Genomic DNA, 283,955 nt, shown 5'->3' on the forward strand with positions numbered 1-283,955 from the left:
CATGCCGATACATAAAAGACGTTTTTGAGGCACATTTTTCTCACATTTAACACGTGTTATTAGCTTGTTTTTGACCTAGTAGTTTTGTAGTTGTCTGGATTTGTTGATTTATATGAAAATAGCCGTAGACAATTTATAATGTATAAGAATAAAACTAAGGAGGAAAAGCTTATATTTTGGGTGTGGACCAGTATGCAAACCAAGTCTAGACTTCAAGACTAAAGACGGGACCGATACCAAACTACAAGACAATTCGTGCTTTGAATTGACGACAAATCTCAAGAAAGAAATCGGGAAATCTTGATCTTGCGATATCAATAAGTTTGCAATTTACAACTTCAACTGCGGCACTCTATAATTTCGTAGGAATTGTATGAATCATAGTCATATAGAAAACACTTTTGTATTTAGGAATCGAACCAACTTCTTCCCAGGAGAAAGAGTTAACGGTTTTGCTTCTATTGCTTAGTTACTTGACCACAGAGCGCTTACTATTGCACTGGCAGATATTCTTGCATATGGTTCGATCCGAGGGCGAATTCAGAGGATAAAGGGAGAGGATGACAACTGCTCTGTTTGGGGTCAATTCTCCTATTTGGAAACAACTCCCCTGTTTTCGATAAATTGTGGACAACTCCTCAAATTTTACAAAAATTCACAATAAACTTTAGGAACTAATCACTAAAAAGTTAATCCTATTTCAATTTCCTATCAAATAATCCAAAAAATGCGCCTAAATCCCCAACCTCAATTGACATGTCCAACAATTTCCATAACAATAAAAACAAATGAATTTCTTAATCACTTTATGATGAGCTTTTAATTTCAATTTTATTGATCAAAATCATGTTTCTGTTCCTATTTGTGTAAAACAATTATTAAATGGAAATGAAAAGCCACAACAACAGAAAAAAGAGCAATGATGAATATAAAAGGAGTTAGTTCATGGGAAATTGACTGCCAAGGTAATGCGATAGATAATTTCAATCTTTAGTTCATAAAAAAAAATCATTTCAATTAAAAGCATTGAAAACATAAACAATTGCTGTTATTATGACTGATCGGTGAACCTACTGCTGCTATCATTTTCAAGCGTGAGAAATCTCTTTTGACTCTCAATTATTTGCAAACACTCAACGTAAGCGTGAATTTACCTTTTTTTTTTGAGTTTCTCATGAATTCCGCACTTCTGCATATACATTTGGCATAAATTGATTTGTTGAGTGAGTCAGACAGTAAAAGCAATTTCTGCATTTTAAAATGTTATGAAAGGAGATAAAAATCGTAAATCCGATAAATTAGCTTTGTTTACTTTCATAATTAATAAGAAATTCATGAATTTTTTGAATAAAACATATAAAAGCTTTTACCATTAGCATTAATTTAACCAAATGAGGAACTCAATATTCTGCATGTGAGGATGCCAGATCATCACAGTTGTGCATATTACTACTTACGATGAAATCTTCAATTTAAGTAGACAGTTCAGATCATCAAGATTGAAATTATTCGTGACTATACACATTATTGAGTTTTTTAGTGCTTCCTAAATTCCAATGGAACTTCTTTTTTTACTGATTACTGTTTGCAGTTCATTGTTCGAGCGTTTAGAGAAGATCCAGTAAGATATTTCAGTCAATTTTATCACTTTTGGATAGCTGTTATCAAACATGACCAAACATGATGACTATTATCTCAGATAAATATGGCAATGAAGTAAAAGGAGCTTAAAATGCTACATTTATTTGCTAAAACAATTCCGGATTGCTGACAAATAACTTAAATTCAAGTTATGACTGTAAAATATTCCGGTTTTGTCAAATATTGCTGTCCAAAAACAGCAATTGATAATTAGCAAAGTTTATGTAACATACAAAAAATTCAGTATACTTTAGGATTAAGTTTGCTTAATCTACGCCTTCTTAAATTAGAAGAATCAATAAATTTTGAAAATTTGCAGCTGGATTCAAAGTTGTGTCAAAACTTTTTGGTTTCGGTGAAGCTATTGACATTAAATGGAGCTTAAAATGGAAAATTCGCATCAAGACTATTGATTTAGATGGAATTTGGAAGATCCAGCTGAGCTTTACAGCCCAGAAATTAAGTAAATATATTTTTCCAATGATTCAGTGTTTTTACCAGAAATCTTTGATTTCATATCCTTATCTCTTTACTGATCCAACCTTAATTACTTACAGTAGATGCTTCTGCCTTACCCGAATGTCCCCAAAAGTTTTAATTTACTATTTACAATGAAATAATCTCCAAAAATTATTCCAATGTCAATTTTTATCTGATTTTTAAGAAAATAAGAAATATCGAAGCTTTTAGCAGCAATCAACTTACCTAAAAACCTTTAATGAGGTAAATCCATCGTCTTCTTGAAGATTTTGTAAGATTTAACATAAATTTATTGAGTTAATCCACAACCTAAATAAAAAAATAAAAACTTTCCATCAAAAGTTATGTCACTGTAATGATAATGACAGTCAATTTAGTATCATGTATCATCAGTACACAAAACCCACTGAGTTATCAATAAACCCATCGTGTATGAAAATAAGGAAAGTATCAGTGTCTGATTGTAAGCATTAATTTTCAATTTACAGGAGGATTAACTACTTTTATGGAAGTGTAAATTTACTCGTAAGAGAACCGTAAAACGCAATCAATTCTTTTATGTACAAAATATCCATTGATCTTTTTAAATTAAGTTATTGTTGAAAAAACCACGAGCCATTAATTTTCTGAAAGCTGAGTCGTGCTTAAATTTTGAAAACAAATGTTGTAAAAGTTTTGTTGACAAATTTTTTGCCTGCTGTTCGCAACATCTTTATTGAGTGTTGTCGGCTCATCGTTGAAAGTTTGAATTTCCACTAAAATTCGTGATGATTAATCAGCGTTAATTTAATTTTATTAGGTTATGTTGATAAATATTCGACGTTTTAATGGTATTACTGGTTTTGGGAAAGGGGGAACTAAGTGATAAGGAATGCTTAATCGACAGAGACGTCAGAAATGTCAATAATCATCTCAAACCATAGATCGAATCAGTTTTTATAAGAATAAATCCTATTCTGGATCTTGAGGGGAATATCAACTAACAAAACTAATCACCAGATTATCTACAGTTGTTAATCCCCTGGAATCCCATTAAGTCATGTAAAAAATTAATTAAAATAACATTTTTGGGGCAGATGGGAGCCGAACAGATAAAATTTGATGGAAATACAAAATGCACTTCCAACAGTCTATAAATACATACTGAATAATGAAGATAATTGTAAGTTATTGATGATTAAATCACTTAAAATGTTTACATACTACTTACTATATCATCATCATCATTATAACCTGTACCAAATCAGTCGTGTTCGCTCTCTCATTTATTATATGTATAAGTATATATGCCTTAATAAAATTACTTATTTCTCAATTTTTATTATAAATCGTTAGTTGATTGAGAGAATCACTGAGTAGAAGAAGAAAAAAGTAAATGCAGCATAAAAAAAACATTACATCAAACATGCGATAAAAATAATGATCATTGAATCAGATTCGCTTCTCTATTCGAACTTATCGGATGTTTTCGACGCCGCAAAAATAATCAAAGATCTATTTGAGTAGCAACAATAGTGCGCTAAAAGATATAAAGTTTAATATACAAAAGGTGAAAATATTACATAAGATGACAATATTCGGACAAAAGTTTATATCAATTCTTTGCTTAGTGAACCTCTCGAATGGAATACCAGCACAATACAGTAATAAAAATTCACGTGAGTTGCACAATTTCATTATAATTGATTTGCATAAAGCAGCTATTTAACTAATTTTTTAATACACGGTGATAACTTTCAACTTTAAATAGTTTATTCGGTCTTTATTGGCTGTGTGAACTTTGATTTTGATTTTATTGATTTTCTTATGTAAAGAAATGTTTTTGGAATCTATAAAATGCTGGCTACATATTATTGGAATCTAAATGTTAACACCAAAAACGGTTATTTAGGAAATATTTCTGAGATAGAATTCATAAGATAACTGATTTTATTGGGTTTGTTATCATTTTGGACATTAATGGCTTTTTAATGATTCAGCTAAAGTTGAACATCTTTCGAATTTTATTGTTGTTGCTCATTTAAAGTTGCTTTAATTACCATTTTGATCAATTTTATAGCAAAAGCTTTAGATTTTCTACCTCTAAGTTAAGTTTGCAGTCGTGGCTGGATGTAAATGTAATTAAGAACTCAGTACAGGTTGTAATATTAATCTACGATGTTTATTTTACGAAGTTTAGTTGCAAACTAATCTTTTGCATAAAAAAGGGTCTTCAACTATGTAATAAAAATATAATTTGAATCTCAAATGACCGTTAGATAGCTAATCTTGTTTCTACTGAATAAATTGGTAATATTAAGCTATAACCCTTCAAAATACTAATTGCCGTATCCATTTAATCATTAATTTCGAATATTTCACCAAATCCTTTCACAATCATACAGAATTGCAAAATATACCAACATAAATTCAATGATCAATTAAAGCACAATGAGGGTAGCATTGTCAGCACCCAATAAAAAGCACCAAATCTAAATTCTTCAAACTGTTATCTAATTGCATCAGATTCAATCAAAATCGTGCGAAACTTTTAAGTCCAATGCAAAAAATCGATTATAAATAGCCACAGGTTAACACTTCCTGCTTTGAATGCATATTTAAAGACTTGAATGATTTTTTAAATGATCAAAAATGTCGCCAAAGACATTAATCAACATTATTAGAAGTAAAAAGACATTGCTAATCTAAAATTCACTTTCACCTAAATATGTGCAGACATAAAATATAGATAGCCATTTATGCGATAGATGAAGAAACAAGATCGCTCATAAAAATGGAGCGACAGTTTAATATTATTCCATATCAGACATAAACATTGATGAATTACGATTAAGTAAAACTGATTTCCTATTATTATTAGACTAAAGTTTACGTCTGTGCATTCACATGTCTATAAATGGTATTATTCGAGTCGTCATTTATTGACAAGTGTCCATATAATGTTATTCAATTACAGAGCCATCAATATCATTAGCATCAAGCGAGTCGAGGCATTTTCCACAATTTGATGATTCAGGCTTCATACCAATTATTCCACCTTCACATGATCCGCATCCTATATTATCATTGCATGGAGATCCTCATCTAAATCCAATACTGGAACAGGAAAAGATTTACTCATCACATTACCGTAATGGATATTTATCAACATCAAGACCGTTCTCATTGAGACATATTAGCAGTACAGCAACAATAAATAGACTCACGCCAAGCACTCGTGCACCGACATCAACATCATCGTCATATGATCAAACTAAATCTATTCTCGGTTCAGGTGATTTTACTGTCTTGAGAGGCGGTACGTTTTACCCGGAAGGTGAAGAAAATAAAAATGAATTTTATAGCAGTGGATCGTCATTTTTTGACTCTAATAGTGGTCGTCCATTTGCACTGCCTTTAGAGCAGTCACATTACTCGGATGATCCATTTGCTAGTTTTAAGGATTTCGCTGACTTAACAGCCGGAGTTGATTCTGATTTTTCAAACATTGTTGTGATTTATGCAAATAAAAACTCAACAAAACACGAACCACGAAATATTCTCGAACAGCTTCAAATGCTTGATCAACAGAAAGAATCTGAATCTGAGAATCATGAAACGGAAGTCTCAACAACAAGTATGCCAATTAAAAACATGAAATTAAGTAAATTCAAAACAAAATTGCGCAGCACGAAGCCTCAAAAGGTATACTTTAAAAAAGTGCAAGTTCCAAATAAGCTGAAACAAAGGAAAGAGACAAAGTCGTCATCATCATCCATCGATTATGTTGATCCATTAGTAGCAGATAGTTAATATTAAGTATTATATAGATTTACTTTTAATTATATTGTGTACGCAAAGTTTTATGCGTGCTTATTATTAATTCAATATTACTACTATTGATCTTATTTTAAGTTACTGATCTGAAGGTAAATAAATGTCAAAAATTGTGTGTGCTTTACTTTGTTGTAAAAATCATATAAATAACTTCTGTGTTTCCTTGGTGTTTATCAAATTAATACAGTTTGTGATCTTGTTTGAACTCCCGAGCTGTAGGGAACGTTAAGGCTGTTCATAATAATAAAGATCTATAGCTGTGCACGACTTGATTTCGGGGTAGTGCTACATGCACATACTATTTGAAGGTTTAAGGATTGCATGACCTTAGTATTTGAACTTAGACTTGCAATTTTTGACTGATTTGAGCTACTTCTTTGATATTATGACTCATGTGGATAGGAGATACCGTCTTGGTGCAATATGCGATTTTTAAAGCTACCATGGAATTATCTCAATACAGACCTGATATGCAAGTGTATCATGTAAGTATAGAGCTTTAAACTGGAACGCCCGCATAGCATGATTCATTACTGGAAGACTAGACCACTAATCCATCGACCTACGTATGTTAACTGGCAGATTCATACAAAACAACGTCAATAACTCAATCATATGTCACTCGGACCGTCCTCTGCTCTTGCTTCTATTTCCAAATTCCACGCATAATCCGATCAGATAAAAATATAAAAATATGCGTGCTGCAAAATATTCACCATAAATGCAATTAATTTAATTCCTTTCTTCTTACAGGGAGCGGTAATTTGAGCAGTTAATTGAATTAATTTTCAGTCGTAGGCTTAATAATAAAAAAAATACAGTGATTTACACACAGGTCCATTATTTATGCAAACGCCCTTTCTAATAAAGTATAAACAGTGTCTACATGATTCATGAATAACGATGCGCATGAATCGAAGAATGCCATAAGAGATGTGTTGTAGAAAATTTATTCAAGATCAAGTTTAAATTGCTCTACATTTTCTACCTATATGAGAAGTAGTAAAAAAAAAAAGATTTTAATGTTGTGCATGTCTTGCTAACTTGATGCCTCATTAGATTTTAAAAAGTCATAATGTATGCTGAAGTTTCAAGTTTATATGCGCGCATGACATGCTCATTCACATACGTATATAATGAGGTACAAGTGACAAATTTCAAAATGATTTAATTGAATATGAGCATTCACATTACTTGCAATTCATGTGAGGTATTTTCAATCTCTTTCCCATGTTGTGTGCTATGCGAGATGTTATGCTTGTAATAGGATCTTCAATTCTTTTAGTTTTTGACCTCTATTAAACCTTTAGTATGGCAAAAAAATAATAAGAGAATATTAAATTTAATAATGGATTCTCTTCTTTTTTCGCAGACATTTCAAAGTCAAGTTCAGATCATCAATCATCAAATCTAATTTAATTTATTGTAAAATGCTGAGATACAGATGAGTTCATCTGTAGGCTGTTTTGACTTCTCATTTGGTAGTTATTTTGGGAGATGAGATAGAAAATTGATGGATTTAAGGGTTAGGTTGTTTTGTGGTCAGTTATGATTGATTTTATGGTGATTTTTCAAGTATTTTGAGGAAATTTTCTGTAATTTTTGATGTATTTTTCAAACAATTGAAAAATTAACATTACTTGATTGTAATTACACTCTCCACTTAGCTGTCGTGTGAGCTTTTGTAATTATTGCTGCATGTAAATGTAATTAAGAACTCCAAACGAATTTGAATATTCACAATGATGTTTATTCTTTGGAATTTAAAAACAAAGTGAGCTTTTGTTTAAAAACGGGGCTTTCAACTATGCATAATAAATATTATTTGAATCTCAAATGACCGTTATAAGATTAACAATATTTAATAGTATTAGGGTTGAGTTGGAAATGAACAATTGCTTCATCCTGAGCATTCAGACTCCTATGGTTTTACCCAATAATCAGCATAAGCTACTAGTTGTAAAAATCAAAGAGTTTAATTCCGTCGCATCGATTTGCGATTGTATAAAAAAATATAAAAATTCAATTTACGTAGTTCATTAGGTTGAGCGCGCAATCTCTCGCGATGATGTGCCATAATGCTCACATAAATCTCACAAGCTTATGCAACATTTTGTTTTGTGTCTCTCTAATGTGTCGCATTGTTTTTTGAACTTTTATGTTAATTATGTCATTTTGCAATTGCATTTGTGTGAGAGAGGGAGACCTGTGCTATATATAGTTCGCAATAGCTTCATAATGGATGGAAATGTCAAAGCGTATAAATGAACAAATCATTGCGCACCTAGAATTTGAAGAGATACACGACGAGAAACAATGGAATGTTTTTAATCTCCATCTTTCTCTCCCACCTCGTCAGTCTAATGAAAAATAATCTTTTAATTTACAATTAATCTGTTAAAAATCGTGCGAAAAGTTTGTCACACGCCATGGCTAAGTCTAATTTTGTTCCCATTTTCTTTCACAATACAACATGTATTGATTATGTGAAGCTTTATTCTCTCGATTAATGACAGCACAGCAGTAACTCATCGCTCTTATTTATCATCATCATCACGTTTTATTTTGCTTTGCTGAATGCACCCCACAATATCGAATGTATATATAAAATAACACGAGAGGAGATGCTTATGTAATTTTAGCTATAATCACGACTTCTAATATTATGTCATTTGGAATATTTCATGGTGGCTTATTGTTTCAATCACTCTATAGCTTACTTTTTGTTTTAGCTTAGGCTTCAGCTTCGATTAATGTATTTATGCATATAATTTGACGAAAATGTATACATTTTCATAATGCTCAATTTAAAAGATGATGATGACGGTGATGATTGGTTTCATATGAAATCGTGTGACAGAAAATAAGTCTATCTGCATGACATTAAACTAGATGAAAAAACTAAAGCCGATTACCTTTCTCAATCAATTATACTAATTGCATGAAGACAATTACTAAAGGCTATTAACAAGATAAATTCAATTTTAAAACAAAAGAATTATGTTGTAAATGGTTTTATGCATTTGAAATTGCTCAGTACACCTACATCAAATGTTTTGTGATATGTAGACATCGGAACGTGAGAAAATTGTTTGGTGTAATAGCATGAATATGGTTATCTTAAGAGATATGAGCGCTTTACTTAATGGCTGTTGGAGTAAATCACAGTCCCGAGCTTCTTACTTGCTTATGTAGTAATTTCGCTGGCCGAATAGATTGATTGAGATCCATGGCTTTCTTCAGATGGCGCTTAGAGTTGGCTCTAACACTGGTCGTCTACCAATTTCTAATACCAAGTGCAATACAGTCTCTATCAACAGCTTTCTTCCGATTCCCGAGCTATACAAATGAAAAAGGTTCTGTTATGGCTTTGTAACACTCTAGGTCGACTATAGGCTCTATAACAGACACATTAATTAATCTAAGATGGAATCACCATCCGTGTAACAGCATTTTTTATTTGTGTAGCTCGGATGTTGAACAGACTGCATTTTAATTTTAAGTGTAGACAGTGTCGCTTTAGCGTATGTCTGTACTTTTTCACAGAAAATAAATCATTTTTTCAAAATAACTTAGTTCTATCATAAAGCACGCTGCATTCCCATATCGTGCGCTAAAATCAATAGCAGAACTGGATAGCTGTTAAAGTAGCAGAAACCGTTGTTATGAGCTTCAAGTTTTGAAAACTAGTAAATCATTCGGTTCAGATGTATTTAAAAATCATATTTTCAACTGATGTCAATACGACACCCCCTAACAAGCAAAGAGCGCGATCAGATCGCGCTTTTTGAAAATTAAATTTTCATCTGATGACGCTCAAAAAAGCGTGATCTTTCATACAAATTGTGATCGCAGCAGGGTACCATAAAAATCGCGCTCTCAAGATTACGCTATTTTACTTGCATGCAAGTTAAATTAAGAGCGTGTTCAAGAGCATGCTCAGCTGATTACGATCCATAAAATGTCCTCATGATTATGCTCTTGAGAACATGTTGGCTCAAATACGATTTAAACATGCTTTAACAAATATGCTTTTGAGCATGACCTATTGAGCACAATTGCAAGTTTCGTAAAATCTGAAATAAAAATATTTAAAAAAAACGATGATTCAAATTATAGAAGTAAGTTTTATATTCATTTAATAAATTTATGTATATATAGCATTATAATTGAAATTTCGAGAAAAATAATTTCAGTCCTGGGTTTGAACTAGGACCTTCAGAAGGAAAATGTTCAAAATATTGTCAAAAATTCCATGATATGTATGGACTTGTTGAAAAATCGAGACATCTTGCGGGTTTGTCGGGACACAGCAGCAAGGTAGAAAAGTACAGCATTTGGCCGCCCTACGTACTATCTAATAAAGAAAAATAAATTAATATAATTTACTTAAAAATTATATTGTAAATCATATTACCTTTTTCAAATCTTTGAGCAAAGAGTCGTTGCTAATTTTAAGTATTTTGGAATTTTCGTCATCAGAGCCGGAAGTTTTTGACCTCTAGGAAAGGTCTTTCTAGTGGTACCGAGCTTCAATGTATGTTTCTAAATAAATAATGATTAGCGCATGTTTTTGTTGATTGCATATCAAGTATCTTACCATTAACCACCATCAAACTTTGCACACAAGAACTGTTTTTGCTGCACTGTTTTATCACTCATCATTTTTTCTGGTGTCATATTTTTTGATGTTTACTCATTGAAGTCTGAAATGCGAATGACGAATAATTCGAAAAACACTTGTATTTATACTAAATTTTTTTTCCAAAATAATTTTTTTCTTTAATTCAAAGTTTTTTGAAGTTGACATTCATAATCGAATGTCAACTCTTATAAAATGATGGAATTTGACAGTTGACATTCATAATCGAATGTCAACTCTTATAAAATGTTGAAATTTGACAGTTGACATTCATAATCGAATGTCAACTCTTATAAAATGATGGAATTTGACAGTTGACATTCATAGTCGAATGTCAATACTTATAAAAAGGTTGAAATTTGACAGTTGACATTCATAGTCGAATGTCAACTCTTATAAAATGATGGAATTTGACAGTTGACATTCATAATCGAATGTCAACTCTTATAAAATGATGGAATTTGACAGTTGACATTCATAATCGAATGTCAACTCTTATAAAATGTTGAAATTTGACAGTTGACATTCATAATCGAATGTCAACTCTTATAAAATGATGGAATTTGACAGTTGACATTCATAGTCGAATGTCAATACTTATAAAAAGGTTGAAATTTGACAGTTGACATTCATAGTCGAATGTCAACTCTTATAAAATGATGGAATTTGACAGTTGACATTCATAATCGAATGTCAACTCTTATAAAATGATGGAATTTGACAGTTGACATTCATAATCGAATGTCAACTCTTATAAAATGTTGAAATTTGACAGTTGACATTCATAGTCGAATGTCAACTCTTATAAAATGATGGAATTTGACAGTTGACATTCATAATCGAATGTCAACTCTTATAAAATGTTGAAATTTGACAGTTGACATTCATAATCGAATGTCAACTCTTATAAAATGTTGAAATTTGACAGTTGACATTCATAGTCGAATGTCAATTCTTATAAAAAGGTTGAAATTTGACAGTTGACATTCATAATCGAATGTCAACTCTTATAAAATGTTGAAATTTGACAGTTGACATTCATAATCGAATGTCAACTCTTAAATAATGACGAAATTTGACAGTTGACATTCATAATCGAATGTCAACTCTTATATAATGATGAAATTTGACAGTTGACATTCATAATCGAATGTCAACTCTTATATAATGATGAAATTTGACAGTTGACATTCATAACCGAATGTCAACTCTTAAATAATGATGAAATTTGACAGTTGACATTCAAACTCGAATGTCAACTCTTTTAAAATGATGGAATTTGACAGTTGACATTCATAGTCGAATGTCAACTCTTATAAAATGATGGAATTTGACAGTTGACATTCAAACTAGAATGTCAACTATCATTTATTAATGAAATTTTTAAGTTGACATTGTTTTTTGAATGTCAAGTCAGGTCATATTAATGGAAAATCATTAGTTGACATTGGTTTTAGAATTTGAGATCTGGAAAAATCATCATATAAATTTGCATATTCACAAAAATATAACCTTATAAATATGCTTTTGAGTACGCTTTTCACGTGATCTCTTGATCATGATCTTTTGAGTACAAAAATCAGAACAATCGTTTGTATATTCACATGATTATAACCCTTTGAATATGCTTTTAAGGACGCTTTTCACGTGATCTTTTGATCATGATCTTATGAGCACAAAAAATCAACACAATCACTTACATATTCTTAAGATTATAACCCTTTGAATATGCTCTTGAGGATGCTTTTAACGTGATCTTCTGATCATGATCTTGTGAGTTTGTAAATGAGTACGGTAATAAAAAACTTGCATGCAAGTTTATTTATAAAGATCATGATTGAGTACGCTATTGATCATGTTCAATAGCATAATCTTAAGAGGATGTTAAAAAAGCGTACTCTCAAGCGTCATCTTTATCGAGAGCGCGCTCTTTGCCTGTTAGGGGTACCACTAAGTTGCTATGTTGCCGGCAAAGCATCAATATGACGCCATTTCTATGGCTGGAATTGAAACTTGCAACTACGTGTTCAATGATCTTATCATAACAATGCTCTATAATATAGCATTAGTCAAGATCTATGAAATATGTTCTGATAAAGATAAACATAAACATCAATTTGGCTCCTACAATTGAAAAAAGCATTATCTCACTCAAATATCTTCAAATATTCATCAACAATATGCAAAACCACAACCAAGTTAATGTAAACTAACCACCGACTTGTCATTAATATTCATCTAAGATTTACAATTGCAATTTAATATTCCCAAAGTTTGTCGACATTTAACATTAAGTTATGCCTTCAAGTAATGTTTGTCAGGTCATGTTTTTGACTTTATCTTGTGTCATGCGTGCAGACACCTCTCGGAAATGACTTTAACAATTTCAGATAACTATATTTGGTAAAATTAAGGTTCATGCAACTCCTCAAAGATCATCTAATTCTCATCGCAAAAACAGAATTCTTCATCAAGATTTTCGGACCGCCTTAAAATTCTTGTTTATACAAAGAATATTTGGTAAGATCAAAAGAACTAATTTTGCTGTGAGACAGGTGTCCATTAAATGATTTAATAAGCTGGTGAACTGAGATGTGAGCTTGAGTAACGAATGTCTGCCTTATAATTCATGTTCTGAATGTATTTTGGATATATCTACTTGTAATAATAAAGATACAATCGCTTGAGAATTCTTAAGAAACCACATTAAATTACCTTTTGGCACAAAACATATAAATCTTCTCCTTTTGAGACTTTATTACTCTATTCTTTGACTTAATAACATGAAAGAATTAAAACATCACGAAGAGCCAAGAGCAGTTAATAAACAAATCAATATTAATAATTATCAGGTCATAAATAATTTAAAGTAACACGGAAGATTTGTTGTACAAGCTTCATTAATCAGCATTCGCAACAAATTGGCTAAAAAAGTAATATTGACCAAAAAGCTTAAATAAATTAAAAGTTGTTAAAGCAAATTTTCGGTGAACTACAAACAAGCTTGTTGTGAAATCTATGCTAATTTTCACTGGATTTTGATTTAAAATTAATTGGCAATAATTGTTTTTACATTTCAGACACCATTTCTGTCAAGTTTACTACTGTCCTCAATAATATCCAAATATCGTACATTTGTCAAAATTAAAGGCCATTTTAACGATGCACAAATTGGCATTTGTCTGCTCATTCGAATTTCTTCGCCTCATTTCTATTGGTTTTGTGTCAGAGTTGTGTTGTTAGGTCAAATGGATGAGTTCAAATTCAATTTTATTGATTGTTTTGATCAAGTTCAAAATATTATGTGTAGTTTCACACCCTTTGAACTCCAAAATTGCGCGCTTTTGAAAAACAATTGGAATTTAAGCTTAATTTAGGAATCTAAACTTCAATTTCCCTTAAATATTGGAACTAACAATTGATCCAATACTCAAATCCCACATCCCACCTCTGCCTTTCAACACCTCACCATTATTAACCTTATTACGAGTGTGACAGATCGATTTTTGTATACATCGTTGAAAAAAAATTACCTTAATATGTTAATTTATGAAAATTAATAACCAATTGAGTTTATGCGTCGTCTAACTAATGCAACAAATCAATCATCACATTTTGTGAGCAAAAAAAATACATCAAAGTAAGCATTACTTGATGAAAAATGTACTTTTTTGTTTTAGAGGTCAGTCGAGTTTGCATATTTGAGCATGCATAATGTTATTACTGAAATCATTTGTGTTAATTATTCGCACTTAAAATGTGATTTTTTTTTGTCTTTTCGCATGTCAGTTATGGCTCAAGATTAAATGAAATAAGTCATCGATAATTCAAGAGGACAGAAATTTTCTTCAGCTACTGCAACTTGTTTTTTATTATTCATTATTTAGTAATATATCTTATGTAGTAAGCTCATCGCATAATAGGTAAAAGTTGAACGGTGTAATAGCTTCTTGCAGTGAAGAAAAGTATTGAAGACGTTCATGACTGTTATGACAATATTTCTTGTAGATCTAATGTAAAATTATGCAAATATGTCATTGGCATTCAACAATATAATTTTTCAGCTCCATTTGAATGCTTTTTTTTATGGAAGTTTAAAGAAAATCTGCAATTCAATTGAGCCATAAATGAAATGGGAATTGAGGTAGGTCATTGCATTAAATGTTAAGTTTTGTTGCCTGAGTTTTTACATCTTCGGATCTAAATTTATATTTATTTTATAGCTGGTGTAACGTTTGTTTATGGTTTAAATAATATTTTATTGTAACATAGTTGCACACCCTTTTTAAACAAATTTTCAGTATTTTTTTGAATTTTTAGACAGAATCATCGTGTTTGCTTTGAATTTTTATTTAATCAATTAAAGTCACATAAACAGCTTATTGTGATAATTAGTGACAGTATTTACAATCATCTTTCAGCCCTGCTAATCATTTCCAGTCTCAACAATGCATAATCAGTAGCTGCTCAGAATTTGTGACCCAGAAAAAAAAAAACAATTTATTCTCAGCTTATCACCTATTTATTATGATTATTCTAGTAGTAACGCTAGTCTTACGCAAATCATAAACAAAGCCAGTAGCTTCATTTCTTAACATCGTGTAAAGTTCGAGACAAAACTTCGACAGAAAAAAGTAAATAAACAAGAATTATTTTTCACACGTGAGAGACGTGTAGTCAGACATTACCGGTATTACCTCATACAATGCAATATACAGCTGAGTCAGCAATCAATATGATAACCTTTGTGAATTATGTGAATATAAATAATAAATAAAGTCTCCTGACTGATAATGAAACTGTTGATCTGAAATAATTAAAAATAAATCAGTAAGTCGCCAAACTTTGAGTGAGAAAGGCTGTTTAAAAAGGAATAATAATAATGGAAAAAGTATTATTAGCATATTCGGGTGGCCTTGACACTAGTTGCATTCTAAAATGGCTTCTTGAGAAAGGCTATGAAGTTATTTGTTTCATGGCTGATGTCGGTCAAGATGAAGATTTTCAAGCGGCAAGAGATAAAGTAAGAGAAATAAAGCTGTAATTATGAGACATTAAAAACATTTTGTTGTCTATTTAGGCATTAAAAATTGGAGCGAGTGAAGTTGTGGTTAAGGACGTTAAAGCTCATTTTGTTGAGCATTTTGTATGGCCAGCAATAAGAATGGGTGTTATTTATGAAAAGAGATACTTGCTGGGAACATCACTTGCACGACCTTGCATCACTTTGGCGCTTATGGGTAATGACATAAATTTCTAGTGCCTTAATTGCACTATTCATTTGTAAATTGTTTTAGAGACCGTAAAAGAACTAAATTGCCAATATATTTCACACGGAGCTACGGGCAAAGGAAATGATCAGATTCGTTTTGAGTTATCAGCTTATGCTCTTAATCCAGAAATAAAGGTTGATACTGATAACATTATATTTTTGTTTATGAAAATAATCACATTAATGTTTACATTTAAAGGTACTTGCCCCATGGCGTATTCCCGAATTTTGTGAACGTTTTGAAGGCCGAAATGACTTGTTGGAATATGCAAAAAATAATAATATACCAGTTGCTGCTACAACAAAAGCTCCATGGTCAATGGATGCAAACATCATGCATATCAGCTATGAATCTGGAATATTAGAAGATCCATCACAACCAGGACCTGAAGATTTATTCCAAATGACCAAAAGTCCTCAAAACTCACCAAACACTCCAATAAGAATTGATATTGTGTTCAGCCATGGCTTACCAGTACGTTGTAATAATCCATCAACTGGAACTTCTTACGAGCAACCATTACACATTCTGAAATATCTAAATCAAATTGGAGGTATGGCTTACAAATTGATTAATTAAAACTTTTTATTTCTTTATTTCACAAATTATTGACTAATTTTTTCCATTAGGTGAACACGGAATTGGACGAATTGATATTGTGGAGAATCGATTCGTTGGATTAAAGTCACGTGGAATTTACGAAACACCAGGTTGTAAAATTCTATTCGAAGCGCATCAAGATCTTGAAGTTTATTGTCTCGATCGTGAAATCTTACGTGTTAAAAGCTTTTTGACTGAAAAAATGGCTGAATATGTTTACAATGGCTTTTGGTTCTCACCTGAAGCTGAATATGTCAAAAAATGCTTAGATGAATCGCAGAAATCTGTCAATGGACGTGTTACAGTTGAACTATTCAAAGGAAATGTTTTAGTCGTAGCTCGCGAATCATTAAGCTCATTGTACAATCAAGAACTTGTGTCAATGAATGCACATGGACAGTTGAATTACACAGCGGCAACAGGCTTCATAGAAATCAATTCAATTCGTTTGAAGGAACATTACCGTGCTCATGGTGTTACAGCAAATAATGTGAAGGGACTTAGTCGTAGTTTTTCACGCGTTAAATTAAATTAAGTCTTCATGGGTGCAACATGCAATCATCTGCAATTAAGAACAAATTTCAAAACACAAATCATTTTTAAACATACAGCAACAAGATGATGAAAGGAGAGGATTAGTGACTTGTGAGTGGGAATAACATCTTCATCTTTCATGTCTGTTCCTCTAAAAGATAATTAATGAATGATGTAAAAAAATGTTAAGCATAACGAATAAAGACGTCTATTATTTTTTTTATTTCTATGCTTTAAGAAGTGTATGTATCTTAAGTACAGACAACGAATGCCTTCTGAGTCTGCAATTAATGCCATTCTCTGTAATGAAATTCATATTTTTATTAATTCTTTTGCATCGACGTTATGGTAATACATTCGCCTTTTGGGCAGTGGATATGGATGGGAGTGTAGTTTGTGATTTAGAGCATTGATTAAACAGAAGCTCTGTTAAACTCACTTCCGAAGGAAATAGGTTCGATTCTTCTAAGAAGTGCGAAACCATTGGTTTCTTGAGACACAGCCGGGATACAGCATTTCCTAATAAAGGAACCTCCAACTAGATAATACAGCATGATCGCACATGAGTATAGCTGGTTATAGTATACCAAATCGGGGTATAGCTGATATACCTGACATCGAGTACTAAATTATCTATGATTGATATCAGGTAAGTCAATGAACTAGGAATCGAACATCGTACTACACACCTTGTGTCTAGGGTTATATCCAATAACCTCCAAATTTACGTCCATCCATAAGAATTGGATTCATTTGGTTAAGAAATGGCAGAAGTGAAGAAATTATATTTCTAAGTCACAGCAGCTTTAAGTAAAAAACTTGAGTCTAATTGCTTTTAGAAACACGATACTTTTTTCAGAGTTTAATGATATGATAGAGCTGCATTTAATAATAATAATGAATTGTTAACGTTATTTATGAATTGAATTGCTGCTTACTTCAGGCATGAATTACAAACAAATTACTCCACTTTGTTATGCTTTAAATTTATTAAATATATGCAAAGGATATAAATCACACTCCATGTGGTTCTTGTGACCAAAAAGGGAGTCAGTAAAGATATGAAGCATGTGATTAATAGAAATAGGACAGTTAGTGTTATTAGGATCATTAGCTTAAAAAATACAAATTTAATGAAACTAATTTACATGAATAGGATAGTAATTTTTATTAGAAATCAATGTGCTACAACAATTGACTTCAATGCATGACAAGGCAAAGAACTTTTTTAACAAATGGTCATAGTCAAGCAGTTAAATGATTGTTTCATGTTGTCTTATGCACGACTCGTATACATATTAAGAAATTATTTAATATGAATGGACATAAATTATAAATTAAAATTCTTTTTGTCACATTAAGAGTCACGTTGACATGATTTTCCATCACATTAGCATTTTATGATGACTTGTCGCTCAGTTTTTGCCATACTGTTCGTGATGTACAATGGGAGACGTTGAGAAGTTTAATTTATGAGAATTTAATGCTGATTTAATTGAATTCTGATTTAATTTCAGCTTTAGTTGTGTGCTGTCTGGTTGCATGGTCTTTCTAGTTGAGAGATCAAGGAAGGGATCCATTAAAGTAAGCAGCGAAGACACAAATATTGTAATTTATCATCAGCAACAAACAACCCAGCACTTCAATAGAATCTAATATGGAATTAAAACAAATTACATCCAGTGCTGCACAGCACATTGTTATATCTAACCTACAAATCACTAAATTTGTCGCCTCCACATCAGTCATGTATCTCATTCATCTTGATTCTTCATTCTCGCCTTGAATTTTAAAGTCCGCATCCATACATCCTATGTGTCAACTAATTTTTCACGCTACATGATCATGAGCTATAGATTTTTAATGGACGAAAACGAAACCAGCACCAACAATGATGAATTCAATTAACAACAATTACGTTGTTTATTATATTAATTTTAACGGCTTCACCTATTAATTTTCTTATAAGTATTTAGCAATAGAAGTAACTACAGTAGCTAGCAAATCTAACGTAAATTAAATTATTGCATTCATGCTTCAATTCGATACTCATTTTATGATTTGCAATGCGTTACCGAATTTCTTTGTTGGTAAAGTTCAACAAGAGTTTTTTTTTGTGATTTACAGATTTTTTTTATTATTAATGATTATTATACAGTTATGTGAGGAAGTGATGGAAATCAAAAAAATGCCGATCATAAATTTTAAATCCATAAATAATGGAATGAAAAATCTATTAGATTAAAAATTTGAATAATGAGTCTGCTCCAAATTTTTAAAAAGAGCTTTTGGATTTTTATATAATAAAACTCAATTTTGATTCGACTTGTTGGATTTAAAGAGACGTGCAGAGATGAGGTTTTGGATAATTCGGGAATATTTAAGCGAAAGGTATGAACTGTTCATTAAGTTTGAACCAAAATAAATGCAGATTTCTAGTTAAATTTCATTATTTTTGCATAGTTGTATACCCCTTCGTATAGTACGGCAACTAGGAACATCCATAGGCATCATTGATAACAACACGTGCGAGTTATTTCTGGAAGGCACAAGACATAGAAATGTCCGAAAATCCGGACCCAGGCCAGTGTGACCCTTACCCCAGACCAACATGACTCTTGCCCCAGGCCAGTGTGACTGTTGTCCCAGAGCAGCGTAGCCTTTCCCCCAGGCTAGCGCGACATTTGTCGTAGGTCAGCGTGTCTCTAGAACCAGGCCAAAGTGACTCTTGCCTCAGGTCAAATTCGATAAAATTCTTCCTCAGGTTAGAGTCAAGTTGGCCGTTCCTGCGCCATTTACTTTCCGGTAGTGAATCCCAACTCTGCAATAATGAATTAATCAAATTTTGACTAGATCACTTACATATTCAATAGCTCTATTTTTCGCCAGTCTGAATATGCTGAATAATTTGATTTTGAAGAAAGTGAATGAATGGAGAAAGCAAATTATGACATAAAGTTGCGGATCAAATAGATAGATGAAATAATGAGATAATGAATATGATGGAAAGAGGTGTAATGGCGCTGAATCTACATGGTGTTTTAGAAAATGATTAATGATATTAAAAAGTCAAATTATTTATTTAATCGATAAGATTTCGCTAATATTAGAGTATATAATTAGGAGCAAGAAACAACAGAGGTTGGATATTATGGTGCATTTGGTGAAGCCTATTTCAACACATTTTGGCATAAATTTATTTATCGTTAACTTGTAACATGAAATTGACTATATGATCTGAGTTGAATTTTAATGCTCATATTAGTACTTAATGTCAACTAATTGCGACACAAATCGTGACTTCTTTTATTTTGTTTTTTTTTCCATTACTTATTTTTTCGCAAAAAGCATCACATTTGCACACTGTAGTGTCTATAATTGTTAAACAATCAAATTTTCATGTACTCTTCATCGTATATGATTGGAATGTTTATGAAATCTTTTGAAAATTGTTTTGAACGCACAGCTGACAATCAGAAATTATCATTCAAGTCTCGCTTACGTTCACCTAATATTCAGGTAGTTGCATCATTGATGATTTTTATGTTTTGTTTCTTCTATTATAACGATTCTGAATGAATGGAGTTTTTAGCGCAATATCTGAATTTTTGATGGAAATACTGATTGGATATGCTTTGTCTTGATGTTCAGCTATCAATTTTGGATATTGTTTGTTCCTATTTGTTGTATTTTGTTGTGTATTTAGTAAAATAAACAGCACGATGTTTACTGTATGAAATTTAATAAAAGACTAAAATTTTACAAGAAAAGGGTAAACAACTATGAAAAATTAAATAAATTTCAAATTAGAAATGACAGTTAAAACAGAAAATGCGCATTTGAACATCCAGACATAACAATTTCTCACTCCCTTACATTGCAATGCAACGACATTCATTTAAGGTATGACAATAATTTTCAATTCGAAAGATGAAGATTCCAACATTTTACATTTTAGTCATTCCAGTTACGAGATTTCGATTGCATCAAATATCACAATTTTTACAGACCTAAATAATTGTGTCTCAATGATTAACACTCAATAATAATAATAATTTGCTTCCCATTTTACCAGCAAGAATGGAAACAAAATGTTTTAAGTGGCAAAGATTAATACCTTGAATGAGTCGATAAAAGCAGGAAAATAAATTTCAATTCGGTCAATTTTCATTACATCTAGTCACATTTGGTTTCCCTTTTAATGCTACAAATAAGACTATATGTTTTTAACCATATAAGCAACAAAGAACCATTAAGTACTAAAATAATACTGTACAATTTTCAATACAGGCGGCACTTAAGACTTAGAATGGATATGAAAATAAAAAGTGGGTTATGAACTTTATTTTTGACACAATCTCCTTTGTGTAAATGAAATAAAATAATAAAGCACCAAGCAAGACATGCCATGCCCAAGAAACAGAAATTCCAATTCGATCCATGAACTCGAATCATTGGAAATTTGACCATGAAAAAAAAATGTGTGTTAGTCAGAATGGGCTTTATTGTCATTCGTGTACTTGCTTGCTTGCATGGAAAGGAAACCAAAAAGCTATAACTGATTGCTATCAACGATATGGCAAATAGATAATTTATGTGAAAATTTTAAGTGACAAAAAACATAAAAATAAAGAGTATGCCACACACATAGTAAGTCATTAATTAGTAGCGTGTGCTGAAAAAATTTCTCACCAATTTGCAATGTGCAAAAGCCTACAAGACGAATAAATTAGTGTAGCTAGAAATTTGTAGCACGTTTCATTATTTTTTTTGTATATCGTAGATATAAAGTAGTTGAACTCCCACAAAATGGTAAACAAACAGCTGTAAAATTGTGCTTTTATACATTTTCAAGGTTAGTTCTTTTTTTATATGCAGATCTTTCATCTCTTAGTGACTCACCGTTCGCTTCTTTTACGCTCAATTGATTTCTTTCTTTACCGGAGTTTCTCTCTCCATCTCTTACTCTCTTTAAGCTTGTATCTTGCGGAATTTTAAAATTACATTTCCACATATTACTTACTTTGTTTTGCAAAAAAAATTAATATGAGGATTAATATAGAGTCTTGAGATGATTGTTTCACTATGTTATTTGTCAGAGAGAGCTAATGGATCTGGTTTCTTGCTAATTGAGACTTTTTGAGGTTATGTTTTCGGATCAATTAGTGTTTAAATCACTGCGTTTGAAGCTTTGTTTTGAATCGTTGAGCAAGTCATCTGATTGAGGTTTATTATTTTGTGCAATGATATTCTTAATTAGAATTATAAGGACAAATAGACTAAAATTTAGAATCAAAAGATGCAAAACAGTTTTGCTTCAAAAGTGTATACAGTAACATTTGCATCAAAAGATGCGAAAACAAAATTCTAATTTTTAACTTAGATTTTTCAGTTTTAGAATAATTTGAATCAAAATAAGCTATGAAATCAGAAGTCAACTACCTCCTGGCACACTCTGAATCATTTCCTAAGAATTTTAAGAGCCATATACATGTATGGCCAAAAATAATTCAATAGACAGCAACAAAATAACTTTCCATTCATAAATTCATTGAATATTTAAAATTGCAGACTTGCCAATATCTGCTGTGTGACATTAACGTCTAAATCAATGCACAATTGCCATAACTATTTTTGTTATTTTTATTCATGCATTGACTGATGCCTGCATTTATTTGCCATAAATTCTCGCTCAACAAATTCTTTTGGTATTCATAGACAAGAAAAATTGTGAAATTTAGCGAAAAAAGCTGCAAAAAAATGATTTTTTTCGCAAGCAAGCAGTGATGTTGAAAGATCGCAGCAATATGTATTGTAATGCGAGGTGATATTTAGAAGGCGAAATATTATTATACTTCTCAATTGTTCAATGGAAGCGGTAATGCAGCAAAAAAATAACAAAAATAAGAAATCGATGTTGCTTATTTATTGAAATTCAATTTTCTAGTGCCTTGAAAAATGATATGATGAAATTTGCTCACATTACTCATTTAAATAATTGCATATTTTATGATCACGAGCATGTTTTCAATCACAGAACTTAGATTATTGAGACATAAACATAAATTTGTATTATTTCATTGAAAAATCATCACATGATTGTGAGTAACGGACAAAATTTGAAATGTCATCGGTTAAGCAAAACGGTTAATCGGGAATCAAGAGAGGCGAATCGGTTAAACACATTGAATTTATTTTTTGTTCTTGAATATTCTAATAAAATAAAGGATGTCTACAATTGCACAACAATTAACAATCGGCGGAAGCAGAAGTTCAGGCCAGCCTGTTCGTACTCAAAATGGTAAGTGGCCTATTTGATTTATAAAAATCGAATTAAAGTTTTTACAAAAAACATGTGATAGAAAAGATCCGAACAAAAAATGATTCATAAAATTTTACTTAATTTTTTCTAGTCATGGCTGCATCCTCAATTGCAAACATCGTTAAGAGTTCCTTAGGACCAGTTGGACTTGATAAAATGCTTGTTGATGATATCGGCGATGTTACAGTCACAAATGATGGAGCAACTATTTTGCGGCTTTTGGAAGTTGAACATCCAGCTGCAAAGTAAGTGATCAATAAACTCATCAGATGATGCATGAACAGCATTTACTAATTAATTTATGTTTCTCCTTCTATAAATATAGAGTTTTGGTTGAGCTTGCTCAATTACAAGACGAAGAAGTTGGAGATGGCACAACATCTGTCGTAATTATCGCCGCGGAACTGCTTAAAAATGCAGATGACTTGGTTAAACAAAAAATTCATCCAACATCAATCATTGCTGGTTATCGTTTAGCATGCAAAGAAGCTTGCAAATACATAAATGAACATTTAACAGCACCAGTTGATGATTTAGGCCGCGATTGTTTAGTTAATTGTGCTAAGACATCAATGAGCTCGAAGATTATTAGTGCAGATGCTGATTTCTTTGCATCTTTGGTTGTTGATGCTGCACAAGCAATTAAAATTACCGACTTTAAAGGAAATCCATCTTATCCAATTAAAGCAGTCAATGTGTTGAAAGCTCACGGTAAATCTGCTCGCGAAAGTACACTTATTCAAGGCTATGCTCTTAACTGTACCGTTGCATCACAACAAATGCCGAAGAAAATTACCAATGCAAAACTTGCATGCTTAGATTTCTCTTTGCAAAAGACAAAAATGAAATTGGGTGTACAGGTATTAATTACTGATCCTGAAAAACTTGACGGTATTCGTGCACGAGAACTTGACATTACCAAAGAGCGTATTGAAAAGATTCTCGCAACTGGCGTTAATGTTGTACTTTGTACCGGTGGAATTGATGATCTTTGCATGAAATATTTCGTCGAGAAAGGCTGCATGGCAGTTCGTCGTGTAAAGAAATCTGATTTGAAGAGAATTGCAAAAGCAACTGGTGCAACATTCTTAACATCACTCACGAATATGGATGGAGATGAAAGCTTTGATGCATCAATGATTGGTGAAGCTGCCGAAGTCGTACAAGAAGTAATTTGTGATGATGAGTTAATTTTGATCAAAAATCCAAAAGCACGTACTGCTGCCTCGATTATTTTGCGTGGACCAAACGATTTCTATTGTGATGAAATGGAACGATCAGTTCATGACTCATTATGTGTCGTTAAGCGTGTTCTTGAAGGAAAGAAAGTTGTTGCAGGAGGCGGTTGTGTTGAGGCTGCATTGAGCATTTTCTTAGAAAATTTTGCAACCTCATTGAGCTCTCGCGAACAATTGGCTATTGCCGAATTTGCTAAATCATTACTCGTTATTCCAAAAACATTAGCAGTAAATGCCGCCAAGGATGCGACAGATTTAGTTGCTAAACTTCGCGCCTATCACAATTCAAGTCAAACGAAAAAGGATCATGCACATTTAAAATGGTACGGTCTTGACTTGATTGAGGGAGTTGTTAAGGATAACAAGAAGGCTGGTGTCCTTGAACCATCGATCTCTAAAATCAAATCGTTGAAATTCGCAACAGAAGCAGCAATCACTATCCTTCGAATTGATGATATGATCAAACTTAATCCAGAAGACAAAGGAGGAAAGAGCTATGGCGATGCCTGTGCTGCTGGCGAATTAGATGGTTAATTTATTTACCTCCATAATTTATCATCTCATTTTAATTTAATTAATATTTTGTTTCTTTCGCAATGTATTACTTACTAACTAGCTTTTCAAAGAGATTTTTAATTCAATAATAAATGATTTTTTTCTTTTCATTAAATAAATTCATTGCTTTAACCGCCTAATACCTAAGCAAATTTCCCTAATTCACCATTTTTTTGCTAAAATACACATGCATTGTAATAAAAAAAAAATAAAAAGAATTTTTTCACAAAATCAAAAGCATTTAGCGTTTATTACTGTAGTTTTGTAAGTAATGGAATGGTTATCTCTTTTAATTGGTTCGTATTTCAATGGATTATCGGCAATTTACTTAAATTGAAAGAAAACTTTGGTCAACGGTTATTTAAAATTTGAAAAATTCCAGAAATTGTAAATTTTGAACTTCAAAAACCAGTAAAATTTTGAACCTGAACAATAATTCTAATTTTAAAAATTCGTTAAATTTCAAATTTAGAGATTTACTTAAAAACTCAAAACTCCAAAATTCTCATGGGTACGCAAATCTTAATTCTCATGACACAAACTATAATTAAACCGAGAACTCGTTCAAAATAAATCTAGCACCTCGGTCAAGCTCTGTCAATTTTTCTTCATAATTAAGTTCAAAGAGAAATATGGCAATGAATGAAATGCAATCATTCTAAAGCAATAACAAGCCTGTAACAGAGTACAAATAGCGAGCAACACTTCCTACATGTCGTAAATTGAGGGATTTCAAAACTCTAAATCCAATTAATATAAATTATTGTGAAAAACAAATTTACACGATCGACACTTAAAAAATGGCACTTTTTATGTTCAATATGTACAAGAGACTTGACCTCACTTACATATTGCCTTTCTTTTGTTACAGACTGTATCTTGTAATGTACAAATTACAAATGTCGATAAGATATCTTATGACTAGTGGGCTACTTCATGAACTCATGTCTATTTTCTATGTCAATTATTGAGAATGAGGAATTTATGCTCATAAAAATTCACACTGCATTGATTTATGCTTTTTGATCGCTGCCGCATAGAAAAATAAACTTAAGCCACAAAAAAGTCAAATGCTACTCAAGTACGAATTAGGAAAACCACAATTCTGCATGTAAACAAGCATTGAATGCTGTTTATTTTTGGATAATATACTTTCGTATTCATGCCTGTATGTTTTACTTTATTTCATCAACTTAACCACCGACCTTGACAATCAATTTTCTATGCTGTATACATTTCATTCGGCGAAATGCAGTGCAAAATAATTTTTTGCTTAATTCAATTCCGAGATGTCATATTTTTTGCGAGACACAGCACTTGCCTTAGTAATATTTAATGGTAATGTGTTTCTGCACCTAAATGAGCTTTTATTGAATGTTTCTCAATACACCTTGTTATGATAATGATCAATAAGCTTGCTTTATAATAGAAATAAATATTATAAACAATGATATTTAGAAATCATCGAACTTTAGAGCATTAGCTCTATTGCAGAGTTTTTTTCAGGCATGATTTGCCATTGCTACAATGACTTGCGAAATAATTCACAATTTTATATCCTCTAAAAGCATGAGAGTGCATTTAGATGTGTCAAGATCAGGTTAACTGGATCTTACAAATTTGACTTTTATTTCCTTCCTGGATGTTTTGGATCTTGAATAAATCGGAAGCATTAGCTAATGTAATTAAGAATTAGATTGTTTAATTGCAGGTTTACTTGCCAAAAAGTCTTGAAATGTTCAAATAATTTCAGCATAGAGATGGACAATTTGGCATGTCAGTTATTTTAAGCATAAAAGTTAGTGACTATTCTATAATATTTATGCGAGGATTAATAGCTATTAAAACACAATAATAAGCAGCTTAATGTTACTAATGGATAATTTATTAGGTACTTAACTGTCATTTATACCTAGATACTGAAGTCATTGAATGCGATCATGTACCATGAAAAATTTTGCTGACATAAAGGACTTATGGACATAAAATTGAAGCTGAAGGTTGTTTGTGCATTAAGTTTGAGGGCTTTGGAAAATGTGTTGCATGAAGTTTTGAACTTGAAGTTTGTAGAAAAATTAACGGTTTTTTTAATTTTTGAAAAAGTTGACGGATTTTAAAATTTCCAATGAACTGAAATGAATTGAACTGTTGAATTACTGAACAATTTTGTCTTATGAATCTAAATTTAAGACAAATTTACTTTAATTAGTCAAATTATCATCATGCAACTCGCTTAACGATGTCCCTCGACATTTTAAAACAATTCCTATTATTTCAAACAGCCTCAAACTTTTAGAACTCAATTTATCTAGATGTCATTCAAACAATAAAGATCCAGTCAAAACAATTTAGCATTTTCAGCTAAAAACACGTCCATTCTTAATTAATTGAGTAATTTACTTTAATTCTAAACGACATGGGTGTCCTATTCTTCACAATAGCTGCATTAAAAATGGCAAATGATCATTACAATAACATTATTTTCATAGTTCATGTCAGCATGACTATTAATGCGACAAAAAGTATTTTAAATTGTGTTAAATAACATTTTCAGGCACGTTTAACAATTTTGGTTGTGACTGCATGTGTTGAGTATTAACTTCCGAGGTGCATGATCTCAGCTATTTTCGATGACCATAATAAGAAATTTGAGGGAGGGTCAATTGTAATGGAAACTAATGGCTATTAAAACCTTTAATTTTTTCTATTTATGTATCACAGCAGTAAGTGGCTCCATGATCCAATTAAATAGTCATCTCTGCGTCTTAGCTAATTCAAAAAATTAGAATAACAATACGTCGATCATTTCAAAGGTAATTTGTGTTTACAGGAAAATGCACTTCCGAAGTACAAAAGCAAGGTTCTTCTATATAGATTTCTATTCATAGCACTCAAGGAAGCTTTTTATGTCAGCTAGTTCCTCCTCATTTACACAAAAGTACTTCATAAGTAATTAAACATTAATTTTTTTTATGATGGATATTAATTTTGTCATGTCAAAAAATTCAGGAGAATTCAAAAATTAATTAAGATTTTTCTCATTTAGCTAAACCACATTTTGACATTTCAATTTTGAGCATTTATGACTAAGCTGTTCAATCATTTATTGGCCCGGCCTCTTTACCGCATTCATTCATTCAGTCAATCTTGATGTGATTGAATTTGATATGATTTTTTTAAGAATTTTAATGAAGGAATTGCTTTTGAGATTGGATTAGTACTGATAAAATGAACTTACTTATGGAACTGAGTCATTTTAAATTATAGATAATCATAGATCACTGTTCAGATATTGACTGGATGTTAAAAATATCAATGGATCAGGAAAAAATTAATGTTGAGTGCAACATTGTGTTGAATGTTGGTCATTTCATCAATATGGAATAGATTTTGTTGTCATTACACAAAATGTATCAGCCTTAATGTATGAATACAATGTATTTGATTGAAAAATGGCAAAATGATGTAAACATTTAATTATTTCCATATTTTCTTTGATTGCTTGAGTTTACTCCATAATTATGCTGCTCAATTATCTTTGTTGACGACTTTCCGCTGATTCACACCTAATTAAAGCTTGCAAAAATCTGATTTTCTTAAAATAAACTTTTTTCATAACCTCCAAAGAAAATGCTTTCAAATTTTTCCCGCCAAAATTTCAATTCCACAAAACCCAGTATAAAATCCAAAACAAATAGAAATAAGTTCCTTCCTAAACAACATTAGTCACCTGCTACCCGCTTATAACTTTTGCAATCCGAGACAATTTGAGGTGATTTATTCACATGTGAAATAAATTAAAACACATTAATTCATTGCTAGCCTGCCACACCGCTAGCAACTGTAAAAGCAATATCTATAAACATTTTATTAGCATTAAATTCACTAAAACGATCGATATTATATTTCTAGTGAATATCTCAAATGAGTGCCTACAAATGCAATAAGTCATTATAATTTTGTCATTAATAGAGTTGTATTGAATATAATATTGATTACAATAATTGTGCATTTTATTGAGACATCCAGCATGCATAAATCACATTAAAATTGAATTTTAATTCATTGATAATCAATTATGTCGAGTGATGCATGAACTTTTTCATAGAATCGATACACCATCAAGATTTATGAGATATGACTAGACTTATTGACAGCAAAAACGTGATCTTGGCAGCACAGTTAATAGAAAGATCCATAAAGTATCAACGAAAGGTGAAAGAAGCATTAATCTTCGAACTGTTGAATCTTGATGAATTTTATGTTTCATTTAATGATTGATCGCTAATTATTACATTACATAGCAGCAAGGAGCCACAAAAAAAGTCATGGAAGTTATGTAATTTTAATTTCAAGCTTCACTGGATCTTCTCTTGCATAAGTCAATTGAATACAGGATAAATTTGTTAAGCTATGCTCTTTCATATGAAGTGCTCGATGCATCTGACCCTACCGTACCATAATTCGTTATGTTGTTGCACCTTTATCGTGTAAGTTGGATATTAATTATGATTAATGAACATTTTTAAATACTTTATAATATGTGTGAAAATATTGAAAGTAAGCAGCAGCTGCAGAAGTTCCCGTTTCGTCTTCACATATCTTTGCCAATACGTGATTACATAAATCTTCTTGCTTCTTTCATTCGCGAATATGCTGAAGAGATAATTGTCAAGATGAAACAACAGAGAAATATTTTTATACTGAAGAAAAGATCATTGCAATAACTTAGCGATAATAAACCCAACATGCATTGCTTATGTAAGAAAACTTCTTTCTTTTTTGTGTTTTGTGTTTTTTTTTTTTTTTGATAATATGAAGGAGATTAGAGACTGCTTTCAGTTTGTCTTGCAATTTTAATGATAGTTCCTATTTTAACGGAAACTTGATATTCAAAAATTAAATTTTTTAACGGTTTTCAAAAATTCAAGCTTTTGAACTCACCAAGTTCAAAAATTTGAATTTTAAAAAACCGTTAGAATTTCACTTTTAAAACTATATTAATGAGATTAAGTCATTAAGAACTGAATCATGAAAACATAAATGCACTTCGGTCATGCACCTTCAAAAAACTTCCGACTACTTTTATCATAAAACAATGTGATGACGTCTCTTTTTAGCCATGTCCATAAATTAAAGCAAATTCATTGCAAATGAAGATTTTCAGATCCAACAAAAGTGATTATGCTCTTTTACATGTAAAGCAACAATGTGGATTTAACTAATTTATGTACCTCACTTCATCGTGGAATTTTTCTTCGAGCAAATGTTTCATTTTGCGAAATAAAAATTTATGTACAACATGCTGAATATTTTAATGAAATTTACGTCCTTATTGAAAAGTCAAGAATGACAAATTCAGCATGAATTTATTGTGAAAGCTTATGTTAATCTATTTAATTTATGAATCGCTGGGCTTAGCATAATATTAACTGCCGTCAAAATTTTAAATTCAACCGGTTAAGTATACGTAAAATTGTTCACGTTTCTATTGTTCTCATCATTCTAGTAAAGTCTGCGATTTCTGAGTGATTTGTCTGACTGTATCTTCATTTCAAGCTGTAAAATCATTCAATAGGTTCTATATAGAAGGTTTAAGTACATCCAGTGAATAAAATAATATCTAAATTCAATAATCACATCGAATTTTCCTAAATTGAACTTGATCTTCACTTGCAGAATAAGGTTGCACAAGAAATCTGCGTTATAGTCACCTCATAGCTTCTGTGTCAATCTTACTTTGCGGATAAGGCAGTAATAATAATAAGGTGATAAAGTGCTATTCTGTTTAGTCTAATAACTGATCTTCAAGTAGGAACACAAAATACGTAAAGATGTCGACAAAACTCTTACAAAACCGTGGACTATCAAGTGTCTTGGCTTCAAGATGCAGGTAAGTCGGCATTTATTATTTTCCGATAATTTTTCTATCCATGCATTTTTCCATATTTGACCTTAAAATGACCGATCTATTGTTATCTAATCATAATATCTTAAATTTCATTAATTCTTTAACATTCTAACAGTTCTTGGTGGTCAGCTGTCCAAATGGGCCCTCCAGATGCTATTTTGGGAGTTACGGAAGCATTTAAGCGAGACACAAATCCAAAAAAGATCAATCTTGGTGTCGGTACGTATTGCACTTGTTTATCATGTTGCAAAACTGTTGCATTTGTGTTGATGACACGATTCATTTCCATCACGTTTTTCTGTGTGCATTGTACACAAACGTTATCATTCTGTTTGACCGCCTTTTTAATTGACGTAGTTGAATCATCATCCATTCATGATTATCATGCGTATATCCGCATTGAATGAACTTTTTGTTAATCTTAAGATTTATTTTAATCCTCTGGATTAGTCTGAGGATTAAAATTCCAAATGATAATTGCAATGCATTCCTATGACGATAAAATCCAAAGTAGCATTGCCGGTGAAATTAATCTAGAAATTTTCATAAGACTTTTGGATGTGTGCCACATTATCAGTTCATAGCACAGACTTAATTGATGAAAATTTTCACATTAATTACTCACTATATATAGATCATGCTAAATGGTCGTGATATTACTTTTGGAAGTAAATGCGTCGTGACGTTTATAATTACTCAATTTTTAATTCCTTAGGTGCTTATCGTGATGATAATGGAAAGCCATTTATACTTCCAAGTGTGCAAAAAGCCGAAGAAATTATGGCAAAGAAGGCATTGGATAAGGAATATGCACCAATTTCCGGACCAGCTGATTTCTGTAAATTGAGCATTGAATTGGCACTTGGTGATAACAGCGAGGAATTGAAGGCTGGATTAAATTCCACTGTTCAAGGAATTTCAGGAACTGGATCTTTACGTGTTGGTGGAGCATTCTTGTCAAGCTTCTTCCCAGGAAATAAGGAAGTCTACCTTCCAGCACCATCATGGGGAAACCACACACCCGTAAGTCAGCAATAACTCATATTTGCTGCTTAAGCTCTAAATTCCAATTTATTTACAGATTTTCAAGCATTCAGGATTGAACGTCAAATCATACAAATATTATGACCCAAAAACATGCGGATTAGATTTCCAAGGAGCTTTAGATGATATTTCTGTAAGTCACTTACTTGAACTTGTTTATTTACAATTATTACTAACGTCACTGCTTGTTTTGTTGTTGTTGTTTACTTCAGAAAATGGAAGAACGTTCGATTATCTTACTTCATGCCTGCGCACATAATCCAACAGGAGTAGACCCAACACCCGAACAATGGCAAGAATTGTCAGCCTTGATTAAGAAGAAGAATTTGTTCCCATTCTTTGACATGGCTTATCAAGGATTTGCTAGTGGATCAGTTGACAAGGATGCATTTGCTGTTCGCTTGTTTATCCGTGATGGACATCAAATTGCATTGGCACAGAGTTATGCTAAGAATATGGGTCTTTATGGTGAACGTGCTGGCGCATTTTCATTAATTAACTCCAGCAAGGAAGAAGCAGATCGCACTTTATCACAATTGAAGATTCTCATTCGTCCAATGTACTCAAACCCACCTATTCATGGTGCTAGAATTGTCAGTACAATTTTGAGCACACCAGAACTTAGATCTGAATGGCTTGGTGATGTTAAGGGAATGGCTGATCGTATTATATCCATTAGATCCAAATTGAGATCAACTTTGGAAAATCTCGGATCAAAGAGAAACTGGCAACACATTACCGACCAAATTGGCATGTTCTGCTTCACTGGCATGAATGCTGAACAAAGTACAAGATTGAGCAATGAATTCAGCATCTATTTGACAAAAGACGGAAGAATTTCCATGGCTGGTGTAACAACAAAGAATGTTGAATATTTAGCACATGGTATTCATGAAGTCACCAAGTAAAGACATCCCACAAAAGTATCTCAAGTCACGCGAATTTAGATTAAAATGGAAAAGTTAAAGCATTTTAAATCACTCATATCCCATCGTGCATTTATTTATTAATGCATTTCATACAAATATAGTAAAAATTGTCAAAATTCTAATCCCTTATGGTCGACTGACTTTCTAAATGCTTAGCACATGGAAGTTGTTCCTTATTATTTATGTTACTTATTATTGTTTTTAATTCTATTTTTTATAATGCACATTTTTGTCCTAATCTAATTGGGATGCAATTTTGCACATGCACATGCAACTAGTGGAACTAAATTCTAATGTTGATGCTTTTGTCTAATGACATACTTACATATATTTAAGAACGAAAAAGTCTTGTGAAAAATTGAAAAAAAGTTGATTAATTGAAAAATATACGAAAAGATAGCTTTGAAAAATTTAAAAAAATTCTGAAGTTTTAATTGTTTTATGAAGTAGGCTTGGTATTTTTAATTGAGGATTTCAGGGTTTGAAGATGAATTGGATGTTCATCAGTTGTAGGAATTGGATTCCAGTAATGGCCTTTGACCAGTAATGGACACTCCACTTCTACTCAAGAACTCAGTGATGGGAACATGCAACTTGATATCGTAGGAAATGGCTTCGAGTTCCACTCTGGGATCCGTCATTCGGATTTGAACTTTTTCTGTCAATTTATCATCAGTATCAACAAGAAGCTGTCATGCTCTTTTTCAGACTATATTGAGGTAGGTCATCAAGTTGTCATTTGAATTTGGAGATCCAGTAGAGTTCAATTAGTCGTGTTGCCTTAACTAAGCAGTTTTGGATCTCAGATAACCTTGTCCTTGAAATCTTCTCTTCCAGAAACACAAGAATCAACAGAATTTCACTCCAGTTCCTAAGTAAGTCATATGAGAATTTGAAAAGTTTAATTAAATCAAGCATAAAGTCAACAAAAGTATTGAATTGAATTTAAAATCTCGTTTTTATTTAATTAATATTTACTTTTTTTCTGAGTTTTTTTTATCAGAAGAGAAGAAAAATTGTTTTGTGTGTGCGAATGCTTTATACAGTGGTTGTGTGAGCTTTTTCACATTTACATTAAAATTATGCAAAACGTCCGCAGTTTTTCGATTCTATATGCTAACTTTTGTTTATATATAGATGACATTTTGATGGAATCTTAATTTATTCATATTTCTCTTTCTTTTAAGGTATATCCATTGTTTTTTTTGTAATATTTCAATTCTCATAAAGTTAAATTAAGAAGAGAAAAAATTGTCTTATCAATATCAGCAAAAAAAGGTTAATAAAATTCATTAATCATAATAAGGGGGTCGTTCACTAATGACGTCTATAAATAATATCAAAATAAAATTTTATGAAGCCCAAAAGTGGGTTCTGTTTTCACTTTGGGAGCATCCAATATCAATATTCTATAATTTTTTGTGAAGATCATTTATGGATACTCCCTTCTGCTCCCCCACAACTAATTGAACGTCATTTGCAAACAAACCCCACTTTAAAGTAAACGTAAAGAATTTTTTAAAATCGTAATTTCAATTTCCTTTGAAAGTTTCTCAATTAACAACTAACAACTAACTTTTTTTGTTTAACAGTTCAAATTTTTTTTTACTTCCGACCTTCCTTAACTTTTTTTTTCACATTGAAGTTTTATCATTTATCATATAGTATGAATTTTATGGCATTTCCTTTATCAATATTCAAATTAAAAACTCTTTTTTATACAGTATCATGAAGGTTGAATGGATGTTAGTAGCACAAGATGTGTAGATGGAAAATATTTTAACAAAGCACGCTGCGATCAATGATTATTGCGTTGTTATGAATTATAAATGTGTTTCTGACACTTTTTGAAGATGATTTTTCCAGCTGTTTGCCTTTGGTATGTGAGATCACATCCAAGAGGTTTGTTTCGTTATACTATATGTACATTACTGTATGTCGAATATCACTGTATGTCTGTTTTGAGTCGTTTGGCGTTTTTATTGCTTGTATCAAGGTTATGTTTGAAAAAACTGAATTTGAAGTGAAATATCATTGATTTTTGAGTTTTCTTCATATTGTCACTGTTTTACTATCTTTGTTGATGACTTTCCACTGGTTTTTGGATGATTTTGGTTCCAAAATACTTAAAATTTGAGAAAATAACAAAAGTCTTTGTTTTTAATTTTTTTGAGGTTAAAAACATGGTTTAAGAATTTAAACCTTAAGATTAAATTAATCTAAGGATGCTTAATAAGTAAGTATCAGATATGATAGCGTCTGATCCTGACTATTAATTAAATACTCAACTTATAGTCTATAACAAGAATACACAAGACTCAAACCTTGTAAGCGAGATCAATCGCAAATAAAATCAAATCAGATCACAGCATGCTCAATTAAATTAAATTTTCCATTTCATTTGTCACAAATCCAATCAACCCAAGCTATCATAATATCCAATTTATATGATTTTCTTTTTTCCAATTCTTAATTCCTTTTAAATGAAAATTTTCTTCTTCTTCTTCTGGCTTAATGGAAAATCTATAGAAATGAATTCATCAAAAAATAATTAAAAAACTTTAGTCATTATTGGTGATGATGGGTTGTTTCTCATTAAGGTACTATATTTACATGAAATAAATGATTCACATCAGAGGATTTGTAGGTTCCTAACTCATCTGCCTGCTTTTTGTCCTTACGTGTAAAGTTTAAAAATGTATTTCTTTTATCTTCTTCATTTAAAGATCTTAAAGATATCAAATTGTACATTTAATTTAAAATTTTTATCTGATATCCTTTTATCAAGTATGTGTGTGTGTATGTGTATGTATGATTCTATTCCCTTAATTCCAATATATTAAACTTTTGTCTAAATTTACTTAGAAAAGAAGAAGTTTTTTTTACATTGCGCATCATTAAGAGTCGGATACTCTAATATTTTAAAGAAGAAAACATTCTTTTATACAACACTGAGCAATTAAATTCAATGGCTCGATAGCTGATTAGGTGAGAAAAAAATCCACGGCGGTAAAAATTGCGCCGAGACATAAAAATTGCCATTTTTATTATTTTCCATAGACTTTTTTTTTTTAATTTGATTTAAAAATTATTTAAATTTATCGATAATAATTCTATTGATATAATCTCTCTGATTCCCGCGTGAATGCATTTGATGAATCTAAGATATTACCATCAATGAATCCGTAATTCTCTTCAATTTGTATATCATCGTTAAACTCTTTTATACTTTCACTTTCACAATCAGCCTCAAGACTCCTTACTAAATTCTCATATGCTTCAGCGCCATTATGCGTTCTTATCTCCTCCTCTTGTAACTGAACTTCCTCAAATTGTCCATTTAATTTTGTACTATCGTCATCGCCATTGATTATTTCTTGAACTTGACTGTCTGACGGCTGTGGTGACTTTATTTCTTCGTCTGTGTGAATGAAGACAAATTCTGAGATATCTGGTGTCGGTATTTGCTGTTTCTCTGCATCTACTTGCGGTATATTTTCGGCTATAACAATGAGAAAAAAAGTTGTTTTCAACGGTTTTTTGACATTTAAAATTTAACGGTTTTCAAAAATTCAAAGTTCAATTTTAAAATTTTGAAAAACGTTAAAAATTCAAACTAAAAATATACGTTAGCTCACCATAAATAATATTCGAACTAGAATCGATTTCGGAACTTTCAATAATAATATTTTCATTGCTATTTTGTACAATTTCCTGTATGCTCTCACTGGAGTCATCTAAACGTGGCTTCTTTGCAGTTGTTCCACTTCCATTACTCTCAGCACGCTCTTTATTCTCTTTCGTCCTGTTTGCATCATCCAGCTCTTGTTCCCAATCTGTCGTCTCCTTACTAAGTTTTGTACTCTCAATGGTTGCTAATGTTGGGGTTGTTATTTGTGTTGGTGTTGATTGAATTTGAACGATTTGCGATGTATTTACAACAGTGAATCCTTTTGTATTAATATTTCTCTGTATTTTTAAGTTACTGGGTAATGGACCTTTAAGAATTTTTGAATTTACAATGCTACCAGGTCCTAATTTTAATTTTATTTGCTTCGGTGCCGTCACTGACTTTTGTATAATAACTTTTGGAAAACTTGTTGCAGGAACTGATGTCGTTGATACGGGTAGGAAATCAATTGGAGTACTTTCTGTGATCCGTTGATTATCAGGTATTCTTTCATTGCTTGTCATTGTGTCTGTTGTGGTTGATTGTGTATCCTTTTGCTGTTGCTGCTGTTGTTGTTGTGCAAATGTTCGATCGATTGTTTGAACAATTACTTTAGGTCCATTGCCAACTTTTGTTCCGCTACTTAAAATCGTGTACGGTGATTTAGTTCCAACTTGATAAGTATTTGTTATTGATTTTCCACTCAATACCAATTGTCCCGCCTTTCCACTTACAATTGTTGCTGATGGCGATAAATTTGCTGTTGTACTTCCATCTTGATTTTTATTCATAACAAGTTGAATTTTTTGAATTTTAAATTTTGATGGTGTCGTTGTTGGTGACACTAATGTCTGTTGTGATTGTGATGATGACGGTGACACAGTTTTTACAACCTCTGGATTTTGAGGCTTATTAATAATTGGTTTTGTACTTGCCGGAATAATTTTAATAGCACGATTTTGAATGACTTTTAATGATGAATTCGGTGTTGATGTTGTTAATGATGGCAGTTGTGCGACTGATGATGTTGATGGCTGTGTTATAGATTGTTGTGGATTATTAACTGGTGATGTGACTTTTAATTTTGGAGTACAACTAGCTGCCGTTGATAATAGTTGAAGCGGTGATGTCATTGCTGGAGATAATTCATTATCACTGTTCTCGAGAGGCATTGACTCAACGACTGATGACGGTTCCATTTTTATATTCATATTCATATTCATATTCGTTGATGACATTGTATTAAATATGATTTGTGGATCTGGTATGTGATCCATATTGTTATTATTATTACTACTATTAACTCTTGAGCCCGCACCATTTGCTGAATATTTTGAATTGTAATTGCTTTTGGATGGCACATTCATGCTTTTAGATCGTCGCGATGATCCTGTCGGTGCGACATGTTGCTGTTCTGGTAATAGTTCATTCTTTACTCGATTATTGGGAATATAATGTGGCTGTGGTTCTAGCGTTTGATGATTCATTTTGAGTAGATTCATATCCTTCTTATTATTTGTCGGTAATGGCTGTTGTTGATTAAAGCACAATTTTAATGGTGGAGGTGGCATTAGTTGTGCTGTTAAATGTCTCTGCAATTCATCAAAATGCTTCTCGTCCGATGACGATAATGATGTGGGATATGAAAATTGCATACGATTTGGAGATTGCTTTGAATTTTTTGTTTTTGATTTCTTTGTGAATGTTTTTCGTGAACGCTTCGTATTGAGGGTCTGATATAAATGCTGTATTTTCATGTTCGGAACAGGTGGCGGTTTAAGATGATGATAATGTTTCTTTTTTGTGTGTGGATGTAGAGTTACTAAATCTATGCTTCGTTTTAAATCTTTTCTGCTAATGCCAAATATAGCTGGGGTTGTTGTTGACGGTTTTGTTGGATCATCAAGTATGATTGGCTTTCCTGTGATTTCTACATCTAAATTTCTTTCACGTTTTGTATCAGCTGGTTCTGGAAGATCCAAATTCTCTTGTGATGCAAACTTGGACGCATGATCTGCAAGCATATGAAGGGCTGTGTATGCTGGCGCTCGACTTATTAATGGATATGAACGATGGCCTTCTCTTATCCATTCTAAATCAAATGTTTTTCCATTTATTCTGAAATATTAAGGAAATTTATATCACTATAAGTCATTTTAAATTAATTTTTAATCCTTACAGCTCCGATATCGTTGTTAATTTTTCATTATTTGCAACTCTTCGTACTTCGGCTTTGTGGCGATCCTCTGAGATATGAAAACACCTTCTTAACTGATCTAATACACCTTGTTTGCTACTGTCTAAACTTCCTTGTGCTCTAAATGTACTCACAACACTAGAATAAGCTTCAAGTTCTGGAAATCAATTAAAATATAAGCATTATTAAGTTTTTTGTTTTGGCTTTGCTTTTCAATGGATGATTTTTCATTCCATTTTATTTTTTTATCACTCTACTGACCTAAACGTCTTAGAACTCCTCTGCATTCGTCTTTTGTCAGGTCCACCTTTGATGGAAACATATTTTTAATACACTTGGACATTGAATAAATCAGAAATTATTCAAAATTTATTTTTTGTGTATAGCTCCATAAATAAAATAGGGCCTTGCTTGCTGATTACGATATTCGGTTAACTGAATTCGGTCGGTTAATGCATTCAAACTAAATTGTAAACAGATTTTCGTCTTTTTATGCTGTAACTAATGGTTTTCTCGTAATATTTTAAAAATATTGCTTTGTTTACTAATTGATCGATTAAAAAATAACGGCAAATTGTGAAAATTTTTGAATAAATTCAAATTTTACTTTTAACGGAAAATATTAATTTGCTTCATTTTTTATGCTTTATTGAAATTTTTTCATGTTAGTTATAGTATTTAATGATGATTTATGATTATTGGTGATCTGAAAATGCATTAATTAACAGAATCAGAGTTGGAAAACAATTTTCAAATGTTGCTCAAAATTGCTGAGATTTGCTCAGCGCAAAAATTCAAAAATTTAAATTCTAAAAATTCGTTATTAACGGAAATGTGACGATTGCTTAAAAAATGATTAATTATGCTAATCTGTAATAAAATTTATCACAAATTCATTCAAATGAGCATAAGTCATATGAATAAATCTCTTGTAATTTATTAAAAATATTAAATATACTTAGAAAAATCTCCCAATATTGAATCAACAGCTGACAAGAATAATGAATTAATTAAGTCAGGTACATTAACAATTGTATAAATACAATGCAAGTTACAGATTCTAATGTCAGTATTTGATCTAGCTTCGAAAAACTAACTAAAAATGAAAAGTTTAACAAAAATAATTGTTATAATTATCATTGTTTATGGAGTCTGTGAGGAACTGCGTGAGTTAAGAATATCAGTTACTAATGATGTGAATATTTCTAATAATTTGTCTATAATTAGCGAAAGAAATAACAACATGCAGTAGATCCGATGAAAATTTCCATAAGTGCCTTGCTGGTGCCATTCAGGAAGCCCTAATTATTTTTAAGGATGGTAATTAGATAAAAATCATTAAAATTACTATTTTAAGCCTTATTTATTGCCATATAGGAAGTGAGAAGTTTGATCTGCCAAAAATTGAGCCATTCAAAATAACTCAACATACAGAATCGGAATCAATTGGTGGAACTCCAAATTTTTATCTCAAATCGTCCTTAAACAATGCTGAAATTCGTGGATTAACAACTGGAAAAATGTTGAGAACAGCAACAAGATTTAATAAAGGCTATGGAATTAAGCTTGAAACTGCATTTGATAGGATTTCAATTATTGGAAATTACACGATGAATGGGAAGGTTTTGGTACTTCCAATAAATGGCGAAGGAAGATGCAATATAACATTTGTAGACACAATTGTACGCGTTGAGTCGCATGGTAAGTATATAACAAAGGATGGAGATGAATACATCGATATACAGGAATTTAAAATTAAAATTACCCCAAAACGTGTCTTCTTCAACTTTGAGAATCTCTTTAAAAATGATAAAAAGTTAAGTGACACAATTAATTCAGTCATGAATCAACAATGGCAATTAGTTACTGACAATATATTGCCGGGATATGAAGAGAAGATTGGCGAGCAGCTTATCGGTGTTTGTAATAAAATTTATCACAATGTTCCAGTCAATAAGATTTTCCGGGAATAGAAAATTGAAAACTTGTTTCAACAATTGATTTACATTTAATAACACTGTTTTAATTAATTAATGATGTGTATACATTTTTGTGTGTACATATAGAATGTTAATTATGAATATTTATAATATAAAATAATAATAAATCGGCACATTCATATATTAAACGCATTTACTGATGGGATCTGTTTTGTTTTTAAGATATTTAACGGATTTTGTAAGATTTGAATTTTTAACGGCTTTTGTAAAATTTGAATTTTTACTTGATTTTTTGAAGTTCAAAAATTCAAATTTTTGAAAACCGTTAATGATTTCAAATTTGTGGTAAACCGTTAAAATTCACTGAACGAGTTTTCATCCTACGAAACATTAATGTCACATCCATCAAGTCAAAATAAAAACAAATGACAACAATTGCACAAATATGAATTTACACAAATTAACACATTTTACGTTTCAAATAAATTACTCGGCAATATCGAATGCAGCGTGTTGATAGAATTATGCAGAATACAGACCATTGGAATTTCACAGTCAACTAGAAATTCAGCAAAAAGACTTGCATTGTCATGTGACACACTGATAACAACAACAACTTTATCTTGCAATGTATGTCGTTCTACATTTATCGATTCGAGTCGTCGTTCACCAAGCATCAAATTTGTGTATGGAAGATTTATTGATCCTCGAATATGCCAACGTTTATAGTCATTCTGTGGTCGGAGATCAAACACAACAACTTGATTCGGTTTTTCTCTCAATAAATAAATTAGATCATTCGCACTAATTCGTGGTGAGATTTCTTTCTGAATATCACTCAATTCTATGTTTGTAATATCAAATATTTCCAGTTCCTCAGTCCTCCAAACATGCTTTCGATGACAAATACTTTTCGGTGTCTTTTCGTACATCACTTGTGAGTCATTGACACAAGTTTCCATAATAATGTCTGGCAAGTCCGAGAATAGCAAAATACATTCATTAAATCCAGCTTCCTTTAGTGTCGATTTTAATTGCTTTAATATAGCAACACCAATAAATAGTGGATATGATGAATCGCCGATTAGTAATCGATCCCACAAATGTAAAATTTTATGAAGTGGAAAAACGTGTGAAAACATTGTCAGCACCCATGGAATTGCAAACAATTCAGGAATAAAACTAATTGTATTGAGATGTTTCGATAATGCTGGCTCATGAAAAGTCACTAATTGTGAGAATTTCGTTAAATATTCCTTAATTATGATTGAGTTGTCTTTTAGGAAAAAGTTGTGTAGATATTTTGGTATAAAATTGTAGAGTGATAGAAAGGCAGTTTCCTCGTCATTAAAATTTGACACTAAAAATGGTGCCGTTAATGAATCAAGTCCTTGCCAGTAGACATACTGTGGATGTGCTGTGACCCATGCCTTTAATAATCTTTTGAGCTTGTAATGACCTGTTGGACTACTTAGCAGCTCGTCATATTGATGACATCTTGGTATATCCACTTCTATTTGTCGATCTGTTTGATTTGATGTGACTTTATCGATCTTATCGTACTTTCCTGTTGGTATGACATTTAGCAATGCAGCCCAGATCTTTCCTCTCAAAAATGGCGGTATGTCAATCTTAGCTTCTTCAATAATCAAGTCTCGAGTGTATGGATATCCTTTCAATAATCTTGAGAACAAAACGACTCTATAAAATTGATATTCGATATTTCGTTCGCGAATCACCATAGGTAGATTCCGCATTTCAGCACCGAAATTGTATGGCAGTCTAGGACAATGCAATAGCGGATAAAATGCTCGTTTTGGAATGAGTGCTAAACGATCTGATAAATTCTTTGTATTGAGAATGACTACTCGTTGATCGAATAGTGAGCTTTGACTCTTATAATTTGGCATAGATTTACTGCTTTGAAGGAGAACTAATCGTGGAACTGTCAAAATTGGAGCTTCGCTTCTGATTAAGCCTTCCTTTTTCAGTTCTGAATGAACATCTCCACCAGTTAATTGCCAAAGATAATAAATTTGAGAAATATCAAGTCTTTCCATTGGAGCTAATTCCCTAATTCCTTTTTTATGAACTTTGAAGGTGATAGATTCTTGATGGTTTGTAAAAACTGATGAATTGAGTATTTCCTGACATGTTGGACGATTTTTTGATTCTATAGCCAAACATGACTCTAAAAGATCTTTAAAATCACTATTTAAGTTGTTATAAACTTCTAAGCAGTTATGGTCCCTTGCAATCTTCTCAAGAACAGATCCGCTAGTTGTACAAAAGCTTAATATCTTGCGAGCAATATTTGAGAACTTCAAGTTAGTCCACAAAGATATTCCAAAGACTAACTCAGTTATTATCATTCCCAAACTCCACACATCACTTTTTGGATTTCCATGATTTCCTAATATTCTTTCTGGCGAGATATATCGAATATTACTTCCGATTGGGAATGTTACATATTCCTCATTATCATCATCTCCGCGAGTCATGTAATAAAATCCATAATTGAATAGCTTTACATTTTGCCATTCGTCGATAAGAACATTTGAAGGCTCGAGATTATGATGAACAATATCATTGTTGTGTATGAAATTTAATCCAGTCGTACACTGATAAAATATTTTTAATATATTTTCGTACTGGATGTTTTTGTTGGATATTTCAGTCAATGAAGATCCATAATATTCGCTTATGACAATCGTCCTTTCTGTGAATAATGAACATCATTAGATGTGGTTAGTTGATAGCTTATTAACTTACCATGTTTGCCTCGCTCAATATTCAGATATTGAGTTAAATTATCGTGCCGAAAAGACTTTAAAATTTGAAATCGTCCAAAAATACTAATTGAATTAGCTGTTAATGGTAGTCCATTTGATGAAACTGCTTCATTTTGCCATAATTTAGCGATGAACGTAAATGCAGATAACTGAGAATTGATCTTTGACACAGCCGGACTCATTTATTTAATTAAATTTAATTTTTCTGAAGATATTTTGTTTATGAGATGATACGAACAGCGTTGGTAACTAAACCTTATGAGGACAGCACAATAAATGGCTTAATCCGCCTTATTTATTTACATAGATCGATGGCTAATCAGCAAGCTTAGTTAAATGCAGGAACGCTGTCTGAATATAACAAAACTGTGCAATAATTTAGAATATTTTACCAAATCAACTAGATGTCCAACGCTGGAGCTTAAAAAAGTGATGTCTCTGAATATCCTTATTTATGCTCTGTCTGTTACTGAATCTTGAATGTTTTGGTTCTGCATATTCTTAAAAGTATGTTAATTCAATTATTGAGTCATTAATTCGATTAAAGTAGCCAAAAATTTGAAAATAAACAATCTAGTTTTCTCACGGAATTTAAAAATCATAACGGTCAGAAAATATTTGAATTAGACATAAACAAAAAAGAAATTTTTTAGTGAATTTTCACCGATCTAAGGAACAATGTATAAATTTTATAATTATGAGGAAATAATCAGGCGAATACGACGACTAGATTCGAAATTAACATATAGGAAGCTGTTTATCATCATAGTGATATCATGTTTGTTCTTTTTGTGGATTATTTCAAGATATTTCTTTAGTGACTCGAAAAAAATAGAAAGAGGTAAAATTTTATGTCGTGTAATTTCTCCTGTTTTATCGAAATCGTTTATTAATTCCATTTTATTTACAATTCAATTAAAGATACACTAAGTACATGTATAGATGATAATCTTTCGGCACGAATATACAGTGAATTCGATAAAGGAAACTTGAATATTTATGGACTAGATAATAATATTGGACTTAAAGATATTCCTTACGTCGGAAATGGTATCTTTGGTTTGGAAATCAGTCAAGATGCATATTTGAATATCAAAGAAGGTCGTGCATTACTCTTAGGATTACCATTTGCACCGATTGTCTCAGTAGCAAAAAATCAAGAAGATGTGAAAGAAATTTCAATTGTTGATTATATTAATGGATTGGTCACGAGATATCAATGTTATGAAGATTATCAAGTCCGATACAAATATTATGCACATCGTAACTATCCATCAGTGTTCGTTCAAGAAATCCAGATTAAAAATAATCGAAACCAAATTATTGATCTCAACTTAGTATTACCAAGAATTATTGGCGATTGGACAACTGCCACATCACAAATAACAAAAATTCAGCATGGATCAAAGATTGTTGACTATCAGGTGATAACAGGACAGGTAAACTCTCTTATAAATGGAAAAATTCGTGTTGTGTCGATTGTTCATCGTGTAATTCCGAGATCTTTAACACTTAATAAGCGCGGTAATACAAACCTTAATTTATTGACTACAATTAACTATTCTAAGCCGGTCTCAAAGGATCAATTTAAACAACAGAAAGAGGTTGTTGAGAAATTTGCAATAGAAGCAATGAAAAAAATTATTGAAGAGCATTTAGGCGAAGATGATGTGGCCGGTGATGCTTTATACAAATTCCGTAAACAGCATACAAGTGTATGGAATAATTTATGGCAAACTGGATTCTACATATCAACATCGAAAGCTGAAAATGCAATTAATGGTGACAAAATTAACTCCACTATGTATCATGTATTGTCACATGCTAGAGCATACGAATTCGAGGAATCAATAACGCCAATGAGAAAGAATCAAATTTTACAAGATCTAACATACAGTGAGGGATGTTATGATAGTTATCATACACTTCAAGCTGAAAATTTATGGAAGTCAATGACGACAATTGAAGAAGCAAATACGGTTGTTAAAAGCTGGATTTTAACGATGGAGAAGCAAGGTTGTCATAACTTGATACGCGCTGGTGCTAGCGGAATTGTTCAGTCGATGGTTTTATCATTCGGTGGCTTCCGATTTAGTAATCAACATTTAGAATTTAATATTCATCCAAAGTACTTACATCGTGACTTTTCATTCCGTCGATTAAATTACGGAAATATGACTCATGTTAATATTACCGTTACGGTTCGTGATGATAATAAGGCACAAATTGAAGTTTCTCTTGATCGTTCTGATCGAACTTATTATGCATGTGATGCAGGATGCTTAGACACACCAGTACAACTCAGTCAAATGACACGCGTTTTTCCTGTCAAGCTTACAGAGCCACTTACTTCTGTTCTTTATATAACGTCTGATAAACAACATATGGAAGACCTAAGACATGCTATTCATGTCAAGGAAATTATTGAAGCACCAGCACACGAACATCATTTGCTTCTCCTGCATAGACATGGATCTAACTTAGGTGGACTTCCAACATTCTTTTGGATAGCTATATGTGCAATTATCGTAATTTTCCATGTGTTCTTGTGTAAATTAATAGTTAAGGAATACTGCGATCCTCCAGAATTAAAACGCTATAGATATAGCAAACCTTAAATAAAGTATGTACTTCAAAATGAGTGCATAGTAAATTATAATAACAAATAAATTAATGAATTAAATGTATGATTGAGTTTTCAATTTTTAAAAATTGTAAATAGTTTGAATGTTAATGCAATAAAATATTTTAAAGTCGTAAATTATTGTTTGTTTTGCCTTGAATATTGCATAAAACTTTGTGGAATAGTACAGGTGTTTTCCAGTTACAAAATTGGAATGAATTAAATATTGCTGATAAATAGTTTTTGTAACGGTCATTCATAATTTAAATTGAATTTATTATTTCATAGTTGCTTACCCTTTTCATACAAAATATTCAGTATTTCTTCGGATTTCAAAGAGTAAACATCGTGTCAATTTCAATTCTAATAATCGACAAAAAGAGTGAAAAGCCGGCAATTCCTAATTTATTCAACAATCACGTGAAATTCATAATGGAGTAAGGGTAAGTCTGAAACAGAAGAAATAAATTGAAATCCTGAAAATAATCAAACAATAAACAAAGTCAAGTTGATTTCATTTTTTCATTAATTTTTTGCATTTTATTAAGTTCGCGTTTTATATTTTTAATTATTTTTTTCACAATGCATCTTTTTTTCATCATTTTTTGATATTGTTATACAACTAAACTAAAAGGAATAAATTTGAGGGTTGCACATGAAATTTCTTAAAGAAATTAAAACAAATAATTTAGTTAAAACACAATAATTAACAAGAATTTCTTTAATAATGAGATAAAAACGAAAACAAAACTGTTTCACAGTTTTTTTTATGGGTGAAAAAAGAAATTTTTTAAATTATTTTCTTAATTTTCTTATAAAAAGTTGAAAATAGCTAAAGGTAAGTAGGTAAAAATGTAGAATATAAAAATGAAAGAATCATTATTATATCCATCATGATTTGATTAAATCGAGTAGATTAATTAGGAGAGAAATTTCAATTTTCTAAATGCAAATTGATTGGTTAAATTACTTTAAAGTTACTTATCCTTAATTTTTTTAATTAATTTATGTGTTTTTTTTTTTTCGAATTAACATTACTTCTCAATCTTAATCGGAAATAAGAGACAGACTTTTTGGCCCTAATAATAGTCTTCACACGAAATTATATGTTTATCATTAAATTGGTTAATTAATTTATGATTTTTCTTCATTTTTCTTATGATTTAAATTTTTTTTTGTAGCAAAAACTTTTGGTATCAAACGAGTATGTTGAGTACATTTTCAGGAATGGAGCGTTTGGAAGTTGAGGTTTTATGGGCTATAAATTCTGACTTTAATAAGAAAATTGATAAAGTGAAACTGAGGCAATGATTAACATTTCAGGCAGTGTGGTCACCAGAGATATAAGATCTAGGCATGCTTAAATTTAAAGGAATACTTTTGACCAATTTATATAAAAGTGTATTTTTGTCCAAACCTCACCGAAAATGTACTCCAATTAACTCGTGTTGGAGTTACAATGACATCATATAAAAATGAAAAAAAATTTCATTGTAAATTTAATCAAAAGAACATACAATGTTATGCCAAAAAAATTTGGTTTACTAAATGCTTTCATCTTACTTAATGCAACCAATAATTTGCTATTAAATTTTTGATTCCTGCATAGATTTGGAAATTTGAGGAATTGGAGTGAGCGATGTGATGAGTATATTTTTGTGTATGATCGACTATTAGCTTCTTGCAAATGGATTTTTGGCCATTCTTACTACAAGTCTTTTCTTTTTCAACATTTTTAATGACTAAATTTTTTAATTTAAATTTGCCCACCCTTTGCTAGTTCCTCAAATTTACACTTACTATCTAAGTAGGATCTTTTTGCCTTAATTTTTTTCTTTTATATCCACAATTTCAATAAAAAAATGGTAATAAAAATTACTAAATTCTACCTTCTTTTTAACTTACGACAAGTAACATTTTACAATACAAATAATGATTAATTTTTTTTCATTTAATAAAACTTAGTGTTAAACAGACTTTTTTATGGCAATTCATTTCATTCTCATTTTTTATCTAATTTAAATTTTCTCAAAAGGAAAAATTATTATTACATGGATTTTAGTTTAGTTTTCTTTTTAATGTTATGTCCTTAATAGATACCTAATACAGTGATGATAATGGTGAGTTTTATTTTGTTGAAACCTCTGAGGATGATTTTAGGATTTCTTTAGTAGAATTTGATGCTTTATGCTGAAGAAATCAGATTTCTCTGATAGATTGATGAATATTTGAACTATTTTATGTTCATTTTGCCATTCAATGGCTAATTTCCAGTTAATATTATTACAAAATGAAAATTTCAATGACTTTTCACAATTTTTGAAGGGTCTGCTAATGAAATATTCATAAGGGTTTGCAACTACGAATAATAAAACTCATAGGGGCTTGCAACTATGCAAAATTCAAATAGTATTTGATCGTTGAAATATTCTCACTTCAGCTAATAAGCCATCAAGACTATAAAAGAGATCCTTATCCTCATGTGACGTACTTTTTGATACTTTTGCAACATCCGCAAAAAACTCGAAAATTTTTACTTTTTTTTTTATTTTCCTATCAGTCAAACATTCTTAACTTAAACGAGCTTATTAATGTTTTATTGTTGCCAACTAGAAGACGCAAACTTAAAACGGTTCAACGGCAGTGAATGTGTGGTATGAAAGAATATGCAAAAAGATTAACTTTTTTTCGTCTTATCTTTCTTTTTCACTAAAATACAATGCTTTTCGAGAAATAAAGAAAACATCTTTTTTTTATCCAGACTTTTTTTTCAATAGATTTACTCATTCCTTTTTTTTCTTTGAGTTTTTTTACTAAAATTTAAATTTATCTTATTTTCTGATTATTCAAATTTGCCTACGTAATATATGTGTATAATAATATAATATATCTAGTTTATCAATTGTGTGTATAGTGTTAATATTCTATTTTTATGTTATTAAAAACAGTCTCAAGATTTTTTTTATTTTTTCCTTATTGAATTCATCGCAAAAAAAATTTTTACCTAATTTTTCCACTTCCCCAAACATCCCCGGATTCGATAGTTAAAAAACACCAATAAGTAGTTTCGATTATTTGATCATTTTTTTTCTCAATATGTAGTGTAATTAATTATTTTTTTTTTTTGTTTTTTTCCTCATGTGATAGGATTATTTCTTAATATAAAGAAGCACTTCCAATTTATTCAAATTAAAACATATGCAAAGGAAGAAAGAATTTAAATTGGATATTGCAATTGTTTGGTTTGTGGAGTCTCGAGATGATCGGTGGATGTCTATGAAGGTTTTATACACGATTTTAGTGATGTATCTTTGCATGACAATTGATCTAAGTAGGTTTCAGAGTTCGAAGTCGACTTGGATTTTGTATGAAAACTCACAATTTTAATGGAGTCAAGTCGACTTCCAGCTCTAGTTGGAACAATAGTCGCTTGGTCCGTACGAATTGAATTCTTAGTCATTAACTGAATATTGCTTTACATTTTACAAAAATACACAAAAATCGTTTGCAATCTACGGTTTTGGGGCACTCAAGTTTTGTGATGTTAGTTATAAATTCCAAAACCGCAGTCATTCAACGACTTTGGTGACTCAAGTTAGTCTCAATCTTAATTCTATTGCGACTACAATCTAGCTTAACTAAATTGCCAAAGAGATAAGTCATGCAAAAATCCCAAAAATCCTCTCCATCCCCCAAATCATCCTCTACTCCTTGGGCTAGTTTAGTCATTCTGTATTTAAAATTATATCATCATTCACATTCATGTAACGATAAATAGTCTCTATATATATTATCATTATTATATGTTCTATTAAATTGTTGTGTTTATATGCTTATTTATTGTTTATTTATGTTATTAATCCTTTCTCATCATCATATCTCACTTTCAATGTTTTTTTTTTAATAGAATTTGTAATAGAGTGTAAAAGAAATTATATATTTAACGCCTTTACATTCATCTCATCTCATTTATTGTAATCTTTGCGACTCTCTGTTTTCTTTTATAACTCTCTGTTATCATTAAATGCATCCACTTTTCATAATATTCCTGAGAATCCTGTGATCATATTTTCAAATGTATAGATTTTTTTTTCATTATTAAATACACAATAACTCAATTATTTCTTTTTCTTTTCTATGTTATGAAAAATGCTCACGATTAATTAAGCGCTTCTATTAATAATTTAACTCATTTTCATTAACTGGATCTAATATTTCACCGGGACTAATGTTTACATCTTAGTTCTTCAAAATTGATTTAATTATATATGTATGTGTCTGATATACCTTTTGTTTGCCTCTTTTTCGTTCATTACGATGACTTGGCATACTGGATGACTGAACTGATGCGTGCCTGTGATTTTGGCGCCGCAATGCTTGACTGGTTATCTTTAAAATACAATTTACGTTTTCGTGGTGGTAATGTGTTGTTGTCGCGATCAGCCATAAGTAGTGAATCGCTATCGGGTGATGATGAGCGATCAGGTGATGATGATTCGGGCGACGATCTCGGTGGTGTTAGCTCGAGGGCTGCTTCGACACATCTTACGAGATTTGATGGTCTGTGTTGGAAGGAAATAAAGGAAATTGAATTAGTTTAATGATCATCATCAATTGGAAACCTTTAAGAGTCATAAGCATAGACTAATACTCACTTGTAATCATTGGCTTGTTGCATATTTGAAGCACCAAAGTAGCCATTATTCCTCAGTAGACTCATGTCATAAACATGCTGTGATGCATTCTGTTGCTGTTGAATTGGCTTCAGTGTGATCAAATTTGGATTATTAGCAGTATGATTACTGCTACTGTTCGAGGTAGGTGTAATCGGTTGCAGAGTAGCTGACATTCCATATTGATTAGCGACATTTTGTTCAAAACGTGAATACATATTCATATAAGTAACATCATCACCGTCTGAATTCTGTTCGCTGCTCGCCTCGGAATCTTTTGGTGTATCTGGATACATTGACACCGATGGTGGTGTCGATGATGCATTAAGAATTGAAAATTGTTCAGCAAAATTAATTATATTTGATCCCTCATTATTTTCATATTTTGTTACAATCTGATGATTTAATGGCAATCCATTTGGCGATGGTGTTGCTGATGATGATGAATTCGATGGAGTGTTTAATAAAATACTATGTTTGGTTTCATTCTGACTCGAATTCGGTGATCTTGCGATCATCATATCATCACCATTCTCATCTGACTGAATATCATTGGCATGACCCTTTATGTGCGCCTCCATTTCCTTCTTATTCTTAAATGTTTCATCACATATCGTACATTTATAACATTTCGAGCCATAATGTTGCACTCGATGGAGCTTCAGTACATGATTGTATCCGAAATCACGCAGGCAAATATCGCAATGATAAGGCTTTTCTCCTGTGAATATAAATCATTAATAATCTTGTGGATCTTTAAGATTAATGTCTCTTAATCTTACCTGTATGGGTACGGGAATGAACTTTCAATTGTTTACTGCAAGTGAATCCCTTTCCGCATCCTTCTTGAGGACATCTATAGGGCTTTTCACCTGTGGATTAACATTTATTTTAAATTTCAAGAATTAATCAGCTGGATGTTTAAGGATCTTACCTGTATGAGTTCTTAAATGAATGACCAACTGTCCCGACTGGATGAAAGTCTTTTCACATATCGAACATTTGTGTGGACGTTCGCCTGTAGACAAGGAAGAGAATCATTGGATTATGAGTTTGTTTACAAAATGTTAAGTCTTAATTTAGATTCCAAATGACTTATCATAAATATCATGACCCAATCAACAAGGCCAAATCAATATTTGTATGGAAATCAAACATCCAAGAACATCTGTACACAATAACGTTCTCAAATGATAACAGAAAAAGTGACAAGTCATGTGAAATGTTTGATAATTATGAGATAAAGAAAGAAATTCATTCATTTTGAAGGTCTTACCTGTGTGAATTCTCATATGACGGTGCAGTTTTCCACTGTGTTCAAAAGCTCGACCGCAAACATCGCACTATTTGGTGAGGAACAACAAAAAAAAAGAAAAACAAATCGTTAGCAATTAAATTTTTTTTTAATTTCCTGGGTAGACAGTCGTTGGTGCTTTTTGGGAAATTTGTTTACTCAGGTTTTGTTTTGAATATTTTTGAAATTTCGCCACATTTCGTTCAAAAATAGGACACGAAAATATTTTTTCAAAATAAGGCATTTGCCACGTAAACGGATCGAGAATTCGTTTTGGATAGGCATTATTGCAAAAATATACTTTTTCTTTTTCAAAATAAGAGCATTCAAGGTAGAATTTGAAATTTGCCTTGGACAGCCTTGAATGCTTTTAAATGAGATCATGTCAAGTTAATCAGTTCTACTTACTTTATACGGCCGCTCTTTCGTGTGGATTCGGCTGTTTAGAGGAAATAAAAATAAGGAACAAATTAAAATAAATCCAATAAATTTTTAAATCCACAAATCTTACCGATGGACTTGTAAATTTTCCTTAACACTAAACATCTTCTGGCAGAACTCGCACTGATAAGGACGTTCACCGGTATGAGTTCGATAGTGTCGTACCTATAATTAATAAAAAAAATTATATTTAGTTATTTGCTATCAAGGAAATTATTTTTTTTTTAATTCACTTAATGACTTTAAACATTTTTCTCATGAATGTGTAGACATACTACACGTGTCAAGTGTCTGTTGTTGTGTTCAAAAAAAGCCGAACATATTTTGACAATTTTTTTTGCACACTTAATAAAAATAATAGAGATGTAGTAGTAACGGAGGACAGTATAGAAGTAGCATAGCAGATCTTTTGTCATTGTAGTGATGGATAGACTGTTGCTGATTGGTTTACGGAAACTTTAAAAATGACGGCTTGGGGAATAGAGGGATTTTGTCGGTGATCACGAAGTTTAGTACATTGAGATAGGAGCTTTAACGGATTATTGGAAGTAAATGAGATTTTTGATATATTTTGAGTTGGTTGTTCGAGGTTGAATTCTTGTCAAGTAGTGGAAAATCCCAAGATATTGCAAAATTTCCCAGAAAAAAATCTCGACATTTCTAGATATAAATTCTAAAATATCTTTGGTTAAGCTTATCAGAAACTGAATATTCAAAGGAAACTCAAAAATCATGTCAGGAAGTGCTATTTTTTGGGGAAATTTTGAGAAATGAAAATGATTTTTGACATCCTAATGAAAAATGGTGATCGGGACAGAAGTGGTTAAGGTTTGTGAGGCAAGATAGACAACTTAGGTCAGTGTTGGGCAACCTGCGTGCCCCGACACACTACTGTGTAGCCAAAATTTGTTGGAAATTTCAAGAATTGTATGCTGTGTACGGTTTTGGTCGAGGCTTACAGAAATGTGTTGCGAAAAAACAAAGGTTGTCCAGCACTGACAGAAGTGATTTAATGAGTTTTATGGAATTTTAGTAATTTTTCTCAAAATGTTGATTCTACGTCAAACTTAATTCCTCAATTTTCGTCAACAACATCTTAGAATGTTACATAATTGATCTAATTTTATTACCCAATTACATCCTTACCCTATCAAATGCAATCATTGCAAATTAAATTTCAAAACATCCAGAACATTTTTCATCATATCAACTAATGTCAACATCGAATAGAATAGAACAGAACAGAACAGAATAGAAGAAAAAATTGTTAACATCTTCTTTATGTGATGAAATTCACCACAGCAAGCATGCTCCGTTTAAAACCTCACAAATGTTTTTCAATATTTTTCCCTCAACTCTCATCTGTACTAAATAAAGACTTGCACGCGTTCTTAATTTTATTTAACGTTCATCAATAAAAATGATCGTAAATTAATTAACAGCCAAAATAGACGAGTCATTAAGTAAATTTGTCAGCAGTTATTTTGCAGCACTTGAAATTTTCACTTTCATTTGGGGAATGTCCGAAATATTTAATTAATAAAAAAAATATATAACTTACCAGTCTTGCTGGCACGGCAAAAGTCTTTTTACATACGTCACACTGATAGGGGTCTGACGATTGCATTTGCTGTGTTGCATTAATATTGCTGACATTGCCCGTTTGTAAATTAATTCCTTGCTGTTTCGCATGAGACTTTATATGACTCGTGTGAGCACTCTTTGTCGTGAATGTCATATTGCATTGATCACATTTAAATGACTTTACCGATTTTGGCGTACGGGCTGTGACAATTTGTTGCGGAAGTAAATTTTGCTGTTGCACTTGCTGCTGTTGATGATGATTTTGTTGATCACTCGACGTTAATAGTTGATACGTATAATTTTGTTGCTGTGATGGTGATGCATCACCATTTGATAAATTTATTAATTGAGGCTGTTGTGGTGCTGGCAACTGTCCATTATAATTATCACTAACTACCATTTGATTGGAATTAAGACAGAGCTGATGTTGTGGAGCACCATTTTCAGATTTCATAATTAGCGGCATAGCATAGTACACCATTTTTTTACGGATTTCTATTTTTTTTTTGGACATAAAAAAAATTTTATTAAATTTTTTAATTTTTTTTTTTCACAAAAAATGCACAAAAAAATTCACAAAAATTAAAATCACTGAATTTATTTTTTACCATTTTTGTCACCAATTTCTTTCAGTTCCGTACCGGACTTTGAAAGAATTTCTTTCAGCCAATTTTGCTGTTGCTTATCCCAAACATTTAATTTTTGTTCCATTTTTTCAAATTTTTTTAATTTTTTTTTAATCCACAAAAAATTGCTTTTTTTATTGCAAATTTTCACATAACTTCCTTAATTTTTATTTTATTTTTTGTATTTTCCTTTATATCCTCGCGAATAGATGTGCACGGTTAGACTTGTAAATAACAACTGCCTTACCGAGTTAGTCGAGTTGAAATGAAAAACAGAAATGCTCAAAAAAAAAATTTTATTTTTTTTTCGAGTCGAAGAAACTCAAATTTTTTTTTATATTTTGGAAGTTGTTTAGGAACCACGAATAGAGAATGAAGAGAGAATCCACAAATACATACACACAGGCCTATGTTTGTGTAATGCATAATTTTTTTTTTGTGAAGTTATTTTTCTTGGTCTGATCTCTTAACATAATTTTTCCCCGCATTTCCACAATGTGCTTATCGCTGGAATGGAAATGAAACAATTTTTTATTTCCAACCAACACACATACATGCACATCATGCAGAGTTGTTAGGGATTTTCCTAGATTAAACAAGGGGGAAACAAAATCAGAACCAAAAAATCATACTGAATTCTTAATGCACGTGCCGTTATTAGATAAGCGAAGGTAGTATTTGTATAAAATATTTTTTTAAAAATAACTCTGTAAGATGTTAAACAACATCATAAGCAGCTCGTGATGATGCTCGTAAAAGATGAGAGAGCACGGAATGAGACGACAGCGATTAAGTGATCAAGAGAGACGAAAATATATTTTTTTTTTGTGAAGCACAAAATAATATAAACAAGAAAAAAAAAAACTAATTTTATTGCTGATAGGTCAGTAACAGTGCAACTTGATAAAATTATCTCAATCATGTTGGTTCAGCCCGACAGTGATGGGCAATTTGTTTTCTGAAAAATATATTTGGAAAATGCGGCAATGGTCTAGCTGGTTAGGAAGTAGGGCAGTCGACTCAAAGGTCCCGGGTTCGATTTCAGGGAATTTCTAGTTGAATTCTGGTGTTTTTTCACTGTTCTAGTCCAATCTAACTCCGTTTGTGTGAGTCGCGAACACATAAATTGTGGTAAGGTACGTTGCATTGATATACTCTGGGTCATGAAGCGTCCAGAATTGGGGAATGTAAATCTCTACAAATGCTAAACGCCCATTAAGACAAAAACCGTCATTACGATATTTGCAAATGCCATGAACCGTATGCTGTGTGGATCTCTATGGAAACACGCTGTCGATAGTAATGGTAATGCAATTGGGATCAGTAATTGGCAAGCGATTGCTAGCGATAGAGCCAGCTTCACACGCAAGCCAAAGAAGGGCATGATCACAATTGATCTGTACAGACCAGCAAAGCAAGTATGCTGTGTGCTGTCTCGGTCGAGACTTACCCAAAAAGTCTAGTGTGTCACGATAACTAAAAGGTTGCGCACAACTGCCTTACCGTATCTATGGCAAAAATGTTAAGGTTGTGCCTCAACAACCTTCAAATCCTATCAGCAATCTTTATGTATTATTGATAATTTCCCATTACTGGATCATAAATTTGTCATGTTTATCTAAATTCAATTTTTAGTGACTATAATTACAATTTTTGTTTTATCGCGAATATACGTGACAAGTTTGAGGCAAGACACAACAAAAAATACATTTTTGATCGTAAAAAATAAAAATTGTATGTCAAATAATTTTATTTAACTTAATATGTGCCGGTTTTTTTTTCATATTCAATTCCTTTTTTTTCGTATTTTATATGAAGACAAAGTAGATGAGCAAATACATAAAAAAAGAATTCTTTATCATTCACAATCCACAAGCGACGAATCCGATGGCGTTCACGTTATTGCCTCTTTCTCGCTCTACTACATTTAAAAGTCCCTCTTCGGCCACAGCACACGATTGTGTTAGTGTCGAGGAAAAACATAGGGAATGAAGAAAAAAAGGTGGCGTTCTCGGTTGTGCGCCTCCACGTGCCCTTTGAAATAAAACTTTTCTTTCAGTACCTATGCTCTTTCTCTTGTCGACAATAATTTTTTTTTTTGCATGCACTCGTATGTTACATACACAAGCATAAAAGAGACATAAAGAAAAAAATTGTATATCGGAAGCAACAACAAATGCATGAGTAGAACTATGTTGCTTGTGCTGATGCACATAATGTAATGGACTTTTTTTTTATTTTAAATACCACGTCTAAATAAAAATTCGTCTCAAATGCAGCAGTAGCTCATTATGTACAGTGAAAAATTTTCTTTTGTTCAAAAATCCGCTTTTTTTATCACAAAAAAATTATTACAATGTATCTGCTGCTGTGAAAAATAAGACGTGCAATTCCTTCTTCTGATATTTATTTCACTCTCGGTGTGTGTCTTCTTCTTAATTCATTTTAGACTGCGCGTGTACGATATATAATTAATTCTTAAGTTTCTTCATTCCCGATCGTAGTTGCCTTTTTGTACGAATATGTGTATAGAGATACATGTATATCTACTTCTTATCCTCACAATTTTTATTATTTTCTTTCTTATACACGTCGAAAAATAAAAACTGTTTTTGGACTTCTAGTTCCAGCTGACATGAGAAAGACTTGTGATAATTTATATACATCTGAATATATATACTTTTTTTTCTGAAGCTCGTGTATGCTATTTAATATGTTTTTTTTTTTTGTTCGAGTCACTCACTCTATAATAGCTTCTTTTGGCAAGGACAGAAGTTATGTCTTCTGAATGAATATCACGTTCCTGTAGTCAAATTGAGGGTTGACTTAGGTTTATGACAATTTGAATTTCATCAGATTTTTGGGGAATTTTTCTTGAAATTTTTTGGGATTTTGATCTGTTTTTGTGTCCAAAAAGATGAACGATCTTTAAGCTATTTTGAAGTTCAAGGTTTGATTTCCAATCTAAGTATTCTTGGGTAGAATTCAAATGTTATAGATTACTTGGATTTTGAGTTTTTTTGTTGAAAACTTCAAAAAATTTGCAATTTTATATTTGAATTAAAAGATCCAGTGAGATACAATTACAACTGGATCTTTGCGGACAGAAATCGAAAGTTCCTAAATTTTCCAACCAGAAAGTCTAGAAGTTTCGCAAAATCCAAAACAAATTTCAATTCAAAAAACCCAATCAACAACAAAAGACTCGAAATTTCTTTCATATCATCCAGTTATCATGATAGTTAGTTATCACAGTAGCCAAAAATAAAAAAAAAAGTACGAAACCTAAGTAGTTGAAAAATTAATTGCGAAGAAAAGACACTGATAACAATGTTGAGGTATGAACAGACATTTTACATTATTCCAAAAAAGCCTCATTATCATTATTTATATAAACACACATGTGTGTATTATGATTGTTTGCCAATGAAAAAAAAATATATTCCTGGTATATTTTGTTGAGGGCTTGTTGATAACAAACACACGAGGATGAAAAGAAGAATAAAAAAATAATAAAATATGAAAAAAACGTTTTGAGTCTGTTATTTTTTTTTTAGTTGTCGAATTTTTCGTCAATTCTGCACGTAAACATGTTGTTCACAATATATAAAGTAGTGACAGTGGTCTATATAAGCGATAACGAGGCATTCTTAATTGAAAATTGGGTAATTTTATCTCAAATGTTTGCGTAAAATTATCAGAAAAATTTTGCGCCTTATCATTCAGCAGTCTTTGGAATTGACGATACCTCATATCTGATATTATTATGATTGTCAGTGATATATGAATTACGTCAACTGACATTGCTGTTTATCACGTTCTTATAAAGATTTTTTTGTTTTCCTCCTACATCTCCACGCGAAAAAAAAACTTTAATTTCATTAGAATTTGAAAACAACTCGCAATTCTAGTTGTAAACATCAGATGATGTTGATGTCTTGTGCATGCTCGCCTAATAAATGATAATTTCTTGCTTCTATCCGAACTTATTGACCAATTTTGATTAAATTTAAGCAAATAAATGTCCACGTGCCAAAAAAAAATTTTGTTCCTTTTTTTTCTGTAATCAAAATTCATTGGAAATTCCACAAGTCTGTGTGTGGACTATAAGTCTATAAATGTATGGTTTTACGAATGACTAATTAAGTAGTATCAACGCCAATCCCTAGAATTTAATGGAAATGTATTCTATTCTTAAACACAAACATAGTTTGGATGTACATTAAAATGATATTTATGTGAGACATATAGACACGTTTCGTTCACGATATGCCTATTTATAGACCGACATTTATCAAAGTTTATAGGTCAAGAAGAAGAAAAAAAAAATAATAATTTTTTCGCGTTTTTCATCTGTAACTTAATTCCTCAGTAATAGAAGTTTATTGATGTTGGATCAAATTTCATTAATTATTAATGCTGTATAATTGGTCTATCATTAAGTTATGATGATTATGTGATGAATGATATTGGAATTGAGTAGGAATAACATTAGTTATTAAGCTTCCTGGATCTTTTGATTTTCGTTTGAAATTTTGAAATTTTTAATAGATTTTGGCAATTTTAGGAACGTAATTGATTTTATGTACTATATTCCTGAATGCACTAAATAAATCTATCAAATGCTGTGCAGATTAAGAAGAATGAAGTTGAATTTAACAAACAGATGTTTACTATTGATGTTTACTCTACGAAAAGGGTAGACAACTATGAAAGGGGAAATTCAACCAATCTCAGTTGCAAATACAATTTAAATCTCAAATGACCGTTGATATATTCTCAACATTGATTTCATTCTACATCACCTTAAATATTGATAAATAAATCAAGAATAAATCTAAAAATATCTCAAGTTCATCTCAACAAGTTCCATCTCCCGTATAGTAAATCAAATAAAATGTCAGAAGCACAATAAATCATACAAATTTATAGAGAATTGTAACTGAATATGTGTTGATACACATATAAAAGATATATCATACGAAGTACATAATGAATAATTTCGTCGAACTAGAAATGAAGCATTTCATCTGATATTTGCCATTGTTACTCATCAAACTCAAGAGTCACATTGAAAGTACATACTTTTTTTTCAAAAAAAGAAGGAAAAAAAAAAGTTGAAAGCCATTGGAGACAAATTCAATTACGATTATATTTTGTAAAGGAAACAAGCAAAACAAAAAAAAAAAGTTTCCCTAGTCAGTTCACCCCACCCACCAAACCGAACTACGACTTTAAAGTTGTTCTCTCTCTATTTGACAGTTCGTTAGTTTAAACATGCACATGCTGAATATAAATAATGTATATAATATCATTTTTTATGTGCTATTCGCTTATATTTAAAGTTTCTGCACCAGCGCAGAATGCAATATTGCATACCAACACTATTGTACGTAAAGTTTTTTTTTTATTGCTCTATGTAAAATTGCAAGGCAGCAAGATTAATCGATTTTTTCCTTCTCACTCTTCCAACTTGCAATTGAAATGAAAAATTTCAATGCAACGGTGGACGGGGTAGAAATGGAACTGCTTTTTTGTGCATCTCTATATTGTGGCTTGTTGATGATTACATTAAGGACGATAGATTGAATATATATCTAATTGAATTGAGGTTAGTGACAATGTCATTTAGAGAGGAAAAACAAGAAGCATAAAGAAGACGTGGCATGTGAATTAAATGTGCCTTCAAATTGTGTATCAAACACACCAAAAAAAAAATATCAAGAATCTTGTGTGTTATTTATTAACTGACCAATCTTAACTACACGAAAAATGTGCGCGAGGCACAATGAAAAGCTATTATGCGAAACCGATGCTGCCTGTGTGGCAGTAAACACGAATGCCGAAAAATATTATTTTTTTGTGTGTTTCGTTCTTACGCGAAATTTTTTATTTTTGTTATGATCTTAGTCTTTGCGTGTGCTGATGTATATGTGACTGATACACATACTCGCATTTTATATTTTGGCAGAATGACGACTTTCAGTGACCTCTAATTTTAATTTTTCTTTCTTTTTTTTTTCCTTTCCTGTTCTGCTTTTTCATACACAAAAAAAAATTATTGTTCTCATCGTAATTTCTTTTTCCAATTTCTCTCAGTAAGCATTGAAGAACAATTTTGGACGGTTATTTATGCTTTTAAATTTAAATGAATCAGAAGAGAGCAAAGCAAACAAAAAAAAATTGGAGGAAGTATAAACACACACAGAATGGAATTGAAGAAGAAGTTTTCTGCTATAGTTAGCGTGCGCTGTGAATAATGCGCAAAAATTTTTGCTGCTTCTCTCTTCTCACTGTCGAAAAATACGAAACCGAATTCTTATTTTTTCTTCTGCTGTGTTCTGCATGTGGTAAAAAAAAAATTAAATTCAACTGAAGCGTCCTAACCCAACAAAAACTTGAATATGCTTTACTAGGCATATGGAATAAAGCCTTGAACTTTTTTTTTTTTCCTTTCATCGTTGTCGTTATTCTTCTTGAGTATAAAATATATGTATTATCAAAAGAATATATATAATATTATGATTGTGCTGCTCATTTCGGCAATGTGAGCAAACCCGCATTTATTTTTAAATTGATGATTAAGCATCTAAGACTTTTTTATAAAAATTTCATTAATTGTCGCTTCCTCAAATATCGAATTTAACTGTCTACAAACAGCCGATTCTTACTCTCTGTCTCTCTCTTTCTCTCTCACTCGCTATGTCTATTGTTGTTACGGTTATATGAAAATTTTATGTGAACTCCGCGATGATTTTATTTTTTTTTTCTTGGTAACTGACCTTAACCACGCATTTACGTCTTAATAGGCCCCAAAAAATATATTTTTTGTGTACTTTTCTTTCGTTTTTTTCGGGGCTAAACATTTTGTTGAATTTCTAAGCATTTATGATAAGTTCGTCATTCATAATAGTTTTTGGCGGAACGACTTATGAGAGAAAATGCAGCACAGTGCAACACCCACTCTCATCAGTTCTCGCTCGTTCGCCATTTTTTTTCTTTATACAATTTGAGAAATTGTAATGCTGAGATTTAACACAATTTGTCATAATAATCATCAGGATCTTCAACGGACCACAGAGAGAACAGAAAGAAAAAAAAACACAACGTATCGAATGCACCCGAAATGTGCATTACATCGTACGTGAAAGTGCATGAAGCATCGTTAATTTTACTTTTTACAAAAACTGAATTTCACAACCAAGCGATCATGAAAAAATGCACAACTCTCTTTTTACTTTTTTTTTCTGAATATGTATGTATATATATTTAAAAAATGATCAGTTGCAATTGCAATTTTTAATCACAATACATCCATACAACTCGTCGTACAGAAGATACATACAGAATAATTGAAGTGAAGTTAAAAAGTGTCATTACGAAGCGTTTCTTTGTTTTCGTCAGGCAATGAACGCTCTGTACAGTTGAGAAGAAATACAATAAAAAAAGAGAAAATCAATGAACTCATGTCGGGGAGTCAGACAGACATTGAATGACTTTGAAATGCTTTATGCAAAAATTGTGCTGCGCATTTTTTGTGATTGTGTCTGTAATGTAATGTAAAGTCTTCTTATTACTGCATTTTGCAACTTAATTCGTAATGTAATGATGTATATACATCTAGTGGGATGGTTTGGTTGGTGCGCTTAGCTAATAGAACTTGATATATAGGTATGAGAATGTATGTATATAAGATGTAAATGTAAAATAACCAATAGAATAAGATCTGATTCATAAACTTATACATATGATTGATCTGAGATAATTTTTTTTATCGTAATTAACGCACTTACAGGCTTTATTCAGCTCCATTTTGTGGAATTGAAATAAAAAAAAAAGTAAAGAAGTACAGCAAATTGAAGAGAAGAAGAAGACTTTATGCGTTTCAACTTACGAGGCTATCATGTTTTTGTGTCCGTCTTTTATATTAAAATGCGTCCCACTTTAATGCAATTCTCTTGCACTTCTCCTCTCTCGTTTAAATTTTCTTTAACTGACTTTTTTTTTTGCATATATCGCGTATACTGCTATTATTTTCAGTGATTTTAATTGTTGATGATGAAAGTGCAACAATTTAAAAATTCGCCCAAAAGGCTTTACATTAAATATTTTTTATGTACTCACCTTTCCCTTTCGATGTGATTAAAAAAGCTTCAAAGTTTTTTTTTTTGGATATTTCCCTTTTTACGCAGATTATTTTCACTGGATGTTTGTCTAAGTCAATGACGTCATTTGTCGAATATGAAGTAAATAATGTTTTTTTTTTGATTCTTTACTGTTTAAATATTAGAATTCTTGAGTTCCTGTTTGTAGGAATACATCAGAAATAACATTCACTTGACGAAATGATACGCAAAAATGAAGAACGAAACAGAAAATAAAAAGAATCCAAATATCTCCGAAAATTCTCTAATGTAATTTTATTGACCTAGGCATAATACTTTTTTTCGTGAGGCATAAGACGAATATACCAAAAAAAATACACATTTACTTCCGTTGCGAGCGCCCTCTCTCACGATTATTACTTATTTTGTGTTATCGGCAGTTTTTTTGTATATTTAATAGATATTTTAATTATAATGTTTGACAATTTTCACAATTTACTCTTTAAATTTGTTGCATCTATCCAATTATTATTGATTTTCACTTGTTAATAATGGTTTTTTGATGATTTATATCAAATTTACATCAATTTTCCTCTCTTTCTCTCGAGTTTTTTTTCATTGACAAAAAAATCTTTGCTTACTTTGTTCACTTTTTTATTATATTTTAAAAATTCCTTATTTTCTTTCAATAATCAAAATGCAAATATTAACTTGCACTTTATAAGCACAATTATCACTGATTTCATCGACGGTTGAACTACTACTCATCGACTACAACTTTTTTTTTGCCTTTTGCCAAATTTGCGTTATGTGTGCTTAAGACTACAGAATATACGAAAAAATGTTTTTTTATTTTTTTTTTGTGAATTGTTAAAGGCTTCTCACTGGTTCAACTCTCCCGAAGCACATAAGCTCTACAACAACAATTTGCCTGTTGTAGAGAAAAAAAAAATTATACACGAAGTTTGTTTCGTCAATTTTCCGTTTTCGTACGAAAAATCTGTATGTATAACACTCGCCTGCTTTATTGGCGGGTCGCGTGGAGGCTCACAACCGTGAACGATCAAAATTCGTTTTCTCCATTCGAATGTGTTTCTTTCATAGGGAGAGACTTGAACATGTATATGCATTAAAAGGTTCTTTCTCTCTCTATTTTCATTCTTTTTTTCTTCATTTCTGACGACAATGCGATATGCTATAGTGCTGATGATTGCAAATAAGGCTTTTTTATGTATATATAGTTAAACATAAGATGTGGAATTAGTAAATAAATGAAGTTATTGACTGATGCAAAAAATTTACATTCTCTCGTCATTTAAAACCCCTGATGTCATTCGATTATACATGCAAAAGCCAGAAACAGTCAAAAAAAAAGAGTTTGTAGGTTTTTTGTTGGATTCTCTACAATAGTACAAATAGAGAATAAGAAGAAAATTTGCAAATATGACAGCAGAGGCGCACAGACTTTACATATACAAATAGACATGTTTGTACATAGGCATCCGAATGATGATTTTCTTCTTCTTTCTTACTTCATGCCAACATAGAATTGCATTTAGAGTTGCATAGATGATGTTGGTGGGGAAGGGAGAGACTTAAAGACCGAGAATGATATCATTACCAAATGTAGACATATATTTCGTCTTAATTCTAGAATTTCTATTTTTATGTTTATTCATACAAACAAAACCATACATACATGCAACATTTTGAGATTATGTCGCCATTTAACGATTACATTACGCGTAGAAATGTGAAAAATATAATGGTAGGTCATTTTGAGCGATATTCTTTCCTCTTCTTCCCATTCTCGTGAAATTTATTCGACAAAAATATATATTTTTGTGGGCCATACGATAAATTCTTTTATTTTTAAACGTGGTTTGGTTTGGATTTTTCTTTTGCATGTCAATGTGCAGGAACGAGGCAATTTTTTTTGTGCAAGTTGAAATCAATACTCTTAATTTGTGAATATTTAAATAAATCATTTTGGAGAGAAATTTCGAAAGCTAAATAAAGTTTGCACAAATGTGTGTCTTGTCTTTGGCTTGTTGTTCTGAAGAAGTACTGCTACAAAAAGAACAGATTTTTCTTAGTTGTTGCTATAATTTGCAAGAACATTCAGATGACAGCGAGATTTAAAACGGTAAAAATTTCTTTGTGAAAGATTACAATGAAATGTTTTGTTCATTAATTTGAATTAAGATTTTAAAATTCATTATGGAAAGTACATGAGCTTTTAAGCAATTCTTAATGAATTGATGACTTCTTTATAGTGAGAACATTGCTGAATGAAATTTATCAAGATTTTTCTGTTTTCATCAAGTTTTCATTGAATTCTGAATAGATTGAGGAAAATTAATTAGAATCTGTGATTTACAGGTTTACATTATCTTGTTCTTAATATCGACAGTTCTCCGATGACGTCAATCTAGAATAACATTCTTTTACCCACACTCAACCATACAAACTTTCGTATACCAAGGATTGTAACATCGCATTTTAAAATTTTTACACAAATATCAAAAGATACATTGTTTTTGACTTTAGTGAGTTACATTAGGAAATAATAAAGCATTTCCAATGTTCATTATTAAAAGATTTCAACTCAAAAGAGGAAATTTCCAAAATTTGACAAATTTCCTTGAATTTTGTTTACAAACATTCAAATGTATGACCGTTATAAAATGCAAATTTTTGATCACAGTAAGCTAAATTGATTCAATGTTTACAAGATTCCTTTTTAAAATCCAAGGCAATTTTAAATTTTGGACTAAAACTTTAAATTCAAAAATGTCACACAACTCGAAATTTCACCATCGATTCCTACAAAAGCTTACCATCACTAGAGGATAAACCCTTTAGAACATTAAATTATTTAAACATCATAATAATAATTTAACATGTGTACATTCGGATGTTTTTCAACAATTATATTCAATATAAACATAACCACCCACATTGCAAAACCTTTTACCTGGAAACTGTGGGAAAATGTCAAGAAAGCTTTTGAAATTTTCTCGTAGCATTCACAAAAAGATGAAAATTATACCAGAAAAAGCTTGTTATAAAAATAAGCATTAAGGGTGTATTTTTTAAGAGTTCGAAATTTACTCATTTAACGAATTAGATTAAGGAGGATGACCTTTACAAAAAAATTATGGAAAATATATAGCTGTAAAGCTTCTGGCAGTTGATAGGATGTTCGTTATTTTTCAAGATCAAAAGGAGATCAGGATGTAGCCACGTTTTGGCTTCAATTCTACACAAAATAACAAATTAGATTTTTATTCATAAGACATGAGTTTCCGAGCGACACAAATGAAGAAGGGTCTGATATGGATCGTTGGAGACGGCTTGTCACAGCGACAAGTCACAGTCACTCGGAGACAACAAGTGGTTTTAAGTATTCTGCCACCTCGTCGCTGTTGTGGTAACATTAGTGCTGATCGGTATGCATCTGTGACAGAGACTTAAGGATCCATGACAGTGCCTTCTTCTTTTGTGTTACTCGAAAAATTAGGAAGAGGATCCACTACAAACCCTATGTGGCGTGGCTCCCAAATGCCACGTGTCGCGAGAGGCTTCATACTTCTCAAACCACATGAAATATAAAATTCTTGGATTTCCCAAGCCAAACAACAGAAAGTAGACATCGAATGTCATCATAGCAATAAATCACAAACATTCAGCCAAAAACATTTCCGATTTTCGTCCACAGAACACAGTTGCAATAAAACTACTCCAATTAATAAAGTAAATTCGAAATGATATCATGAGATATAGAGTCCAATTCCATTTGGGTCAAACATGTAACAAGAGTCATTAAATTTTCAGTGCTAATTCATAAGCAATAAATATATTATTACTTAATTTTTATTTTCAATTCGTACGTGGAATCCGTAATTGTCGACAGTCTATTATGTCGACTTGAAGGACATGACTAATTTGTTTATGTTTGCGTTCAATGATTTCAAATGTATGAAATTCAAAATAAAAAAAGATGAGATTGAAACTTGATAAGACTACGATTCTGTTAGAATCGGAAATCCTTAAAACAGATTTTGTTTTTTTCATGAAAAGCTTTTGGGAGTTCATTCATTGGATTGCACTGTCTGAGGTTGTTTAAGAGGATATTTTTATAGGATTAAAGGAAAGCATACATACTGAATCATTAAACAGCCATGAACATCGCTTCATTCAAAAAGTTTTTTTCAATCTTTTTTTTTTTTTGATGTTTCGCTTGTGTGGAAATTAATTTAGCATTAAGTCCATTGAGTAGTACCTTAATCATTTTAAATATTTTGTTTATTATTATACAGTGAATGAAATGAACCGATTAAACACGCTAGTCTATTCCTTATCATTTAATGGGGTTTTGTTCTATCACGTTTCATTCATTTCTGCGATTGATTTTAATACTTGGAATTATGCTTGACAAATTTTTGAAGATTTGTGTATTATAACGGTCATTTGAGATTTAAATAATATTTATTGTACATAGTTGGAAACCCTTTTTTCATACAGATTTGTTTTATAACGGTAATTTGAGATTTGAATAATATTTCTTGTACTTAGTTAAAAACCCTTTTTCATACAAAAGTTCAGTCTGTTTTTGAACTCCAAAGAATAAACATCTCAATTATTTAATAATCAAGAGGAAGTAGCTTTTAATTAAACTAAAATTACTACAGATACAAAATTGTAAATTACTCAAATTCCTGGAAAAATGAGCAACAATTGTTATACACACAGCTTGCTTAGATACAAATTTTTAAAACAAGATCAACTTTTTACTTCCAATCTACGTCATCACCGAAGATTTTATAATTTTGGACGAAGCCTAATGAATTAGCTTTTTGACAAAAACAGGTAGATTTGCGTCAATAGGCCAGTTTTAGCTTTTCTCTGACAAAAGAACATCTTCAAAGGATTTGCGTCCACATCTAGAATTTCAAATTTATGGATAAATCCCATTTTTAGGATTGTCATTTTGGCGTCATCAGAACTAACAAATTAAGTGGATATAGCAACTTCTTGATATTTTAAATGTTCCTTTCTAATGTCCTTTATTGATTATAGAAACAGTTGAGAATCCGCAAGTCAGCATGCTAATCAAATATTTGGGTCTTTTCAAGGGGAAATCCAATAGTTTGTTTATTATGTGAGTTTTATCCACACTTTGGCGTCTGATTTGTTCTAATCTTAGAAGTTATAACAAAATTGTGAATGAATGGATATATTAGTGACTTTAACTGCTAGGATAATGCCTTGATGTCAGATTTAAATTTGATTCGTGAATTAAAGGGGTCAAATTTCAGTAGTATTACCTTGGTATTGTCTTTGACAGAGTTAATGAACTCGAGGTTAATTTTATTGCTTCATTGAAGGTTCAGATTCCTAATTTTATGAACCTTATAACCTACAGGCCTTATGAAGCCTAGGATTGAGGAGGTAGGAGACTAAAAAGATATTCATGTTGCTTTCGTTTCCGAGCATGACAAATTGAAAGGCAACTTCGCGGACACATTTATTAACTCCAAGTAGACACAGCCTTCCAGATGGTTTCAAACAGTCGTCACTCGGGGTCAATTCGGGGTAAATTCTACCAAAATAAAAGCTCATCATTTTTGAATGCTAAAAGTGAATGACCCCTAATAATTGGGATTCCTCACTCTAATAATTGGATCCACAAAACAAAGCCTCATTTCCCAATAAAACATTAACAATGATTTCATTCAAAAGTCATTTTAAAAATTTTCAACGTTAAAAACTCGATAGTTCATTTAACTCTTTTTCGACACATTTGATTCATTCCAATCTCAAATATTCAATTGTTCGTCAACTGAAATTCTCGCAATGCACATTCATCCATTCTCACACACAATGTAGCTCCTCGTGTGCATACTTATAAAAAAAAAAATTGTATTTCGTATGATTCTTCAAGATCTTATTAACAAAGGAATAAAAAAATAATAATTGCTCTTGAGAAATTCGATCAGGCTGATTAAATTTGAACCAGAAACGACTAATTAAATAAATGATGATGCTATGACATCTGTTTAAATAATATGGAAATTCTCCGTTTCATTGCGTGACATTTGAAAATGTTAGTTTAGAGTCTAAATAAGGTAAACGAGTTCCATTGAGGATTTATGATGAAATTTGCATAAGTTAATCCTAAAGGAATCAAAGTTTGTCAGTCAATTTTGCCAACTTTCGAATCCATATTGTCTTCTTGCCTGTTACAGCCACACAGGAATCATAAAAGTAAACTTTTCAGGAAAGACTTTCCATTCATGAATGAATATTCCTAATAATTATTCTACACATCAAAGTCAACTTCATATTATCATCGTCATAATTACCGTCTGACTCTTTTTTTTTAGTTCTCATTTTTTTTTGTGTAGCACTAGAAACAATAAAAAAGTATTGAACATTAAAAACACCACAAAGGACACGAATAGGAACGTCTTTTTCCCATAAACTAGTTTGAACTTTCATGCACAATGTCGCACTTGCGACGAAAAGCTCGATATCAAAAAAAAATGTTATATACATATCGAGCCTGGATTGTGTGCGGCAAATAGAGAGAGTGAACCGAGCAAAGCATAAGCGAGTACGGGGAGGTGGTGGTATGAGAAATATATATATATATATATATACAGCATGAACTGTGTGTACGAAAAGTGCATTAACCGACTGCACGTGGAAATCAAAAGAATTTTCATTCGTCGCTGCTGCTGCTTATACTTTTTTTTTGTTGTAGGTACGTTTTACATCGCTTTACAATAAATATATATAAAAGTAATAAGAAGTAGATGATGATGATGGTTGAGGCAAGCAAAAAAAATCAGCAAGAAGAAATGAAGTTGACCTTATGCTTGTAATCTGCAACACTTTCGCAGTTCTCATTAAAATTACACACAAAGGAGGAGAGAAATATGACATGAAAAAGCGTGAATGTTATCTCAAGGTTTCCTTTATTCGTGCAAAAAAAAAAAAGAAGTAAGCCTTAAAATATTCATTATCTAAAAATTCTTATCACAAAGAAGTTGGATGTACAACACAAAAGAGTCTTTTTTCACAATAAGACTGACTGATTCATTACTTAACCAAGCTACAAAAATTGGCCAAGACAAAGCTTGTTTATGCAATTTGAATGTGCATCGATTATAGGACATATAAGAAAGTTAAATTTTTGCATTGTAGGCCTCACATCATCATCATCACCATATAAAATGCCAGAATTTCATATACCAACACAATTATCTCAATACAGAAATAGTACGATGAACTACCAAGTCGAAAATAATGTGGCGTTCACATCCACGTGCTACATATCTCGATTCGTTCACGTTACAACCTCCGTAGCGTTCACTGTTGTTCACCTCCCTGTATTTTATTATTCTGTCGTCGTTTTTTTATACTCAGTGCATTAGTATAGTACTATAATCGAGACAACTTGATGCCGAACTTTGTTTCTTTACGTTCGCTTACTTCGGAAAGCTCCGGTTTATCGAATGAAATATGTTTTTTATATATATGTGCAGTTTTGCAATCGGCAAATTGCCACTTAAGTGTTTTTTTTTCCTTTCAATTTACTCGGCTACCGATGTCTTATTGCAGATTTTCTGTTGCATTAACGCGCAAAGCTGAAATAAGTGCTGAGTGCTGACCAATCACAATTGATTTGAAATTGTTAGAGGATGTTTGTTGCTTTTCTTTTCTAGCTATGAATGTGATCGTCGTTTGATACATGATTTATGGTGAGAATATTAATAACGTCAAGAAAGGACATGGAGCAGAACAGTTTTTGGTAAACAAATTTTACTGACATCATCGGTGTTGGATACGTGATCAGAAACGGCATTTACTGGATTTTTCTGGAATATTGTTAGACTATAAATCAATGTTGATTAGAATCAGGAAGATCCCAAGTGTTTCTGTTAAAAAGCCCGAACGACACCACAATGATAAGGCAACAGTCTTTGATGGTGTTCGTCAAGTGCCTGCCACGTGGTTTTAAGGATCCTGCCACTCCTTCGCTGTTCTGACAACATTTCAACATGTTCCAATCGGAATGAACTTTACTTCACTCAAAATTACCTAACAGAATCAGATCTAAATGCCGAAAAAGTTCTATCCCATAAAATTTAGAGCATTTTTATATCCAAAAGTAAAATATTGGATGGGATTTCGTAACATCTAACACTACGTGTGATCTGAAACTTGAAAACAAAATATAAATCTGATGATTCAGCTCTTTTAAAGAAGCACACACGTTATATCTTATGTAAATTAGTCTACCTTGATTCAAAATAGCTTTTGGTTATAACCAGTATAAGTGTTCTTTTTTTATAGAAATATTCAAATAGATTTTTTGTTAATTTGAATTTTAAGACATGACATTAAACTCAATATGATTAATCAAGATGGGTAGGTCAGAACCAGGTATACAAAATCTGTTAAGGTATATTAAGGCTAGAGGTGAAGACAGGATATGAGGAAGTTGAATTTGAAAGAGCTTTAGCTGCAAAGATCGAGATCAACTCAGATTTTGTATGAAAAAGTCGATTCCAGTGTTCAAATTTTATAAGACATCGAGTAGACTTTAGTCGAATTTTACATACAAAATCAGATATTGAGCTCTAGTGGACTCTAATTGATTCTGGAGAAAACTTGAGTCGGTCACTTTCAGGCTCTGGTTTTAGGTATTGGATTTATTAAAAAATGAAGGTTTTGTCCGAAAATGCAGGTCTGCAGTCTTAGACAAACAGTAAGGCTCAGTCAAAAACTGCAGGTCTGCACATTCAAAATCCATGAAATGCAGGCCTGTGAATCTAAAATGTAAGAAATGCATACATGTAGTTCTTGGCTAAATCCTTCAAAAATTCCACTATTTGAAGCACTTGACTAGTTGTTTTTCAAATTTTTAAGTAGTCATTACATCAAAAAATTTATAAAAAAATCGTGACACACTTAAATTCCTCCTTAAGTAATAATGAACTCTTTTTAGTAAAAGGTTAAGTAAAAAAATATTAAAACTTTGTGTCTCGTGTGTCATAAAAATGTTTTTAAAATAACTGAGAATATGTCGACTCTAGGAATTGATTTGTGAGTCGCAAGTAGCTCATTGTTGAGCTAAAGGTTGTGCAATTGTTCAGCACTTCAATACTCTACGACCCTGCAATCATGTGTCAAAAGAATTGGTTCTAATCCCACAATAAACATTAGCTTTACAGTAAGTTGAACCCTTACTCGTGCAACACGATCGGCACTTTTAAAGAATTGAGTATCAAAAGTGAATAAACACATAAAAAAATGGAATTTTTTAAAAATTTGCATGACAAGTGTGATCATCATACGATACGATATACTGTGCAACTTTGTTTTTTATCGCTTAAACGCTTTCACATTATTTAATTAAGCAATAAAAGTTTCTAACTCAAAAAAATTATCCGGATTCAATAATGTGATATCTCTTGGTCGACGCATCAAATGTAGTTCCCGGAAAGCACGTGGTGTAGAGATGGAAGGAAATCTGGTGTTAGGTTTGCTTGATTTTGGATTGAAGCCACTAACTAAATTACTTCGCTGGCAAACAGATCAATTGTGATCCATGACCTCCCTCAGATGGCGCCTAAAACTGGTGGCTTTCGCTGGCTTCTGGTTCTCCAATAACCAATACTGTCTCTATCGACAGATTCCTTCCAAGAGTTCTTTCCATCGTCCACAGCTCTTTTCCAAGTCAGATTTTGGTCATTAATGGAGCTAATTCTTTTACCGCGATAAATCCAGCTTCAGGCGCCAATTGAAGAAGGCTATGGTTCCTACTGGATCTGTACATCCAGCAAAGGAAGTTAGTTAGTATTTAATGGTTCATCTAATAATAACAAGCCCAACCAATCGAAACCTCTTAATTTTTACTCTTTTTATAATGTCAGCCGATCTATAAATTTAATACAATTCCGCGTTGTTCCTACATTTTGCTTATTTTCAGCTGCAAAATGTCAAAATACATCATTTTTAACCCAATTTGACGGTTGAAAAAATTGAGATTTCCCGCATCGCGCCACTCAAGTCTGTTTATTAGAAACTCTCCCATCTGGTCCAAGCATCATCCAGAAATCCCACATAGCTCATAAAAAACGAACGCATATCCAACAGAAAAAGAAATGAATGCTCTCAAAATAGTACAAAAAAATTTTTATTTTTTATTTCCGTCATTTATTCGAAAATTAAAATAAAGTCGAAAACATAGAGAGAGAGACATCAACTGTAATAGAGGCATTAGATCAAGTTCGTTGAACCTTTATTTCTTTTAAAACTATTTTACTCTCTCCATCTCCTCATTTCATTCAAAAAAAAAGTTGTAGATAAATCTCCGAATTTATGTTTTTTTTTTTCTTCTACTCACTACATGCATTCGCCTAGCAGTGCCTCGACGTCGAACAATTGTTGAACATTATTTATTTTCGAGAGAGTGATCGCCGACTTTATGCGTCTAATGATGATGATGGTGTTAGATGCTGGAACTCCGACAGTGTCATCGATCTCAAAAATTTCTCTAATTCTCTCTGTGCTCAAAACTTTTTTTGGAGGAAAGAAGAAAGAAGTGGAAGAAGAAGATGAAGCAAGAAATTTGCGTGTATGTAACAATTTATTGACCTCGGACAGTCTAACTTAGAGCATGCCTACAAAAAAATTTATTGTGAAGCCCAACAAATTTTTTTCACTTCTCTCACTATTTCCATTATTTGTGTGTATTTGCAGGCACGTACATAGTGAATGAATTAAGTTTCATTGACCTGCATTTTAATATTACGACTATTCATATAGTTATTTTTTGGGGAAAGCTTAGAGCGAGAGAGATGACAAATTAATCGCTGTTACTGCTGCTGCTGTACACTCTTTCCATGATCAGTGAAATTTCATCTTGTATGTGAATAAATTTACTTGAGTATTAAGGCATTGTTTGGACGGGTAGAAAACTTTTCCGTGGAACACATTATGCAATTTTTGGATGATGGAAAATAAATAAATATTTAATAAAAGGGTGCGTTCGTAAATGAGGTCAATCTATTGGCTTAGCGACAAGGGGATAGCTGGAGGGTTAGCAGGTATTTTGTATGAATCACCCAAATCCTCTCTTAATACACCCTATTCCAACCCCTTCTGAAAATAAATTCCAAATAATTATCCTTTATCTTCTTACTTACATTGCCGTACAGAAAATAATGGAAGAGCTAAAATGTGACTCAGAAGCTAATCAAATGCCCTTTCTTATAATGCTAAACACAACGCTGGTGATCGATCTAATCAAACTACTCCTTTTTTAGTGGCAGCTCACAATAAATCTAAAGGGTAAGTCTAACCTCTGTAAGGTGCATGATCCAGAGTATATCAATGCAACGTACTTAGCCACAATTTGTGTGTCGCGAATACGAAAACCAATTTGATGTGACCAGAACAGCGAAAAAGCACCAGGATACAACTAGACTCTCCTTGGATTCGAACCCGTAACCTTTGAGTCGATTGACCGACTTTCTAACCAAATAGAGCATTGCCAACTTTCCTAAGCAGAATAAGGTTTTGATATGATCACTGTTGAATGTATGAAGCTGGTTAATTCCTATATTCTTTATACCCTAGTTAAGTTAAGATGTCTGTCTTTAATGTTGAGTAGATCAGTGTCTAATCATTTGAAAACCAAATTAAACGACTTTTGTGTCCAACCTCCATTGAAGACCCCAATTGAACACCGATTCTCTCATTCCAGCCTCTTCAAAATTTACACCTAATTTTCAAACGATCCCCACCCAAAAAAATGAAACAATAAACATGGAAAAATATTTTTTCAAACTACCTAAGTTGTTAATTTCATTCCTCTTCTTCTTGCCTTCATTTCAAAAAAATTTGATGTTGACCGTGGTCAATGTACGGAAGAGATGTTATATCGCATGTTAGACACGTACGCAGACATACAATGGAAACTAATAACAGTGTTTTTTTGGGTATATATGCTGATGTTTCTCTCTCTTTGACCAAATAAATGAGATAATTTTTAAGAAACGTGAGTGATTGCGAAGATCACTTTTATGGCATTCAACTTTCCAAAAAAATATGAAAATTTCATGCTGAAGGTCTTTGAACTTGTCTACTTTTTTAGACAAATTTCTCGTGAGTTTGACTTCATGTTTTGGAGATTTGAAGCTATTAGTAAGCATAAAGATGAAGCATGAAGCATTTATTGTGGATGTTGAGCTGCATATCTTTCAGAGTTTAGTACTAATTCTGTTCTAAAATCCAAATGACCTAAATACTCAATTCCGAAATTCCATTCATTTAATTCACCAGAAAGCTTGTCTCTCAGTCATGCAACGACAACATTTTTTGTGTCTGCAAATTGTCTGTTCATCCACAATATAAATAATTCATAATTCTTATTTAAAGCTGTTATTTTACTTGCTCAATTAACTGATTCCATCGCTTCCATAACAATTTCATCTCACATGTTTTTATCATGAAAACAACTACACGAGCTTTAAATTACATCCGATAACTCAATTAATATTAACCATGACTCGAGTATCAACGCAAGCTTGCGACCAAGCAACATCGAGGGTTTTAAGATATTTTTATGGCTAATTATGATCTCGTGGAGGAATATCAATAACATCGAATTCCGCGTTTTTATTGCTTTATGTCCAGATCAAATCAGATAACTTGGTTGATACTTAATTGCGAAGTTGGTGCTGTTAATGGAAATTAGAAACAATTTTTCAAATGTTTTAGAACTTGAAGATTAGAAAATCCCACAAAAGTAATCTAAAACTGCATTATCACCCAGACCATTCGGGATATGACTTGCTAAACGTGCCGCGCACCACGATCATACATATGCAGTCTGACAGAATGGCAAGTGTTACGTTATTGCCCAAAAAAATAACCTTCACATTATATTTAATTCATATTAATCATTAAAAACTGCAAATAAATCGTGGCTCAATAAAAATAGAATCACAAAACAAATAATATTTCATTCTTATCCCAAATTTGCGCAGTTGACATCAAATGGCAAGTGATCAAATGATTTATGTGTCGGTAGTTTAGTCAGGAAGATAAACAAACAAAAATCACCAAGAAAAGACAACAATTTAAGTGTTTTTTTCTCAAGTGGTGAATGGAATGTTGATGGAAGCTCCAGTTATTGTGCTGTTGACATAATTAGAGTTTGATGACACACAAGATCACAATGAGATTTGAATTTGTTTTTGTGAAATTTAATTTCTCTAAAATTTTTAACAATAACAAAATGTAACATCAATATGCCACAAATCCTGCTTGATGGCCATTAAAAGTACATTACAATGTCGAAAAAATGGAGCTTCAGGCATGGATTTTGAAATATACACTTAAAGTAAACCAATCGCAATTGAGATTGTTGAACTTTGGCTGATTTTTCGTGTAGGAAAGAGTGCTTATGATGGATGGTAGGAGCGCATTCAATGCTGTGATTGAGATATTGTCAGATTTTGAAGATCCAGTAAGGAAATGTAATTAAATAAATGCAAAAATCAGAAAAATTTGAATTTTTAAATTTTAGAACACTTTTAGGACAAATATTGATTCAAATTTAATTTGACAGTTGCAATTTCAAATTTAAAATGTCGGTCAAATGGACATCTGGAAGACTCAAAAGATCATTCATTTACCATCAAAATCCGCTCAAAAATTTATATTCGTAACAAAAGCAATTATGAACCAATAAAAAAAATTTGCAATTCACTAAGAAGATAAAATTAAAGAGTAATATTGAGTCATATTACTCAACAGAGTCAACAACATGAAAGTAAAGCAGATATGTAAAGTGTTGATTTTCACCACATTATACACAGCCAAAAGAGTTCGCGCAAAAACAAAAAAAATTGTCAAAAAAAATTGTACTTAACGTCGCTACATTATTTGGCAGTTTATAATTTATAGACATATGGGCAAGTAGGAAAGAGAAATTGCGAGACTCAACACTTTATGTATTATTCAGTTGATACATTGTTGCAAAAGCTTAAAAATTAAAGAATAAGAAGACAAAAAGTCTCTTAATGTTATAATCTACCGAAAATAAAAGGAAGTAGAAACCATGAGCTATACACAAGATTCAATTTATTTTCGGTCAATTAATGTCTTTATTATTGTTATTAAAATTTTCTCAAACGACTTCCACCTTTCATCGATCTAATAAATAAATCTGCTTCGATTCGTGAGGTTAGCAGCAACTTAAATGAATGAAAAATTGTACACAGACATACATATGCGCAAGATTAGGAGTTTCATAGAGAGTAATAAAAATTGGAGAAAGAAGTCATTGACACCAGAAATGAAAAAAAAAAGTTTCATTTTTTTCAACTTCGTAACCAAAACACAATTATGAAAAAAAAAACTACGAATTAGATCGTATTCGTAATAAGAAGAAGTCTTTAGATCGTTATGAGGTACAGTCAGCAGAGAATTATCATGTAATACTTTCTCGATTGCCTGGCTAGATTTTCTATTTTTGCTCTTTATGGGCTTTCGTCTCTTTCTGATCACTGGCTTTTGTGCTACTTGAGTTGCGTCAATTTGGTTATTTTAGTATTGTTAGAACTTGATTTAAATGGCTTAATATTTAATGAGTACTTTAAGACATTTAAAGATTGCTTTGTTGAATTTGAAATTAAGATTGAGAATATAATTTCAACAGTGATTCATTTCATTTGACAAATGAGTAATTTGGCCCATTTTTGATGATTTCTTATCGAATTTTGACAGTAATTCATAGAAGCTTATAAATTTAGTTGAAAACTGACTCTATGATTCATCTGTCTGTGTCTTGTTACTAAAATACTTCGGTTGTTGCTTGCATTGCTGTTCTATGAGACTCTACCAGTTGAATCTTAGCTAATCTTAGTACTTAGATGTCTTCCGGGTGTATTTAATCACTTATTATCCATCTCAATCAATTTATCAGCAGAATTTCTGACTAAACTTTTAAGTTTGTGAGAAAAATACATTAACTGTCATTGAATATTCAAATTATATTTGCAAACTAATATTAGTTGGTTTTCCCCTTTAATAGTTGTAAACCCCTTCATATAAATATTTAGTCTGTTTTTAAATTGCGAAGAATAAACATAAAAAATAATTTAAATAATTTTAGGAGTTCTTTAATTAAACTTATCAATGTTACAGACCTCAACAATTCGATAAACAGGAACAGAAGCAATCAAACAGTCGAAAGTAATAATTTGTAAGCATTCTAATAGATTTAATCGATCAATTATAAATCTTAAGAATCTTAACATTCAGAAAATCAAATAAAATGTTGCTAAAAGTCATCAAGAAGCCTCAATCCACCTAAATTTAAAAATAAATGAACATTGATCACCTACTTAACCACACCAAATATCTATCATCCACATTCTTAATCTAAATTTATCATCATCCCAAAAATAATAGATGGGTCAATAAATCGAATGTGACATAAATAAGATTAACCTCTCGGTCGTTGTCCTCATTAATTAATTTTGTCATATCAGTTTGCCTACGAAAGGGAATCTCTTTGATGTATGTGACTATATCCACATATTAGAAGTAGAATTCCTTTCGGCAAAAACATGAGGCATGTGCAAAATGAGAAATTACACAAGTGTTCAAGCCTCCTTGTGACAAAATATAAAAAAAGAGACGATCGTAATGCTATATTTAACAACAAATAGCAATTTGTATGTAACCTGTAGGCATGTCATTCCTTATTTAATGTAATGAGAAATAAATAGAATACTTTTACGTACATACTAATGATATTTCTTTTTTTTTTGTTTATTTGACCTACATTATGGCACTGCGTTTAATATCAACATTGATGGAAATGCGTATGCGCAATCTCTATCATTTTTTCGGGAACATGTTTGATGATTTTCTTTATATTATATTTTTGGGGGAATCGAAAAAAATTGTGCGTTTCCCAAAAAAAAATATTGTATATTTTTGGATGTGTACACGCATAAGAGAGTTCAATGAACTTTACATTACAGCAAACATTACATAACTTTTTCTTTCTATACTCTACTCTACTCTCTCAATATTTTTTTGGTGTATATTCGTTGTAAAATATTATTTTATACTTTATGTATATGTGCGGGAAGTGGAAAATTGACTTGACTTTACTTTCCATTGAACTCACAAATACACACACAAAAAAAAGTATCAAATTTTTTTAAATGGAAATAAGACTTTCTTGGTAGGCTCACAATACAAATGAAAATGCGAAGAAAAATTTCCAATTTTTCATCGTCGTAAGACGCACATACAGAAGAAGAAAAATTGAGAATTTTCATGTAGTAGGCAAAAGGCGAATGAACTTTATCTAGGTTACGCATTTATTCTTAGCACTTTCTTTTCCTTTCTATCGAGAATTTTTTTTGGTGAAGAAGAAACAAATTCAGTTTTCCCCTCTGTGCTGTGCCGTCTTGGGCTATGGCGCTGCTGCTTAAGGGGGTCATAGATAAGTGATGTTTATCGGTGATAGAATTCGGATTATTAAGATTCTAATCTGGTAGTATTGTCTAATTCTGTCTAGTTATAAATTTGACATTCTACAACAGCTAGACATTACATTATGGCTTGACATTCGGTCGACTAATAGCAGCTTGGTCCACTTACTCGGGAATATCCTAATGTTCACTAAGTTTCCTCTTGCAGACCTTTAAGAAACGTAGAGCTATCTAAAATTCTGATAGTTAAATTGTGGTTTTAGTTGAAGTTTTCTGGTTGAAAGCTGAACTTTCCTTACTTTCCTATTACTTAGCTCTGCATACAGATCAATTGTTTCCCATGAACTTCCTAAGATTGCGCTTGAACCTGACTCATACTTGTCAATTGCTAAAAACCAAGAGCAGCATTGTCTTTATCAACAGGCTCGTTTGATTAATTCTACGGTCGCTAATGTTATCGTCAGCACAGAGTATCGGAGAATTCCCTTCGAGTCGATATATTCAAGCTAAAGTTCTAGATAATGACATATAATGATATCCCTTGAGAGCAGTTAAGAACCAAGCCTAGATTCTCTTCCCTGATTTATATCGAGAATTAGTCCAAGTCATGACATCAAAAACTCAATGAATTAATGTTTAGCTGTTCAGTCCCTAAGACAGATAAATAGCTACGCATTAATAAGCTTCACAAGGCAAATGATAGCCGAACGACTTAAAGTTCGCCAAGCACTCAAGCCTTAATCTACACTTCATAGTGGACTTCAAACCCTTATCTCCAACGTCATCTACGAACGCCCTCAAATGGAAATGACGTAAAAAAGAGAAATTTTTGTGATTAGACTTAATGCAATCGTCATAGCTGCTTTAAGACAAGTTATTTATTTTACATCTAAATGAAAACAGATTATATGCATAAATTATGCATGCTTTATATAAGAGTAGCTGCACATCATGGATAATATTAGTCGTGTGACGCCAAATTCATCTCCATCTATTCATATCCAAAACTTTATATTTTTTCATAATATTATATGAATCATTCATTACTTCCAGGAACATGAAAAACCGGGAGGAAGGAAGGAACGGACGATTGAACGAAAAAAAATTCCTGTGGGGTTGAAAAAAAAGAAATTCTTAACCATGTAGAAATATCATTTGTTGAGTGGGGTTGAATGGATTTTTTTTTGTGCTTCTAAAAATATACTTACTTCCTTTTTTATAGACGCACGCAACAGGGATTAACAAGAAAACATTTCTACTTTCACTTTTTTTCCACAATTTTCATCCTGAACGCACTTGTGTAGGTGTGGATGTGTTTAGTTGTAATTGTAAGGATAATTGGCATTGTTTATAAATTGCGACTATGGATTTTGTTGATAAGGGTCGACTTGTACCACATTGACATGCTTCATTCCTTATTCTTCAGATTGTTTGAGGACACTTGACATAAGATGAATTTTTATGTATGAAGGAGCATTTAAATGCTTCGATGGATATTTTATTGTTCATTGTTTCAAGAAAATTGGGATAGAAATCTTCAATTGTGTACTTTTTGGATGAAAACCTTTCAGGATGAGATGAGTTGTGAAGGGAAGAAGCATATAAGGAATGAGATATGGTTGTGAGATGTTAAAAGGGTTGTCCATCAAATATTGATGCTGTTTTGGGGAAAAATTCAAAGATCCAGTGATGTATTTTTGTTGAATTTAAGAATTGCTGAATTTTTTTCAATGGATCTTAATTTAATCATGGAAATACATTGAAATTAGCAGATGCAATCAGTTACCAAACATAAAACAGAACTACCTTCAAGAAAATCCACAAATTTCATAAATTTCAATGCAAACTCCACACAAATATTTCCCAAACCATTTTCAAACAAACACCCAAAAATTAGAGAGCTACTGCATAAGTCAATGAACCTCCATAGATCTCTCAACATAAAAATAAATATGAAAAATCCAAATGCAGATATTTTTTTGTTACTTAATCAAATCTGTTTCATAATGCTGAATTCTCATTATAAACTTTTTTCTTCTTGCCTGCTCATATTCAGCATGAATTTTTTATTATCTATAATTCAAATCCATGATTAAAGGAATCAATGCCATAAAAAATATTTTTTTACAAAAAAGTTCAACGACAGTAAAATAAAGAACTCCATAATTTAATACATAAACATAAACTTTTTTCCTCGTCAGGCTCATAAATTCCATCCTTTGTTCCCAAAATTTTGTAATTCACCCTTTTTCTTCCCCATTCCTTTTTCTTCCCCAAAAATCAACACACAAAAAAAATTTATGTGTATAGTCAAAAAAAAGTTCATTTCTTTTACTTTCACTGTCTCATTTCCTCGGTCGTTGAACTTTTGTCCCAGTTCTTGTTTCGTCGACTGCGTACAAGCATTGTTGTTGATACCGCTTGTCTTTTCTTCCCAAAAAAATTTTTATATATACTGTATACACAATAATTTTATCCCTAAAATAGATATCGTCAAATATTTTGACAACCTCATTACAAAGCATAAAAACATGAAAATGCGAAAGCATAAAAATGCTCCATACAACAGAAATTTGTACATTAATCAAATTAAACAAAAAATAACACACTGGAGTGTAGGCAGAGATTTTGTTGGGGTATGATGGGGTATAATACGGCGTTGATTACATAATTAAGCACAACTAAAGAACTGAGATGATAATACACCAAACCAAAATATGTCAAAACAATAATTGATCGTAGTTGCATGTCCCTCAAAATTTATTACGGCGTAGGTTTGATGTTTGGATTCAAGGATAAAGTTAGGTATAATGCTATATGCTAACATTTAGCTAAGTTGGTTGAAAAAAGACAAAACTAGATCAAAATAATAAATAAACATAGTTGTATGCCCCTCAAGTCTAATCTAAATCCAAGAACAAAGTTGAGAGGAAACCACTGGACTCTAAACACAACCAAGGAGTCTGCCAAGCAAATTTATGCTAATCTGATCAAAATACACTGAAGTTATGTCAAAAAAAAAAATCAATTTAGCGTAGTTGCATGCCCTTCAAAATCTAATAAACTATCAAAATATCAATGAATTGATAAATCAACAAACAAGGTTTAAATTCAGTTTTTAAAAGTCCATAACAAAATTAATAAAAACCCCACTGACCCCTCCATAACCCTCCTAGATACACCCCTGAATCTCATTGTCTTCATGCGGGGGATAGATGGGCAGATAATGATTTTTTTTTCTCTATGTTTTATGTCTCATTTGACTCATTCATTTTCCACAACAACAAATAAATTAGGGAAAAGATTTACGATTTGCTTTACAAGAAAAAAATAAACTTTTTTGAAAAAAAAATGAAATAAATTTTTTATATTTGTAGTTTTGTTATTGCTGCCTTAATGATATCTCAAGTGGAAATTTTTTCTACTTTCATTTACACTACACTGCACTACATTCTATATTTATCGGCATTTATTTTCAGTTTTTTTTATATGGAAGCAAAATATTTGTTACAATGACCGATAATTGCTGGGTTCAAATATGCTGTAAGAACTCCCCACTGTAAAGTAACGAAAACCACGTGTCTGCCGACTTAAAAAACGATTTTTCTCAAAATAAAAGTTCTTTGATGTTCAGAAACTCAATAATGAACATAGTTTTTACTGGGCTGCAATATGAAAAATATTTCTAAGTTGCTAGTTTATGGAAAATTTTCAGTGACTTTAATGATTGGGCTAACAGGAAAACTTTTGTGCGAAAATGTTTTTTCGCGAGGTTGTGGTTGGGAATTTTGTTGATTTTATTGAATTTTGATTAGATTGGATAGTCTTTAGTATTTTTTAATATTAAAATTGCAAATCAATAACATTATGATCTGGGAAATTTGAATTTTGATGAAAAAAATTGTCCAGAACAGCCTTTACGTTGTCTTTATATTCTTAAACCTTATAAATAGGTCGCTGTTGACAGTATAATCAACTGTCGTTTAATATTCAAATTGTATTAGCATCTAAAATTAGATTGATTTTCCCCTTATACACAAAGTTTTAGACCCTTCATATTAATATTTTAGTTTGTTTTCTAACTTCAAACAATAAACATTATTCTTATTTATCTTTATTAAGAAGTCCTTAATTATACTTATTAATAAATGAGCAATTCCTCAACAGTTTCTTATCACAACAGTCCTTAACAATCTGTCATAATCTAAATTTATCATCAGATTCTCTTCAAAAATCAAGTTAAAATCCTGAGATAGATCAAAGATACATTTAGTTCATAAATAAGAATTTCCATTTTATCTTAATCCAAGTAATCATCCATCCATCAACTCTACCACAAAAATCCTATGAGAATTTCATCAAATTCATGCAAATAAACTTATGCTGAATATTTACCAAAAAATTCGAGAATTTTCATCATGATTTTTCTAGCGAGAGAAAAAAAAGCAACAGCAAGAACAACGCAGAAGCAATGGAAATTTCTCCCTAATTTAACTTTCCTCCTTTTGCTTTATAACATCAATTATTATTCTTTATTCATAAAAATGATTCTTTTTCAACATGAATATTCACTCAAAGCATGCTACATGCTGAAATTTAATGTAAATTATAGCAATTTATAAAACTTTTTTGTTTCTTTTCATGCCTTTGATTTCGGATAGATTGTAATTTAAATAACTTATTCGTGGTAAACTACAAATGGAAATAATGGGATAAAGTTCTTAAACATTAAATTGATTCATCCTTTTGACACGAATATTTCAAAAACCAAAACTAAATGTCAATGGGTTGAAAACAAATCTTTAATCCTAACGAAGGGAAGACAGCGAAAGAAAATTGAATTAGAAAGGAACTAATGCGCTGCTTTACAGCTAGAGTCGGTTTGAGTACGTGAATTGATTCCATGAAATTCCTTCCACCTTTTAAATATATAAATTTTCATTGTTGCCATAAATTTTGTATTTTGGGGTTGAACATTAAATATTTCATGTATTGATTGCTGGATAGAATATAAAACTTATGGAATTTGCTATTAAAAATCAAATGAAAGTAATGGAATTGAAAATGTTGTCTATAATTGAGTATGTTGTAGGGAAAGTAGGAGTTTTATTGGGAATTTCCGCAACATAAAAATGTAAAACTGGCAGACTTAAATGCAAGAAAAATTCTCAAAACATCCAGTATAGAATTTGTAATGGCATTTAAGAGATTTAACTGATTTTAAGAGGAGTAGTCAGATTTACTTGAAGTTAAATCAAGCAAGTTAGTCGTAAAACGAAGGAATTTAAAGGTTTAAGCTCAAAGTCAATTCAAAATTTGCACGAAGTTGACTTTTCTAAACAAAACCTGAGTCGACATCTAGTTCTGATCTAAATTAATAGCGGTGGAAATGTAAATGACTACAGCAATTGCTATTCCAAAAGGCACATTGTGAATCATCCTGTCCCAAAGTACTTGAAAAAAAAACAGTTCTAATGACAGTAATAAGAAAATACTTATTTCTATGCCAACTTAATATTTACAGAATTGTCCAAAAATTCTGATGGAATCTTCAAAACATTTTTTAAATCTAGATTCTAGTCCTTTGAGGAATTTGTGAGGATTAGAAAATACCATTAACATTAAGCTGTTGCTTTAGAATTTTAGAAGTTCTAGGAAATAAGAACGTCTTTAGCAAATTACTTTAAAGTCTGATGTTGACTTCCTTTACACTGGCTTTTGTAAATTTTAAATTTCAAATACTATTTTGCATCCATTTAAGCCTTACGAACCTGCCAATTTTCCCCCAATTCCTGTTTAACTCCACTGATGAAATGTACATTTAAATAAAAACTTCAATATAATTAGAATCACCCCTTTTAATTTAAATAAACTTTTTTCAACACTAGATAATAAAAACTTCCCGAAATTGAAGCTAATTAATTAGACTGTTCATTAGAAAACAATTAACTAACTTCATGAATAGATTATTCGAGTAATTTTAACTATCCCTAATTTACTTTCTTTAAATTGATTTTCTTATCATCATTTAGTCCAATTGAATTTTGGAAATTGTGTAGTTTTACTCGAAAATCATCGCACACACACGTTCGCATGACTCAATTACACATTATTACATAAATGGTTCAGGAATATTATCAGGTGTAAATAATTTCATTTCGAAATTTCATGGTAATGTATAAGGACAAGTGATTGAATTAGTAAAAGGGGATGAATTTCATTTTTATGTCTTGTATTAAACTTAATAAAATCAGATAAATGTTATTGAAAGAAATTTCATTAGTTTTGGGTTTACGAAGTAATTTGATGTGACATTTATAGCTGGAAGTATGCTTTTGCCACTGGTTTGGATGATGTAATCTTGTTTATTGGTAGAACTCAAAATTGAGTTGAATTCTTAATTAAATTTGAGTTGAATCGAGTCATCTTTTCCATACAAAATTTGAGTAAACTTCTAGAACTCGATGGAAAAAATGAGAATTCTATGCTTTTTGAGATGAAGTTTTTATCAATTAATTGATTTTGAAGAATTGATAATATATGTACAGTCAAATGGTATTAAATTTGACAATATGTTTCCCGAGCAGTATAAAACTTCAAATTTCATTTCTCCTGGTTAAAAGGAATCAAACACGAATAATACAATATGTTCGCAAGGGTACTGCTTAGTCACGTCTTGCTGTCAACGTAATGAAACCCTGGCAAACACATTGTGCTACTGGGGATTTGTATCATCTCGTGAATCTCAACAACCGTTGCCAAAACAAGTTTTTGAAATTGAAAGTTATTTACCAATAAAATTTAATTGCTATTTACCTTAGAACGGTGAATCTCAAGATCAACTTTCGGTTTCTTCATTGCGTAATTGAAGGATTTCCATTTTGCTTTGGGAAGACAATGTTGATGAAATTTGAACGGAATGTTTTGATATGTAATTAGATTATAATTGAATATTTCAAATTTTCAAAACAAAATTCAACTTATCTGCAAAAATGCTTTCTATGATCAAGAATTTTCTTTGAAATTGTAAGTATTTTGTTTTTTAATTTTCAAATAGGCAAAATTCATATTCTGAAACGCAGAGTAAGTTTGGTGCATCCTCATAAAGGTATTTAAGCTATAGAAAGCATGCTTTTTGCCTAGGGCAGTATAAGATATAAAGCAAAATAAAGACGACATAATGACTACGAACTTCCATATCTCCTACAAAATCTTAATGCTGTCTCATGAAATATTCATTGACAATTCCAAACTCATCCCAAACTTACAACTTCAAACACTCGAAAAATCTATAATCACATACAACATCCATAAACTTTAGAGGTTTTTTAAAATTTTCCCCTCCAAATCCCCCAAAAATTAGAAGAATCTCTCAACCTGTCAATTAAAGGCTGTTTTATCATGGAAAATTTAATTAAAAACTTAAGTTATACACAAGAAACGTGACTGAAAATCAAATGGATTAATAGAAGTAAAAATCGATTCGGATGTAAAGCTTGTCGTCAGTAAATTGGCTTCATCTTTATAAATTATTCACTATTCCTTCATCGCTACAGCATGGAATGAAGGATAGACCTGGATAGACCCTTGAGATCATCCTTAGTACATTTCTTCTAGAGTCAAAGTAAACATTGCAGATATGACGACTATATTTATGACACGGATGGAATCAATTCCTAATGCATCCATAAGTGTGGGCATATTTGACTAGCACTTTATGCCTATCAGCATCGAACAACAAAAACATAATTTAATTTAGGTTTATGGTGTTCTACATTATCGAATCATGTCTGTGTTTAGCTCTGCTGTACATTTGAGCGTTCCTCTCTCAACGCTTTACGTAATTTATAATGTTTACTTCACAATAGCTGGTCAATGCCCTCTCAAGTCAATTGCTATTTCAAGTTTCTTTTACTTTCTCCTCGAGCACGCATTTCTTTTATTATTTTCTCATGAATTTTTTTTTGGGAGGTCCACATCACTTCTGGAACTTTTTTCACTCTCTGCGGAGGGAGAAAATTCCAATAAATATGAAAATTGAAAATTTTTATACAAAAATCAACATAAAAATGAAAATTTTTCTTTTATGAATTAGGTCACGTTGGGAATTTTTCACGCTTCACATTTCAACAAATAGACTTGTTATAGATACCAGCGAGCTACAATAGCTCTGTTTAGAATAAAAGTTAAATGTGCTTATGGTTTTAACATACAAAAATTAATTACATTTTACCCTAATTGTGACAGCGGGTGAGGCAAATTTTTGCTTCGACTCCTTTTTTGTTTCCATCCATTTCAGTCATTTAGATCTCCAACAGTCGTAGTTGTGAGTTGAATGAACTCACAGACAGGAAAATTTTTGGGGAAAATTTCTTTCCAGATAGGAAAAAGAGATTTTTATGTCTTTTTTATGGGATAAAAAGGGAAGAACTTTATGTGTGTGTGTGCGTACATGACACATTAAGCATTTATAATAAAAGTTGAGGGTGGCTCCGTACTCAAACCATGCCATGAGAAGGGAGCATGTTACAATGCTTTTCTTCCTGATCCCTAACGAAAAGTAAGGATTTTTTTTGGTCGTTGTTGATGATTTTCTTTCCATCCATCCTCACCACTCATGCTTCCTTTTTCGTTGAGCCATAAATTCGATTGGAAAGAAAATTTTCTTTGAGTTTTTCTTTCTGGATGTGGGGAAATGAAGTCAATGAACTTTTGTGTTTGTTCTCTTAGGAAAAAATTTTGATGGTGCGTACAGAAAAAAAGAAATAGGCAAGTGGATCAATATTATCGCACTTGCTTTCTGTTTTCATGCTTGTGTATCAACATATTTATGGCTTTAGATTACTTTGGATGATTTTAGATTTGAATTAGTAAAATGGATCTTCCGTGTTATGATATTGATGAAGTTTTCCACAAGAACTAGTCATCGGCTATGCAGAATTATCTTTTGTTTGACGAATTTTCTCTTTTTCCTATTAATAATACTGCAGAAATTGAATTTAAATCAGATTTTAGGATTTTAACCTACCTAGCACAAAGCAGAGAAAACTGTTAAAATTTGCATAATTTTTTGAATTTGAGCAACAATTGCTCAATGAAAATCAACAATATTCAAATTTTATTTAACCGTTAAATTTTGAATTTTCGAGAAATTCGTTGGAATACTCATGAATTAATAATCGGTCCTTTCTGAAATAAACCAATAAATGGCTAATATTAACAAGCAACAAAGATAGTATGAATATTTTTTATTTATATTTATTGACAAAAGCATTTAATCCATAGTTATCAATTGTATTAAAGTCTCTAATTAATTCATCGCTCCAAATTCGACATCGATCATCCCAAACAGCCTTATCGTCAGGAAACTTGAATATTAATGGTATATAATCTAAATCTAGATTATTTTTGATCCGTGATTCTAGAATCCATTGCTTATTTTTGGCTGATACTTTATTAAACATTCGAGTGACCAGAGGTGAATAACTGGATATAGTGACACGCTTCAATTTACTGCAATTCATTATTTCGTCTACAGTCAATCCTTTAATAAAATTATCATCCGTCCATCCAATATAAATATCCTCTAACGTGCCAGAATGTCGTCGAATGAAAGGATTGTAAATGGTCTCATCATAAATTTTGGCAACAGAAAATGATGTAAGTTTGGGGAAGAAGATGCCTTGATGCAGTCGTTGATTAAATAAATTTGGTATTTTAAGTGATTCAAGATTCTTAAAAGTTTGACTGACGTAATGTAGGAAGTCCATAAACCAAATGTGTGTAGTAATTTGACTTAGATCTAAATGCTTGATATTTGGAAAGATATTCATGACTAACTTTGCATTATTCAGATTCCGTAATATCCCAAAGAACTTGATGCTCTCAATATGTTGATTTCTAGGCAGTTGATTAAGGATGTCTTCATGATTCTCTGATAATGTTGATACTGGCATTTCCAAATGTGTTAAATTCACGAGATTTTCGAGGATGAATCTGTGGACGACAGTCTCAATTGGATATAGAATTTTCATTGATGTAAGTGAATCTTGCTGTAGTAATAAGAACTTGAATAGTGGATCGTTCTGGTCATTCGTCATTGATGCCTTGTCGATTTTTAGGCTTTTCAGTCTGAAGCTAAATTTGTATATTTCATCTGATTGGTAAAAGTTCTCACAAATGACACCACCAACACCGAATTTCTTAAGATTCTTCTGCCTTTTAAGTAAGTTAATTACACTATCACATTCTTCAGTCAATAGCGACGAAACTTCAAATATTTCCAGTGAATCTGTATCAAAAAATTCAACTAAATCAATATCACAATATTCGATGCGTAGTTCCTTGAGTTTCAGACTGACTCTCTTAAAATCATCATCTATTTCAAAATCGTCAATGAATGCTACTGCCTTTGCACTGAAAATCTCCAGTAATTTAAGTTGACTGAGGACTTTTGCAAATATTGTCGATTCTATTTTACAGCATGATATTTGTAATGATTGTAAATTGTGCAGACTAATAACATCCATTGTGCTTTCATTTAAGTTCTTTACTTTGATTATTTGGTGCTTCCTGTTTAGTAATTTAGCTTTCTGGATCATCAAATTGCTTTCTTCCAGATTTAACTGAAATTTCTTCATTATCTGCCTTGAATTGCTTACGATGTAGTCCCATCTTTAAGATATAAATGATAAGAATTAGATAATATATTGCATGTGTTAGTTAATTAAACTAATTACCTTTTACAAACAAGACAGCAAGTTTTGACCATTTTAGGACTAAGATAGTCAAAGATTTTGATTAATATCTCCTCCGGAAGTAACATATCTTCTTCCATTCTTATAATATGTGAGCAAATAACAGCTAATAAACTTATTTAAGTTAATATTGCAATTTTTGATTTGAATGTTTTCTAAATTGATGTGTGCCCTTGAAGAATGAAAACATAAGAAATTAATCATGTTTAACTGTCATTTAAAATTTAAAAGGACTGGTTAAAAAGTGCGGGAAAAAAATCACATTAACTTTGCGGACTATTGGCAATTCCATTGGTCTTCAGGATTTACGAGATGAATTTAAATATAGTTTTCTCCAGGCTGTGTCATTTTAATATTAGCAGCTATCTGCATTATTGAAATAGCATAACGGTCACTTATTTTTCAAAATAAAAATTGAAAAACAAAATTCATTCAAAAATTGGTGGATCTGCCCTGTCAGTTCCACGAAAAAAGTTTCTAAATATTTTCAAAATATTATCCCTAAAACTAGCTAATATAATTAATACCACAGCTATTCTGATAAAGCATAGAACAAACACATCAATAAGGAGTTACAAACTCACAGAACAACAGTTAATTAACTTATTTATTTTGTTGATAGATCCATAAAGTGAAATTATTATTTTTTTGAAATTAATTTATAAAAACTTGAATTTAAGTCATTTAATTCTGTTCATTTACAAATATACACCTATTAAAACTAATTACTGAGTAATTTAAAAAGTATCAAGGCATAGAAGAAGCAGGATAAGCAAAAAGAACATCGTAAACAATACACGTCATAAAAAATGTACGTGTATTAAGTTTTTATCACAACTAGTGAAAAAATTACATTAACAATGATCAGAAGAAAAGTTATTAATTAAATCACAAAGGAACCAGTGAAATTAACTAGTTGATATCAAAGAAATTAAGACAAATAATTAATTACCATTAAATCATTTAACTATCGTGGATTGCTATGGCTTTTCAAACATTACTTCAGGGATTTTATGAAATTCCGGTTGTTACGCGAATTTACACAACAGCTTGTGTATGGTGAGTGTCTGGTTTGTAGATACAGTGTTTAAGTAACTTGACATTATTCCTTTATTTTTAGCACAACATTTGCAGTTCATCTGGACCTAATTTCACCATTTCAACTGTATTTTAATCCTACATTAATTTTACAAGGCCAAATATGGCGTCTAATCACGACCTTCCTATTTTTTGGCACAATTGGATTTAGTTTTCTATTTAATATGATATTCACATATCGGTACTGTAGGATGTTAGAGGAAGGATCATTTCGTGGAAAGACTGCTGATTTCATCATGATGTTCATTTTCGGCGCTGTATTTATGGTCATTTTTGCCTTTTTCATTAATCTTCTATTCCTTGGTCAGGCATTCACGATAATGCTTGTGTATATTTGGTCACGACGAAATCCTTTCCTTAGGTACGTACGACTAACTTTTTATAGATTTCGTGACTTCATATCTAATGTAACTTATGTTATCTATTTCTAGAATGAACTTTTTTGGATTATTAAATTTTCAAGCACCGTACCTTCCATGGGTTCTATTAGCCTTCTCTGTGATCCTTGGTGATATAAGTAACAGCATAAAATAACACTCAAAATGTTAATTCTAAATTTTTTTCATTTACTTTATTTCAAACCAAAAAAATAAAATATAGGCAATGCAATTTACATTGATCTTGTCGGAATTGGCGCTGGTCATGTATATTGGTTCCTTGAAGACGTTTTTCCTAATCAACCAAATGGCATGAAGCTCCTTAAAACGCCACAATTTCTTAGAAATATATTCGATGAGCCGCCCGATACAGATGATTATGTCGTTTTGCCAGAAGATAGACCCGGCGGTGCTGCTTTTCATTGGGGAAATGCTAATGTTGTTAACAATAATAATAACAACAACAATAACGATCAGCAGAATTAATACTTTTTTTACGATATCTTCATGAATAAATTATGAATAAAGTTTTTTATTAGAAAAAAAAAAGTATGAACGGAAATGTAATAAATTAGTCATTAGTGTTCATTACAAGTGGTTGGTATGGAAATTGCTAGACATATTTTGGTGAGTAATTGACTGTTAATTAATTATTTGAAATTGACTTTTTAGGAGGATTTTTTAACGGTCAAATGTGATTTTGAAATTCATTTGTATGGTTTTGAAGGACATTTGTATGGTTCTGAATGAAAAGTTTGAAGGGTTTTCAACTTTGATTTAGAATGAATTTGTATGGTTTTAGCTAGAATTTGTATTGTTTTAACGATTGAGAATTTGAATGATTTCAATTTAATTTGTATGGTTTAAATGACATATACAAATCATTTGTATGGTTTTGGAGCATTCATACGTTCTTCTTCTTCTTAATTATCTTTATTAAGGTCCTCTTTTTTATAAATTTTAAGACCGTTTATGGTTTTTTAACTTCTAAATACGAACTACAGGGTTGGGAATTTAATGTTATATTTTATCATACAGATTAATTTCATTTAAGAAACATAAAATTTTGTCGGTAACTTTTTTGTCGTCAGATTCGAGTGAGTGATAACTTAGATTATATTTGTTTAAAGATACTGCATTCAAAAATAACTGTAAGGGTTCATTGCGTGAGCATATGGGGGTGAATTTTTTTCAATAAGATGAATGTGTGTTAGGTTTGTGTGTCCGATTCTAACTTGTTAGTACTGTTTGGTCTTTTCTGTTATAAATCCATTTGTTAGTAGTTTTTTTAATGTTACCCAGTTTATTTCCGTTTCTGATTTCCTGGTCCCATTCATCTTGCCATTCTTTTGTTACATGTTCCTTAATATGCTTTATTACGTCTTCAAGTAAAATTTTGTATTTTGTGTACGGTCGTTGTTTTGTAGCTTCTTTGGCGTTAATGTCTGCTTCCTCATTTCCTATAATACCAGTGTGACTTCCACATTATGTTGATGTCACGTAACTTGTCTTGTATCTGTTGTGCTATTACATTTTTTGTATGTGTATTTCTTAGAGCCTGTATAGCACTTAAGGAGTCTGTGCAAATTAGTGTTTTGTTGGTTGTTCTATGTTTGAGTGCTTTTAATAACGCGAAAAGTTCTGTAGTGTAAACTGTTGAGTATTCGTGACACTTATATTTGTATGTTTTGTCTTCGTTACTACTGCTGCTCCGTATCCTTGTTCTGTTTTAGATCCATCTGTGTAGATTATTTCGTAACCGTTTCTTGTGTATTTGTGCAATGATTCTGAAAGATCTTTTGATTTCTTCATGTGATCTGTTGAATTGTGTCATTTTTAGTGAAGTTATTTTCTCCAGAAAGGATGAATGGATGGAATTTTGTGTCTTTGTCGAAATGCAATTTCTCTAAACGTTATTGGTGGGTTTTTGAGGTGTTTGTATTTGATGTCTTTTATTCGTCATGTAGGTCATTATGAAGAATATTTTTGGTGTTTTGTTTGACTTTACAATGTTTAATGAGATGGATTTTCCGTTGATGTTTTAGAATTCCAGACTCTACGTGGATGCTTGAGTTTGGTGAGGTCACAAATGCTCCAATTGCATACTTGGTGCTTCTTGTATGGATAGTATTTAATTTTCGTTCGTCTTTTTTTGTGAGATTTGTAAATATCAGTGCTGAATAATTGTGGATTGATGTTGTGACTGATTCGTGTACGCGTAGCAAGGTTTGTCTTTCTCCACCGTATTTGGTATGTGCAAGCATTTTTATCAGATTTATGTTTTTTGTTGTTTTGCTGTGTAATAGGTTTATTTGTTCCGTCCATTTCAGTCGTTAAATATTACTCCAAGGAATTTGTAATTGTCGACATGTTCAATGGATTGTTTGTAGTTTATGTTGGTTTCTGAATATTTTTTATGCTGATTGGTGAAATGTAAAGCTTTTGTCTTGTCGTACTTCTAAGCCGTTTTTGTTCAACTTTTAATTTCATCTAATGTTTTTTGTAAAATTCTCTGATTTGGTGTCTTTTCCGTTAAGGAAGATAGCCAAATCATCCGCATAAGCACAGAAACTTGTGGATTTATATGGTTAAGTACATCGTCGAACACATATTGAAAAGCACCTAGTATAGATCCCTGGGGGATACCGTTAGTCATATGTCCTACGTCAGATTATGTTTCTATTTTATGTGAAATGTTCTATTCTGTGTGAAATTGTTAATAAATTTGACTATACGTCCTTTTAGTCTTTTTATGTTACTTTATGTGCCCAAACTCTGTCATAGGCATTTTTGATATGAAGATTGCTGCTTTTCTGTGAATCCTTTCTGTATGTTGTCGACTAAATATGTAATGTTGTCTATTGTATGTAAATCCTGATTGGAATTAAGAAGGTTCATGTTTTCTAGAGTCCAGATTCGTTTGTTGATTATTTTTTCTAAGAGTTTGCATGCAGCTTGTAAGAGCTATTGGTCTATAGCTTGCGGCTTGATGCTTTACCGGGTTTTTGATTGGGATTATAATTGAGTGTTTCCATGATTGTGGAAGTCCTTCGTTTAGTGTCTTATGTAAAGTTGTAATACTTGTTTGCCTTGTGAGTTAAATTTTGGAGCATGTCATATATTTTGTCAGGACCAGGTGACGATCCTTTAGTTTGTGATAATGAATCTTCTAATTCCTTCATTGTGATGTTTCAATGCCTCGTTATTTGTGTCTTCAGGAAATGGCTCGTTTGTGATTGTTTGCTGTTTTAAGGTTTTAAGATTCGTACTTAGGTTGTCATCACTGTATATGTGTTCAAAGGTATTTTTTATTACGTTAGCTATTTCAGTTTGATTTGTTGTGGATGTTCCGTTTTGTCGATTTATTTTTCTAATTTCATGCCGTTAAGCGTTTTGATTTTGTCGTAATTTCTTTTGTATTTGCTTTGTGATTTATTGTAGAGGTGTATCGTCTCCAGCTTTCTGTTTTGGCTTTAGATTCAGTTGACGGATTTCTTTAGTCAGTTCTGTAATTTTGTGGCGTATATCTGTATTGATAAATTCTCGTGTTCTTTTTTCGTTCAATTATTTTTCTTTTTATGTCGTCGTTCCAGAAAGGCAGCTTTCGTTTGAAATGGTTTTAAAATTGGGATTGATTTGTTGGCTGCTTGTATTAGTCTTTGAGTGTAGTCTCTTTCCATGTTATTTATGTTAGATGTGTCAATGTTATCGAAGTTTATTAAATTCTGCCCAATCAGCTTTCTTAGTGTTGTAAATTTCTCTGTGTGATTTTTCAAATTGGGAGAATGGGAAGGAAATCAGAAGCGGAAAGTGGTCACTTCCGTGTAGTGCTGTCCAACACTAAATTTTTGCAAATAGTAAGGTCAATTGATGTAATCTACCGAGTGGCAATGTGTGTGGGAACTTTTTCGTTAATTATTGTTAGTGAAATTTTCTGTTAGTTTGCAATTAAAGTTCCTTTTCTGTCTGTTTTATGTTTTGCATTGAAGTCACCAGTTAAAACAAAAGAGTGTCCTAATTGACTAATTAAATTATCAAGTTCGTCTTTTAATGTTTGTGATGGTAATCTAGATTGTTACATAAAATAAAATCTATTATGTTAAACTGCTATAGCTTGTAAGTTTGTATTTATTTGGTATTGAAAAGATTGTATTTAGTGTCTTAAGGTTATCACCCCTCCACTGGCGTTAGCACCTTGTGAAGTTTTGTTTTTAATGTAAGATTTATAATTAGGTATATGTGTATCTATATTTAATTTTGTTTCTTGTAGTGTAATGTAAAGTGGTTTAAACTCGTTAATAAGTACCTGTAGTTCGTATTTATTAGTGAAAAACCCTCGAATGTTCCAATTAGATGAGGTCTGCTCATTTTGATCATCTCGTCCTCTTTCGTAGTTCTCAGTGTTGTGATGTTGATTCTGATTTTCATGTGTCTCTTCGTCTGTGATGGGTATCGTTTTTCTGAGGTCTTATGCGTTTAATGTTTGTAACAGGTGGTGTTTCTTTCTTATTGTGATAATTCAGTGATGACAATACATTTTCGGTTTGTTGTGATGTAACTTTGCGTATGTGTTTCTTTTTAAGTTTGAACGTTTACATCGATACGTTTTGTGTTACTCTAATTCTGGATGTCTATTTGTCTTTTGTATTCTGTACAATTGCGATTGTAGCTGTTGTGTCCTGATTGTTGGCAATTGACACATGTAGCAGGTTCGTGCATTTCTCTTCTTTGTTGTGTATGTGTTTGATGTCATTACAATTATAGCAGGTAGGTGAATCTTTTATGTTTAGATAAATGTCCGAACTTATGGCAGGCGAAGCACCTCATTTCGGAATATAAGGTTGACGCGCACTCGTAAGAGTCCGATCAGATATTCCGGCAAAATGCTCACTTTACGAAGACTAATCCTGTATTAAATGAAGCTCCATTTACTGTCTTTTGGTGCATTCGGAATACATTTTGTGGTTTTAAATAGTCCAGTAATAACTCGTACGCGCTGATGACGCCTTTACAGCTGTTCATTGTTTTATGTTCTGTCACTGTAATATTAGCGTCCATAATGCCTGTGAAACGTTTTGTGCTTGCCTTAAGTTTTGTGTTTTTATCAGCAGATCTCCACTTTTTAGGAATCTGCATTCCGTTTTTGCATTTTGAGTAGCGTTGTTGATTGCTGTTTCCAGCAGGATCGGAGAAAAATCTCTCATTGTTTTTTGTTCGTCCAATCTGTGAATTATTAAATACTTTTCTCCATCTGTATTATTTGTTAGTTGTTTTTTGGGATCGTATCTTTAGCTTTTTGTGTTTTTGTTGGAAATAGTTGTTCCTCGGCTACGAAATTTCTGTAAGTAAGCTTTGTTGTGCTTTTGTTTTGCTTTGTCAGTGTCAATTATAGAAATCACTAATTTTTTATTTTTGTTGTTTTGTGTTTATTTTTACGTGAATTTACTTAAATTTTTGTTTTATATAGATTGTTGTTTGATTAACTTTAAGTCTTCTTGGAGCATTCATACGTTTTGAATGTATTTTATATGGTATTAAACATTTCCCATGAGAATTTTTGAATGAAATCTTACATAATTTATTGATACTCAGACGTACATATAATTAAATAATCTTACAATTCAGCGTACAATGACTTACAAGATAGACTTTAGCCCTGAAAATGAGAGATAATTAAATCATTTTTAGCCTCAATGTCTGTGGATGCTGTAAATGCCAATACAGCTTCAAATTTATTAAAAATCTTATAAATTATTGTAAAAAAAAATTAAATTGTTTTTATTGTTCCAAAAAAAGAAAGAAAAAAAAGGAAAATTTAACTTCAAAAAATCGAAAAAAAAAAACTAAAAATTTATAATTTCCAATCTGGAAGTAGTACGGGAAGATGAGTAAATCAATTTACTCAATTTTGTGTGTCAAGAACTATTCTAATCACTATAAAACTACATCATAATGAAACCTGATTTAATTTATCATTCTTTTGAGTTTTTTTTTTATTCAAATTTTATTTTTCGTGCATTTTTAAAGTAAAAATGTCACAAAGAGAATTCGTTAGCCGCACACGATAAGCTAAGCGACCTCCGACTTTATGTAATTGTATTTTTATTTTATCATTTATGCAACAAATCCGTAAAAATTTTCATATCAAAAATTTCATGTTTTGAGAAAGATTTAACGTTAAGAAGTCATAGGAAAGCACCTGATGATTTCCTATATTCTATTATCTATTATTATTATGATTATTGACTATTTTAATTATGATATCAGTTAATATGTTCGCTTATAATGAAATGAAACATAATTAATATTTCATAGACTTCGATTCTGTTCATAATTGTGTATTTATGCGTTATGCTGTAGTACGTAACGAATGACTTAATAGTCTTGTGATAATTTGATAGCACATAATCTTTAAGTTATTTTCTTTAATTTTTGCATTTCACGATTCTTTGATAAGTGTTTCGACATTTCTTTCTTTGATTTTAGTGACTTTAAATGCTTAATTAACTTTTTTTCAACATCTGGACTGGATTGTGAAGGCTTTTGTGCTTCTTTATGGATTAAGGACTGAATTAAGCAGAGAACAATAAAAAATATTATGTTCTTCTGGATTATAACAATAATTATCGCTTGATTGCTTACACATTCCAGCTACAAAATCGCAACGTATTGTAAACACAATTGACCTTCAACGTCCAAGTCCGATTTTCCTTACACTACAAACTTTATTTTTTTTTTTTCGTTGCGATTTTCACATTCTTATTAAATTTTTTTATATCAAAAACTACTTTTTAGGGTGTTGAATTTTTAAGATTCGAAAATATCACAAAAATAGATTATTTGCAGTGGTCACAATAATTAATGTTGCATTGATGAGAATTATTATTTTTTTGTCATGTGATATTTTCAGATAATCTAAAAAATTCACAAAGCAAATTTAGTTCAGCCTACAATTCTACTTGTCTTGATATCTTTTTTTTTCCATATTTCAAGAACCACTACAATTTATTCTGGTTTTAGCCTTATTGTTATAAAATTGTTTAAAACAACTAAAAGGAAGAAAAAATACTAAAATTAATAACAAAATTAAGTTTCAAAAGTTCCAATTCTCTTGCTATGCAAAAATTTTTCATATATATTCTATTATAGAGAAAAATTAAACAATGTCGTCTCAATTTTGTGTAGTTATTATAAGTCGTAAATCTACTTAGACTGGTAAAAAGTAAAAACTCAAAATTTTGTTTGTATAGTCTTCAAAATAAAAAGATTTTTTGTAAAATTAAATTAATTAATTTGTTAATAAATTAACATTAGTGGGATTCAATGATTTTCACAGAGTCACCGTTGCTAAAACCACTGTGATGTCGTCTGGTTTACCACCTGAAATTAGAAAATAAAATTATTAGTCAGTTATTCTGTTAAGAAATTTAACGAATTTTCTAAAGTTCAAATTGAAAACCTTACAAATGTTTGAAAACATTCCTAGGGTTTTCAAGAAAATTGAGAATTTTGAGTGATTTGAATTTGAATTTCTAACGGTTTTTAGTCCTTAAAGCTTGATTAGAGCACTTAAATCAATTTTCTAGCCTTAAAAATGTCCACTAATACAACAATCTTCCCAAAACAATATTCAAAAGCTGATAAGCCTTAGCAAAATATTATTTACGATTGTTTGCTTAGGCACGTTACCAAAATATCTAAATGTTTCCTTTAAAAATGATTTATCGGACGTAAAAGTAACATTCCAAATCAGTTAAAGTAAACAAACAAGCAATAAGTGTGCATTCCAATAAATTTCACTTACCGATTGTGTTAATATTACTTTTGCGGGCATTTTTTGCAAATGGTGACATAAAGCACCTATCGAATGACAGTGATCGTGCCATAAGAGCTATTGTATTTGCAGTCATTTGTAATTTAACTTCGTCCTTTTCACCTTCAACGCCCTTAAGCGTATCCAGTAAAAGTTCATTTGGCACATTATCAAATACACCATCAGTGGCGACAAGAATCACATCGCCATCCTTTACTGGAAAACTATGTGTATCAGCCGACTCCGGTGCATCACTTAGAACACGATTTGCATTGCCTGGTGGTGGTAAACTCAATTGAAATGGAGTGTTGAAGTAATGTTGCTGCTCTTCCGAGCGATGAACAATTTCGCCTTTCCGAACAATCATAAAACCAGAATCTCCTATATTTGCTGTGTATATAGTGCTTGTTTCGCGATTTAATATTAGCACACATGCTGTTGAGCTTCCTGAAAAAGAGGATAATAATAACATTATTAATATTGTTTGTAAACTTAATTATCAATTGTTAAAAGAGGATTAAATACATGCGTAATATCCTTAAATTGATGTGTACACACACGAAGAATGTCACATGCTGTGCATTTACACAATTTACGTATATTGTTTATTTTTAAGTGGCATTCATGAATTGAATTTCATGCATTGTCATTTACTTGATGGAACTTTTTGGGAGAGAATCTAGACTTCGTCCAGCTGTTATAATACACAAAATTGCAAAATATAAACAAAGTAGGAATTTAAATCCACTTATAGATTACGATAAACAAATCTCATGATAAGTAAATCTCTATCAAATTTCATTGACCTGAATATGACTCAAAGTGTACACAATATTATATTTTGAAGGTCCCTAGTGCTTTTTTGGGATAAGAGCAGATAAGGGAAATCCTTGCGTAATCTCCGTGTAAATAAATAAACAAGAAATGTTCATAAAGCAAGGAACAAAATATACACAACAAAATATTGTTTATTCCAGCAATTCAGCAAGCGATTTTGTTTATGCGAATGACGTCAAGACAATCTGTTGCAAATTTCTTAGATGAATAAAATTCTTTCGTATGAGCAGTGCTAATTTATTGGATATTATTTTGAATAAATTGGCTGTATATTGGGGCTGTTTGGATAATCATTGCACTAGTCAAGAAGCTACATATATAAGCTATTGAGCACAGCAGGTACATGCTTGCATATACTCAATGTTATGGAAAATCTAGTACATTCTCTTCCAATATCCTACTTTCATCCTGCAACATGTGTGTAAAACGATCCATAATCAATTTTCAAAATTTTTCAGCCATCCTTTGACCCAAATGTCTTCCATTTTGTTTCTGATTCTTGATAATTCATAGACAATAAGTCGAATTGCTAAAATAGAAACCTTCTGTATGTCTTTACACATCATTTGTTACTATTGATGACATTAATCGTTTAGTTTACAATAAAATTCACAAAAAATATATCCAAAGTGACATTCGACTGCTATTTATAGCCATTATTATATACCGAGAAAACTTTTTACATTGTAAATAATTTTAGCAACAGCTTTGAAGTAATAAAAATGGGATTCCAAAGAGCAACCCTGAATTTATTTGAATGTTTTACTGTATATCCCCTACGGATACAACAACAAAGTCAAGAAGAAACCGAAAAATTTATAAAAATAGACTTTAAAGATTTTCATTATATGAATCACATGATTCTCGCGTATTGAATATTTATATCGCTTACTCTCTCTATCATTACCGCGCATCAAAGATCAAAACAATTCGTGTATTAAGGTACATAAATAATTGAAATGAGAAAAAGCCAAAAAAATGCTCGAGGTATATAATTTGGTCTAGTTTTGTTTAGACGATCGGAATTGCTTTTTGGGCAACGATATAATGTGAATCCAATTAGAAATACATTAACACAATCAAGAAAGTTTGTACTTCAGACTTATTTTTTTCCTACAAATTTAGATACTTTTTACTTTTGTTTATAAATATATAAACCTTTAATCTATTAGCAATAATGATCACGTTTTATAGTCGATGTCGATGTTGCACTTGATCATTCTCATCTTAATTATAGCTACATTACGAAAAAAAAAAGCAAAATAAATACAAGAAAATATGGAAAAGAAAAAAATTATTATATTGTAGATTCTTGTCATGTGACTTCGATAAAGCAATGAATGTTGTAAAAAGCGGTCAGATAGCTTATGTTAATGACTAATTGTCATTGATTTATAAGCATTCCAAGACATTTAATTGCACGTTCGATTGCGATTTCTTTAAGAAATTCAAATCTAGAAATGACTGGGCCAGTCTATAGACGCCAGAACATGAAAGTGTTCCTACATATGCAAATCAGAGCACCTATTAACAATTCTCATGTATTCAAATAAGAAAATTTTACTCGGCAGTATAATGGTGAGTATCTCAAGTATATACGAGACGTACGGAAGTTCCATCAAGTCAATTACAATAAATTCTTATGCAATTAGCACATAGCATGAAAATGAACCATAGTTTCACATGAAACTTGTAAATTCAGCTATATGTAAGATGTAAACTTACCTAAAATAGGTTTCTTATGATCTAATAATTCGTGATAACTACTTGATAATAGAGTAACAGGTAGTTGTGGATTAAAATTATTATTTTGAACTAATCTTTCACACGTTCGCATCAAAAATGAGGAAAATTCGCCTGCATCAATTCCATATCGTGACCATCCACCTACTCCATCGGCGACACCTGTAAAAATGCATAGGAAAATTAGGTCTTGGAAAATGCTTAATAATTTCAATATAATTAACTTAATGACATAGAAACTTTATTCAATGTCTCTTAAATTAAGCAAATCAAGACGAGAAAATTAGGGTAATTGAATTATTCATATTTACAATAATAGTAAGCAATTATACAATATAAATTTCTAAAGGAATATGCTCCATAATATTTATGAATAATATAATAATCAACACACGTCGAGTTTTATGCACAAACAAATATTCAGGGATCAAAGTCCATAATCTTTAAAACAAAATGATATTTTCTCAATTCTCGTAAGAGATACATTTTCATTTGCATGATTTGCTTAATTCATGTCGCGAATTCTCTAGTAAGAACAGTTTGTCGACGGAGTTACATAACTCATTAAATTTTTATTCACTTCACTTATATTTCACGTTTCTTTCTTCATGTTCTATTCACATTTTTAATGATAATGTATTGTGCAAACCCAAAATCAATAGCTTTCGGAACATTCTCAATTTTGGACACAAAAAAAGATGTCTTATTTACCTATTACATCAGCCTGAGAATTACTGCAAGCGAACCATGCATCATCACCGAATTTTCCTAATTTATATTTATTACGTAGGTCCTTTGGAAATCCACAAACAACGCTCACAAAGTGAGGCTGATTTGCTGTCGAAAGAGCTGGATCTAATAATGTTGAAAATTTACTCTTTAATATTCGTGATAAAGCACGAACTGTAATTAAGGATGATTGCATTGTTGATTATTTGATCATTCACAGCACACTAAATATCAAAAAAAGTAAGGAATAGTTCCTTTCCGTTCAATTTTACTCTCTGTACTTTTTTATTCCAATTTTGAATATTGATTTTTTTTAGTTCCTTCCTTTAGCACATTTTCTCTTAATACGTATATTTAAAATTCACTCAAATTAATCAATTTCTTTTGTTCGAATTACACTTATTTCACATCGATGACATCTTTGATTATTTAAGATATTATTTACGTTCTATTACATGCACTCTATGCTGCTTTTTACCTATTAATATTATTAAAATATTACTTTTCATGCAATTTCTTTCTTAGCGATTTTATTCTTGTCGAGAAAAGCAGACTCATTATGTTTTCCGTGGACACTGTTTCTTTTTGAATGTTAAAATGACCGTTATTTTCATCATTCTAAATATAGCAAATTAAATTGATTTTCTGCGTAGCAACCTTTGATTTACACTCATTTTGCATCAAAATAATCTATAATAGCTTTGAATTCAGCAGTTAAACTAAGTTCATTGCTAAAATTGCATAATAAACAAAGGCATTGAACAATCCATGTCAATCATGAACATTTACATTACAACAACAAAAAGTAAACAAATGCATGTTGTGGCGTAGCTTCTACTCATTAATCGTCGAAAAAATCGTCTAATTAGAAATTGTCAACAAAAAACCAAAATTTCAATTCAATTAAGGAATAATGACTGACGCAATAGAAATAGCCTTGATTAGTGATGATAGTGGACAGTTGAACAGCATTTCCGTCTGGGATATTCGAAATGGAACTCAATTAATGCAGTATAGAGGTATGTAGACAATCACAATATTTTGTTCCTCATTTATTAACACAAATCTTCTTGAAAGGCGGCGGTGCATCACGAAAATCAACATTAAATGTCATAAACGGAAAGTTTTTGGTCACAGCTAACAACGTGAAGCCACTTCTAAACTTTTGGGCATTGAACAACTCTGATACAATACAAAATGTCAAATTTGTTATGCCGGCACGTGTTAACTGTTTGTCAGTCTCGAATGATGGATTATATCTTGTGGCTGGGATCAAAGAAAATATTTACATTTGGCAGATATCGACAGGCAAAATGCTTACTATGTTGACAAAACATTATCAAAATGTCAATTGCATTAAGTTCACAGACGACGGATCTCATTTTGTGGTATGTATGGGAATTATCAATAGACATTATCTCCTATCAATTTATTGGACTTAATTGCTCTTGATTAATTAACAGTTTTAATCCTGTTTTCTGGATATTACTAAAGTAATTTAAATATGTCTTATTATGATATCCACAGAGTGGCGGAGAAGATGGACAAGTCATCGTTTGGAATTTGTCAGCAGTCATTGGAGATCGATTCAGCACAGATCACATAGAAGCACTTCATGTATTTTCTGATCATGCTTTACCTGTTACAGACTTATGGATAGGAATCGGAGGCTTATCAGGCTTACTAGCAACATCATCAAAGGATCGAACATGTAAAATTTATGACATGGCCTCTGGAACATTATTATTAAGTTTAGTGTTTCAAGAAATCATCACATGTCTTACACTAGATAGAATTGAGTCATCTTTGTTTATTGGAACAAGTCAAGGCAATATATATCATCACAGACTCCAACCACCGCCTCGTACACGTGAATATCATATTACTAATGATGACGAAATTAACAATAAGTTCAAGGGACATGAAAAAGGAATAACGTGCCTAGCAATCTCATTAGATGAACAGACATTGCTGTCAGGTAGTGAAGACTCTAGTGTCATCATATGGAACATCCAAAGTCGATCACTACTTAAAATACTTCCATTTAAAGGAGTTATAACAAATGCAGTCTTTATGATATCAAATAAAGTAATGTTTAATCACGAAGAAAAATTGGAACTAGTTTCCAAGAATTTCCAAAGAATGATTAATACATCAGATAACAAAGAAATAGTTGAGGTAGTGCATGATATGAGTAATGAAGAACCTGAGAATATTCTTCAATGTTACACAAATAATAACAGCAATAATAGCCATAAATATTCAAGGACAACAAGGAATGATAAAACAGACACAGATGATTCTCGAGCTGAACTCGAGAGACTCAAAAAAGTCAACAAAGAATTATTTGATTTTTGTGCCAAGAATGTAATGACATAAGAAGTGTAAAGCACGTACATCGTGTAAGTAATATGAATTATTAAGAGATCAGATACACTTGTTGCTTCTGGATTGATACATACATTCTCGTGCCTCTTTTAACCCACCATCTTTCCTGTGCTGTTTATTCCTAATTTATCAACAATGAAAGTGCGCATGATTCATGCTCAATTTTTTTTTCCATTTACAAACTCTCTCTGACATTCAATTGAGTATGAAAAACTCCAACTGTGTTTTGGCCTTACACGATATCCAATTTTGTCAGAGAAAATATTTTTCCATACTCATCAGTTAGAGTTTTCAAACTGAAGAATGTAGTCGTAAAAAGGGAAAATTTTAAACATAAAAAATATAAATTTATAAAAAAATTTATCTCCATATCATTCTTAATTTAATTAAAACCAATAATAAATATATAGTTATTGTGTGTGACTTATTTGATTTAAAATAATTATTGAGTGAATTATAAATATTTTGAAATAAACAGCATATGTAGAATTTCCGTTATTCATGTGACTACCTATATATATATTTTTAATTATAATAACTTTAGCAGTGTTGCTTATTAAAGATGTCTACAACTAGATGGATATGATTAAGATTCTTGTCTTGTTGTAGATCATTCTTTTGATAAAAAGGCATAGAGTCTGTGAAATGACAGGATATGATGAATAAAAATTGTGCTTTTTTGTCTTTTAATAATTCATTTTAAAATCACAAGTATCTAAGTTGTTCTGCTTAAAGGAGGCATTTCCTTTGAAGATAAATGCATGTTGTGTGATGTGAAGTTTGTAGGAAAATGACACTACGCTCATCAGATGATAACAGTCAATATTTTTTAATATTATAGATAATGAATGCAGAGTGGCATTAAAAGATAGTTGAGATATGAATAGCTAGAGCTTAAAGGACATAGACCTTAAACCCGAGCGACACCATGCGTTGTATGATATCAACCCTGAGTTATAAAGTGTCCTTAGATAAATCGTGAGAATTGGAACTGCTTCTGCGACTAATAGTCAAACCTTCACGGTGCAGTTAGGGCAACTTCCTGTCTTGTCATTAACATTGTGACATGTTAATAAAATGGAATCCTAGAAAAAACGTTGTGCTGTTCGTTAAAAAGTCTTTATTCTTTTGTTCTGATTGAGTGACTCTGCGATTAATTGTGCGTAGATAATCTTGTACCGTACCCCTTAGGACAGTATTCTCCAAACTTTATTATGCTACGGCACACCTGGGTGATATGCCACAATCGTAATAGCACAATATATGCAGTTTCTGTTATTTTCAAGAATATTTGGCAGCACACAGTTTGGACAACATTGCTTTAGATTCAAAGTTTATAGTAGCATCCTAACCCTAAACTCATCAGAGCTGGAAGTCGATCAGATTTTATAAGGAGTCGAGTCGACTTTTTAATACAAAATCCTAGTAGACTTCGATCTCTGATCTGCACATTGGTGCATGCATCATTTACTTTGTGATTTACTAAGCCTGATGTACATCCTGATTCTTTAGAGATTGCAATTTAAGAAGGTTACACTCTGGTTCACAAGATGCTCTTAATGGCATCTGACATCTGAATGATAGTACATCCTTAAATGACTTGCAAGAAAAGCTCATTTTACGCAAGTTCTTTAATACTTGTTGTATTATAAGTGTAGCTTACGAACTAAGTTTCATAACTAGATATGTGAAATTAATAATGAGCTTTTTAAAATAGATCTAGCCTAGAATAAGACCTTGGAACCTAAACGATGATTTTTTCATTAAATTCACCATAGCAACCAATCAGTTTATGTGAATTTTTAAAATCAATCCTGTCTTGTCATAGATTTTGCCTGTGTCACAGCTGTATCATAATAATTTATTTAAAAATCAATCAAATTACCAGGAAACAACACTGAACCTTATCATCATCAATTTTATAGTGAAAAACATTCTGAGAACAAAAAAAGACATCATTATTTTATTTGATACAGTAACATAAAATGTTAAATGGATCTATTAAAAAAAATGTGAAAAAAATATAAATTAAACATTATTTATTGTGATTAATAATAGTGTTAAAATCATAAAAAACTTTATGGATATAAAAATAATAATAACAAAGGTATATTACGCTTTATATTTGCAATCATTATAGCATTTTCGATCATTGATAAGAGAATATATTGTATATAATGTGAATTTTCACTTCTTTTTCTTCACCAAACTTCTGTTTGCGAGGAGAAAGTGTAAGAAGAAGACATTTGTTGTTACTGTAAAAAAGTATCAATTCTTTGCGCATTTTGTAGAAAAATAAACGAAAAAAAAAATACCTTAAATAACATTAAAGATATCTGAATATATAAAAATCTTTTCAAAGTTAAAGATTTTTGTGATGATAAAGTGTGATCAGGTTTGAAAGTGAAGCTGTCGAAGCGCCTTTTTGATTGGATCAAGTCAATATTGAGAGTTGTGAATGTTTGAATTTTTAACGGTCATTTGAAATTTGAATTTTCAACGGTCATTAAAAATTTGAATTTTAAACCGACATTTGAAGTTTAAATTTGAATTTCTAACCATCATCTTAAATTTAAATTTTTAACGGTCATCTAAAATTTGAATTTTAACGGTCATTTGAAATTTGAATTTTCAAGCTTTTGAAGCAAAACAAAAAAAAATTGAAATTTAAAATTTAACCGTCATTAAAAATTCAAAAATTTAAAGATCCTTGAATGAAAAGTTCTGTTAATATCCCGAAAAATCCCTTTTTAAATATTTAACATAAAAAAAAAAACAAATAAATCATGAATTCGCGGAACTTAATTTTCTGCGAGATCCAAAAAATTGCTTCCCCGTCCAATTAGTAAATAAACATACATATTCAGGAGTAAATATTCTTTAAATCAACAAAACAGTACTGAGTCTATTTATATCAACAGACTAGGGAATGTGTGATGAAATTCAATTGTTCTACTGTGAATAATAGGATGTTTTATAAGGATATGCATACATTGAAAAACTCATAAATGCATGTTGCTAGGTGTACCGCAAAAAGAAATTATTGTAAAATGTGAGGAACCTCTCCGTTTTTTGAATAGATGGAGATTTGTTTGACTTTACTTGAGATTGTTAACAAGTAGAAAAGGAGAGTGAATTGAATTTTATGATAAAAGGTTGAAAATATTGCCATAAAGCATCTGTTTGGTTATTAGGATGAAAAAGTTGAAGTTTGAGACATCTGAACTTGAATTCTAAAGTTTTGAAGGAATCACTTGAAATGCCAAACTCAAATTGACTTCTGGATTGCTGCGTTCTTAGAATTACGGTATTTTCTTGATGTTTCCAGTTCCAAATTGGCTTCAACTCTTCAAATCTTAAACAAAAAGCTTCCAAAAATTCCAAGAATGATTTTAACCTCCAAACCAGACAAAGTGGCTCACTATCAAGAACAGATCCTTCCAAAAATCATGCAGATAACATACATTTCTGAAAGAATATACAAGACAGCTAGTTCACATAATAATGGTATATAAAATGACAATATCAAAGAAGCAGAGCATGTTAAAAAAAAAATTGTATTTACCGTTCGGATATTAAGCATCTAACAAAAAGCTTTTCAATGTGATCTCAAACACCCATCTAGTTTGCATATATTTTAAATTTTCACAGCATGCATAACGATGATGACCTTTCAATAGTTCTTGTATCGCACATAAATGAATCTATTATAGAAAGTGCCTTTTATTCGTGTGTGTGGATATACCGATATGGAAGTGTCTGTTGACATGGATAATGATTGTACAGGAAAATGGCACACGTCTATTTAAAGTGGCAACATGCTGATATATTAATTTTAAATTTGAAGGACCATTTTACGTGGGAGTTTCAAATTGTCCTCATGAAGTTCCATATAATGTATTTAGCAGCAATATTCGAAAAAGGTTTAAGGTAAAACTTCAAGTGCAATACAAACAATTTTAGTCGAGATACATCTGAAAAAGAAAAGTTTTTTTTGAACAGCATATCAATTTTCTTCAGAAAAAGGTATTTTCTTACTTCGACGAATGGAAGTGAAGTGTAGTAGATTGAAAAAAGAGAAATAAGGAATATTGAAGAGTTCTGAATATATATTTGTGTTATTGTTGCGTAAAGCAGTGAGTGGAAATGATTATGTACGGATAATTAAAAAAAAAAAAGTGAATGAATTGAAAACTTTTGTCATAAATCATTCAATTTTATGGATGTTTATATCCATTTCCCATCGAATAATTGATGGGTGAAAAGAAATATTGAAATAATGGAAGCAAATTCATTAGCATATTTCTAAGGAAATTGAATAATTTTTTTTGAATATCGAATGAGAGAACATCCCTCGACTGATGCTGACAGTCGAAAACCGAAAATTGTCACAAAATCGAAGATGTTGATTAGAATATTATCGTAGAGACAATTTATGCTGATAGGTTGGGATTGTTCACTTGTGATGTCCAACATGAGAGATGTAGGAAGGACCTGAGATACATATACCCTAACCTACAAAGATCCAGATCTGAGATTGCTACTTGCTCTAATTCTTGATGGAAGTCAAAGCTCTTTATTTTCAGGATATGCACATATTGCAATTCTAGTACCTAACATTTAGAATATAATTCTAACCTCAAAAAACATGAACTTATTAATCATGCGTGTAAAACAAATCCGAGCTATACAAAGTAGGCATAAATAATCCACCAAACTAAATGTAGCTTCCAAATTGGTGCATATGAAGCCTTAGGCAACCCGAAATATATCAAATATCCTTCCCCAAGTTCACATCTGCCTTATCAAGTTTCAAACCTTGAAATTCCAAATCAATCAATTTCTAGGTTATTCAGCTCATATATTTGTCTTTTATGGATATACGATGAAATAGCTAGGAGGTCTACAACAACAATAGCATCAAAAACATCATTTCCAAACGATCCGATTAGAGTCCGATAACATGTTACACAAAATATACATGTCTGTGTCACAAACTCTTGTTATTCATTGACTGACAAGCACCATAAGCAGTAAACAGCAACTGGTTATAAGTATCTATGAGTGTTTTCAAAACATGAATCAAAATCAAATTTCGTGGAAAATTGAGCTATTTATACAAAAAAAAAAAATTTGTAGCCGAAATTCCCCAGTGTAATTTGTCTTTTGCGAGTCTTTCTCATTTTTATTGGAACAAGACGGAAAAAATATTTTCCCTTAAATTAGATTTTGCCGTTCCTCTTGAATTTTATTAAAGTTTAAGACACGTCTGAATTTGAAATGAGGACGAAAGCGTCGTGCTTTTTATCATATTTTTTTTATATTTCTATTTTAATAAATGCAATCCCCTTAAATAAAACATGAATCTGCAGATAATTTGAAATGCTTTTTCATATATTTTACTTCCTTTGAATTTAAATTGAAAAATTTTTAATGCCTAAATTAACATTTTCTGAGATTTAAAAGAAATTTACATTGATTCTGTTGTTTTATTTGATATTTAGGGATTGTGTTGTTGAAGTTGTTGCTTAGATCGACTCAGATTTTGTAAATTTTCTTGTGAAACCCTGCAGGGGAATGTACGAAACTTAAAAGAACTTCAATTCCGAACGACAACGTTCAAACCGTTGCTGGTGTTAATAAAGGAGCCTTATAAGTTCCGTAGCGGAACCTTAATAGTTCCGTAGCGGAACCTTAATAGTTCCGTAGCGGAACCTTAATAGTTCCGTAGCGGAACCTTAATAGTTCCGTAGCGGAACCTTAATAGTTCCGTAGCGGAACCTTAAATGTTCCGTAATGTAGCTTAAAAGCTCCATGGCGGATCCTTCGTCATTTGTGTCACTCGGGAATCTATGACTCAAATCACAAAAACATTCATTTTTGCGTATTAGTATATATCTTGAGGCATACCTGACATTCATTTTTCGTCAACACTAGCACTTGCCCACCACTCAATTAGAGCTTAATCTCGCCTACGTTAGATAACGTACGCAAGCTAGAAAATATTACGTCTATGATATACATTTTTCCTTTTAATACCTACGTTCATTAATTAACATACGTTAGTCATGAAATTTCTAGTAATTTAAGTGATAATTATTTTGTTCCACGACGTACTTTACTGCCGTTATAATGACTTGCAAAGCTACTGTTATTGATTATTATTATTATTGTATATTTTTTTCTCGATAAAAGCTAATTTAGTCCCAAAAATAGCTTTATTTGACAAAAAAAAAAACTTTTCTATTTAAAAGTTGGAGACAACCTAGTAGGTCGTTTTCGAATGACATTTAATTAAGGAGTCTCCATGAGGATCGGAGGGGATTTTTGAGAAAAATTCTTTATTTTGTTCCATTTTCTTCTAGAATTTTATGTCTTCCAATTAAAATTAATTCAAAATTCTTTGTTAAAATTTCTGGCTACATTTCTCCATCTAATGATGGTGTAGCTGGTTAGGTTTGCGTGCTGAAAATTTCAAATCTCAATTAATCTTATGATTTTTCAAATTTTAGCGGCATGATGCAGCGAATCGCATTTTGCTGCCATAAAAATGGATTGAAATCAGTCGTCACGGTGTAGTTAAAGCAACCTCATATCTTACCATTAGTAGAGGATATAGCAGTGCTCTTGCGAACACGTTGTGCTTTCTGGGTCAGATACTAAAGAAAGCTTATTAATCGTAGCAATCAAAAGACAGAAACCTAGTATAAGGCAATACGTGATGTGAGAAAAGATCAAGCAATATGCAGTTAGAATGCGAAATATACGAGATTATTATGGCAATGGCTAAAGCTTATGTTTTTATCAAATCTAGAAGTCGACTCAAATTCTACCGAATTGCACTAGTTGGTTAATTAATCAAAAATTCAGCAATAGGTCACTGTGATTCTGGCTATATCCCAAAACAGGCAAAGAGCACGCTTTCAAAAGTTTGCTTTACTTTAACATATTAGTTAAACATGCTCGTGAGCTTGTTATCAACTTACTCTGATCTCGATACCATGTTCTTTGCCAGCTAAGGATCGGCGTGAATCGACTATTCAATACAAAATCCGAGCTGATTTCGAGCTTTAATTCTCAACAAAAAGAATAAATACCCTTCTTTGCCATGTCTAACTGATTCATCATAATAATTACATTTACCTTTAAAAGCATCGCTTGCCCATCATCGCAATAATTCACCAACTCCATACCTAACTCAATAAATTTATAAAAATTTCCAGACAATTTCCTCCAATCAGTTGATAATTTAACGAAAGCTGTATCTAGATGATTTAATTTCCTGGTTATTCCTCAACAACTAATTTTCATGAGCAAATAATTACAAACTTTTAGACGGATATAAAGTATCAAGTGTATAATAATACCACTGAGTTATTGACATTCAACATGTCTAAAAGTTTGTTTAAGAAAGTTTATAGCAAAAAAAAAATTTTTTTTAATTACGTCTCATTTAAATTTATTCTTGAGAATGGTAAGCTATTTAAACTTTGAAACAATTTTCATAACAAGGTCTGAACTTAACAAGGGATGGAATGTTTGTGAAAAATTTACATATTTTCTGACATAATTAAAGTTTAATATCAAAGTAAGCTTTCATCTTAAGGGATTTCTTATTTACCTGCCATGTCTGATTATGCTAAGGCAAATAGATGCTAAGACGTTCATAACTATTCAAATTTTACGGACATTTTCATTAAAATACAGCATATCCTTCGATATGTTCCATGAGTTTCAATTTCATTGAGTTAATACAGTTGTGGGCAACCTTTTGTTCTTCCCGGGACACCTTGGTGATAAGCCTCGACCAAAACCGCACAATGCATACGGTTCTGGAGTTTTCAAGCATTTTTGGTGTACTGCATCACACAGGTTGTCCACTCCTGAGTTAATATTAAAGAAGCATCAACACGGTGACATAATAGCTTCAAAGATAATCCTTTATAGCTACCTCAGATCCTCACAAAGACTAAATTGTCGTAAATATAAAAATAGACAGTCATCTACAATTAAAGAAGAGATGGTAGACGTGTCGAAAATGCGGTTTTAGTATAAACGACGATGCCGTTAGGATCTTATAAGATGTATTTATCTCTCATACCCATAAGCAATTCACAAACAGAATCTTTTTATGTCTCATATATAAAAATATAACAATAAATGTTGTAAAAAAAGCTCCTTGATACAGTCAATGTCTCCCTAGTTTGTGAATACAACTCATTCCTATTTGTCACTTATTGCCATTCCTCATTCATTGCATGACGTGTCGTGCAGAAAAAAAAAATCAATTTCATGGTTGCAAAAGTTCAATGCGGTTGAATTTAATGACATTAAATATTTTTTTTTTCTTCTTGCTACTGTACTTTGTATGTACGTAACTAAGTAATCCTTTTGCTGACTAAAGATATGCAAATTGGAAAAAATTGTACATTCCATTGCATTAATCAATCGCATTTTTACATTTTACCATAAAACTAATTAATATCAATTTGCTGATAGGAACAGATGATGATGATTTTGTGACTGAATATAATCGAGGCTAGTAATGGCTGTGTGAAATTGTGGAGAATTTTTCACAAAAACTTTAATTATTATGGATTAAAGATGTAATATTGACCATTTAACTACGGAAATTATACAGGAATGGGTCAAGCAATCCGAAGCATTTTAATGCATATTTTATGAGAATACTTTGCTGATGCTTCAACTTTTTAATGACTTTTCATGTCATAAAATCTGGAACATTTTCTGTTCTCGTCAGGATACATGAAAATGGAATCAATCTCAAGTGGATAGAAGAAAAAATAAAGTAGGAGGAAGTAACAAAACTAATAGTGAAGATTGAGGTCGTTTACAATTAAAGTTTAATTTATGGATAAGGAATATGAATTTAGAGATTTATTATGCTTGAATAATGCAAGTTGGTTAATTGATCAAATATCCAGCATCAGGTCGACATGACTCTGAGTTTGTTGGACAACAGTGGTTGGCAAACTGTGGCACACCAGTGTCAAAGTCTCGCCAGCCTGATGACGGATTTTTGAAGGAATAATCAATTTGTGCTGTTCAGGTAAAACAAGCAGCTGCTTAAAGTTGGGTCAATAAGAAATATACTCGAGCATACTAAAGTATACGTTATTTCGTATACTTCTGTATACTCTGATTTTGTATGGAAAAGTCGACGCAAATCGACTTACCTTCATATAAAATTCGAGTCGACTCCAAGCTCTGCTTTTGTACTTAAACACAAAAATGAAAATTCGAGTTTCATTCACAAAATACCAGAAATAAATTAATTACTACGTATAAAGCAGTTAAAAGTGAGCTTTTGACCCAATTTCCACAAAATTTCAATGAATTTTATGATTCAATAGACAAGCAGGCAGTAAAATGACTGAAAAATTCTCAAAAACTCGTTCGAAAATTCATGACTCAATGATAATGAGCTTTGAACTCATTAATAATGTTATTAAATTTAAGAGTCATCATTGTAATCACAAAAATCACTCAAAAGATTTCTCCCTTCTTTACAATAAAAAAGTCAACATACCGAAAAATGCTGGGAAATGAAAATATTTTTCGAATGTCAAAAAATGAGAGATAACGCTTGAGTTCATAATATATCTCAATTATGTGGTATGATACAATACTTTGCTTCCCTTTTCTGTGGTAAAAGGTTATTTCATGAACCAAAATAAATCACTAGAGAGTAAAGAAATTATATATTTTATTTTGTATACACACAAATATTATGTTTGCTTCTTGCTTCCTCAATTGGTAATGTGATTTTCTTTTTGGCAAAAAGCAAAACTCAATAAAAAGGAGCAAAACATTTGGACAATCTAAACAATTTCGGTTATTTCATGTTTTGTCGTGATCTTTTTCTGTTAATGTATAGTAAGCCAAACGCAAATGATAAGATAAATAGTAAAGTATTATCATTGTTTGTTCAAAGTTGATAGCTAAACCACTCAGCATTGTTATTTCTAGTGTTTTACTAGTATTATGCAATAAAGCTACCTCACATATATGTAGAGAATGTACTCGAAAATGGAGGATAAAAAGTATACATTTCTAGGAACAAGATAAAATTATTCATGAAAATCAAATATTCAAAAGTTTGTGTGCTATTTTCTTCCTAGTGATGACATTAAATTGGAAATTATTATTTTGATGATGCTATGGCGAGTATACATCTTGTAGTTTTATGTGGTTCTATTGACGCTTTGAGAATCATGCATCAATGACTACTGTGTTGACTTTCGAATGGATTCCTCACATCGAAGTTTACTTCATTAAATTTGCATCAACTGGAAGTTTATTTTGAAGAAAGTTTGTACAAAATTGAATTTAAGACTGGAGCATACAAGTTTATTAAGTCTTTAAGCTAGTATTTGTCAATAAAGTGGGCGTAAATTGGGTTCCATATTTTGCATATTAAATTTTGCGCCCAAATAAAAAAAACAACAAAAATTTTTCTCCGAAAAAAGTTTAAACTTTGTTAGACAAAAATTTATTGTTTTTCATCTACTCCCCCCTGGCTGTGAGTCAATGAAAAATGGATATAACAACATTCATACCCAAAAATATATTAGTCTGATGAAGCTCAACAAAAAGCGCGGAATGAAAAATGAACAAGAAAAATCTGAGGTTTTTTTGTGTATGAAATTTTGCAATCTCCATGGGTGTCCAAAGAAGCAAAGAAAATATTTCTTATTGTTCGTCGGCATGCCTTAGGCAGAAGAAATGCTCAAAATGTCCATATGCAATCATCTTATTGTTAAATGTATACACGTGGTGTGTAAGATTTTATTAAAGTTTCTCATCCACAAGCACAATGAAAAATATGAAACGGAAATGTTACTCATTAACATCATGAATCCTCGCTTAATATTAATCAACTTTTATTGTTGCGACAAGCACAAATCACACTTGGAAAAGTGTTTTCTCATGTTACGAATGGATATTCCGAAGTGAGAAGGATTGAAGCAACAAATCAGCTAAGCACATCTGAGTCTTACACATGTCGGAAAATGCATGATAAATGACGTGCTTTGTTTGACTTATGAAACGAGCCAAAAATCCAATCGTTGATGAAAAGTTGACTTGACATAAATATTTATTCAATTCCAAAAAAGCATTCCTTTTTTTGCTTCATTCCATTCGAATATTTCATTGTATAAATCATGATTACGAAGAATGAAGTCATTCAACAAGAACAAATCGAATGTAGACCAAAACGCAAACAATTTTCTGTTGAAACGAAAGTGACTTGAAAATCAAACAAAACACGAATTAAATTACAGTAAATTCCTCAATTTTTTTCTTTTATTATCATAACTTGATTTCTGAAATGATGATGAATAACAATAATAGTTATGATACTTATGATGAGTGTTTGTTGAAAGGCAAGCTATATATGCACAAAGTTTGTTTACTTTTATCGAACAGAATCAAGAAAACTTTCTTTCTTTTTCTAAAGTAATATTTGTTGCGGAAACTTCTGCACATGCAAAATTTCAAAATATTGATTATTCCTTTGAATGAATTTGTCAGGTTCGATGGTGGAGGTGTCAAGTGCTTGACATGTGGATTACGCGAGGGTTGGTTTTTAATTGGTTCTCGTGTTTCTATGAACAGAATCTCAATCAATTTTTTTTTAACAGAATGAGTGGTGGATTTGATGATGATTTTTTATGGCAATATTGATGCACGTGCTTGATATGCAGTTTTAATCAATATTTTATTTTTTAATAAGGATCAATATTAATTGTTTTTTTGGTAGATTTTATAATATTTTGGTACACATTCACAATCATCTATTCAAGAATCCTTTTTGAAAAGTCCAATGCAAGGCTTCTCTGACATAGATTCCAACGAATTTTCAAGACAGAGATCATGAGCGAAATCGGGCTCGAGACTGAAATAGAAGGAATTCTTCGAAGTCCCGCACTCGACAAATCTCGAAATCGAATCTGGGAAGACTTAGTCTCGGTTTCGAGAATTCTTAGTACAATGCTAACTTGATTGGAAATCCAATAGATGTCTTCACATAAGAAACTAATCATTCGATAGCACAAGTCATATTCTTGCATCGTCGCATTCTCTTACACATTCCTTCTTATGCCACTTTGATAAGATAACACAAATGCATTTCTGAATTTCATCATAATAGCTTTCTCTTTCCTAGTCGATCTAGATATACTTGAATTTTTGACTCATATACCGAAAATCTTGCACTAAACCCGATCAGCATAAGTTGTTCATGGCGTCCAGATGGCATTCAATTGGTTGCGATGAATAATGTTGTGCTGATCGGTAAAGATTGCTTGAATTACATCTGATTAAACAAAAGCACATCAGTGATGATAATTAGACTTCATTAATTGTTTGCAAAATTAAGATTGATCAGGTTTGCTATTGTTATCATGCCAGAGACATGCAATGACACATAACATTTGTCTCAATTGTTTCTTAACATTCCCAAATTGTATAGCTTCAACTTGTAAATGTCTCAAAACTTGTTGTCCTTCTCGTATAATCAAATTGACCAAATCCTCTTCATTGGTCATTCCATCCTACAATTTATGAGCAGCATAAGTTATGAGGGTATTGTTACCGAAAAAATATGATAGAGTATAAGGTTTGAATGGATAAGTTATCATTGATAAAGGCAAGCATAAATGTTGAGAAATTTTTGAAATATTGTAGAAAATAATTGAACCATAGAAAATTCAATCATAGAAGGCATTTTGTTTTAAAGTAAATAATAAAGATTCTTGTCTTCTGTAACGTAAGGGTAGCATTCATAAAATTCTAATACGAATAACTTGAGAGAATTCAATTCTTACAGTAATTCATTAATAAACTTGATTTAGGGAATTTTTTATGTTTTAAACTCTAGAGTATGAATCTATAAATCATACAAATATTTACAAGCAACCTTGCGAATTCAAAATAAATCAAACGAAACAGAACATCAAACAAACAATATTGCCAATATTCTATGTCTCCCATAAGAGAATAGTAAAAAAGAAATTCCAGAAACTCAATTTAACTAACGACAAAAAAAAACTTTTTTTTTATTGCGTTTAGCAGCAACATGGGACTCAATAAAATGATGCAATAATGGAGGCACGCTACAATGTAAGTTCTCCCGCGAAACAATCGATTGTCAATCAAATTCCATCATCAACATTTCCCGAAACATTTAAAGATTTCTTCTCAATGACAAATGAGGATGAAGATCATGTGGAATTGATATCAAATATCTTGGAAGATAAAGTAAGATAAAAAAAAAATTGATGCAGCACATAAATAAAATGATTAACATGTGATTATCATCTACACATAGGTTATACCAAGATATAATGTTCGTGGACGTAATCGTTCATCAAGTGCAAAATACAGCAATTCAACATCACTTCTTCCATCAACATCTGTCGCTGTACGGTCAAATTCACTAAGAATTAATCGAAATTCATCGAATGCATTAGCACGTTCACCAGTTGGTACATTTATGCCTGATTTTTGTAAGCATGTTAAATATTGTTGTCTTCATCAAAATATCACAAATACTAACCGAATAGATAACGACCAAATCGATATGAACGATGGACATAATAATGTTAATAACTTTAACGACAATCCAGCTTTAACGCAACTAACATTTGATGAAATTAATGCTAATAACAACATAGCAAACTTCAACGCTTACTGTGATGATGGAAAATCGATGAAATTAACGAGAAAATATTCAATAGATGCAAGTATAAATTTAAATCCTCCTAGTACACACACGGGACTACAGAAAAGTTTCGAAGGATTTGAGAATTGTAATTATGGTAGTGGTAAGTTTTACTTCCGATAGATTCTATTGTAATTGTCAGTTACTTTATTATTTTATTACCAAATCCCCTTTACGATATTCTACAGAGCTTTATGCTCTATTTTTAGTCCTTTTATTACATTCATATAAAGTTTTGATGATTGCTGCGGTTATAGAAGAATCAAGATTTATTATAGAATATTCTATAGGATTTCCAATGAATCCTAGATTGAAATTTTTTCCAAAGAAATTCTTTTACATTTAACAGAATTCATGTCGATTTTTCAGAAACTGTTTATATACATAGAATAAATAATAAGACATTCTGAGTTGATAGTTGTCAAGGCACGACATCTCCGTGGAGATCAAGATAAATTTTATTCCCCAGAAATGAATTTGCAGAAGGATTTCTTGCTGTGGGACAGTTTTAATCAATGTTGTGTATGGCTTTTGCATGGCTAGATGTATTATTATTATTTAATCAATTTTGTATTCTTATTTAATAAGTTGATGTCTCTCCTACGGACATGTGTAATTTCTCAGAATTTTTGAGTAAACTAACCGAAAATAGACTTAATGTAGGCAGAAGCAATTTTCTGCAGGTAATGCTTATATTGATATATTATGTAGATAAGACATATTTTGACTATATAGACATAAATAGGATCATGAGAGGGCTTACTTTTAAAGCATTATGTAGAAGTTCTGATGAAATGTTTCAGAATAGCTTGAATTTTGTATGGAATTGAGTCGAATTTTCTATATTTATGTGATACAAATGAAGAAGACCTCACCATTGAACTTCCGAAATCTGAATCCTCCTCTAAACCTCATTTATCAACACCAAAAGGATGCTGCATTTGCTTCCGTAAGTTCCGCGGAGTCTGAGAAACTCTGTGACGCAACCATCTTCAGATTTGTTGCTCGGAATTCAGAATTCGTCAAGTTCAGACGTAAAAAGGAGCCTTTTTCCTTTGTGTTGCTCAAAATACAAAATCTGAGTCAACTTCGAAGAACTTCTAAGAAATTTACCGACAAACTTCTTGATTAAGTTTAGACAAAGAGAAGTTTTCTGAGTTAGCCTTGAACTAGGCATCTAGTTACAAGCAATATTCCGTGATTCCACATCCTTTATCTTCTAGACATCCAAAAAAGTAGTTGTTTCAAGAAACTTCCATCCGACATAATCTAAAGAAATCCTTCTCTATGTTTAACCATACCTTAAGCTACATATTTTCATCCTTGAGCTTAGCAATGTAAATTAATTCCTCATAATATTACCTTTTTTTGTCATATTCTATCCATTCTACCCCATATTTCTGTAAATATTCTTGAATCACTCACTCTTTTTTCGATAAAAACTTTTTATCTAGACATTTCTATGAAACATTAATGAACTCCCTTTTTCTATTTAAATGAAGTACCTATAGAAACTGTAAAGATTTTTTTCTTTCAGTACCGTAAATATGGCTTCAAGTGAAACTTTTCAATTTTTATCTTCAAGATAACATCAAGTTTGAACAATCCGAAAAAGTTTTCGATTATATCCAATTAAACTCTTTGTTAAGCTAACCTGTTTGTGAAATTCTTCAAATTGAAAGTTTCTTCGGTACCCTTTTCAGATCAATAGAAAGTTTTCGTTATAGTCTATTTGCTATTCGTTGCTGTTTAGATATCATAAAATCCTCTTTTACTTCACACGCTATAAATTAACTCATTGCACTCGAAATTGATATTAAACATTATTGGAGAATTAGCAGGAAAACGTTTAAGTGGTATACGGTAGATATCGTTCATTTGCGGGATGTTATGCTGGAGGATTGTAATTGAAATTTTCTAGTGGATTGAAGAAGTTGAGTTCACTTGACGTTTACAGTTTTTATTGGCAAAAATCTAAATTGACTTCAAGCTTTCATGTTGAGTTCTCAGAAGGTTCGCGTTTCGAGGCTTAATAAATTGACAATAAACAGGAATTTGGGATAAAACCTCTAAACAGGAATTTCGTCCGTTCAAAAGATTTCAAAGAAACATCAGAAATTAAATCGTTGTTTACATTTTGAAATTTGTCTGTTATTTCAAAATTAGGCCTTCCTGGACATGATTACTTACCAAATTATTGATCTATTGTTAGTATACAACTTAATGTAATGTAGTTACTATGAAAGTAGCTTCTAAAATAAATAGAAAGTACTAAAATTTGCAATTTTCTATAAATTTGAAGGTTAAATAAATTTTTTACTCTACTCAAAGGTTAACAGCCTCAATTTTACTTCAATTCTACATAATTCAAAGTACATAACATGAAAAATAATCAAAACAAACTTGTTGCTTCCTTATCCAAAAACATTTCCCAATTTTAATCAACCAGATTCATTTTTCTTTCCTTTAAGTAAAATGAATGTACATTTTCACTTTAAGATCCCTACTGAGAGGAACCTTCCCACTCACACCCAACAATCACATTGAAATATAAAAGAAAAGCTAGCTGCAATAAAAAAAAAGAACTTCAAGCTTGATTGCATGAGATTGTATGAAAACAGCTTTAAATAGCATCAGGACAATTTTGTGTGATTTGAGGAAATGCTTATAGCTAGAGAATATAATGCGAGCTATGTCTTGTATGCCATTTAAAAGCTGATAATGGCTCATAAATATTTAAATTTACGTTATTTTCCAATTCCATGGTTCGGGATAATGCCATCGCCAAAGCAGGCAATGGAATAAAATTGTTACAAGTCTTTATCCTCCATTGTCGTAGGAGGAAATTCAAGGTGAATGTAATGCGTATTAGTACATAATATAGGAATATAATTGAGTGGAAAAAAAATCATCAAAGGGAATTCATAAAGCCTACAAAATCAACTTTCTATTAAAATTAAGGAAACATAAGAAGCTTTCAGGAATGAATATAAAAAAAAATGCTTACAAAACAAACAAATTCATTGAATGAATCATAAAAGAGTCAAATGACATGAGCGTAGCACATACAAAAACGCAATTGAGATGTTCTTTTATAAAACTCTTTGATGCTTTACAGACAAGTATTTGGCCTTTTATAAATATTTGATTTGGATATGGGATATAAAAAATTTTAATACAGAAGCAATTGAGTTAATTCCCATAAGAATAATAGACAGATAAACAAAACAAAAAGTTTTGTTGCAAAGTATTTTTTAATAGACAAAAAGTACACAAAATAAAGTAAAAAAATCATTAAAATTTTATGCTTATTTTATTTTTTAAAAACCTCTTTCAACTTCCATTTGTGTTTTTTTATTATTATTTCTTCCCTTTTTTATGGTTGAAAGTCTAAATCAAGGGTGAGCAACCTTTTTGTAATCTCGGCATATCTTGGTAGTAAGCAGAGTTGCAAAGCAGGCATCTGTCATAGGCAAAAACCCTACAATTTCTTAATAATGTGTATGATTTTTCTTACAAAACCATACAAATTATCAAGAAATTGTACGGTTTTTGTCTGTGATTTTTCTTACAAAACCATACAAATTATTAAGAAATTGTACGGTTTTTGTCTGTGACAGGTGTCTGTTTTGCAACTCTGATAGTAAGCCTCGACCGAAACCGCACTCAATATACGGTTCATGTAATTTCTCAAAATCTCACCAATGAGTCTTGACAAACAGGTTGCCCACCACTGGTCTACATAGAGCTATTTAAAAATAAATTCAAATTTATGCCTTTTTTTCTCTTTTCTTTCTCAGAGAATCGTTCTGCCTCGGGATTCGATAACTCGACTAATGATGAATTAAAATTAAAATCAACTGGATCATCGTATTGCTTAATGCGACACAATCGTAGCGTCAATCAATTAAGGGAAAGAGGCTCAAGTGGTGCAACTAGTTCAACATATAATTTTAGTATCAATTGTGACAATACGATGCAAAATAAATCAACAGAATCAACAATGCTTACGTCAACAACAGCGCTATCTAATCGAAAGCAAGCGGTAATGGAAGTTTTTTTTTTTATACATTTTAAACAGGTTTCATTTTAATGGCCGAATTCAATTTTTAAAATGGTGATTGGAGATAAAAAAATTGGATTTAAAATATTGAACTGATTATTTTTGTTGCTCCCTGAGCGACAATAATGAAGGTGGTTCCACATGGAGAGGCTTTAAATCTTTTGTATACACCACCCGAGCAGCACATTGCGGCGAATTGTATGTCGTAAATATGGGTCGAAATAAGCTATTACGGTGTCGTCATGGTAGCTTCGCGTCTTGTCGACGTACCGGTGTCCTTCCAGATAAATTGTAATCCATGACATCTCTCCGATGTCTCTCCGATGTGCTCCTAAAGCTGACTATTGTTGGCTTTCGCCTTCCAATTTCTAATACCAAGTAAAATATTGTCTCTATCGACAGATTCCTTCCAAGAAGATGCTTAAGTTTGATGATGATTAGTTCCTATTGATCCACTGTGAATCGTAGGACGTTAAAAGCGATTGAACAGGTTTCTGTTCCTGCTGATCAGAACGCCTACTTCTGCTAGTTTCTTGTGTTGTTTCTTCTATTTAGTACTAACAAAAGAGCTTCATTAAATCCTTCTTCATTTGTGTCGCTCGGTCTTAGAATGACTTTTGACACTTTTCTAGCAACTTCTGTTTGTTTATTTTGCACAAAAAATGCTAAATTACACTAATTTAATTCTATTTTCTGGTCAGACTTTAAACAAAAATATTTATCAAGAACTCCAGCCTTAGTCAATCTTTTTCCAAATGCGTAACGTAAAAAAATTTCAAGTTTATTGGAAAGGAATTATTTTGAAAATAATCATATGAGTGGGTTTCATACGCACGACTTAAAAAAAGGTCGTGTATTTTAACTTTTTTTGGGTAACTTGTGACTTGAATTAGATTTTTCAAATGCATCTTCATGGGTTGCTTTAATTGAAAAATTTACAAAGTTCCCAAGTCACTTCTGCAAGGCTGGATTTTGATGAAATTGAGGAAAATTCTTGAAATTCCATTTTGTTAAAGTTTTAATACTTTTTTGCTATTGATTAATAGTCAGACCTTGAAAATAAATATTTATTTTGAGAATTTCAACTAACAAACGCCAAAACATGCCAAAATTATATTTCAAAATGTTCCAAACCCCAAACCTATCAATTTTTCATTTCTAAACTTCAAAATTTCACAAAATATGAAGCTCTTCTTTTACCATAACCGTCCGTTATTTGATTTTTTGTTATAAAATTAAACTTTGTTGAATTTACCGTAAACATAAAATTCAATATTTTCAAAAAGCTCATGTTTCGTAAAGTAATACGAACCACACTGCATTATGTAAAGGAAAAATCAGTTCAACATGTTCTAAAACTCATAAAATATTCAGTCAATCTTCCAATCATATGCATAACCTCATTTTGTGTCATATAAAATGGATTCAACAATTTTATGTCCAATGACAATAAACATTGACACTGAAAAAGATAAATAAAAGTTTTAATTTTCAATGTAAACTTGAGTAACTTAATATTTTTTATTAATTTAAAATCTCATTCCATTTTTGAATAAAATATATAGGAATTGAATCAACAAAAATCACCTATACCGAATAGACGTCGTGCATCATCAATAACTTTAGCTAGGACTATACCAAATTTTGGCTCACCACAACCAACATCACCGATATACAGTTTAAATGAAATTTATCGATACATGAAATGTGATGATCCGAAACATAAATGGACTCAACAAGTGAAAGAACAACAAACATCACACACGACTAGGTATGAATCATTTTTAATTCATGATATCGAATTTGTGTGACTTGTATGAAAAAAGCTTAGCAAAAGTATTGATTGACATGATATATAAAAATGAAATAGTGTATGTTATACTTACACGTTCGACAGATGTTTAATAGTGTGTTTAGGAGTTTATAATGATGAGCTTGCTTGTACGTGGTTTCACGTGATCTAAGAAGGAATAAGTGCAGTTTCTTGATTTGCACAGTATACTCAAGTTGTACAAGTTCCTGCAATATCACCAACATTCTTGAATAATTGTTAAGATCGACGCCTCAGGTTGGGAATCGAACCCACGTCTCAATTAAAAGGAAGGTTAAGATTTCCGGTCCTTTGCCTAGCTACTCAGCCATTGACGCTATTATGTCATACTAACAGATCCGCCTACTTATAGCTTGTTACCCCAGATTCAATTCAACTCCAAGCAGTAAAACGCGAAATCTGACTCAGTATAATTAGAACAGAACGTTAGATAAATATACAAATGGACGGACATATAACTCAAATACATTAAATATTCATTCCTTTCGGATAAATGCGTATCAAAATTAAGCAGAGACAATAATATTAAATATGAAAGGTTTTTCCATCATGAAAAATTTAAACAATATTTCCATTGAATACAGTTCATAACTTTTATGAAAATTACTCGTACAAAAAATGCCTTTTGTTTATGGCTGATTCATAAGTACGTAATAATAAAAGTCAAATCAATGAATGAAATCATGTTTACAATAAATTAGTGGGAAACACACTTACAGTGAAAGCTTATATCGTTTGTTTACTCTTTTAGCAGAGATTAGATTCATGAAATATGAATTAATATCCAGCACGCTTAAAAACATGAAAGAGAATGATAAAAAATTGTAAACTAAGCGAGTGAATATGAAGCATAAAATACATAATAAATGACTCATATGGAAGAATAATTTAATTAAATTGATTTTTTTCTCTCTTTTTTTTTATTAGTTCCAGATATGAAAATCGTGATAAGTATTCTCATGTAAAGCCATCAAATTTTTCTAATCAGAAAGCGACAACAGAAACTACAAATGTGTCTGTAAAAAAAGCTGTTGAACCAAAAAAGCCACAACGTGCACGTACTGCCTCAATGCCGGGTGAAAATCGAAAGGTAATTTTCCCTCTTGATTTATCAAACTTTTTTTTTTATTATTGTACTGCTCGTATTGCTATTAATGATAACAAACTTGCTTGGGCCTGAAATAACACACACAATCGAAAGTTATGAACGCAAAAGTACAAAATTAAAATTCAGAGAAAAGCTCACCGAAAAATAAAAATAAAGAAACATTCGATATTTTTATAAATACTGATAGGATCAAATACGCTATTGACTCTTTATGTGCTTAACGCATGCAAATTAAAAAAAAAATTTCTTTGATATTTTATGAGATTATAAATAGCACTTTACTCCCTCTCATATTGTTACCATTATAGGATGGCTATCGATTTTTTTTACTGATATCATGGCATTTGAGTTGTGGTGCTGCATATTTTAATTGGAATTCGAGATGATTTTTTTATTAAAAATTGTTCATCCTTTGTTCAAATGGCCGTGAATTTTTTCTGGTTTGAAAGCCTATACGGTGAGAGAGATTCATGGATGCACTAATTTTGTTTCATATTTGAGCAATTTGGGAGTCTATTTTGGATGAATCTAAAATGTATAGTTACTTTCATATGAAAAAGTCTCCATAGTGACAATGAACTTTACCTTTTTGTACTTAAAGGTAGTCCTTAAGTTTAACTTGTTACTCTTGAAGTATTTCTTAAACTTTATGCCTTTTATTAGTCTTCAATGTTGTTTTATTTTAGATTTAGCCTTTATTTTTCCTTGTAAATGTTTCCTTTTTGAGTGTTCAAAAAAGACTGATTTTCTTTTTGAAAATTCCTCGTTTTATACTTAAAAATTCCCGCCAAAATTCCCGAAGTTCAAATTTTGAACTTCCCTTTTGAATATTGAACTTCCGTTACTTTTCAAATCCTAAATGACCGTTATTTTCTTTTGCCTTGAAATTCAATTCTTAATTATTTACTAATCTGATTGTATGAAGAACCAGATCATGCGTATTATTAAGCTATTATAGCTTTACGTACAGGGACTAATCCCTTAATACACCCACTCAACATATAATTTCCTAAACGTTATTGCCTTAGTAATTTACCACATTCTTCTGTTTATTTAAAAATAATTTCCTCCTGCATCCCATCTGCCTTAATAAATTCAAATTAATATTAAGAATTCCTAAGAAAATTATTTCTGCAATTTCTGTTATTGTCTCGAAGAAAGTTGATTAAATTTTTTTTTCGATTCACGTGGGTAGCCCACATCATATTCATAAATATTTCAATAGTATTTTGTTTTAAAATTTTTTTTTGTCATGCATTAACATTAAAAATGTCAACAACATTGAGTATATATAAATTTATCTGTTATATATAATCACTTTATTACTCTCATAGTATGATATAAATCCAATAAAAAAAAACTTTTTTGAGCTCAACGAAATAACTGAAAAGTTCATTTCTTTAGTGAAAAATTTAATTATCGTGATAAAAAAATGTCATTAATGTCAATAAAGATTATTAAGTTTATTTATTTTAAAGAATGCTTTAAAATCAGGGGATGACTTGATAAAATAACATGATGCCTTTATGTTTGGGAAGGGGGGACTGATATGTGTGATGACTCAAACATAATTGATTTTGACTGTTCAGGACATTCCTTGTCATGGTGAATAAGCTGCAAATATTCAATGGAGCGTCAAGGGCAGTGGTGTGCAACCTGTAAGCCGCCAAAAATTATATGCCAGTAATGCTGACTGCGGTTTTGGTGGGGTTTAACTCCAAGGTGTGCCTCGAAAAACAAAAGCTTGTTCACCCCTAGATTCTGTCGAATATTCACTTATTTCATAATGCTTTTGGAATAGGGGGTAGGGTCGAAATTTTGCTAGTCGAGGGAGGGTCTCAAAAAGTCGATTTTTGGAGTTATGTTACAACTGAAATTGGTAATAAGATTGACATTTGTGGAGTTTGTCATGGAATGGGGTGGGCATGTACATCCCTCCTTGTATCTGTTTTGATCATCTCTGAAACCCCTCTATCCTCTCTGCCACTGGCGTTACCTAATTAGCAAACAATCCCAACAAACAAAAGCAAAGACAATATCAGCATACATACTTTTATGACAAAGAAAAACTTTTTTCCAAAATTAAAAAAAATTCTTAATTTATGAAACCAACAAGGAACAAGAAGATACAATAATCAAGAGGTTTAACATGAACATGAAAGTTCCCAAAAATTGAATTCCAAAAGAGAAAAAGAAAAAAATAATCATACAAAAAAGCCAATTTTCTAAAACAGTATAAGCGGTTACGTCAAACCGCATCACATAAAAAGCAACACACCTTACATCCTTCATTTACTGTTCCTTACATTTTTCGAAAAAAAACATAAATACGTTCATGAATTCTTTATAAGTTTTTCCATCACAAAACGAGTGAAATGTTTATACGTACACAAGATATAGGAGGGAGGAATGGGAAGTTACAGCACGGAAAATTTTCTCGCATTTGAATCGAATTTTATTAAAATTTTACTCGCTGCTTAATACAATGAAATAAATAGAAGCTAATTTTCTCCCAAAAAACCTCTAATTGAGTTTATGGTAATCTATAAAATTATAATTTCAAAAATATCTTATGCATATGTCTGCGGAAATTCCATCTAAATCAGCACAATTTTCATCGGAATTAAAATTTTATGATAGATTTTGCCATAATTGTGCCAATTCTATTTTAGGAATTTACCTTTCATATCGAAGAATAAAATTGATTCAATTTTTTATTTATAAATTTGATGATCTTTATACTTCTTTCCGACTATGTCTCTCACTCTGAAAATAGCCGGATTTTATAGAGAATCTTTATAATAAAAATTATATATATTTTACAATCGTTCGCTGTAGGTGATTGACAGGATGACTTGCACGTCAGGCAAACTTTTGTTTTTGAAGCTCAATTTGAATTTCTACGCTTAGGTTATCAAGTTATCATACGTTTTGTGATGGGCTATGAATGTTATTTCCTCTAACAAGTCAGAATCATTTCACTCAACCGAATGTTATCCAATTTTTTGTAATCCGTGAAAAGCTGTTTTTCAATTGAAGGGTTGAGTCTAAAGAATTTTTTGCATGATTTGCTTGTGCTTACATCTAAAATTATGGAATAAAAGTGTTGAATTGAGATCGGTTTGGAAACCTCTAATTTGGAATGTTCTGGCAGTGACAGACAGATTTGAATGATAAGGACTGAAGTCAATTTTTAAGGAAAGTTTTGGAAAACTTTTGTTTTGTATTATTTAAGTGAAGAATCGCGGCAATAATCATAAATCTAATTGTTCTTGATTATTTCTGTGTTGATTATTATTCAAGTTTGCTGTTTTGTGAAGCTTAAATTAAGAAAAATGTCCTTTAAAGTCTTTAAATCTTCAGATTGTATTGTGAATATGCCAACTGTCATTTTATATTTAAATTGTATTCAAATACAATTAGTTGATTTTCCCCTTTTATAGTTTTTAGTCCCCTTCAAATAAATATTTAGTCTGAACTTGAATTCTGAAGAATAAACATCATTATTAATGAATAAAGTCTGTATAAATGACATTTAATTGAATTGCAATTAAACAATTACAAAACTTTGCATCTTAATAAATTGATTGCAATTAGAGTAGACTCAATTCCATATAATTTGAGCCGACTACGAGCTCGACTATTTTTCAATGGATCATCAAGTGTTTTCCACGAATTAAGACTAATTTGCTGTTTATTTATCAGTTTTAATTAAAGTTGCCAGATGCTTAACAATCTTAAGTTTATGATATCCATTAATAAATGGAACAATTTCCCCTCTTTTACAAAAAATAAGAATTTAAGATAATGTTGCGAAAATTTAAGTGAAATCCTCTTTTGTTGCTTAAAAAATGAGATTTCATTAATGTATTTTCTGATAAATTAAGGTAAAATTTTTAGTCAAAAATCAAGGTAAAATCATAAACATACAAAAATTTCATATCATCCAAAATTCACCCCCACATTGAGTGCTTTCAGTTAAAAAACATTCTATAGAAGTAAAGCCACAACAAACGTTTTATTTTTTTGTTTCAATTTTTGCGCCTCTTCAAATTTTCACCACATGTGTTTGCCATAAGCTCACTCAAAAACTCAATTTTTGAAGCTGGCTGTTGAATATGGTTTTTCACTTTACACTTGAATCCACAATGTTTGTGTTACAGCTAAGGTTGAATAAAGCTTTAAATTGAAGGATTTTTATCTTCTTTTTGTTTTTGTTGATGGAAATTTTAAATGAATGGACAACAAAATATCGAAATAAACTCATTAAGGAGTTGTGTACCAAAATAATTTTAGGGACGGTTAGATTCACAGAAGTTTGATGTTGCTCAATTTAACGTCCCTAAATAGCTATCATATCAATTTTGAGACGAATTCAAACTTTACTCTCTAAATGTGATACAGTTGGCACAATCTACACGTTTTCATAGCAATCAATACGTCTTTAAATGGAAATAGAAGTTCATGTCTTTTAAATTTCTCAATGTCACTCCAAAAAAAGATAAGAAGAAGGTTTGGGAAGTCACAAATAATAAAAAAAGCAAAAGGTACAAAATTTGCGGTGACAAAACCTTTGCTTAAAGTTGTCAGTTTCCTTTTTTTTTTGTATGTCCTTTGTGGTTTGTCTCTATCAGAGATCATATGAATCAGAATCCAAGAAGTAAAACCACTACTAAAAGCACTCTTGCATTATGTTGACTGTCATACGATTGCATAATTTATTCATTAATAAAAACCATTTTTTCCATTAAAATTTCCAGCACAGCTTACACTGTGGCACATGTCAATATATATATTTATAGAATATAGACCGTATTCATCATCACATTTTTTTTTAATAAATTTTTCATCTATAGCCAACGATTTCACGACTCTTGATAATTAAATGACTGCAAATTTATAGCCTGTCCAACACCTACCAAAGATAGAAATTCAAAGAGAATTTTAAAAATAAATTATGATTACTTTTTCATTGCTGTGCATTAATCTTCATAATTCATTCAACGGAATTTTAACATGTTAAATATTTATATTACTTAATCTATGTATAATGTTGAAAATTAGCTTATGGCTATACTTTATGTATATATTTTTTAGATTAAAATATATTTTAATCTTAATATTCGTTTGAGACTCTCAAAGATGGAAGAGACAAAAAGTTTCTTCTACGTTTTATAAGAGTCATTCACTTATGATATTTCAGACATCAAAACATTAAGGGTGGATTCTAATGTTTTTTGACTATCTGGATCAGTGTAGGCAGCCTATTGTAGGCATTTTTGGAAAATTGAAAGGGCAGCAGTGGCGTAGTGGTTAGAGTGTCAGCCTACCAACGTCAACGACTTGGGTTCGATCCCAGGGAAAATCAATTCAGATCCGGATGTTTTTTCGTTTGTTCAAGTCACACCAACTCGGTTTGTGTATTCGTGACACTCAAATTGCTGCAAAGTACATTGTATTTGTATACTCTGTGCCATTGCACAAGTTGTAACTTCCAGATCTGTGCAACTGTGTAAAGAGCTCGAAGAACAAAAAACTGCAAAAACCTTTGTTATGAAAAAAAGGTGAGGATTGACTTGAATACACCTTTACTGCGATCATACGGCAAGTAATTAGAGCCATGTTGCAACTGTTTGCCAAATTTGGTAGTTTAATCTACTTGACTGCATTTAAAATATCATTTCGCTGCTGTGCCTTAACAAACTGATAGTTGAAAAGCCACAAAAGAGCGTTCTTTATCTGTTTGAATTCTTTGACAAGTGCTCAATTTGTTCCAAATTAGTTCCGACAAATTTCCACAAAAGACGACATTTATGAACAAACGATCCATAATAACGCTCTTCATGCATACTCTGTTAAGTGGACAACGGCGAATAAAAAGTTAAATTACAAAACTTTCTTTTTATTTTGTCCATAATTTTCCTCAAAAGTTTTGTTTTGGCATACTTTAAGCTATATAAATAAAGTGTTTTCATTCATCAGAAATATATACAGCGTTGGAAATATGGAAATACCAAAGTGCCTGAAGCGAGGAAGTCAAATTCCTCTTGTTCTACATTGTCACGAATGATGAAAATGGCCAATGTTGAATAATTTAGAAGTTGAAGCCAGAAAGACAGGTGTTTTTTGGTTCCACGAAATAAAAATGGCACTGAATTGATTTTTCCGCTGTCATGGAGCTGGAAAATTGTTTTTTGATGACATTTTTAACCTCAAACCTTTTTATCGGACATCAACCTGTTAATTATTATTCCAGAACTAAACGGTAGCTGGAGATCGAGAAAAAAAACAAGTTGCATCGGACATTTACCCTTAAGCACTTTAGAATGGATAACAATAGAGAGTTTTTGATGACAATAAAATTACAAGTACTGTCTATTGTCATGCACAAACTCTCATTAGAACTTTTTTACTGTAAATTAATTAAGAAACTTGCTACACATATAATTTGTAATTTTTAATGTTATTCATGTAAACCATAATGAGTTTGTTTTAATTACATCCATCCTCTGCAGCTTGTTTGTTGTTGTTGTTGATGATTTCGTTCTTCATCCCACACAAATTGTCCTTGATATTGAGCAGTTTTGTATCGTTAAATGGTTAAAAATATCTGGAACATAAAAATGTCATTAGTGCTTGTACATCACGGCATTTTATATGCGAAAATTCAAACATTTCAACATGAATGCACTTGAATGGTGTAATTAGTACTTGAATTATGTGCGGGGTTATTCATATTTTACCATTCACGTATAGTCTGAAGTAATGAACTGAAATGAAGCAGATGATTTGACTTGAATGAGCGAGAATGAGCTTTAGGATGAAAATAGCTTTTAATGCAGTTTGTTGATATTTATTGTTGGGTCGTTCATTTCTGATGTTTGGTATTTATGACTGTTTAGAGCAGTGGAGGGCAACTAGTGTGCCGTGACACACTAATGTGGTACCGAAATGTCAAGAACCGTATGCATTGTACGGTTTTCATAGAGGCTTAGCATCAAGGTGTGCCGCGAAAGGTGAAAGGTTGCTCACCACTGGTTTAGAGGTTAAGAAGTGAAATTTCCATCTTGTTCCATGATCCTCCCCGTCTTCTATCTACTTAACCCTTAACATCTGGCAACCACATTTAGGCAGCTTCCATTTGGTGTTATTAAATGAGCTTTAGAGGAGTTTTCAAAGCTCTCTTGCGTGCTCTCTTCATCGACCGAATAGCATCAAGTGACTATTTAAGATGAACATCATTTACGAACATCCCCTGACACTAATTTGAGAAAAAATGAGAATTTAAGCATTAGATTTTTAAACAATCTTCTCGATTTTTTACGATTATTGCCTTGGATCTATTTTTCGTCAATAAATTTCTATTTTAACGACTGTAAAATCCAATTTTCTGTTCACAAAGGATCCATAAAATGCTCGCTCAATTTTTATTCACTTCAACAACGACTTGTTCTGTTTCATAATAATAAAAAAAGAACATTTTTCATTCAACAAAGCATGAAATTTGTTAATAAATTAAACATCTTGTTTCGTCACCTGCATCACATCATTTTCAATTACACGAGAAAGCTTTCGTAGAAGGTAAATTGTGCTTCAAATTCCCAGTAAATTTACTCTCATATTTCATTCAATTTTATCAATCTCTTTTTTGTTTAAAGCCATTTGATTAAATTACTGTACATTTATTAAACTTAATCAAAAGAAAGTTACTTCTTGTTACTTCCAAAGTTCCTTGAGACAAATAGTTTTTGATAATGTTAAGGAACTGTAATTACAGCTCTTTCCTTTTTTACATCCTTTCCCAAAAAGTTGATTAATGATAGTTTTAAAACTGATACAGGAAGGATTACTAATTTGAGCTTTACTAATTGAGGCTGCTGAACTGTATGCTGTGGATCCATACCCGAGCGACACAAATGAAGAAGGCTTCGCGACTGAGCTTTTAAGGTTCCGCACTTTTACTAATACCAAATGGAAGCCGCATCCGTTTGGCAGCCATATTATGGACACTATTTGGTCTCCATATGGAGACGGCTTCAATTTGGCATAAGTAAAAGAGGATTAGCAGAGCTCCATGGCAGAGCCTACTTCATTTGTATCACTCGGGATAGCTAAAAACCGTTCAATTTACAGCACAATCGATTTGATCAAGACAATGCAGCCACAGGATATTTAAAAAATCGATGACATTTGGGGGATTACAATTTCCATGCATGCTGTTCTCGAAGATAAAAGAGCAAAAAAAAAAGATATCCGAATAAAGCTGTATAGTTTGTTACAAAGTAATCCCCTATCAACAACGAGACAAGATTCACGTTTTTCAACCAGATGCTTGACAAATGTCTAATTGTCATGTTATGTTGATAAGTGGCACTTTTGTACAATTGGGAGACTTTGTTGAGAAAATATGAGGTTCCATTCTCATTTGGGGATCATTTTGTCTTTGGACTTAAAGAAAAGTGTCTGAATTGTAATTAAGAATTAAGAAAATTGAGCTACATGTGGGTGAAAAATAGCTGAAAATTCGAGAATATGTTTACAGTACATTCCAGAAATTTTCGTGATTTTTTTTTCATGTCTTGTTAAGGCTTCCATCAAACAATATCTGAGTTTGCTCACTGTATCAAAAATACAATCTAAAAAGGGTGTTGAATGCCACAGGTAAACGGCTTCATATTACTGTACAGTAACAAATAAATTTTTGTGTCACAAATCAGGTCAAACGAAATAAATTTCTATTGGAAATACAGCATGACAAGCTCTTTTGTAGTTGTGATTTAAAAGTCCCTTTAGGGCTTTCGAAGGGTAAGTTTGCAGCATTTGCAACACTTGCGGTTTATATCGCCATTCAAGAATTATTCACTGAAGGGATTGTTGTTACTATGCGTGGGTCTTTAAGAAGAAAAGGATTTTATCGAAAGACATGCTTGTTTAGAGCTTCGAGGCTCTGCGCTGTTATCCCGTCCATCAAGATTAATAAAATGATGTTTCTCATATGTAATCAGAATTTAGCATGTGATTTGTGTAATGGTTGTGCCAGGGGTGCTGTTAGAGAAGGTTAGAGTCTAGTTGGAAATCTTGTACAGTTGTGCGCAACCTTTTATTATTCAAGCCACACCTTGGTTGTAAGCCTCGACCAAAACCTCACACCGCATACGGTTCTAAAGCGACACATGGCGACACACTAGTGTGCTACGGCACTCAGGTTGCCCACCACTTAACCAAAGGTCGAAGTCAATTTGAGTTTGCCACAGTTGGCTTAGAACTGATTGAAACTTGTATGAAATTTTATACTTCACAAGAGCCAGCAGAAAATAATCCATATAAATTTTAATCCAATTTTGTCGAATTCAAGTCGACTTCGACTTCTGCTGATATTCAACTTCCCGAGAGACATAAAGCAGCTAAAGTAACCACACAGCTTTCATTAGACTCACAAATGCAGCCTCTGCATCACTCGGTCTAAGAAACATATATCCTTAAACCTTTCATACTCAAGATGAATTGTTCTATCAGAAAACGTTAGCGAGACATCTTCATCGTTGTTATTTATAGCATTCAGTGATTGATTGTGCTATAAGCTGAAAAATTTTCCACAGAATTGCGTTTAAATAAAAATGATTACACAACAAAAATGTGAACATAAGAAAGAAAAAAATAATAATTTATATCAATTTAATTAGCTGTTTGAGGTTTTAAAAGCATCAACTGTAGCAAACTTTTTTTTTTATAATTGATGACTGTTTCTAAATTCAATTAATTCCGGAATATAATTCATAAAATAATTTAATTAAACAAGAAGCGAAAGATCGAGCCACAAATCAATAAATTGTCTGGGGTTAAAACATATAAGTAAATTTTTGTTAAAATAAAAATTCTTGAAATTCAATTTCCAGATTAAGCTTACAGGGGCTTAAGTATGATGAAACTGAATTCCATTGGATATAACATATTTATGTATATGAACAGAATTTATATTGTATTTCTATCAATAACCAAAAGGTATCATGATGTGACCATTTCAATATTTATTCATCAATTGTTCAATTTACCATGTACGAAAATAAATTGAATTGAGATAAAAGAATTCACCAAAAAAAAGTTGCCTCCGAAGCTTCATTTCATTTACTTTTTTTCCATTTGATTATTTTATTTATGATACAACCAAATAACTTTCCTCGTTTTTTCTTTGTTTGCGCGATATTATATTAGGTTGTTTGCTTATTATAGAACTAAAGAGGATGGCAACTACTCCTGTAAGTTAATACATCAGTGTACTATATGTATCGCGACCACACTGTCAGACAATGAGCATACTCACCTGAATGAATGTGGAAATGGGTATACTCAATCAATTAAATTGGATATGCTCCGGGTATTACGTTATTGAGCATACTCATGCTACTTGTTTTTTGTGGTTGAAACCAGAAGCTCCGCGATGAGCAAAATTCTCTTGTAGTTCCTGTTCTCAGAATCGGTCTCGGGATTTGCCGAGATCAAAATTTCAGAAAACTCTCTTGTGGACTAGGTCCGGGTCTCGAAATCAATCTCATTCTCGAGAGTTCGTTAAGAACTATTCTTCTGTCCTTTGCATTGGTGCTGTACCTAACTACAATTTGTGTGTCGCGAATTCAAAAACCGAGTTAATGTGATTAGATACATCGAAAAAGCACCCGAATCTGACTCGACTCCCCCTGGGATCGAACCCGGGTCGTTAGAGTGTTGGTCCAGCACTCTAATCACTACGCCACTGCTGTTTTTCCGCTGCATAAGCAAAAAATACTACATAACCTAAGATTACCGTCCATTAACCAAATAAAAGATCAAACCCTACAATAATGATAAGCAGCTATAAACCCATAAGGCACAAACATAGTATTCATCCCCTAATGACTAATCCTCTTGCTGAACGAGTTCACGTGCCTTTAAGATAAAATAGAAAGCTTTTAAGAAAGAAAACAAAAAAATACCTCGGTGAAAATTAGTGGAATAATTTTGTTATGCTGTAAGCTTTGTCATTATCATCGTCTCCGCTTTGTGTATTGTATTAAGTGAGGAAATCGGTAGTAGTTTAACTCATAAAAGTGAAAGTTCTTTCATGTCATATCATTGGAATTTTCGTAATGTTGTCTTTAAGAAAGGAAAGTAAATAACTTTAAGAGTGAAAGCTTTTATGGCATTCTGTATTCACGGCAACAGATAAAAGACGGTTCAGATCTTTCTATGGATTTACGTAAAACCACAAGAATGTCAAAGTCCTTTTGTTTCATCTTTAAATCCTCAATAATTTTATAACGTTCTTGCCTTGAGGCGTTTGTTGTGATTCAGCTCATAAAGTTTTCGGAATTGCGTGCGTGTAATGATTCAGTGTACAAACAGACAAATATCCAGCCTTGCATGATAATCCATGGGGCGTTAAAAAATTTTTTTAATCAAAATTAACTACGACGGAACTTTGATGCTTTATTGACATATTTATTACGGCAGTTTTTTAGTTAGTTGTCAAGCAGTAACAAAATATTTCCGTGGATTCATCGTTTTATGTGTTGGATCAGCTAACAGTGGCTTTATGAGTTGGTTCTGACAGTAAATCCCAAAGTCAAGCATGAAATCTGCAACATCATGTAAAATATTAATTTTACCAAAAATTCGTCGATTCATCCCATAAAATTCAATCATTGAGGGAATCACTTGAACTTTCCAAATCCATCAACATAACTCAGTTCCCCCACAAGTTTAGGTATCCAAAATATTCTTGTGACGACATTCCTTTATTGAAAATCAGAAACTGTTAAAATTAAATCCTATGATTTTTCAAACCATTGATTCCAATTGAATGGAAATTTTTTTCGATCGAAAGTTCGTGTGCTCAAACCAAAAAAGGTCAACCTACCTTTTATGACACAGACGGGTCACTTGCTTGATGATAATGCTGCATGAAGAAAATGCGGTCTATGAAAAAAAAATTGTAGAAAAAATCAAAAACGCGTGAAAAAAGTTTGACAGAAACAGAACCTTTACTGCTGTTTGTCATGTGTAAATATTACCGAAATATTCATATATGTACACATGATAATAGTAAGCGTATGCATACATAAATTCATAAATTAGAACTTGTAAGAGAGGAATCATTAAAATTTATTGCATGGTACTTTGTAAGCATTCCCTGAGCATATACATATCATACTGAAACATTCCACCTGGTTTTATTATTCCATGAAAAATATCTGAAATGTTAAGCATAGTAATATTCTGACGTATTTCATACATAAAATGTGATTGATCTGAAACTCACAGCGGTGCAAAAACTGACATGACTATCATTTTGACAATCATTTGATTACGGCCATCAAATCATCTACGATTTGAGATGACTTCAGTCGATTGGAAGGAGGTTGAAGAACTCACACGTATTCAAGGATGTATCATGTATAATGCTGAAGGAATACAGAAGATATTTTGAATTTAGACAGTAAACAAAAGTGCATTTTTTTGAAATTTAAAAATAACGGTTACTAGAAATTTGAATTAAATTATAATTAGTAATTTTCCCATGGAACTTCATTATTGACAAGTATAATTTAAGCATTTGTTTTGATCGAATTGAAATTCTTGGAAAAATTCAGTAAATATTTAACAGTTAACTCTTACAGACTGATATTATTGGATTAAGGTAGCTTAATGTCATGGTAACTTGGGTGTCGTTTAAGTTGTTTCTCCGAAACTCACAATTATATCCAGCTTTGGGATTTTGATTTATTGCGTACACTGTAATAAATAAAATGCTTTATAAAAGTTTTCATTGCCATCCTTTGTATCTTAAGTTCTTGGAACTGAATGACAATAATCTCACAGCACTCGAGTTAAAAGCACGTAAAGAGAAAGTCTAAAATCTTTCTTGGAAAAGTTCAAAAAAAGTTTTAAAAACTTTTAGAGTATAGCAATGACAGTCAATTTTCCCTGATTTTAGTCGGTGAATATAATTAAGTTTAAAAGCAGCGTTCAGTGTAAAACATTTTGATTGTAAATTCATAAAGCAAGCAAAGAAAAAAAAAATATGCAAATAAAAAGTTTAATTGAATTTTTACAGTTTAATTATATTACATTTATTTTGCATAAATAGCCACGCTTAGCAGACACCAGACGTTCAGCGATTCACTGTGCTGATGCTGACATTGAATATTATCGTCTTCGAAGTTTTAGCATTACGTCACACGGAATCTGTAATTTGGGGGATTCAATGAGGTGAGTCTTTTTTCAAATTTTCCCATTCCATCCATCGTTCATAAACTTATTTTAATTCAATTGAATATTTTTCTCTCTTCCACTCTTTAGAAGTAGACGATCTCGTTCAATAAATTCAGTAGCATCGTCTAATAGCGGTCGTGATAGAAATAACAGGTATGAGAAATGAAATGTGAAAAAAAAGTTAATATGAAATAGTTTACAATTCCTTTGTGTTGCTGTTTTTTATTCCGCAACAAAGCATCAAATAGTAATGCTTCATAAATTTTCCATAACGAAAAACTTTTCATCATGTTGAAATATTAAAGTTTCTCACATATAGTTAGAGAACATTGACGTGTATTTTTGCATTTTATTGTTCATTGGGGGTCTGCGGTTTTGATAATTTCAATTGTATTCTCAATTGGTATTTACCTTAAAGTACAACCACGAACCTTAAGATACAGCCAGGATTCTTAAGGTATTCTCAGGAATCTTAAGTTACAGCCTGGAACCCTAAGGTACAGTCGAAACTGAAGGTCTGTGTATCTAAAATGCTTGCGGTTCTTGGCCGAACCTTAAATTCAAGTCATCAAATCATTTAAAATTCAAATTCAAAATTTCCGTTACAAAATTTCTTCTTAAAACCTGCATTTTTCAAACCGTAGACCCCCTAAATATAATGTTTAGAAGTTGGCATTTATATGATTTTCGTGAAATATACACACAATGAGCGAGAAAGCTTTAATTTAATTTACATGCTCTTAAGCATGAATATCAAAATTAATAATTTCTTATTACTTTAGTTGAACGAGGATTCACAACATGCTTTAATTTTTATGAAAAAGACATATATTTTATGACACTCTGAGATTTTTTAGACTGTAATCTGTAACATACATTAGCTTTCATTGTGGAGTCGAGGGCTCTATTATATGTGATATTTACGCATTTATACACTTCAACTGTGGTGCTTGTGAAGACGAAAAAGAAAGTCATGACAAACGCTTTAAGGAGTGTTTTTTAAAGCTCTTTGATTTTTGTATCTGGGTATGTGCTGCTTTGTAATTGAAAGAAAATGCTTTCTCATCATGACTGATAAGTAAAAAAGCTTAAATTATAGGCTCACAAAAGATTAACATCGTGTGCACAAAAAAAGAGAGGAATTACATGTTTCACATGATATTTAATTGAAGAGTGAAGGAATCACTTGGAAGTCATAAATTTTTTTTTGTGTGTCGCTTGCAGAAAAAAGTTTTTTTTGCCAGTAATTACACAAGATTTATGATTTCTTTATGTATGTGGCTTTAATTTATGAAGTTAGTTACCACAAAGTAAGCATCAACAAAAAATTATAAAGTTTTTAATGACCTGCAAGGCTTGCATGAATAATAATTAAGCTTTCATTAAATAACTTTGAAGGAATTGAATTAAAGTCAAATTTTCATGTGTATTTTGAAATTCAACAGATGCATGCTGTCGAAAAGTTAATGATGCTTTAACTAAAAGTCTATAATAAGATTCACACATGATGTGAAAAAGCTAAAAATACCAGTCTTCGTTTGAAATCTGCTCAAAGGCTTTTGTCAGTAAGCACTGTGATGGAACAAATCAAATTTTTAAGGGTTTCGAAAGTGAAAAAGCTTTAAATGTGTTCATACATTAGCTCAGTACATAAGATCTGCTTTGTCTCGAAAAAGCAATAAAGCTTGTGTGTGCCTGTTAGAAGTTCATAACTCATCAAAAACATAAAGTTTAATGTTCAGAGTACTTTCATAGTTTTAATTGATTTTCTGCCATAATTCTAAGCAACCTTTCATAACTTTGCATTATGAGCACGTGAACGGAAATTGTAGGAATCAGAATTAGAATCTTAATCAATATTAAATCATGCGATCTCGTGCGGCTCGATGAAAAATGTTCTGCAGTGGCTGTATTAATTAACACCAAATTGCTGTTGACTGCGAGGTAAAAGGCAGCATCTAAGCTAAATGTCCTGATTTCCATTTCAAAAATAACGCTTTTTTTAAATTTAAAAAATTTTTTGATAATGTAACGGAGTTTTCAATTTCAAATTCTTTATATTTTCGAAGAATTCGGAAATAATTTCGAAGAATTCGATACTAATTTTGTAGAATTCAAAAGTAATTTCGAAGGATTCGAAAAGTTTAAATTAAATTTCGAAGTTTTCGAAAGTAATTCGGAAAAATTTCAACTTTAATTTCGAAGTTTTCGACTAAAATCACGATAATCACGCGTATACATCACGCATGCTGAAACATGCAATTAGGTATGAAATTTACACTAACCTTTATTAAAGAAACAAGTTCTTTCATTACAATCTCTGATTTGAAGTTGTGACTTAAATATAAAGTTTTTTTAAAACCTTAATATGAATACTAATAAAGCTTATATAGCACAACATATAGCAATTATCGCGTGTATTCTGTTGCATATTTTACAAAAGCAACAACCACTAGCATGCTACATATAAAACTAGCCGTATTTCAAAAACAATTAACTCACAATAACATCGCTGATTGCTAAAGCTAGTTTTTTTTTAACTCAATAAAAATCCTTTCCTGAATACTTTTTTTTACATTGTAAATGCTCTTGCTATGTGTGACTAAATTAATCCAATTCCCAGTGCTAAAATTTAGTGACACTGTCGAGGGTTTAATATATACTTTTTTATTCATCGAAAAAGGGCTTCATGTATATTGCAGAGTATGTATATACACGGATAATAATGTCGTGGATTTACGGTGTAACATGCTGTCACAATTCTGTTTATCTCTCACCTTTTACAATTTTTGTATTTGAACTGTTTATTCCGCATGATTCGCGAATTTATGATTATGTTGACAATTCATTTTTTTTGGCAAAATTTAGTCCTTAATACAATAGCTACACAAACTTAATATTTTCTAGTTATCATTTCCGTTCGAAATCGATGAGATCGAAAAATTGCGATAATGTGGATATTAAGAATTTCGGGTGAGTCACTGCGCTGAATCAATGACCTTTTATTGATCTTCAATGACTGTTCTACCATCCAGTTTGCCAAAAATTTGATATCCAATGTCTTTTCTAAATTTGATATGAAATCCTCTTTCAATCTGGAATAAAACATACATAAAAGAAAATTAAATAACATCATCCTGAATTGTGTATTGGGATAATGGGGTCGTTTGCTAGTGACGTACATCAAGAGATGTGGTATATAGTCTTAATCCTGTAAAATCCTATAATTCTTTGTCCATCATCTAGTTTCAAAGCTTTGAGATAGAGATTAAGGCTTGCTCCTAAGCTTGCTAACCTAACACAGCCTAATATAACCATTGCATCGTTTGTCTCCGCCCCACTATGTGGCTTAGGTTAACGGTCTCTCGCCACGAAAAGGTGGAATTGGTGCATAGTGGTGTTAGACTAAGTACAGCACAAGGCTAAATATGTTACGCATTCGCACACCTTCGAAAGACCATGTTCCGGTCACGAAATATATTGTGATGCTGAGTTGTCAATATAAGAATCTATTATTATGGTCCCAAGGGACAGATATAAAGGGATAATTGTATTGACAAAGCACATCCAACAAATATTTTGTTGCAAAAAGACAGAAATGCCCACAATCCAACATTTCTTAATGAACGTCACTTACGAACGACTCCCAACCCTTTTTTTTTTGTTTGAATTCACCCTTATCATGTAAAAAGAACTATCCCGAAATAAAGACATAAGTACGGAAATATAAAGAACATCTGGAATCGACCATCTTTTTTCTGCCGAATAGAAAGGCCAAATTTTACACCTGAGTCAACAGTTTTGATGTTGATGTAATAAGAATGGAACCCTCCTTCCTTTTTGCACGCAAATTTCATTACACAAAATTCTTAGGAATTAAACTTCATGCCCTACCTAGCAATACAACTGCCGTAGGACTTACGTACATATTTTTTCATTCATTTTACTGTGACAAAAGGATACTTGTTTAAAGCTCAAAATGGAATCAACGTGGGCTTTTTTTATTCTTATTTATTAATTCATTATGCCATTATTCTCATCAAATGGTTTTTCATCCTTCGTCTTCAAATAAAATAGATGAGAGTCCTTAGAATGTTATGGCTTTATAGTTCAACTTTCTTTGAGACAGAACATTATTCTTGACAAAAAAACATTATGGAGACGCAAAAGAGTCCTTGTAATAGTAATTCAATTAAACAATTTTATCATCTCATCCTCCCTGTCTTTTGTTCCTCCCCTAAACTCCATTTTACTTCATGAATAAAAAATTAACTTAATCTCTCATGGAAATTAATTCAATTAAATGTATTTTTTTTTTCTTCCCCATCTTTCGTTTCTCTGTCTGTATTTAGCACTGGATCACAACATATGGAGGAAATTAAAGAACTAGATAATTTGAAAAATGAATGTAAGAGTGTGCCATATAAAATAGCAATGCTTGGTGATTCGACTGTTGGGAAATCATCGCTCACATATCAATTTACAACGTCTGAATACATTTGTGCTTATGATTTAAGCTTGGGTATGTAATAATCTTTATCCATACTCTGTAGAGATATTAAGTAATTACAATGAATATTACGTCTATAAGTTGTTTTATTTAATATAAAGTAAAGCTCATAATATTGTTGCTTATTGAATGAGAAGAGAATCTTGAAAGTACGGAGAGGAAAAATTGTAAAGTCAGGGATTTCTGTGACTTGATATAATTTAATCAGACAATGAAATTTATTGATGTCGATAAGTAATGTGTAGGACGTAAAATAATGAAATTTTTAAAGGCTTACACTGAGTTGTCATCAAAAGTGATTTATGACAAAAAACTGTAAATCATTTAGAAATCAATTCAGGCGGCAAAAATTGTTATGCTTTTTGGTACGGATGAATTATTTTCCGTAAATTGAAGGAAATTCTCTTTACCTTGTGGATGGATATCATTTTTTATGTTCTATTGAGTTGGCTTGTCTCTGAACTTGATGTCAAATCTCATTTTTCATCCTTTTTGTTGAAGGAATGATTGTAAATGAGCTCAATTTAGATGATTACAGACAGTTTTGATTAATTTTATGATTTAACGGTAATTTTTGATTTGAAAATTTTGCGTCAATTTTTGCATCATTTTGTAAAGCCGACTTAATATTTTTCAACAAGTTTTACTTTAATTTTTCAAGAAAATAATTAAATCATGATTAAATTCAGAGGAAATTCAATCATATTTGCAATATTAACATTCTCAGTTACAAGAGCGAACTTGATAATCAATGAAAACCCTGAATTACTTCAAATATAGATAAACAAAGAAGTGAAATGAGATCAAAAATTAAAAAACTTAAATAGCGCAATAATCATTCGATTTTCACGTGTTACTTTCATTCAATTAAATATAGATGATGATTACGGACAGAAAACAGTCAGTGTATTAGTCAATAATCAAGAAACTGAGTTAGAAATCATTGATCACCCAGCATGTGAAATGTCGGTAAGTTGATCAAACCATAAATTATTGAGTAAGTAAATTGAAAATGTACAAACATCAAAATCATGGACAGAAATGTGAGGAAAATATGAAAAACAAGAATTTTCCATTAAATGCATTTGATTAATTTTTTCTTTCCGACCACAGAATGCTGTCGAGTTACATGTAAAGAATATGTGTTCATAAAGAAAAATTCACATGTATTCATATCAAGTTAAGAATTAATGGATTTTATATAGCATACTATAATAGTGGCTTATGATAGCTGTAATTTCAAGTTATATAGTTTAAATAGACGCGACATAAAAGGGAATAAAAGTCTAAGCGGTCATTTATATGACATGATATAGCATGTGCTGAGTGAAAATATAAATACGAGTCTAAAATGCTATAGCTTATTACTATATACAGATATTCAAAGAATTCATAATTCCTCTTATTTCATTCACTTCAATTCATTCATTTTCCATTTTTTTTTTCATGATAAATCTCGTTCTATTCACTTTTTTTATTCCTCATTTATCATCTTCCTTATCATTACGTCATTCTTACTTTACTATACACTATATATTACCGTGTTCAATCCCGTTAATGTAATTTTCTTCATCTTATTTCTTCCTACTTTAATTTATTATTATTGCTATTTTTTTTTCACTGTATGTAGGTGGAAGCGTTTTGCTCAACGTATAGCATTGACTTATTTGTCATCGTATATTCAGTCGTGAATAAAAAGACATTTAAGATTGCCGAAAAAATTCTATTGTACTTAAAGGAAAATGAAATGATGTTAACACGAGGAGTGATACTTGTTGGAAATAAAACAGACTTGGAACGACAGCGAGAAGTATCGACACAAGGTTTGTTGAGTATCTGTTTTATATATTTTTTTGTTTTCGACACAATATAATGATGATAAATAATTTATTATGAGATGTTTGTTATACAATTTTATTAAATTAATTATAACTAATATGATTTAATTTTCTTCTCAATATGTTGCCGCGCCGTAAAAAAAATGCTTCCATTGTTCTGCTGTTCTGAATTCGGAAAACAACATTTAATTACATTATAGCTGGACGTAAATTGGCGAAGGAAATTGGTTGTAAATTTATCGAGACATCCAGTGGTCTTAATCATAAAGTTGATGAATTGCTTGTGGGCATTGTGGCACAAGTTAAACTTAATCCACAAAGAATACGTAATTTATCGGAAAAACAACGCAATAGTTTATGTGTCGCGACAAAGCAAAAGGATAAAGAAACCGAAACGCAAGATTTGTTCACCGTGCTGCGTCGTAATGAGCGTAACAAAAGCAATAAGGAAAATCAAATGAAATTTTTTAAAGATAAAATTAAAGGAACGTCATCAACATCAACAACATCAGCTGGTACGGACACAACAACTGTTATGAGTAAAGAGAGTGGAAAAGGCAATAAGGAGAATGAGTTTGAGGATGAAAGTGATGATGAAAGATCATCTGATGAAGATAGTGATATAGAAAAGTATCTTAACTTGGATGATAAAATCCAGTCGACCACAACAGTAACAAAACACCACAATGAAAGCTCAATGTCTACAAATTTTAAACGACTTTTAAAATCAAGACGATATGCAACACCAGGCATGACACATGGAGTAAATTATGGTGTTATAAATTCATATTTTAACAATGATAACAATAGGGATATAAATAATAGCAATAATAATATAAGCTCATCATCATGTAGTACACCCATAACATTACATCCACCATCTGGCTCATCAATATCATATCAAAATCAAATAAATACGAGTAAGGGTGACTTCAATTCATCATCTTATGAAAGAAATAATAGCAGTCCATTAAGTAGTAGCCAACAATCAACGCCAAAGAAATCGAATTTTTTAAGTGACGATAATGATACGAATGAACGGTGCATCAATAAAATTTCAAATCGTACAAAAATGTTCCTTACATCGTTTCTCAAATTCAAGCGGTCATTGCGCGTAAAAAGGCGCAATTCGAATAGTTGTAGCGATTTATTTGTCATTTAAGAATTGCATAAACAAGTGTCATTAAAAGGCTTCTTTTGTACTCATTTAGCACGCGACATTTCCTTTGATATGAAAAACAAAAACGGATTTATACTTTGGTTTTATGTCATTTTTTATTCCTCTACAATCTAATGTCTAAAGTAAGGCTTTAAAATTGCAAAACGTGACATTTTCCTTTTGAGATTTTTTGTACTCAATTATAATGTTATGCATGACTATGAAGTTATTAGATTGCATTGTCTGAACTAGAGCAGATGCAGAAAGCAATGCTGACAAGAGAAAGGCTCAAAATTGCTAAATTTAGCGGCTGACTCAATGAATTTGCGTTTTATTATCGACAATGACCCTTATTATTGTCTATTCAATTCCAAAAACGAGCCCCAAAATGGATTCGATAAACGAGGTGCTTAATGCATCTTTTGTATACATCAATTATTTGCTATTTCTATTTATATCCTCCCTTTTTGTTACCCCTCAAAACGGAAAAATATAAAGAAAATCAAAAAAATATCTATCATTACGATTAGATAATTAAAACGACAATAGAAATATATATTTTTGTTCCAACGAAAAGGTCAACTACAATAAACGGGGCACAATTCATGTTGAGCAATAGAATTAGATTTTGATGAGAATATATCGATTTCCTATAACTCAAAATTGAATCGAGGAAAATGAGAAAAAAAACCTAAAAACGGAATTCAATACAGGGCCTGCACTTATACACACACATACCATGCATCATGATTCACACGCGGTCTAAATGTTAATTATCATGAGATTAGGAATCAATTGAACCAAAGTGTGACTGTCTCAAAAACGACCGTTAATTTTTTTCAAAAAAATTTTTGTCGTTAAAATTCAAATTTTTTTGACCGTTACTTTAACTTTTCTTCGTAACGTAAATTTATATTTTAAAATAATTTGAGTTCGAAATGTTCGAATTTGTCGATAATTTGATGTCGAATAACTCGAATTTGAGACGACCACACTCTGAATTGAACAATTCATTTCATTTTACATCCCTTAATGAACAATTAAGTTAAGTAACAAATTTTGAATGTGATTTAATGAAAAGTGAAAATTAATTTTATCGATGAAAGTTATAATTATTATAACTTTTTGTGAGAGATATATAGGAATGAAAATGTATCGAAAAAAAGCTAAGGCGGGAAAACTTATGAAACGATTTGGAAGGCCTTAAGGCTAAATTGAAGTATTTTTATGAGCGATTGGGGAGAATAATGTAGTCGATAGTGAAATATATTTAATGAAAGTCTGGAGCAGTGGTGGGCAACCTGTGTGCTGCGGAAAATGTTTGAAAATTCCAAGAACCATATACCGTGTGTGGTTTCGATCGAGGCTTAATGCCAAGTTGTTCCGGGAAAAATAAAAGGTTGTCCATCACTGGTCTAGAATAAGTTAATTGCATCGAAATGTGGAAGTTGTGGTAGGAAGTCTCTGAAGGCCAAGAATTTCGATTATATCTTCCTATAACATGGAATGTAATTATCTGATTATATTCAGAATATTTTGAGACTTTTGAAAGTGAAAATTAGTTTAATTATATTAAAGATTTATGCGACCAACTGTCGATTTTGTTAGTGATCAGGGAGAGTGACATTTGTTAATTTATCTAGAATTTAGTCAATTTTATCATATTTTGTAATCTTTATGGCTGATTTACACGTATTTGAGCAACTATTTTTCCCTGTATTTTAGCTGGTTGACACCTGGAAGTCCAAATTTATTCCGAACGACTCAAATGAAGAAGGCTACGCAATGAAGCTTTTAAGGTGCCTCTAAATCTTTTTTATTGACATAAAATGGGAGCCGTCTCTATTTGGCAGTCATAAAGGTGCCTAAGAAGCCGGCATGCATATGATGTCAATAAAAGAGTTTTAGCAAAGCCTCAAAGCTCCGTGCCGAAGCCATCTTCACTTGTGTCACTCGGTTCAATAGCACATCGTACAGCAAAACCAATAACTTATAAGCTATTTACACATGAATAGATATGTTGACCATTATTAATACAATTACCTTAACAATTATTTAATCTTGTCTTCTAATTTATTACTTTTTCCACACAAACAAATAAATTATTCTACCAAAAATATCCAGATCAGATCAGATAAATCTTCTCCAAATTTCATGGTTAGAATGTTTTATTGTTTTACTTTTTTGGATTAAGAAGTCAGAATTAATAAGTATTTACATTTAAATTATCCAATTAAGTCTTTAAATGCTTCGAATACAAACGGTTTTATTTTTGAAAAAGCTGTAATTAAAACGCTTAGACACGATAAATTTGATAAAAGAGTGTTAAAATGGATAATTTAAATTTTTTCTAATTTAACCTAAAATAATTAAAAAAGGAATTTTAAATTTGTGTAGAGCCCTCAAGTCAATCTTCTATTCGGAACATCAAAGAGCTTTTGGTGCAAGAGCTGTTGGAAGAGATGCTGAAAAACATTCCTTTTGAAATTTCATTAGTTAAATTCTTGATAAAGAGTGTTGAAAGGTTAATAAAATTAAAATTGATTAAATTTTAAATTAAACCGTTAAAATTTCAAATTTTCTTTTTCATACAAAATTCAAATAATTTGTTCCGTTACAACTGTTTGAAATTCAAATCTTAATTTTCCGTTACTAAATTCAAATTTTAATTTTCCGTTACAAATTCAAACCTTAATTTTCCGTTAAAAACTGACAAAATAGATACCTTATTAAATGTAATTATTGAGCTCAAAATAGCTGCTGTTGTGCTAGTGCTAATAACATGTATAACAGTACATAATCCAAAAAATAATTAATTAAATGCTTTCATTGAAAATTCAGCAAAAAACAAAAAATGGAATTAACGAATGTCACTCTCTGTTAATAAAGGATTATTCCTGTTCTGAAAATGAGTAAATCCTAATAGGATTATGAATGTTGAATGAAATCGATCATAACAAAAAATTATTAAAGTTCATAGACCAATTTTTTCAATATTATAATTTAAATGTCTACCTTTTTCAAACTATTATATTTACATTAAAATAGATAGTAATCTCTATATGAATTTTTTTCCCATGTACAAGGATACTTAAGGATACACATCAAATGTGTATTTTGTGGAAATTCCTTAAAAAAACATACATAATAAGAGAGAAAATTTATGAATAAATATATAATAAGTGAATAATCTTATGAAGAAACCAAATAAAAAATAAAGTAAAATAAAGTATGAAATTTATGACGGGAATCTTGAATTATATAGCTATATATAGAGTATGATGACAACAAAAGTATCTTAAATTGTAAAATTTTTAATACTATTGAGAGAATGAAACGAGAAAAGAAGTAAAGATGAAAAGTTATAATTTATTTATTGTATAATTGTAATGTCTATGGACACCGGAGTTCCGTAACACATGTTTCCTTTTTGTCAAATTCAATCAGCCCGACTCGATTGTCGGATAACAAAGTTAGCAAGTGTTACAACATGTCTAATGTCCAATAGTTTATTTATTTCCGTTCATACATTTTTAATATACCCTTTTTTTTGACAATTCTTTCAGGTAAACTTCTTTTTATCTTCTCCCATTCGCATTAACAATTTATATAATATTGGGTCTGTTGATAAATGACGTCAAATTGGAGTATTTTAGGTATCACGATGAGATCAATCTATCCTAAGCAATTCTTATGATAGTGAATGCCACAAATCAAAAATATGAAACCATTCAGTAATTTGTTACCTTAATTTTCTTATACCCCATACGTCGTTCCGCACCACCCCTTGCTCCTTGATTCACATAACCAAACTTCAAGCGACATCAGATCAGAGTTTTTAGAGGGTGATTTGCGGATCAAACTCTTCTAACTTTTTTGTACAATATTGAATTCACTTCATTTTTCTAGGGTTCTTCGTGAAAAAATCCTAAAATCCAGCGAACCAAACAAAATATTTGAACCCCTCTTCCTATGTACCACCACCCTGTTCTGTCCCAAACAATTCTGAGCATGCTTAGTCTATTCCAGAACTCGAAATCGACTCGATTTGTATATGGAGTCGAGTAGATTCAAGTTGACTTTTCAATATAAAATCCTGGTAAACTACAAGCTCTGGCCAATCCCTAGCTACTCCGTTATCCCCATTCCGATGTAACATTTTTTCCTCTCATGTGCTACCTCCACATTTAATTTCCAACACGAGTGATACGTCAATTCCAGAACAAACCATCAAGCTACAAGCTTATTTACCCCTGGATTTGTTTCTGTGAAAATTCTTCAACAGACAAGGATTCAAAATTGATTTAATACCCATCACTTATGAACCACTCACTCATCAATCCACCTACTACTTCCTCAATCTTCATCAAATGGTTTTGTTGTCTCCTTCTTTGAATTTTTATTGGGTTCATTTTGTATCATCAATCAGTGGAAATATGAACGTGACTTTACGAAAAAAGATGAATATACAGCACCGATAATAAAGTCATTGATCTAAATATTCAAGCAATCCTCAGGAAAAAGAAAAAAAAAATCAGAATTTTATGTATTCTTCTTTCGTATGGCTTCATACGTCTCATTCAGGAAATAAAATGTATTTTCTTTGAGAATTTTGAAGGGGAAATGAAATTTGCAGATTTTAATATTATCAAACATATCTTTTTTGCATATAGAGTACTATTTTGATAGGAAGATTTAGCAGGAAAAAAGGACTGACGTTGATGATACTCAATGAAAAAATATTTGTTCTATTCTAAACTTACTCGAGTGTGTTTACGGCTATTTTTTTTAAGATCTCCGGTCTTTGACGATGTTTCGAGTATTTGATGCCATAGGAACTTATTGACAGAAGCTTTAAATAAAGGAACTTGTAACCTTGAATGTCTAGAACGCGACTTCAAGTCTAGTCTTGATCAAATTTTTATGAGTTATTTGAATATATTTTATAGGACTGTTAATGGATTTTAATTGATATTTCAATAATTTGATTATTTTATAGGACATGATAGAGATTATTATGGGCATTTTAATAGTTTGTGGAAGTGAAAAGTGAAATTTATAGCATTTTTCAACTAATTTGAAGATTGTGAGAGAGAAAAACATTTGTATGGTTTTCTTTTTCAAAGGAATTGTAGGGTTTTTGCTAACATTTATACGGTTTGGTGTTTTAAAATAAATTTGTTTGAATTTAAAGTAATTTGCATGGTTTTTAATTGGAATTATAAGGATTTACTAGGAATTGTAAGGTTTTACAACACAAATGTGAGTTTTTGAGTAATTTTATCAATCTTTCAATGCTCCACCTTTTGAAAAAAATCGATAAAATCTAAAACCACCACTCGTTTACCTCTCAGTTGACCTCCTTTCAAGCTAGCAGAAACAATTAAAGACTTTCCATAAGTACTAAAAATACACCTTCATCAACCATCGACCAAATAATGTCAATATGACAACATCTCAATCTATCTTTTCTAACTCATAATGTTGTACTTTATTTATGATGAGATTTAATGAAATCATATAAATTTCAGGCAAAAAATTATTAATATTATTATAATTTTAAATATTAAGTCTTAATTCTATAATTATGATACAGCCTTCTTTTTCCTGTTTTTGCTACACCTGTAGACGAGAAAGAAGAAAAAAAGTTGTAAGTTAAAGATGAAAAATTTTGTTGCTTTATGTTGATTAATACTTACATTGGGCAGTACCATTTGCCCTTTGGTGATGTAGTAATTCCCACACATGGATAATGAAACCATTCTAATGGACACTGAAAGCGAGAATTTAAAGATTAAAAAAAGTTTTAGTGGTGAGGAATGAAATAGAGAAAATATATACAAAATTGCATTTAAGGATTAAAGAGGATTTTAAAAAACTTAACGGTCAAAACACATTTGAAAAATAACGGTCAAAAATAATTCAAATTAAGTAGATTATTTGAAAAATAACGGTCAGAAAAGGAAATTGATTACTTTACAGCCATCAGACTATAAAGATGGGAACGTCCTGATATATAGGTCAATTTTCTTTAAAGAGTTCCCTTTTCTCATCAATTATGCGACTACCGAGCGTAAAATTAAAGATACAGATAATGTTTAAAGAACTGAGCTAATTAACAATATTCGGACTGATACAGCAAAAATGCTGGTACACGTTCACATCCCCTCAAGCTTATTATGTTCGCACATAATTTAATTGCCAATGAATATAAAAGAATAATTCAAAAACAATGTTTATTACCTCAGCATTATCACATGCGACCATTTCACCGTATGATACTTGATTGCATATGCAGTATCGTGGCTCATTTGGATCATACGTCCATTCGCCTTCTGGCGTCTGTTCAACAACCATACCCTCTTTATTGACGTAGCTTGTAGAGACCATTTCATCTGAATCGTTGCTATTGTGAGTATTAAGCTGATGAAGCATATTCGTTTGTGGTGAAGGTGATGAAATATTGCTGGATTGTCCTAGTTTCTTTTTATATCGTTTTTGATTGCTACTCGATGGTGTTGAATTGAACGATAATTCACGGTCCACAGATTGCAATCCATGTGCTGATGATGATGATGAACCTGTTATATCGCGTCCCATCAAAAGTTCATGAGTATTCATACCACCACTTCCATGAATAGCTTCGTAAGATGCTTTTAAACTTGCAGTTCGTCGACCTTGTTGCATTGCTTGTGTCTTTTCGATTGCTTGAACTGCTGCTTGTACAATCGCATTTCCTGTAAAGCTTGATGGCGTTGAATTTGTTTGGATGACATGACTGATATTAGGCGTTGTCGGTCGAATTGTTGGCGTTGATATACCCGAACTTAATGCTTGTCGTTTCTCTGGTGGCATACCTATTAGTTGTGAACTTCCGCTGTCTCTCCTCTTTTCCATTTTCTGTCTATAACGATCTGTTACTGTCGTTGTGACTGCTCGATTCTGATTCTGAGTTATCGCACCAAAGTATCTGTTTTCCTTCTGATTTGGTGTATTTATTGATCCATCGAGATCCAGTGAACGTTTTTCAAGTATTTCTGTTATTCCTTGATTATCAGCTTCCAGTTCACATTTAAATTTCAGGAGTTCTGTGTCTAATCGTCTCAAATATCTCTCAACGAGATCATAAATTTGGTTTGCTAGCTGAACTTTTTCTTCAGAGTCTTCGAGTACCTTTACATACTCCTTCTTTATATTTTCAAATTGTGTGTCTGCATGTGAACCATTTAACTCACCCCTTTTACATTGACCGAAAAACATTTTAATAGTTTTATCTATTTTATCAGTGTCATCTAAAAATGTTAATTTTAGTCATAATAAAAATTAATACTGGATGTCACATTTGTCGCATTAACTTCTTACTTTGTACAGACAGATCCAGTTCTCGCATTTCTGTGAATCTATCTCGAAGTTCCTGAGGAACTTGCTCAATCACTACAAATGAGAATACAGAAAGTGTAAATATTAATATAAACAATACTGGAATGATTATTGTCGGTGACTGGAATTATTGGAAGTTCGAAAAAGGTTGAGCTACCCTAAAGTAAGAAAAAAATTTAAATCATCAAAAAGTCGGGATTATATTGCTTACTCTCAAGGTAATCCTCTAAATACAGCATTTTTGACACTTGATTATTCACGTAACACTAATTAGGGTAATATAAATTAATTAAAAGTCTGTTAAAATTGAGATAAAAATAACTTTTTTTCCTAAATGCTTCCTTTTTTAGTCGAATTTTTTTACTGAACACTCTTCGAAAATATTTTCAAATTTTAACGGTTTTTCTTATTCTCAGAAAGATGCAGCGAATGGAATTAACAAGTTTCTATCTGAAACTCAATGAGTTGAAAGAATATGATCAGGCAAAGCAAGAGAGACAACAAGCTAATCCAAAAGAGGGCACATCTCAGGCAATGTCAGAGATCCCAGCTGAGAAATTAAACATTCGAACAACTAAAACAAAACAGGAGATTCACACGAGAATTGGATATAATGCCGCTGATTCAACTTAATTGAACGCTTAATTGTATTGATTTTATTTGGATTAATTTGGTTTTGAAGGAATTCGTGGGTTAATTAGGTTTAATTTTAAGAAAATTTTCCATTCACTGGATCTTATTGCAAAAATCAGTTCCGTGAGAAAATTTGTATCAAGACTTGCAATTTTCCATAAATCACTAAATATTTTCTAATAAAATGTCATAAAACACTTAATTAAAGCCTAAAATATTGTTATTTGTTTAATTTAGTTACTGTTAATTACATTCATAGCTCAATTTTGGATAAATATCTAATTTCATAAAATTATAGGATCCATCACTGACAAAGATCTGAAAATATCCGAGCCGCACAAGTTAGTTGAAATAATTAAAATTCACTAATTACAGCAAATTAAACAATTCCAGCAATTGATTCTTTAATTCCACAAAGTTTAATAATTTAACGGATTCCTAAAACTCAAATTTTCAAGGATTTTTAATAAAAATTTCAAATCTTTCTTGTAACGCTCATTTTTGTAAGTGCCGCTCGGGATAGTAAACAAAAATATTTACATTCGCAATTCTTTCACAAAACAAACCTTAATTAATAATTGTCCTAAGTTAAGCTAGAAAAATCATATCGAATGACTAAAACAGTAAGTTTAATAATCAAAAATACCTAAAAGATGGTGCAGAACAAGGAGATCAAAAAGGAAACGCTCAAAATTGTAAAAAATGGAGATGCACACGAAGAAGCGCTAATATTAAATGGAAAATTGAATGAAAGTGAGGAACATTCAGAGAGTGAAGATGACTTTATGGAGCATCTTTTGGTTGTGCCATCGTTAGACAAAAATGTTGCGATTAGAAATAGGAATTTAGTGTCAGAATCTCTGTTAGGGTTTTATTCAGCAATAGAAAATAGGAAAGAATATGCAAAAATCAAACAGGAATTGATGGGAGATTTAGTGCCAATAAAAAATGAGAAGGAGAATGTACCAATTGTAGAGGAAAAATTAATTAACAATGACAAAAGCCAGCTAGAAACAGTGGAACTAAATGGCAAATTGGAAGTTGAAAAAGATCAGAAAATTGAGGTCAGCGACGAAGATGAATTTGCCGTGCGAAATTTCTCGATCGGCTGTCATAGAGCTAGATTTGGTAAGTCTATAACATTATTAATATGAGCTCAAATTAACTTATGTCCATGAATCTTTATAGTTCCTGAAAATCCACCTCAAATGTTTGATCAGTTCCTCATATGTAGACGATGCACAATTTTCTTCAAGTCTAGAAAGTTTCGTAAAATGCACAACGCTTTCAACCATCGAAAAAAGCGACCGACTGGCGTTTTAACTGCATCTCTAAATGCTGAGCCAAATAAAATTAGAAAACGAATCAGAAGTGGCGGTAAAGGGAAACTTTTAATTTGTGATTTATGCTCAAAAACCTTTAAAATTAAAGCACTAATTAGATCGCACATGAATTGCCATACACTTGAAAAACCATTAGCATGTTCACTATGTTCATATACCGGTAAACGTAGTTATGATCTTAAAAAACATCATTTCGTCCATCATAATCCAGATAGAATAAAGAAGAAGCGTACGAGAAGACGAAAATGTGATAAATGCGATGAAATTTTAGACAGTAAGAAAGCATTCAAATTACATTTAAGACTGAAACACCGTGAGAAGGTTATTAGGAAGCCAAGGATCTTTAAGAGATGTGAGAAGTGCCAGGAAGCAATTTATACTAAAAAGGGATATAAAATGCATATGAAGGATAAGCATCGGGACTTTTTGTATATAAAATGTGAAAAATGCAATCGTAGATTCAAGACAAACTTCAGATTGAAGAAGCATAAAAGTCGGTATGGTGAGTTGTGTCTTGAATTGCCTTATTTATGGCTTCTTATTAACTGTTATTAATTTATTACAGCTACATTAGACCAAGATTGTCGTACAAAAGCCCGCAATATTGGTGAATTCAATTGCGAGCACTGCAAAGCGACATTTACTTTAAAAAGTTACTTATTGCTGCATATGAAGAAGCACGAAGCGTACACCTGTAAAATCTGCCAATGCGTATTTAATTCCCAATTTAGTTTAAAATATCATGAATTCTCCCACCTCGATACCGAGCCAAAGTGCTCAAATTGTGCAAAAGTATTCTCATCGGAACAGAAATTTTCCAATCATCTCAAACGAAAAGTATGTGCAGCTAATGGATTAACCAATGGACATATTGAAAATGGAATTTAGCAATTCTAGATAAAATTAATTATAGGATTTAAACAATGATACAGATGGAAAGAAACTCACTAATTTTTTTGTCACTGTAAATTTTTATTACAAAGGATTTTTTTTTTGAACGATTAATAAATTTTTAAATTTCACAAGGATATAAAATGATGTCTTATCGCTCATTGAAATCTTTACGTCAATTCAGTTATTGGAAGAAGATTTTTAGGAAAGGGGTTGAGATTTGGACATTTTGTCTATGTTTGGGATTTATTTTGATTAAATGGAAATGAATTAGGAAATTTTGATAAATTAACGAACTTTTTGAATTTAAATTTTATTTAGTTGGAACGATTGTTGGAGTTTGGAATTTTTATGGAATATTGGAAGATTTTTTGGGAATTTATTTGATTTTTTCTAGAATTCAATCCAGGAACATCGAATTAATTGATTTGTTTAAATTAAACTGAAAAATCAAATAATTCTTGTATTACAGCATAGTTTTAGTAATTCAGAAGAAAGAAACTTTAACAAATTGAATAATTCCTCAATATTTATTCAAGGATTAAGAAAATCAAGCAAAACTTGAAAAAAGTACAAAAAAATTCATTTTAATTTGAACATTCGGTATTTAAATATTACCCAATTAGAATAAAATTTTAATCCAATTTGAATTGAGCTTTTAATATCAATAAGAACAATTGAACTTGTCTAGTCAGAAACTGTTTCCACTAAAATCACTCAAAACTTTTTCACAATTTACAGAATTAATTAATCAACTTCAACAATCGTCATCCCGATGAACTTTTCAACTAGCAATACATCTTCACGCTAGAATGGCCTTTCTTCGACTACTGAAATGATTTTATTGCTTATTAACACCACAATTCAATAGAAGGGTGACACTTCTGGTGTTCATCCAAACATAAAATAATTCAATTTTTTATGCGATTACATACTATGACGTCAGTACTCGTATGCAAGAATGAAGGGTTGTGCTTGTAGGAACCACTGTGTAGCAATTTTATGAATGAAATTCTCCCTTTCTTCTCTAAAAAATCTTCAACAAGTGAATGGACACAATGAAGTGAAAAATATTTCGTTATCTATTTGAAAGCTGCGGAACACTCCTTGAAATTTCATATAAATAGAGAAGGAATTTCCTACAACAGCATCAGTTTCAAAAGGACTGTCTTAGGAAACACTACAGGAATTAAACACAACAATTTGTGAATAATAGTAAAGTGAAAAATTGAAAATATAACAATTCAATAAGGTTATGGCAAAAGTTTTTAATAAAATTCAGTTGGTATCTGCAGTTTTGATAGTGAGCTTGTTTGTGCTTGGAAGTGGTTTTCAGTCTCCATTAGAGATTGAAGAATGCGATCATACAAGGAGAATTGAAGTTTTTGAAGTAAGGCAATTATCTACGAATATAGGTGATGAAAGGAAAGGCATACCTGACGATGGACAAAATAAATATATCAGAGATAAGGGTCGTGTAGACTATGAATCAAGGCGGGAAACCAATGACGACTTTAGGCTAGAAAAAGGACAAACGAGAGAACAAAATGAAAATCGTGAACGATTGGATACACGCCGTGAAGACAATAATGAAAGACGTGAACGATCAGAATCTCGCCGAGAGGATAACGAAAGACGAGAACGATTAGATACACGCCGTGAAGACAATGACGAAAGACGTGAACGATCAGAATCTCGCCGGGAAGATAACGAAAGACGAGAACGATTGGACACACGCCGTGAAGACAACGACGAAAGACGTGAACGATCAGAATCTCGCCGAGAGGATAACGAAAGACGAGAACGATTGGATACACGCCGTGAAGACAATGACGAAAGACGTGAACGATCAGAATCTCGCCGTGAAGACAATGACGAAAGACGTGAACGATCAGAATCTCGCCGAGAGGATAACGAAAGACGAGAACGATTGGATACACGCCGTGAAGACAATGACGAAAGACGTGAACGATCAGAATCTCGCCGAGAGGATAACGAAAGACGAGAACGATTGGATACACGCCGTGAAGACAATGACGAAAGACGTGAACGATCAGAATCTCGCCGATAACGAAAGACGACGAGGACGCCGTAACGAAAGACGAGAACGATTAGATACACGCCGTGAAGACAATGACGAAAGACGTGAACGATCAGAATCTCGCCGAGAGGATAACGAAAGACGAGAGCGATTGGATACACGCCGTGAAGATAACGACGAAAGACGTGAACGATCAGAATCTCGCCGAGAGGATAACGAAAGACGAGAGCGATTGGATACACGCCGTGAAGATAACGACGAAAGACGTGAACGATCAGAATCTCGCCGAGAGGATAACGAAAGACGAGAACGATTAGATACACGCCGTGAAGACAATGACGAAAGACGTGAACGATCAGAATCTCGCCGGGAAGATAACGAAAGACGAGAACGATTGGACACACGCCGTGAAGACAACAATCTCGACGAAAGACGAGACGATACACGCCGAGAAGACAATGACGAAAGACGTGAACGATCAGAATCTCGCCGAGAGGATAACGAAAGACGAGAACGATTAGATACACGCCGTGAAGACAATGACGAAAGACGTGAACGATCAGAATCTCGCCGAGAGGATAACGAAAGACGAGAGCGATTGGATACACGCCGTGAAGATAACGACGAAAGACGTGAACGATCTGAGTCTCGCCGAGAGGATAACGAAAGACGAGAGCGATTGGACACACGCCGAGAAGATAACGACGAAAGACGTGAACGATCAGAAACTCGCCGAGAGGATAACGAAAGACGAGAGCGATTGGATACACGCCGTGAAGATAACGACGAAAGACGTGAACGATCAGAAACTCGCCGAGAGGATAACGAAAGACGAGAGCGATTGGATACACGCCGTGAAGATAACGACGAAAGACGTGAACGATCAGAATCTCGCCGAGAGGATAGCGAAAGACGAGAGCGATTAGATACACGCCGTGAAGATAACGACGAAAGACGTGAACGATCAGAATCTCGCCGAGAGGATAACGAAAGACGAGAGCGATTGGATACACGCCGTGAAGATAACGACGAAAGACGTGAACGATCAGAATCTCGCCGAGAGGATAGCGAAAGACGAGAGCGATTAGATTCACGCCGTGAAGATAACGACGAAAGACGTGAACGATCTGAGTCTCGCCGAGAGGATAACGAAAGACGAGAGCGATTGGATACACGCCGAGAAGACAATGACGAAAGACGTGAACGATTGGATACACGCCGTGAAGACAATGACGAAAGACGTGAACGATCAGAGTCTCGCCGAGAGGATAACGAAAGACGAGAACGATTGGATACACGCCGTGAAGACAATGACGAAAGACGTGAACGATCAGAGTCTCGCCGAGAGGATAACGAAAGACGAGAACGATTGGATACACGCCGTGAAGACAATGACGAAAGACGTGAACGATCTGAATCTCGCCGAGAGGATAACGAAAGACGAGAACGATTGGACACACGCCGAGAAGACAACGACGAAAGACGTGAACGATCAGAGTCTCGCCGAGAGGATAACGAAAGACGTGAACGATCAGAATCTCGCCGAGAGGATAACGATGAAAGACGGGAACGATTGGACACACGCCGTGAAAGCAATGAAGAAAGACGTGAACGATTAGATACCCGACGTGAAACTAGTACTGAAATGGAACGCTTAAGCACTTATCGTGCAGACAATAATCAACGTGATAGACTTCAAGGAAATCTTTTTGAAAAACCTTTAATTTCATCAATTTCTGAAAGCGCATGGTCATTCTGTCAAGGATTACTTGTTGGATTTGTTGTATTGAAATTCTTGCAACAAAGTGATGACCTAATTCAAAAGCCCGATAGGTAAATTGATACAAAAATTTCATAGCGATTTGGTTCTAATCATTTATTTTTTAACAGATTGACAAACTTTTGGGACAAGATCTTTTCACTCAAGGCAAACTAAATTCCTTCCTTATACGACCGCAAAAAGTTTAAATGGATACAACACTAACCGCTGCTTAACCATGCATCAAAAAAAAATTTGCTGCAACAATCAATTTTCTCAAGCCCATAAAAATAACAAATAATTTATTGCTTAAATGGATGTAGACTTGTTGTTCATCTCCAGCATATGCTTCATATTAATATTATTAGATATATTGTGTTACAAAAGAATTTAACTAAAAAAACATTGAAATGCTCATCAATAATGCTTGGAAATTAAAAAAAAAATAATAATGGATACATGTAGGGGATCTTTTAGAAAAGTATCAAGAAATATATTATATGCTTCAAATTATTTATGCTAATCATACAAATTATCTAATCTAAATATCTATCAGGAAATTTCAAGGATCAAAGGATTTGTCCATGTGCTGTCAGACAAAAATGATAAATAAAAGTTATAAGAGTCTTAAAATTATATTTGAAGATTTTGAGAAATATTAAGTAGTGTGTAGACAAACAAGAAAATATTTATGTAGATCAAACATATACTTAACCACAAAATATTTATTCTGAAATAAATTAACTATATTTGCAAGAAAAAAAAGTAAAAATTTAAATTTGTTTTAAATTCTTTTTTATTATTTAAGACATATTTGGTTTTTAATTGTCTAATTTAATCAACAGAATTCCACTTGCTTCTATGAAGTCTAAAGTTTAAATTCAACATTAATCTCTTCCGAATGGACAGAAATACGTTAGAACTAGGTAATGGCAAGTCAACCCTAGCAGGCGAAGAGCATGCTCTCCTTAAATCTACTAGATGATCATTGCTCTAAGCTTACTCTGTTCTTGAGAGCATCCTCTTTGCCTGCTAGGGTAATGCCCAGTTAACGACCAGTTCGATTGCATTTTTGTCCACTCGTGTCCAAAAAGTTCTACAATTCCAGTTCATAATCAATTTAGTGATTTACGTGAAAGTAAGTAGTCGTCACTATGAAGAACAGCAAAAATTCGAGCAAGACAATACACATTCTTAAATAAATCAGGCATTTTTGCATAAAGGATATGAAACTCATCATTGCAGTTCCAAAGCAGAGCAAAATCAGGAGTTTAGTGTACCATTTCTGTTTGTACAATACCGTACAATAAGAAAGTCTTCGAGGTTGTGTGGTTTCAAAGGCTTTTGTCAATTTTTAGGATTATTTTCTAATAAATGCGAAGGAATGTTCAGTCATTGAAGCTTTTAATAAATTAAAAATTGAAAATTCTGTCTTTTAGCTCCTGATTCTCACTCTTATCCATTTTGACGACTTCTTTTAGATAATAAAATTCTTTAATGTTGAAAAAGTTGAGTATTTTTTGTTCATAATTAAGGATAAAACTTATAAATAGGTAATTGAATCAACTTTAAAGTTTTAAAAATTCTTGAGTATTTTTTTATTAGATTGAATTCTTACTAAGGATGAGAGGTTGATGATCTACAAATCCTTTTGGTTGCGCATTATTTGGAATACATATTTCAGACAGGATCATGATACAGAGTTGCTGCTGCATGCCGTGTGCGTTTTCGGTAGTGGCGTTCCGTCAAAGTTTGGCAAGGAACAAAAAGCAACCTCTCATATTTGCGGCATTACTTGATGGTAAGCCTCTAATGAAACCGCAAACGGCATACGGTTAATGGAATTTCTGAGCAATTTTGGCAGCAAATAGGTTGCTTTAGAGGTTGTGGATCATCCAAAAGATTAGACCCCTACCTACCCTAACCTTGACAATCTTAATCTGTCTAAATCTTTTCCAGCATCCCCTTAATCATCCCTAGCAAGATTTCACTCATCAATATCAATAGAAGTAGATAAAAACTGTCAAATAAATCTCATCTGTTCCTTAAACTTTTCTAAAGTTTGCTAAATTTATTGAGATCAAGTAAAATATTCTCTTTAGTGTGTTAAATACAATATAAATTCCAAAAAAATGCCATTCTGGTGCGTTGTCAAAAAAATTACATTAAAATTGTCTTTAAATGATTTAACTTATATCACAAATTAATCAGATACATAAATAATCTTTGGTGTGTGGAAAGATAGATAAAGTCGTAGTGGAATGTGTAAAATAAGCAAAAAATTTGTGCATTTTCAAACGGAAAATTTTTCCCCAAAAAATTTCTATCAAAATACAAATCTGTCCAAAAAAACTTAACTAAAGGTCGAAGTCGACTCGGATTTTGTATGGAAAAGTCGACTTGACTCCATACAAAATTCGAGTCGACTTCAACTTCTGAACTTAACTAACGCACAACTAGCTTCACTTAATCTATTCAAAACATGTTTTTATGCTGCACAAACTTAATTACTATTTGAAATATTGCAATTGGAATGCAATGAAGTATTCTCATTTAAAGGAACTGCACTATTATTTTGCTCACAACAAAGTTTTCCCTTACTTAGTGCTTCAATAAGAAAATGGAAGGATTTTTCACGTTCGGAGTGACGTTTCTCAAGGGACGTAATCTGAAATGAGTTTGATTTTTTAAATAAATTTACGATTTTTGAGGTTAAAATTGTTTAAAATATCAAAAAACTTAGGTAAACTTAAAGTACAAACTGAGACAATGAAAATTATAAGTTTACAGACAGTAAAGCGGAAATTATAAAAGCATACAGGATGTCACATGGATTGTTGCTTTGGAATGGTCCTAAACAAGTGTTTAACATGAGGAGACTGAAGGATATATTATATAAAATAAGGATGAAACACGAAGTAAATTGAAATTATAAATTCTAGCATAACTTGATGATGTTTAGGCAGTTCAAATTGCTTAGCGACAATAAATGCGCCAAATTGTTTTATTTTGTTAGATATTGATGATCATGCATTAAATTTGCAATATTGAAATCACTTAGTAACGGTCTTTTAAGATTCAAATTTGAAAGAATTTGTAAAGCTTTGAAATTTGTGCTAGAAAACCATACAAATGAGAATTTATCAGGATTCAATATTGTACTAATCTTCAAAACCTTACAAATTTTAATTTTTAGAACCAATCAATTTCTCTCCTAAAACCTTAAAAATTCAAATATTGTCATTTTTCACATAAATTAATCTCCAACTAAATAATACTTTTAGGCCTACAAAATACCTCAATAATGTATCTAAAGCTACAAATAATCCTCACAAAACTAACTAAAAAGTTCACAAGCACAAAACGAATATCTAAAAAACAACTTTTAGTACTTTACTTGATTATTAATTTTTTATCAGCTGCTCTATATATCTATGATTTTTCTATGACTTTTTCACAAATGCCAATTTCTTAATTCCTATTGTGTTGCGTCGCATAATTTTTTGAAAACGCTTTTTCTATTTTTGAATTTTGTTAAAATGGAAAAGCATTAATGAATTTTGCATTGTGCAATAGTTTTGTGATGGAAGGATGTAAAAAGGTAAAGAAAATTTGAGAAGAAAAAATTAGTAATTTGTGTTAAATTGTTTTTTAGTACATAAATTAGCATAAGGATTAGCCATAACAAGCTTTTTGGAAATTATAAATAGGTTCTATGGACAAAGAGCGAATATATTAATAAATATGTATTTATATCCAAAAATTTGATTAGAATTAATTTTGTTGAACGATGTCCAAAGCAGTTCAAATGAGAAATTGAAACTGTTGTACGGTTTTGTTGTAAAAACGACAAATTTCATTTCGAAAACCTACCAAATGTTACAAAAATTGAGTAAAAACTTCAAAGATTACATTTAAAACATTACAAATGTTTCGAATTCCCTCAGAACCGTACAGTTCAAATTTTTTTCTCATTTATACTGCTTTAAAACACCCAAAATAACCTGAAAACCTGCAAAAAAATCCAAAATTTCGATTAAAAACAAAAAAAAATTTCACTCTTTGCCATAAAAAATAAACTAAATTAAAAATCAGCAGCAAATTAGTCTTAATTATACAGGAAGTTATTCATAATCAATGCTTAGAACAATTTTGTACCTTAGCTTTCAGTGCATAGTAATCAATTTGACCACGTCTCTTATCGTTACTACTTGTTTGTTCCTCTAATCGTGTCTGAAGAATTCTAATTGTATCGTGACTAGCACTAAGTTCCTTCTCGTGAGCACTTTGGAGTGTTTTGAGCTGAAAAATTGCAGGCAATAAATATCAAGTAATGGAATAATTTACACTTAATTAACTCACATCCTTCAATCTCTTTTCATACAACGACTTGAAATCACATTCCATTCGTTTCATTTTCTCCATTGCTTCTTTTAAGGCATGCGAATCGGAATTTTCTTGATAATGATTTGGATTATAAGTTTTTCTTGTCGGCGTTGCTGCCGGTTTTTCCTTTTCCTTACTACTCAAGTAATTATCGCGTTCTTTTTGTAATTTTTTTATCGTCTTTTTACATTCTTCCATATCCCTTGTGATTCTCTGTACAGCTTTATCCTTAATAGCCAATTCAACTCGCATTCCTCGAATTGTTGCCATCAAATGTGCGTCATCCTTCGGTGGAATTGATGAATCCGATTGTGATGTTGGAATTTTTCCATTCTTCTTTCCGCTAATTGACTGTGAACTATTTGCACGACTTGGTGGATTTGATGTTGAATTAGTAGTTTGAATCCCAATTGTCCTACGCTGAACGGTTTCCCTTTCGGGAATATCAAGCGTTTGAGTTGATTCATCAATTCCTGGTTCATTATAATTTTGTGTCGATGTTGACGTCAATTCTCTTAGCTGCTCATTGTTAATTTGCTGTAGATTTAATACTTGTGTCTCGAGATCTTGAATATGTGTCTCATATTTTGCTTGTACCGTTGTAAAACGTGCTTGAACACTTGCCAGAATTGTCTGTGCCTTCTTATCTTGCTCTTTTGCATCTGCTTCCAATTGTGCAATTCTCTCTTCGAGTAATTTACGTGTTGAGGCTGATGAGTCTTGAATATTTGAATTTTTACTCGCAACAATCAGTGCCGAAACAGAATCTGGATGTTTACGCATGAGAATTCGTTCCATTTCTTTACATTGTCGTTGCAAGTCTTGTATCGTTTTGGAATCACGTTCTGTAATCTCTTGAAACTTCTTTTTATCGACACGATTCTCTTCGAGTTCTTGTTGGAGAAATTTTTGAATTTCAACAGCAGATTCGTGGTCTTTTTTGGCTCCTTGCAATTCACACCTGCCAATAAATTTATGAATTTATTAGTCATTTAGCTTGAATGTTAAAGATGATATTTACCTTAATACGTTAGCACATTCTTCGAGAATTTGGTAGTCAATTTTCAATTTGTCACTTTCCTCCTGCAATCTAAGGTGATTCTCGCGTAATACACGATGAATTTGTGACAACGAGTCATATTGAATCCTCAATGATTGCAATCGTTCCTCAGTATCTTTAATTTTCTCTTGCAAATCTTCATTTGTGCTTTCCAGTTCTCTTTCGCGTTGCCAATTACTATTCATTGATGTTGCCGATGAGACAATTGAAAGTGTTGGTGACGGTGCTGTTGACTTATCACATAAGATCTTTTGATTCAAGTTAAAATCGAAAACATTATTTTCTATTGGACTTGTCTCAATACTTTGAGGTGGTGGAATAATTGGATGATTTTCATCATCTAGCTGCTTCTCTTCATCTTTATTCTTTTTAGGTGATTTTGATTTGGAACTTTTACGACTTCGAGACGATGAGGATTTTTTTGATACCATACTTGAGCTGAAATCTATGGATGGTGATGATGGACAGGAATCTAGAGTGTCTAGTTGATCGTTTAGGAGGGTTCGATCACTTGTGTCATCCTGTAATGAAATAATTTGGATTGAATTATCAAGAACCTTATAAATGTCACTCAATTGGAATTGTATGGTTTTTAATAGATTTTTTTTTGGAATTGAGTGGCTCAAATTAAGACTCAAATTGGCAGGGAGAACCATATAATTCCATAATATTTGAAATTGCATTGCTCTGAAGACAATTGAATTGAAATGTTTTACATAATAGCTTAAAATTAGAGATATAAAGCCTTAATGACTATATTTAGCGTCCATTCATAATGATCATCAACACAATTTTTGATTCTTGGAAGCCACAGACCTTGTTGACCAAAAACAAATTAATTATATTCAAATGTAAATACTATTAATTTTACAATAACACAATAAAGCTTTAATTTTTTAATGAAATCGCTTGCGTAAAGCATTTACAAGAAAATTATATAGTATCATAAACAAATAGCGACAAGCAAATATTGAGTCATTGTTCAGATAATACCTATTATCATGCATAAAAATTGAGATAACGGCTCTTTTTCCACTTCATCTCATTCAGTGTTTTATTTTATTTATATTCACAAAATTGAATGAACTTTAGGAACTGGTTATTAATTAAATATTCTCTCGATCATCTGACTCTCTTCTTTCTTTTTGTTTGAAAAAAAAAAATAATAAAAGCTTTACAAAGTTTACAGTAAGGCAGTGGGTATTGGGTAAAATGAGTCAACTCCTTTTAGGTTAGGATCGGTGACTTAGTTGACTGTTAGGTACGGTACGTTTGTTAAGTTCTATATCCTTAAATCTCACCAAGATGTGGCTTTAAACCAGTGCTGTTCAAACTATGTGCCACGGCACTCCTTGGTGGTAAGCCACGACTGAAATTGTACACGTCATGCGGTTCATGGCATTTCTGGGCGACACACAGGTTGCCTATCACTGTTCTAAATAGAGGATCATACCTCAAATTCCCAATAAATACCGCATCCAGTTCCTATACATCCACAAAAAGGCTTATCCAATTTTCACCTTAAACACATCAAAAATCTTTGTTAAACACTAACAAAAATCTGAATAGACAGCGCGAATATAAAATGACCATCGCGAGAAGTTAAAGATTTCAGTTGTGTGTTGGCTATTGTCTTGTGGATGTCACATAATTTTTTGTTATGATGTGGACAAAATTAATATTTGTGGTAACTTTATTAGGATTTCTAGTAAGTTCTTATCAAGTATCATGTGAGATAGTTGATTCTATTGTGGTAGATGCAATACCACCGGAAGTTAATACAGAAGCGGAATTGTTAATTGATGAAAATCTTCTTGATGATGAGAATGAGCCAAGAAGTTATCGTGGTGCACAATTATGGAGAATATCATATAAAGATCAGCAATTTAAGAGTGCTGTATCAGAACTACAAAAGACTTACAAAACATCAATATGGAATATCCAAATGGCAAATTCCTCTAATGCTTATGTTGATTTATTCGTCAAACCGGCTGTCGTTGATGATGCGAGAGAATTTTTAAGGAAAGTTCAAGTACCGTTTAATGTGATTATGGATGACGTACAAGACGCAATTGACACTGAAAATCCACCGCTTTATGAAACTGATTTATGGCAAAATCGAGACGGTAAGGAAGAATAAGGAAGAAATATTTTTTATAAATTACTTACAGAGAGCTACAACTTAATACTGAAATGCTTAGTTCAGGCTTCCCCAAAAAAAGTGATTTTGAGGAAAATATTCAATCCCTTTTTTCAGTTTCCATGAAAATTTTTCATTTTCTTAGCTGTGAATTCGGAATAATTTAATTGGAGAGTTGCTGTTTGCGGTTTGGCTGATTATTAGAGAACGTTCAATTTAAGATTGATCAAACTAGTGCAATCAAGCGTACTTTTGAATAGTACTGTACGCACTTGTGATGCGAAAGTTTACTGAACGCACAGTTGATGCGAATTTTGCACTGAATTCACTCGTTAGATGCGAAATTTTACTGAACGCACTTAAGTTTCGAAAATTTAGTGAACGCACTTTAGATGCGAAATTTTACTCAACGCACGTTAGATGCGAAATTTTACTGAACGCACTTAAGTTTCGAAAATTTAGTGAACGCACTTTAGATGCGAAATTTTACTCAACGCACTTGAGATGCGAAATTTTACTGAACGTACTTAAGATGCGAAATTTCACTCAACGTCCTTAAGATGCGAAATTTTACTGAACGTACTTAAGATGCGAAATTTCACTCAACGTCCTTAAGATGCGAAATTTTACTGAACGTACTTAAGATGCGAAAATTTACTAAACACACTTTTGATGCGAAATTTTACTGAACTTACTTAAGATGCGAAATTTTACTGAATGCACTTGTGATGCTAAAGTTTGCTGTCATTTAACTCCTATTTCAAATCTTCTGTCATTTATGCATTGAACCTTATTTTTTTGTTTAAAAAGAAAATAGAAAATTACCAAGAAATGCAATTAATACTTCCAGAAAAGCTATTGCCTACTCTTAAATGCATATTTAACAACCCATTAGATTAATTCAAACATGCGCTCCTTAGTTTCTCTAAAATAATCATTTACATTTCCTTACTTATATTATTTAGATAGGGAAAGTACAAAGCGATACTTCTAGGTGTTGCGTGCGCTAAATTATTCACCAAATACAATAATAAAAGTACACAATAACAGCACTTGCATAGCATTTAATGTGTGAAAACCCCCATTTAGTTTAAAATTTTGAACCATTAAATGTTGTTTCGATAGTTTATAAGACAACAATAACTATTTTCTATTATTTTGAAGGTGAAGCGCAAAAAGGGCATGAATAGCAATAGTTTTTGTTCCTATATTTGTTAAATCAATTGCATTTTTAATGACTCAAGGATTGGATAATATGATAATATTGATTTGAATGCGATTCCCCAAGTTTAAATGTTATTGGAAGAACATTCGCAAGTTCAATGGACTTTGAATCCAAATAAATGAAATTCTTGCTTTTATGAATCATTCCAGGACATTCAATGACATGGACTGCTTATCACAACCTCGATGATATACATAAATACTTGGATTTCTTGGCTAAATCATATGGTAATTTATGCAGCGTTAAGACAATTGGACGTTCACTTGAGAATCGTCCACTTAAAGTTTTAAGAATATCGAACGGCGATCCATCAAATAAAGCAGTTTGGATCGATGCAGGAATTCATGCGTGAGTAAATTTAATTTTATATTCCCCTTAGCGTATATTTAAAGTCATAAATTTTATAGCCGCGAATGGATTTCACCAGCTGCAGTTACGTATGTCATTGATCATTTGGTCGCTAATTGGGATTCTGAAACTCTCGATATGAAAGCTATCGATTGGTACATATTGCCTGTTATGAATCCCGATGGTTATGCATATACACACAATGGTGATAGATTGTGGAGAAAGAACAGAAGACGTTCTGCGATTAGATTCTGCAATGGTGTGGATTTGAACAGAAATTATGGACATAAATGGGGCGGTAAGCTGTGATTTGTATGTTGTTTACAAGTTTATAATAAAAACTTTCTATTCAGGTCAAGGAGCTTCACGACAACCATGTTCAGAGACATATGCTGGTTCTTCTGCGTTTTCAGAACCGGAAACAAAAGCTGTTAATGATTTCTTGAAGAAATCAGGTGCAAATTTTAAAGCATCACTTTCATTCCACAGTTATGGACAATATATCCTCTATCCTTGGGGATATGATAGAAAAGTTCCAGCTGATCATCAAGATTTAGATAGAGTAGCACGAGAAGCTGCAGCAGCAATTAAAGCAGTTGATGGAAAAGTTTACACTGTTGGACCAGCCGGAAGTACATTATATCCTGCGGCAGGTGGAAGTGACGATTGGGCAAAGGGTGATTTGAAACTAAAGTACTCCTACACAATTGAATTACGCGATGAAGGACGTTATGGATTTATGTTGCCAGCAAATCAAATTATTGCATCAGGCGAGGAATCTTTAGCATTTGCTCGTGTTTTAGCCAGAAATCTTGTTAACGCATAAGATTAATAATTAAGAAATTTTTGTACTTACATCATGAAGAGTTATTGAATAATCATATTGATCCAAAATGTTGTTCTTGATTTCTAATGAGGTACTTTCACAGGATATAGATATTGGCATTTTAATTGATTGCACTTCCATTATTAGTGGTTGATTGATTAATGATTCAGCCTCCTTCAGGATGTCCTCAATTGTACGATTATCATTCTCAAATGCAAATTTATTATCACTTAATGATGTAAGTTGTCGCGAAATCTCATCAAAAATCGAATCAACATCGTCATTTTCACAATTCTCTTCATTCTTGAGGAAATCGTTCAACGATGTGTTAGATATGATCTCCAACATCTCGATTGGAGTGTCTTTATTCACTTTTATATCATCCATTCCAGTTAATTACACTTTTTTCGAAAAACATGAAAAATAACAACAGAAAAACAGAGCGAGTAAAAAAATTATTTGAATTTTAAAAAGTCGTTACACAAAAATTGAATTCGACGTTAGTGATGTGAATGATTTAGTGTTTATTTTATTGTTTAATTAATATTACTACATTAATCGTGTCTGAATGATGATTATATTGATCACTAGCAATGATTCACTAAAGATGAAGAATGAGAGAAATGAAACACAAACGTAAACAACATTGTGTAATTTTTTCATTGACCTGTCTTCATTGCTCAATCAGCAATCATTGAAAATCATTAATTCTTTTGTTTCTCAGTAGTATTGACAGTTTTCTTCGAAGAAGTACACTAAGTACGTAAAAATTGAATTTATTAATTAAATAGTTGTAATAAAGTAAAAATATTTATGTCTTAAATTAATAAACATCAAAGGAAGTCAGGAAAAACTGAAATTTCCACATTTTCCCTATATTTAACTCAATTTATCGGTATTTTGATTACGGCTTATCAATCATTTTTCTAAAACATTAAGTTGCGGTGAACAATTAACCGCAGATAAAATTAGAGTACCACATTCACAAGACTTTATCATAACTGTAAATTACTGATTAATTAAGTGCCTTAATTTGGGCCAAAATATAAGTATTTGTGATAATTTGTGCAAATGAAGGTCATTTTGACGGTCGATGAACTTTTTATTTACATTTTATCCGGTTTTCAGGCATTCGCTTTTAATGATTGATAATGTTATTGCTTGTCTGATTTTCTAGTCAACACAAAATGCGTCTCGTAATTTTACAAAATAGTGCGACTGTTGGAGAATGGTCCGCAAAGTATGTTATGAAGAGAATTAATGACTTCAAGCCCGGCCCCGATAAATATTTTGTTCTTGGACTGCCAACTGGAAGTACTCCATTAGCGATGTACAAGAAACTTATTGAATTCCATAAAGCAGGACGAATTTCATTTAAATATGTTAAAACTTTTAATATGGACGAATATGTGGGTAAGTGTTGGTGATTTTTATTTGGGTATGCGGTTCATTGACCTTCTTTATGACTGCAAATTTTCTTCATTTAGGTTTGCCACGAGATCATCCAGAAAGTTATCATTATTATATGTGGAATGAATTTTTCAAGCATATTGATATTGTTCCCGAAAATGGTAAATACACGTTTTATTTGGCTCGATTATGTCTATTAAGTCTGTCTATTATTTCTAGTTCACATTCTCGACGGCAATGCAGAAGACTTAGTTGCTGAGTGCAATCTTTATGAAGATAAAATTAAAGAAGCTGGTGGAATTGAACTTTTCATTGGTGGAATTGGACCTGACGGTCATATTGCCTTTAATGAACCTGGTTCATCTTTAACAAGCCGTACTCGTGTCAAGACATTAGCACAAGACACATTGGAAGCAAATGCTCGATTCTTCAACAATGACATTTCTAAAGTTCCAACATCGGCATTGACTGTGGGTGTCGGTACTGTTATGGACGCAAAAGAAGTAATGATTTTGATTACTGGAGCACACAAGAGTTTTGCTTTGTATAAAGCAATTGAAGATGGTGTGAATCATATGTGGACTGTTAGTGCATTCCAGGTAAATTCTTATCTTTGCTAAATTAATAGAATAATTGACCATAATATGATATTTTTATAGATGCATCCAGCAACTCTCTTCATCTGTGATGAAGATGCTACGCTTGAATTGAGAGTTAAAACTGTGAAATACTTTAAGGTAAGGCTTTAAACTTTGTTATGATGGAATGATGCATGGGTATTCATTATGTAGTTTGCTTGGTGTAAATATTATGACTTTTTTTGACGTTATTTAAATAATGAATGTGATGTGTTGGGCACGCTTACTTGTGACTGTTTCGTTGACTCAAAATTTATTGTTTTTTGACTTAATTATCTCAATTAACAAGATTAAATTAATTTTATTTTAAATTAATATATTTTCACAATGAACTGTCAGTTGCAATGCTAACTACGATATAAAAATTGATTTTTATATTGAAATTCCTAAATATTTTTGAATCTCAATAGTCTAAACCTTGATTTTACTAAATCTATTAATTGCATGTTTGTTATTTAATATTATCATGTGAAAATAATCTCCATAAATTTACTTTCGGACTGTATCAAGATATTGGTTTACAAATTTCATGCATGTATTTTTATCAGTCACGTTTCTGGGGAATGCTAAGAGTTATTTGTTGCTAACATTCTCATGAATCTCACATTAACCTAATGTTGTGAATTAATTAATTATTTTTAAATTTTAATCAATTCACTTGAATTGCAATTTTGATTTTCGTTTGTTCTAATTTATGAATTAATTAATTATTTTTAAATTTTAATCAATTCACTTGAATTGCAATTTTGATTTTCGTTTGTTCTAATTTATGTTTTTTTTTTTTAACTTTTTCATTTGCATTTATTTTCATGAATACCACTACTTGTCGTATGAATATAAATCCTACTACCTATGTGTGATAATCCTCCTTCCCATAAAAATAGGCTTTGAGTGCCGTTCACAGCAAAATGATTGAAGCATAAAGTGCTGCGTTCATTCAAGCATGAATTTTTTTACATTCGAATATTTTTTTTGAAAAACTTATTGCATTTAATGTATTCCATCCAATATTATTTTATTTTACATTTTTTGGACGAAAATATATCAATTACTTTCATATGAATGCCGTGTTTTGCATTTTTGATTTGAACTTTTGTAGAAATTTTAATAAAATTTAAAATTGATATTATTTTTTGAATTTTTTTCCATCCATTTAGGGACTGATGGGCGTTCATTCGAAACTGATTGAAGGCATTTAGACAATCATATGATCTAATTTTATGTTTATTTACAATATGACACTTCATAACAATTAACAATTATGTTAAAAACTGATAGGAATAAAGATTAATATTTTTTATATACGGGCAAAATGAATTTTTGGTGTTTTAAATGCTTCTATTTGTCAAGTCTAGATAGTCTAGACAAAAACATTCGATGAATCATATTCAATATATTTGTATACAGCCAGTGAAGCACGAATAATCGATTGTAATCATCATTCATAAATATATAAAGTTGAATGTCCACAAATGAGATTTAAGCTTCTTTTTTTTGGGAGGAAAACATTTTTTGATCTCAGATAATCGTCAAAATTATGAGTCATGATCACTATCAATCTATGCAAATTCCATATTTAAGCATTATTTTATTTAAAAATGTGAAACTTGTTAAACGTGCGAACTTTTTATGCGATAAGCATGTCAATGAATAGATTGTTGACTCACCGGCGCTAAAAATCTTATAGAATCTTTTATAGGTGCTCAATTTTGTGCAGCTGAAAGCCATTTGTCAATTTTAAAAAGATTTATATTAGCTTTGCTGTCAAACAACTGTTGCGGTGACGTCTAACGGTCTGTTAACCAACCTTGTGACAAAAAACTAAACTTTTACTATTTTGGAGACATTTTAAAAGGATCAGACACTCCTATGCACAGTCCTGTCCTTACTGTACTTCGTATAACTTCAATGAGTCTAGTACTGTACTTTTGGAGTGTCTGACCCTTGTATTTTCTCTTATTTTGGCATAATAATCCGAATTTCAATACAATTTTGAACAACATAACCTCACCTGACTTTTTCCAACTTTCTCCCTATCAATCCTAATAAAGAGAAGATCACAAGATGTCTATGTCATCAAATAAGCTTCACCGATAATTTGACAAACATCTCATCTAGGTGACGTAATTTTTGCAGAAAAAATCGTCAGAACATTTTCGCACATTTGTAAATTTGTATGATTTACGGTCAGAACACCAAACTTCATTCCTGAGTAAGCAATAAACTCAAAATTTACAGTAAAATCTTTCAAATGATTTTTTCCCAAATTATTAACACTCCGATATGATCACTAACTGTACAGCGCAGTAGAATAAAAACCAAAAGATGTCAATGCTCACATATGTGTAAACTTTATTTGCAAATTTATATATATATATATTTTGACAAGGATATTTTGTTATACTACGAATTCTCTTTCGGTAACATTTACATAGAATTAGTCCATCGTTCGTAAGCCAAGGGTTGTCATTGTTAATTAATTGATTGATAAATATAGGATAGGCACTTTGATAATAAAAATACAGGAACTTGTAGCCCTAATTGAAACTTTGAATATTTTCAACATGATGATGATTAGGATTGACCTTCTCTTCTGGTGAGCAGAGTGCATTATAGACTCTATGGCATCCAGTATTACAGTTTGAGCATGGTGGACCTGTCTCATAAACACGTTGATTTAAGCGATTATTTGAGCTGTAATTGCATGTGAAGTAGACATTGAAGAGATCATCTTTGAAAAATTTCACTAGTGCACATCCAATGTCGCTTGATAAGTCGTTCACCATCATTGTGAAACGTCCCATTGATGCTCTGTGGAAATAAGGAAGAATTAGGGTTGAAAGGAAGAGTTTTTGGAAGATATATGGACTTACGCAGTCTCTTCACTCAATTCTTTGACGCTCAACTGGTTACCGTGCTTATATTCATTGTACCTATGAAGTAGAATGTAAATTAGAGTAGGAATCACATGAAATTGGTGTCATATTCAACAATTCCATTTAAGTCTGTCGCTTAAAAACAATCCGAGAAGTTAGGTATCAAATTAATGTCATATGAAAGAATTCTTTTGATTCTGATCTACAGAAACCAGAAAATTCTAGTAATGAACACGAATTACACATCATTCTTATATAGTCGGCGCAATCGGATACACTTTTCAAACACAATTCAGCAATAACAGTTCACATTTCTTACCATGCTTCAATAATGTGCTTGATAACAGCTGTAACATTGTGTACAGGTTCACCGATCATATCAAGTCCAATATTTTGGCCGACATTTCTGAAGCTTTTGGTGTTTCTACAGTTGTCATTATCAGTCGTGCATGATCTTGCGTGAAGGCCTGTATTAAAAAAGTTTTAGTCACTTCTAAGTGAGTCTTGAATGAAGATTTCAGTTCATACCTGCTACATAAGCCAAATCTTCATTCCATCTTAGTATAGGCATTCGACTTGCTGGCGCATATCCTGGAAGTTTACCGGCCGCAATTTTATTTCTATGTAAATTATGTAAATCTAAAATTAAACGCTTCTGTAGCGCACCAAGTTGAACAAATTCGGGATCTTCGCCACAATCTTGTGCAAATTCTAAATAATGATCGCATGCTGTATGAATCAGTCCATCGTCACATCTGCAAATTATTTTATATATCAATATTTATTCGGATATTTATTCAGTTGCGGTATGATTATTTACAGTGATGGATCACAATAGTTTTCTTCATTTGCAAGAGAACTGTAAACAAGGACCAATAAGGCGCCAATTGTATAAAGCAGCCTTCGATCCATGTTGAACTTTATAATCCTCAAACACACTCAATGCGAAATTATTATAACTTAAAGTTTATTTTTCTTATTACTAGATTGAACACTAAAAATATACTATTGATATTACCGAACTTACATTGCGCTTTTATATCGATGTAATTTTATTTGTATACAATAGGAAGTTTGGCTATGGGAGATGTTAATCGTGTAATACAATTAGATTGATTCTTTATCCCAAATACTTCTTGTTTGTATCTCGAGTTCTCAAGCATTTTCAATGAGTTTCATTGAAACAAAATGTTAATCACTACTTATCATGCATACGGGAATATACAAATCTACACGATTGCGTCAATTGTTCCTATCTGTGTTGTCGATCGACGAAATTTATTATTTTTGATAAATTTCTAAGAAAACTTTCAATTTCATAGAAACTTTCTTGACTTGCTAATTCCGTTTAATTTGATTAATGCTAACAATGTCATGAAGTTGTTCTTCTTCTTTTACATATTAGGTAAGTTCTAATCTTTAGTTCTATTGAATATTTAAATATCATTGTGGGTGGCCAAAAAGCTTGAGTTAATATTTGGATGGATTACAAATCATTTTAGTTACATAAATAATTCTTAAGTCACCTGACGTGTTTGGTGAAAATGTAAACGAATGTGCTTAAAATAGAAGCTTTATGGGTTATTTTATGTTGATATACATTAGGAAAGTTGTTAAAATATTATCATATTTTAGAGGGATTTATTTGATGATAATAATGACATGATGACAATTCAAATGGAATCAGTGCTCGAAGCTTCAACCGAGACTTCGCGAAGACTTATTGGGATTTTGTATGGAAAAGTCCACTTACGTCTTCGATCGGCCAACGTTTTTCATGGCAGACAGATGACGGCAATTTGGTTTCCAAGCTGCAATTTAAATGACGTCATCTCGATTGGAAAAAAATACGTTCTAACTAGTTTATGGCAAGTTAATGTCCAGTTGAAAACTGGTTCTAACGTATTTTTGTCCACTAATTTATGTGATAATTAACATGAAAATTGTCATTTGGATGTGGCAGACAAGTCTGTCATGACTCGATCGGGGTCGATTCAACTCCATATGAAATCCGAGTTCTGAGCCATAAATCCATTTAGAAATTAAACAATTAACCAAAATTGACATCAAAAAATCAGTTTGACAGCAGAGAATCGATCTGTTATAGGCACGTGCCAAAGAAATTAATGAATAAACCATGAAAATGAATTCAAATGGACAATTTAAAGCTCAATAGATGCCTAATAAGATGCAGTCTCGTAAAGCAAAGTGTGCCATGTTCCATAAATATTTGCCATAATATATTTTAGAGAAATTTTTCTGAACAATATTTGATGTTGACCAACTATATTGATCACCGTAAAATATTCATCTCAGCTGCTTGATATTTTCAATTCAAAACTCACAAATGACGCACAAAAGTTCATTCTTTTGTCATCTTAATACATCTTATAATGCACAGACATAAAGTCGTTCTTAGCGGCCAATAGTAAAAGAACTAAAACTTGTTAATTTATCATTCAAATTTCTTAATAATCTCACAGATTTAAGAAGAGTCGTTCATGCAAACGTGAGGACATAATAAATTTGTATCTTTAGATGTTTAGCATTCTTCTTATTTTTTTGTAAAAAGATTCTTTTTCAAAAGCTCAGCTGAATAAATTAATAAAAAAAATGAAACAAGAGAGAGATTTGAACGATGACTGTATATAAAATTTTATTAGCACATCTTTTTCGCGTTTCCACACGCGTATTGCTGCTCTCTTGTTAAACACAAAAAAAGATCTGTCCAATATATTGTTGTTGTTGTTTACCACTTAATGCTCATCGTCGACAATTTGTCTACTGATTGAGTGAAACTGAAGACACTGTGAAAATATGTAAATATTGAATGAGTCATGCTTATAAGCAAGCATGGATATATAAAAATAAAAAACTTGATACCCAATAAATAAGAATAGGCTATGTCATAATGATAAATTTGGAAATTGGAATCTTTTTTCTAGAAAATCGTTTTTTTTTTCTGTGTTTATATCGTTAAATAGACAAGAGGACGCGAGAATCTTAAAGAAATAAGAGAGGTTCTTCATCTTCAGGTGGCGAAGCAACAAAAAAAATATTTCATTCATAAAACTCTCGACTTCTTTTAATCCGTCTATAGTCTTTACTGATTTTTATTTTATAATAGATCATAAATTCTTTTTGTCTTTGTGGTGTTCAAGCTTCTAGGCTGAATATTCGGGAAAATATTCTGAAATTTGATAAATCGATAAGGAATGATATTTTATTTTTTTTCAAGTTTCCACGTGTGACTACGTGCAGATTACAGCGGTTTCTTGACCTTCTTCAATGTCATTTCGAGTATTTTCTAGATTAGCTCAAGATTAGCAAATTTTTGAACATTTAAGAGAATTATTGAATTAGATTTTATTGAGATTTGAATAGTTTTTCAGGTTTTAGTACATTTTATTGGATTTTTGAAAGAACTGAACTTGATTTTTGTCGATTTTTGCTGGAAAAAAGGGTTACATAAAGATGAAAATGTTTGCATTTATCCTCAAGTCTAAACGACTGATTCACTTGGATGCTCCCAAAATCCAGAATCAGAACTAATTCAAATAATAAACAAAACATCAAATTTTCAAACTATTTTGAATCCAACAACCTAAATCAATCAATTTGAATCTTGTTTAAATAACTTATACCTTAAACTACCGATTTAAACTCTTCTGACAACTAAAACAACAGCCATCATCCACAAAAAAATGTGAAAGTTCAAGTTAATCTCGAACAATGCTACCTCAGAAGAAGGTTTCAAAGCTTTTAATCGTAACTTTTTGTTACGCTTCAGTTACAAGGTTAAGCAGTCAAAATTAACACCCAGAAATTTTTCAATAACATGTCAACAAGAATCGTGACAAAAAGATTAAGCACCACTGACTGAAAAGGAAGTAGATTGATTTATCGACCAATATTGAGTCAGAAATTTCATTTTGACATTTTGTCCTTTAGGAGAAATAACTTCTAAGAGAGAAAACCAGAAAAGCAACAGATCATTTCAAGCTTAGATTATAATAAACCGTAATAAGTATGTAAATAAGCTTTAATAATGATTTTGATTCATTAAATGTATACTTTGTAGCTTCTCACTTTTGTACTTTAATTTTCAAGGTAGCTTTGATTGAAATTATTAAGTAACTAATTAAAAGACTATGAATATGGAAGATTCAATGCAGCAAACAGAAGAAGTATTCGTTGGAAATGAATTAAACATCAATATTCATACAAATAACTTATCGCACGTTTTTACTATTAAAAATATAAACAGTCGTAAAATCTGCTACGTAAAAAGAGTGTTTTTAACTGAATGAAGTTACATGTAAATTTCTTAATAATTCCTTGTTTACACTTCTTGATGGATTCATTTAGATGACGCAGATTCTTCACATCTTTTTTTTCGTCAAATGATTTATTGACTCATGAGAAGCAGAAGAATTGAGGAGAAAACAAGATTTTCCTTGACTCATACGGCAATATATCATAAGACACTTAATCCTTAAAAAATCACCTGAAAATTTGCGAGAACAACTTTACGGCTTGATGGCAGGGTTGCTGTTCTGGTACTTGTTACATCTTATGAGATGACTAATGACACTTGATCTTAAAGTCGGCATTGTTTTCATCTACATCATTCAATGGAGTCAATGATATTTGACCAAAGAATAGTCTTTTGACATACTTACAATAGAGAGACCCTTAGTCTAAGATTATTTAAGTTTGCGTCTTCTTCTTCGCTGGTCATACAAATTAGCTTTGATCCATTGCCGCTGTAAGCTGGTGACTTAAACTGACTCTATCGCTGGCTGCCCTTTGCAAAATGTCAATGTCAATGTCTCAATCAACAGCCTCCTTCCAAGAAGAATACATCTAAATAAGCTGTTTTTCCAAGTAAGCAATGAGAATTGTCTGAGTAAATTGAACTTTTTTCATGAGATTTATGGTAAATTGGACTATATATGCTTAAAGATCAAATGTTTTGAGCAACAAGGTGCCATATGATGTCGTCGAGACACTTTCTTGTCATTTTCACATTATTCCGTCAATACTATGACGTATCGGTGTCCTTCCGAATATTTTGTCCCTTCGAAAGTAGTAATCACGGACATTGGATCACTTGACTTCAGAATTTTCATTTTGTATGAATTCGATTGATTTTAATTGAATATCATTCTGAGTCGACTTCAAGATCTGTTCTAAAGCATATACAATCAACTGTCATAAGACCTGTACTTGATGACATTTAGATAACCAACACTGCTTGTTGATGAAATCATTTAATATCCATTCTAATTGAAATCATATTAAAATGATATACAAAGACTTACATGTGAATCTGCTGATTCAAGCCCAACTCACGTTTATATACAATTCATATAGGGATTAAAACAGGCTTTTTTATTGTTTGATAAGTTTTATTCATAATGCCGACTCTCTTTTTCTTCATTTTTTACATTGCTGTGGAAGAGTTCATCTTTTTAATGTGTTTTTATCCCTGGGAATTTTGTGTGTGTTTTTGTGGGTAAACGAGATGGGTTGGGTTCTGATAACACATAATGCTTATTGCCAAAATATTATTATATAAATATTTTTGTTGTCTTTAGTCGGATGCGAATGAAATTTGTGACAAGTCACGATACTGTTTTGAAAATGTGTTCCATAAGGATTTTCTGGATTATTTAATTAAGAAGAGGTTTATGTATTCACGTGTTTGAACTTATTTAACGATTCTAAAGACCAGATGTTAAACTAGTTTTTTTTTTCTTCTTTTCTTTCAAAACATTCGACTTTTTCTGATTAGTATTCTAGGAACGTGAAAGATTCGCGATATCTTTCACGTATCAATTTAACTAATTATACTATTATCTCTTATTCCATCGGCTATTAATTGACTAATAGCTTAAAAGCGAGGTTGATGTTTTGATTTGTTGAATCTAAAACGCATTTTTTTGTTTATTTCTGCCGTTTCTGATGGGCATTTTTTTAATAATTGATTAATTTAAGATGATATCAAAAACTGGATCTGGCACGAGAGGAATCAGGTATTTCTGTCATGAATGAAATCGTCTTAATTCTTATTTTAATATTCAAATTATCATTGCAAGACTTTTGAAAGGCAAAATCTATGTCCGTCAATGTCATTGGTGATATCATTCTAATTTATCTATTTATGAATTGTGAGATAAAAACCTATTTTTAGATTCTATATTTTATGTTCTCTTTTTTGGTTTTATTGAATGAGGAAATAGAAAAATTTGAAGGGATTTGAATTTTTATGAAATCCATTAAAACTGTTGGTCTATCTTTGAAATAGAGTTCAAGATATATTAAATGATTCAATTAGGGACGTCATAGTCTATCAACCCGTGCGACACAGATGAAGAAAGTTCCGCCACAGAGCTTTTAAGGCTCCAGTAAAGGTCTTTTATTAAAAAGTCGTATCCATATTGTATCCATTTGTAAGCTAAACGGTTCAGTCTAAAGGATTCATAAGAATTGATTTCCATATCAAAGGAATATTAATCCCTCAAGTCCATAATGGTCCATAATATGATAAAACTGATTTGATACTAAACTCTTAAATCAAAATGTTAACAAAATTTCTGTTGAAAACAATTTAATTTCGTTATCTATAAAATAAATTACTTAATTAAAATACAAGACATTTAGCATTTTCTGAAACTTCTCCCGACCACACCTGGGAATTTTCAACGACGCACAGTCTGGAAGAATTGGAAAAGAAATAAATGAGACTAATTCAGCTGAATTTTAACTTTTCTGCCGAATATATTGTCAGTTATGGAATTAAGAGATTTGGGGTTTTTTAGGATTGAAGCTTTAAAGAAAACTGGGATGAAGCAGAGCTTGAATTCGAATCGGATTATGTATTGAGTTGAGTTGACTTTTCTCTGCAAAATTTTAGCTCTGGAATTCTAGATGGAGTGAATCTGATTCGACTATAAACTGTAGATCAACTGAATGCAGAGCTCTGGCACATCCTCACTCGGGAAACAATTAGAAGCCGTGAATCGACCTTAAACATCTCTGGATCTCAATAATATGAATAGCTAAAGGATTTTTTAGGATTCAGGACAGTCTTAAGTCAACTCCCTTATTCGATTGACAGATTCCGTTAATCCACTGATGCACGCTTCCAAATTTTCATCACAAAAACCAAAAACCATAATTTTAAAAGCACCGATTCCATTTATGGTTATTGCCATATTTTACTAATCATATAATCATAAACAGAAACCCCAACAAGTCTGATTTCTAGCTTGAATCGACCCAAAGAATTTCTAACTATTAAAATCTATGAATTAATTCCTAATAATTAATTCATTTCGCCATTTCATTTTGTCAAAAAAAAAAAAAAAAACGCTAATTTAATTTAGAAAATGAAAGAAGAAACTCTTTTTTTTTGATAAGCACCAACCGGTTGAGAAATATTGAATAAAAAAGTTGATTTTTTTTTTATTTCTCATTCTCCTCTAAATACTAATGACCGCATTGTGAGATTGTTTCATTGATGATTTTTCATACAGTTTTTCTTGTTTAAAGCTTTTTCAGAATAATCGGAGAGACGATACTCTTCTCAAAAGGTGATACGTCTATAAAGCTTTATTGCTGGTTCTCTCTAAAACGTACATCTAGAATCATAAAGTTTTTTTTTAAATATCATAGACTTACTCGCCGTAGATGATTCATTAATATAATGGGCTTGCTTATTTTACATTTTCAAACAATATAGTTTCATCTACTGACTACTTTTGGGTTCAATTGATTATGACGTCTAATGTTTTGACAGATGAGATTGGCAGTGACAATTTAGAGATTTGTTTAGAAAGTCTAATAGTTCGAAGTCAACCATACAAGATCCGAGTTAATTTCGAACTCTGGAAAATCTGGAATTGTTCAGATCAACATGGATCAAAGGAGATGTTTAGGAACGCTTTGAGGCTAACAACAACTCGATAATCATCAGGAATTAGGGATTAGGCTCGTTGAAAATTTCGTTTTGCCAGAATCTCCTCAATTTATAGTCTAAATTTACAGTTTTTGGATTCGAACTAATACCGAGGATCGATTTTTAAGTAGGAATCAACCCGCGTACTATCGATCATTAGTTTGTACGCTCTTAATATTGAGCCAATATTGAGCTATTTGCAGTTGACAGTGAGCAAGGCAGAATGCCTATAATAAAATGTTAAAATGCTCATCCAAAATCGAAGAAAATTCAAAAAATGGGCCTTTAGTTGACAAACTAAGACACTTACTTTAGGATTGAAGTAGCTTTTAATCTGTATTTTCAGTCCATAAGAAAAATATACAAAATAATAAGAAAATTAGCTTGTTGAGCCTTGAACTTATAGCCGTTGAGTCTGAATTGAAGATTTGTATGTTAGAAAGTCCTAGATTACGGCTCAGTAATCCAAATCATCCAAAATCGAAGAAAATCTCAAAAAATACCTCAAACTTCAATAGACATCATTTCCAATCGACACCCCCCTTAACTACTCATAACAGAATCGTAATTTATGTGTTACATTCAATCTTATTATTTTTTTCGGGACACTCTACCTCTCTTCAAAGAAAAATATACAAAGTGTATAAATATTTAAAATCACTTTTTTCACTTATCAGTCAACTCTATATTGTCTTAGTCATTACCTAGTTAATCAACCAGGAAGAAATGATGAGACAGTGTCAAGTGAAGTTTTAAAAAAAAGCTATGGAAATGAGTGCTTTGTTGATATAGTTTAAATCATCCAAGAAAAAGACCTCAATTAAAATCATATTGACAGTAGCCGAATAATTGTGAGTAGATTGTGCGAAGAATCATCATTAATAATGATTCTCTCAACGACTCATATGTGGAGTATAGGCAAAAAGAGAAGAAATATACATCACACAAACAGCAAAAAAAAAAAAATCTTTGGCAAAGAAAAAAAAAAACGCTTTAAATATTCAGCATGATGTTATATACATTTTAGTTGGAGACACAACACTTGACGTGAATAGTCGATTCTTCTCCGGGTGAATTAAAAATACAGAATTTTTTCGTGTGTACAATTTTGAGAATATATTAATAAATTATTATTTGATTCTTGAAAAATATTAAATAAAAAAAGTTTAAGAAGTTCCGGTCATGTCGAGAGTCAAATTTTGTAAGTTAAAGTAATCTTCTCACTGTGGTCAACCTTGCACCTTCATGGCTTTAATGAGAAAATCAAACAAATTTTTTTGTTGATGTGAATGAAATGTTAATTCAGTGTCGAACCTTTTTATTGACATTATGTCAATTTTTTATAAAGTTATTTGCATTAAAAATCATCTTCCTTGTCATTTTAGTGCTGAATGCTGGATGAAGAAAGTAATAGATGTTAAAAAGCCTTTGATGTGTTTAACATTTCGTCAAACGTGATAATTTAATGGTCAGTGTATCTTTTTCACGTGCAGAATTTACGGTCGATAAATTCAAGTTTATATTTGAGACTGAAAAGTTTTACAATGACTGTATTTCTTTGGAATGACTTTATTCGAGGCTCTAGTTTCTTGGGGAAATTGTTTTGTGCTAAATTCTGAGATGAGATTCAATTTGGGTTTTATAAGTTTGAGAAAGTGGGGATTGTGCGCAAGTGATTTTTATTGAAAGATACGAACACTAAAGGATCTGATTGTTGCTGACTAAATAGTGAACTTAGTGAAATTTTCAAATTCAAAACATCCATTTCAAGAGTATCAGTGTTTATATCTGTGCAATAAAATCAACAAATGTCACTTTTTCTTAGTGTTTAGGCTATGAACAGCTAGGATCTATTGAAACAAGATCCAATCGAGTCATAACTTTCCCAAAAATGTGAGAAAGTTCTGCAATAAAGCATAGAAATACAAAATAATGAGAGCTTTAAGGAGACTTGAATTTTATATGGAATCAAGTCGACTCGAGTTCACTAGACTTCGAGCTCCGATATTGACTAAACAAAAGTTAACTAACTCATTAAAAACACCAATTAAGATACTTCCAAATCTCGGTCTGTAAAAATGCAGCACATAAGGATCTCTTCGAAATCCAAAGACATCATATAATTTCTTTAATAAAAAACCCCAAATAACATCTTCAAATCCGCCAATTAACTTGCCATTAGTGATATATTCAGGTTCAAGTCACTCTAATAAGTCAAATTAATTTCCCATAGTTGACCTTGAAATAATTTAAGAAAAAAATTAAGACACTGACCATCGTTAACTAAAATCCTGTTACAATAAGTCGCTTTATTGACACTTGGCTACGCCTTTCAATTCATTTCTCATGTGGGCAAAGCAAACGTTTTCGGCTCTCTCCTAAGTGCAAAAGCCTTGAGCTTATCGGTCTCCTTTTTTAAAACAAAAGGCCAATAAATTTGCACAAATATATTTCCGATACTTCTCAGCATGCTCAGATTGAAGCGAACATTCATTAATCACATTGATTTCTGAATGAAGGGTTCATCGTAAGTGACGTGTATGGATTAGAATAGAGTTTGAGAGTCTAAGGTCCAGGTTCTTTAGAAATTTTAAACAAATCGATGTCCAGAACTCCAAATTAGCTTGACATCATTGACAAAGTACTCCGAAATGCTTTCACAGCTGTAATATAAATTAATAATGAATATTTATGAGATGTACACTGTTGAAGATCGAAATATTGGAACGAATACCGTCTTATATTTATATTCCGTACGTCCAGATATTTACCAGCCATTCTGACGCCAAAAAACACCATTTTTGTTCGGTCTGAATTACTTTTGAATGGGAACATCTTTTTGTGAATTAAATGGTTGTGACTTGAAAATTGTTCAGAATTTTTTCGACAACAGAAATTTCAATTAGCAGTTGAGGCTCGTGCTTAAAATACTTGATTTGCCAAAGATGGTGTGAAACTGACCTCTCTAAAATTTGGGATGAGAATTATTGAGTTGCTTTTGTGAATCATTTATTTTATGGGGGAAAATTGAGTGACAATAATCTTCAGGATCTTCATTGTTATGGAGTAGGTGACTAGATTAAGATGAGTCGTAGTTAGGGGTCATGTCCTTAACATGTCTCTAAATGCTTTTTCGTGACGGATGCAATATATAATTCAAAACCTTAACATAGAACAGTGATATGCATGGCACATTTTTGAAGGTAAGTTTTGACCGAAACTGTTCACCGAATGTGGTTCATGACATTTCCAATGGTCGCAGCACACAGATTGCCCATCCCTGACATAGAGATTAGGTTTCGAACTACAGATTCTTACAAGATAAGAGTCACAACCACTCTTACATTCAGCCCAACCCAACTTAGAATTTCAAGATTACAACTTTTATATTATTAATAAATATTGACAAGCTTTATTTTAAATTTACATAAAGCTTCCTCGCAATTCTGTCAATTACACAAAATCAAGCTCATTTTCAACTGTCAGATCTGAATTTTAAATAAACACGCATTAATTACTCGCAGATATAAGGATATGATTTGTATATGCAATTAAAAAAATTTGTAATTCTAAATAACAACTTCATAACATTGATGTACATTTATGCCTGAAATGGAATGGGGAGAGAATAAATGCTAAACTCATAAAACAAAGTTCAAATGTGAGGAATCAATCAATCGGTATAAATAACACAAAACTTATCAGATGTAAGGAATCAATAAAACAAGTTAAGATGATCAGTTGTGATTCGAGTCATTAGCTCGTGTGAGACATAAGCGAATTTCGAACAGCACTAAAAGGCTGTATAATTTACGATCGACAAACGTGTCAAGAAAAAAGAAAAATTACTGCTTTTGTCATTAATAATGAAAGTAAGTAGTTCCTAATGCGCAATCTCATTTAAATCAGTAGTAAAGGTCTAAGAATGAGGAAGTAAGCGGAAGTATTATGTCTTAATGAATTGATATTTTACCAGACAAAGTGGCTACTCGTCAATATTTATTGAAATGAGTTGTTTACTAATAATAAACACAAATAATAGTAGATGAGCAACTGTAGGCAATTAAAAATCATCATAATGACAAATTGACATGTTATGCACAAAAGTGAGCAGCGGAATTTTGTTTATATTGTTCCATTCCATTCTGAGTTAATTTCGTGACTGATAAATCTACTACTTAACAATTAAACTTTCGTTTTCTAAGTTTATTCATCGATCGATTACGAAAGATTTAATTATCATTGAAGCTACAGAGCATCTGAACACTAATGACTATCGAAATACAAGTTTTTGTTGCCTGAAATATTAAGTAACTTTAGACAATCTACAAAACAAGATCAGAGAATCCTAATTATGTCGATACAGCAGATTAACAAAAGAAGTTAAAAAAAAATGTTATTGAAGTAATCAAAAACTCTACGTGTGAGGCTATAAATTAGCAAGTACCAGAAACGCCAGTTAATTATACTCATCGTTCACACCTATATAATAATAAACAGCATATTCTCGTTAGAATCAAACGTCAACTATCAATTTTATTTTATTGCTGATTTTTTTTTTGAGAGGGGTCAAGGCTTTTAACAGCAATAATAAACAAAACTTAAATATAAGTTGCGGGCATACCTATTACTAATTGATTTAAGCGAATTGCGAGATGAATAAAAAGAGGCGCTTTTTTGAACAAGATGATTGTCAAGGTTTCACAAATTCTAAGGTGAAGTTTTTTTGATGCTTTTGTAAAGATCAAATTCGAGCTTATATCCAAAAAATGGTATTATCGTTGAAACAAAAGGATTAGAGTTACAGAGCTATCTATTGTAATTAAGAATTAGGTGACTAAGTGGGAAAATCCCAATTTTTAAATTTATACTCGACCAAAACCCTACAAATGTCAATTCTAATATTCCGATTGGCACAGATTGAAATGTTGCCACCACTGGGACGAGGTGGAAGTATTCTAGCATAACTAAGCTGCTGCCACATGATGGAAATATTTCAATAATTGCCTATCGTAAATATATGTAATTTGTACGGTTCTAATGCACAACAAAACATCAGAATTCACATTTTATTCCACAACAAAAACAACAAAAAACTCGTGATTCTTAATCTTTTAAAGCTTCACACCTCCATTTATCCGACTCATCAAACTCAATACAATCTTTTAACAAAAGAAAAATTTATTATTTCTCAGATTTGACTATATTAATAGTCTGTTATTTAACTGATGAGCTATCTGCCGTTTTACAAAGTAGTGCAAATGAGATTAATAGCTATATAAATCGTTACAACTATGATTATTGTGAGGCTGGATTGTGTGCGAGCAATAAAAGACATGTGGCTTGTGGAAACAAAGGACGATTTGGACGATCATGTACGGCTGATGCTCGTGTGATAGAATTTGATGATTATCATAAGAGATTAATACTTCATATGCATAATGCATATAGAAATTCAATTGCATTAGGACAAACGCCTGGATTTCAACAAGCGTCACGTATGGGAGCTTTACAATGGGATGATGAGTTAGCATATTTGGCTGAATTTAATGCGATGAGTTGTGAGATTGAGGTAAATATAATGATTTATTATGTTAACATGATCTATAAAAATTGACATTTTCAGCACGACAAGTGTAGAAACACGAGATCATATCATTTTGCGGGACAAAATTTAGCTATGGGATGGCTTTTGGAAGATCATACATTAGATTGGGCTATTAGAAATTTTACGACGGAATGGTATATTGAGTATCGTGACACACCTCAAGATGTAGTAGATAAGTTCTATCGTCCACCAGGTCCAGCAATCGGACACTTTACATTGATGGTTAATGATAAGCAGAGTAAAGGTAATGATTTGACAATTTTTATGTTTTAGGCATTAAAATAATTTTGCGTCTCTTTAATTTTGTCTAGTTGGATGTGGCCTTGTAAAATTCACAAAGCGATTAAATAATTACGACTATAAAGTTCATGTATTAGCGTGTAATTATTCTTGGACAAATATCTTCACGTTCCCAGTGTATCATAGAGGAAAGGCAGCATCAGGATGCCTTACAGGAAAACATTATTATTATCAAGGTCTTTGTAGTGATGCCGAGCAAATTAAAGGTGGATTTTATTAAAAATAATTAAAAGTCGATGAGCTCTCTTTATACTAAAGATAAAGCAAAAATTCTCAGCATTAATGTTAGTTCTTTGAGTATTCTCATCTCATGTTCATTACTGCTATTTTTTTCATTTTTATACATATTACTATAATTGATGTTTATATTATTAAGAAACAGTATTCAAACTTGTATGATGCTTATTCTTGTGAATAAAATATATAAGTTATATTAACGGTTATTATAAATTTAAATTTTTGAGTATACTTTTTTGTGGATTTCCTGGAAAAATTAAAAAATTTTTAAATCCTTAATTTCAGTGATTTCTGTTATTCTTTTACTTATTATCATGCAACTTATTTTATGATAGTTTCAGATCCAACATCTAAAAGACAGACACTTGTTGATTTTAACGAATAATTTTTTAAACAAAGAAAACATGGTTTTTCTACAAGGGCAAGATTTACTTTGGATTCATCAGCAATATAACAATATTCAATAAAATTTCACATTTTTCATTAATTTTAATAGTTTAATTGTAATTAACATTACAATTTCAACATAATTTAACCATTTAGCAATAAAACTTCCCCATCATGCCCTACGTGGCGAGTGGTAAGCTTTTAATTCCTTTAATTTCATAATTACAATTTTTTTTAGAAATTTCTTTTAATTTCATCTAAAATTTTCAATCTAGATGGAAGAATACTGGATAAACCTCCAATAACAAAGAGGATAGAGCTGTTCTTTGTTGGAATTTGGACGTTTCTCGTGTATTTGTAAGTTATCAATTAGGAAATCAATTCAAGGCAAAAAATACTGACGTCATTGTTAACTCTTTTTGCAGCTTCAAAACTCTGTTTGGTGAGAATGTAAATAAGTCTGGATCTAGATATACAAGAGATTATCGTAGTGGTGGTGGTGGTTTTGGAGGAGGTGGCGGTGGAAATGGCCCTTCAAACACTGGACCGAGACCGTAAGTTATGACAAAAACGTAAAGTTTTAATGAAATTTTTAATCCAATTATTTTTCATTCCAGACCACAAAGACGGATTGGTCGAATTGGTAGAATGAGCGACGTTTCATGTCCTCCAATGGGCGGCGGATGAGGTTAAGCATCGTGCAGTGTAAATGCAAAAGGAAATGCATTTTTTATGTATTTCCTTACACTGCACAACTTGCAAACTGTTAGCTAATAATGGAGATGAGTTCTAAACACATTATCCGATGTATGACGAGATTACCATAAACCGTACTGCGGCCGGTAATCTCCGATGATTTTAGCATCAGTTTGTACCATTTAACTCATTCAATTGGATGAAGGTTTACTTTATATTCTCTTATTTTAATAACAATTTTTAAATCAAATTCTTATTTAATAAATTCTATCTGTATATAGTATAATTTAAAATTATACGACAGACAAATGAAATAACTTTCGTTTTTAATGAATATGTAATAGGTCTGATGTTTATCAAACGGTAATAGTCATTTTAATTACTTAATTTAAATAAAAATAGAACAGTTTATATGATAAATTTGTATAGTTTCAATCTACATTGTTGTGTGAGGTATATTCTCTTCCATATGGATGGTAAAATAAGACATAAATGACATATTTAATTTTGCATTGTTTAGGTCTAATTGATGGTATTTATTTCTAGAATATTTGGTGTTTCTAGGTTCTGAAACATTCAAGGTCGGGTAAAATAGATCATAAGTTAGTCTTTGCCTGAATTGATGTATATTTTATCAAAATTATTGATCAGGAAGTGTTTAGCGTTGATTTCCGCCCCATAAGATTCATTAAACTACAAAATTTACCCCCAAAAAAACGACAATCAACTCCTAAAAGGACATTTGTCAAACTAAAATCTAATCTATATCCAAGAATCAAGAATCCAAATCCAAACATTAATGACGAAAAAGGGAAACTTATTTGTTAATGTAATTTTTTTTGAGTAATGTTTAAAAAGCTATAATTCTTGCATGTAACATGCAATATCAATCTAATTATTGATTCAATGAACATAATTATCTCACTAGCGGCTCACAGGTAATTGTAGTTCATGTCAATCGACGTTAATTCTGATTTTACTTTACATTTTGTATCCTTTTTTTTGCAATTTAAAAAGTAAACTTTACGATTCTGTTTTGTTTGCTGCATTTTTCATTTACAAACCATTTACTTCATGATGGCTATATTTGTAGATCTAACACTTTCAAAATTATACGTCAAAAATTTCACTTTTTCTCTTTTGTTTAATTCAGAACAATGCGACGCTGTTTTATATTTAGCATGATAAACTTTTTCTTTATCCTAATAAGCTTTTTGAGTATTGTTATGAGTACCCTTGAAAATTTTTTAATACAACGTGATTAATGTGATTATGAGCGTAATGGAAATACATTTTAATAGAATTTTTATGTTGTGGTTTAAGAGGGATTAGGTGACACTGTCATTAAAATTGAATATTGCGTGTGGTTTACAGCACCTTAAAATTGTTGGTAATGTATGGAAATTTCAGTGAATTTCAGAAAATATAGTCAAGAATCTAATCCGACTTCTGCTTCAAACCTCATACTCGTTCTTACCCATCCAACTCAAGAACTGCTTTTTAAGCCCCCAAGTCTAAGTAATAACTTTCATATTTATCATAACCTATATTCTAACTTCCACTCTCTTTCATAATTCTAATCACAAGCCTTACAGGCATAAACCGGCATCAAGAATATTTGTTACAACCACGTACAGATCATTTCGCAATACCACAGATAGAACCGTTACCGCGATGAGTTAAGAATTTTTAATTTCTATCGGCTTTTATGTTCGTACTCATATGCATTGTGACCGATTGGCATAATAATTGAGTTTTACAGTATATGAATGAATATTTTAAATGTTGGAACTGTTTTACTTATATTTTTTTTTTTACTACTGACACAACCATTTAAACAAAACTTTACTTCGGTGCTGGCTGTTAACTTGATGTGCATAAAAACTTCTAGTCTGTACAAGTGAACGGACGGTTGATGTGCCATCATATAGTATATAGTATATGGTATTTTTGCAACGTTAGATCATTCGGTTATTAGAGTTCTTAACGTGAAGTATAATTAAGTTGTAAACGGTGTAAAAATATATTTTTTGTGACTATTTTAAGGACATTTTTGTGAATGAAAAATAGACAAAGTTAATGACTGAGTGTCAATAAAATGAGATATTAATAGAAATATTGGAATATTTTTAGATAGTTTTGAAAAGTTCAATATTTAACAATAAATTAATTAATTATTAGAAAATGATTGCGTTAAAGTTTATGATAAGTAGTGCTGTGTTCTATTGTGGGGTTTTTATTTGTGAGTATGATCAATAAATAAATAGGTTAAATATTTAAATGATCAATCTATAAATGGGTTAAATAAGTTAATGCAATAATTATTAAATTGACCAAATTCTCGTGTGGATTAAGTGATGAGTTTTGAAAACATTGAAGGATAAAAGGATCATATTCATTGCAGGATTCATTGTAAATTATATATACTGCAAATTGTATAAGCTGATCAATTCGTCGATCCAAATTTTTGCCATAAAAATGAATTGAAATTCGCCTTAATGCAGTGTCACAACAGGGCCCTAGCCTAATTGCTGTTCGAATATTAAATTGTATTTGATAAACATCTAATTTTGAGATATTGAACGAATCGTGTGGTCAAACCAATCTAATGACTTTGTCGGAACCGACAAATTAGGGATATTTGAAACATAATCAAATCTCAATAATTTCAAATTTTTTATGATTGAAAACTAGAATTTAACCAAATTATGTGTAAATTCCAAACCAAGAAGTCGTGAAAACATTTCTTTACTCTTGGTCCTAAATTTAAAAAAAAAAAAAAGAATTGAAAATGTTTAATTGTCTTTAAAAGTTCAACATGTTTCAAAACATTTTACCCTGAAAAAGTAACTTTTTAATATAAAATTCCTAATTCTATTTAAGAATATCGCTAATTCTAAAGAATATTCTTGCAATATCTGCAAATTCTAGTAAGTTACTAAGTAAATAATTATTATTTTATCGCTAGAACTATTTAAATGACAGTAAAAAGAATTAAAATTGGATTACTTTAGATTTAAAACTAAGCAATCTCTAAAACCAACTTTATAAATTTTTAAATCGCGTTCGCCAAAACGTTTAAAGAACTTCATGAATTAAAGTTCATTAACGTTTAACAAACTACTTAGATGCTGTAAAAATTGCTAAACGACGATAGTAGACGCAAATATTCATTGGCAGTGAAATAAAATGTGCATGTGCTTATATGAATTCACTATCGAAGGTTATATCTTAGTAGAATAAGAGTTTTAAAAGAGTTAATTACATTTTTAATGCTTAAAATAACTTTATATTATTGATAAACTCTTTAAGGCTCAAAATCTAGAGCACAAAAACACTCAAGTCGAATCGAGTCAACTCAAGTCGACATCGAGCTCTGATTTAACCTCAAAAACCTTAAATTAATTTCTCAATTAATTTCCAATTAAAATTTCAATTCCGATTTCACTCCAATAGATTCCAACGCACAGAACATAATCAATCAAGCATTATATTTAGGAAATCCATCGGTATTTAATACAACACGTGACGATTGCATTTGGAAGCATGGTAATGAAAGAGATATTTGCCCTGATCCTGACATCAAGGTCATTATGTACACGAGTTTCAATGGGAAAAATCATGCCAAATTGCTTGTAAGTAATTACTTCGATGAACTTGACTTTTTTTCGTTCGGTCTATGTCTTTTCGGTTGAATTAAGTGTGTGGAACATGCTAGCCAGCATAATTGAGACATCCATTTTTATTGGTACTTATCGATGCTTATTAAACGAGTTGTCACTATATCTTTACGGATATAAACGACATTCATTCACACAATATTAGAATAGATTGTAATTCTTCAGAATTAAACAATAAAGCATGTCAATACTCTCTTTTTTTTGGATGTAAATGCACGACATTCATGACAAAACTTCATTTTCGTCTTACAGTCCTGACTTCCAATAATGTAGATTATGTGCATAGACAATTACTTTCTTATGTATTCTCATGTTCAACATGGCTTCATTAAATTTACCGTTTTTCATTTGTTTTACATGTTCCAAGAAGATTTATGAGTAGAAACAAGGAAGATGAATGTGAATTGTGGGAAACAAAAAAAGTCTCAATTGAATTTTAGACAAAAAAGAATTTCCACAAATTTTTGGTTTTTTGCATTGTTCTTGCATGGAATTGAATTTATTAAAGCTCTTATACTTTACAATAGTATATTCACATATTTTCATAGAAGAAATGATGGAAGCATGCATGATGCACTCATTAATTTCTTCATTGGTAAATCTAATATTGTTCTATGTGAGTTTTATGATTCTATGGAAAAAAGACTTCCAAAATCAACATCAAATTTGAATGTTCTTTAGGATTGTTATGTGAAGTCAAAAAATAGAAGGTTTACTACTGCTTTTAAAAGGCAGAATCAATTAGGACTTTGTATGGAAAAGTCAACTTGTGTAGACTCGACTCCATTCGAGTCAACTTCAATCTCTGCTAAAGTATCGGAACATTAAAACTCAAAAAACAGTGCAAATTTTCTGCATTTATCGCTATTACACACGTTTAACAATCGAAGGTCAACATTAGAGTCAATGATCTTGTGCCTATTAAGCAATTAATATCATATGCGCCCAACAACATATAATTATCGATGCGGAACATAATTTAATATGATAAGTTTTGAAGCATACTGTACATATTAGATAAATATTCGGTCATGTACTTCATACTTTGTAAATGAAAGCATGTTAAGCATGTGTAAAGTGTGATACAGACAAGATACAGATTGATAATGATGGATATTTAAAGGAAGAAATATGTAGCGCCAACTAGTAGATTTGAGTCTCTTAACGTTTGATTTAAGGATGGTGGCTTGTTAGGCCTACGCACAACCTACGTATCTTTTATTAACCAGAGGCTCTTTCGACTAGAGCCCCAATATGTGGCTTGGATTGACGATCTACACCGCGCGAAGGTGAGGTTGGTACTTGGTGTGGCTAGGCTAAGTGCAGTGTATGAATGCATATGTTCCACATTTCCACACCTTACGGAGACCAAAGTAATTAAGTAACTGATAAACAACAGAGCTATGTCACCTCCTTGTAACTCAAGATTGTTTCAAGCCTACCACTTTTCATAATGTTTAAGACATTGCTGAACATCTTGTATACCGCGACATACTAGTATGCTGCCATTTGGAGGAAGTGCCATGTGAGGTTTCGGTCGAGGCTCGCCTCCAATGTGTGCCGTCAAATACAACAGCTGCCTGGTACTGATTTAACGCAATAAATACCATTTTCTGGCTTAATATTTAGTCAAATGCCATTTTTCATAAAAACCCAAAATTGACAAGTTATCAAACATTCAGCCCATTATTACCGCACATATGACCGGCAATTACTTTGCAGAAAAAAATGGAAAATGTTTGGAAAATCTCCTTTGAAAGTCATATTTTTTTATATTCTCTGACTCGAAGCCTTAAATGCTAATTTTCTTCTTTGTCATCATTTCCTTCTGTGTTTTTTAGTTTGACATGAATGAAGACTATTGGCTTCGAATGAGCAGTTGGAATAATACAAAGGAAAACATAATTCTTGTTCATGGCTATGCCAGTGGCGATGACGTATTGCCAATGAGTGTTTTGCGTGATGCCTACCTTAACAACGGCAACTATAATGTATTTGTAATTGATTGGTCAGCACTTAGTCTACCGCCTTGCTAGTAAGTCACTTTGTTTTCCTTAGTCCTCGTTTTTTTTTTTTCAATTTTTCATTGAATTTTTTACGTTTTTCTTCGTCATGAAATATTAATTGTAGCATTGCAGCTGTACACAATATGAAAACTGTTGCTCATTGTGTAGCTAAAGGTTTTACAAGCTTGCGAAATCAAGGAATAAGTCCTGAAAAAACCACATGTGTTGGACATTCGTTAGGTTTGTATTAAAAATTTAAATTGACTATTTTAAAATTCTATTAAAAAACAATTTATTACATTTTTTCTTTACATAACCTCCTTTTTCCTATAGGCAGTCATATATGTGGACTCATGGCAAATTACTTGAATTTCCGTCTTGAAAGAATCATTGCACTCGATCCAGCACGTAAGCATAAAATTTTTATTTTTATTACTTTTCTACTTATTGTGCATGAATTGTAATTTAATTTATGTTGTACCTTTAAGGACCACTCATTAGACCCGGAAATCAAAATCGATTAGATACTGGTGATGCACGATCAGTTCAAGTAATTCATACAAATGCTGGTTATTATGGTGAAGGTGGGAGAGTTGGACATATTGATTTTTGTGTCAATGGTGGAAGAAGGTAAGTGACAAATACATAAAATGTCGTATTTTTGTGTAGGATTATTAGGTCAATGTTTGTCTTTCCTTTTGTGCATGAAAAGTTTTGAAGTTCAATTCATTTTTAAAATCCAATTCAAATTTAACGACTTTTGAAAATTCAAATTAGTTTTCACATTCTTCATTTTGAAAGTTCCTTCACTTCAAATAGTTTTTTGGATTTTAAATCCTAATCAATGCTTATTACAAGCTGAATTGTGTAAATTATTGCTCTAAAAAGTGGCAGCGGACTATATTTCACAATTTCAAGTCATAAATAACAAAAAGAAGTGAAATATTCTACAATTAAAGTTCTTTTTGGCACGTTTTTCAGCTTAGTCTAGTATAAACAATTAAATACTCAGCTTGTCACACAATAATAAGCTCGAAAATGATTAATAGCTTTATCACATAATAAAATCTTAACATTTTACAGACAACCGTATTGTGCAAGTACAACAAACTCTAACCTTTGCTCTCATATTTGGTCAATATGTTACATGGCACAGTCAATATTCACAAATGAAGAAAATATAGCCGAACCATGTCTTCGTAAGTGTCCTAGTGGAGTTAATCTAAATCCATCTACACCGAATCGCATTGGCAAAAGCTTTCGTTATGGCTATGCACTAAACTATGGAATTCCAATGGGACAACATACACCAAAAACGTGATTTTACTTAAATTCTGTAAATTTATCATGAGTATTGCATGTTTATATCTATTCCACAGTGCTACTGGCTCATATTGTGTTAAAAACACACGAGTACCATTCTGTCCAGCAAATGAAAATGATGTTGGGGACAAGAGATGTTGTCTTGATTCCCTCGAATGGGGTGATTTACTTCAATGAGCTTCCAACAAGAAAATTGGACAATGAATAATAAGTCACAGTGGATGAATGGTCTGTTCCAAGCATAAATGAGTGAGTGAACGAAGGATATTGTACATTAAGTTAAATTAAAGAAGTGAATTGAGAAAGTCTGAATGAAAATTTAGTAAATTAATGAAAAAAAAAAGTATTGGAAAGTAATATTCATTACATTGTAAGCATGTAGCTATGCTAATAATAGTTTTTTTTTATTGGAATTAATGTAATAAATTATTTCAATAAGAAATGCTATTTATCATTAATATTCAGGAAATGTCACAACTTTATTTGGACAATGTCAATTCATTGATCGCAATGGCCTATGAATTAGGCTTATTTGTACAATGTTTGTCTTTGGTATGACTGAATATTTATTGAAAATGTTGAAGAAATTATTATTAAATGAGATTAATAAAAGTTAGTTTTTGTAGTTTTTAAACATGGATGTTTATTTTTGGGGGAAATTTGTTAGAAAGTCAAATTTTTTACTTGCTTGTTTGTTATGTCCTGGTTGTACAGATCAATAATGATCATGGCTTGTCCAAGGCTTCCCTCATAAGTCGCCTGAAACTGGCCAAATCGCTGAATTCCGCATATCAACTTTCATAAATTCGCTTCTTTCCACAAATTCTTTGGCTTTCCTCGTGATCTTTTGCCATCTACAAAGTCAGACTTGAAGATCTTATTTAAAAGAAGCTTCTATATGCCTTTTTACAACATGTCCAGTCCATCGAACCTTGTTCACTTAAATTCGGTTTACACAGACACCCTCTATAGTATAGCAAATAGATCTCTGCATACTTTTTACATTTGTAAATGTCTCCATTCTTCTTAGGTCCAAAGATCATTCCTTAGAAAGTCAACTAAATTAAACTATAAGCAGCCATTGCTTCAGAACTTTGCATCCACTCTCCTGAACAGCACAACGCTAAGATACCAGTATGTCGCCGTATTATGGATTACACGCAAAGATGCCTTAACGTCGCCGTGTCGGCTGATTCCGATCCATATTTGTGGTTTATAATATAGTTTGACGCTCTTGTGCTGCTCGGATTCAATTACTGATGTACATCATAAAATAAAAATTCTCAAAAATTCATAATTTTCAAGCTCAAGCTTCTCTATTTACTTAAAAATTCCCTTTGTTATTCCATCAGTAATTATATCAAAAGGAACTAAGGAAAGTTCTGTACAAAAATAAATTATGTAGTATAATTTAAAAACAAGGTATGCAAAAAATATGCATCGTCAACAATGTTAACATAATATCCTTGAGTAATACAAAGAAAAATCAGCTGCAAAAATGTTCTCTGGTTCCACAAACAGCTTTTACTTCCTTTCGTACACTATATTTTTTTTATAAAATATGTTAAAGAAGTTTGGTTGGATGTATAAAGGAACTTATTGTTTGTTTCACATTATGGTTAGTATTTGTCCACTACTATGAAAAACGGATGTACTTTAAAATGTACATAGAATAATTCTTTAATTTGTTGTTTAAAAATTTAAATGGATTTCTTGCTTTTAACCTAGATATGTTAAGGAAGTAGTAAAGAAACTAAGGAGTGAGTGAATAAATCATGTTGATCAGCATGCAAATGTTGGGGAATTTATACTTTTCTAGGTGTTGCATATTTAGGACTGATTGCTTGAAACAGTGAATTTAAAATTGTAATTTTAAATTTTAACGGTCATTTGAAAATCAAATTTTTTGGTTGAGAAAATATTCAAATTTGAAAAAATTGTTAAATTTTTCAAAATTTCATTGTAAATTATAAATTACTTCAAATTTTAAAAATTCGTTATATTTCAATTAAAATTCTGTCTTTACTCAAATTTTAAAAAACCGTTAAAATTTCAAATTTCCATTCCAACTTCTACCTTTAAATTATCGATTGAACTGTTCTTGAAAAACTTTTTAATAAGCATTTTAAAAATTAAAATTCCAAGAAGGTTCCTCATGAATTTTCCATCTCCATACAGCGAACAATAACAACCTTAAAGACAGTATTTACGTTTATTTCTATACACAAGAGCTTCTCCCCTTCATTTATATTTATTTCTTGCAGGTCAATTAATTAACAGAACACATATTTTTTGTCAACCTTTTCATCGCATGCATAAATGCGCCAAAAACATAATTTTTATTCATCATAAGCAAAAAAGGACACAAAAAAAATTCATTAAATTTCATCGAGAACATTTTCAGCAATTATAAATTTGCAAACACCAGTATAAATATTCTGTGAAGGTGGAAGTGCTGTTTCCCAATAAAAAATTCTGATGATTGCTGTTGTGCTTTTTGTTTATATACTTTACATGTTTATGATATCAAAAGGCAATGTTGGAATGAGGGTTCTGTATAGAATATATTAATATTATGGCAGGCACAAATCATTAAGAATTTTTTTTTATTGCTTGATAAATAATTCAATGATTTTGACACATTTGATGGAAATGTTTTGATGATTAGGTTGCAAGTTTTATCAAGTTTTGAAGGTAATTTTTGAGGCATTGCTTTTTATCAGTTTTTTGTTTCCACGTTGAAAATACTTGTAATGATGGTGAAATATGCTTCCTTGTTAATGGTCCCATAGCGATATGACTTAATATATGTAGCTTTAAATCGTTATCATATGTTACTAAGGTTTATGTATTACAGTGGTGGGCAGTCTGTTTTCATTGCTCAGATCTCTGTAGCTTCGCAGCTAAGCATATCAAACTAGAATTTTCATATGGCACATAAATTTAGTAAACAGCCACGACACTTAGGCTACCCATCACTGATTGGATTGATTTTCCGGTTTTGTTGAATTTTAAAACTCGGATGTAAAACTATTAAAATTAATGTAATCAGTTGATGATCTAGAATCAAAACGTAAAGACGTGCTTGTAATCTTTGTAACGAATCAACCGGTTTACGCTAATCTTATAATAGAAGAGTCGTTTCTGTTTAAACCACGTGTTTCATGTAGTGAAATCATAGCTTAAAATAAATTTTTAAGTTTACTCGAATTTGGTTTAAGGCTGAATTAACTAGAGTTGACTTTTTTGTACAAAATTCTAATTCTGGTCCCGAAATTGGGGATTTATTATAAAATAAGTCTCAACGTAGGAAGGGATAGCTAATGGAAATTCAAATTCTAGTCCCAGGTTGCTATCTAATTATTTTAAGCTTTTTATTAAGTCCGAAGAATACAATGAATTTCTTTTTAATTTAATGACTAATTTTGTGTCTCTTCCCGAGCAACAAAAATCAAGAAGGTTTCATTTAATGTTAATAAAAGAGCTTTGGTTATGCTTTTCCATGACGGAGCTTTCTTCAATTTGTGTTTCTCGGGTTCGGACCTTTAATATCCCATATTCCAAAAGTATTAACCTTAAGTCAACAATAAACAAAAGCTGATTCATTAATAAAGTGTTCAATACCAATTGTCATCAACAATTAGGACTACAACGATTGATTGATAATACTCAACAATCAGCTTGTGTCTCAGTTTTCAATTTGCATTGCTTTATCGTGCATCATGCTGCAATAAGCATGTTCAACAGTTTTGAGTCTTTTACGCAATTAAATTTTGATAAAAAATAATTAAATAGCTTGTAATTTATTTTAATTAAATTAAATGAATTCATATGTTTGTTGATAACAAAAGCTGTGAAGATCACAGTTAAGTAAGCGGCACTTTGTCAACATTTGTAGAATTTCCCATAAACATGTATAAAAACATACGTTAAACTGTGCCATTTCATATTAGTCGAAGTAAAGCTAAACATATTCGCGTAAATATTTATTGGCGGATTGAATATTTTTTTCTATTACAATTCAAGACATACAGCAGTGTGCAAGTAGATTTTCGACGCACATGCAATATTAAGTATCTGTTTGGACTTTTTCAATAATAAAAAAGAGAGTGAAAGAGAAATTTAATAAAAAGTTAATCAATAAGTGAGAAATAAGGTGAACAGACATAGATTCAAGTGCTTTTTTTCTTTCTTGTGACTTATCTGTGGTGAAAATAGTCGACGACAATGATCGAGAGGAGCTTTGGAAAACTTTTCTTATTTATTGTACTTTTGAAAATTCATTCAAGTTTTGAGCGCGAAATTGAACTTGGTCCATGCTATCTGTCGATACATTCACCATGTGCCAATAATTCAATTCAGTTCCATCTGTTCTACACAAGTTCCGATAATATTCAGCAACATGAGATACTTGATAATATTTCGCCAATTCTTCCATTCAACATTAACGAGATATTAAGTAGGAAGTTCAAACTAGTGGTTCATGGCTATGGTGGACATACTGATGTCAGTGGATTTAAACTCATTCGAGATGGTAAAAATAACTTTTTAAAATACTTTTAAGTACCTTCGGATATTAAAACATTTTTTTTTTGTGTTTTGTGAAAGACTTGATGCAATTCTGCAAGAAACCTGCATATTTATGTTGCGACATGTATATTAACACGCTGAAATGACTATATTAGATTATTTCTCTATTGAGATTGTGAGCTTAAAAAAATTTGCAGGTTATTTTATTTTTTTTTTACTTCCAATTCAGAGTTGATTTATGTATTTGGTTGTTAATGAATTAGTGATTCATGGTGCACATGAAATGCATTTCCAGTTTTTTTCTGATTAAAAAAGTGAGAGACAAAAAAGTTTGCAGCCTTTTAATAGCCGCTGTCTTTTAGTTTCAATCATTTTCTTAAATTAGGTCAGTGGTTGGCTACCTTTTGTTTTTTGCGGCACACCTTTGTGGTAAGCATTGAGTTAAACCGCAAATGTCATTCGGTTCATGGAATTTTGTGGCATATTAGTGTGTCGAGGCACACAGGTTGCCCATCACTAAATTAAGTATTAGGAAAATTGACATTAATGTCAACAGTGAACATTTTTAACACAGAAATAAGATGTGATTGGTTATATACAGAGTTGATATCTAAATATTGAACAGTATAAGCATGTATAAATGCATTGTTAGAGTATTGACTCTTATCTCTATTCCGATTAGCATATTTTTCAATTTAATTCGATTTACATTAAAACATGAAATTCTGAGAATTCTTTTGATCATTTTTAAAAAGCTCAATATTCTGTTACGTAACAATTGAACTTTAATATGCAGGTATCTCAGGAAGTCAATATTCATCAATATTAATTGTTTCAATTTTCTTTCGGAATTTCAAACTTTCAGTAAATTTAAGACATTTCTGGAAAGATTCACTCGCAATAAAATGAATTGTCGTGCAAAAATTTTTACTAACTTACTTTGTTGATCATTCAGATCAATAGCGATCCATGAACTTCGTTATAAGTCTCCTAAAGCGCACTTTATCTCTGGCCTTAGTCTGCTATTAAAGCTGTCCATCATCAACTTATTCTATCGAGTTATACTCTTATTGAACGTAATCAATACATATTTGAATTTTAGCGTCAATTTAAAGCAATTTTAACGTCTGGATTCATTATTTTGACTGGATTTTGACGGTCTGACATGCTAATTTGTATTGAAATAATTACAATAATTGTCCAAGTCCAACTCAAGTCATTGAATACATGTCATTAAAATCAACTAGTCATTAACACAAAATTATATCACTTAACAAGTAAAGCATGTCATTAACTAGTTAGATTAACTACTCGAGAGGTTCAAATAAGATTCAATTCAATTAAATAACCTTAAATTATAAAGATCATCGCTAAATACCCAACTCTGCTTAAACAAAAATCTAAACAAGGTGCAAAAGATGTGCAATTTACAAAATAATCAAAAATGAATTAAAAAAAGGTCAAATGCAGTTCAACAATTTTATGCATTTTATGATTAAAAACTATAAAATCTTCCTAAATCAACTTTTAACAATTTGAAGATTTCGCCAATGCAATTTTATTTAAATTTATTAAGTAAAAAAGGTTACGTAATTTTAAATAATGGTAGTGAACTTGATGCGACTATGTCTATGTGCAAGCCAAGTGTAAGCCGGTTTCAAATATCAAAGCATGCCATTTTCATACACGAGTGCATGTGCTGTACCAATTGATGTTTATCGATAATTTGTTTATATTAAGAGTTAGTCAAGACACAGCAAAAATTCACCGCTGTGCTATGTGAAAATGTAATTCTCCATTCTTTAATTAACATTAATTCCGCTGTAATAAAAAAAGCAGCCATAAACTTTTTTGTTCTCTCTCCGAGACTGAAAATGTGGAAAAACAAAGACATACAAAACTGATACGATCGAAATTATTTCAATTTTTATTATCAACACAAGAACATTTTTTTTTGGTTCCGCTCATGGAATTTTGCCATTAATATTCAAGTAGCTTTCCTTACAGATTAATTTCCTTCTTTTTTGATTAAAAACTTTAAGTCAAAACAAATACAAGAGAGAGAAAAAAAAAAAATTTTTATTTTTATCGTGAGAAATTTAAAACCAAAAAAATGTTAAAATTACTTGTTACTGATTGAGGGACTTGAGCGCATTTTTGCACAGCGATCAGAATTTGATAAGCAGACTTTCTTGCACAAGCAATTAAAAATTGTATGAAAAAAAACGTTTCTTTTTTTTTTTTGAAAATTTAACGGTCTAAAAAAATTCAAAATTTTAAGGGGTTAGAAACACGTGAATTTTTTTGGTATGGAAATTGAAAAATTCAATTTAATAAAATTGAAAAATCATGAATTAAAGCATTCAGTTATGATTCCAAGCTACCAAACCAATCAATAAGCCAGTAACTGAATGGTACAGAGCTAATGCTTCAAACCAGAGCTCTTAACGATGTCTGATTGCTGAGATCTCGCGGCTCAGCCAATCATCAAGCTAGCCACCCAGCCAGCTACCCAGCCACCCAAGAACCGATCAAAGTGAAATTATAACTGTCATTTATTTCAAAAATGCGTTCAAAATTCTCTTAGTAATTTAAAAAGCATTAAGGAGGAAAATATAATCTGATAAATTTAAATTTATATCAATTGACCTTTCGAGTATTTTTTTGCAAATTATAATGCAAATTACTGTTGGAAGTGTGAGTGACTTATGTGATTTTAGCACAAACGTTGCTAATTTTTGAAAAGAATTATGTTTCATCGAGGAAAACACTGGTGTTAGATTAGAGGTGAATTAATGAAAGTTGAAGTAATTTGTAGCTCTTTTATCGACCAAGTCAATCTCCGGGTAATGGAAATACATGTGAAATATGAAAGTAAATTTTGTCACGTTATGCGATTTGTGGGGAAAAAGGGCAAAAGTTTTGAAAGTTTAGCAGATTTTGGGGAAATTTAGCGGAAGTTGCTTTTTGGACAAGTTTTGTAGTCGTTTTTAGGCATTGTCTAGATAGTTAAATTATTCCGAGAAGCACACGATGAAAAAAGTGCTCAACGGCCGACATGTACCTGTAATTGCATTAGGGCGCATATTGTGGTGTCTCGAATAGCATAATAAATCAAGAATTCGAAACCAGACCTGCGTGTCTCTGACTTGTTGGCAGATTTGGCTTTATTCTAGCATCAGGTCAGAGTCACGTCTGGCTTAGTGTCAGATTTCGGATCTTACTAACTTCGCTGGCCGTACAGACCAACTGTGACCCATGGCTTCTCCCAGATGTCGCATATAACTGGTTCTAACGCCGTCTTCCCCTGCCAATTGCCAATACCAAATGAGATTTTGGAACGATTAACCGATTTATGAAATTCGAGATTCGAACTTAGCATTATTTAAGAAAGTAAAACATTAATTAACCAGCTTCCTTACCACTTTTCTATTTTAATAAATATTTCGGTTAAATAGGATCAGCATTCAGTTCATTACATTCCAGAACAACACAGTAAGCATCTTAATGGACTCCGAACTTCATTTGGCTTCCAATCTTATCCTTGTTTCATCGAGCTTTGACCTCAAATTTGATAGTTTACCCCAATAAACTCGTCAAATGTCAAAAATCTCCGTTTTTGTGTTAATAGCTAATCAAATAATCACCAAAATTAGTTCAGAAATCATTAAAGAAAATCCACAAATCAACTTCAATTTAAATTATATTCCTGCCCATAATTTACGTGTCATAAAACACTTCCGATAACTAATCAAAGAATCAACACGATTCATCATAACATTTGAAGTTGAGTGTCAAATCAAGGACACTTTTCTTAATTAAATCAACAAGATTCTCATCAAACTTTATCCATACATTCGCAACCTGCATCGAATAAATATGCTTAATTACCATAAAGTTATATTTATATTTTATCATAAACTAATTTCAGCATATCTAAAGCATAATGACACGGTAGTAATGGTTGTTGATTGGAGTCGATTGGCCAAACTTCCATGTACGTATTTATATCCTTGTATAGTTCTAAGTTGGATAGATAATAATATTTAGTTCCAACATACACTAATAAATTTTATCGATTTTTTTTTCTTTACTCTTTTTTTTATTCCAACACTACACGACTCGCTCTTTTCCATGCCATTTTCGCTTCCTGAACTCATAATATATACATGTATGTGCTTAATATAAACATAGGCTATCCATCAGCAGCAATAAATACAAAACAAGCCGGTGAATGTGCGGCACAATTTCTTATTGGTATGGAGGAAAATAATGATGGCTTTAAAGCGGCAAATGTCCATGCAATTGGATTTTCACTTGGTGCTCATGTTGCATCCTTTGCAAGTTAGTGATTTTTTTGTTGATGTTAAATGCTATTTCTGTTTAATTAACATAATACTTTAATAACGGTTTAGGTAATGCAATTGAGAAAGCTAGCGGTACAAAATTTCATCGTATAAGTGGATTGGGTAAATTTTAAATTTAATTTTTTTTTGATTATTCCTATTTTTGGGGGATGTTCGTCAGTGATGTCACACAATGGGGGCATGTTCAGCTCCAGAACTTTGGGACATGAAATCTCAAAATAAGGACAAGAAATTCCAAAATGTCTAATTTTTTATTCCATTTACATCATTTACGAACGTCCCTCCTCTTAAATACTTTCTTTCTTTTTCAACCTAAATTGTTGGATATTATTTTAAATTTTCTAGATCCCGCACTTCCTGTAAGTTATTTTTTTCCCTCGCTTTTTTTTTTGTTTGGAAAAGCGTTTTTCTTTTTCTAAATGCTACCTTTCATTTGCATAATAAATGCAATTTAATAGTTTTTTGCAACTGCACGGCAACATTGGAAACTCGACTCTACGGATGGGTAAGTGAAGTTATGCTGCTTTTTTTATTGTATTTTAAGTATGTAGATTTATGAGGGATGGAGAGTCTTAAGCAATGTTTGTTAGAATGGAATGTTGTGAAATGGTTTAAGCAGTGCTGGATGTCGAGCGATAGAAATAAAGAAGACTGTTACAGTGGCGGATTCTTTATTGGTGTCGCTCGGGAATGAAATTGTCATGCTAATAAAAAATTGAACAAATTTCGAATTTTTGACATTTCCAATCCTGCCTTGAGGTGTAGCAAGATCACAACTCCTCCTCAAAGAGCGCTAATTAATAAGTGAACGGCCCCTTACATACTAACTAACTGATCAGGGCTGGGTCCAGAAGAGAAGGAGAGGGAAGAGGGACGTTCAAATCAATTGAGAAATAATAATTCAACTTTAGCATCAATCAAGGGTCCTACCTAAAAGCGGAGCATATCCAAACAGGCAAAGAGCATGCTTTTATGGTACATAAGGATCACTACGGTACTTAAGATTGGTCTCTTTGTCTGTTAGAGGTACCCAGAATTAGGGAATGGAATGGCGGTTGTAGTGTTAATTGACAACTTAAAGCACTTTAATTTGAATTGAAAGCTTATTAAAATGCAGAGTAAGCTTAAATTTGCTGATAATTGGCACTTCAACCTCATTTTGACAGTCATCAGTTGATAATGAAGTTAAGAGCATTTAAAATATTTAAATTTTTCCCAAAAAAATACATTAAGCATATCAACCCAGATATGCTGTTTTACTATACAATTCTGAAAATTCACCAAAAAATGCTTACTATTACACAATCAATTCAACAAACATTCTGAATGCTTAAATTCCAATTTGTAAATCGAACATACAAATACATTATTTTTTTATGAAAGACATTTTAATGAGTTAATTCTTCAATTTTACATGAAAAGGGATTTTGTTGATGTAATACATACCAATGCCGGTGTATACGGAAAATTGGAATCATGCGGTCACGTTGATTTCTACATAAATAACGGACAATTTCAGGTTGGATGTTTTTAGCATTTTTTTTTTTCAATTTTTTTTGTGTTAAAATCATTTTAATTTTTAATTTACAGCCATCGTGCTCGAAAGCTAAAAGTAATGAATATATCCAAATGTTAAAAGTGTGAAAATGTGATGAAAAATTTCTGATTTCAGGATAAATTTTTAAATTAATTTTTTCTCACATTTAATGAGTTTTCATTCACGACTTTTCCATTGCAGACGAAAATTTATGCTCACACATGATGTCCTTAGGTAATTAAAAATTTTCTTTATAATTCCTTTTTTTATTCAATAATTGGATGGTTTATGGAAGTGATTAATGTAAGGCGTTGAGGATAATAATGATTGTTGATGATTTTTTATTGAAATATTGTTGAAATTGAGCTTTAAACTGAGCATGGGGATAAAATATGACAGGAAATCATTGACAGATATCGCAGCTTTAAGCAAGAACTCGCAAAATTGGATTAACAAGGTCGGTTTGACTTCATTTGGCCTCTTTTGCTACTCTGTCAATCAGTAGATATCAAACTTTTATGAACCATACTATATTTTACTACTCGGCTTATCTGATTCGAGCGACACGAATTAAGAAAACTTGAAGTTGGAGCTTTAAAAAGTGGCTTTTAATGCTGCGTAAAAGACTTCTATAAACCATTCATGAGCATTACAATACGGCAAATTGCATTGTTCGTCGTAAAAACAGGTCAAATTTAGCCATCAAGGTGCCTCAAGACAACGTCCTATTTTAAACGTTAATACGGTGACTTATTGGTGCCCTAGCTATCATGGTGTGCTTTTGGGCCTAATAAAAGCCATATAGATGCCAAACGAAGACGGCTTCCCTTTGGTGTTAATAAAAGGCATTTAAAGAGTCTTAAAAGCTCCATGGCGGACTCTTCTTCATTTCTGTGGCTCAAATGTTTAAATTTACTGACGTATAGGATGCCTACTACTGTTTTTAAACAATATATCAATTGTTATTAGCAGAATTCAAGTCACACTTAACAGGTCTTTCGGCAATTATTACCATTTGATATCTTGACTTACCCTTCAATCATTACAATTCCTCATTAATTCAAGTTTAAAGCATCAATTAAAGTTTTCACTAATTTTGACGGAAATTAATTAGCAATAATAATTTAAAAGTACATAAATACACATTTTGACAGGAAAGATGCAGCAACAGCAACTGCATTATCTTTTCATAAATTAACAAATTTCAACCCATCCGTCCATCCATACTCATTCAATTATTAATTAACACTTACTTTATCTCTCTTAAATCAGAATACTTTGCTGAGTCAATAAACACGGACAAAGGATTTTATGGATACAAATGCGATAGCTACTTTCAGTACGTGTTTGGATGGTGCAACTTGAAAGAAAAAAACCGAAATAATTTCAACATCGATCGCATCATTATGGGAGAATTTTGTGAAAGGAAGTAAGCTCTTTTAATTGAATATTGATAAAATATAATTCAAACATTCATCTTGTGCTAATATTTAATATGTATTGAGGTTAAGTTTACTGAAGTTCTTAATCATCTTTATTCACATCCGCGTACGATGTGAAATGAAAGGAAAAGATGCGGCTTTAAACCCGAAAAACGAGAGATTTAAAGATATTTTGACGCTTCATCAATTTAATTAATATCACATGAAGCGTTAAGTAATATGTGAGGATGTAGAGCATTAATTGGATTTAATCCAATCAGTCATGAAACATTTTTTGCTTTTTAAATTTTTTGCCAGATATATTTTTAAACCATAAAAAATCCTTTACTTTATTGAAAATTTTCTGGAGATTATAGCTTCTTTTATAGTCATCGCTTTTTGGTATCATAAAGCTTTCGATGATATTGTTGTCATGTTTCTGGAAAAGTTTTATCGAGTTAAAAATTGAGTGTTTATTAGGTTGGAAGAAAATGTGAATTTTATGGTTGAATTTTGATACATTTTTGTGTAAACTTATGGTGATGACTGATGCTATATGGAATAGTTTGTATCAAAAGTTTTAATGAGCACCTTAATATGTAGCGATATAATGACATAGTAAAGAGAGTTTTTGGTGTTGTCGTTGATCTATATACTTAGAATAGACACTTACGTACTATAAAGGCGTATCCAGAAATTTATTGAGTGAAGGAAGGAGGGAGGAGTGCTGGATTTGAGTATTTTGGACGTTTTTTGAGAGTTTGTCGATTAAAAGACTTCGGAAAACATTTTTTAGGAGAGTTTTTGGATTTTTATTACGAAAAACCACAGAAACTTGAAATAAGGCGTGGTATTGACCCTAAATACGGCCCTGACATACTCCAACCTAATTTTCAGTATTCCCGATCGAGCTGAAAGCCGCTAAAACTAGTCATTAACTAATTTTAACCTATTTTTGATGAATCAGGCCTAATTTCATGTTATTACAAAAACTAAGAACTGCTCCCCAAAAATATTGTAAAATCACTTCTAAGTACAAAACACAACACAATAACACCAATAAACCCTCCTGCATATCCTTCAAATTCATAATATAAAATATACAAACAACCACAACTTTTTTTTCCGATTCTTGCATTTTTAACATAACTTCTTATTGATTTTTTTTTCACCCGCTTTCTTTCTTATTATTCCACAGAGTTGAAGGTATTGTGTTTGTTAATACACATAAAAAAGCTCCATATGCTATGGGATGATGAAAGTATAAAAATGCTTACAAGATTTATGTGAAGAAAGTTCAAATATTTGGTGAACATTAAGACGATGAAAATTGATTTGAAATATTGTATTGATCCTTAAGCTTTATCATAAAAAAATATGTAGAATGTAAGTTTGTTAGTCATTTATGTAAATTGTTAATGTTAATTAAGACGCATGTTTTTTGAGTAATTTGTAATAAAATGTTGTTAGTTGTAAACCTGATTTTAGATTTTATATTTTGGGAATTTGTTGAAAATTGTTCAATTTGGGCGAATTTAAGAATTTAAATTGCATAATATTTCGAGTTTTTGGCAGAGCTCAAAGCCAAACTCGGATTTTGAATGGAAAAATTGATTCAAGTCGACTCGAATCCAAAAAAAATCCGAGTCAACTTCAAGCTCTGGTCTTTGCTTTCTAATTAAACTGAATCAGTGTTCATTGATGAATTATATCTCATCAGATCCAGAGCTTCGGTATGCACTAGACCTCTAAACTCAGTTGACCTTCAATTTGCAGTGAAATGAGAATACCTGCTTTGATGAAATTTTTGCCTGAAAATTGAAATGTTGCCACCACGGCGACGAGGCTTAAAAATGACTTCAAATGATTCGCCGTGATAACAAATTTGTGCCAGATGTACGAAGTATGATTCGTACGAGTCGATTAGATTTAGTATGGAAAAGTTGTCTCAAGTCAAATTTTAAGTCGACTTCGAGCTTTGGAAAAGGGCCAAGTAAATAATTTCGCATACCGAGTCTCGAACTCACAATCGCAGGGTTGGTGTTACAATAATTATATACCGAAGTACCACACCATCCAGCCACCGAGCCACTTCGACTCACGACAATCGTGTGACTTGCAATTAAAGACATCTTGCAATCATCAAGAAATTATTCAATTTTGTTCAAATTTTTGCAACTTAAAAATTGTGAAAATCATCCAAATTTCAGATGAATGTCTGATTCTTGACGTTCACTTGATAAATCGCTCTCTTCTCCATCAAAGTTTCCATCAAAGTTTTGCATATGTATTTGACCTTCAAGTTCTCAACTCTAATTTAGTTTGAAGGTTTCAACAAAGTTTTTCAGTCAAACAAATAGCAATACCCAACTTTTGTTCTCCATAAATAAATAACGATTTAAGTTTTCCAAAAGAGTAAAAAAATTTCAGTCGAAATGATAAAAAAAATTCCAACTGTTGCTCGACATCCTTTTCTCCGCATTCAAGTCGTTCACTTAAAAATATGTAAAACAACAAACATTGATTGTTGATACACATAAAAGTTTTTGTAAATTAAATTAAAATTTGGTGCCTGTGAGCCATTTATTGTGTATGTTTAAAATTTATTTACATTATTTATAATCATTAGCATATTATTAATTTTCTATAAGCTGCTTTATTCATTGTTAAAAAATGGAACAATAAATTGATGAGTGGCAATTTCCATTCAATTAATTAATATGTAATAAATTATTTATTTTCTATTATATTACATCCATAAATATTTATATTAAGGCTGTAAAAAAAAAAGTCTCAACTTCATTGAATAAATTACATATTTTTAGCTTTGAAATTTTAATTTTTGCCGCATTAAAAATTTTTGTCATCTTCATGGCATGTCGTTCTTCTTCTTCTGCTTCATCTTCTGTCAACATTAATAATTCATTATTCCTCATATTTCGTATTTCAATTTTATGAGGATCTCAAAACCGTCTTGTAATTTATAATTTCTATTAAAAAATTATTATTTTTTTTATATTTGGATATTCCAGAAATGTGGCAAAATTAATTTTTTTCGTGGCCCGAGCAACACATGGCTCTTCCACAGAGTTTTAAAGACTCCGCTTAAAGGCTCCTGAGCCATATGGACGAGGCTTCCATTTAGTGTTAATAAGAGATAGCTTAGTGGATCATGGAAGCTGCATGATGAAGCCTTCTTGATTTGTGCCACTCGGGAAGAAGGAGTTATGGAAGAAAACTTCATGTCAGGGTTAAAAGTTTTTTAATATGATTTTGTTAACTTTGTTCTTTCATAAATCAAATTTTTGACATTTTGCATAATTGATTTCTAATTCTAAGATTTTGTTTTTGAAACATTTATCGTGAATTTTTGCTGTGTACGGAGGGTCGTTTACTTGTTAAGTAATTAAGAATTGATTCATATGAGGAAATAACGCTGGATACAGCATATACTTCGAAAGAAAATTGTCAGAGCATTGCAATCGCATTTTCAGACATGATCGGACAGAATCACAAGTTTGTTGCACCGCCCTTGATTAGAATCTGCAAGGGAACGGCGACCAGAAATTCAAAAAGTTATTTGACGCAGAACAGTGATGAAGAAATGTCATGCGACGTGCGGACAGAGAATTAGTATAAAACAGATGACAGAGCCATCAACAGAGTCCGGTTGAAAGTCTTTTGATGTAACCTAAGCTCCTCATAGAAACATAGTTACAGGAAGTCAGTAACGCGATATATCGAATTTGTTCCCTAAAAGTGTTACGCAATTAGTAAACTTCTCCTACGTATGACAAGTTTTAATGCACGACAGTCTTTACATGCCGTAGGTGTTGTAGCTTTCAAGTTATTTTGACAAATGTAATTATTTTAATATTTTGCTTGTAAGCTTCCGTTTCTTTTCCGGAACATAAATAAGAATGAAATTTTTTGAATGAAAGATTCTCAGAACTAGCGTTTGAATAATTTAAGACTTTTCAGGAAGTTAAGTGACGCTCAACAAAATAAAAAATCTAAAATTCTTGATGAGGATGTTGTTTTTTGACGGTTCTTTTACGACATTGTGGATGGTAATTTTGGGCATTTGAGAATGTCAAATTAAAGGTGAAGTAAATTTAGAGGGAAAGTAATTCTTAGGAAGTCTAATATCGTATTGCGTTTTAAAAATGTCTGAAATTTAAGGAACTTGATGACGAAACAGTCAATATTGAATGGGAGTAGTCATGATGTCATTTAAACAGAAACTCGTTGGCCTGGGCTCAGCTAGGAATGGATTTTTGATCAATTAACTAAATTGTGCTGTTCGGGATTAGACTCTAAATTAATAAATTTAGTTAATTAGTAAAGTTGAATGAATTTTATTAAAAATAAAACTAATTAAGAATGGCATTGAATTGCATGAAAATTTGCATCTTTTATGTTAATGTCAACTCGGATTTTGTATATAAAATTCGAGCAGACTTTGAGCTTTGCATGACATTCTTCCTGTAAACAAGCAACGTCATTCCTGATATTCGTTTAAATATCACATCACGAACCAACATTAATGTCTCAAAATCCATCTTTTTTTAAGGTCAGTCAATAAGTTTAATTGAAAATTTGAATAATTAATTTCAAAAACTTTCTTTTTTTATCGATTTTCTAAATTAAATTTCTTTTCCCTACCATAAATCTGACGAAAAGAATTTTTTTGAGGAAAAACTTACTGTGACACAAGTAATGAGTAAACAAACATGAGACAACAGAATATAAAAAAATCGATAATTCTGGCACTAAACATTCGTTGAAATTCCCTAAAAAGCAATTTCATTTTAGTAATTATTATTCTTCTATTTTCAAAACACAATCATACCCAAAAAACCTTCTATTTTTACCTCTGAATCATATTTTGTCAACACGACGAATGACTATGAACATGCACATGATATTTGTGAAATGATAGATAAATTAAAAAATATGAAAAGCTGAACATATGTGAATGTAATTATGAATGAAAGTGAAGCGATGTTTCGGCTCTCTTTTATTAAGCATTAATTATTGAGCACATAAAAGAGGTTTTATTTTTAGAATCGTTCGTAAAATTTCATTTTTGTATTCAAATGTGCTTCATAAGAACCAAGTTTTTATAGTCAGCTTTGCTATTCATTTTAAGTTTTATTTTCGGGTGAGGTGAGCTCATGTACTGCTGATGAATGACTAGGTAAAGAATTTGAAAGGTTTTTAAAATGATTTTTTCACAAATTTTCAACTTTTAAGGCAAAATACTCATTAAAAATTGAATGGAAATGTTTTGGAGATATTTGAATAAAGATTAATGCCAGAAAATACATGAATCTTAACAAGAGGAGTTAATGGCAAGCAGTAACCAGCGATTAAGACGACTCCTTTAACATCTTTAGCAGAAGAATCGAAAATTCTATTCAAAAATCCATGCAGATAATCAAAAAACTCTTCAAAGCTTTTAATTTGACTTAACAAACTAGAAACCATTGCTAATCCACAATTACTGTCCTTAATTGAGACACTCTGTAACTTCTGAAAGACTCAAAACCACTCAAAACAAAACAAAAATCCTGAATAACTAAAAACATTCCAACAAAATCTCATTCCTACTATAATTTCCAAACTATAAAACTGATGCTTTCAATGAACGTCAATGTTGCAAAATAACGGAAAGACTTTGTATAAACTCAAGTCGTATAAACTCAAAACTGACAAAAAAAGACTTAAAAGTTACAAAAAAAGGAAAAATATTTCCAACAATTCATTGTTTTGTTCATTTTCATTAAAGTTTACAACTTCAGCATTTTCGAAACCTTGCAAAAAAATAAAACTAGAAATTGCAAGCACAATGAAACTCATCACATTTATTCCTCACAACAAAATTGTATTCAAGAGTCTGCGGGACCCATTAAACAGAAGACATAAAAAACATAAAGAAAAGGGAAAGAAAAAGAAACTCTTTAGAAAAGAATAATGTAAGTTTAATGTAGAATATCGCAAACAATTTTCAAACTGCATTCAACTTTAAAAAATGAATAATACAAAAAAAAAGTATCCAGCAACGAGGTTCGCATTCAGTAGCAATAGAGGATGGAGAAGAAAAAAAGGAGCTCATAAATCTTATGACTCAAGATTTACAATATTTCTTTTTATCATCATGATGTAATGTGATGCAGTTTTATGCTTTTGCTTATGCATATAAAAATCTGATGCCATTAAAAATAGCAAAAGATGTAAAAAAAATGAGAATTTTTCTTTAAATATGTCAAATGCAGTAGAATATGGAACAATACTTTAAAATATACAATAAAAAAGTTCTTCTGGGAAATGATATGACAAACTTTAAGCATTGTCGATCATTTCATGTCGGATTAAAAATTAAAAAGGAATTAAAATCGGTATAAATGCTGACGAAAAAGTTAAACAATGTTAAGTGCATGCATAAAATGTAAGTAAATTGATTTTTTAACATAGTTTTGTAGCATACTTACAGTTTACATACAGAAAAATTGTTGAATCAGCGTTCAAACGACTCGACTTGATGTTTCTGAATATAAATGTCATAACGAGATAACGAGGGCTGTTCATTTGTGATGTTATTTTATTTAATGAGCAGTTTTGGTATCATTAACCTCATTTTATAGTTAAAAAATGTTGGGAAATATTTTTGAATTGAATTTTTGATTTGAATTGAAACTATTTCTTTTTTGAATGAAATTTGTAAACGATTTCTGTAAGGAAGGCGTAAACAGGGAGGGAATCATCCTAGGTACACAATTTTGGAATTGAATTTTTTATGTTGAAAACTTTAATTTAGCTTTGAAATTTCTAAATTTTAAAATTTCAAATTTTAAAACTTGAAAACTTAAAATTTCAAATTTAAAACTTGAAATTTAAAATTTCAAATTTAAAAATTAGTTTTAAAATTCAGAATTTTAAAATTTCGAAATTGAGGAAAAAATTGAAATTCGAAGATTTAAATTAAATTCGAACTCAAAATTTTAAAGCTTCATCGCTTTAAGTAAATCATCAATTTGAAATTTCACAACGAAGAAAATTTTTTGATATCAAAATTTTTTGTCGCTCCTCTAAAATGTCATTAACTATGTAAAAAGGATTTGCATCTATAATTGTATGATAAATTAATGACTCAAGTTGAAAAGGGATCTGAAAATTCTAATTTTAATTGACATCATACTTGAACGTTCCTGCAAAAACATATAAAACAAATAGTTTGTAAGTTATAGAAATTTTTCATTTTATTTTTATTTAACTATTTTCACGTTTTTCATCATTTACAAATTATTTTTCATCTAGATTTAGTATTGCAAAAAAAGTGGATGCAAAAGAGATTCAAAGTTTACAAATATTTTATCATCTCAATTGAAAAAAATAAAAAATACATAACAAGGAAATACAGATAAAGTATGAGTTTTAAAGCTAGTTTCATTTTTCTTTATTTTTTATAAAATTTTTTCTTATTTTCTTATCAAGATAAACTTCTCATTTCATTTATCTTATTGCACATTATTGTGAGACTGTGCTTTTCTTACTTAGATTGAAAATTAATTTTTTTAAATTAAACTTTTTTATCGTGATTTCTATTTTGTTTTTTTCCTGCATTCTTGCGTGACTTTTTCTTGAACGGTGCATAATGTGATTTTTGAGAAATTGTGTTTTTCTAGTTGAATAGAGTAGCACAGCATAAGAGATTCAATGCTGTATAAAAAGGTATCTGGATCAACTCTTGAGTTAGATTAGATTCATATCAATATAATCCGTTTTACATAGAATCCTTAAGCAGACATCGAAGTTGAGTTGCATTTTGAGAGGAATTGAGTAAATTCAAAGCTTCAAATACTCCAAGTTGACTTGAATTTTAAATGAAATCGACTCAAAATCTTCAAGATTCAAAATTGAGTTCAAGCTTTGTAATTTTCTTTTGCAATGCTCGAGATCGATTCAAATTTTGTATGGAAAAATCGACTCAATTCCATATTAAATTCGAGTTGAAAACTATTAAATTTAGGATTTGAACTCAAAATAATTTGGAATTGAATTACATTCTTTGCAATTTTCAATCTCATTTGTAGAACATTCAACTGTTGATGTCTGTCATTCTATCTGACAGGATGTCAATTAGAGCTTTTGTCTGAAATCCTTTACTTTATTCTCAAAACAGACAGATTGCTGATTACTGCACAATAATTTTGCACTATTTTACACCATCTAAATTCATCTCATAGAGAGAAACTTGCTAGATTTTATCGATTTTTCCTTTATCTCTAACAAAAATTCCTCTAAAGATGAAAAAGTCACGAAAAATCCTTCACAGTATGTCCTTCCATTTTTCACTCAAATTACATTATTTTTTTATCACATTTTTCAATTAATATTTAAATAGATAGTGATTTATATTGAAAATATAAACAGTTGATAGATTGATTTTTCTTTTGTTAGCAAGACATATCTTGAGGTACAATTTTGGTATGGAAAGCTGACACGTGTTCAATAATTCATTAAGAAATAGAAAAAAAAAATATTCCGAATATCCCACGAAAATGAAAGAATTAATTGATAAATGGACCTTTTGGGGATTTTAAAGGACAATTTTTCTATATTTAAATTGAATTTATTTTAGATGCAAAAATTGATTGGAGCTGAATTTTGAATATTTGATTAAGAATTTTATGAATCTGACTTGAATTCCATCACAAAATTGTACCAACATTTTTATAGATTATCTTCAATTAAAAATAGCATCATTTTTTTATACAATTTCATTAGGCCTCTACGGTAGATTTGTGTCGCAAAGATAGTCACTTTTTACAATGATTTATGAATGCCTTTTTTTATGTAACAGATTCTTAAAGTAAAAAACTTTTTCTCAATTTGTAACTAAATTTTTTATTAACTATCATAAGTTCTAAACATGTGCTTTAAATGCTTTTTGACTGAAATGTTTTGTTCGGTTATAAAAAAAAAAGTCATGTGTTGTATTATTCTCTAGTACTAAACAGGTTAAATGGAGAAAAGAATAAGTGAGTTTTTGAATAATTGATTTGATTTTTATTGTTGTGATATGAAACTTAATGTGGTTTCAGGCGTGATGTTCTTTTTGGGGAAGTTAAAGGAGGGTGGCCATATTGAGGTCTTCGTAAGGTGTGTGAATACAGAACATACGTTCTGCACTTAGCCTAACCACACCAAGTACCAATCTCGCGATTCAAAGCTTGTTCTCGCTACTTACTTACTTACTTTCTTGGCTTGGGCGCTCGAGAGCGCATTGCCGCGCGTAGAGAATGTCTGAAGACGGCTCTTTCCTTCGAAAGACGGATCTATCCTTCTTTTCCTCGTTAGGTTCTGGTTAATATAGGATGCGATGATCAAGAATGTCGCCATAATGAAGATACTCAATTACATTGACTAAGTATATTGTTAGGACGTTCATTTAAGTACGTAGATGTTGAGGTTTGGTTTATGATTCCGGATCGGGTTCAGTAAGGTTCAGTTGAGTATAGGTTACCTTATTGGCAGTCTAAGGATGTACTTTAAGTCTCCTTGTAGGAATTAAAGCTTGATTGAGTTTATGAAGGTCGGCAAGAAGATCCCTAGCTTGAAGTCAAGACTTAAGATGGATTCTCATTTCATTTTTTGAAACAGATCATAAAATTAAAATATAAATGCCCAAAATACTGCAAAAAATGCAAAAAATACAAAAATTAGAAAATCTCTTTTGTTCTATTGTCAAAACCATCCTTTCTAGAATCTGTGATTAAATAATGAATTTTAAATGACATTACTACCTTTAAAATCCTATTCAACTGATCAAATCTAAATATTCCTGTTAAAATAATCAAGATATCCTCTCTAACCTCAAAATACTTTTCTTTAACAACTTTCCTTACATAAAAAATTAATTCTCTGTCAACGTATTTATTGAAACCCTTTTTTCAGCTCAACCAACGGGCATGCAATAACTTTTTATCACCTTATACATTTTAATGAGACCAAAATAAACAGGAATATTATGAAAAAATAAAGCATCTCAATCATGTCAACGATAGAAATTTCATGTAAAGGGCTGGAATTTAATTATTTTTAATGTTTCAAAGGCATTAAACACCGCATTTTAATAGCACTTGAAATTAAAATTTGTAATCATGTTGACAAATATATTTGTGTCCTGTGCAACAATTATTTTGAGTGTTGGAACTACATGGTTAAATGGGAATTTACCAAATTATCATAGAAATGGAACAAATTAACCTAAAAATGGAATTTTTTCACATTCCCAAAACTAATTTTTTAACCAAAAATCGCAACATAAATCACAATAAAAATCAATCAGAACCATAAAATGTTAAAGGAACTATCACACCTTCTACATACTATATTATGTCATAAAACTTTCTGCTTCACATCATCATGACAAAGCAAATCCTCGCTAAATAATTAAAAAAAGTTTGCTTTTTTATGTCATTTTGTGAACTTTTTTTTTTGTTTCTTGTCGTCAACAGCATGACATTTTTTAGGCAAGGGAGGCTTGGACCCATGAAATATAAATTTTAATGATTCATTTTCACCTGGACATTAACATGTGTCCTTAAAATAATAACAGTGGATATAGAATGATGTGTAAATGTTAGGAATATTTGTGGAAAGCTCATTAATTCTTGTGGGAATTTTGTGAGTGTCAATGAACTCACAAATGTTAAATTTTTTCATGTTTTTTGTTTTAAATCGGGGGGACATGTTGATTATTTTTGGATAGTTGCGTGATTCCTGTTTCAGTCAAAGTCATTAGAATAATGGTCATTGTAAGTGGACACTTAAGTATTTTTTTTTGTAGATTTTTGGTAGCAAATGTGAGGGTTTGAGATGGGCATTTAGGGAGATCAAAATGGCTACCGGAAAGCACATGGTGTAGAAATTGCTGAACATCCGATTCAAGCAAGTCTTGACTCTGACCTGAGTCAAGGTTTCATCGAAACTTGTCAAAGTTAGATTCACTCTAGCCTGAATCTGGATTTTCGGCCATTTCTATGCCGTGTTGCTTCCTGAGTTGCTTAAAAATTTTGAGGTTAGTTTTTAAATTGAACCATTTCAAATTGCACAACAGAAACTTAGAAATCAAGCAAAATTTGCTTATAAATCGAAATCTCAAGAATTTCTAAATTTCAAACTCAAAAAACTTTAATTTCCTTTCAAACTCTTTAAAATCTTCAAAAGTCTTCAAAATAAAGAATAATCCCCAACCCATCTCAGTAAAATTTAAATAAACTTTATCTCTCACGCCTCAGAGGAAAAACTAACCTAAAATAATTCAATTTCGATAAAATTTCAATATTTTACACCTTATTCTAGAATTTTCATATTCACAATCTGTCCTATTTATAGAAGCATTCAGTATATTTTTCTTTCTGTTTATCTATCAGAGATATTTTATGTATCAATCATGTTAAAGTTAAGATATTGCTTATAGATTTTTATTAGGATTCCCATGAGATGTATAACTTTTAACACATAAAACGTGCGTGTTTATTAAACTTAAAAATAGAAAAGAAAAACTTTTGTTTGGGAGAAAAGAAGAAAATTTGGGGAAATAAATGTCTTCGTCGGCTTTTCTGTACATGTACAAATTTATTAAAGAAAAGAACTTTTGATGAAGAAAACATTCTTAAATTTAAATATTTTATGATCAACAAAGAACTTTAAACCTATTCAAATTTTATATTAACTTTTTTTTTCGTTATGTAGAAGCACACAAGTACCTTTTCTTGCATAAGATAAGGTTTATGGATTAGTTCATGCATACAGATTGCAAACAAAAAGAGTTGGCTTTTCAATTTTCATGAAAAGGAACGCTCATGTTTGTTGATAAACATAATATTCTCACCTAAAATATAATTTAAAATGTTTGTTCCATATTTTGTGAAGTTTAAAAGCTTCTTAAAGTCAATTTCAAAGGATTTTCTCAAACTTTTAAATTGCAACGAACTTTTGAGATTTGAACTTTTTGCATCAATTGAAGCAAACATTGTTTTTGTAAACAAAAGTTTAAATTGTTGTGAAATTAATAAAATTAAGTGAATAAACTGTAATTAAGCCAAAAATCAGATGTTTTAAGCAAATGCAGCATTGAAGATAGCATTTACCATGAAATTTCAATGTAAGTACAATCGATTTTCAATTAAAAACATTAATATTGCATTTTCTAAATAAAATTTTCAATTTAATTTGAAAATTAGGATTATTCAGTTCAAATATATTAAATATTCACCGCAATTCCATTTGAATTGCCATAAAAAATTGTACAACTTCCTTTACACCAAACAATAATCTGATTGTTAGTCAAATTTCATTGCTATCAATATTACATGAATATTTTTCAAATGATATTTAAATCAAATAACACTGCAATATACATTTCGGATATGAACGTGATGGTAAATTTAAATAAAATGAGAGAATTTTCATTTTTAAAATCCGGAAACTTTGAAATTCAGCCTTCATTTTTGGAATACTGTCCATTTGCTGAACAATGTTGGGAATTCATATATTAAAATCCTTGCATAAGTAATATGCCTACATTATTTGAAAGGAATGAGATAGGAGCAGATGGATGATGGTTTATCATAATACCTGTATAAATTTATTTGGGGCATGTTATATTTTTTTTGAAATAAAACTTTATTCGGTTTTTACGTTTACTGGTTGAATTATAGTTTCCAACTAGTGATAAATTATTTCAATCAATTCAATTTTTCATGGGTCTTATTCTGCAAAAAAGGAAGAATCACCACTTTAATTTGCGGATGGGCTAACATTTCTGGTAACTTATGTGCTTCATCATATTTTAAAACAAATTTTTTAAAATCTTGATATGTGAAAATTGAATTTTTTTACTATTTTATTTTAGTGAAAATTTGAAATTTTTAATTCCTTGTCGAATCACAATCTTAACTTTTTTTTGTTATCTCAGATCTGTTTGAAAAATGGATTGTTTTTAAACTATTTTTACAAGACCTTACTTAATTTCGTTAATTAATTTAAGTTAATTATGACTTAGTTTCGTTATATTTTTAATGATATTTTTTTTACTTATTTCGATAAACTTTTTTAATTTAAATTAATAATTTTTTGTAAACTTTCAACTATTTCTATATTTTTTTTATTTCCTTTAGCTAATTTTTCCTTAATTCTAGGCTTGTTCTAGTAACTTATTGGTTGATTTCTTAAATTTAAATATTATTTTTTTATATATTTCGAAGTTAATTAGTTTTTTTCGATTTTTATTTACAAAGTTTGTTTAAAAGTTGATTTTTTAGTATTTCACAGAATTTGTTTTATAAATTTATTTCTGCTGTTTAATTTTTGAGTTATAAAACATTGTTGTGATGTTTCAGCAGTTAGGCTCTCATGACTGTTAATAACTGCCGTTAGCATTTTCGTTATAACTGTTTTACAAGTCACCTAGGCTTTTTTGTTTCGAAAACTTAGTTTTTTTTTAATTTTTTTAAACATTTTCTTAAAATTCAAATAATTTTTCACTAAATTTAAAAGTAAAGCAGATTTATTAATTATTCATTATTTTAAATCCATAAGATGAATTCGATGAAATTATGAGTCAAAATATCTTAATTTAATATTCGTATTGTGCATAAATATTTTTTAAAATAATTTTCTAAATTGTGAAAAAATTCGATTTTTTTCTTCTTAACTTTTTTTAATATTTATAAAAAAACACTCAAATTAATTTTTAATGACTTTTTTCTGTCCTTAACTTAAATAATTTTGTTTTTCTTTTTTTGGTATTGGAAAGATCAAATGACAATTTTTTTATAAATTATAACTTAATTAATTCTTATCATTAAAATCTTCCTTGTATTACGCTTCAAATAAATCATTCAATTTGATGATTGCCTTGTTCATTATATTCAAACAAGCTCAGATATCCTTATGTCTAATTCATTTCCTTAATATTGTTATGCATTAATTACCTTACTGTATGTATAATTAAATCTGATTTTTTTTTTATTTTCTTTCTGCAATTTAGTACTGAATTATTTAACGATTACTCATTCTCAGTTCTGACGATAATATTTCGTTCTGCTGTATGTATTATAATGTTTTCCTTGTAATGATAGATTTTTTTGTCAATATTTGAGAAAAACCAGCGCTGGAATTTACGGTAAAATAAGAATTTTGTTTGAATATCAAAATTAGACCGCTCCCTTAATGTTATTGAGACTCGATTTATTGTGTTCATAATTCGATTCTGTTTGAAGTCCCTCTTTTTTTTGGTGTTTTCTAAGAAAATGTTGACAAATTTTTTGATATGATTACTAACTTTCTGATATTTAATTCAATATTTAGGGCATTTTGCTACAGTTTCTGAAAGTTTTATTGGCCTTTTAAAAGTTTTTTGGGAGTTTGTCATGTATTTTGGTATAAAAACACAAGATTAGAGATAAATTGAGGTTTATTTGAGGATCTTGCAGAGTTTTAAGACATAAAATTAGAGATTGATCTAGAAAGAGTAAGTTAGATGCTGTTTATGACGCAAATAATAAAGGTAGACAATGAAAAGGATGTATAACCTCTGGTAAGCCTGGGGTTTGACCTACATTAACCCGGATATTTTATACTGTCTAGGTCAGTATTTCTCGAACTTATTCGATCGATGTGAAATTATATACAATTTTATTGTAAATTCTGTGAATCGACATGGACTTCGTGTCAAGTCAAATGTTTTTATCGACACATTAGTGTGCTGCGGATATATATTGATTTACATAATGTTGTCATTATTAGAAATCTGTGAGAATATCTTAAAAACATCTAAAAACGTAACTTTAAATAAAAAAAAAAAAATTATTTTTTACAAAAAATTACAGTCACGATTTGAATTTTGATGTTGATGGGAATCGAACCCGTATTAACTAATTTCAATTAAGTCACTTCTTATATTGTAAATATAGTTTTTAAATCTTGAACTATACAAGTGACAAATGCCAACTTAAACTGTTATTAACATTGTTTTTTGAAAAAAAGTTAAGAATTTAGTTATTGCTGCAAAAATACCACAGATCAAAGCTTTCGACTAAAAACCATATTTTGCACTTTTTGCAATATCAACCTATCTATTATTATTTAATATACAGGCCAGTTCAACAACCTAAAATGGAATAATTAAGAAATTTAAATTCCCTCTCAGCATCTTAAATCCCTTAATAGATGCAAAATTATGATATTATCGATTATAAACTTCACTCCATCCTCAAAATAAACCTCTCGAGCGATGACTGGCTTGAGAAAATTAGTTTTAAATTCAATTATCCTCAATTAATTGATGATTGTTTGTTGAGAAAAAAAAAAAACAACAAAAAAATAATACATTCAGGCAAAAGTGATGTGATGATAACAGGAAATGTAAGCATTGATGCCTCAAGCATTCTAGAAAAAAATATCATCACAGAAAAGTTTGTTTTTTTAAAGCTTATTAAAGAGGGCGGGCGTCTGAGGATTTCTATTCAATATTATCTCTTTTTTTTTTCGGGTGGGTAAGGAAAGATTTTATCATAAAAATTTTGTTCCTTTGAAATTGTTCTTCCCTCATAGAAAAATGTTAACAGATTATTAGGAAAAAGTTTAAGGCTTCTTTGAAACTCGCTATTGATTGTATTTTTGGATATATTGTTTCAAGGTCCTTTGCCTTTTAATCTCATCAATTAATGTATTTTTATTTATTAAAGAATTTTTTTTACGATATAAATTCCTTTAAAAGTTTTGTTCCCAAAATGTAGCTGGTGGGTCAAGGTATGAATAAGCATCGAAGGGGGGGTTGCTTGGCTGTTGGGATGGGCATGTGTTATGAAAGTTATCAATTGCTTAAGCCTTGAATTATGGCAATCTTTTAAAGACTATTGTTAAGTTTACATTCATACTCTAGTCAAGCAGCCCCCCTCAGAATCATACCCAAATACCTCTCACCACAACAATATCATTTATAAACGCTTTTTTGACCTTTTTTATTATTTTCCTAAATTATTTTACGTCTATTCAATAAATTCCTCTTTTTTTTCTTTATAAAACATTCTTTGATATTTTATGCTTGGTATTTTAATATCTAAATGACTTATCAGATCAACATAGAACGACTAAAATGTCAAGAAATATTCGGTCATCGATAAAATGTTTCCGTTTAGCTCCAAAAAACCTCACATGAATTACAAAATGCATTTAAAATTTGAGAATTAATTTAATTTTTTTTTACACTATCACAGATTTCTTTACACAATTACTTTCAATTTACAAGATTAAATAGAATTGATTGTTTTTTTGGATACAATTAACATTAGATTTATTTTTTTTTTCTTCGTACTTAGCTTCAATCTTAATCTCTACATTTTGTGCAGCTTGAGATTCATGTAAGGTTGAGTGAAATAATTTTTTTTTGTTTATCACATGTCTGTTTTTGTCAACTGTTCGTTGTACTGAGGGCATTATGGGATAGAACCAGATGTTCAGTATCTGGTTGGAGATTTGCAAGCGAGGTTGGTAATTGAACTTTTCTGTTGTATTAATTTGTTTTTTATACTTTTTTGTTTAGCTGTTTAGTAGAACTGGTGTGTGAGACATTATTCTGGGTATTGTGGAGCTTTGAGGTTAGGATGAAACAGAGCTTGAAGTCGATGATTTGTTCGGATTTTGTACTCAAGTCCATACAAAATTTGAGCCGACTTCGAGCTCAGGGATGAAATTTCTAAAGCAAATTCAAGTTTGACTTGACATTTAAAGTAATTAAATTGAGACTAAGTTGCCCAAATGGAGCAACATAGTCGCTAGGACACTGTACCATTGTCTTGTCGATCGAAAACATCAATAACATGAGCCACAGTGTGTCAATCACGCTGAAAGGGAGGAATCAAGTCAAAAAGAGTAAACTAACATCACAATTCAGGCTATTACATGGAACCAAGCTTGCAAATTCTCAAAATGAACTCAGGAGCTTCAAAAAGTTCAATATTTCATACCGAATTTCCGTTTCATATCCCAAAATACCCCATCATGCATATCCTTTACCTTCTTAATCGTTACCAAAAATTTCTTGACATTAGGACAATTTTTCTACATGTCTTAAGATCTAGATCACAGTGTAATCCGAGTTACATGCATCAAAGATGCAGCTTTTAAGGAGAATTTGCTGTTTTTTTTATTCAAGCATGTAAATTTTAAAGCTTTTTTTAATCGTGGCTTTACTCGGGCTCAGAATATGAAAATTGTAAAGAATAATTTGTTTTTTTTGGAAGCTTTTTCACTCACGAATTTCATGTTATTTTTCTATGCTGAAGAGAAAAAAGACTTCTCTTAATATCTGTTCCTTACACATCGTCCTCAAGATACGGTATCATTGATGTTGTTGGTGTATTTGATTGTGATGGACCAGGAGGTAATTGTAAACCTTGTAATTGTTGTGCCGTCATTGCTGTTGAAAGTTGAATGTTATCAAATGCTGGCGGTAAAGCAAGCGGACCATAACTGAAATGTTGATGCTGTTGCTGCTGTTGTGGAGATGCCATCATTTTTGCTTGTTGTATTGTTAAATTGTTTATTGCATGCACTAATTGATCCAATTTACGGTCCATTGAATTTAATTGTTGCTCAACACGATACATACGTGCACCGACAGTCATTGGCTTTACATTACCAATGCGATCAATTCCAGCAAGATATGAGCCTGGCTTACCCAACGTTTGATCTAATCGTCTTTGTAATTCCTGTCATGTGTAAATACAGAGAGAAAATGGATTGTATAATAATAATAAATTTTTTATGTACAGACCATCTGCTATAAATATGACATTCGTACCTTTATCCTAACCATCATATTGAGATGACCTTGCGAGTACTGCTCAATAACATCACGCACATCATATGGCTTTCTAGCCTGTTGAAATTTTCGTCTCGCCACAAAATATTTAATTTTTCTAATTGCTCGAATGGCATTGCGATGTGCTTCTGTCAACCTTTATATATACACAAAAAAAAAAACATATTTTGGTACAGTTAGACCTGGCTTAATAATTTTTTTTGTCGTCGTCCACAAAATAGAATGACTTACTGTGTCACTCGAGCCGGCTCAATGTCTTCATCACCTTCTTGTTCTGCCTCTACATCATCGCTATGTGTCTCTGTCACGGAACTTGTTTGGCTGACAAATGGTTGTCGTTTCACTCGACCTTTTATCCGTGGATGATAAGTTTACGTTTTTGCGTGGAATTGAATATAACAAAAATTTGAGAAATTATTTCCACTCGGTGGTAAGTGAAAATTGTTATTTGAATATTGTAGTGGGATTTGAGTAACTGTGGGCCGCTTTTTGTATCAGATGACACTTTTTTCTCGTTTGACAATTTTTCATATTGAAAATTTTCTTGTTTATTATTTTTATATCCTGATGAAAAGGCAATAATAATAATTCAGGGACTCTTTTAGATGATATTCAGCATAAGACAGCCTTATATTCTCCCAAAAATAATATTTTTCATGCTTGTTTGAGCAACAAGTTTAAATATTTATAAAAAGTTTAGTAGGGACTAAAGCAAACTCATGGGGGGAAAAAAATGAGAACCAAGCACATTATAAACATCATCGTCAAAGAATGCACAAGAAAAACAAAACAAAAACGAACTTTTTTTTAAAGTAATTTCAACAAAAAAATCGTTAAAGTTTGTCAATGATTTGTAGCTTCATTGCATGCACAAAAAAAAGTTTAGTTTCGTAAGTAAATGAAAATTGGTGCTCATAAACTCAAGGTATTCAAAACTCATAGGAATTGTGTCACTTTTGATATTCCAGACTGTTGTTTATTTTCATAAAAAAAGTAACTTTGACTTGAACATCAAAGCTTGAAAAAGCACTTTTATGTTATGATAAAATTTTTCCTTACTACCTTACCGTTATGGATTTAAAGCATAGCAAAATCAGAAACTTAAACATTAACGCTGATTCAGCTTGACATCATTTTCACACTGGCGGCAATCATTAAGCAAAAAATGAAGCCTTTTTTGCATAAGAAGAAAGGAGAAAGTTTTAGTTCTAATGGATTTTACTGGTTGAAGTGATGAAAATGTGGTTTAGTTTGTAGTTTGACGGTCTGCTTGAGTAGAATAGGAGTGAAGGATTTCGCTTCTGAATGGTACAGAGATAAGGTCGAATTTGGATAGGACACGCACTTCGAAAGAATAATGTCAGAGAAAATGTCATTGCTGGGACAGAATCACAAGTTTGTTACACCACCCTTGGTTAGAATCCTCAAGATAAACGGCGACCAGAAGCGACAAAAGCTACTTTGAGCAGAACAGTGATGAAAGAATATCAGCTAAACGTGAGGACAGAGAATTCGTACAATCTAGGTGAAGGAGCCAGCAGCAGAGTCAATTGGAAGGCTTTTATATAAACTTAGCTCCACATGGTTCAGCTGATGAGCTGAAATTTTGTTCTGATTCGGATTAAACCTTTATTGCGGTAGTTCCTTACTACACTATGAGCTTCTTAGCATAATGTGTCCTACAGTGCTTTAGATAGTGTAATAAGGAGAGAATGCTAGAAAATTAAGCAATTTTCAATCTCAAATCTAGATATTTGTGAATTATTTTCGATTAAGATCTTAAGACGTTTCACCTGACTAAAATCTCCTAATTTTGGAGCTTCAGCTTATTAATTTTTTATTGGTTTTTCGGAACTTCAAAAATCTCAAATTTTACTTCATCATAGTTCATAAAAATGCGTCACTGTCGCCCAATCTTCCCTTCACTTTAGCACTAATTTCGGTTTTTTTATTTGTGTTTCATGTTTCATGAATATATATATACTGAATGCTTGTGATAAGAAAACTTGTATTTGTTGTTTCCTTGTTTTTCAAAAAAAAAAAGGAAAATCTAACTCAGTAAATTTATTTTTTACAATCCTGTCGCTTTTTTATCGATTTTTTTAGTTTCATTTAATTTTATTCTGTTTTATTTGAAAATCCCCAACTTATTGAAAAATAAATTCAAAATATTATGAATCAACAGGGAGAGTCGCGAGTTTATAAAATAATAAAAAGAATGTCAAATATTTTCGTTCTGAATTTCATATTTTATTAAGGTCTGCGTTTATTTCTCAACGTCAAAAGATTTATTGTGTATAATAACTACATTCTTATTTTTTTTATTACATTCTCGTAATTCATTTTGATAAATATAATGATTATGGAAAAGTATAAGAATGTACACTATTCATATAACTTTGAATGGAACGAAATTTGGACATTCACAAATTTTTGCGTTTCTTTGTTTGCTGGCAAAATTGGCAGTCTTTGTTTGGGGAAACAACATTTGTCGAAGCTGTAATGAATACTGTTGATAATATTGGGCTATCTTTTTTTTTATTATGGAAATTTTTGGAAAGTTTGCAGTTCGTAATGAGAGGTACATAATTACGTGTTTGGATTTCTGTTGAGCTTTGCTTTTATTGACATTTTTAAAATTTGATTTAATTGCAGTTCAAAGGATTGGAAGCATTTTCTGATGAAATGCTGATGTTTAGTTAATGATTTAAGAGTCGAAACAATAGCTCAGAAGCCTCATAATTGAAGAAGGTTCTGTCTATGCCCTTGAATTAACACCAAATCGAAGCCACCTCCGGCACTCATATAGAAGCGACTTCCATTTAAAGTTAATAAAGTAACTTTGATGGAGGTTTAAAAGCTCCTTGGAAAATTTTTCTTCATTTCTGCCACTCGGGGTTGTAATAGCACTCATTAGCAAGCGCAATGCAAGTCCATTAACCAGATTCTAACTCAATGAACAGACAAAATTGGTTTATTTCAGGTACAATATTAGTTAAAGATTTGAAATCCATTCCTGGAATATCAACTCTCCATCTCTGTTCCTTACTCCCTATTTTGGAAGAAACTTTTCAACTTGCCTGCGTTTTTCATGAACAAAACTCCAAAAATTCCCTTAATCACTTGCGATTCTTACAAAAGCATTCAAACTCCCTCTCAAATAAATTTTAGCTACACCTCTGATGCGCCCTTGATGCATCCATTCTCCACAAAACAAATTAAACCACAAACAGCACCTATACTACAGTGCAAACTCCTTCAAACATCCTTAGGCCAGCAGTATCAAAACTTTTTTAATTTATCAGTTGAAAAAAAGTGAAATCTAATTGAATTTTTTTTTGTTATCCCCTTACAATCCAACCTTGTTGTGCTTTATAATATAGACATTCATAAAATATGAAACTTTTCAATATATCCAAAGCATGATACAATGTGCGAACAAGACTACATTGTAACAGCCTAATGCTCAATGCATGTAGTAGTAACAATGCGAATTATTATTTGGTTTATGTAACAAAGGAAAGGGAGAAATGACTTTCCATTCATTTCATTAAATTATAGCCCACAGTTACCAACAAAAAAAAAATTTTCATTTAAGTCTCCATTTTCATAAGAGAAATTAATATTATTTTTCTTGTTTGGAGACCTAAAAGCTTGACAATCGATTACGATGATTTGACAAAAAAATGTATGTAAATTGTAACTTAATTACCTGGCGCATGAGGCTCGTCCATATAATAAATGACTTCGCTTTCCGTCTCTTTTGATAATTGTGTATCGACATTTGGTGTATTGGGCATTTCCGTTACGCTACCGCCACCCGATGCCGGACCATCATGATTTCGCTCGGAATTCGGCACTTCCATACGATTTCGGGATTTTCGTCTCTTCAATACGGATGCTGATCTTCGCGCCACCTGCACCATCAGCGTCTGAACCAATAATATTTCAAACAATACAAACAACATTGAACACCAAAGCGGACACAACATCCAATGAAAATAAATTATTTAGTGAAACTAATATTAAAAATATATAAAAGAAGATTTTTACTTCTTCTAAGTTATTTTTTTTTTTATATTTTTTTGCAATTTTGATAACAGAAAAATGTATGGATGGTGGAGGACGGGAAAGTGAAAAAGAAGAAGAAAATTAAAGCTAATGATAGTGAATGGGTGAAGCATATCGTGAGTTTATTGAATTTGGAAAGTGGAAAATAAAATGTCGAGCCATGAAAGGAAACACTGAATATAAAATTTCTTTTTTTCCTTCAACATATAACAACAATATAGAGCGCATTTTCACGAAATACAAAACATATAAATTTTTGAAAGTTATGACTTAAGTTTATGATTATTGCTAATGATATAGTTTATGACTCTCGAGAGTTAGCTACTTTGTTGAATTTTAATTTGCTTAAAATTGTTCTGAACATTCCGTGAGGGTTAAAAGTGATTAAGTTTGTTGAACTAGTGCTGTATTTACACACATATAAACTAATATAAAACGTAATTCAACGAAAATAAAATGCGTTTTGCTTGAAAGACATAAAACATGTAAATGGCAGTCACAGAGTAGTAATTTTGTGAAATTTCTGGAGAAAAAAAGTTTTTCCTGTGATTGCATAAAAGTGGGTTAAAAAGCACCGCTTAATCTACTGTTCTGAAAAGATGCTGAGGGAGAATTCTGACAAATCCAAATATATATATTAAGGAGACATGGCGAAATAAATCTTTAATATTTCTCAAAACTGTTTAAAGCTTTGGTCCTAGTCTGTTAAAATAGACGACCGAACCTTATAACGTCATGTGACAATTGCGAAATTGCTCTATCAGGCAAAGAGACAGGTTTTAAGTACCGTAGTTGTCTTTCTGAACCAATAAAGCATGCTCTTTACCTATTAGGATTGGTAACCTTTTTCCAAGCGTTAACATGACACTTCCCTCTAAAACAGTGTAATAACTCACACCTATTGTTGTCATGAGACATCAAATATACCAAAATATCTGAAATGTTTGGGAATATTCTCCAATCTATGTCAACTAGAGCTCGGAGTCGTCTTGTTTCGAGAAGTCTACTTGATTTGGATTTGGATTTTGTATGGAAAAGTCGACTTTGAAAAGTCAGAATCAAGTCTGCTCAAGTCGACTTTTCCATAATAAATCCGAATCGACTTCGAGCTCTGCTCTTCTATCTATGTCAACTTACTAGTCAACTATCCCCAATTGCATCCAAAAAAAGTACATAGCACCTCTTTTTCAAAATGTTCCTTTATTTCCAATCTATTAAATAAACTTAAAAATCCATAACTTTCAAATCACATTTGGACAGATTACCGAACAGACAAATTGATCAAGAAGATCAACCAAATCATACAAAAATATATGAATATGCGCTCTATATAATTATGTATACACTATCAACATGCAATCATAAAAGAAAAAAAAAAATAGAGATGAATGAGAAGATAAAATGCTGTTTTTAATTTCAAAGTGAAAGAGAAATTGTGAATTAATATTCTTTTATTTATCCATGACTGAAGTTCCAAAGAGAAAATAATCACAGTTCTCTCATTATAAATAAGGAATTGATATAAACGCGTGTATATCCTGGAAATATATATTTTTAACATCACGCCTGTCTCATGTTTTGATGGAACACGTTTAACAAAATAATTCATGGAAACATTTTTCTCCCCTCAATCTCCTTTACCGCCTTTACTTTCAATTGTCGTGACAGTTGATATGTAATTTTACTTATTCACGATCAAATCAAAATCAAGAGGGTACAGAAACATCAGTTAAAAATAACAGAAAGTAAAAAAGTTTTTAATTTGAAAAAATAAGATGAAAAACTTTATGTCTTCTTGGCATTTTTCAAAATGCTTTCCATTTCTCGTTTCTTTAGAAAAAAAGGCAAGAATGAAGTCAAAAAAATATCTTATAAATAAAACATAATGACATTTTGTACTTTCAAACTTTTTTGTAATGCCTCTTAATACTTTTTTTAACTGGAAATTTGATATGTGGATGTAGATTTTTTTGAGGATATATAAATTAAAGGATTGCGGAATATGCTTGACTAATCTCAGAACAATTTGAAAATTTTTGTGTGGGAAATGTGATGGAAATTTTTCTTTAAAATATTTATGTGCTAAGGAAGGCTTGATATTATGATGATATAGAGAAGATATACTTTTAATCCGTATTTTGAATTGTTTGATTCTTCTTGACTGTTCTTGACTTTTACTTGGTATCTTGAATGCCACAAAGAAAGGGTAATATTTATAGTAAGAAGCAAATGGAGCTATTGAAAATTGACGGGACTCTGGAATCCATGGAACAAGGACATTTCCTGCATTTTCTATGTGAAGATTTTGAAATAAAACTTTTATTGTATTATTCGACTGTATCTCATATGCAGCTTACCCAAGGTGCAGGTCCGTAATTTTGGACGAGCTCTAATTTTAGCGTTTTGTTCGTTATTTTTCTAAAAATTGAGCAAATCGGTCAAATAAGCAGTTCCTTTACTACTTATGGTATACTTTAGTCTATTTCTTTGAGTTGTCTTCTCCTTTACTGAAATATTTGTAAATGTACTACAGGTCATCCTCTTACAATCTACATTATTTCAAAGCAATATCTTTAAAGAACATCCCAAAATTTGCATTTAAAAGCTAGAAAGGACCAGTGATAAATTTAGAAGGTTCATTTGCAAATAAAGGTCTACAAGCCAGAAATGCATGGTCTGCAGCCTTGTAGAAGCTATTAGAAACAGCCGAAATCTGTAGATCTGCACATCTAATAAGCAGGAACTGCAAGCGTGCAGTTATTGGCCGAGACCTTGAAAAGTTTCTTCTGTTGAGTTTCGAACCCTTGATTGCAGGGTAGAGGATGGCAAGAATAAAATATCAAAATACTTAACAATTTGCCATCAAGCCACTTCAAGCTCTACTCTGAGTTCTACTTAAAAACATACAAGAACACTAGAAATTAATTAAACTTCCCACCATAAAGTTCCAAAATCATGTATCTTAAAGCATATTAATCATACAGTAACATACTATGTATGTTAAACTTAGCAATAACCTTTGCCAACAGCAGATTTCACCCACTTTGACGTCAATAGTGATTTTGTGCACAAATCTTCTCAACCTTGATTAAATATGAATGATATTTCAATATCAACGCTTTGTCCTTTTTTTATATATTTTCTCAATATAACAGACACACAATTCTCTTTCACTTTACGTTCTATTTTTAACTTAAAATGATTTAATGCCAAATAAGATGAATAAAATAATAATCGTGCAAATGTAAGACGGATAAAGATGGAGGATAGAAGTAAACGGAAGGGAAAGAAAATGAAAAGGAAGAAATGAAAAACATTTATTTTCTTTTCTTTGTACAAAACCATAAAGGTTATTGCATTAAAAAAAAATTTGTATATATATATTTTAAAAGAATTGTTATTTCCTCTATTGGGAATCGATAAGTCGGTAATACTTAAATTTTTTATTCATCAAAATGTCAATGGTATGTAGTTTGGGGAGCTTTCGGAACTAAATGGAGTCTTTATGTAGTTTTTTTTTCTTCTTTTGTTCTGTAAAATGAACACTTTAAGTGGCATTAAATTTATTGCTAAGCATTCTTCAGGTGATGAATGAAACTGTGTTATGAAAAATATGCAAATTTAAACATTGCACCGAGGGATGTGCTTACCAAATGGATAATAAAGAATTTATATCATTTTTTTAAAATAGTAAGATAAAATGGCTCTGTTGGATAGATGGTATGGTATTTGGTAATTGAAAAGATATGGAGCGTTGTTAGGTTGAAGTCTAGTTTAAGATGATTTATATTTTAAACTATGAATCAGTGGTGGGCAACCTATGTGTGGCACAGCACACTGAGTAAATCAAAATGGTCATCAAAATTGTTTAGAAATGCCATGAAATGTATGAAGTCATGTACGGTTTCGGTCGAGGCTTATTACAAAGGTGTGCAGCGAAAAATAAATGGTTGCCCATCAATGCTAAAGACACTGCAAACAGTAGCTATATAGTAATATTGTTAAATTTAGAGTTTCGGTTGTCATGCTTGGTCTAGTTCAGTTTTTAAACTTAATAAAACAACCCGATACACTCGCAACAATCCAAAACGAATTTTGCAAGAATTTTTAAGGAAACTAGACCAGATTTTTCTCTATACTGCACAACAATGGCAGCATAATGAAGATATTCATATCATTTTCAACTAGATAGAGTTTCTTTTTAATTATGTCATCAGAAAATGAAAGTTTTTTTGATTAAAACTGCAAAATTTAGTTCTGAATACTACGAGGATACGTTTTCTTATTTATTAAAATGTTAAATAGATTGGTGGTTGCCACAATGTCAGCAGTGAAGTAGGGGTTGCGGCATTTTCTTTGTAGGATTTCTCATTGTCATATGTATATCTATATTGTGTCTTTTTTTACATTGTTGTGGCGTTCTGGGCACAGATTTGAAAGAGTATTATAAGAGTATATCGATTCCTGCTACGACACATGAAACCATAATGTCCTAGAGTTTAGACCAGAGTTTGAAGTTGAATTAGATTTTGTATGGAAAGGTTGGTTTTACTCAATTTAGAAGTTTAGTAGACTTCAAACCCGAGCGATACAAATGAAGAAGGCTCTGCTAAACCTCTTGTATTGATACAAATGGAAGCTACCTCTATGTAAGCAAATGGAGCCCAAATGGAGCCAAATGGAGGCAAATTTCATTTGGTATTAATAAAAGAGGTTTAACGGAGCCGACTCTCAATTGGTATTAATAAAATGCTTTTGGAAGCCTTCTTCATTTGTGTCGCTCGGAAACCTCTGCATTTAAACTCTTAATTTCTAATTTACTTCAAACAATAAAAACTACAAAAAAGACTTCCATTTTCCTCAATTTTTCCCCAATATCAAGAAAAACATTTACTGTATGAATTTACCATAGCAAATATCTTTGTCTATATTATATAAAGAATTCATAGTCGCGTGTAATTATGGTAAAAGTAGCGACAAAGATAGACGAAAAGTTATGCAAACATTCCCTTGTGAGAAAATAACACATAAAAAGCAATATTCTACAATTTTTTTTTCGCTTTTGCTGTATATATTTTATATAAGAATGCATTCTCTACACAACAATAAAACATATAAATAAGTATAGAGAAACTCACACAGCCATAATTGAAGGCAAAAGTTTAAGATAATAGAATAAATTTTTAGTAATTTTTTCTTCAAGCAAATTTTTAAATTTTTTATAAATTTTGGACAGTTTGTTTATAACAAAAGAAATTTATTTCTGTTTTTTTGGGTGAATAAATACCTAAATGAGAATAAATTGTCATGCAAATATGCTATGTGATAGAATTAAAGTCTTTATTTTCTGCATTAAATTATATCCGAATTTGGTTTTTTCAATTTATTTATTCATATTTATATTTTAAAATCTCTTATGGCTTTATTAGTTTTGTGTATGGAAATGAAAGTTATTGATTTGGTTCGACAGGAATAAAAAAAAAATATAAAAATTAATCCCGGATGAAAATACTCGAATTAATCTTTTTTTAAACAAACTGAAAATCATATTTTCTTTTTATTTGTGTAGTCAATCCTCAGTATCAATAAAATTTACGAATGAAAAATTCCTGAAGTGAGGAAACATATCTGATTCTTTTTTGTATTCAATTTATTCATTGGATTGGAATGATTTGTGTAAAAGTATTTGAATGCTGATGTAATCATGATTTTATAATTCTAGGAATAAGATTATTCATGTATTTTGAAAGAATTTTTTCTAATTTTTACAATCAATTGAATTTGATCTGAAGAGAAATTTTGTAATTAAGTTAGCAAAATTTAACTTTTTTACTCTAAAAGTTTCTCTAATGATTTTTACTTGGTGGTCAAAAATTTTAATTTTGTTCAATCGAAATTTAGTTAATAAAATTATTGTAAACAAACAAACATTTACTAAGAAATTAAATAAATTAATTGATTTGAGTTCATAAGAAAGTAGAAAAAGTTTGAATTCTGTGCGATAAACATTTTAAGAAAGGAACGAGATTAAATGAATTTCTTGTGAATTTTAATAAATTTTATTGAATCTCAAAACAAATTTTCGTACAAATTTGTCAATATTATTTGAATTTTGAAAAGTCGTAACTAAAATTTCTTCTAATTTTCAACCAGAATGACAACAATTTTGAATTAAAAACAGATTTTAAATCAAAAACAATTCTCGATTTTCAAACATTTCAACCAAAAATGTTCATTTAAAATTTAAATTCAATTGAATTTCAATTGAATAAAAGGATCATTATTAATTGTTTATCAGATACCGAGTATTTGCTGTTATGCTAGGACAAAAATAATATTGAGATGTTTACGAACAAAAAAAAATTTTAAATGAAAGGATTTCACTTCTTTCTTAGAAGTAAGTTGTTTTTCTTCTTTTGTATTATTGTTCTATTTTAAATTCTTTTTGGACTTTCAATGGAATTATAAATATTTAAAGCTTAAAAGGTTGAGACCATGTTGAATAAAATTCAAAGTTTTTGAAAGTAAGATTGAATTTTTAAAGTTAGAATTATTTTAATAATTTAAAATATAGTTTAAAAGGGAAATTTGTTAAATTAAAATCAGTATAATAAAGAGAAATAATAGAAAACTGGTGAAAATCATGAAAGATGAAGTTCGAAACTTATAAAATTTTACATTTTAATAAATATTCCCTATCTCTTTTTGAAAATTTTTTTTGGAAAATAATATAAAATGAAGAAAACTTTCCGAGTGTGTTTTATCCCCAAAAGGAAAACTGAAGTGAAATTTCTAAAATTTTCGATTTTTGGACTCTAAAAATACTCCAAAGTCCGACTCCAACGGAGTTTTGCCCTTTTTGGATCATTTAAAAATCAAACTAATCAAAAGTGTTCAAATTACATCGATTGTAATACAATATTATATGAATGTTAAAACATATTCTATTTTAAAGAATGTGGACACATATCCACACATTTTGCAAGTACACCAATTTCAGTTTTTAACTACCCTAGTCACAAAAGTACTTGCAGATCGAATATTAGAAATTTGAACTAGTGTTTCTCAAAATATATGTAACTAATGAAATAGATCAACAATCAGTCCAACTCTTAATTGACTTCGATAAGCTCTTAAAATTCGAATTACATGTTCTACTAATTGCTTTTTTGGACGAAAAATTTATCCCGAGTAATTTGATAATGTTTTTAAAATTAATTGGCACAATGAAGTTTTGATGAGTTGTTTTAATTTTGACATTTTTTCGGGTTCATTTTGATTAGATGTAGGGAAAGAGAAATTTTTTATGATTTTAGGTGTCTTGGATGGTGAATTACTTTTGGATTCTGTTCTGCATTTAGCTTATTGACTGAAGCAGCGAAAAGAGTAGTGGAGGCGTAAAGGCTAAATGGTCGGATAGTTGATTCTGACGACTTGGGTTCAATTCTGAGGAAAATAATGAAATTTTGATGCTTTTTTGCTGTTCTACATAAGTCAATTTGGTTTGTGTGTATCATGACATACAAATTAAGGTTAGGAATTTAACATTAATATATTCTGGATCATGTAATTTGTTCAGTTGGGAATCTATCGCCTTCAAATTAGCCCGTTCCCTAAATTAGACTTTAATTAGACAACTCAAATATATTTCAAATTAAAACTAATTGCTAGCTTTTTTCAAAAATTATTTTTAAAGAGATTTAATTGCTATCCTTATTGAATTTTTAAGACATTTCAATTAAGAGAATTTTCCTTAATTATTATACTTGAAATTTTCACTTTTAATTACACTTTGATTTTCTATTATTGAAACTTCTTTCAAAATACATGAATTTATATTTGAACAAAAAAGTACTTCTAATCATGTCTGTTCAAATTGATTGAAAAACTTACAAAACCAATAATTTAATAATAAATAAAAAGAAATCTGTTTTGAATTGTGTGCTCAAATTTCTCTATAGATCAAGTTTTTTTTCCGGAAATATCAGCAAATTGTTAAGAAATAATACATGAATAATAATGCAATATGAACATAAATCCCCAATAACAAAAAATTTGTTCTCCTTTCAATTTGAAACTTTCTCTTTTTCCACTCGAATCTCAACACATAAAACACAAAAAAAAAGAGAAAAAAAAAACTTTTTCTTCAATGATTCATGAAGAATCAGTGTGGTTTTTATAATAAAGGAGATTATGTTGAGCTGTTGCATACTTTTTTTTCCGTATTTCATATATCAAAAAAAAATTGTATTAGTTCGGAAAAAAAATTTAGAAAATTGTTTATGTGCTTGAATAGATAAGAAGAAATATGGATAAAAACAATATCAAAAGATTAGTGATTTTTGTGCATTAGAGTAGAATGTTTATCCAACGTTTTCCAGTTATGTTTAAAGAATAAAAAATTTTATAGAATAAGAAGAAAAGGATTTAAAAAAAAAAACTTTGCTTGAAACAACAAAAGCACTTCTGCTATATTTTTTTTATCATAGTTCTTTTTTCTTGCATTATGATTACTTATAAAAAGTTTTAGAATAAAAAGTTTTAATGGACTACTTTGGAGCATTTTTGGTAGGCAGATGAAAAAAAATTAAATTTATATGAATATGGATATCTTGAGTGAAAGTAAACTACCTCATTAACATAGTAGTAAATCACAAACTTTACTTTGTAAACATTCGAAGTCATATAATTTACTACGTAAGCTTAGTAGTATATTACGTAATATCCTACGTAAACGCAATAGTATGCTACGTAATTTACTACGTAAACGTAGTAGTATGTTACGTAATTTACTACGTAAACTTAGTAGTATGTTACGTAATTTACTACGTAAACGCAATAGTGTGTTACGTAATTTACTACGTAAACGTAGTAGTATGCTACGTAATTTACTACGTAAACGTAGTAGTACGTTACGTACTATTTACTATGTTAAATGTAGAATTATATTGCGTACTATTTAAATGTAGAATTAGTCCATTTCTCTATTAACTATGAAAAGGTTACTAAAGTAGTATACTTTAGTAGTACACTAACGCAAGCGTAGAGGTTCACCATAAAATTAATTATGAAAACTCATAAATTTCCAACGCACTTCACTAAAGCAGCAAAAGTTGCTGAAAAAAGTAAACAAATTCTAATTTCCACTAAAAAGTAAAATCAATAAATCAACATCTCAACACCAAAAATGCCCCAAAAAGTCATCCATCTAAAGGTGACTTTTATTGCTAGAAATTTTCTTCAAGACTCAGAAAAAACGTACAAAAAATCGTATTTTTGCGTGGAGAAAAGAAAGACAAAAAAAAGTAGTAAAAAAAAACAGTAACAACTCACTAAAATATTTAATCACATACCTTGCCTAGTTGTGTTGGTAAAACATTAGTGTTTCCATTCGAGTCATAATTGTTATTGCTTTGCACGTATATTTTCCATGTTGCTTCGCTATTGAAACTTTTATCAGCTGCATAACAACGCCACAGACATTGTATGAGCATTGCTGCTGCCGGTATTTGACGATTGAAATGTTTTTGTCGTTGCTTTTGTTGAACTTTTAGTGCGAAACCTGAACCCAAAATTCCCTATATAAGTTTGCAGAAAAATTAGTGACTTTTAAACAATTTGCGTGTTATTTTGCTACTCACAGCAGGCAGTGCGAAAAATGATATGGCAAATACACTAAAACACGATGCCACTATCTTTCCCATCCACGTTTTAGGCACAATGTCTCCGTAGCCTATGGTTGTAACTGTTATTACACCCCTATTAATTAAAAATAATATTGGATTTTTTTATAATATTATTTTTCGCTTCATTTGTGTGCTTTTACATGACAAAATCAATGAATGTGGGAAATCGATTATAAATTTACATTGATTTTTTGCTGTTTTATGTTGACTTTTAAGTCAGTTTATATTTTATAATTCTAATTCAAGGACTTTTATCCAATTTGATTTACATCAGATTAAATATGGATTGTGTTGCTTTGAAATTATTAAGGATGATATTATTGGATATTTTTTATATTATGGGAACTTGTGTAAAGTTATTAATTTTAAATTATATTGCTTAGTCGATCGATTAATAGATTATTTATAGCTAGAGGCTTACAGAACCTTGCAGAAACTTGCTAAATTATTTATTTTGTCAATAAATGTAAATATAATTTCGCTTCAATTGATGCAAACTTTTGCATCTTAAAATTTGAATTTAAAATGTCCGTTATCTCTTTTTTGCAACATTCTTGCATACAAATTGCATTAAAAAGAGCAAAAAACATCAAAAAATAATCCAACATAATGGATTTTCCTTAAACCTTTTCCACAAATGTCAATCAACAACAGACTTTCCCACACATTCACATATAATCATGTACAGCACAACAAAAATTTATTCTCATTTTCCTTTCAAATTCAATTGTACATGAATTGAACATTAAAACTTACCACCATAGAGCATCAGCATAGCTATTGAAATGATCCTTTGGTGTGTCTTTCGGATAATCTTTTGTATCGTCTACATAATCCTTTTCAGCAAGATATACAAAGTATGAGCTGAATATTAACCCGAGAAATCCAATATATAAGGTCGTTATCAATTCCTAATGATAATTTAAGTAACAAAAGGACATGGATGGAAGATAAAAAAAAAAAAAATAAGAATGTACAACTTTATGTGACAAAGAAATTTTATTTTTGTGTGGTTGAATGAAGTAAAAAATGGCGAATACAAAAAGAGTTGACGGAAGTATGGAACAGAAAGGAAGTGCAGGAAGCGTATTTTTTTTCGTATCATAATCAGGATTTCATTTCATGTTGTTCGTTAAAAATGACGAAGTTGTGAATGAAGCCGGGGGGATTATAGCCTGATAAGTCGATAAAAAAAGCTCAAAAAAAAAAATTAAGGAATATAAATTGATTTACCGGCTATCATTCACAGGAAATTAAAGTTGATTTTCACTCCCCTCAAAATAAACCGCTTATCACACAATTTGCTGTGGCTAATTTGATTAAGTCTTAAAATATTTTCACCTTAAAAAAACACTTTGCACGCTGGTTTCTTTTCGTGTTATTCATTTTTATTATAATTAATTTCATTAGCACCATGATTATTAGTCTAGGGTGTTCATTATATCCTTAATTAAGAAAATACGGTTAAATTCTAAATTAAGGTTCAGCTATTTTGGAGAATCGTTTGTGCATTTTATTGTTAATTGTTACTGTAGGGCAGTGTTGTATAGACTGTGAAATGCGACACACATTGATTAAATTCCGGAAGGCTCTGACCGGAACCGCATACGACTTTTGATTCATGGAATTTCAAATAAATCAAACTAGTGTGCCATGACTCACAGTTAGGACAACACTGTTCTATGGTGAGCAGGGCATCTGACTACACCTACATAAATGCTTCACATTCCAAACGACACAAATGATGAAGAAAGCTCTGATATAGCACTTGCTCATATATGTGAATATTACACGGAGTCGTCCTCAGAGCTCGAAGTCGAATCAAATTTCATCTGAAATCATGTCAATCTGGATTTTTTTCAAACAAAATCCGAGTCGATTTTGAGCTTTGGTCGTCCCTAAAGCTCCTCCTTCACTTGTGTCGCTCGGGCATCTAATTCAAATTTACATATTTACTCAATGAATCCAAGATATGAATTTGTAAATTCAACATAATAATTTTCCAACATTCCATAAATGATTTTGAATCAAAACAATTCACTATGACGTCTGTTTGAGCTATGTTTGCCTCAATAACAGGTCAAATTTCAATTTTCTATCCAAAAAAATATTTTCCATACCACAAAATTTCATATTAAATTCCACAAAAAAGATGAAGAAGAAGCATTTCCATACTCCATCAACCATGCCATTTCAAACCACATAAAACAAACTCACTTGTCGATGAATAAACACGACAGAACCGAGAAGCCTCCACGTTCCACCCTGTCGATCAACATGAAGCATGCGGAGAATTTGTAGAAATCGAATACCTCTTATCGCACTTGTCGCAAACACTTGCCCGTTGCTTCCAACTGTGAGTACAACAAGTGATGCTACCACAACAATTAAATCTGTTTAAAATTGGAATTTTTAAAACAAAAAAAATTGTGGTATTTTATATGTTGACAATAAAAAGGTAGACTATAATATTTACCTATAATACATATCGGCTTCCTTACAAATCTTAATCGACCACAAAATCCCATATATTTCGATCGACAACCTGCTGACCACAAACGTACAATATATTCTACACCGAAGAAGAAAACTAAACATATTTCCGTCCAAAAAAGTGTCTCGTTTGCAAAATCTTGGTATGTATCTATCGTTGATAGGACACTAAATATTAAACAGACGACTACGAGCATAAATCTGTAAAATAGAAACATAAAAAAAAAGATGTTAATTAATTAATTAGTTTTTAAAATTAGATTTCGGTTTTTGTGGAGAGTTTTTGTCATGCGGAAGACGAAACATTGATTTAAATTAGACTGTAGTTGGTAGAAGATTATGTGTTTTAAAGGGAGGTAGCAGAGCTAAATGTTGAAATGAAATGCTTAGTTAAAAATAAAGCTTGATGTTGAATTAAATTTTGTATGAGGTAGAGTTGAATTTGGTCGAATTTTCCATACAAAATCCGAGTCGACGTCGAGTTCTGGTTTAAAATATGTCGATTTCATGAAAATTCGAGTAGGCTAAAATTGGGGAGATGTCGATTAGGGATTGTAGTGCCATTCGGCCAAAGCTTTGGAATTCTCAATGCACAGCGCCATGATGTCGATCAAAAACCATCTGTTCAGCGCTTTGGAGCATTCTATACGCAGCACTAAAGCGTCGAATCTGCCATTTGGCCAGCGGTTTGGGACTCTCCACTCGTAGGACTAGGAACATTATTTCATTATTGAATTAAGAAGAAACTAGTCGACTTCAACTATGTCGACTTCGAGTTCTGGTAATTAGGGATAAAGATAGGACTTGTTCACTTATTACATAGCACAAAAAATCGAATTTTTGACCTTCTTATTCCCTCCGTAACAGAATTTTCATTCTTTGAGGCTCAACTACCCTCCTGTCGCTAAAAGAGCGTTGCGTAATAAGTGAACGGCCATGTTAAAATTGGTGATAAATCGATCAATCTCCAAATTTTCCTCTCCTGCAGTCTTTTTCAATTTATTTTTAATTCCAACTTCTTGCCCTTCTCCTCAAAAATTCAAAGAACATTACATTTTGGAGCTTTAAAAGGAGAGCACCCCTATAAACTTTTCTGGATATACTCCTGCTTAAAACTAATGTTCAACATTCTGGTTACTATTAAAATTAATATATGAAAATTAGATTTCAAATTAAGCTTATTAATCTTATAAATATATATTGCAATACTTCCATAACAAAAACAATTTCTTAGTCTTAATTATCCATAAAATACAGTAAATTAAGAAAATAAATATTTAAACTTCATAAGTACAAAGGAGCCTTGATTAAACAAATCACAATTAAAGCTATATTAAATCCCATTTCTCACAATATCACAAAAATTACGAATCACAGATTTTCTTTTTCCTCTCTTGCTGTATTTCCTTTAATAATTGAACAATCCCTATATCTTAAATGAAAGAAAATGTTCACACATGTTGCCACATATATGTCTTTTTCTCATTCATACATAGATAATGTTACAGTAGGAAAGAATCTGTTGCGTCAATGGATAGTCTCAAATCTCCAGATGCCTCATTTTCTTTCGAATCTCTTCTCTCTCTTATATTTTTGTAATAAGAGAAATTACTCATGAGGGTAATAACAGAATTATGCCAATCATTACATGGATATCATGTACATTACATCCAGCTTGAGTAGTCTAAGTACCTTTATTAATTATCCTAATATTAAGATAATAAATATGAATGTGTGATTCTCTAATGGGGTTCAAGTCCTTTTTCTTGGAATAAACAAAAAAAAAAATCTAAGCAGCACTGCTAAAATATTTATAGTCATGGAGACAGTTGGGAGCTTAAAGATGTTTTACAGTTCAATATCAATAGGAAATTGGAATTTAAGATGTTAAGCTTGCTGTAAATCTTTGTGATTTTTCTTCTTCTTCTTTATCTTGTTGGGATGGTAAGTTGTTAGACTCGTAAATCAGCTTAATAGAAAAGATAGTCTTTGTGATGTTTGGGAAAATTTAAGACTTAAATGAAATCTTGTTGGTCAAATTGAAGAGCTGTTGACACAATATTGTGATATTATTTTCAAGGACATCCTTGGACAGTTCTTTATTAAGTCGAGTGACACAAATGAAGAAATCTCCGTGACAGAGCTTTTAGGGGTCTAATAAAGCTCATTTATTAACACCAAATGGATGTCACCTACCACTTGGTTGCTAAATGGCAGTCATGTGACTTTAGTGAAGCCTTGAAATCTCCCTGATGTGTTATTGATTGAATCTTAATTTGTGTTGTCAGACTATATGTCTTAATAAAAAGTTCTAAAATGTCCAGTCGTCTCTGGGTCAGGATATTTTCGACAAACTTCATCGAGTTGATTGACTAGGAAAAGTTCATTAAAATTAAGACTATCGACTATCTAAGCTTGGGGAGGGGCAATTAACGTTAATAATAGGTTCACGAATTAGGGTGGGTCATATCTCTGCACTCAGCAGACCTACAGTTTATAATGAGATTAACACCACTCATTTGAATTCATTACTGACTATAACCTACAAAGGTAGGCTGTGAGCCGCAATTTCACTACATATGATTCGAAAAAGAACAAGGGGAAAATTTCTCGGTATGAGTCTCGAACCCATGCTCGCAGAATCAGTATTCGAATTAGATACTCAAGGACTAAACCATTCCGCTATCAAGATACTTCGATAAATTGACTTAAATTTAGTATTACGACAAAGACAACTTCTGGCAACACCCCTACTCTATTCATACATATTCTAAAACTCGGTAACAAAACTTTACTACATCTTAATCTAGAAGTTTTTTTGCCTTTCCATTTGTGGTAAAACTTGGATAGCACATCCCCAACTAACAATAAAATTCTATATTAATTATTTTTTCCTTTAATTATAATTATTAGCTTTTCTTTTGTCCATAGATTACAGCTAGCTCATTACCCAACCCAAAATACTATAAAAAAGAAAAAAATCCAACCCTTAATAGTTATCAGCTATCAGCAACAAATTAACCTAAAACTTTGTAATTAAATCATGAATTTTTAATAGCTAAAAGGTGTTAAAAACTACATCCACATCCGAATAAAAAAAGCCAAAAACATTAAAAATTAATGCATAAAAAAAATGAGAGAGAACTTACACAGCAAAATGGTATATAAAGCACAACCATCCTCCGGGATGTTCAAGAAATACATAAAGTCGTTCTTGAAACGTTTTACCACGTCTATGATGAAATATATATTTCGCTTTAAAAGCTTGATCTATGGGAAGTGCTATTGGATAATATGGATTATCAACTGTAATGGAAACAGAAGTAAATAGTTAGTTTTGTTATGCTGCATTAGACACGAATGTAGTAAATAATGTTCAATATTCTTTACCTCCTTCAATTCCCTCGGTAGCACCATCTTGAATGGCAATTTCCTCATCTGGATTGCCTTGATTAACTCCATCAAGTATATCAGCAGACGATTTCGATCGTCCACGATTATGTTTTCGCATTGCTATCGGAACACGTCGATGATGGTGCGCTTCAAATTTTGGGGTACGAAAATGCCTCAGGAACTTTAAACCATAAGGCGATAATTCAGCATTATTAAAATTTGACTTTTTATCATTTTGCAGTTCAGTTGTTTCCATTGATGCTTCAACATCATCAGCTAAATCATCTTCGGATGCTTGCAATGTTGAATATTGTCCACCACCATACGGCGATTGACTTAATACATTATCAGCTGTTGTCACCGTTGTGACTGTCGATAAACGATTTGCACTACCTTCATTACTATCACTATTAATACTTGTTGCTGCATTGCTACTTAAATTACTGAATAAAGATTGATCACGTATTGGACTTTTGAGTACACTCAATACTAAATCATCGGATGCTGTTGCACGTTGTTGTTCATTGTTACCAAACGTTGAATGTATATTCATATTTTGTTGCTTTATAGGATGTAGATTATGTGACGTTATTGAATGAATATTGCCGTATGAATGATGTCTCGGTTGATTATTTTTAGCATTAATTTCCTGATTTAGACGTAAATTTCGTGCTTGTCTATAGAGAGTTTCTTGCTCTCCCCGGTTCATTGTTATCGTTTTCGTTCCCAAAAGCACTGATAACATTTGATTGTGTTATTCACTATGTTTTATCTACATCACAGTCATATCTGTTGCACATATTCGAACGAAACATTAAAACACATAATTTCGATTCTATTTTCGTGCACATAATTTGACTTTACACGCAACTTTTTTCTTTGTTTCTGGCCTTATTTTTTTTTTTCGGGTATAAAAAAACAGCACACAGTCACACACACAAAACAATGGAAATGACTTAAATAACTTCAATCATATCACAATCGATTACTGACTAGTTTTATTCCTCAATTATGTTGCACTGCATGCAATCCTTACTGATGTGCTCAATGGAGCTTTTACTATGCATATAAATTCAATCATATGTGCTTTTATGCTGTTGAAGTTGAGAGAACATTAGCATTAATCAATAAAATATGTTTTTTAAAATTCAAGAACAGAACAGAATCCACAAGTGATACTTTTTTTTTGTGTGTTTTCCATTTCAATTACAAATTATTTTATAGGATATTGAAATGTATGCTGAGTGGAAGTAACAAACAAAATAAAATATGACTTTGAGTTGGGATTTTCCTAAAAACAATATTTTTTCTGTACGCATTTATGAATAAATTTGGATTTCATTTGATTTGATTAATAAAATTTAAATAATTGTCTAGCAGAGTCGTTTGTTGGATATAGCTTGAGGGGTTCAGTTTTTTTTATTTAAATAAACAATTATGAATTTATGTGTTTATAATTTTGTGGTTTTAATTTGTTTGGGATATTAATTATGCATGTGGATGTGATGTATGTCGTAAAATTTAATTATAGGATATCCATTAATATTTTTTAATCGATATTAAATTAAGGGACAGATGATTTTTTTTCGTCAAATTTGTCATGAATATTCTAATAAGGATTGATGAACTTTGATGTAAGGAACCCCTTATTTGTAACGTAGCAAGTGAACGGTCCCATAAGTAAATATCAAAATGTAATTATTATTCATTTATTTCCAGCTAATGATGTATAACTGTGTAGAGTAGACAAAAATAAACAAAACTTATTGAACTAATTACAATTCACAATAATTTGGTCGGATTTCTGTGTTCTATTTGATTTTATTCGGGTGATTTCCATAAAGTGGGTTTTCCTCAATTCGAATCATTCAGTTCCGATTTTAATGAAGTAATGCAGATGTTAAAAGTTTAATGTTTTTGTCAGATTTAGTGGAAAAACTACTCAATGAGTCCAAGTGTCTCGATGGCGGAATGGTTATGGCTTTCGGGACTTTGCATACTGATCCATTAATCAAAGGTTCGATTCTCGGCATGGGAAAATTTTCACATGTCCTTTTTCGAATAATATGCACTGGGATTGCGGCTTACGCCTTTCATTTGAATGCTACATGCAGTAATGTCGTAATAAACTGAAGGTTTAGGCTTGAGTACGGTGCTTTGACGAACCCTTACTCGTGAAACGCATCTAACGCGAAGCTCTAGATTCAATAGCTAAGGGGAAATTTAGAACCCCGAGCCTCTCAGAATTCAAATTTCTAGGAATTGATTTAACGATTCAAATGTATTAGACAAATAATAACAATGATGGACAATGATAATTTTCACAAAATAAACAAACTGCCATGGGATATAAATCTGGTTCCCCATTATACATATTCCCAAAATCAAATAATCCATTAAGTCCTAAATTTTACTTCTAATTAATTGGCTCTCTATATCAGTAAATTTCAATATCATACATATATTATTCATTGTGCACTTATTATCAATTTATCAACTAAACAATTACGACTGTCTATCTATTAAATTCAGTCAGGAAATATTCGGAAAGGATGTAACGCTTAGGGACCGTTTAGAGAAGAATGAGGACACTTAGGGACGATTGAAGACACTTAGGGACGATTGAGGACTCATTTTGGAGCATGACGGCTATAACAAGGAATTACGAAGTGGAATAGGGGGTCAAAAAGGTCGACTTTTCGTGTTACGTAACTTCCAAACGTTCCATCATGAACTCGTTCATAAAATTTACTCACATAAATGTCAGAATAGTTCATTAACATTTTATTTACTGAAAATTCATAAATTTAAGATTCATTCTAAACTTTTTTTTCTGAATATCATTCTAGTAGTGTCTAATGCATACGATATCAATATATTTTTACTTTATCATGACATTTATGATCTCTGCCATCACAGATACATTACTGAATAGTTTAATTCAAATATAAACTCGTATACAGATGATGAATTAAATATGTAAAATTGAAAAAAGTATTTCACGTAGGTAAGTTTTCCTGTACGAAATTTAGTCAGATTAACTGTATACTCTTGATGGAAAATTTTGAAATTAGATGAAAGAAAAACTTTTATGTATTCTGAATGAATCCTTGCAGATGATGAAGTTGTGAGTTTATTTGAATTTTTTAAATGCTTGAGGCTTCACTTGTGCATCTTTTATGAGACTACAATTGGAAATTTGTCAGGATAAAAGTGATGTTAATTCAATATTTTGTAGTTTTGATGGAAAAAAGTTGTTGATTAGAATTAGCACGTTGATAGGGACAGTTTTAAACTTAAAGTTTGGCAAGTGGTAGTCTCCCATAAAAGCAGCTTCAGGCGTCATTTAAAAGAGCCAAAGGATCATTTTGGTTAATAAATTAAATCAGTAAGAAGTTTTGGAACCAAATTTCCAATGTTTATGACTTATTTACATGGAAAAATCTTAAAAACGCTTGTAAAGATGCTATCAATAGAGAAAATATTGCATTAGGCCTGATATTGGTTTTGGTAATCGGCAGACGGAACCCAGCGATAGAGTCAACTTTAGGAGAGGTCTAAGGGAGGTTATGAATCGTAAATGACCTGTACGATATGCGAAGTAATTAGATAAGGCTTGTTTTATAGGAGCGACAAGTGCTTAGCAAGAAGTATTCAGGAAAGCGACCTTAATAAGGATCAAAGCAACAAGCAATCAACCGAGAATTGTTTAGACAGCCTGTAAGAAATTCAGTCTGTATAAGTCACTTGCTATAGCAAATCCTATTTTATCCTATTAATAAACTTTAAATTCACATCCAAAACACTAAATTAAGTGCCATACACAGTCAATGCACCAATAAATTGTATCCAAAATTCCACTCAAGGGTCGAGACTCATAAAATAATTTGTGATATATGAGGAATAAGAATAAAAAAAAATAAATTCATTGCATACTGAACATGTTCGAATTTTACAAGTGCAGAAGAAAATAATAAAAAAAAATTTGTGTACATAAAATTTTTTTTTTGTTCAGCACCGGCAGTAATAAAATTCAACATGAAACATAAAACGTTTTAAACCAAAATAGCCCCTCAAAAAACTTTGAGCAATTTCAAATATTTAAAGGCTTCTCGCATTACAGAGAAGCAATTTTTATATTTCTGTCTGTATTCGTTCCTGTAAATAAATTCCGAACAGACAACATTGTGGAAAAACGTCCACAAAGAGAATGAGAAATTGGAAAATATAATGCAGAACAAAGAGAGAAATCAAAGGCAACACTGAGGTGTAACGAGTACAAAAAATTATTATTTATGCCTTTAATTTAGATACCTAATACAAGTCATAAAAGGAAAATTACTGTATGATTATGAATAACCTAAATTTTTTGACGAATTTCCCGATTTTACACATACTCTCGCTCGTTAGTATTTTAGTCGTATCCATAAATCCTTATGTCAGTTTATGGAATCATGCTTGATAAAAAAAGTCAAGGGTGTGTCGATGGACGTCACTTTTTAAAGGGGTTTATGCGATTTTTATCAATGTTTGGACGTTTAAAGTGTAATAAATGATCTTTTAAGGTCAAGTAGACTATTGGGGTCATGATTTCGGAATTGGAAGTTGAATTAAGTTGTATGTGGAGTCATGCACCGACATTCAAAGGTGTAAATCGACTGAGAGCATTGGTTTTATAGATTTAAGCCAATTATGACCTCTATTTGGATGAAAAGAATTAAGCAGTCGATCAAATGGTCCGCAAAACTCCTAAATTGAATGCACTGTAAACTCCTTTCATAGTTCCAATCAAAAAAGGGGGAAATTTATCCAATAAAGACATTTTTATTGCAATAGCAGATGTTTCCCACAGAACTCGTTTACAGTCAGACGAGTAAATTTCAAATTGGCTCGATTTTTTTTTAAATCCATTGACTTTGAGTCGAGCACAGTAAACTTCAATAATTGGTTTATTGATTGCTGATATTGATTTTTAAACCGAATAGGTTAATATCAATTAATTTAATTATGCTGTTCTGCTGTGAGCTTTTATGTTCAGTTTTTAGAGGGGGTTTTCTGTGATTTTCTGTAATCGAGTAAATAATATTTGTTTTTGTAGGTAACGTAATAAGTGAATCGCTCTTTATGATTTCATGTAATTTAATGACTGTAGGATTGTTTGTATTCACTTAGCCAATGGTGGGTAACACGTGTGTCGCAGGCACAAAAGTGTGGTATTATGAATGTCAGGTGCAACTATAAGCAGTTAAATGAAAGGTAAATGTCCAGTTAATGATTATTTCTAACGTATTGAGGTGGTAACCAATGGTTTGCTAAGCAGCTTCCTCAAGCAAGAAAGTTTTAGATCTGCATTAGAAACAGCGCGATCTTAAACGATCTGTTGTTTAGCGTAGACCTACTTGTGGGCTACTCGCTTTAAATGAGTTGCATTTGATGTTGAGCTACTTTACTTGACTACTGAGCTCCTCTTTGAGTGGACTGTGACTTGAATAGCATAAATCGGCTAATCAATTCGAAATTCAGTACCGATCCGGGGTGATCCTGGCATGGTGTCAGTTTTAAACTCAATTCTGCACAAAGTAAGAGTCACGTAGGCATGAGGCCAGATTTTTGATCGATTTATCATTCATAGATAGATCTTTAAGTACTGTATATTAATAAGGTTGTTTAAATTTTGACAGCAAATATAGCAAACCTTATTATCCCATCAAACTGTCTTAACCACAATCCTATCTTGATTTTCCTTCAATTTTTGTTATATTTTTATAAACATAGCAAAATATTTCCATGATAAAATCCATTTTCAACCCCCAGAGATTTGCATGCATATATGCAAAAAAAGCTATAAACAATTTTCACTCTTACTTTACATTACACGAGTAATTTTCATTCTGAATGAAGAGCGATTAGTCATTTCCCAACTTTCTTTCGCTCCAACTACACAATTTGTGTACATCGCGAGTCTTTTTTTTGAGGGTAAAGAGAATCGAATGAAACATGAATGGTTGAAAATCGATTTTTTTTTTATTTCCACTCTCTTTTCTTTCACTTTTTTTTTTATTATCGCTTAAATATGTATCGCCGTAGAATGTATTGGAGGTGGAAGAAGAAATGACACACTAAAAAAAACTATGTAGAAGGTAAAATGCCGCATATTCGATATCACAATTATTATATTTTTCATTCCATTTTTCCTCTCTGTTCTGCTAATGGAAATTAATAAAATAATTTGTACAGAACAAAGAGGAGAAAAAATGAGATTTTTTTTTTTCTCAAGGAAATCATCATACATAAATTTTTATGAAATTCGATTATTCAAGGCGAAGAAGAGGAAGGAAACTTTATGATGCGATGAAGTACGAAGATTATTGTATAAATTATTCACGAGATAATTTATAAAGTAATTTTTTTTGTTCTCCTTTTTGAATATTTAAAATTTTTGAGTTGTGCGATTTTTTGTTGTTTTTTACCTTTTCCTGTTAATGCTTCGTGTGTGTTTTAAGCTCATATTTTGGTTTAATGATTTTGCTGCTAGATTTTATGGATTATGAGAATTTACTTGATGAATTTTGAGGGGAATTTTTATGTTTTTTTGTTGTTTTTAATATTTTATGCCAACAGCCGCCAACAGGTGAACATTACTTTTACTTCAATTTTGATAAGAGATTGATTCGTTGAAGTTTATTTACAGACTATGAAAAACACTACAGAAATTTAAATTTGAAATATTCAAGTCTTTAAGAAAACTTTAGTTTGCTTTAACTTGCGATAGTGGTGAAAGATTGTGATTTATGAATGTCTTCTTTAATACATTCAAGTTTTCGATTTAAGACTTAAGTAAATAGTAGCCAGGAGGATTTTAGGGGCTGTCCCTAAAAAATATTTGATTCTTTCATCTTGTAGAAACGCGACTGACATGAGTCGAATTTTTTTTCTGCAACATCCGAGTCGATTTCGATCTCTGTTTTGACGTATCTAAAAGAGTGCAAAGAACTGCATTAGTTTCACTTATATTTACTAAGGAATGTTTTTAGGAGGTATTGGGTGTGGATGTTGGATTTTGTTACAACTTCAATAATGAAATGGAAATATCGAAGAATTTTTTTATTTAATTTTGAGGTGTTCAAAACTCGATTTTCAAATTACGTAATGAGTGAATGTTTCTAAATAATATGCAGTCCTGGACTGGAATGGAAGCAGTCGATTGAGACAATATTGTATTTAGTTTTGGAAATTGGCATACGGAAGCTAGCGATAAAGCCCGTTTTAGACAGAGCGAGGTCATGGGTCACAATTGATCTGTACGACCAGCAGAGTAAGTAAGTAAGCAAGGGCTTAAAATTAAGTAATTTTGAATTTTGAAATTGAAGAAAATTTTCCAAAGAAAGTGGGAAGTGGGTTGATTGTCACATGATACGCCTCTAGCCTAATATATCCTCAATTTTGAAAATTCTTCACATCATCTAAAGCCTCCCACAGATTATCTTATTCCTTAATCATTAAAAATTCAATTTAAAAAAAAATTTCTTTAAATCTTTAATTTCCTTTACCCAATTATTTCTTTTTAATATTCATCAACCGCAGTCAGACACAACTTGAAGAAAAATGCTTTATTTCCCACGAAGAAAAGAAAGAAAAAAATTCATAATAATTAGTTCTGGGTTTCTGGAAGCGGTTTTCCAAAAACCGCAAAACCGCACTTTTTAACCTAAAATGCGGTTTTTAAAAAACCGCGGTTTTGAATGAAAAAACCGCGGTTTTGAATGAAAAAACCGCAGTTTTAGAACTTTGCATGGAAAAAATTCATTTAAATCCACAAAATGTAAATTTTTGAAGATAAATTCGAGATTATTTCAAAAATATCGGTTTAAAAATTTCATTTTCTATTAACTTGAAAAATTGGACTAAAATCTTGCAAAGTATTAAGAATAATTTTAATTTTAAAAGTATTTTCAACAAATAATTTTTTAGACTATTTTATCAACCAATTTGGAACTGAATCAAAATAAAATGGAGGAAAATAGAAAGATTTAATAATTTTATGCACAAAACTCCAGATTTAAATTTTTCAAAAAATTTCATACATTTGTATGAAAATTTAAAACCGCAAAAAACCGCAAAACCGCGGTTTTTGAAATTTTGGAAAACCGCAAAACTGGATTTAAAGCTGCGGAATTTTGAAAAAACGCGGTTTTTCAGAAACCCTAATTAGTTCCATGGTAACTTGTTGCTTTTAAAAAAACTGAACAAAAGTTTTTCACTTCTTTCAATGAGCAACATGAAGGAGCGAAAGCGGCAATAAATAGAATGAAAAGTTTTTCACTTTTTTTTCTCAAGAATTGTGAATATATTTAAAGTGTCTTTAACTTTCACAAGATCAATAAGTGGATTTAAGTTTGTTAACTTGATAATCCGAGTTAAAACTTTGATTTAGTGCACTTATGGCTTATTATTTTTTAGCCATTGTTGATCACACAAATAAATAAAATGGGGATAAAAATAGATTTGTTTTGTGTCTGAAATCTGTGAGCCCATAGAGCACATAATTGAAGAGACAAAAGATGTGGAAGTGGAAGTCTATTCAGCGTGTTTTTGATAAAAATGGCACATAACGATACATTTTGGTAGACTGGCTGGCAGGTTTACTGGATGAGTGAAGAAATTTTGACAACCTGACCTCATAATAAGCTCTAGTTTGAAGCATTAGCTTAATGCCATCGAGTTATTCGAGTATTGATTGGTCTGGAAGCGTAAAATCACCTCTATGTATTGTCGTTAATTAATGATTTTTCATTTCATAAACAATTTTAAAGATTTGCTTTTAATAAATTTGAATTTTTAGTAACCGTTAGAAAGTTTAAATTCTAAAAAACCGTTTAAATTCTAAAAACTAGGATAAAAATGCGCTGAAGTCGCTCGATAAGTTCGAGAACTTTTGTAATTTTTTCTCTTAATCCCCTTTAAGCTCTCAAAGCTTACTCTTAAATTTTCATAAAAAAGAATAATTTTTTTTTTTTTCTCACAGATTATGTTGAATTTTATACAAAGTAAAGGCAGTTGTAATTGAATTTTTTTTCTTTTCTCTACTTTAATTGAAAAAGAAAGCAAGAAAAATTCTTCAATTCACTGGTGAATTAGTAAAGAGATATGAATTAATGATAAGCTATGAAGTTCATTTTTGCATGCATTCATGAATTGATTTTTTTAAGCGCAATCTCCTTGCTGAAGTCGTTAGTTTATGCTGTTTAACTGCACTTTTTTGTAAAAGAAATAAGAAAAGAAAAGCTTTTGTTCGGAGATGAGAAAAATTATTCATGCGTAAAATTAGTTTGAAGCATGCTTTGCCATCGAATTATTGCACATCTGGAAGCTTCAAAGATCTCTTGTAATGATGATGGAGCGTTGCTTTATAGAATTTTTAGAAGTTGGTTGAATTTAAATCCCCTTTTTTTATTAAAAAAAGTGGAGACATTTTTGGAGTTTTTGAGATATTGGAAATGGAAAGTGACATTAATTAAGTAGTTCATTTTTGCATGCATTCATGAATTGATTTTTTTAAGCGCAATCTCCTTGCTGAAGTCGTTAGTTTATGCTGTTTAACTGCACTTTTTTGTAAAAGATCCAGGAAAAGAATAGCTTTTGTTCGGAGATGAGAAAAAATTATTCATGCTAAAATTATTGCACATCTGGAGATGTTGTAATGATGATGGATATTGTAGAAGTTGGTTCAGGTTGATGGATTTCAGGGAAGATCTTGGGGGCAAATGGATTTGTGAGGGGTTTGGGATTTGACCCCATCTCTAAGAAATGCTTCAACCACCCTGCTCCCTTCTTGCGCTGGAAATTCTTCAATTTGCTAGGAGATTTCGAAACAAAAATTCAAAGCTTCAACCCCCTATTCAGCCCTTCTTGAGTTTTTCTTGTTTGAATCACCTCTTGATTCCCCCAAATGACAAAATTGGGTTAATAAAATAAAGAGGCCATTCACTCAATACGTAATATTCTAAGGGGGAAGAAAGTTGTCAATTTTGTTACTCCCCAAACTCAAAAACTCGATTTTTTGCTTCACGTAGCTTGTGTACAGCCCCAAAAAATAATTGAACAGCCTTTTATTGAAACATTCTAGAATTTCAAAATTCCTAGTATTATTCTTATCAAAAAAATCCAATAAAATTTATTCTACTTTTTTCAACTTCGTCTTCCAAATAATAATATCATGTCTGACCGAGTAGCTATTTGACCATGTGATCGATAATTTGTATTTTTCTTTCCCTTCCATTAACGAATATAAACGAAAAGTTTTATTTTTTTCCAGCGATAGAGTGTCAATACTATTTTACTAGAATTTCTAACATTACAAAGTAATAATTTTATGTCATTAATATTTATGCCACAGAAAGTAAAAAAAAAATCTATATTTACAGCACGTGATTGTATATAGCATGGCATTAATCAGTAGAAATTTCTAACAAGTCTGTGAAAATTAGTTAAAATAGCTTTAAAATGTATTCAGACACGGGAAAGTTTTTCGGTGAAGACACCTTTTAATTTTGGAGCAATTTCATGCCATTTTTTTGATTCCATATCCCTAAACTGTCATATATGATAAATTTACCCAAAAAAAGCATATGTGGACCCTTTTATATTAACTGAATTCTCTCGTGGGTATCAAGTCTGTTGAGAAATTTCTTTTTATTTTCAAAATGTGTCTTACGATGACGATGATAGAATATTTTGTTTTTGGATGTACTTTCATTTAACCTTTACATTTTACAAAAATTATGATGGAAGTGAGAATTAAGTGCTCTTATTTAGGTCAAGTTTAATTTTCTAATAATAGAATTTTTAGGTTAGAATTTCTTCTATTTATTCTGAATTTTGGTGGTAAATGAAGAGTTTTTGTCAAAATTATGCAAATTGGGGTAGGCAGGGTTGAATTCAAGGGAATATGAGTAAGGGTTCCCGATGTCGAATGTGAAAAAATCCCAAAAAATCTTAAAGCTCCCAAAACTAAAATTATCCCGGATAGTCTTCGAAACCTTAGAGAGGAGCTACGTCCATGTTGGTAAATCAAGCTATTCCTGAACTTTAGTATGATATCCTTCAGAAAAACCCATGAAACGATCAGCCCAATTAAAATCTAATTTATTGTTTGCATGGTTGATACTGAATTAGACATAAAATTGTCAATTATTGAGGTAATCGCCACCATTAGTTGGCCATTATTAAGTCTATGATATTTGCAGATTCTATGGTATAAGCAGATGCAAATCTTACTGACTTTTTGGCGGAATGGTTAAGTCCTTCAATATCTAATTATTGCAGTAATGCTGCGATCTTGAGTTTGAGGCTCGCCAGGGTATCTTTTTAATTGATTTTTTCATATCACAGCCTTCCATTGTGCACCACATGAAGTAATGTCAGCAATTGAGTGTTTTTTTTTCAAAATGCAAGTCTGCTGAGTGCACACCTTCACTCTTTAAACAATCATAAGCCCCGAAATGCTCTAACACAGCTCTGGATAAGGTCTGCAGTATATATTCCAGAATTTTTGGCTCTGTCCAAGCACATAATTGTCTTATACACAGTTATACCTAAATTACGCTCCTCAACAGACTTGCAATCCGTGTCCTAAAACACCAGACATGCATTAGAACTTCCAAAACCTGTCTGAGACTAATTCTTTTTATATCCCATCATATCCTTAATAATTATCAATTACCAAACTGTAGATTCACACACTTTAACACTAAATTATAGTATCAGCATCAGTAAACACATCCTACACATTACTCTACTCGTATACTCAATAAATCAAAAATCAGCACCATCATAAATCACATAAAATTATCTGACTAAAACCGAAAATAATTCATGGAATGCTCGAGACCACTTAACCGAACAATTTTTTTTTTTTTTTGGGTTATTGATCGAAGCTGTTTAATATTTATTTATATTGAGGTGACAAAATAACGTTAAACTTTGACATTTACTGATTTCCTTTATTTTTTCTAGAATGTGCCGTTTTTTACACAATACAAACAAGACAAGCTCGTATGTTTGGTGTGATGGTCACTAATTTTATCGTTGACATATTAATACATTTATGCTCATATCAATCACACGGCAGTCATCAAATAATTCGAGTCAAATAATTGACATAAAGTCAAATAAAATTTTTTTGGACATGAATGAAAAATCTTTTGAGAGATATCAATGGAAATTGTCGACCAATATGCCCGACAGATACAAAGATGTAAAGGAACAAAAAAAAATTTCTATTTTTAACATAACAACATTTTAATAATTTTTCTTCTTTATTGTTTCTGTAAAGATTTGTGCATGACAAATTTCGTTTTGATAAATTTGATGAATATTCAGTCTTCCAAAAAAAAAAACAGTCAATAGCACTGTAATCCTATAAATAGATTCTATTATTCTTTGAAATGTTGCAAAAAGTCGTAAAATCCGGGCACAGCGGGAGCATGAAAATGACTTTTATGATGTTTTAAGATTTAAAATTGCAGTTTTAGCAGACTAGAAGTAATAAGTCTTAATGAGGAGGTCTTGTTGTCTGTGGGGGATTGAGAATTTATGAAAATCACAGTGTGAATTGTCATGAATTGAGTTTCATTTCCTGATTGTAAGCAAGGGTGAGAAACTGATTAACTGATTTTTTTGGAAGAGATTTGATGATTTTTCAACAGCTTTGACAGTTTTTGACAATTTTTGATGTTTTTGAGTTTTTTTTGACAATGTTTGACAGTTTTTAATGTTTTTTGACAGTTCCTGTCAATTTTTGATTTTTTTTGACAATGTTTCATAGTTTCTGATGTTTTTCGACAATTTTTGAAAATTTTGGTTGTTTTCTGATAGTGTTTTACAGTTTTTGACAATTCTTGATAGTTTTTAATGTTTTTTGATAGTTTTTGATTACTTTTGATAGACTTTGACAATTCTTAACAATTTTTGATGTTTTTTGGGAGTTTTTGACAATTTTTTGGTAATCATTGATAATTTTTACATCCTTAATTATGAATGACGATTGTTTTCAATGTTTTCGTCGTTGTAAAATTGAAAATAAAGCGAATGGATCATTTCCCAATTTATTAACCTTATAAACTTCAACTATGCCACCCATCAATTCAATTCAAAATGCTTAAGTGAGAGCGCCAAATGAAAAACCATCCAACCTCTAATATGGAATATAAATGCTCTTTAATAAAGCAGATAAGCTCTTTAATATAGTAGACACATTAAATTTTCCGTCTCATTTAACAAAATGACTTTTGACCAAACCCCAGAAGCCCGCCTTCCCACTACTAAATTCCGTCATCTACTACATAAAACTGATTGAATTATTTCATCTGAAACAAACTCACGATCAACATTTAATCACATTACTTTAAAAATTGAAATCTATAAAGTTGAATAGACTGCGAGAAAATATTTCACAGATTATTTCGTTTTAAACAACATTAAATTCACGACACATGTTATGAATAACATAAACAGAATTTTTTCTTTACGTTGGATTTTCCCAGATTGATTATTGAAAGAAAAAAACTCGTGAAAAATAATAAAACAAAGCATTGGAAAACCCAGTTGATGATGACTATGAACATTTTCTTTTCAAAAAAAAGCATTCAATATAGTAAATAAAAGTCAGGAATGTGGCACGGAAGTGTTTCCGTTAATTGATGACAAATAAATTGTAATTTATGAACTTTTATTGTAATGAACATTTTCTTGGATCCTAAAATTTAAGTGTTTCTTGGAATATTTATTGAAGTTTCATGGATAAAATCGTGTCAGGGTCGTACCTGCTGTGTGACAAAGTAGAAGATCGGAAATTTTTTAATTTTTGGGGTTTTCCAATTTTATTTGAATTATTTTCTTGATAAACTACGAAATTGAATGATTTTTTGACATCATTTTGATCTAAATATTATATTTCTGGATATCCACATATTAAATCGTGAAATTTTATAAGTGTCGCCCGTAAATACATCGAAATAATTACTTTAGTGTGCTGTTGAAGTTAGAAGACATAAAGTTTAAGAATTACTTTAAATTTAAGCTTCAATTGGGTGATAAATAGTCACGAGACATTGAAGTCTTGTAGATCAAGACGGAATTAGAATTTTAAGCATCTTTAGATTGAGGAACAAGTCAGGTATATGAGATAAAGTTAGTATAAGAAACTAAAGCTTCAAAAGCTACAATATGAATGGAATATTGATCGAATGAACCTGAAAGTATCACGCTGTGTCAATAGAAAGTCAAATCCATTGCCTAAATTTACTCAAAATAGAGAAGATGAAAATTGAATGCATGAAAATTGCATTCTTGCCTCATACCTCATCAATACAAGTTGTATTACTAATTATATATGCACAAAATCCATTACAAAATCAATTATTCCGGACGATAGAGTCGACAAATAAATAGCAAGCATGTCCATGCAATCGAAAAGCTTCTCAAAATATCCAACAAACAACTCTGCGAGAAAATTTTTCGTTTCAAAACTGATTTGTAATTATTGATTGTTGTAGTAATCGAAAGTATAACATTACTTTTTTATGTTTTCTGCTAAGTCAATTTTCTTGAAAAATCTCAGTTAAAGAAAAAAGGAATTTTTTTTAAACAATAAATCAATTTTTTCACATTTTCTTTTTCTTCCTTTTGCCCGCACCTTCTTTACTATTATTTTTCACTGACAATCACATTTCACTCAATAATTTTTTGTGTATTATTATTTAATTTCCACCAAAAAAATTAAGCTTTTTTTTGTTATGTTTGAAAAAAAAGAAATCCTTTAATTATTAATACATGTAAAATTCTTTGTATTTCATTTGCAAATAATTGTATTGTTTCGTTAATACAAACACACACGTTATGTACACTTATGACTTGTTTCCTTTTTTTCTATTTTTTTGTTGTTTCTGGTTCGATAAATATGATATAGATGATTTAGTGCCTCATTCACTTTCCATTTTTATATTTATTCATCCGTAATATGAAAAAATTTTTCTCTTTTTTTTTCTCACATTATAAAATATTTAAAAGACACTTAAAATGTACATTTAGTTTAATATACAAAAATAATAGAACATAAAAATAATATTTATTCTTTATTATATATGCGGGAATTAGAACTTAATTTTCCCGTACACGCAACCGAACCGTTTGGTATCCTTTCTGAGACTGGCTGACTGTAAAGTGAATAAGCACTTTATTAGCTCAGTTGTCAATGTTTTTTAATTCATTTTCATTCTCTTCGTTTAACTTCCTTGTTTAATGTTTTCTCAATGTTTTACAATGTTTTTTTATTGACTTGTTACACATACCGTATAGTGAGGATATGGGAGACAGTAAAACATTCGGAAAATTTAAAATTTACGGTGTGAGAGAGAAACACAAAAAAAAAAAACGACAAAAGTATTTTATAAACATTTTCAACATGTGTTTATCGAGAAGAAGACGACAGGAGAAAGAGAGGAAAAAGGCACGCATTTTTTTAGGGGCAGAAAATGCTTTCAATTTTTTTTTACTTTCTTTTCTGTTTGTACTATTCAGGCTTGATGGAAGGAAATTTTCAATTGAATTTAGAATTTTTTTTAAAAATGCTTGAGGAGGACTTTAATGGATGTTTAATGATGCAAGGTTCTTATTGCTGCCAAGCTTTATGATGAGGAGAATATTCAGATGAATGAGAATCTAGCAACTGTTGAATGCTTTTAAATTGACATATTTTATGGTCCTGAAAATCCTGTATAAATATGGAACTTATTTTACTGTATAAATATGGAACTTGTCTGGATCTTGCATACTGGTCCTGGATGTTACTGGATCTTGACATTATGTAAATATGGTCCTGGAACTGGATCTTAATTTCTGTATAAATATGGTCCTTTTCTGGATATTAATATATGTATAAATATGGAACTGGATGTTACTGGATCTTGACATACTATGTAAATAGCAATCTTAATTTACTGTTAAATATGGTCCTAACTGGATCTTAATATACATAAATATGGTCCTTTTCTGGATCTTAATATACTGTATAAATATGGAACAGTTACTGGATCTTACTATACTGTACAAATATGGATGTTACTGGAGCTAATTTACTGTATTGGTCCTGGATGTTTCTGGATCTTAATTTACTGTATAAATATGGCTGGATGTTAAGATCTTAATATACTGTGGAACTAACTGGATCTTGACTACTATGTAAATATGGTCCTGGATCTGGATCTTCTTAAACTATGTAAATAATGTTTCTGGATCTTAATTTTTCAAATATGGTCCTGGATGTTTGGATCAGATACTGTTAATATCTGGATGTTACTGGATCTTGACATACTATGTAAATATGGTCCTGGATGTTACTGGATCTTGATATACTGTATAAAATGGTCCTGAATGTTACTGGATCTTGAAATACTGTATAAATATGGTCCTGGATGTTACTGGATATTAATAAGTATAAATATGGCTGGATGTTACTGGATCTTGACATACTTGTAAATATGGTCCTGGAACTGGATCTTGACATACTAGTAAATATGGTCCTGGATGTTACTGGATCTTAATAATCTGTATAAATATGGTCCTGGATGTTTCTGGATCTTAATTTACTGTATAAATATGGTCCTGGATGTTACTGGATCTTAATATACTGTATAAATATGGAACTGGATGTTACTGGATCTTGACATACTATGTAAATAATGTTACTTCTTGATATACTGTATAAATATGGTCCTGAATGTTACTGGATCTTGAAATACTGTATAAATATGGTCCTGGATGTTACTGGATTAATATAGTATAAATATGGAACTGGATGTTACATCTTGACATACTATGTAAATATGGTCCTGGATGTTTGGATCTTGACATACTATGTAAATATGGTCCTGGATGTTACTGGATCTTAAACTGTATAAATATGGTCCTGGATGTTACTGGATATTAATATACTGTATAAATATGGAACTGGATGTTACTGGATCACATACTATGTAAATATGGTCCTGGATGTTACTGGATCTTAATTTACTGATGGATGTTACTGGATCTTAATATACTGTATAAATATGGAAATGTTAATCTTGACATACTATGTAAATATGGTCCTGGATGTTTCTGGATCTTAATTTACTGTATAAATATGGTCCTGGATGTTACTGGATCTTAATATACTGTATAAATATGGAACTGGATGTTACTGGATCTTGACATACTATGTAAATATGGTCCTGGATGTTACTGGATCTTGATATACTGTATAAATATGGTCCTGAATGTTACTGGATCTTGAAATACTGTATAAATATGGTCCTGGATGTTACTGGATCTTAATATATTTAATAAATATCCTGGATGTTCTGGATCTTAATATACTGTATAAATATGGAACTGGAGTTACTGGTGACATACTATGTAAATATGGTCCTGGATGTTACTGGATCTTAATTTACTGTATAAATATGGTCCTGGATGTTACTGGATATTAATATACTGTATAAATATATACTGGATCTTGACAACTATGTATGGTCCTGGATGTTACTGGATCTTAATTTACTGTATAAATATGGTCCTGGATGTTACTGGATCTTAATTACTGTATAAATATGGTCCAAATCTTAATATACTGTATAAATATGGAACTGGATGTTACTGGATCTTATACTATGTTATGGTCCTGGATGTTACTATTAATTTACTGTATAAATATGGTCCTGGATGTTACTGGATCTTAATATACTGTATAAATATGGTCCTGGATGTTACTGGATCTTAATATACTGTATAAATATGGAACTGGATGTTACTGAATCTTGATATACTGTATAAATATGGTTCTGGATGTTCTGGATCTTCTTAAATGTAAATATCCTGGATGTTTCTGGATTAATTTACTGTATAAAACTGGATGTTACTGGATCTTAATATACTGTATAAATATGGAACTGGATGTTACTTCTTGACATACTATGTAAAATGGTCCTGGATGTTACTGGATCTTAATTTACTGTATCAAATGGTCCTGGATGTTACTGGATATTAATATACTGTATTTGGAACTGGATGTTACTGGATCTTGCATACTATGTAAATACGGTCCTGGATGTTACTGGATCTTGATATACTGTATAAATATGGTCCTGAATGTTACATCTTGAAATACTGTATAAATATGGTCCTGGATGTTACTGGATCTTAATATATTTAATAAATATGGTCCTGGATGTTAGATCTTAATATACTGTATAAATATGGTCCTGGATGTTACTGGATTTTGACATACTATGTAAATATGGTCCTTGACTGGATCTTAATATACTGTATAAAATGGAACTGGATGTTACTGGATCTTGTTATACTGTATAAATATCAATATTGTTGACTTCTCATGTGAAAAATAGCAATTTGAAGGGAATTTAAGAAAATGGAAATAAGTATAATACTGTTGTACGTTTTTAATACAAATTTGATATACTTCACAGACAAAGAGTACGTTTTGTTTTATATATTGCTTTCAGAAATTCCAACTCGGTCCAAACATTATATACATAAATATACGCAAATCAAGTAAACTAGCACATATAAAAATATGTAGTCTTTAGTGTAAAAATATACTACTGTGTTCTAATAACAGTCGGGCGAACGAAGCGAAGCGAAGTGGAGTCCGACACTACTGTGACCTGATAACAATCAGACTTAGTTGAGCGAAGCTCCCAAATTTTGCGACCTGAACGGAGCGAAGCGAGTGAAGGCGTGAAAATTTTCCAACAAGTAAGGAAACTCTATGCATCATCGTTAGTAAAATAGTTCGAGCGAAGCTCGAACATAAGTTTCGAACGAAGTTCGGACTTGGTTGAGCGAAGCTCACAAATTTTTGCGACCTGAACGGAGCGAAGCGATTGAAGGCGTGAAAATTTTCCAACACTCTATGCATCATTAAAATAGTTCGAGCGAATCGAACATAAGTAGTTAACTTGGTTTCACAAATTTTTTGAACTGAGCGAGTGAAGGCATTTTCAACAAGTGAAACTCTATGCATCATCGTTAGTAAAAAATAGTTCGAGCGAAGCTCGAACATAAGTAGTTCGAACGAAGTTCGGACTTGGTTGAGCGAAGCTCACAAATTTTTGCGACCTGAACGGAGCGAAGCGAGTGAAGGCGTGAAAATTTTCCAACAAGTAAGGAAACTCTATGCATCATCGTTAGTAAAAATAGTTCGAGCGAAGCTCGAACATAAGTAGTTCGAACGAAGTTCGGACTTGGTTGAGCGAAGCTCACAAATTTTTGCGACCTGAACGGAGCGAAGCGAGTGAAGGCGTGAAAATTTTCCAACACGCTTGAAAACTGAACATTTCTGTTGATTGTAGAAAAAAAAGTTTAATAAAAATTTTCCTTGGATTAACAAGACTAAAAAGTAGTTAATAAAAAAAAAACGTTAAAAAAACTTTTTCACGCTTTTAAAAAGACTAAAAAACTTATAAGAAAAATGTCCTAAAAAGTAGGAAATAAAAAAACTTAAAAAATGTTCAAAAGTAGGAAATAAAAAAATCACGCTTCTTAAATAAAACATAAAAATAATAAAAAAAAATTTGAAATTAAGAAAAGAAGCTAAAATATTTTTCCAAAATATTCTTGTGTAGTACAAGAACACTATGACTTAAAAGCGTGCGTTCGAAAGAAGAAGTTAGTGTTAAAACCATAGTAATTTCGCCCCACGCTTTTAAGTCATAGTGTTCTTGTACTACACAAGAATATTTTGGAAAAATATAGCTTCTTTTCTTAATTTCAAATTTTTTTTTTATTATTTTTATGTTTTATTTAAGAACGTGATTTTTTTTTTTTCCTACTTTTTAGAACATTTTTTTAAGTTTTTTTTTATTTCCTACTTTTTTAGGACACCTTATAAGTTTTTTAGTCTTTTTTAAAAGCGTGTTTTTTAAAAGTTTTTTTTTTTACTTTCTTTTCTGTTTGTACTATTCAGGCTTGTTTGAAGGAAATTTTCAATTGAATTTAGAAATTTTTTTTTAAATGCTTCAGGAGGACTTTAATGGATGTTTAATGATGCAAGGTTCTTATTGCTGCCAAGCTTTATGATGAGGAGAATATTCAGATGAATGAGAATCTAGCAACTGTTGAATGCTTTTAAATTGACATATTTTACCAAAACCATAATTTTTTTTGTGTTGTCCGCCTTTATATTTTGATGAAGTCTTCATTTCCATTAATAATTATTATTTTGTCATATAATATAGCAATCTGTCATTAGGGTTTAAAATATCCATAGCCTTTTCTTTTATGTCAGTCGGACGATAAGCATGTATTCAAAGAAATAAGCTTTAGGTCTAACCTAAATCAAAAACCTTTTCAAATCCTGATTAGTTTACAGACAGTTAATCTTAATGAATGGTTAGGTATCTTGCTGGTGACATTGACAAGGTGCTTGTCGCAGATTTAGTAATAACAGCTCGATAGTTTTTAGTTCCACTTATTTCCAAATTTGTTCTTGTTGGAAAATTTACTTATTCGATTGCTAAAAGTGCGAGATCAAACCCTACTTGGAGCTCTGGGTAACGCTGGATTAAGAAATCGGCAGGAAAATCGATTTGGAGCTTGAACATGAGACAAACTAGTTTACCTTACCTTTTATAAGATGACATTACTCAATCATCCATCTACAGCAACGCATTAAAATATACGGCACTTAAAAATTTCAATGAAAATCCACGTCAATCCATCTCTTCATACATTGAGTGTCCATTCCTGACCACACATATATCCCAATATGTATCGCAATACTTTTGGGATTTGTTGTTGGCAAACCGCTAATACTAACATTAGTGTATTATATATATCATATCACACTTAAACTGTATCATCCGTATCCATTTACCGATAATGTCGGTAAAGTAAATTAAATTAAAAATAACGTGGTCCATTCACCTAAAACTTTAAATATTTCAAATTTTGTGGTTTAAAGTGCAATAATATTCAGCAACAGGTAGCATAAAGTTTGATGTTTTGTGGAGTCGATAATGCAGATTTGTATTGAGTATTATATTCTTCTTATTTTGAGATTCTCTGTAAAAGTGAGGAAGAAATGTAATTCATGAAGCAGCAGTCCAAAAGCTTAAGCTAGCTTTTTCACTGGCTACCGCTTGTTAATTGCCAATATTGACAAAAATGACATCTAAATGTACCTTAAAAATTTTTTGACCGTACATTTTTAAAGCTCCATTTCATTAAAAATGCATAACTTTTCCTTTTGCTGACCATCAACTGCCAAACAATTTCAAAAAAGTATTAAACTATCCAAATCATGCCAATTTTTTGCAAATAACTCTCCACATTCATTTAAGGAAGCTTCAACATTCGACACATGACCACTTGACGCAATTCGCAAAATCATTCCAATAAATTTTAAATTGAAAACTGTTTCACGATTTCAATTAGTCATAACATATCCCAACAGAATCTCCTGATCAGTTTCTCCATTCACATACAACAAGTACCGTTCATAAAAACATGCAGGAAGGTGCACGCTCTTATAATATCTCCAACTGTTTTGATAGAAGTAACCAGAACATGCAGAGGAGTACAACTTCCGACAGGTAAATTTTTCTTCGGAAATTCAGCGTTTGGAATCAATCATTGATGTCACGATTATTAATTCATAAATATTTATATGATCAGTGACTTGAGAGTCATAATAATGGAATGGTGGGTGTGTTATTGAGCTTGAATTGTTACTGGATGTAGTCAGAAGTGTTTGTTGCTGATTTTTGTTTGTCGATAAAATTGAGAATTCAAAGGAATTGTTGGAATTTTGGTATTTAAAGTTTGGGTTAATATGAAGAAGTGGATGCCAAGCTCTGCTTACTTACTTGCTTTGCTGGTTGTACGGATCAGGTGTGATGAACTTCTGCAGATGTCGCTTGAAGATGGTTCTATCGCTGGTTTCCACTTGCCAATTCCCTTAACAGACAAAAGCCTTTTAGGTATCACAGTATTCTTTCTATAATTTGAAAGCATGCTTGTTGCCTGTTAGGGCCTCTAATGCCAAGTACAACACATTCTCTATCTACAGCCTCCTACCAAGAGTTCTAAGGCTCAAGGTATGCTTAAAACCTTAAAATTAAGTCATTTTCTCATAGCTTAATGGCTGACCTCATAACTGACAATTTGTTACCACTTAATAGTGCAAATAAATGTTTCAAAGCCAGTCCATATACTCTAATTAATGTCTGTTCTTTTCACAACATTCAAAAAAAAGTTTATCCACAATTTCCAAACCCATACTCAATTGAAATTCGTGACAATCCATCAAAAATAATTCTGACACATTTTCTACCCACAAAAAAAAAAATTTAATGTGCACCTACCAAAATGTATGACTGAAAAGAGTAAGTAAGAAGAAGAAGAACATTTTATAACATAATTAATAAATGTGCCATTCACCTTTCAATTACATTTTTCTATTCTTCAGCATGTCTGTACGTCCTTGCACGCAATTTATTGGTACGGCTGACTCTTATTTGGAAATAGAAAGAGCAAAAAAAATTTTTGCAGCACCCAGAATCAGATAAATTTTTATGTAGACATGAAAAAGACATTGCAATGTGCTTCATGGCCTTCAATTCGTCTTTATTGATCCGAAATTAACTTCAATTGCGCCTTTTTGTGTAAAATGTTGAGGCATCAAATTCATTCTTAAGTGCTTCCCATAATATGACAAAATAGAGGAAATATTAATGAAGAATTGAAATCAATTTGTGGTAATAAGTTTATTGATTGGAATTGAATGAATAATTTAAAGGCATTTGGAAATTTTAAAAAGATTAACTTTTTTGACGGCTGGCATTTTATCAAAATTAAATCTATTCAAAATAATCGATTAGTTGAAATTGGATGATTAAAATCTATCATTTGTGATGAAAGAAAAGCATTAAAATGCTGTGAATAAATTAGGAGGTTAATTTGCAGGAAATGGATGTGTAAAGAGGAATTTATGGGTAAGGCAGTGAAGGAACTTGAGTGGCCTACATGGTAGAGCGTTGACTTTACATGTCGAAGGTTCTGGATTCTATCTTAGGTCATGTTTAAGTCACAGATCTCTTTCCGTTTCAAAGTTCTAGTTACGAGGCTCGGTTTGAGGTCTTTGGCACATAATTTGAGTCACCGCTGGGTATATTAGGATATAATTAGTACACAAACTGCACCAAAGTACATCAGTTCGTATGAAGTGTCCATGCAATGTGCAGAGCATGCTATCATTACGGAATTGGATCATGGAAACAATTCTCTAGAACTTTATCCGTCTAAATTCCAATCGGACAACACATTTTTGAGCCTGAAAACAGAACACCTATATATCTATTGGATTAAACATTTAAAAATTCAATACCTTTTTGTCCACGTGTAGCAATTGCGTGATTTTACAAAAGTGATTTTACAAAACAAAGTAATTTTCTAGATTTTAAATTTTTATGATCTGTTGCCATTCGTGTTATGAGCCACACTAAATAAATTAAGTTAATTTCTTTCAGAATCCTCCATGTTACTAACTGGATCCCTTTCAATATTCTCAACATAAAGCCACATTTCATCTTCATTCAGTCCCAAAGAAATCTCATCACTTTAATCACGCAACAAAAATCACATTAATTAATATTCATGATCGGCAACACGTGTGGTTGATCATAAACTGTTTTATAGTTAGTAACAGCTCATAAGACAAACGATATCACAGCATGATACTAGTAGAAAAACCAACATTAGCTTTTAATTGATGGATATAAAAAATATGCTAAATTGATTTTTGACACAACATGCAAATTACATTATAAATATTGCAGGAGAGATTTGACCCTGTTGGCTGGTGGTTTTATAGGAAGTTTTGGCAATAAATTGTAGTGGAAGATGCGAAAATTGATTTTTTAGGGATTTTTTGAAACTTGATTTATTGATTTTGAGTGGGTTTTGAGGATTTTTGGAAAAAATTCTCAATATCCTGGAACTTTCCTCCTTATGACGGATAATTGACTGTTGCCAAGACGTCGCAATGAATGTTTTAGCATACCAACCTTATGATCTGTCGCTCGGAATCTATTTAAGCTCACAAAATTCATGAAAATCGGTAAAAAGTCAAGATCAACTTCTAACTGTACAAATTCTATTGCTAAAAACTCATTCCTTTAACCTCACAAAACTTTTCATTATGCTATTCACAAAAACCCAACATTAGCTTTACATTTAATGACTCTACATCCATTAATTACAAATATGCTGATCTTTGCATTCATCTAATACATAATTACCTCTCATAATGAGAATCTACAAAAAAACTGAAAGATTTATTTAACATTTCGATATTCTGCATGTGGTAATTAAGATGCTGTATAGACTTAATCTATTTTGATTCTCCTTGGTGGGTCTAGATGGAAAATTTCATCATCAATAAACTCTTTCCAATAATATTTCAGAGACATGTGATTATGATGAAAAATGTTGGATCAGAAATCGTTTGAAAAAGAAGACTTTAAAGTTCAAGATTGTTATTTTGTGGATCGAAATTATTTTTGATTAAAAACTTGGAAAATTATTAAAAATGTTGTCAATTTTTTATTTCTGTGGTGCTGGTGAGGTTGGTCTGCAAAATTTATGTAATAATGAATGATGACTGGATGTTATGGACTCATAGAAATGCAGTTTGAGTGACATAATGCAGTAATTGGGAAGGAAGACGTTGTTTGAAGGTTCATAGTACTAGTAGGAAGAGGAAGGGACAATTTGATGTCAAGCCCTCTTCCCCTTTCATCATCTAAATTTCCATTAAACCCAGAAAGACATAAAACTACTCATTAATAGCTGAAATTGACCCTCACATTTGAAATATGCCTGACCACCTTTTATAACTCATCAATAATTCCGTTATTCCAATAAATACTTAAAATTACTCAAGTTAACCACTTCAATTCCTTAATCTAGACTTTTTAACCCAACTAACCTTCCATAAATCACTAGAATTATCATCCTCAGTAGCTGAGACATCTCATTTAACCCATGAATCATAAACAATAAGCTATTTAATATTAATTCAATAACGAAACTTACACGGTAGCCACGAAATGATCAAACGATAGCCTTAATGACTTTTCATCCTACTGTTTTCATTTTTACTATGGAATTAGTCTGTAATACATACAATGACTCGTGAATCAATATTACCATAGATGTAGAAACTGTAAGAATGACATCATAATAAGTAGGTCGAGTTGATTTGTGCGTCATTGGAAGTTCTACCCGGATTTATATGAGTATCAAGTTATGATGGTTATGAGATCAATAAATAATTATAATTTAATAAATTTGATTTGATTCGCAAAAAAATATTGAGCTATTTAGTATAAAAAGAAGCTCGTGATCAGCCAATGTGCATATAATGTAAGAATAAATAAGCCGCAAGTAGCTAGTAAAGTAAATCAAATTCCGGGCGGTACATTATAGTCGATATGGGATTGCTGTGTTGCCTTATTGACTGCAAAACCTCAAAATGACCTAAACTGCTATTAACGAACTGCCAAACCTGATTTTTTGCTCATTTGATTGTGAAAAGCATGATTTACATCAACGTGCTGCTCGGGCAAATATGTAGGAAGATGTTAAAGCGTTAAATCAAGCAAACACTTTGAGTTCAAGCATGTCAAATTGAAATTTTATTTATTAAAGCAAGCTCTTCAGCATTAAGCTAGAAAAATGAGAAATATATTACACAAATATGTAGAAAATATTCACTTAAACTATCTGGATAATTTAATTAATGCAATAAAAAAATAGTAAATGAGAATGTTTTCAATCATTAGTGAGTCTTGCAGGTCATTAAGATGTAGTTGCTTACACGGAACTGTAGTTGTTGATGATTTATTGATGAGCTTACATGATTGTTAATCTAAATTAGATTAGTTAAGTTATTTGTGTCTTGGACAGCTTCCTTTGTCGGGAAAGACAGTATTGAACTTGATATTGGAAATTGGGAGACAGGAGTCAGGCTTTGGACGGCATCTAAGGGAGGCCATGGATCACAATTGATCTATACGACTAGCTAAGTAAGGAAGAAGCTCTTTGATTGAGAACTTTGAACTTTAATGACTATATTTTATAAAAAATTCACAAAATTCTAGCAAATTGGACTCAAAAACTGCATTTGCATGATGACAAGCAAATGACAATATTGATTCCATTTGAAATGGCATAAGGCAATTTAAGCTTGAAATTATTAATGACAAATTTTGCAATTTTGCAATTGTTTGTCCCCGTTTGTCCATAAAATCACTTTTAATTCAATTGAAAGTTTCAAACTAAACGGAAGTGACTGAAAAATGCTGCTAAACAATTGCAAATTTCTACAATATTTTCGAAACTTTTCAAAATTACTACAAGTCCAAAGGAAGTCAAATTCCAGTCATCATTATGTGTTTGAAGACTTCCTGCCATGTGAAGGAATCACAAGAGTTTTGGGCTATACATTCCTTCCAAAATCGGGAGTTACACCCACAAAATTTGCAAAATTCAACGGCATTGTAATTCAGTTCATGCAAGTGATTTTGTTGATTATTTTTGGAATTTCTTTTACTCTTTGCATCGGAAGTCATGAGCTGTACACGATGATTGAGAATGTTCTATTTTCTGGTGTTAATACCGTCATGGTACTCAAAATCTACATCGTATTCTACCAAAAGTTCACAAAAATTCACGAGCTGATTGAGAGATTAGACGAGCATTTTCCACATTCTGAAGCTGACCAGCAGAGCCCAAGTGTTATCAAGTGCTTTAAAAAATTGAGTCTGTTTCACAAGATTTTTAATGCTGCGTATAACGGAATTCTCGTTCAGTGTTGTCTTATGCCATGGATGCATCAAATTTATGGACACTTCAAGTCCATACATATTGAAAGGGAGCATATACTGGCACTTAACTTGCCCTTCGATCAATTTACTACTGTCACGTTTCCACTAATATACGCAATTATGATGTGGGTGATGACATTTGCTGTTCAGTTTTGTATATGCACTGACTTGTTATTTGCATGCTTAATACAAATTCTTGCGATGGAATTTGATATTTTGGGAGAGAAGATTGCTAAAATTGAAATTCAAAAAGGTGATGAATATGCGATTAATGAGTTGAAAAAGCTTGTTGCTACTCATCAGGAACTGATTGAAATTTCGGAGGACATCGAAGAAATATTCTGTCCTTTGCAGCTTATCAACGCATTCGGATCAATTGCAGCTTTGTGTACTGCTTGCTTTCTTTCGGTGGTAAATAAAACCGTGAGAACCTGGAAGGCACACAACGTAGAAATGTCCGATAATCCGGTCCCAGACCAGCGTGTTTCTTGTTCAAGATCGTATTCGATGATATCCAGCCTCAAGCCAGATCCTAATGCCAGATTTTTGTCATTTCTGCACCAAGTGCTTTCCGGGGAATGTACACAATTGAAATTTATTGATAATTTTAATTTTTGTATCTACAGTCAGGCATCAGTGGATATTTCTTGATAAAATACCTTCTATTCTTACCAGTCTTTACAATACAAATATTTTCTCAGTGCTACTTCTCACAACGATTGATTGAGTATGAAAAATCATTAGAAATCAGAGTTAGCAGGACTATGGGGAGTTTGGACTTCATTTGCCTCAATTAGAGTTCAAAGTTAAGGCGCCTCAACGATAGAGTCCTGCCAACTCTTTTAAAAATTTCAAAAAATTTCTAAATTTTCCTATTTCATGAACAGTTCATCGACAGCAATTTCTAGATCAGCATTTAGCACTGAATGGTACAACAGCAGCATTCGATTTCGACGACGAATCCTTCAGATAATGGTTCGAGCTCAAAAGGCTCAAACAGTCACTGCATGGAAATTCTTTGACATGTCATTGGAAAGTTTCAATTGGGTAATGAAAAAGCTACAGCTAAGAAGCTACAGAAGTATTGATTGAGTAAAATTCTGATTATTTTCACAGATTATGAACACTTCTTACTCCTATTTCTCTGTTCTGAAGGGAACTTATGGATCTTAAGAGGTTTTTAATATTGAAGACTAACACACCTGAATATCACAAATTGGTTAAACGATCAACAAACTGGCCCCAGGCTTGCATGACTTTGACTTCGGTGTTGGATTCAGTTTGAAACCGGTCAGAGTTACGACAGTTTGGTGTCAGATTTGGATCACTAAACCAATTTGTGCTATTTGGGATATAGTTCATTTGAATGCAGAAACTCAACTTTAGGCGATTCGACTTCGTCAAAATATTTCAAATCTATGTACGAATTTTGAATTTTAATTCAAGTTCAATGTGAAGTTTCCTAGTCCCTTCTGTAATCCACTACCCATATATGTTCATCACATTTCATATGTCGCAAGCTTTGATGATGCATGACTGACAGTGTTCGCAAAAAAAAAAGTATTTTAAAACAGTAGTTATTCTTCTTCATACTTCATTAAGTCACCCTGAGACTGAGGTGAATAAATTGTGAATGAACATAAAAAAATCATGAAATAATTGGTAAAGATGAGTGAAAACATGACGTTCAATGTCAAGGTGAGATTTGTTTTTTCTGCGAACATAATTGTTTCTTATTTTTTTTTTTGCGATGAACTTCTTGGAATGTTTGCGGATTTTAGATTGTTTGGTGGTAATTTGACTATCCTTAAACATTTCGTGCAATTGCTTTGTAAACTACTTAATAGTGTAATAGGTTTTAGGAATTTGTGTTAATTTTCAGCTAAGCATTTAATTTCAATGTTTTTAAGAGATTTTAATGCGTGGATTTCTGAGAAAATAAGATCAATGGATATTTGGAATAAAGTCATCGGATAATTAGTTGCTGAATTTTTAATAATTAATTGTTTGTTGAGTTTTTCTGGGTATTTAGGCTTATGGATAATTAGAGGTATGTTGTGCTTATTTGGATGGATATTGCTGCCTTTTTGAAGGCATTTGCGAACTTATATCCTGTAAATTATGTCAATTCCTATCGACTGTACGCTATGAACAATTATAATGAAGTATCCAGCCCAAAAAATCCCTCAAAGCTCAAGATTGTTCGCAATATCCACACAATGTCTTCAAAATCACCATATTCAGCTACAGCAGTTAAACTGAGTGACAAAACAATCATTTCGGTAGAAAAACACACAACAAATATTACCATACACGCTATTAAAATTGGCATTGATCATGAATATTGCGTCGCTTAATTCTCTTCCTTTCGTTTTATTTCAAATACACAGAGTGCATCTGTTAGTCTAATTGATGCCATTTGTGCAAATTAGTAATGCTTAAGTAAATTCTTTCCACTGCCGCTGTACCCGAACAACACAATGTATTTGGTAGGACATCGCTAGGGTGCCATATTAACGATAGTACCCAAAGTTGCCTTGATGGCATCTTGACGGCTGACTTTGACCAATTTTTAAGTTTAGTACATTGTGTTGCTCGGGCTCCATCGATGTCTATTGAAATTTTTGTTCGACTTTTGTCATCAAGAAATTCCCATTCGATTGACAATTTCAAAGTCATGTTGTGACACAAATTGAGTAGCAATTTTTCTTTATATCTTACAGCAGCCTATTATAATGGTTGCATGTAGACACAAACTAAATTAATTGTCATCAATCTCAAAAATTCATGTTCATCTTGGTCTTCTTTCATGACATGTAGTGTTAATTTTGTGCCAATTTGTTAAAATGAGACATGAACAAGCACATACTGATGACATTTCACGCATTAGTGAGATGGTTTTTGGTGTCGAAAGTTGAAGTGGAGTTTTGAGGTGGAAGTGGAATGATTTTGTTGGTTTTGAGATGATTTTAAGGATTTTAGTAGAGTTTGAAGTCGATTTGAATATTTGCATGAAGATTAGTTGATATTTGTCCACTTTTTGGCTGACTTTAGCTGAGGTTGTGCTTTGGAAGAGGTTAGACTAGTACTGAACTGCTATGGTCATGGATAGAGCCTACCCGATTGAGGCAGAAATTCCCATTTCCTCCGTTTTAGATGCGCAGACCTCCATTTATTTTCCAAGTCACGCAGCGATCCCAAAACTGCAGATCAAGAGCATAAAAATTGAATTTTTCAGGCCGGCGCCATTAAGAATTGACTTTCCAGAGAATTCAGCCTAAATACCTTCAATTTCGTTCTTTCCCACCCTCAAAAATATTCTAAATCACTCTAAATATCATCAGATTTACAAGAATTTATTAAAATCTATCAAAGTATTGAACCGAAAAGGCGAGGCCGATGCCAGATCAAAGCAATTCCAACCACAACAACTTTAATCTCACAAGCCACAACCTGATGGGATAAATAAACAGCATTAAGCATATTTCATTCAAGATTTATAAGACTTTATCGTAAATTTGACTTTAAAAAATGACAGTGAATAAAAAAATGAAAAATTTCGATCGTGTGTGAGTAATAAAAAATAGCCTATAGCACCATTGAGGACATACAGAGATGCAATTGAATATGAGCTTCTGCAAATGCATTTCAATTATTGATTTTTTTTTATTTTCGTACATGGCACAAAACATGGAATTGTGAATGTTAAAAAATATTTTTTACAACTTCATCAGTTATGTCAGTTATTTTGCATGACTTGTTATTCGCAAATGCACAACATTTTGCAATCATCTTGTTTGCTCTAAGGTTAGTGGCACCAGTTTTGAGTGTGTGAATAAATTAATTGTAATTAATTGTTGGATATATTAAAATTTTAAGTTGAAAATTAATCGAATGTGATTTATTTCTTGTAAATTTTAATGTTTTTTTTTTTTGGCAAGAATCTCTTAAGCTGCTCTTAAGTGAATTAAATTACGAGATTTGTCTTGCGAAAGGAATTAATGGATTTTGTAATTTAATTTAATTTTTTTGGGGATTCAAATGGCATTTTTCAATTCTTACAAATTATTTAATTGCAAAAAAATTCACATTCCAACTAATAATTCCATTATCCAGATAATCCGCAAAGAATCAAAGGTTTACGACTTACTTGCAGTCATCTTTAAATCGCTGAGCCATAAAACCATCCATAAATAACGCATGTGAAGTGTACCCTACATTCCTTTTATGACTAACGTAAATTAACTAATCATAAATGTTCATTTTTAATATAAAAACTTTAAATTGCATCAAAAAAATTCCAGCTCAACGTGAGGTTTGACAATTACTTGCTATATTTTTTGTCGCATCTTTTAGAAGAAAGTCATAAAAATTACATTTTTAATAGCCTTACATGAACTTTTTGTCATCAATGTGTGACATTGGAATGTTTTTATTAGGATAACAAGCCTGAGCAGCACAATGTATTTGATGAGGCACGGCTAGATTGCCGTATTGATGGTGAGACGGAAAACTGTTCCGACTGCTGGTTGGATCCATTTTTACGGTGAAAAATGCAATTTGAAGATTTGTAGTGCTCGGGAATATATGATAAATGCCTTCTGTCATTTAGTACTGAAATGTAATTTTGTAGACTTGACTTTTCATTGGACACAGGAAGGTAGTTGACTCCTTGTTGTATAAGTTGCTATTGAATTCTTAATAAAAAGAATTTGGTTGAATTATGAAAATTTTGTAGAAAAATTCGACAGACAAAGAATCTAAAATAGCAATTCTAGCTGTACCTAAGCGTATTAAGTGCCCAAACCTGCATATTTCTCAAAAACATCAATAATCCACCATCATGTCACTTCCAATCCAAATCCAAACCAAATAACATTTTCATTAGCAGCAAACATCACAAAAACAAATCAAAAGTCAATTCATCTCATTACTGACCCTTGAAATAATACTTTGGAGGACACACCAGCATCTAAATATCAAAAATATCACAGAGATCTTTCAAAGTACCAGAAATTAAAATAATCAATACCTATCAATTTCAAAAAACAAATTCAACTACTTGATAAATCACATCTTGTTTTACTTACCTTCAATAACTTTTTCAAAGATCATAAATTGCCACTTGTAAGTTACAATTAAGACAAGATCGTATAAATCAGTCCTATAATTGCGTCAGTTAAAGGTACTGAAGGAAAGAAAATTATAACGTTTAGTTCTATTTCCATTGAAGTTGATCGATAGGTTGAATTGAATTATTTATTGGAATGTGTGGCGGATTGGATGTTTATTGGTAGCTTCAAGCTTCAGAACACTTCAGAATAGAAGATTTCATCTGATTTTCTTAGAGCTTAATAAGATTCCGACTGCATTTTGCTCCGAAATCCTTAAAAACCATTAAAACCATTAAAACCCATAAAATTCTACTCAAAATCATAATTTTCATTCATAAAAACTCAAATTCCAGCAATAAATTACACGGTATTAATCTGTCGACTAGTAAAGCGCCCATCATCGTAGTAAGAAGTGATCATCTCCATATAATGAATCGGAAAGCTAACGTATAGGTAGAATTAATAACAATAATTCACATTAATGAACGTTTAAAATCAATTTTGTTGGTTTATAAAGCGGTGCCATTTTTGCACGAAATGGCCATTAAATGGAGTTTTGCTATCCCGAGTGAAACAAATGATGAAGACTCTGTAATGGAACTTTAAAGGCTTGCTGAACCTCTTTTGTCAGTCATCGTCTAAGTTTGTCAACCATATGGAGCTTTAAACGATAGAGCTGGTTTTAGGCGATATCTAAAGGAGCCAGCGAAGAAGAAGAATAAGAGCCTCAAACCTTCCGTGGCGGAGCCTTCTTCATTTGTATTGCTCGGGTATGAAAATGAAAGGAAAAAAAGTTTTTAAATTATTTATTACAGAAGGATTGAGAAATCTGAAATAAAAAAGAGCAATTTTAAATTGAAATGAGCAATTAAATCATAAAGGAAGGAATGTGACTGGAAGACTGCATTGAATTAGCAAGAGCATTAAACATTAAAAAAATGCTTGCCAGGCTTAAATTTTGCAGTTAAAATTTCTTAATTTTGCATTTTAGCAAAACAGCACAATCCATACCTCTACGCCGCTGTCCTTAACAGGCATAGAGCATGATTTTATGATACAGAAGTAACACTACGATATTTTAAAACGGGCTTTTTACGGCCAATAATGGCTATTATTTGCTAATTTTGAAAGGATTGTTAAACTTAGATTTACAAATTATCCTTGATGCAATAATACTACAAGCACTTAAATTTTATAGATATAGAGTAAATTATTAATTTATATTCATGGAAGTATGTATTTGCACGTGATGCCATAAATTTTACAGTAACTTCTATACATTTTTCACAAAAATCCATAAAAGTCCAATTTAAAGCAATTTGTCGTTCTAAGAAAAAATTTATCAACTGTAATAAAAATTCATTACTTAATTAATATTAAATGCAAATGCATGCTTTTAATCTTCTTGGATTCTCAGAAATTTAGTGTTTTAAGCTTTTCCAATTCTCTTAATGTCCTTCATCACAAAACCGTTCTCTTAATTCAACATGCTCATTACAAAATAAATTTAAATGTTAATTAATGAATAATTTTAATTTTAAAAACATGCAAACTAAATCTTTTTTAAGAGTATTTAAGCTTTTAAATATATTTGAGGATCGACAACATGCTGAATTTATGAAATGAACTAAGTTGACTAAGGGTTACACTGGGTTTGAGTTCATTCAAGAACTATAGTCATACATTTCCTACGTTTTGGATGTGCAAGTTTCCAGTTTTCGATTGTCCCTTATGGTTAGCACAAGGCTGCAAGCCAGGACGCAAGAAAAGCTCAATCAACAAACCCTTATTTCCTTGAACATGCCTATGGCATCCTCGTTAATCTCTTTGACATAAAACGTTCATTCACAATTATTTATGAGCATTTCTGGGTCGCCTTTATGAATTAGCTTCAAATCAACTTCGTCCCTATTAAAAATCACTATAGCCATCAGATTCCTAGTCTCAGCTACCCAACAATGTCAAAATCGCAATGCAATTTGTCTTCAAAACATAAACAAGCATGATTTATGATGTAATTATCGAACATAAAAAAGTTTAGTGTCTCAATGCTAAAAATCACATAAATAACTCATCTTTATCCACCTGCTAATTTTGATGCTACATACATCAATGTAAGACAAAAGCCAACTAACATAATATTAAGACATAAATAAAAATACTGCAGGATCGATAAAACAAAATTACAAATTTATTAAAAAAATTACAAAGTCACTTCATTAATTTTTATAATTTAAAGCTTAATAAATTAGCTTAATTTGAAATCAAACATTATTATTAATTCTCGTGCTATGCAACCTTAGAAATGCCACAAAATATGAAGAAGAGCTCGTGAAGTCGTGCAAAAATCATTTTCAATGTCGATCAACTGACGAAATTGATCATCGTAACTTTTAAATTGTGACAAATTTAACAAAACGTAGCAGACATCACGACATGTCTTCTGTTTTCATCGAATTGCAACTTTTTTCCCAGCGGTAGCTCAAATGCGGGACTGAAAAGTTCTCTTTTTTACGAATGTATTTAAGAATTGCATCACAAAAGATATCATTGATGACTGTAATGACCTTCATATGGTCTTACAATGCTTCTGGGTGAATCCATTAGGCTAGTTAAACATCATCACTTGCTGCGACTAAAGATGCATTCACGTGAACCTCACACGTTGATTAATGTTGAACAACTGAATATACAAAGTCGTGGATGAGTTTAAGTATAAAGAAATTTCACAATAGCGACATGAATATTGGCATTGAAGATGTTTATATTTCATATTTTTTAACAAGAATTAAAAATAAAGATGATTTAAGTCCTTTAGTTAGTTGTTGTAATTAAAAACTTGTGGTTAATGATGAGATTATGGAGATTTTTGCATGTAATTTGGATTCTTGAATGATCAGATACTTCTGATCATGTAGATTTAGTTATTTAATTACTTCTGATCATATAGACTCTTATTCTATAAATGAGTGGCATAAAGTTGGGGAAGGACATATAACAGACAAAGCTTATGCTTTTATATGACTGAAAAATCACTACGGTACCTAATAGCGGTATCTCTGCTTGTTGACTTCATTTAGAATTCATATTGACTATAAAATTTATGTTGCTTCTAAAAAGTTGTCAAATAAGGTCTTTTGTAGCTTAAATTTGATTCTTAGGTGTTTCTATTAGAAATTGGCAAGTGAAAGTCAGCGATAGAACCAGCTTCATGTGACACCTAAGGGAGGCCATGGCCAACAATTGATTTGTACGATCTGCGAAGTACGTAGGTGCTTTTTGCTCAAAAAACTGCAAAAGCTAACAAATGATTAGCATCAACTCTTAGTTTTTTAGGCGGACAGCAATCAAAATTTGATTTTAAATTACTTAGACTGCAGTCTTGACTGCTTCGATTGTCATATCAATCATTCTTCACAGAAATATGATCGTTTAGATTCTAGACTTCATAACTGTACAAAATCTAAAAATTTTGATGGTATTTACCACTAAAATGTCAATATTTATACAAATTCTAACAAAATATACCCAAAAAAATCAATTCTATCTTCAATCAATACAGGAAAACATCTTTAAATCCAAAAGTCAGCCAAATCATCCAACAAAAAAGAGCCACAAAACATGAATAATTGATGCAAGAAGCGATATAAGAAGTAGAATAAAACATATTTATAAGGGCTTAGTCGTTCGAAAATTCAGTGTCAGAAATGTGATGTAATTCGCTTTTTTCTCTTTTTCTGGATATTTGTGGAAATATTTAAATAGCTTTTCCTGTAGGGTTTTTAAAAACGAACATTTTGATGTATAATATGTTTAATAAAACATTATAATTAAGTCAAAATTTCAAAAACAAACACGATTTCTGACACTGAAAATTTGTTACTTATTCTGAATTTTTCGACAAAAATGCTTCTAGTTTTATGAATAATGAGTTCTAAAGTACGAAAATTAGTCGTACTTGTTCATTTTTCAATGCTCTATATTATGAAATATCATAAGTAAACCTAAAACCTGTTTAAAGTAGTTAAATTAATGATTTTATGTAAAAACGTTAAGAAATTTTTGAATTTTTCCATACAAATTTTTTTGTGTTTACAACAACAAAAATATTCACAAAAATTCGAAAAAAATTAAAATTAATCGCTTAATTTGTTGATTAAGGAACTGAAATAGAAATAGTGGCTGCATTTTTATTGCCTTTTTGTGTTTTAGTACTCAGATTATTTAACAGAAGTCGTTTTTGAAAGTTTTTAGAGATTTAAGTAAATGGAACTTTTTTTCCGTCTAAGCCCATAAATATTTTGATATCAAAAAGTTGAAATCTTTACAAAAAAAAAATATGAAACTTCATTCCACCAAAAAAGGTGTTATGGCTGAACTCTTTACAGTTCATTCCAATTGAAATAACTTCATTCATAAAATCTTTATTGTGAAAATATCATCGATAAAAATCATCTCAAATTCTTCCTTATAAAATCACATCGAAATATATAAAATTTACATACGTTTCGAAAGATTTTCTATTGAAAAAATATGAGTTATGATGATCAAATGTGAAGATTAGCTCAACGACATTATCGTTAAATTAAAATCTACTTACTGTCTCATTTGAATTTCTAAACACGTCATATT

At 31.3% G+C, this 283,955-nt stretch overlaps 26 protein-coding genes and 1 long non-coding RNA gene across 39 annotated transcripts; 18 read left to right on the forward strand and 9 right to left on the reverse strand.

The window, feature by feature from the left end:
- The first annotated feature begins 3,477 nt into the window (after positions 1–3,477).
- LOC139098372 (uncharacterized) lies at positions 3,478–6,051 on the forward strand. 2 transcript variants are annotated; one of them, XM_070650545.1, is made up of 2 exons: positions 3,478–3,779; positions 5,078–6,051. In XM_070650545.1, the coding sequence occupies exons 1-2, from the start codon at positions 3,689–3,691 to the stop codon at positions 5,911–5,913; spliced, it is 927 nt and encodes a 308-aa protein (XP_070506646.1). In that variant the 5' UTR covers positions 3,478–3,688; the 3' UTR covers positions 5,914–6,051. The 2 variants fall into 2 exon arrangements, with proteins under 2 accessions (XP_070506646.1, XP_070506647.1); XM_070650546.1 differs by lacking the exon at positions 3,478–3,779 and adding an exon at positions 4,988–5,020.
- Positions 6,052–15,393: 9,342 nt separating this feature from the next.
- On the forward strand, positions 15,394–17,209 carry Ass (argininosuccinate synthase). The gene is made up of 5 exons (XM_070650437.1): positions 15,394–15,602; positions 15,660–15,819; positions 15,877–15,986; positions 16,051–16,405; positions 16,482–17,209. The coding sequence occupies exons 1-5, from the start codon at positions 15,462–15,464 to the stop codon at positions 16,985–16,987; spliced, it is 1,272 nt and encodes a 423-aa protein (XP_070506538.1). The 5' UTR covers positions 15,394–15,461; the 3' UTR covers positions 16,988–17,209.
- A 5,928-nt stretch (positions 17,210–23,137) lies between these two features.
- Positions 23,138–25,341, forward strand: CCT1 (chaperonin containing TCP1 subunit 1). Its single transcript, XM_070650074.1, has 3 exons — positions 23,138–23,287; positions 23,400–23,553; positions 23,634–25,341. Exons 1-3 carry the CDS (start codon positions 23,215–23,217, stop codon positions 25,078–25,080), a joined length of 1,674 nt encoding a protein of 557 aa, XP_070506175.1. The 5' UTR covers positions 23,138–23,214; the 3' UTR covers positions 25,081–25,341.
- A 5,479-nt stretch (positions 25,342–30,820) lies between these two features.
- Got2 (glutamate oxaloacetate transaminase 2) lies at positions 30,821–33,402 on the forward strand. The gene is made up of 5 exons (XM_070649998.1): positions 30,821–30,994; positions 31,128–31,231; positions 31,728–32,035; positions 32,094–32,189; positions 32,269–33,402. The coding sequence occupies exons 1-5, from the start codon at positions 30,936–30,938 to the stop codon at positions 32,962–32,964; spliced, it is 1,263 nt and encodes a 420-aa protein (XP_070506099.1). The 5' UTR covers positions 30,821–30,935; the 3' UTR covers positions 32,965–33,402.
- On the reverse strand, positions 33,027–39,365 carry LOC139097954 (BRCA2-interacting transcriptional repressor EMSY). Of its 3 annotated transcripts, XR_011545126.1 has the most exons (6): positions 39,114–39,365; positions 38,835–39,009; positions 36,624–38,773; positions 35,599–36,487; positions 33,964–35,508; positions 33,027–33,856 (listed from the first exon to the last, which is right to left on the reverse strand). XR_011545126.1 is itself a non-coding variant. In XM_070649997.1 (4 exons), exons 1-4 carry the CDS (start codon positions 39,193–39,195, stop codon positions 36,099–36,101), a joined length of 2,796 nt encoding a protein of 931 aa, XP_070506098.1. In that variant the 5' UTR covers positions 39,196–39,365; the 3' UTR covers positions 33,925–36,098. The 3 variants fall into 3 exon arrangements, 1 of the variants encoding a protein (XP_070506098.1); XR_011545125.1 differs by having other exon boundaries at positions 33,964–36,487; XM_070649997.1 differs by lacking the exon at positions 33,027–33,856 and having other exon boundaries at positions 33,925–36,487.
- A 512-nt stretch (positions 39,366–39,877) lies between these two features.
- LOC139098347 (protein takeout-like) lies at positions 39,878–40,957 on the forward strand. The gene is made up of 3 exons (XM_070650517.1): positions 39,878–40,018; positions 40,080–40,172; positions 40,230–40,957. The coding sequence occupies exons 1-3, from the start codon at positions 39,955–39,957 to the stop codon at positions 40,823–40,825; spliced, it is 753 nt and encodes a 250-aa protein (XP_070506618.1). The 5' UTR covers positions 39,878–39,954; the 3' UTR covers positions 40,826–40,957.
- LOC139098346 (TBC domain-containing protein kinase-like protein) lies at positions 40,877–43,880 on the reverse strand. The gene is made up of 2 exons (XM_070650516.1): positions 43,565–43,880; positions 40,877–43,511 (listed from the first exon to the last, which is right to left on the reverse strand). The coding sequence occupies exons 1-2, from the start codon at positions 43,764–43,766 to the stop codon at positions 41,263–41,265; spliced, it is 2,451 nt and encodes an 816-aa protein (XP_070506617.1). The 5' UTR covers positions 43,767–43,880; the 3' UTR covers positions 40,877–41,262.
- A 338-nt stretch (positions 43,881–44,218) lies between these two features.
- On the forward strand, positions 44,219–46,300 carry LOC139098132 (uncharacterized protein KIAA2013 homolog). The gene is made up of 2 exons (XM_070650255.1): positions 44,219–44,425; positions 44,506–46,300. The coding sequence occupies exons 1-2, from the start codon at positions 44,263–44,265 to the stop codon at positions 46,200–46,202; spliced, it is 1,860 nt and encodes a 619-aa protein (XP_070506356.1). The 5' UTR covers positions 44,219–44,262; the 3' UTR covers positions 46,203–46,300.
- Positions 46,301–46,719: 419 nt separating this feature from the next.
- LOC139097994 (Krueppel homolog 1-like) lies at positions 46,720–63,813 on the reverse strand. Of its 2 annotated transcripts, none has more exons than XM_070650073.1 (9): positions 62,950–63,813; positions 54,177–54,694; positions 52,686–52,780; positions 52,583–52,613; positions 52,157–52,223; positions 51,815–51,898; positions 51,663–51,752; positions 50,863–51,601; positions 46,720–50,769 (listed from the first exon to the last, which is right to left on the reverse strand). In XM_070650073.1, exons 2-9 carry the CDS (start codon positions 54,678–54,680, stop codon positions 50,520–50,522), a joined length of 1,860 nt encoding a protein of 619 aa, XP_070506174.1. In that variant the 5' UTR covers positions 54,681–54,694; positions 62,950–63,813; the 3' UTR covers positions 46,720–50,519. The 2 variants fall into 2 exon arrangements, with proteins under 2 accessions (XP_070506174.1, XP_070506173.1); XM_070650072.1 differs by lacking the exon at positions 62,950–63,813 and adding an exon at positions 54,808–55,071.
- Positions 58,391–78,724, forward strand: LOC139097995 (uncharacterized). Of its 2 annotated transcripts, none has more exons than XR_011545129.1 (3): positions 58,391–58,490; positions 73,371–73,581; positions 73,707–74,002. It is a non-coding gene; the product is annotated as an uncharacterized lncRNA (long non-coding RNA). The 2 variants fall into 2 exon arrangements; XR_011545130.1 differs by lacking the exons at positions 73,371–73,581; positions 73,707–74,002 and adding exons at positions 78,162–78,219; positions 78,279–78,724 and having other exon boundaries at positions 58,392–58,490.
- A 9,989-nt stretch (positions 78,725–88,713) lies between these two features.
- LOC139098482 (uncharacterized) lies at positions 88,714–90,393 on the reverse strand. The gene is made up of 2 exons (XM_070650705.1): positions 90,205–90,393; positions 88,714–90,139 (listed from the first exon to the last, which is right to left on the reverse strand). The coding sequence occupies exons 1-2, from the start codon at positions 90,300–90,302 to the stop codon at positions 88,714–88,716; spliced, it is 1,524 nt and encodes a 507-aa protein (XP_070506806.1). The 5' UTR covers positions 90,303–90,393.
- A 279-nt stretch (positions 90,394–90,672) lies between these two features.
- Positions 90,673–92,237, forward strand: Der-2 (Derlin 2). Of its 2 annotated transcripts, none has more exons than XM_070650260.1 (4): positions 90,673–91,281; positions 91,343–91,681; positions 91,752–91,828; positions 91,921–92,237. In XM_070650260.1, the coding sequence occupies exons 1-4, from the start codon at positions 91,205–91,207 to the stop codon at positions 92,181–92,183; spliced, it is 756 nt and encodes a 251-aa protein (XP_070506361.1). In that variant the 5' UTR covers positions 90,673–91,204; the 3' UTR covers positions 92,184–92,237. The 2 variants fall into 2 exon arrangements, with proteins under 2 accessions (XP_070506361.1, XP_070506360.1); XM_070650259.1 differs by having other exon boundaries at positions 91,752–91,837; positions 91,921–92,236.
- Positions 92,238–97,393: 5,156 nt separating this feature from the next.
- Positions 97,394–103,364, reverse strand: LOC139098200 (protein phosphatase PTC7 homolog). Its single transcript, XM_070650326.1, has 4 exons — positions 102,802–103,364; positions 102,073–102,252; positions 99,502–99,957; positions 97,394–99,077 (listed from the first exon to the last, which is right to left on the reverse strand). Exons 1-4 carry the CDS (start codon positions 103,013–103,015, stop codon positions 99,028–99,030), a joined length of 900 nt encoding a protein of 299 aa, XP_070506427.1. The 5' UTR covers positions 103,016–103,364; the 3' UTR covers positions 97,394–99,027.
- Positions 103,365–103,677: 313 nt separating this feature from the next.
- On the forward strand, positions 103,678–105,918 carry LOC139098353 (WD repeat-containing protein 18). Its single transcript, XM_070650527.1, has 3 exons — positions 103,678–103,838; positions 103,897–104,207; positions 104,347–105,918. The coding sequence occupies exons 1-3, from the start codon at positions 103,733–103,735 to the stop codon at positions 105,196–105,198; spliced, it is 1,269 nt and encodes a 422-aa protein (XP_070506628.1). The 5' UTR covers positions 103,678–103,732; the 3' UTR covers positions 105,199–105,918.
- Positions 105,919–107,178: 1,260 nt separating this feature from the next.
- On the forward strand, positions 107,179–148,867 carry LOC139098352 (uncharacterized). 4 transcript variants are annotated; one of them, XM_070650524.1, is made up of 13 exons: positions 107,179–107,314; positions 118,303–118,491; positions 118,562–118,739; positions 118,797–119,057; positions 122,755–122,999; positions 124,583–124,788; positions 125,776–125,938; positions 139,080–139,201; positions 139,292–139,357; positions 143,557–143,726; positions 144,592–144,683; positions 145,345–145,537; positions 145,753–148,867. In XM_070650524.1, exons 2-13 carry the CDS (start codon positions 118,336–118,338, stop codon positions 146,712–146,714), a joined length of 2,814 nt encoding a protein of 937 aa, XP_070506625.1. In that variant the 5' UTR covers positions 107,179–107,314; positions 118,303–118,335; the 3' UTR covers positions 146,715–148,867. The 4 variants fall into 4 exon arrangements, with proteins under 4 accessions (XP_070506625.1, XP_070506624.1, XP_070506627.1 ...); XM_070650523.1 differs by having other exon boundaries at positions 118,562–119,057; XM_070650526.1 differs by lacking the exon at positions 118,797–119,057 and having other exon boundaries at positions 118,562–118,718.
- Positions 148,868–152,174: 3,307 nt separating this feature from the next.
- On the reverse strand, positions 152,175–154,446 carry Ing3 (Inhibitor of growth family, member 3). The gene is made up of 5 exons (XM_070650210.1): positions 154,303–154,446; positions 154,074–154,145; positions 152,955–154,003; positions 152,411–152,484; positions 152,175–152,333 (listed from the first exon to the last, which is right to left on the reverse strand). The coding sequence occupies exons 1-5, from the start codon at positions 154,328–154,330 to the stop codon at positions 152,297–152,299; spliced, it is 1,260 nt and encodes a 419-aa protein (XP_070506311.1). The 5' UTR covers positions 154,331–154,446; the 3' UTR covers positions 152,175–152,296.
- Positions 154,447–155,245: 799 nt separating this feature from the next.
- On the forward strand, positions 155,246–157,084 carry LOC139098195 (zinc finger protein draculin-like). Its single transcript, XM_070650320.1, has 3 exons — positions 155,246–155,852; positions 155,913–156,569; positions 156,633–157,084. The coding sequence occupies exons 1-3, from the start codon at positions 155,378–155,380 to the stop codon at positions 156,953–156,955; spliced, it is 1,455 nt and encodes a 484-aa protein (XP_070506421.1). The 5' UTR covers positions 155,246–155,377; the 3' UTR covers positions 156,956–157,084.
- Positions 157,085–157,636: 552 nt separating this feature from the next.
- LOC139098483 (trichohyalin-like) lies at positions 157,637–161,523 on the forward strand. Its single transcript, XM_070650706.1, has 4 exons — positions 157,637–159,021; positions 159,089–160,388; positions 160,593–160,832; positions 160,890–161,523. Exons 1-4 carry the CDS (start codon positions 158,214–158,216, stop codon positions 160,933–160,935), a joined length of 2,394 nt encoding a protein of 797 aa, XP_070506807.1. The 5' UTR covers positions 157,637–158,213; the 3' UTR covers positions 160,936–161,523.
- Positions 161,524–162,469: 946 nt separating this feature from the next.
- LOC139098005 (centrosomal protein of 162 kDa) lies at positions 162,470–171,176 on the reverse strand. 2 transcript variants are annotated; one of them, XM_070650100.1, is made up of 6 exons: positions 170,774–171,176; positions 166,166–166,725; positions 165,121–166,105; positions 164,917–165,060; positions 164,156–164,276; positions 163,292–163,426 (listed from the first exon to the last, which is right to left on the reverse strand). In XM_070650100.1, exons 1-5 carry the CDS (start codon positions 171,128–171,130, stop codon positions 164,202–164,204), a joined length of 2,121 nt encoding a protein of 706 aa, XP_070506201.1. In that variant the 5' UTR covers positions 171,131–171,176; the 3' UTR covers positions 163,292–163,426; positions 164,156–164,201. The 2 variants fall into 2 exon arrangements, with proteins under 2 accessions (XP_070506200.1, XP_070506201.1); XM_070650099.1 differs by lacking the exon at positions 164,156–164,276 and having other exon boundaries at positions 162,470–163,426.
- LOC139098006 (carboxypeptidase B-like) lies at positions 167,808–170,811 on the forward strand. Its single transcript, XM_070650101.1, has 4 exons — positions 167,808–168,330; positions 169,719–169,917; positions 169,977–170,215; positions 170,271–170,811. The coding sequence occupies exons 1-4, from the start codon at positions 167,865–167,867 to the stop codon at positions 170,741–170,743; spliced, it is 1,377 nt and encodes a 458-aa protein (XP_070506202.1). The 5' UTR covers positions 167,808–167,864; the 3' UTR covers positions 170,744–170,811.
- Positions 171,177–171,409: 233 nt separating the features above from the next.
- Positions 171,410–174,108, forward strand: Oscillin (glucosamine-6-phosphate isomerase Oscillin). 2 transcript variants are annotated; one of them, XM_070650102.1, is made up of 6 exons: positions 171,410–171,502; positions 171,921–172,156; positions 172,231–172,314; positions 172,373–172,752; positions 172,813–172,890; positions 173,949–174,108. In XM_070650102.1, the coding sequence occupies exons 2-6, from the start codon at positions 171,931–171,933 to the stop codon at positions 173,988–173,990; spliced, it is 810 nt and encodes a 269-aa protein (XP_070506203.1). In that variant the 5' UTR covers positions 171,410–171,502; positions 171,921–171,930; the 3' UTR covers positions 173,991–174,108. The 2 variants fall into 2 exon arrangements, with proteins under 2 accessions (XP_070506203.1, XP_070506204.1); XM_070650103.1 differs by lacking the exon at positions 173,949–174,108 and adding an exon at positions 173,676–173,854.
- A 1,139-nt stretch (positions 174,109–175,247) lies between these two features.
- On the reverse strand, positions 175,248–176,637 carry LOC139098009 (venom allergen-1-like). The gene is made up of 5 exons (XM_070650104.1): positions 176,488–176,637; positions 176,196–176,422; positions 175,987–176,134; positions 175,665–175,724; positions 175,248–175,602 (listed from the first exon to the last, which is right to left on the reverse strand). Exons 1-5 carry the CDS (start codon positions 176,577–176,579, stop codon positions 175,329–175,331), a joined length of 801 nt encoding a protein of 266 aa, XP_070506205.1. The 5' UTR covers positions 176,580–176,637; the 3' UTR covers positions 175,248–175,328.
- Positions 176,638–184,667: 8,030 nt separating this feature from the next.
- On the forward strand, positions 184,668–189,971 carry LOC139098205 (venom allergen-1-like). The gene is made up of 4 exons (XM_070650336.1): positions 184,668–184,831; positions 188,826–189,202; positions 189,257–189,482; positions 189,550–189,971. The coding sequence occupies exons 1-4, from the start codon at positions 184,813–184,815 to the stop codon at positions 189,756–189,758; spliced, it is 831 nt and encodes a 276-aa protein (XP_070506437.1). The 5' UTR covers positions 184,668–184,812; the 3' UTR covers positions 189,759–189,971.
- Positions 189,972–190,203: 232 nt separating this feature from the next.
- Positions 190,204–191,175, forward strand: LOC139098284 (glycine-rich selenoprotein-like). The gene is made up of 4 exons (XM_070650420.1): positions 190,204–190,355; positions 190,438–190,519; positions 190,588–190,716; positions 190,780–191,175. Exons 1-4 carry the CDS (start codon positions 190,337–190,339, stop codon positions 190,847–190,849), a joined length of 300 nt encoding a protein of 99 aa, XP_070506521.1. The 5' UTR covers positions 190,204–190,336; the 3' UTR covers positions 190,850–191,175.
- LOC139098484 (phospholipase A1-like) lies at positions 190,939–198,044 on the forward strand. Its single transcript, XM_070650707.1, has 8 exons — positions 190,939–190,969; positions 194,315–194,493; positions 196,380–196,573; positions 196,669–196,784; positions 196,878–196,952; positions 197,033–197,174; positions 197,628–197,861; positions 197,924–198,044. The coding sequence occupies exons 1-8, from the start codon at positions 190,939–190,941 to the stop codon at positions 198,042–198,044; spliced, it is 1,092 nt and encodes a 363-aa protein (XP_070506808.1).
- Positions 198,045–202,094: 4,050 nt separating this feature from the next.
- On the forward strand, positions 202,095–208,408 carry LOC139098485 (endothelial lipase-like). The gene is made up of 8 exons (XM_070650708.1): positions 202,095–202,401; positions 206,329–206,394; positions 206,592–206,741; positions 206,813–206,866; positions 207,110–207,123; positions 207,223–207,269; positions 208,187–208,283; positions 208,355–208,408. Exons 1-8 carry the CDS (start codon positions 202,095–202,097, stop codon positions 208,406–208,408), a joined length of 789 nt encoding a protein of 262 aa, XP_070506809.1.
- A 17,671-nt stretch (positions 208,409–226,079) lies between these two features.
- On the reverse strand, positions 226,080–248,330 carry LOC139098261 (potassium voltage-gated channel subfamily KQT member 1-like). 2 transcript variants are annotated; one of them, XM_070650397.1, is made up of 11 exons: positions 247,262–248,330; positions 247,021–247,177; positions 243,855–244,072; positions 243,596–243,771; positions 242,135–242,289; positions 241,334–241,451; positions 241,046–241,270; positions 231,334–231,538; positions 227,853–227,970; positions 227,601–227,757; positions 226,080–227,508 (listed from the first exon to the last, which is right to left on the reverse strand). In XM_070650397.1, exons 1-11 carry the CDS (start codon positions 248,007–248,009, stop codon positions 227,113–227,115), a joined length of 2,673 nt encoding a protein of 890 aa, XP_070506498.1. In that variant the 5' UTR covers positions 248,010–248,330; the 3' UTR covers positions 226,080–227,112. The 2 variants fall into 2 exon arrangements, with proteins under 2 accessions (XP_070506498.1, XP_070506496.1); XM_070650395.1 differs by having other exon boundaries at positions 231,334–231,553.
- Between the last annotated feature and the right edge of the window lie 35,625 nt (positions 248,331–283,955).

The sequence above is a fragment of the Chironomus tepperi genome, unplaced genomic scaffold (genome assembly GCF_022539635.2).
Source record: "Chironomus tepperi strain 1889 unplaced genomic scaffold, CSIRO-AGI_Ctep_v1 contig_445, whole genome shotgun sequence".
Lineage (NCBI taxonomy): Eukaryota > Metazoa > Arthropoda > Insecta > Diptera > Chironomidae > Chironomus > Chironomus tepperi.

Bases quoted from the DNA above. Each gene is read 5' to 3' on its own strand.
- LOC139098372 (XM_070650545.1), top strand. From the start codon at position 3,689: ATGACAATATTCGGACAAAAGTTTATATCAATTCTTTGCTTAGTGAAC. The intron at 3,780-5,077 runs GTGAGTTGCACA...ATTCAATTACAG, and splicing joins ATACAGTAATAAAAATTCAC to AGCCATCAATATCATTAGCA.
- Ass (XM_070650437.1), top strand. From the start codon at position 15,462: ATGGAAAAAGTATTATTAGCATATTCGGGTGGCCTTGACACTAGTTGC. The intron at 15,987-16,050 runs GTTGATACTGAT...TTACATTTAAAG, and splicing joins CTCTTAATCCAGAAATAAAG to GTACTTGCCCCATGGCGTAT. The intron at 16,406-16,481 runs GTATGGCTTACA...TTTTTCCATTAG, and splicing joins ATATCTAAATCAAATTGGAG to GTGAACACGGAATTGGACGA.
- CCT1 (XM_070650074.1), top strand. From the start codon at position 23,215: ATGTCTACAATTGCACAACAATTAACAATCGGCGGAAGCAGAAGTTCA. The intron at 23,288-23,399 runs GTAAGTGGCCTA...AATTTTTTCTAG, and splicing joins GCCTGTTCGTACTCAAAATG to TCATGGCTGCATCCTCAATT. The intron at 23,554-23,633 runs GTAAGTGATCAA...CTATAAATATAG, and splicing joins GTTGAACATCCAGCTGCAAA to AGTTTTGGTTGAGCTTGCTC.
- Got2 (XM_070649998.1), top strand. From the start codon at position 30,936: ATGTCGACAAAACTCTTACAAAACCGTGGACTATCAAGTGTCTTGGCT. The intron at 30,995-31,127 runs GTAAGTCGGCAT...ACATTCTAACAG, and splicing joins GTCTTGGCTTCAAGATGCAG to TTCTTGGTGGTCAGCTGTCC. The intron at 32,190-32,268 runs GTAAGTCACTTA...TGTTTACTTCAG, and splicing joins GAGCTTTAGATGATATTTCT to AAAATGGAAGAACGTTCGAT.
- LOC139097954 (XM_070649997.1), bottom strand. From the start codon at position 39,195: ATGTCCAAGTGTATTAAAAATATGTTTCCATCAAAGGTGGACCTGACA. The intron at 39,010-39,113 runs GTCAGTAGAGTG...ATTGATTTCCAG, and splicing joins AGGAGTTCTAAGACGTTTAG to AACTTGAAGCTTATTCTAGT. The intron at 38,774-38,834 runs GTAAGGATTAAA...TTAATATTTCAG, and splicing joins TTAACAACGATATCGGAGCT to AATAAATGGAAAAACATTTG.
- LOC139098347 (XM_070650517.1), top strand. From the start codon at position 39,955: ATGAAAAGTTTAACAAAAATAATTGTTATAATTATCATTGTTTATGGA. The intron at 40,019-40,079 runs GTGAGTTAAGAA...GTCTATAATTAG, and splicing joins TGGAGTCTGTGAGGAACTGC to CGAAAGAAATAACAACATGC. The intron at 40,173-40,229 runs GTAATTAGATAA...ATTGCCATATAG, and splicing joins CCTAATTATTTTTAAGGATG to GAAGTGAGAAGTTTGATCTG.
- LOC139098346 (XM_070650516.1), bottom strand. From the start codon at position 43,766: ATGAGTCCGGCTGTGTCAAAGATCAATTCTCAGTTATCTGCATTTACG. The intron at 43,512-43,564 runs GTAAGTTAATAA...CATTATTCACAG, and splicing joins TATTGAGCGAGGCAAACATG to AAAGGACGATTGTCATAAGC.
- LOC139098132 (XM_070650255.1), top strand. From the start codon at position 44,263: ATGTATAAATTTTATAATTATGAGGAAATAATCAGGCGAATACGACGA. The intron at 44,426-44,505 runs GTAAAATTTTAT...ATTCAATTAAAG, and splicing joins CTCGAAAAAAATAGAAAGAG to ATACACTAAGTACATGTATA.
- LOC139097994 (XM_070650072.1), bottom strand. From the start codon at position 54,910: ATGGAACAAAAATTAAATGTTTGGGATAAGCAACAGCAAAATTGGCTG. The intron at 54,695-54,807 runs GTAAAAAATAAA...AAAAAAAAATAG, and splicing joins AGAAATTGGTGACAAAAATG to AAATCCGTAAAAAAATGGTG. The intron at 51,899-52,156 runs GTAAGACCTTCA...CCTTGTCTACAG, and splicing joins TCATATGAGAATTCACACAG to GCGAACGTCCACACAAATGT.
- LOC139098482 (XM_070650705.1), bottom strand. From the start codon at position 90,302: ATGGAAGAAGATATGTTACTTCCGGAGGAGATATTAATCAAAATCTTT. The intron at 90,140-90,204 runs GTAATTAGTTTA...TATATCTTAAAG, and splicing joins TGCTGTCTTGTTTGTAAAAG to ATGGGACTACATCGTAAGCA.
- Der-2 (XM_070650259.1), top strand. From the start codon at position 91,205: ATGGCTTTTCAAACATTACTTCAGGGATTTTATGAAATTCCGGTTGTT. The intron at 91,682-91,751 runs GTACGTACGACT...ATCTATTTCTAG, and splicing joins CGACGAAATCCTTTCCTTAG to AATGAACTTTTTTGGATTAT. The intron at 91,838-91,920 runs GTAACAGCATAA...AATAAAATATAG, and splicing joins TGTGATCCTTGGTGATATAA to GCAATGCAATTTACATTGAT.
- LOC139098200 (XM_070650326.1), bottom strand. From the start codon at position 103,015: ATGCAATCATCCTTAATTACAGTTCGTGCTTTATCACGAATATTAAAG. The intron at 99,958-102,072 runs GTAAGTTTACAT...CCTCTTTTTCAG, and splicing joins TCATAAGAAACCTATTTTAG to GAAGCTCAACAGCATGTGTG. The intron at 99,078-99,501 runs GTAAGTGAAATT...TTCTAATTTCAG, and splicing joins AAGTAATATTAACACAATCG to GTGGTAAACCAGACGACATC.
- LOC139098353 (XM_070650527.1), top strand. From the start codon at position 103,733: ATGACTGACGCAATAGAAATAGCCTTGATTAGTGATGATAGTGGACAG. The intron at 103,839-103,896 runs GTATGTAGACAA...TCTTCTTGAAAG, and splicing joins TCAATTAATGCAGTATAGAG to GCGGCGGTGCATCACGAAAA. The intron at 104,208-104,346 runs GTATGTATGGGA...TGATATCCACAG, and splicing joins ACGACGGATCTCATTTTGTG to AGTGGCGGAGAAGATGGACA.
- LOC139098352 (XM_070650523.1), top strand. From the start codon at position 118,336: ATGGAGGCACGCTACAATGTAAGTTCTCCCGCGAAACAATCGATTGTC. The intron at 123,000-124,582 runs GTAATGGAAGTT...TAAAATATATAG, and splicing joins TATCTAATCGAAAGCAAGCG to GAATTGAATCAACAAAAATC. The intron at 145,538-145,752 runs GTTTGTTGAGTA...ATTACATTATAG, and splicing joins GCGAGAAGTATCGACACAAG to CTGGACGTAAATTGGCGAAG.
- Ing3 (XM_070650210.1), bottom strand. From the start codon at position 154,330: ATGCTGTATTTAGAGGATTACCTTGAGA. The intron at 154,146-154,302 runs GTAAGCAATATA...TCTCATTTGTAG, and splicing joins TTTAGAGGATTACCTTGAGA to TGATTGAGCAAGTTCCTCAG. The intron at 152,334-152,410 runs GTAAGTATTAAT...TCTCGTCTACAG, and splicing joins GGCAAATGGTACTGCCCAAT to GTGTAGCAAAAACAGGAAAA.
- LOC139098195 (XM_070650320.1), top strand. From the start codon at position 155,378: ATGGTGCAGAACAAGGAGATCAAAAAGGAAACGCTCAAAATTGTAAAA. The intron at 155,853-155,912 runs GTAAGTCTATAA...GAATCTTTATAG, and splicing joins CTGTCATAGAGCTAGATTTG to TTCCTGAAAATCCACCTCAA. The intron at 156,570-156,632 runs GTGAGTTGTGTC...AATTTATTACAG, and splicing joins GAAGCATAAAAGTCGGTATG to CTACATTAGACCAAGATTGT.
- LOC139098483 (XM_070650706.1), top strand. From the start codon at position 158,214: ATGGCAAAAGTTTTTAATAAAATTCAGTTGGTATCTGCAGTTTTGATA. The intron at 160,389-160,592 runs CAATGACGAAAG...ACGCCGTGAAAG, and splicing joins TTGGATACACGCCGTGAAGA to CAATGAAGAAAGACGTGAAC. The intron at 160,833-160,889 runs GTAAATTGATAC...ATTTTTTAACAG, and splicing joins CTAATTCAAAAGCCCGATAG to ATTGACAAACTTTTGGGACA.
- LOC139098006 (XM_070650101.1), top strand. From the start codon at position 167,865: ATGATGTGGACAAAATTAATATTTGTGGTAACTTTATTAGGATTTCTA. The intron at 169,918-169,976 runs GTGAGTAAATTT...TAAATTTTATAG, and splicing joins ATCGATGCAGGAATTCATGC to CCGCGAATGGATTTCACCAG. The intron at 170,216-170,270 runs GTAAGCTGTGAT...CTTTCTATTCAG, and splicing joins TTATGGACATAAATGGGGCG to GTCAAGGAGCTTCACGACAA.
- LOC139098005 (XM_070650099.1), bottom strand. From the start codon at position 171,130: ATGGATGATATAAAAGTGAATAAAGACACTCCAATCGAGATGTTGGAG. The intron at 166,726-170,773 runs GTAAGTACAAAA...ATTTCATTACAG, and splicing joins ATTCAATAACTCTTCATGAT to GATGACACAAGTGATCGAAC. The intron at 165,061-165,120 runs GTGAGTTAATTA...GCAATTTTTCAG, and splicing joins ATGAAAAGAGATTGAAGGAT to CTCAAAACACTCCAAAGTGC.
- Oscillin (XM_070650102.1), top strand. From the start codon at position 171,931: ATGCGTCTCGTAATTTTACAAAATAGTGCGACTGTTGGAGAATGGTCC. The intron at 172,753-172,812 runs GTAAATTCTTAT...ATATTTTTATAG, and splicing joins GGACTGTTAGTGCATTCCAG to ATGCATCCAGCAACTCTCTT. The intron at 172,891-173,948 runs GTAAGGCTTTAA...CCATCCATTTAG, and splicing joins AAACTGTGAAATACTTTAAG to GGACTGATGGGCGTTCATTC.
- LOC139098009 (XM_070650104.1), bottom strand. From the start codon at position 176,579: ATGGATCGAAGGCTGCTTTATACAATTGGCGCCTTATTGGTCCTTGTT. The intron at 175,725-175,986 runs GTAAGAAATGTG...TCTACTTCATAG, and splicing joins AAGCACATTATTGAAGCATG to GTACAATGAATATAAGCACG. The intron at 175,603-175,664 runs GTAAGTCCATAT...TTATTTCCACAG, and splicing joins GAATTGAGTGAAGAGACTGC to AGCATCAATGGGACGTTTCA.
- LOC139098205 (XM_070650336.1), top strand. The intron at 189,203-189,256 runs GTAAATATAATG...TGACATTTTCAG, and splicing joins CGATGAGTTGTGAGATTGAG to CACGACAAGTGTAGAAACAC. The intron at 189,483-189,549 runs GTAATGATTTGA...AATTTTGTCTAG, and splicing joins TAATGATAAGCAGAGTAAAG to TTGGATGTGGCCTTGTAAAA.
- LOC139098284 (XM_070650420.1), top strand. The intron at 190,520-190,587 runs GTAAGTTATCAA...CTCTTTTTGCAG, and splicing joins TGGACGTTTCTCGTGTATTT to CTTCAAAACTCTGTTTGGTG. The intron at 190,717-190,779 runs GTAAGTTATGAC...TTTTCATTCCAG, and splicing joins TCAAACACTGGACCGAGACC to ACCACAAAGACGGATTGGTC.
- LOC139098484 (XM_070650707.1), top strand. From the start codon at position 190,939: ATGGAGATGAGTTCTAAACACATTATCCGAT. The intron at 196,574-196,668 runs GTAAGTCACTTT...TATTAATTGTAG, and splicing joins CTTAGTCTACCGCCTTGCTA to CATTGCAGCTGTACACAATA. The intron at 197,175-197,627 runs GTAAGTGACAAA...AACATTTTACAG, and splicing joins TGTGTCAATGGTGGAAGAAG to ACAACCGTATTGTGCAAGTA.
- LOC139098485 (XM_070650708.1), top strand. From the start codon at position 202,095: ATGATCGAGAGGAGCTTTGGAAAACTTTTCTTATTTATTGTACTTTTG. The intron at 202,402-206,328 runs GTAAAAATAACT...AACTAATTTCAG, and splicing joins ATTTAAACTCATTCGAGATG to CATATCTAAAGCATAATGAC. The intron at 207,270-208,186 runs GTAAGTGAAGTT...TTACATGAAAAG, and splicing joins AAACTCGACTCTACGGATGG to GGATTTTGTTGATGTAATAC.
- LOC139098261 (XM_070650395.1), bottom strand. From the start codon at position 248,009: ATGTTATCAGTGCTTTTGGGAACGAAAACGATAACAATGAACCGGGGA. The intron at 242,290-243,595 runs GTGAGTTTGTTT...AATTATCATTAG, and splicing joins TCGTGTTTATTCATCGACAA to GAATTGATAACGACCTTATA. The intron at 241,452-242,134 runs GTAAGTTTTAAT...TTTAATTAATAG, and splicing joins TATGCTGATGCTCTATGGTG to GGGTGTAATAACAGTTACAA.